The sequence below is a fragment of the Sorex fumeus genome, unplaced genomic scaffold (genome assembly GCF_029834395.1).
Source record: "Sorex fumeus unplaced genomic scaffold, SorFum_2.1 ptg000122l, whole genome shotgun sequence".
Classification (NCBI taxonomy): Eukaryota; Metazoa; Chordata; class Mammalia; order Eulipotyphla; family Soricidae; genus Sorex; species Sorex fumeus.
Genome location: NW_026606179.1, coordinates 11711374 through 11983034, shown reverse-complemented (window position 1 = coordinate 11983034; position 271661 = coordinate 11711374). Strand labels below are relative to the sequence as shown.

The 271661-nt window shown below is 56.0% G+C and overlaps 19 protein-coding genes across 34 annotated transcripts in view; 8 read left to right on the top strand and 11 right to left on the bottom strand.

Annotated features, from left to right (window-relative positions):
• TMEM143 (transmembrane protein 143) overlaps positions 1-10596 on the bottom strand; it is a 23211-nt gene extending 12615 nt beyond the window's left edge. For 2 of the 7 annotated variants that reach the window (XR_008795393.1, XR_008795394.1), the window contains exons 1-6: positions 9902-10495; positions 8728-8832; positions 5961-6155; positions 5175-5305; positions 3835-4114; positions 1-71 (exon numbers count right to left, since the gene is read on the bottom strand). The exon at positions 1-71 is cut by the window's left edge and continues 119 nt beyond it. Coding sequence is in view for 5 of the 7 variants with exons in the window: in XM_056137145.1 (XP_055993120.1) it covers positions 1-71; positions 3835-4114; positions 5175-5305; positions 5961-6155; positions 8728-8832; positions 9902-10183 (1064 nt within the window). In the remaining 2 variants the exon portion in view is untranslated. The other 5 variants (XM_056137145.1, XM_056137144.1, XM_056137143.1 and 2 more) reach the window with 4 other exon arrangements.
• A 1443-nt stretch (positions 10597-12039) lies between these two features.
• Positions 12040-22338, top strand: SYNGR4 (synaptogyrin 4). Its single transcript, XM_056135574.1, has 4 exons — positions 12040-12144; positions 18931-19168; positions 21445-21581; positions 22099-22338. Exons 1-4 carry the CDS (start codon positions 12052-12054, stop codon positions 22336-22338), a joined length of 708 nt encoding a protein of 235 aa, XP_055991549.1. The 5' UTR covers positions 12040-12051.
• A 3475-nt stretch (positions 22339-25813) lies between these two features.
• On the bottom strand, positions 25814-34884 carry KDELR1 (KDEL endoplasmic reticulum protein retention receptor 1). The gene is made up of 5 exons (XM_056137147.1): positions 34126-34884; positions 33396-33496; positions 32605-32763; positions 27875-28127; positions 25814-26587 (listed from the first exon to the last, which is right to left on the bottom strand). The coding sequence occupies exons 1-5, from the start codon at positions 34214-34216 to the stop codon at positions 26553-26555; spliced, it is 639 nt and encodes a 212-aa protein (XP_055993122.1). The 5' UTR covers positions 34217-34884; the 3' UTR covers positions 25814-26552.
• Positions 34885-36481: 1597 nt separating this feature from the next.
• GRIN2D (glutamate ionotropic receptor NMDA type subunit 2D) lies at positions 36482-73995 on the top strand. The gene is given in 18 exon segments (XM_056137141.1): positions 36482-36824; positions 37583-37824; positions 40518-41008; positions 44401-45020; positions 49863-49977; positions 50461-50672; positions 50916-51084; positions 51656-51809; positions 53699-53824; positions 54007-54236; positions 56153-56313; positions 71212-71399; positions 71557-71789; positions 71943-72029; positions 72031-72213; positions 72215-72519; positions 72521-72716; positions 72718-73995. Coding segments are annotated over 16 exon segments (4011 nt in total). The 5' UTR covers positions 36482-36824; positions 37583-37824; positions 40518-40543; the 3' UTR covers positions 73285-73995.
• A 4272-nt stretch (positions 73996-78267) lies between these two features.
• Positions 78268-84721, top strand: GRWD1 (glutamate rich WD repeat containing 1). Its single transcript, XM_056135865.1, has 7 exons — positions 78268-78488; positions 78605-78722; positions 79040-79205; positions 81974-82187; positions 82289-82431; positions 82542-82739; positions 84030-84721. The coding sequence occupies exons 1-7, from the start codon at positions 78302-78304 to the stop codon at positions 84345-84347; spliced, it is 1344 nt and encodes a 447-aa protein (XP_055991840.1). The 5' UTR covers positions 78268-78301; the 3' UTR covers positions 84348-84721.
• MAMSTR (MEF2 activating motif and SAP domain containing transcriptional regulator) lies at positions 83862-248142 on the bottom strand. 2 transcript variants are annotated; one of them, XM_056135869.1, is made up of 10 exons: positions 248061-248142; positions 246782-246820; positions 245827-245981; positions 245522-245706; positions 244957-245059; positions 244541-244735; positions 244076-244261; positions 243946-244000; positions 243446-243768; positions 83862-83876 (listed from the first exon to the last, which is right to left on the bottom strand). In XM_056135869.1, the coding sequence occupies exons 1-9, from the start codon at positions 248116-248118 to the stop codon at positions 243485-243487; spliced, it is 1260 nt and encodes a 419-aa protein (XP_055991844.1). In that variant the 5' UTR covers positions 248119-248142; the 3' UTR covers positions 83862-83876; positions 243446-243484. The 2 variants fall into 2 exon arrangements, with proteins under 2 accessions (XP_055991844.1, XP_055991843.1); XM_056135868.1 differs by lacking the exon at positions 83862-83876 and having other exon boundaries at positions 243327-243768.
• Positions 85004-92264, top strand: KCNJ14 (potassium inwardly rectifying channel subfamily J member 14). 2 transcript variants are annotated; one of them, XM_056135866.1, is made up of 3 exons: positions 85004-85232; positions 89181-89946; positions 91432-92264. In XM_056135866.1, exons 2-3 carry the CDS (start codon positions 89236-89238, stop codon positions 92023-92025), a joined length of 1305 nt encoding a protein of 434 aa, XP_055991841.1. In that variant the 5' UTR covers positions 85004-85232; positions 89181-89235; the 3' UTR covers positions 92026-92264. The 2 variants fall into 2 exon arrangements, with proteins under 2 accessions (XP_055991841.1, XP_055991842.1); XM_056135867.1 differs by lacking the exon at positions 85004-85232 and having other exon boundaries at positions 89179-89946.
• Positions 95383-102113, top strand: CYTH2 (cytohesin 2). Its single transcript, XM_056135870.1, has 12 exons — positions 95383-95590; positions 96445-96592; positions 96724-96790; positions 97546-97664; positions 98062-98142; positions 98224-98336; positions 98433-98581; positions 98925-99036; positions 100855-100931; positions 101018-101089; positions 101175-101329; positions 101841-102113. The coding sequence occupies exons 1-12, from the start codon at positions 95572-95574 to the stop codon at positions 101926-101928; spliced, it is 1200 nt and encodes a 399-aa protein (XP_055991845.1). The 5' UTR covers positions 95383-95571; the 3' UTR covers positions 101929-102113.
• On the bottom strand, positions 105831-123675 carry LMTK3 (lemur tyrosine kinase 3). Its single transcript, XM_056135857.1, is given in 18 exon segments — positions 105831-106364; positions 109121-109258; positions 109431-109566; positions 110735-111150; positions 113916-115119; positions 115121-115291; positions 115293-115379; positions 115381-116407; positions 116715-116864; positions 117072-117193; positions 117270-117354; positions 117472-117620; positions 117846-117933; positions 120777-120895; positions 121330-121406; positions 121955-122105; positions 122349-122482; positions 123333-123675. Coding segments are annotated over 18 exon segments (4347 nt in total). The 5' UTR covers positions 123409-123675; the 3' UTR covers positions 105831-106347.
• On the top strand, positions 122551-184560 carry SULT2B1 (sulfotransferase family 2B member 1). Its single transcript, XM_056135875.1, has 7 exons — positions 122551-122864; positions 175232-175374; positions 176818-177026; positions 178888-179014; positions 180273-180367; positions 183143-183323; positions 184373-184560. Exons 3-7 carry the CDS (start codon positions 176829-176831, stop codon positions 184558-184560), a joined length of 789 nt encoding a protein of 262 aa, XP_055991850.1. The 5' UTR covers positions 122551-122864; positions 175232-175374; positions 176818-176828.
• Positions 186273-193026, bottom strand: FAM83E (family with sequence similarity 83 member E). The gene is made up of 5 exons (XM_056135573.1): positions 192574-193026; positions 191366-191533; positions 191024-191148; positions 187492-187942; positions 186273-186521 (listed from the first exon to the last, which is right to left on the bottom strand). Exons 1-5 carry the CDS (start codon positions 193024-193026, stop codon positions 186273-186275), a joined length of 1446 nt encoding a protein of 481 aa, XP_055991548.1.
• Positions 189220-189837, top strand: SPACA4 (sperm acrosome associated 4). Its single transcript, XM_056137140.1, has 2 exons — positions 189220-189561; positions 189682-189837. Exons 1-2 carry the CDS (start codon positions 189220-189222, stop codon positions 189835-189837), a joined length of 498 nt encoding a protein of 165 aa, XP_055993115.1.
• Positions 194658-197922, bottom strand: RPL18 (ribosomal protein L18). The gene is made up of 7 exons (XM_056135876.1): positions 197712-197922; positions 196618-196704; positions 196283-196390; positions 195805-195903; positions 195015-195138; positions 194858-194927; positions 194658-194771 (listed from the first exon to the last, which is right to left on the bottom strand). The coding sequence occupies exons 1-7, from the start codon at positions 197712-197714 to the stop codon at positions 194696-194698; spliced, it is 567 nt and encodes a 188-aa protein (XP_055991851.1). The 5' UTR covers positions 197715-197922; the 3' UTR covers positions 194658-194695.
• On the top strand, positions 197964-205207 carry SPHK2 (sphingosine kinase 2). 6 transcript variants are annotated; one of them, XM_056135861.1, is made up of 8 exons: positions 197970-198109; positions 198189-198313; positions 199046-199184; positions 201774-202248; positions 202970-203119; positions 203203-203297; positions 203387-203502; positions 203732-205207. In XM_056135861.1, exons 3-8 carry the CDS (start codon positions 199146-199148, stop codon positions 204819-204821), a joined length of 1965 nt encoding a protein of 654 aa, XP_055991836.1. In that variant the 5' UTR covers positions 197970-198109; positions 198189-198313; positions 199046-199145; the 3' UTR covers positions 204822-205207. The 6 variants fall into 6 exon arrangements, with proteins under 6 accessions (XP_055991838.1, XP_055991833.1, XP_055991836.1 ...); XM_056135863.1 differs by lacking the exon at positions 198189-198313 and having other exon boundaries at positions 197964-198109; positions 201954-202248; XM_056135858.1 differs by lacking the exon at positions 198189-198313 and having other exon boundaries at positions 197964-198109.
• On the bottom strand, positions 205629-211288 carry DBP (D-box binding PAR bZIP transcription factor). The gene is made up of 4 exons (XM_056135874.1): positions 210357-211288; positions 209157-209567; positions 207454-207665; positions 205629-205969 (listed from the first exon to the last, which is right to left on the bottom strand). Exons 1-4 carry the CDS (start codon positions 210493-210495, stop codon positions 205754-205756), a joined length of 978 nt encoding a protein of 325 aa, XP_055991849.1. The 5' UTR covers positions 210496-211288; the 3' UTR covers positions 205629-205753.
• CA11 (carbonic anhydrase 11) lies at positions 211524-217171 on the bottom strand. 2 transcript variants are annotated; one of them, XM_056135873.1, is made up of 9 exons: positions 216984-217171; positions 216832-216906; positions 216007-216149; positions 214103-214288; positions 213461-213556; positions 213227-213299; positions 212793-212947; positions 212422-212587; positions 211524-211687 (listed from the first exon to the last, which is right to left on the bottom strand). In XM_056135873.1, exons 1-9 carry the CDS (start codon positions 217048-217050, stop codon positions 211683-211685), a joined length of 966 nt encoding a protein of 321 aa, XP_055991848.1. In that variant the 5' UTR covers positions 217051-217171; the 3' UTR covers positions 211524-211682. The 2 variants fall into 2 exon arrangements, with proteins under 2 accessions (XP_055991848.1, XP_055991846.1); XM_056135871.1 differs by having other exon boundaries at positions 211524-211648.
• On the bottom strand, positions 221768-226167 carry NTN5 (netrin 5). Its single transcript, XM_056135572.1, has 6 exons — positions 225534-226167; positions 224917-225105; positions 224641-224790; positions 224083-224136; positions 223642-223722; positions 221768-222183 (listed from the first exon to the last, which is right to left on the bottom strand). Exons 1-6 carry the CDS (start codon positions 226165-226167, stop codon positions 221768-221770), a joined length of 1524 nt encoding a protein of 507 aa, XP_055991547.1.
• A 1454-nt stretch (positions 248143-249596) lies between the features above and the next one.
• Positions 249597-265884, bottom strand: RASIP1 (Ras interacting protein 1). 2 transcript variants are annotated; one of them, XM_056136739.1, is made up of 12 exons: positions 265691-265884; positions 265312-265535; positions 264069-264754; positions 261814-262169; positions 256144-256797; positions 254909-254946; positions 254576-254727; positions 254340-254455; positions 252568-252811; positions 252244-252416; positions 250324-250471; positions 249597-250019 (listed from the first exon to the last, which is right to left on the bottom strand). In XM_056136739.1, exons 2-12 carry the CDS (start codon positions 265446-265448, stop codon positions 249820-249822), a joined length of 2904 nt encoding a protein of 967 aa, XP_055992714.1. In that variant the 5' UTR covers positions 265449-265535; positions 265691-265884; the 3' UTR covers positions 249597-249819. The 2 variants fall into 2 exon arrangements, with proteins under 2 accessions (XP_055992714.1, XP_055992713.1); XM_056136738.1 differs by having other exon boundaries at positions 265312-265452; positions 265691-265883.
• An 818-nt stretch (positions 265885-266702) lies between these two features.
• On the bottom strand, positions 266703-269982 carry IZUMO1 (izumo sperm-oocyte fusion 1; the record flags this gene model as incomplete). The annotated part of the gene is made up of 8 exons (XM_056135571.1): positions 269506-269982; positions 268971-269045; positions 268547-268633; positions 268244-268264; positions 267829-267909; positions 267523-267623; positions 267099-267252; positions 266703-266791 (listed from the first exon to the last, which is right to left on the bottom strand). Coding segments are annotated over exons 1-8 (843 nt in total), but the record flags the coding sequence as incomplete, so codon positions are not given.
• Positions 269983-271661: the final 1679 nt, after the last annotated feature.

The following is a 271661-nucleotide window of genomic DNA, read 5'->3' as shown; positions in this document are numbered from 1 at the left end:
TTGGACGTGCTGCGGTAGTAGAGCATGTGCGCCAGCTCCAGCGCCTGCACGTTGCGCCTCTGCCCGAACATCTGCAGGCGGAATTCCCCTCCATCACTCCGCCGCTCCCTCCATTGCTCCAGGCCCGCCAGTTTTTGATAGTTTTGCTTTTGGTTTGGTTTGGTTTGGTTTGGTTTGGTTTGGGGCTCACACCATGCGGTCCTCGGGGCTTACTCCTGGCTCTTTGCTCAGGGATCACTTCTGGAGGTGGTGCGGGACCATATGAGGCGCAGGAATCAAAACTGGCTTGGCCGCGGTGCAGGGCCAGCGTCTACAATCACTTATGCATCCAAGGCACTGGTTTGCTCTGCAGTCACGGACTGCGAATTGGTTTGGAGATTTCCAGGCCAGAAAAGAGTTTTTGCCACTGAGTTTTTCCTTACTATGAGGTTTTGTGAAAAAAAAAAAAAATCAATCCTGATCTTTTAGACACAGAAGTATTTCCAGCTGGAATGTCTTAAGATTTGCTTCAAGACCTGCAAGCAGGAGAGCTGGTCTCTGGGCCCAGAGGGACAGCCTATCACTAACTGGAAAGACTCCCCACTGGCCACATGGGAGCCATCTTATGGTTTATTTCTGTGTGGTTTAAACTTCCTATGATAAAAAATAAGGGGTTTAGAACTACGCTGAGGCCAGCAGTTGAGCACATGGCTCGCATGTGTAAGGCCCTGGGTCCTATCCTGAGCCAATAATGATCAATAAAATAGGGGCTGGAGAGACAGTACAGTGGGTAGGGCACTTGACATTGCAAGTAACCTAGGTTGATCCCTAGAATCCTATAGGGTCCCCTGAGCCCCACCAGGGGTGATCCTTGAGTGCTGAGCCAGAAGCCCTGAGCACTGCTGAATATGCCCCCCCCCAAGAAAAAAATTAATTAAATGTTACCTTGTAAAGAGAAGTGCTAACCCATAATAAATAAAAAGCTGCTTTGAAGGAATAAAGGGGAGGATCTGGGGCCCAGATGTTTCTAGGCTGCCCCCTTCCTCACCCTGAACCCCTTCTCCACCATTGCCCCTTCCCCACTCAGTGTCCTTAGCTGAGAAGAGAAAATGAGAGGCCACCAGTGCTTTCTGGGGATCACTCCAAAATTCCTCTATTCATTCACCCACATAAAATGTACAGAGCTGTCAGTTTTAGGCCCTACACCCCAGCCAGTCCCAACTCTGCATCTCACAGCCCTGAGCACTTGGCTGGGTGCTGAGTCCTCAGGTCATGCTGTCTGGAACCCGCAGTGGGGACAGTAAGGCCTGGAAGTTGATAAAACACTTGGGACAAGTTCCCAGCCTCTAAGAGGCATTTAAACCTTTGTGACTATTAACGATTTCTCCCCACTCTGCCTTTGAAATGAGCATCCTCAGCCCACAATCCAGCAGCAAAACGGGTCGCCAGGTCTGAGCTGGGTGCCCATCTGAGATGAAGAACAGGGGACATGCAGTAGAGACATGGGGCTGGGGGAAGAGGATTTGAGGTCTGGCAACTGGGAGAGAAACCTTTGGTGATGTGGTGAGATGCAGGAGTGAGAACCTGAGCACCTGCCAGAAGCAGGCAGGGAGGAAGCAGCTATGCAGGGAGGCAGGGGAGCCCCAACTACGTGCCAGGATCAGAGACTCAGCCCAGAGGGCACTAAATTCACCAGTTAACAGGGTCACAGGACCAGCCAATGAGTGGAAAGACAGGGTCTCCCTAGGATGGGCCTCAGGCATTCCCCCCAGCTCCACACCCCTCCTCTCTCTGCCCGCCTCAATGCCTTTCATGTCACTGGGACCAGCCAGGCCTCCATGCTCATTCACTCTACTCAAGACCCTCTGGGGCCTCATATCTCCAGCCTCCCCCAGGCCCCAAGCCCAGGAGGCCCCTCAAGGCTAGCAGACAGCCCCTCCTCCAGGTTCAACCCCCCCACCCCCCAGCTTCTCTCCTGGCCTCCAGGGTCCTTGGCAGGAACCCGCCCCCCCTCCACTCCCCACGCAGCCCTTCTCAGCCAGCACTGCCTGGCTTTTATCTGCGGGATTTATTACCCGTCCTCCATGTTCCGCTGGGATGGAAGGAAGCAGCTTGAAAACTAATGAAGCCACGAGGGAGAGATCGAAAGGCAGATGCCTCACACCAGACCCACAATTTCCGGGTGGATGACAATCCTGGGAAGACTCGGTGAAGAGCAGCTTCTAACCAAGCTGGGGAAGAGGTTATGGCGTTTGGTCAGCAAGGGCAAGGGACGGCCCCCAACGGGGCCAAGGCTGTGAAGACTTGGATGATGAACAACCTGCACAACTGTGCGAGGCGGGCCACAATGGCACACTCAGTGGAATCAGGCAGGGAGCTGGTTAAAAATAGCTTCCTGGGCCCCCGCCCAGAGTTTCCAATTCTGTCCATTTGGGCTAGAACCCAGGAGGCAGCAAGTCTCAAACAGCTCCCCTGGTGACTATAACAGAGATGCCGAGAACAACGGCCCAATTGTAATAGTAATCAGAACAAAAGTCCTGCTGCTTCTCTTCAGTCAGGGCTTTGGAGACTGTCACCTCTTGACCCTTGTCAGACATGCTCAAAACACCTTAGATCCATCACGGGCTTGTTTCTGAATCAATCAGAACATCCCAAAAATCTTTTACTGTTGCCAAATTTTCCACAACACCCACATTCAATTACTCAACACCATATGGGATCACAACCCCCACTTTCAGAAGTTAGGTCTGGGGGACAGGAGCGATAGCACAGTGGGGAGGGCTTTTGCCTTGCACGCAGATGACCGGGTTCAATCCCCAACATCCCATATGGTCCCTGAGTACTGTCAGGAGTAATTCCTGAGTGCAGAGCCAGGAGTCACCTCTGAGCATCCTCAGGTGGAACCCCAAAACAAAACAAAACAAAAAGTCATGGAGCTAGAAGATAGGTGAGCTGGATTCAAACTCAGGCATCTGGCTCTACAACCACAATCCCTTTAGCAAGTTGCCAAAGTTCCTCTCCAAGCCAGTATTTCCAGGTGACCCCATCTGCACTTAGGCCCAGGAACCTTCAGGTTCATCCTCCCTCACCTCCGCTCACTGGCCTGCACACCTGCACCAGGAGGAACTGGAAGCTGAGACCAAGAAACCTGCAGAGGACGGGGGAGGACTCAAGGGCCGGAGGGAAGCCCACAGAGCCCCCTGGGACTGCACCAGGGACTGCAAGGTACCTAGAGCACATCCCACAACCCCTATCCCCCAGGCTGGGTGTTCCCTAGCACCCAGGTTTGACCCTCACCAAAAAAAGAAATAAATCTGCCCAAGGTGGAACAGAACAAATGAGGTAAAGAAGGATGGGGAGGGAGTGACAGTACAGTGGGTGAGGCATTTGCCTTGTATGTGGCCCACCCTGGCTGGATCCCTGGCACCCCATATGGTTCCCCAAGCCTGCCAGGAGTGATCCCTGAGTGTAGAGCCTGGAGTAAGCCCCAAATACCACCCAAAAAACAAAAGCAAAATCAAAGAAGGGAAGCAGGGAGGCGAGGGATGGAAAAGAGGAGAGGGAGAGGGGAAGAGGGGAAAGGGGAAGTGAGGGACAAGAAGGAATAAAGGGGGAGGGAGGGAAGAGAGGGAAGGGAAGAAGAAGTGAGGGGAAGGATGCAGAGGGGAGGGAGGAGAGAGGAGAGAAAGGAAAGGGAGGGGCGAGGGAGAGGAAAGAAGAGAAAAGAAGGGGGAGGGGAAGTGGGGTGCAGCATGGAGCCGAGTTAGCGCATGAAGTAATACCCACAGAGGTGGCCTGATGCCCCCCCACACAGAGAAGAGGCAGGGGTGGGGGTGGGGGGAGTGGAACCCGCACCTTGGAGGCACGCATGCCCATGAAGACAGCGAAGAGCAGCAGCAGCAGCGACGTGGCCATCTTGAGGTCAGACAGCACCACCATGCCCACGTTGACGAAGAAGGCCATGCCGGAGACCAGCAGCGTTAAGTTGAGCAGCGCACGCTGCAGACGCGGCGTGCGCACCTTCAGCTCCGGCAGCAACAGCTCCAGACCCTCCAGGGGTGTGTCCTTGAAGCTCTTCAGTACCAGGCGCCCCTGTTTAGTGCGGGCGGCGAGCACCACCCGCTTAAAGTATCTCCTGGAAGGCAAGGAGAAGGGCAGGGAGGTCGGTCAGGGTGGCCCCCCTTGAAAGCTCCCCGCCCAGAGACTCTCACTGGCACTATGGCCTCAGACACTCAGTGGGAAGCCAGGGGAACTAAGCCCATGCCCAGCAACCAGCAACGGGGGATCCAGAGGAACTAAGCTGGGTGCCCAACAATAGGGGATACAGGAGAAGTAAGCTGGGTGCCCAGCAATGAGGGATCCATCAAAGAAGGCAATCCCGGGGCTGGAACAATAGCACAGCAGATAGGGCATTTGCCTTGCACGCGGTCCACCCGGCTTCAATTCCCAGCATCCCATATGGTCTCCCGAGCACCGTCAGGAGTAATTCCTGAGTGCAGAGCCAGGAGTAACCCCTGTGCATCGCTGGGTGTGACCCAAAAAGAAAAAAGAAAGGGAGCTAGAGCGATAGCACAGCAGGTAGGGCATTTGCCTTGCATGTGGCCAATCTGGGTTCGATTCCCAGCATCCCATATGGTCCCCTGAGCACCACCAGGAGTGATTCCCCCCCCAAAAAAAGAAGGCAATCTCCTGATGCTGGACATAGAGGTTTCCTGGGATTCCAGGTGCTTAATGAGAGCTGGGAAAAAAATAAATAAATAAAATAAAATTATATATACACACACACACACACACGTTGGCAAGCATGGGAGTGCTCTGAAAATCAGGGGAGACAAAAGAATGACACTATCTCCTATGAGCAGCTCAGAGAAATAGGAGCAGGGCCGGAGCCATAGTCAGCAGGGAGAGCGTTTTCCTTGCGCCGTGGACCAGGGTTCACCCATCCATGGCGTCCCGTAAGGTTTTCACACTAGGAATGATTCCCAAGTCCAGAGTCAGAAGCCAGGGGTGGCCCCAAAGGAAAACAAAAATGAATAAGAATTTCTTACTCTCCTTGGGAAGGTAACATTTGGAAGGCCCACCCCAACACCCCCGTCCAGGTCCCGGACACTCTGACCCCACACTGACCTGTCAGTCCCCTCTCGACTCTACCCTCGCTCCCTTTTGCCACATCGAGGACACAAGAACTGCCTCACCTCTCCGCGGGCGGCGACCTGATGAAGAAATCGCGCCGGGAATTTGCACTGAGCTTCGGGGGCATCTGCCCAACACGCTGCCCCAGGGCCCAGAAGTGAATGTAGATATACTGATCCAAATTTACTGTCACCTGCCAGGGGGTGAAAGAGGCAGACACTGAGCATGGGGTGCATATCATATTACCCCTGCTCCCACCAGGATCACCAGTCCCCAGGGTCGGGCCATGTCTGCAGGCTCTTGTCCCACACAGCCCAATCATATTACAATGCCTTTTTTGGAGATGGGCAGACAACACCCAGCGGTGCTCAGAACTTACTCCTGGTGACGTCAGGGGACCTTATGGGATGCAGGGATTGAAAGCACGTCGGCTGCGTACAAGGCAAATGCCCTGCACGCTGTACTTTCGCCCCGACCCCTATTTAGTTTGTGTCTTGTGTTTTGTGGGGGCTGCACCTGGCAATGCTCAGTGGTTACTCTCAGCTCAGGGATTAAGAATTGTTCTTGGCAGTGCCCGAGGGGCCATGGTGTGCTGGGAACTGATGCCCAAACTTCACACTTGCAAAGCAAATGTTCTCCCACCGCTGAGCCACATCCCCAGCCCAATTTCAATATTTTTATTATAATTCTGTTGGCCTCGAAGAATATTTTGTGCCAGTGGCACGTGCCATGTTCTGGACTACAACTCCCGGCAGCCCCTGTTATCTGGACTACAACTTCCGGCAGCCTTTGCCACCCCAGGGCTCCGCCCCTGCTCCAAGGGTTCCTGGGAGTTGTGAAGCAGACACCTGGACCTCATCCTGCGGGTGGTGGACGGCCAGCGCATAGGCCAAGGCATCCTCGGACAGTGGGGAGAAGTTGGCCTGGTCCAGAAGGGGCTCCAGAGCCCGAAGCACCTCCCGCTCGTTGGCCAGACGCTGTGGGTCCGTGAGCGAAGACTCATGCAGGGTGTCTCTGTCTGGGTTGATGGGGTCATACATAGCCTGAGAGAAGGAAAGCCGGAGAGAATCCGTGAGGCTGGTGCCTTACCCCACTTTTGCCCACAGGCTGCCCCTGCTTGCTTCCAGGCCTGGTGCAGGCACCTGCAGAAAGAGGGGGCACGTCTGGGGCTTATCTTCTCCCCCAGGCATTCCCCAGGGTTCTCCCAAAGCCGCTGCATCCTGCCAACCCCCAGCCTTCGGCCTCCAGCCTAGATATCTATCCCAAGCCAGAGCCGCTGCAAGTCCCCACAGCACCGTGCCCCACAGTGCCATGTCCCAAACCAGGTCCTGCACACCCCAACCCTACCCAGGCACCAGGGCCCACACCCTCTCTCTCACACCAGCCCTTCAGCCTGTCGGGACCATCGTGAGCCACAAGACCCTCGCGGACCCGTACCTCACTGGGCCAGCCAGAATTATAGATCCCGAAACCCCCTGCCGGGGTCTGTGTTGGCCCCAGAGGGGCTCCAGGGTCCAGCCCCACCCGGACTATTCCCTGTGTGACCACCAGAGGGCGCCGGTCGCCAGCGCCTCTCCCTCCAGCGCAGAGTCGGTCCAGCTCCCATAGATAGGATCGGCGGAATCAAAGTCTACACTTGAGGCCAGACAGCTAGTCCAGCGAGGTGCTTGCCGTGCACGCGGTCGACCCGGGTTCGATCTCCGGCACTGCATAGGGTCAGGAGATCACCCTGAGTGCAGAGTCAGGAGTAAGTCCTGAGAACCCCTCTGTGACCCTCCTTCTTTGCTTCTCTCCCCAGGGGACCTGCCCCTCCCTCATGCCTGCCTCCGGCCCTTTGCACCAACTGTTCCTTAGACCTCCACGTGGCTCGTGGTGCCAAGAGCCAAGAGCTGGGCGGGTTCTTTTCCTGCCCCTGCCGCTCCTTGCAAGGACTTTGCTCACCGGTCCCACCCACAGAAATAGGCTGCACCCCTCCCCCCCCCCCCCCCCCCCCCCCCCCGCAGGATCCTCCCAGGTAATCTCCCAGGACACCAGGACACATCCGTGTCAACAACTCAACAACAGCACAGAGCCTGGCCACCCCCAAGTTCTGAGGCCCAGGGTGAGAGTCCACTTGAACCTGGATATCCAGGCATATGGGGGCAGGACAGTGGAGGGCAGAGTGGGCTGCAGCGAGTACTGAAGGGAGAGCCGGGCAGACTAGAGTGACCCAAACCCACCCATGCCCTGCGCAGCCCAAACAAATCACTTCTGGAAGGAACCCCAAAACCAGGGAAAGGTCCTGTCTGATAAATGCTTGGGGCTGGGTTCCTCCCACACAATGGTTCATGTAGCCACGGGTCACAGGGAAGGTCTGTTGCTCAGAGTGTCCAGTCTATGTAATGAATGGCCCTTCAGACCAATAATAACTCTGGACTGGGGCCAGGAGATAGTACAGGGCATATGCCTGGTATGCTCCCAAGCCAGGATCAATTCCAGATTCCTCTGTTGAACCCCCACACTCTCTCCATCTGGCAGCTCCAATTCTTCAGTCAACTTCATTTGGGAGTATGGGGGCACACCTGGCGATGCTCAGGGCTTACTCCTTGTGGTCTCGGAGATCATCTGGGAATCGAACCCGGGTGGGCCACATGGAAAGCCAAGGCCCTACTGTGGTACTATCTCTTCAGCCCATCCTATTCCTGGGTCTAACTCTTGGGTCTAGATAGTTCATTAAGATAGGGATTAAGATACCTGCGACCCACAGGCCCTAGTTCAATCCCTAGCACTAGCACGAGGATCCCTGAACAGGGCCAGGGGTCACCTGTGAGCACAGAGTCAGGAACACCCAGGCATGACCCCGACCCCAAAACTGAGCTCTGGATGTTCCTGACCTTGGTCTCTGGCCCCACCTGTCCTAGGATCCCCAGATGGAGAAGCAGGCCACCCCTCCCCTCTACCCCCTGTCTCTGCATCTACAGGGCAAAGGCTTTCCCAACACTCAGCACCTGATCACTGTCACCGTCTCACCAGACAGGCCTCTAGCTGGCCTCCCGTCAGGGACAGCCTGTCCCACACTGGGAGCCCATTAGAGCGCCATCAACTCAGTCCCTCCCCTGCAGAGGCTTCCATGGTCCCTACCTCACACACAATCAAAGCAAAAGCCCACAAGCCGGCCACAATTTACCCGCTTGCCTCCCCGCCCTCATCTCACTGCCTGCACCCCTTCTCCACCACAATCTCACCTCCAGGGGTACCTGGGCGATTCCTCCAACCCCTGGACCCAGCTCATCCCTCTATTTTCTCCTCCTCCCCTACCCCCATAAACATCAATTAGATTCACTCGCTGTCTCGCTGCCACCAGAACTCACCCGCCACCTCCTCAGGGAAGCCATCCCTGACTACATGGTCCAACTCAGGCCTTCCCTACCACTGTCCTGCTCTTTACGTCTATACTCAACTTCGTGGTTCTTCGTGGTACTTAACCACCCGGGGCACTAGGCTTTCTACCTCAGTCCTGGCATGGCTAGGGCCTCCTGTGCTTATAGTGGGGTCAGGCTCTGAGAACTTGCTCAGAGAATGTTTGCTGAATGAACAGAGGGGAAAGCATGCCAGGGCAGAGGGCAGCATCTTTACCTGCAGCTCAGTCAGGATGCGCTGGTAGTGGAACAGGGTGCAGAAATCTATGTGGGCTGAAAACGCCTCCAAAGCTGCCTTCTGCATAGGGCTGGAGTGGAAGTCCTGTGGACAGAGGCAGCAACATCTCTTTTTAGTTTGTTGTTGTTTGGAAAGTCACACCCAGTGATGCTCAGGGCTTACTCCTAGCTCTGCAATCAGCCATTCCTGGCACACATGGGTGACCAGATAGGGTGTCAGGCATCAGACCCAGATCAATCCATGCAAGGCAAGCACCCTACCCACTGTACTGTCTCTCTTGTCTTTGTGGTTTGGGGGTCATACCCAGCAGTGTTCAGGGCTCTGCGTTCAGGGAACATTCTTAGTGGAGGCTGGCAGACCCATAGGGTGCCCGGGATCAAACCTGGGTCAGCTTTGTGTGCAAGGCAAGTACCTTAACCTCCTTGACTATCTCAGGCCCCTCACCAATCACCTTAGTAGGTATATTAGTTTCTTTCTTTTTAAAACAATTTTTACAGCTAAATACAGTTATAGTAGGTAATGTATTTACAATGGTGCTGACATTTATGGCTTGGTATACACAGTGATCTCAGCCCCCATCCACAAAGTGTCCAAGACTGTACCCCAAAATCCCCAACCCCCAGGCTATTCCCACTTTTCTTTCCTTTTTTTTTTTTTGGAGCCACACCGGGCTCCTGGCTCTGTACTCAGGGAACACTCCTGGCAGGCTTGGGGGACCATACTGCAGTGCCGAGGATGAGACCCAGATTGAACAGTGCAAGGCAAGCCCCCTACCCACTGTACTGTCGCTCGGTCCCCATCTGTACTCTTTCTTTTGTTGTTTTGTCTGAGGGCCCACAGCCCGCAGTGTTGAGGGCTCAATTCCCTGCGTTCTCTAGGGACCATATGTGGTGCCAGGATTACACCCGGCAGGCCCCATGCAAGGTCAGCTCCTCCATGCAAGGTCAGTTCCTTCATGCAAGGTCAGCTCCTTAATCCCTGAACTGTCTCTTCAGCCCCCACTCTCCTGTTTGCTAAGGAGGGGAAGACTGTATGTAGAACTACAACTCCCAGGAGGAACCCTGCCCGCCGAGGACAGCGTTTAGGGGCTTACTGTCGCAGTGCATGCCGGGAATTGTAGTCCCCAGGCTCTTGGACCCTGGCCCTGTGGTACCTGTATCAGGAGGTGGAGCAGTTGCTCCTTGGAGAACGGAATGAAACGCTCGCGGTACTGCTGGGCCCACTCGCGGGGCTCCGTGGGGCTCCAGATCTTGCGGTACACCCCCATCTTGGTTGCCAACGACGACAGAGCCCTGGGGGACCCGAGCAACAGGGGCCATATTCGAACCCTGGTTGCCCAGACTTCCCGGGTCACGTGCTGCATGGCCAGCTCCTTTCCCCAGAGCCTAAACGAGGGAAACAGCCAGGGGTCAGCGGTCTTCAGGGCCATCAGCATCCTCTCTACTTGCACTCCAACCTTCAGAGGCCGTCCATACCCCAGGCAGGGCGCAGAGCCCTTCCACCCACCTCGGAGCCCCTCATGCTAGTTCCCTCCCACACTGCCCTGTGGGCCAAAGTCGGGGGAGAAGGCGAGGGTCTCAGGTCTTTGGTACTGGGCGGGGGTGTTGCGGGTCTAATGACCCTATAATGTTATCACTGGTTTCTGCAGGGTTGGGCGGCGAGGCGGATCTTAGGAACACAGCAAATGCTCAGACTGGCTACATAGGGTGCTGGGCCGCCCTCCCGGTCCATGCAATCCCACGCCCGCACCCTCACCTTAACCAATGCTTGATTGTCATTGAGCCTCCTGCGCATGTGCGGGAAGGCTTTCTGCGAGCGCCCCCACCTCACTCCCCCGCGTTCGGCTTCAGTTGACAGTAAGACGCATGCGCAGAACCTGAGTCACTGCGGGCTGCCCCGTCCTCCAGTGCCGCGTCAGTACGCATGCGCAGCCTGCTCCGCGGCCTAGCCTGGTCTTGGCGCAGGCGCAGCAGAAGTGTCTCCTTGTCCGCGCGCCTCAAAGAGAAAGAGGCGGGACGTTCGCGAGACTCTCGGGAGGGCGGGGCGAGGCGGGGCTCGCGTGCACCGCCCGCCAACGGCCGGCGACCAAACGTCCGCGGAGGCCACGCCCCGGCTCTTGTCTCTCCTAAAGAGGCGGGGAAAGAGAGGGGCGGGACTTGGCGTAGCCAATCACCTGTGGAGAAATGAAAAGGCGGGAAAAAGCGGAAGGGGAAGAAGACTGAGGTGGCTCCAAGGACCAGAAGGGGAGGGCGGTGCTAGGGACAGCGGCCTCCAGGGCACGCACCCCGGATCTCCAGAGGAGGGCCGCTTAGTAGGCAGCGTCCCAGAGCCCCAGCACTCCTGTTGCTGGTCTTTAAAGGAAAGAGCCCGATTCTCAGAAGGTAGCTGAGTGGCGCATCCTTGGCCCCTTGATTCCCAGGGGACAGATCCAGCCCTTCCCACACACGTACACAACAGACCCTTCAACTTGAGGAGATGCGCTCGAGCTCCTCCTGAAGATGAACTGGATTCTAACAAGCAGCCCTTCGTCTACGAAAATACCCCCAAATCACTAGGCCACCTTAACATGTACTCTGAGGCCCCTGGGTTCCTCATTAGGCTCCTGTCATGTCCCCAGTCCTAGAGGGGGATTCTTCAGGTTCAGACCTCCTATGGGCTCTCCCTGCCGGCCCCCCATTTTCTGGAAGGTGTATTCTCAAAGGGGGCATTGTCCTTCAATGGTCTCCCAGCTCCTGTGACAGGGACAGCGTGCCCCCAAATATCCCTGCTCTGGTCTGGCTGAGATCTCTGCATCTCCACCTCTGTGACCCCTGAAACCCCCTTACCCTACAACCTCCTCAACTGGTATTTCTGATTCCTGGGGTCCAAAGAAGTCCCCTCGTGTCCCTTTCTCAGACCCCTATGTGCTCCTTTACCCTGGACATCAACCTCTCGAATTCTCCAGAACCCATGACCTGTACCCCAACTCATAGGGTCCTCAGCAATCCTCTCAATCCTGTGCCCCATATCTGGGACGCCCCCCATAATACCCTCACCCCACTTGCAAGAGTCCTGAACTTCCTGACAGAGAGCCCTTCGCCTACCTCATTCTTGGGATCTTCTCAGCACCCCCAGTCTATCCCCCTAATCCTGGGAGCTCTGGCAGCCCCTTCCCCCAACCCCTTACCTAGATTCCAACATCCACCATCTTGTCTTACAGCAACAGCACAGGCTGGGCCTGGAGCACCTGGACGGTGGCACCTGGCAGCCAGCATCCAAATCCCGGCAGCTAATTCTTGGGGCCCCAGGAGCAAAGCCATCACCATGCACATCCCCGAAAGCCTCCAGGATCTGGCCAACATTGATACCGTGCAGTTTCTGAAGAGACCAAAGACAATTGGGCGGATCTTCGCAGGGGTGAGGCTTTCCTGTGACCCCACAGCCCTGGGGGTGACAGGACACAGTTTTCACCTCCCAGAAAAGTTATGGAGAGAGGTGGGAAGAGGCCACTTGGGAAAACAAAGCCAAAGGAGCTAGTAACTGGACATCTAAGTGTAGGCCCTGAGCTATTCTGAGCACCTATTAACTCTCCTAGGAGGAACCGAGCTCTTTAAATTTCCATGCTGTGAGTCCCGTTTCCTGAAATCAGAAAACTGAGCAGGGTCTAAGACGCTTGCCTTGCATGCAGCTGATGTTAGTTTGCTCCCCGGAATCTGCCAGGAGTGATTCCTGAGCACAGTGTTTAAACTGTGTGTTTAAATGGCTCCCAGGCCTAGTTCTTTCTTTGCATCATGGCAGAAAGTTCCACTGGACAGTGTTTGTTACAGTCCTACAATAAAAAACAGAGTTTGGGAACCAAAAAGATAGTACAGGGCCAGAGATATACTACAGTGGGTCAAGGTTTGCTTTATACATGGTCAACCCAGGGTCAATCCCCAGCATCCCATATAGTCCCCTGAGGGCTGGAGCAATAGCACAGTGGGTAGGGCATTTGTCTTGCATGAAGCCGACCCCAGTTCGATTCCCAGCATCCCATATCGTCCCCTGAGCACCACCAAGAGTAATTCCTGAGTGCAGAGCCAGGAGTAACCCCTGTGCATTGTCAGGTGTGACCCAAAAAAGCAAAAAAAAAAAAAAAAAAAGAAAAGAAAAGAAAAAAATAAAGTAAAAACCATATAGTCCCCTGAGCCCAGAGCCAGGAGTAACCCCAGCATCACCATGTGTGGCCCCCAAATGAGATTTCTCCCTATCTCTGAAGAAGGCCTATCATATCATGCTTGGCACACACAGTTTGCCCAGCCTCCATGCTCTTTGTCCTCAGCCTGCTTCAGATCTTTTGTACATTGGGTAAGGCACTTGCCTCCATACAGCAGACCCAGGTCCATGAGCACCACTAGGAATTATCCCTGAACACTGCCAGGTATGACCCAAAAACAAAAAGGAGAAGAAAAGAAGCAAAGTTGGGATTCAAACTGGGCTTTGTGACAGGTGAGCCCATTCATTTTCCACCTGTCAGACAAGGGACAAGAAAGGAAGCAGAAAGTTTTTCCGTAGGAGGAGAAGGGGTTCCCAGAGTTGGGCAGAAATATGGGAGGAGAAATTAGCATAGTGAGTGTGTCCAGTGCTGGCCAGGCCAGGCTTTATGTGCATTCATTTGCACACCCACAACAGTCAAGAGACATCAAACCTTCATGTGGCCCCAATACTGCTTTCTGACCATTCATGGGTTCTCTGGGGCATTCGTGCCAGAGAGATCAGAGCCAAGATTCTGTGAAGTCTCCATTACACTCCTATTACAAAATGGGAAATTGAGGCCCCAGTGGCTGGTGAAGTTGTGTGGAACAATGGTACGAACCCAGGGCCCTCTGTGTGCTAGGCATGAGATTTCCCACTGAGACATCCCCACCAGCCCTTGTTGAGGAGATTCCGGGAGTAGCGGGTGACCAGCATGGAACCCAAAGTCACCTTGCAGGTTCCAGATCATCTCTCTCCTCCTTCTGGAACCTTCTGAGAGGGATCAAGCAGGCCTGGCTCCAAATCATGGCTTAGCCATATGCTGTCCCTTGTGGGATGACATATTTGGGGGGGAGTTGTCTAGGCCAGTGCTGGTGGAATGTTTAGGCAGCAGCACCTTGTCATCTCAAAAATGCATGTTTTTGAGGGTGAAGCGATAATACAGCAGATAGGGCTTTTGCCTTACATGCAGCTGACCCGGGTTCAATCTTGAGCATCCAATATGGTCCCCCAAGCACCACCAGGAACAGAACTAGGAGTAACACCACGCATCACTGGATGTGACCAAAAGAAACACAAAAAAGTAAAGCCACTTGAAGAAGAAAAAAATGCCCAGGAACCAGAAAGATAGCCCAGCAGGTAGGGCACTTGCCTTGTAGGAGGCTCCCCTGGGTTCAAACCCTGGCATCCCATATGGTCCCTTGAGCACTGCCAGAAGTGATTCCTGAGCACAGAGCCAGGAGTAACCCCTGAGTATCTCCAGGTGTGGACCAAAAAGAATTTTTTAAATGCCCATTCAGTTGGATCATTTCCAAGGTCACTATGTACAGCTGTGTGACCTTGAGCAAATGAGCAGATTTCTCTCACCCTCTATCCCACTTGTGTCAAGGGTTGGCCCTCACTCTCACAGGACTGGAAAACTGGTAGCAATAAACAAATGTTCTGGTCAGAGCTAGTAAGGCACTTGCTTTGCACATGACTGGCCCAGCTTTGATCCCTGGCATCCCATATGGTTCCCCAAGCACCACCAGGAGTAATTCCTGAGTACAGAGCCAGAAGTTACCCCTGAGCATCACCAAGATGGAACCCTCCCCCCCAAAAATAATAAGTGAATACGAGAAACTGATTTGGTACAGCCCTGCAGGCCACTTTCCTTCCTGAACTAGCCATAGTAATCAGGACACATCAGTGATCTTTGAGTGAGGACAAAGATGGGTTTTGGGGACCAGGGATGATAACAACTTGTGTCCCTTCCTCTTGTGACCTCTGGAGAAGAGAATTAACAAATTCCACATGGCAGAGCCAGCCCCTCAGTACGACCCTATATCACTTGTGCACCCTATCTGATGCTGGACCCAAAAAGGGAAACAGAGGCTCCAAAGCTTGAGTGGCTTGCCCAAGGACATTACCCAGATGGTCCAAATGGGATCCACCGGCCTCTGAAGCCGGAACGAAAGGGCAGGGGGCCAGGAAGCCAGAGCCCAGCTGGTGTGGACTGGTGTGGGCCAGGGGCGGGGAGGGCTGCTGAACACGGCAGACGCTGTGGTCACGGACTCCGCTCACAGCCTCCATCCACCCACCCACCCGCCCTCCCCTCCTGCCCCCTAGCCCGGCTCCTCCATGGAGGCTTTGGGCAGCTGGTGCCCTTGTCCTCACTGCCGCCCGCCAGCTGGCGCCGTAACTGGTGAGTCCCTGCGGAGAGGCCAGGGAGGGCATGGAAGGAGATTGAACCCAGACTGCAGAGGAATAGGGTCCCTCCCACCCAGCCCAATCCCCACCCAACACAGCCCAAGGTTTGGAGAGGCCATTGGAGAGACAGTTGCACTGAACCCCACACCCTCACACACACAACACACACACACACACACACACACACACACACACACAAGATAGGAGGGCCGCACTCTGCTCCCCCTCCGTACTACCTGACCTTAAAAGAACACTTTCTCCTCTCAGGGTGAATCACAAGGGCCAAGGCCTGAGCCCCACCTTCCTGCTCTTTGCAGCACAGAGAAAAGCAGGGAAACTGAGTCAGGGAGGAGGGGGGAAGGATTTGCCCAAGGCCACACAACTGGTAGAGTCAGTCACATCTGGCTCTTTCTGTCACCAGAATGACTTCCACGTGTTACTTGTGAAAGAAATGAATCAGGAATATCCACTGAGGGGGGATGTGAGGCTTGGAAGGGTGCAGGGGAGCATGCAGCTACAGTGAAAATAAATGAATTAGGGACATCCACTGTGAGGAGGAATGCAAGGCTTGAAGGGGTACAGGTACAATGAACAGGGCTCAGAAATGATCCATTAGCTTCCTTGGCCTCAGCTGGGCTCCACACACTGCTCTTCTGGGAACTCGGCTCCCCACCCCAAACAGGAAGTGGCAGCGAACACCCTTGGTTCATGTTCCAGGGATGGGTCAAGAGAGGGACTCGCAGGGTTGGAGTGACAATACAGTGGGTAGGGTTTACCTTGCACACGGTCAACCCACGTTCGATTCTCAGCATCCCATATGGTTCCCCCAAGCAGCACCAGGAGTAATTCCTGAGCCAGGAGTAGCCCCTGAGCATTGCCAGGTGTGACCCAAAAAGCAAAGAAAAAAAAGAGAGAGAGAGGGACTCACTGGGGTGGGGGTTGGTTGTTAAGAGGAAGCAAATAAGGCCAATGAGAGAGGAACTGGACAGAAACGGGGGATTTAGGGGTCAGTCTTTTGCCTACCCATATAAGAGCAAAGAAGGCCCCACTCATTGCCTCTACCCACACACACTCGCTGACTTGCAGTTATGCTGGGAAAAGAGTGGAGAGTCCCATGTGGACCTTGGTCAGGAGCTGACCGTCTAATGACTGCCCTCCCCTCGCCTTCCCTTCCGGCCCTGTTCTCGCTGGCACCACCATAGCCAATCAATCCCCGATTTCAATTTTCCGTCCTGGATATCACTGGCTTTTCCAGAGCTCAGGCCTCGGCCCAGTCAATTCAGTTTCTCCCCAGTGCCTGTCTACCAATCTCCTCTTACATCAGTTGACTGCTTATCTTGACCCCTTCCTGCGCTCTCATCGCACCCCCAGTTTGTCATGACCCTGGCCCTGTTCTCCAGGCCAGTCTCCACTCCCAAGACTTCCAGATTAGACATGGAGCTTCTCCTGCGCCAATGCAGCAAGGCTGCCAAGCTCTGGCTCCCACTTTCCCGGCCTCAGCTCTCAGCACATCCCCCAAATGAGATTTCTCCCTATCTCTGAAGAAGCCCTATCACATCATGCTTGGCACACACAGTTTGCCCAGCCTCCATGCTCTTTGTCCTCAGCCTGCTTCAGATCTTTTGTATATATAATTTTTTCAGAGGGACCACACCTGGCGATGCACAGGGGTAATTCCTAGCAGGGCACAGGTGACCCTATGGGATGCCAGGGACCGAACCTGGGTCGGCCATGTTCAAGGCAAATGCCCTACCCGCTGTACTATTACTCTGATCCCCTTTTTCACATTTTAATTTATTGTTTTGGGGGGCCATACATACCCAGTAGTACTCAGTAAGACTTGCAGTGACAGGCATTGAACCTGGTCTTCCACATAGCTATAAGCTAGCAAACCTCATTTATGTTGAGGGGTCATGAGCAAGGAGGGTAGGATTTGGCCAGATCCTCTGGTTCTCAAGGGGCTATTCCTGGCTCTCTGCTTGGGAGTGACCCCTAGTGATGCTCAGGGGACTACATGCATGCTGGGTATTCGAACCAGTGTTGGCAGGACGCCAGGCAAGCACCTTAACTCCTGCACAAACCTCACTTTTATTTTCTTTTCTGTTTTGGGGCCACACCTGCTGGTGCTCAGGGCTTACTTCTGGCTCTGTGCTCAGGGATCACTCCTGGCAGGGTTCATGGAACCATATGTGGTGTTGGGGATAGAACCCGGATCCACTATGTGCAAGGCTAGTGTCCTACCAGCTGTACTATTGCTGCAGCCCCACCCTGCCACATTCTCTGATTCCCCTCCGTGCCTCAGTTTCACTCTCAAAGCAGGGCCGTCATTGAGGCCCACATATTAGGGCAGCTGTAGGGATAACAGGTGACAGTGTAGATAATCAGGACCAAGTAGGCAGATCGGGGATGTGCTTTCTTGGGAAAGAAAATCCTCTTGGGGCTGGAGCGATAGCACAGCAGATAGGGCATTTACCTTGCACACAGCCAATTCGGATTTGATTCCCAGCATTCCCATATAGTCCTCTGAGGCCCGCCAGGAGTAATTCCTGAGTGCAAGAGTCAGGAGTAACCCCTGTGCATCACCGTGTGTGACCCAAAAAGAAAAAAAAAAGAAAAAAAAAAGAAAATTCTCGAACCCAAGAGACTAGTTATGTCAGGGGCTTCTGGGTGCTGGCTGCGCTCCTCGCTTCTCCATCCTGCTGTCATTGGGGAGGTCTCACAGATTGATTTCAGAAAGTGAGTAGGCAATCAATGAGATAGGACTGCACTAAGGCACTAGCCAACCCAGATTGGATCCCTAACACCCTATGGTCTCCTGGGCCCTGCCAGGAGTGATGCCTGAGCACAGAGCCAGGAGGAAACCCTGAGCACTGCTGGTTATGGCCCCCAAACAGGAAAGAGAACTCATGAGAGCAGCTCTTGGCCCTTGAGCAAGTCGTGAGTCTGGAGCACAGTGAGAAGCAGTTGATGTTAGTACCTGAATTTGGAGGGCCATACTATAGCACAGCGGGTAGGGCGTTCGCCTTACACGCGGCCAACATGGCCGACGCGAGTTCGATTCCTCCGCCCCTCTCGGAGAGCCCGGCAAGCTACCGAGAGTATTCGATATGCCAAACACAGTAACAACAAAGTCTCCAATGGAGACGTTACTGGGCCCGCTCGAGCAAATCGACGATCAACGGGAGGGCCTTTACTTTACTTTACTTTACTAGTCTGGGGGGCTGGAGTGATAGCACAGCAGGTAGGGCGTGGCCAACCCGGGTTCGATTCCTCCCTCTCGGAGAGCCCAGCAAGCTACCGAGAGTATCCCACCTGCACAGCAGAGCCTGGCAAGCTCCCCTCATGACGTATTCGATATGCCAAAAAATATTAACAAGTCTCACAATGGAGAAGTTTCTGGTGCCCGCTCAAGCAAATCAATGAACAACTGGAGGACAGTGCTACAGTACTAGTTTGGGGTGCTAAAGGGGTGTATGTGTGAGGCAGGGGGCTATGGGGAACCAAGACAATACAGGACCTGCAAGACCAGATTGAGGGACTAGGGTTCAGTCCTGGAGGTGCTGAAAAGCCATGTGGGGTGAGGGGGCTCACAGACACTTGTGGGCCCCTGGGGGATGGGCTATGGTTGGAGGACACACAGACCTGGGCTGGAGAAGAGAGGCAGCGGAGACAGGGCTTGGTGGACCCCTGTGGGCACAGGGCTGGGGGGCCCAGGGCTCAGAGGGGGGTTGGAAAACTGAGCTCAGCTCTGGTCGGTCCCTGCGGACCCCACACCCACAGGTCTTCGCCCTCATCATCTTCTCCTCCTTGCTGACCGACGGCTACCAGAACAAGACAGACTCGAGCCAGCTACACTGCGTGCTGGACAGCAATGGCGCAGCCTGCAGCTTCGCCGTGGCTGCCGGCTTCCTGGCCTTCCTGTGCTGCCTCAGTTTCGTGCTCCTGGATACCCAAGAGGGCTCCATGGTCAGCACCCGCTTCAGGACAGCCTTTCAGCTGCTGGACTTCATCCTGGCAGGTGAGGCGTGGTGCACCCTCTGGATCCAGGCAGACTTGCCCTTCTACCCCTTCCGGAAGTGAGGGCATGGCCTTTAGACCTAGGAGGTTCCAGAACCTTCCCTCCAGCCTTGCTGTTAGCTTGCACCCACTTCCCTTCTTTTATTTATTTTTTTTGGGGGGGATCACACCTGGCGATGCACAGGGGTTATTCCTGGCTCATGCACTCAGGAATTATTCCTGGCGGTGCTGGGGGGCCATATGGGATGCTGGGAATCGAACCCAGATCAGCCACGTGCAAGGCAAACACCCTACCCGCTGTGCTATGGCTTCAGCACCACTTCCCTTCTTCCTAGAGCATTTCTTAGGAACCCCACACAGAGGGCCCCACAGGGTGCCCCAGGAGGGCAGAAAGTGAGGGGTGGGGGGCTTTGGGCCACATCAGGCTGTGCTCAGGGCTCACTCCTAGCTGGGGTTGGGGACCATATGGGATGCTGGGGATAGAACCCTGGTCAGCCCTGTGCAAGGCAAATGCCCTCCCCACTCTGCTATTGCTCTGCCTCCCAAAGGTGAGGTTCAGAGCAGGGACCAAGGCTGAGGATTGAGACTCTGCTCTGGGTCTGAGTAGGCTCTGCCCAGTGTGAAACACAGGTAAAGCACGGGGACCCCGTCTGTGCAGGGCTCTTCTGAAGCCCATATGTGATGTAAACCTCTCCCCCACATCGGGTTCAGAGTCCAGGGCCCCTAGTGGACCCCTAGGCACCCTCTCCTGTTCTGCTTTCTGTTTCACAGAGAAGAAAAAGAGGTTATGGCATGAGGCACGCAAGGCATTATCAGGTCCAAGCAAAGTCCTTTAGTAGAGCACCCTAGAGTGATATCAGCGGGCATACAGTAAGGGCCAAATGTGTGCACACCCCTGTCCTCAGGCCTCAGGCTCCTCCTCTGTCTTACTCAGCTCAGCTCTTTTGGTTTGGTTTCTCTTGGGACCATAATCATAATAATAAACAGTGTTTATTAGATCCATGCCTTGCCTGGCTTGAACCTGAGGTACCCCCCAAAGAAAGTATGCACTTCAGTCTTTGGAGCCATCCCCCAAGCTCCACTCTTATCCGCATACCTCCCCTTCCTCCCCACCTCAGACCAGTGGAGCATCTTGGGGCAGACTTGTTTTCAGGGGTGAACTTTTTGTTGAGGGGGTGGGGGGTGAATATTCTGCCCAAGTGGCTAAGCTTGTGGCCCCGAGTTGGTGAGCATAGGCCCAGAATATTTCTGCAACTGGCTCAGCACTTCAAGTCTGGCCAGAGCCACTGACGGAGGACCTGGATTTTTTTTTTAATTGAATCACAGTGAGAAACACAATAACACACAATTAAAGTTGTTCATGTGGGGCTGGAGTGATAACACAGCGGATAGGGCGTTTGCCTTGCAGGTAGCCAACCCGGGTTCGATTCCCAGCATCCCATATGGTCCCCCTAAGCATCGCCAGGAGTAATTCCTGAGTTCATGAGCCAGGAGTAACCCCTGTGCATTGTTGAGTGTGACCCCCCCCAAAAAAAACAAAAAACAGAAGTTGTTCATGATTGGGTTTTAGTCATATCATGTTCCAACACCCATCCCCTCACCAGTGTACATTTTCCACCACCAATGTCCCCAGTTTCCCACCCCAACTCCGCACCCCCTCTGTGGCAGGCACTTTTCTTCTCTCTTCCTCTCTCCCTATTTTCTCTCCCTCCCTCCTTCTCTCTCTCCCCCCTCCCCCGCCCCTTTTGGGCATTATGGTATGCAATATAGATACTGAAGGGTTATCATGTATATCCCTTCCTTTACTTACTCTCAACCCTCAGTTCTTGTCAGAGTGATCATTTCCAACTATTATTGTAATATTGGTCCCTTCCCAATCCTAACTGCCCTCCACCCCACACACACTTGTGGTAAGTTCCAACCATTGATTAGTCCTCCTTGCCTTTTTTTCCTTGGCCTTGAATATTTGCCTCATCTGAGTGGTATGTGCTGGTATCCATGTGTAAACCTTATAATCAAGTCCAATACAATTAAAAAAATAAATCCAAGCCCTCTCCTTTTGAGTGAAATTTGTCAGTAGAGGTTCTGAATTTTTTTTAATTACATTGGACTTGATTGCGGTTTGACACTCAAATACCAGTACGTACTGCCAGCGGCTCGCACTCAGATGTGGCTTAATTCACAAGAATTGCAGAGCAGGAGCAGCAGAGGGCTGGCAGGGAAAGGTCCTGTCCCTGATGCTGCTGCCTCTCCACTCTGCCCTCCTGCCCCCCACAGTCCTGTGGACAGGCATCTGGTTCGTGGGTTTCTGCTTCCTGGCCAACCAGTGGCAACGCTCCCCCAAAGAATTTCTCCTGGGCAGCAGCAGCGCCAAGGCCGCCATCTCCTTCAGCTTCTTCTCCATCTTCGCCTGGGTGAGGAGGTGCCCTCAGCAGAGGCTAAGGGATCAGAGGGGAGGGGCGCAGGGACACCCCCAAAGTCTCTGCTAGTCCCTTGGGTAATCTGGGGCAAATTGGAAAGAAGGTGCCCTTTCCTTTTTTTTTTTTTGAGGGGGTATCACCTGGTGGTGGGCGGGACTTACTCCTGGCTCTGTGCTCAAGGATCATTCCTGGGGGCTGGATAGTACAGCAGGTAAGGCATTTGCTTGCACGTGGCCGACCCAGGTTCGATTTCCAGCATCCCATATGGTCCCTGAGCGCCGCCAGGAGTAATTTCTGAGTGCAAAGCCAGGAGTAACCCCTGAGCATTGCCAGGTGTGACCCCAAAAGCCAAAAAATAAAAAGGATCATTCCTGGTGGGGCAGAGGAGACACTATACAGTGTTGGGATCACTGGTATCAGATAGATGCACGCAGGGCCCAGGGCCAGTGCCTCAACCCCCTGGGCTAACCCCCCACCCCCGGCCCTTAAACCAGCCCTTTTGTGCCCACAGATGTTCCAGGCCTACCTGGCACTTCATGACCTCCAGAAGGACACTCCAGTCCCCTACAAGCGCTCCCTGGATGAGGGGGCCGTGGTGTTGACCAGCCTGTCCCCACCTTCACCCACCAGCCCCATCAACATGCCCACCACCACCGGCCCCACCAGCCTGACATACTCCAGCTCTGCCCTATCCCCCTACCTGACCACTCCGAAGGGGCCCCGCCTCGCCATGATGCCTGATACTGACTAGCCACTGGCCTCCACAGCAGTAAAGAGATTCTCCTCCCAGCACAGAGGGTTGACCACCTCTGCTCCCCGTGTCTTTCCTCCCCAAGGTGGGGCTACACTGGGACAGAGGCTGGAGGTGGTGACAGGGAGGGAAAGCTCCCTGAGTCCCTCCTTTGGGCCCTGGGAGGGAGGCACCAGGGAGCCACTGTGCAGGTGAGGCAGCATGAGTTCACTGCATATGTGCTGGACCAGAATGGTAGCTCAGTGGTCAAGCAACCACCTTGCATGGGTGAGATCCCGGGTTCAATCCCTGGCAGCACCAAAGTGAAAAATCCCAGTGAAATGCTTACACCTACAGAGGCTCCAGGAGCCAGGGTCCACACTGGGAGCTGCCCTGTCACTGGTGCCAAAGTGCATGCCCTTTCACATGGAATGGGGCCAAGGGACCCAGGTAACAGGCACAGTGGATCAATACATGAGCCCAGGACTGAGCCTGAGGCAGCCGCCACCATGCAGACAAGCACCTTGCCCGCTGTACTATCTCTCCATCCAGAAGTGATATTCTTTTGTTTGGGGAGCCATAGCTGACAATGCTCAGGGGTTACTCCTGACATAGCACTCAGGAATCACTCCTGGCAGTGCTCAGAGCACCGTGTGGATGCTGGGGATGACCTCTGGGTTGGGGTGGCCATATGCAAGGCCAGCGCCCGCACCACCTGCTTGACTACGGCTCTGGAACCCTAAAGGGATTTTCTTTGCCCTGAAGACTAGCACAGGGTTTAGGTGACTGGGTTTAGGGTAAAACCTCTGGTTACATATGGCCCCCCAAGAGTGACCCTTCAGCACAGAGCCAGAAATATCCCCTAACATCACCAGGGGTGGCCCCTAAACCCAAAAGACACAGAAATTTGTAACATTTCAGGGTCAGAGTGATAGTACAGCAGGGAGGACACTTGCCTTGCAAGAAGCCAACCCAGATTTGATTCCCACAGGGTCCCCTGAACACCACCAGGGGAGGATTCCTGAGTGCAGAGCCAGGAATAACCCTTAGCATCACTGAGTAGGGTCCCAAAACAATACAAAAAAAATTCAAAGTTACAGCGGGTAGGGCGTTTGCTTTGTACGCAGCCAAACAGGGTTCGGTTCCCAGAATCCCATATGGCCCCCCAAGCACAGCCAAGGGTAATTCCTGAGTGCAGAGCCAGGAGTAACCCCTGTGCATCGCTGGCTGTAACCCCAAAAAAGTATTTTTTAAAAAATTCAAAGTTAATGCAGGCCAAACAAGCAAGCTCCGAGAGGCCTAGGACGAGTGCCAGCACAGACACGAGCCACCAGATGCCAGGGAGAGTTTCACATGCTTTGGGAGTGGGGCTGGGGGGTTGGGAGGAGAGATGGGGAGGCCTCCCATGCAGTGCTTATAGGATCTGGAGGCTACTGGGACTACTCAGCACAGTGATGCTGGATTCTAGAAGGATCCCTGTGGTTATGTTCAGAGGATCATGTGGTATGGAGTCAAACCAGGCCCCCCGCCCGTATGGGAAACATGTATACAGCATCCAGTGCTCTGAGCTGCCCCCCTGGGACTCTTGTGCCTTTTCTTGAGGCTTCCTGTCAAACCCAAGACACCCAGTTCTGTGGATGCAGGAACAAACTGGAAGTGCTGAAGAGATAACACAGCAAGGAAGGCACTTGTCCTGGACATGGGCAACCCAGGCTCTACTCCCAGCACTGCACAGGGTCCCTGAGTCCCATCAGTAGTGACCTTTGAGGGAAGAGACAGAAATAAGCCCAGAATGCAGCTGGTTGTCGTGTTCCCCTTAGCAAAAAAAAAAAAAAAAAAAAAAAAAAAGAATAGCATGGAGGGGCTGAAGCAATAGTACAATGGGGAGGGCATTTTCCTTGCATATGGCTGACCTGGGTTTGATCCCCAGCATCCCATAGGGTTCCCTGAACAAAGCCAGGAGTAATTCCTGAGTTCAGATGCAGGAGTAACCTCTGAACATTGCCGTTGTGACTCCCCGCAAAAAAAGCATGGGGACAAGTGGGCATCAGGAGGGCAGGGCAAGAGCATAGTGGAGTGGGCACGTGCAGATGGGAAGAGGGGATTCTGCACCCATTCCCCTCCCAACCCTGATGACCAGCTGGACGCCTGGCATGCACCCTCATATTTCCAGCGATAGGCTCAGTTGGCTGCAAAAGTAAAGACTCAGACCAGACTTCCTCATGCTTTTCAGACCATGTTCTGGGAGATGCCACCTCCCACCCCAACCCCCAAACCCAAACCCAACCCAGCTCTACTCCTGTGTTTGCCCAATCAGGCTTCTGGACAAAACTCCCCTTAGCTTCCAAGAGGGAAAACTCATCAAAACCCCCTAAGTGGTTTTATACTCCAGTTCTGGTAACAGAAAGGCCAGGGAGATCCCCAATCTGTCCCCCAGCCCTCTAAGCCTAGCTCTCTTCTGCCAGGAGGGGCACCTAAACCTGGCACTGGGGACATGGCTATGACACACCAGCTCCTAAAAGCTTCTGGAAGCTTCCAGAGCCAAACTCTGAAGAAAACAGAAGGCAGGAGAGGAAGGTCAGAGAAAAGTAGTTAGAAACCTCAAGAAATGGTCCCAGACCAGGGAGGTGTCACAAGACACAACCCGGGCCAGCGGCGAGGACCATCTGGCAGATGTTTCACTTTTCATCCACAAAAGCCCAAACCAACAGTGTCCGCCTGATAATGAATGGTTCCAAGCCCTCGCCAAATCCCAGGGAGCCTGTGAAAAGCCCATCCCATCCATTCAGCTACTGCCATCTGCTATCACCTCAAAATGAGGGCCCAGCATTGTCAGACTGATGGGGTTTTTTTTGTTTTGTTTTGTTTTTTTCAAAAGAACCCAGACATCCAGATTTCAATGTGGAAATCTAATATTGAAAGGTTGGAGATCATTTCCTTTTTTTTTCCAAATAAAAACAGTGGTTTGACCAAATATCAAGAGGTGGTCGGGGGGTCACTCATGCTGCCATGAGTGACTTTTGGAACACACTCTGGAAGATTCTCTGTGACCCCCCTGACCCAGGAAAATTGTCAGAAAGTTCTGTGCCAAGGGAAGAAGAATCTCAGCAATTTTTTATTTTTAACTTTTTTTTTTCTTTTTGGGTCACACCGGCGTTGCACAGGAGTTACTCCTGGCTCATACACTCAGGAATTACTCCTGGCAGTGTTCGGGGGACCATATGGGATGCTAGGAATTGAACCCGGATCAGTTGTATGCAAGGCAAACACCCTACCCGCTGTGCTATCGCTCCAGCCCCTCTTTTTAACTCTTAACATCTCTTCCCAATGGAGCAAAGAAGTCAGGGTTCAGCCAAGACAAAGGAACTCCAGTTCTCATCTTCCGAGTTACCCATGGACAGTCGATGGAATAAAACAGAAGCAGAGATGGGGGCCAGGGCGGAGGGATCCCCATAAAATCCAAAGATAGGGGGCAACACGTAGCGAAAGAGAGGCATCATTTTCCTTGGTTTATTCAAGAGAACAAAGAATCAACCATCAGTTCTGTACAAAAACATGGCGGCAAAGCCATAGGGACCTTCAGGCCAGCCCCTGCCTGTGCCTGGCCCCTCACCCCCTAAATTGCCAAAAAAAAAAAAAAAAAAAAAAAAGAGGAGTAGACCAAAGAACCCAAACTCTGGAGAGAGGAAAAAAAAATCTGTTATGAAAAATCAGGGGAGTTCGACTCTCCCCAACTCCCTTTCCGGGGACCAGAAGTTTGGGGGTGCAGTGGCTTCGTTGTCAGCCCGGTAGGAGATCAGGCAGGCAGATTGAAGGCGTGACAATTTGCTGAGGCTGGGAGCCCGGGGCTTCAAGAGGGAGCAGAGGAGACTGTGTGTGTTGAGGGGTATCTCCCACCCGGCCCCACCTCACAGGACACTCAGAAACAGTTTATAAAAAGGGGGACAAAGAGAGGAGCTAGAAGAGAAAGAAGTTGTCAGAAAAAAACTAAATCATGGAAAGATCTTTTTTTTTCTTCTCTAAAAGGCAAAAAACTACAAACAGCCCAGGTCCTGAGCTCCCCAAGACGTGGGTCCTCCACCACCCCCTGAAAGCCGGCAGGAGGGGGCATGGAGCGTGGGGAGAGGTTGTTCTTTTTTTAAAAAAGTCACCATCGCGGGGAGCAGAAGGCGCCGGTCTGTCTGCGTGGCCGGTCTGTCTGCGTTGCCTCGGTCTGCCTCTGGGACGGCCAGGGACTAGGCGGGGAGGCTCAGTTTCTTCCCCTTTAGAACTGAGGAGAGAGAGAAGGGGGCGCGTCACCCCACGCCTGGGAAGGAAGCCCTGCCCAGCACCCACAGCAAAGCTCAGACCCTGGGCTGGGCAGAGGCACAAAGAGGGCATTGCGGGGCCAGCCGCATAAACCCTGGTTCCAAACTGGGGAGATCAGCCCTGGGGACCCAGGGAAGGCCTGAGCTGCTTCTAGGGACTGAACAACGGTGGCCTGGGCCCAGGGGACAGATTCAATCCCTGGACCCCGGCACTGCAAGGCCTTTGCACTGAACCACCACCTGGCCAAGTATCAGCAGGAATGTCCCCAAGAGGGCCACTGGTGAGATGTATCCCCTGGGTAAAGTAAAGGAAGCCCCATTTTTTTTATTTTGCTTTTTGGGTCACACCCGGCATTGCACAGGGGATACTCCTGGCTCTGCACTCAGGAATTACTCCTGGCTGTGCTCGGGGGACCATATGGGATACTGGGAATCGAACCCAGGTTGGCCACGTGCAAGGCAAACACCCTACCCGCTGTGCTATTGCTCCAGCCCCGGAAGCCCCATTTCTTCTAGCAACAGCCCCTCCTCTCTCTACTCCAAAGTTGGCCAGGAGGCCCTGGAGCCTGGGGTGTCAGAAGGGCAGGTGAGGCAGGCGGGTGAGATATCCCCATTGGCCCCCCAGCCCATGCCCCATCCTTTCACGAACCCCTTTTTTTCCTCAAGTCTTGGCTCTGAACAGCATCTCCTCAGAGGTCTACCCTGAGCCCTGCTGACCCTCACAACCACAGCCCCGGTCACTTCCTGTCCTGTCCTCCAGATCTGTCCCCATCACTCCTCACTCCATCTTTACCACCTCCCTCATACTCCGCTCTCTGCAGTAGCCCCAGAACCCATACCCCAACACGGAAGGTGTGTGAGAGGTGGGTGGAATGAATGAATCATGAATAAATGAATCTAGCCGGTGGGGGTAAGCTCCTAAGGGCAAGACTTTGATCCACAGAGGAAGAACCTCCTCCATCTGGCTAGGGCTGGGCAGATGGAAAGTCAGGATGTTCAGCAAAGGAGACATGGCGGCTCTAAAACCTTGGGGGCAGGAAGGGATAGGGAAAATCCTGGGAAGGGAAAAGCCAAAGGCCGTGCAAGCCCCAGCCCTCACTTCCAGCCACCCCTGGGACTCTGGAGACAGCGGCCCGGGTTCCCTGCAAGGGTGCCTGATAGGACCTTACTCAGAAACGCCAGGCCCAGGGCTGGACATCTGAAACCCCACCCCACAAAGGTGAAAGAGGCAGCACATGGGCAGGGGCTACCTTTGGTGATGTAGAGGTAGAAGAAATCGCAGTAGAGGACCGTCTGCACGAGGCCAGCCACGATGGCGATGAGGTCAAAGAAGCCCTCGAAGTGGTAGCGCCAGATCCAGTTGAAGAGATAGAGTGTGCGGTAGACACCCAGCGCGAACAGGTAGTGGCTGGTGATGGTCTCCGCCTCGCCTGTCTTGCTGACCATGAAGAGCTGCGGCAGGATAGCCACCGACTCCAGGTAGATGGAGAAGGTCCAGAGGATCTGTGGGCAACAGGGACCCGATGGAGGGGGGCTCAAGGGACGGGCGCCCCACAGAGGATGTATGCGGCTGGCCCCGCAATGCCTGGCCCTGTCACCCTCACTCACATTCAACAGCTAGAGGCCCATTACCTGCATCCCCATTCTCCAGATGGGCAAACAGAGGCACTGAGGGGCAAGAGGAGGCAGGATCAAAGCCAGGGGGACTGGGAGGAACAGAGTCGGGGCTCAAGAGCCTTTTTAAAAGACGCATCTCAGGGCTGGTGCGATAGGACAGTGGGGAGGGCGTTTGCCTTGTACGCGGCCAACCCAGGTTTGGTCCTCAGCATCTCAAAGGGTCTCCCAAGCACTGCCAGGAGTAATTCCTGAGTGCAGAGTCAGGTATAACACCTGAGCATCATCAGGTGTGACCCAAAAAGCAAAATAAAGTAAAAGACACATCTCCAAAGAATAGAGACAGGGTGAGAATCTCGCCTCTGTCCAGAGATCCGGGACCCCTCTCTTGAAACTGGGGGTGATTCTCCTGCCCAATGGGGCTGTCATGTGACTTCTCTTTAGAGACATGAATCAGACCTGCCTAGTCCCTGATTTAAAACCTCCAGAAAGGACTGGAGGGTCAACAAGGAGCCCAGCGCTTGCCTTACATGTGCTGAAGCCACCATGATGACCCGGGTTCGAATCCTCAGCACTACCAAGCATGCCTGAGCACAGAGTCAGGAATAGGCCCTGGGCATTGTCCAGGGTGGCCCCAAAACCTAGAGGGGAAAATCCAGCCTGTACTTGGCCTTTGAGCATTGCTCCGCCCTGAGCGACCTCTTTCCTCCCCCAGAAGCAAGTGAGATTCAGGAGCTGAAGCTTCCAGCCCTCCCAACCAGCCTCATCTCCAACTCCTGCTCTCCGCTCTCTCTCAACTACAGCGCTTTGGCCCACCCTTACACAGCAAGTGCACGCACCCTTACCACAGCTCTTCCCAAGAACACTGTCCCATCTGCCTATCCCCCTTCTTCCAGCCTCAGCATATTAGCCAGCTCCCTAGAGGGGCTCTCCCTGACCATCATCCCCTCAAGATGGCCATAACCCACTTCTTAACCCTGTAGGGGGCAGGCCTGGGGCCAGGTACTGTTTCTGGGAAGGAAGGAAGGGAGGGAGGGAGGGAGGGAGGGAGGGAGGGAGGGAGGGAGGGAAGGAGGGAAGGATGAGGAAATGCAGGAAGGAGGGAATGGAGGAAGGAATAAGGAAACGGAGGAAGATATACTGGCTCTGCCGGAACCCACTGAGGTTGTCCGACGTTAGCCCATTACAAGATGAGGAGACTGAGGGTCAAGGGCTCAGTGTATAATTCAAGGTCACACAGCTAAAATAGGGAGGGGTCGAAAGATAGTACAGGGTCTTGGGGCTCAGCCTGCATGCAATGACTCCAGTTCAATCTCCAGCACTACATGGTCCCCCAAGAGACACTGGGAATGACCCCCAAGCACAGAGCCAGGAATAACCCCCGAGTAGCACAGGTGTGGACCCAAATCCATCCCCACTCCACCTCTGCAAGAAAAAAAAGGGGGGGCTAAGGAGATAGTTTAAATAAGAGAGTTCTTACCAGGAACATTAATACTAGGGAGCAGAGAGACAGTGCAGTGGACAGAGCACTTGCCTTGCACATAGCTGACCCGAGTTCCATCCCCAGTACCCTATATGGTCCTCTGAGCCCTGCTAGGAATGATCCCTGAGCACAGAGCCAGAAGGAAGCCCTGAGCACTGCTGGGTGTGGCCCCAAAACTGAAAAAAAAAAAGAAAAAAAACCCCACTAATACTATTATAATGTTACCTAAACTATAATATTAAAAAATTACAAAAAACCACAAACCTGGAAGTATACAGAAGAGTTTTGTATTTTTTTGTTTTTTTTTTAAGTAGTAGGACTAGAAAAATAGCACAGCATGGAGGGTGCTTGCCTTGCATGTGGCCAACCCAGGTTCGATTCCCAGAGTAACACTGAATGCAGAGCCAGGAATAAGCCCTGAGCACTGCAAGATGTGGCCCCCAAACAAAACAAAACAAAAGTAGTAGAGTGCATGCCTCGAATACATGAGGTGCTGGATTTATTCTTCAGCACTGAAAAAAAAAAAGTGGGGGGGAGGGAGGGTCATTTGAGGCACAATCAGCTTGAGCTCAAGAAACCATATGCAGTGCTAGGGATCAAACTAGTGTCAGTCATGCACAAGGCAAGTGTCTGACAAACTCTACAGCCTGAAAAAAATTTTTTGAATGGGGGAGGTAAACCCAGTACTCAGGTCTTACTTCTGGCTCTGTGCTCAGGGATCACTCCTGGCAGGGCTCAGGGAACCATATAGGGTGCTGGGGATCGAAACAGAGTCAGCTATATGCAAGGAAAGTGCTCTATCCACTGTACTAACACTCTAAGTCCTCAAAAAAATTTTTTTAATCTAGAAATAGAACCTGAGAGATAGCTCAATGGGTAGGCGACATGCTTTACGTGCCAGAACCCTGGGTTCAATCCCCAGCATTGCATGGTTCCAAGGGCACTACCAAGAGAGACTTCCAAGCAGAAAATCAAGCGATAAGTCTTGAACACTGCCAGATGTGGCCCCCAAACCAAATTACATAAAATGAGAGCTGGAGAGACAGCACAGGTGCACTTGTCTTGCATGCAGCAAGGTGACCAAAATCCTAGTTCAAATCCCCAGCACCGCATAGTGCTCTGAGCACCGCCAGGGCTCACTCCTGAGCAGAGAGTCAGGAATAATTCCTAAGCACAATCGGGTGTGGCCCCAAAACTAATAAAGGGCTGGAGTGATAGCACAGCGGGTAGGGCGTTTGCCTTACACGTGGCCAACCTGGGTTCAATTCCCAGCATCCCATATGGTCCCCTGAGCACTACCAGGGATAATTCCTGAGTGCAGAGCCAGGAGTGACCCCTTTGCATCGCCAGGTGTGACCAAAAAAAAAAAAAAAACAGTAAAATAAGCAGAACGAAAATGAGACAAACTGGAGATATATGCAAATATACACACATTTGTGGTCAAGTTAAACTGTAAAGTTCTCTCAGAAAATTTCCGAATGGTGGCTTTGAATTGGGGCAGGAGACCAGAGGCATAGCACAGACCCTCTCGAAACTCCTCCAGGGGACTATTTACAGCCTCCCCAACGCAACCAAACCTTTGCAGCTAATGCAGAGCAGTAAAAGGGGCTGGGTAGTACCCATCAACCCAGCCGGTGACCCACCATCAGAACCATCCCAACGCCACCAGCGTGGGCAGAAACCAGATATCATCAGCCCACACCCCAGGAAACTGAGGCGCAAAGAGCCTTCAAGGATTCCAGAGCTCCGCCACCATCTCTGGCAGAGGTAGACTTTGGATGCCCACCTTCTGCTTACAGAATCCTGGTTTTCCTTCTGCTATTTGGGGGCCACATCCGATGGTAAGTGTTCAGGGGATCAAAGGTTGCTGGAGGCGCATATGCTGCCCAAGCCCATGTGCTTCTTGCCCCCATGTGGCCGAGCACAGGTGGCGCCTGAGCACATGTGTCGCCCGCACGGGTCCCCTCTTGAGATGTGTACTTTCATGCTTTCGTGTCTAATGCCAGAATGTGTGTAGGGGCTCTCTCTCCGCCCTTGGAGAAGCCTGGGTTCTCTCTCTCTCTTTTATTTTTTTTTGCTTTTTGGGTCACACCCGGCAATGCACAGGGGTTATTCCTGGCTCTGCACTCAGGAATTACTCCTGGCAGCACTCAGGGGACCATATGGGATGCTGGGAATAGAACTCAGGTCGGCCGTGTGCAAGGCAAATGCCCTACCCGCTGTGCTAATGCTCCAGCCCCATGGGTTCTCTCTTGAGCACGTTACTCTCTCACTCTCTCCCTCCACACCTTAAAACCCTCCAAATAAAATCTATTTATTTCACTAAAAAGAAAAAAAAAACAAAGAAAAAAAGGTTGCCAGAGACTGGGAGTCCTGCATGCCAAGGTCAGGCTCCAGTCCACTGAGCTGTCTCTTCTGCCACCCGGTTTTGCTTGTATTTGAGGGTCACCCTTGGAGGAATCCAGGGGCTACTGCTGGTTTGGTGCTTAGGGGCCCATGCACAGTCACCAAGGCCAGGGAACTCGAAGGCACAGAGGAGCAAAGGTCACACTCGAAGATTCAAAAACAGAGCAGTTGTGGGCCTCAGAGCTGGTTCCCCAGACCCAAGCAAGGCACCAACAAGCATGGTGCACTCTTTAGACTTTCCAATCTTTCACCGCTGCAAACCAGCAGGGGCTGAAAACCAGATCCAATTTTCTGAGCCCCCATTTCCCAGTGGGAGAGGGCTGCTCTGAGGGGGGTGAGCGCATATGTGGGACAGGCAGGGAATGAGTATGGAGGCTGGCAGTGTCTTCACGTCGGGGTGATGCCCTACACACACTGGCTGGAAGAGGCAGAGGCCACGGATAAGCAGCTGACCGGCCGGGCAGGGAGCCTGCCTACCTCCAGCGGGGTGAAGTCGTGGTTGACCAGGAAGGCCAGGACAGCTGTAGGGACAACAAGGAACTCCACCCGGAACGTGTCATGATTGCCATCATATGTAGCTTTGAACTTGCTGTAAATCATCCAAACCGTGGTGAAGGAGCAGGCAATGTAGACCACCTGTGGAGACGGCGAGGGCGGGGGTGCTGCGGCTCACAGAGGAGCCTGTGCCCTCAGTGGGCTCTAAGAGGTCGACCCCAGTCCCTTCTCCCTCAGATCCAGAGATCCAGACCCCCAGCCTCTCCTCCCTCAGACCCAAAGGTCCAAATCCCAGCCTCCTCCCTCCGACCCGCAAGTCCAGGCCTCCCAATGCCCTCCCTCAGACCTAGGAGTCCATGCCCCAGTCTCCTCCCTTAGTTAGACCCAAAGGTCCAGATCCCAGCCTCCTCCCTCAGACCCAGAATTCTAGACCCCTAGCCTTCTCCCACAGACCCAAAAGTCCAGGCCCCCCAGTCTCCTCCCTCAGACGCAAAGGTCCCGAACCCCAAGTTCCTCCCTCAGACCCAGGAATCAGACCCCGAGTCCAGACCCCAACCTCCTCCCTCAGGCCTAGGAGTCCAGGCCCCCGCAGCCTCCTCCATCAGAACTGAAGGTCCAGATCCCCAGGCTCCTCCCTCAGAGCTAGGAGTCCAGGCCTCCAGCCTCCTCCCCGGGATCCAGGAGTCTGGGTTCTTGCCCCGGCCGCCAGCTGGGGAGCACCGGGTCGTGTCCCCTTGCCCTGCAGGCGCAGAAAGGCGGGGAGTGGCCGTTACCTTCATGCAGGTGTTGTACAGTGAGATGTAGTTGGTGAAGAGGTCCAGGTAGCGGGCAGTGAACACCACAGCGAACAGGACCTGGCTCTTGCCCGAAATCCCTGCGGTGCAGCGGCATGGGTGGGGGGCACATGGAGAACAATCCGAGGCATGCGCGGGGCTGCGGGGGGCTGGGGGGCGCCGCCGTTCCCCCAGGCCCAGCCCGGCCCGACCCGCAGGGACTGGGCCCCGTTCCCAGGCCCACAGCCAGGGGGCAGCCCGGCCCGGCAGCTACTCCAGCCCGAGGCTCGGTCCGGGCTAGGCCTCACGGCCGCCCCGACTCCTCTCGGGGTCCTCCCACCCTCGGAAGCGAGGTGGGGCCGCGGGCGGGCCCCGTTTGACCTCATCCCTCCCCCCACGCCAGCCGCGTCCCTCAAGCCCCTTCCTGGACGCCGCGGTCCACGTCACCAACTCCCGGCCGCCTCCCCGGGCTGCGACGGCTCCCGCTCCCGGAACCCGGGCCGCCCGGCGAGGGCAAGGGGGCCTGGGGACCCCCACGCCCAACTACTGGCACCCCCAGCACACACGGGGGGTGAAGCCGACCCCCGGGGCCCCGGAAGGGGGCTCCCGGCCCGCAGGGGCGGAGGGGGCGGGGAGGGACCCGTCCCCTCCGCTGCCTCCAAACCCTCTCCCGACCCGGGCCGCCCCGGCCCCCGGCCCCCAGCCCCCCTTTCCCCTGCGGGGCGCTCACCGGCACACGAGCGGGACTTCCAGATTTTGAGCAGCAGCAGAATGATGGCTAGGAGGTGGGAGAGGTCCCCCAGGAATCGGAAGAGATTCATGGTGGGGGATCTGGCAGGGCTGGGCTGGAGGGAAGCAGGCGGACGGGGGGCTGCCCCCCGGGGAGGCTGTTCGGGCCCGGCGGCTGGGCAGGGGAGCGGCGGCGGGGGCCCTGGGTGGGCTCGGCTCCGGGGAGGGGCCTCTGGGAGGGGGAGCCGAGGCGGGAGCTGGAGGCCGAGCGGGAGCCGGGAAGAGGGAGGCGGGCGGCAGGGGGCGGGGCCGCGCCTGAGGCCCCGCCCCGAGGGCGGAGTCCTGCTCGCCGGCGCCCCCTCCCGGCACCGGCGGGTGTGCGCAGCCCGCTTCCGAAGCGCTCCGCAGGCCGCCTCCTAGGAGCTTGCGGAGTAAGGGGCGGGGTGCGGAGTGCGGGGCTCAGACGGTCCCTCTGCCAAAGCCATCGCCAGGGGCCCTCCTGCCAGCCTCTGCCCCCGCGCTGTCTGTGCCTCTGGAAGGGTCGCAGCCCAGTCTCTACACTACGAATCTCGGCCGGACTCAGAGGCTGGGCTGGCAGCTGACCCCTTCGCAACCGGGCGTCCAGCTCCGTCGCACCCATAGGTCAGAGAAGCGATCATCAGCCTCGTTCGGACCCACGGATCTCCTCCCTCACACTCCACGCCGGCCCCTCCTCCCTCAAGTCCCAGATATCAGAATCCCCAGCCTCCTTCCTTCAAGCCCAGAATCCAGACTCCCCAGCCCCTCCTCTCTCAGACCCAGGAATCAGACACCCTAGTCCCGCCTCCCTCAGACTAAGGTGCAGCTCGGGACCCCAAGCCCCCTCCCTCAGATCAGGAGTCCAAACCTCACTTCCTCTTCCCCCAGGCTCTGAAGCCCAGGCACCTGGCTTCCTTCTTCAGACCCAGGAGTGTAAACACCCCAATCTCCTCCCCCAGATCCAGGAGTGCAGCCACCCCAACCTCCCTCCCTCAGACCCAGGGGTGCAGACCTCCGGTTTTTCCTCCCTCAGACCATCACCACCAAGTAACTATTGGTCCTCAAATAATCCTGGTTCCATCCCCTCCAAGCCTGATGACCTTTTGGGGATTCACAACTTGACCCACTACACAAACCAGCCTCAGGGGTTACAAGTTCAAGACACACACATCACCATCAGGCACCTAGGTCTCAGAGGAAACTGGTACCTCGTGTACCCTCTCTTTTATTGGGAGGACCGGCCTCCATTGTCATGAGTGTCACCCAGAGGAAAGTTGCAGCAGTCCTCTCAGGGACCAGCCCTAAGGGGTCCTCAAAACCAACAGCATATTCCCATTCTCCTGCTAAAGAGGGGGTCCCGGCACCCCAGCAGAGCCAGGTACAAGGTAGTACTGCTGAGTGGGGTCTCCTGGCTGACCTGTGATCAGACTTGGGGTCCTCAGGGTCTGGGAGAATGGGGGGAGTGGGAGTGACATTCCTGAAAGGGGAGAGAAAAGTCAGGGTCAGAGGGGGATTGGGCATCTGCTCTCCAAGCAAGACACAGACTAGGGGCTGAATGGGACCCTAAGTTCCAAGGAAGTGGGTACCAACTCCTGGATATGAGGGGGATGGCTAGGGCTTAGATCCCTGGGTTTGAGGGAGAGAAGGTGGGGAATGGACCTCTGGGTTTGAGGGAGGAGGCTGGGTACTGGAGCCCTGGGTCTGAGAGAGGAGGGTTTGGGTGGATCTCCAGGTGTGAGGGAGGAAGCTGGGGGCTGGAACCCTCGGTCTGAGGGAGGCTGAGTGAATAAAGGAGGAGGGGTTGGTGGGTCTCTGGGTCTGAGGGACAAGGGGGATGGGACTGAATTTCTGGGTATGAGGTAGGAGGGTTGGGGGAATGGACCTCCAAGTTTGAGGGAAGAGGCTGGGAGCCTGGACCACTGAATCTGAGGGATTGCGGAAGACCTCAGGGTCTGAAGGAGGGGGTTCAGGGTGGACTTCTGAGGGAATAGGCTAGGTGCCTGGATCCCTGGGTCACAGGGAGGAGGGGTTGAGGTGGATCTGCCGGTCTGAGGAAAGAGTCCGGGAACCTGGAGCCCTGGGTCTGAGGGGAGGAGGCTGGACACCTGGAACCCTGGCTTCACAGTGGAGACCTATTTTGCAGGTCCACCCTTCTGGGGCGTCAGAAGCCAAAAGAGGGGTCCCGGCGTAGGAGAACCAGAGGTCCAAGAAGGACCTCTGGTTCCCAAGAGTCAAATCGGGGCTAGGGGGCTGTGATCGGCAGCCCCAGGGGCCCTGAGTCCAGGAGCGGCGAGTTCGGGGTGGGGGGGTTCGGGGCTCTCAGTGGGGCCGCCCCCCTTGGCCTCGCAGCCCCTCGCCCGCCCTTACACTCAGCTGCGCCGCGGGAGGGGGCGCCCCGCCCCGGCCGTGGCAGGAGGAGGGGTCCCCAGGGAGGCCAGGGAGGGGGCTGTGGGTCTCCCGGCAGGGCGGACGGGGACTGAATGTTAATCGCATCCCCAGCGAGCGTGCGGAGACCAGAGGCTGCGAGCAGACGAGCGAGTCCCTCCCGCTCCGGGGCCGCCGCGCCGCCCTCCAGCCGCCGCCGCCGCCGCCCGCCTTGGCCACCGGTGCCCGGCCGGGAGTGTCGCCGGCCTGGGGGTCCCCCGGCCCCCACGCGAGTCTCGTGCATCTGCCCACGGCCCGGTGAGGCTCTGGGGCTCGGGTGTGTGGGGCCGGGCGGGCAGAGGGGGGGGTGTGTCTGTGCAGGCTGCGGCGGCCGGTGAGGGAGGGGTCTGTCTGTCTGCCCCCCCCTGCAGCCGCCTGCCTCACCGGGGGGCCCCATTCGCCTTCCTCCTGCCCCCCAGCCCCGGGCGGCTGGTGCGTACCTGCGCTCTGTGCGTCCTGCCTGCGTTCGGCGGGCGTCTGGGTCCCGGACCGCCCTGTCCTCCCGTCTGTCCCGCAGCGGCGGACGGACGGACCCTGTGTGTGCGTGTGCGTGCGTGTGTGTGCGCGCGTGTGTCCTCTGGCTCCGGGGGTGTCGAGGGGGAATCCCAGGGAAGTCAGGTTGTGCGTGTGTCTGTGTGTTTCTGCCTGTGCTGGGGGGGGGGGGGGCGGGAGAGGGGGGGCGCGAGACAGCCAAAGGAGGCCGGGCAAGCAGATCCCCTCCCAGACGGCCTCTGCCCACCCCACCCACCCCCAACACACACCCCGGCGACTGGCCTCAGAGGTGACCCAGACAGACAGACAGACAGACAGAGCTGGGGTGGGGGGGGCGCTGGCTAGGGCACAAAGCGGTGCGAATGGGCCGGGGAGAGGCGGGACTGGACACATGGAAGGGGGGAGGAGCCGGGGCTGAGCAACAGAGGGGGGGGCCCTGGGTGGGCGGAGGGGGGATCCCCACGGGGTCCTGGCAGCAGGAGGACACCCCACCAGCCTCCGCAATGTCCGGGCCCAACTTCCAGTGCAACATGTGCAGCCGCGTCCTCGTCTAGTGGGGGAACCGCAACCTTGGGGGACAGACAGGGCAGGACGGGACCCGAGAAGAGAAGGGTGAGCCGACAGAGCCCCCCATCGCTGCCGCCACTGCCGCTGCCCTGGGGCCTGCCCCCCCAGCGGCACCGCCACCGAGAATCTTCGGGTCACCGACTCTGGATCCGGTCCTGGTCCCCCTGCCATCCCCCCCACAGAGCAGGGTCATGAAAAGGTAAGGCCTGGGGAGGGGGCGCCGGGTGGACCACCAGCTCCAGCTCCGGGAAAGTTGGCCAGGGGCCTCTGGGCAGAGGGAAAGGGGTGCTGGCTGGTGGGTGAGGAGGGGCCTCTGCCCTCCCTTCCTTGTTTCTTGGGGGTTCTCTTCCACCCCCTCTTTGGCTCCCCACATCCCTTTATTCCCAGCCTCTACACCTCAGTCTTACTGGCCCCCCTCTCCCGCCCTACCGTGCCCGCTCTCTCTCCCCAGCCTCACATACCTGACACCCCACACCTCTCCCGATCCATCCCCCCATCTCTCCACTCTCCTTCCCTCCGCAGCCCCTGCCTGCAGCGGCCCGCGCTTCCCTCTCCCTCCCGCCCCGCGCTATGAGTCGGCTATTAACATGGCCAAGGACCTTGCGGGCGTCCAGGCCTGCCACCCCCAGCTCCCCCCACTCAAGGCTCTGGGCACCCCCCCACCCAAACCTGTGGTTCCTGCACAGGGTGGGAGGTGGGGGACAGTGTTCAGGGCTGCAGCAAGATGGGGAGGGGGAGGGAGGCCCCCCCAATGGACTGTTGATCAAAGTGGCTTCCCCTTTCCTCTGTGATGGGGGCGAGGGAGACAGGGACACCCCAGGAATCTCTGGCATTCATGTCCTCAGTCTGCAGACAGGCCGTGCTGTGGACTGGACTGGGGGGTGTCCAAGATGCTGGCACTGATGGGGTAGGAAACAGAAATGAGGGTTCTCAGCAAGAGGGCTGGGACTGGGCCCCAGAGCTGAACTTGTGGTTTGTGGGGACACAGGAGGCTGGACACCCAGGTGCAGAGAAGAGGCCTGAGAGGGGCTGGGCAAAGTTGGGGGGAGATCCTGGGGGTCTGAGGGATGAAGAGGTGCAGGTGCTATCTCCTGAGTCCCTGAAGGGACAGGGCCCTCTGCCAGGGGCTGGGTGCTGGATACTTTAGCCACCTCCCACCCCAATGCATGCAAGTGGGGACTAAGACTCAGAAGAAGGTGGACACTGGGGGGCTGGCTCCTGTAGGCTCTGCATTTGGGGCCTTCCTTGTCCCCAGTGGCCTGGCTGGAGGGGCAGGAGTCTGTCCCAAGAAAGCTGGGACTGGGGGCTCCCCACCTGAACCCTCACTGGAGAGGCAGAGGGGGGCGGGAGTGGGGGCGAGCGGACGTATTAACCCCGCGGGGGCCAGGCCACAGCTGTGGGTTATTTTGGGGCGGAGGGGGGGGCTATTCTGAGCGCTGATTGAGCAGCTGCTTGGGGAAGGGCAGCGGAGAGGAGAGGTGGGGAGAGCAGACTTGGGGTGGCTGAGCGAGAGAAGCCCCCACTCCCACCCCGGAGGCCCAGGAGGGCGGGCCGGGTGGGGGGGCGAGGCCAGCCGCGGGGGTGGGGCCGTCCCCGCCCTCCGGCCCGCAGGGCGCTGGGACCCGCGCTGCCATGGCAACCGGACAGGCTTGATTGACAGCCCTGAGAGGCGGCTTCTCAGCCTGACCCCGCCCCCCGCGGGAAGACCCCCCCCCGCCCCTAGGCGGGCTCCTGGCCCCTCTAGGGAAGCCAGGGCTGGAGGCCCCTCCCAGCGCCCTCCTTCTTCACCCCAAACCCGGGGCGTCTGGGCTCCCAGCCCGGCCACCCCAGGCGGCCCGCGTGCAACAGGGGACCAGGCCGACTCGCTGCATTTCCTCTCATTTCCCAAATTGTTCTGGGCTGGCAGCCAAGGACCCCCGCCCCCCACCAGCTCGCCACAGCTGTGACCCCCCCAACCCCACAGCCCAGTCTGGACCCAGACTTTCTCATCCTCATTGAAATGGGAGGTGTGGCGGGGGAAACAGGGACAGCATAAAGGGGACACCAAATAAAAAGGGCTGGGGGGTTGGGGCAGAGGTGAGGAGTAAGGTCCTGGGGGCCACCTTCTCTCCTTGGGACGCCCCACTAATTTCTCTTTCTCTTTCTCTCCCCCCTGCACCTGACCCCTTTTCCCTTTCTCTCTCTTTTTTTTGTCCCCTTCACTTTTTCTTCCTTTTATTCCCGCTCCCTCCCACCACTCGCCTTCCCGGGCCCTTTCATGTCTGTGCTGGCACCTCGCGGGTGGGGGGTCTCCATCTCTGCTCCTCTCCGGCTATTTCTGTCTCCCCGTTTCCGGTGGCGCTGTGGGTCCCCCACCATCCCCACCCCGGCCTGGCTTCGCCGCCGCTGCCGCCGCGTGTCTGTGCCTCTCTCGGCGGCCTGGGGTCCGGGGATCGGCTGCGGGCCTCCATCCCTCTGTCCAACTTACTTTCTGCTCTCCTCTCCCCGACCCTCTCATCGGGCCCTTCCGCCCCGCCTCACTCTCCTTCCCTCCCCACTGCTTGCTGTCCGGACGCCTTCTCTGTCTGTCCGTCTGTCTGTCTGGTCCACTCCCTCGACCTTTCCCCCTGCTCACCCACTCTGTCATCTCCTGGGGGGTTGTTTCCTATCTGGCTTCCCCATCTCCACCTCCCCCATCTCCTTTGGCCACCTTGGGAACCTTTCTGCCCCCACCTCCCACTGTCTCTGCCCGCCTTTGTATTTCTGTCCACTGTTTTCTCTATCCCTGTCGCCCCAAACTTTCCCTCTTGTCCTCACCTCGACGCCTCTCCTCTTCCCCGTCTGCGTCCCCCCGCCCCGTCCCTGCCTTCCCCATCTCTGTGCTCCGCTATCACCGGTCCCTCCCGCGCTCAGAGGCCGCCCGGCGGGGTCCGCAGGCGATGCGCGGCGCCGGTGGCCCCCGCGGCCCTCGGGGCCCCGCTAAGATGCTGCTGCTGCTGGCGCTCGCCTGCGCCAGCCCGTTCCCGGACGAGGCTCCGGGGCCGGGCGGGGCCGGCGGACCGGGCGGGGGCCCCGGCGGGGCGCGGCCGCTCAACGTGGCGCTCGTGTTCTCGGGACCCGCGTATGCCACCGAGGCGGCGCGCCTGGGTCCTGCCGTGGCGGCGGCCGTGCGCAGCCCGGGCCTGGACGTCCGGCCCGTGGCGCTGGTGCTCAACGGCTCGGACCCGCGCAGCCTCGTGCTGCAGCTCTGCGACCTGCTGTCGGGGCTGCGCGTGCACGGCGTGGTCTTCGAGGACGACTCGCGCGCGCCCGCCGTGGCGCCCATCCTCGACTTCCTGTCGGCGCAGACCTCGCTGCCCATCGTGGCCGTGCACGGCGGCGCCGCGCTCGTGCTCACGCCCAAGGTGCGCGCGACCTGCGGGTGGGTGGGGCCTGCCTCGGGGGCGGGGCCAGGGCCACCTTGGGCCCGGGGCGAGGGCCACCGCGGGGCGGGAGGGGCGAGGCCAGGGTCTCCTTGGGGCGGGGCTTGGGCGGGCCCATGGCCACCTTGGGGGCGGGGCCGTGATCGGGCCAGAGGGGAGGATCCCGACTCCCTTGGAGCAGAGGTTCAGATTTGGGGTGAAGGAGGCGTGGCTTGTAGGGGGTTTGGTGGCGATTTCCGGGGAGCAGAGACTGAGTCAGGCCAGTGATGGATGATCCTGGTGCTGTGACTTTTGAGGGTCTGAGAGAGGGAGAGAGAGGAGTCAAGGAGTTATCAGTGACCTGTGGGGGCTGGACGCGGAGCAGGAGCAGGGAAGGGGCAAGCGGGGCTAGCCAGTGAAGGACGAGGCCAGGAGGGGGCTCTGTGTTACAGGAGTCAGGTCTAGAGAGAACAAGATGATCATGGAGTGGGGTTTGCCCAGGGGCATACCCGGAGTGAAAGAGAGAATCCAGAGGTTGTTGAGGATGCTGAGGCTGGGCAGGCCGTAGCTGGACTGAGCTCTGCTTCTCCTCTAGAAAAAACTGAGCAGGGGCGCGGACAGAGAAGGAGGGGAAAGGGGTTATCTAAGACTTGAGGTCGAAGAAGGGGCGGACCCATTCAGGAGCCAGGCCAAAGAGACTAGTGAAAGGGCCCACCTGAGTGGGTGGAGCCTAAACCGGGAGGGACCGAGGGCTTTAGTACTTGGATCGCTGTTGCATGCTGGGACTCGTAGTTCTCTCCAGAGCATTCTGGGAATGCCCTCTGTTCAACTTTCTCCCCTTGGTGCTGTCTGGAGATCTGTAGGCAGCATTCTGCACCAAGAACCTTTGAACTTTTTCCTGGCTGCCATCTCCATGACCTGTAATTCCTTCTGCCTCTAATTGCCGCTGGAGTGTGGGCCACTTTCCGTGGCCTGTGGCCCACACTCCAGCACGACAGAGAAATGTCCCTTCATTGTCTCTGGATGGGAGAAAGCATGGTCCTCTCAGGTCTATCTGTGCCCCATACTGAGTACTGGGAAGGCAGTTCCCTCAGTGCACTTCCACCTGCTGAAGCTCGGGAGAGTATCTTGGAGGTTCTCACTGCTTACTGGAGGACCCCATCCTCCCAGGACCACACCTAGGGAGAAAGGCCACTTATTCTTTAAAAACTGGGGCTGGAACGATAACACAGCGGGTAGGGCGTTTGCCTTGCATGCGACCGACCCGGGTTTGATTCCCAGCATCCCATATGGTCCCCGAGCACCTCATGGGGTAATTCCTGAGTACAGAGCCAGGAGTAACCCCCTGAGCATCACCAGGTGTGACCCAAAAAGAAAGAAAAACAGTGAGGCTTGTGGTTCATGCTACAGCTGTTTTAGGTTCTGGGGGATGGAATTATAAAAGCCGAGGGGTTAAGATGTGGGAAATGATAAGGCACCTGTTCTTATGGACCTTGCAGTCTGGTGCAGAAACATGAAAGGAGGAACAGTGTGAGAAATGTCTGGGCAGGAAGCACGGAGCAGAGGGGTGAGGAGGAAACTTCTAAATGGCAGTCAGGTGAGATTCCCTGAGGAAGGAAAACTCCAGGTGGACCTCAGGAATGGGGGTGGACTTAGGAACTATAATCTCAGGAAGAAGTCATGGCTAAGGGTAAAGTCTCTGAAGTCAGAAGGAGTTTGATATATTTGAGGAAGTGCAGAGGCTGAGGTGGAAGCAGATGAGGTCAGAGAGGCAGTGAGCACCAGGTCCTGCAAGTGTGGGTGGCTTTGATTCATCTGAGGTAGAATCAAGTGGTGTTTTACAAACAAAGAGGAATACTAGGGCCAAAATGAGTACAGCAGGGAGGGTGTTGGCCTTGCATGCACTCAACCTGGGTTTGATTCCCAGCATCCCATAGGGTCCCCCAAGCACCACCAAGAGTGATTCCTGAGTGCAGAGTCAGGAGTAACTCCTAATTGGCTGGTGTGCCCTCCCCCAAAAAAGGAATACCAGTCAATTAGCATTTTGTAAAGATCATTCCAGCTGCTTGAATAGAGAATGGACTCAAAGATGCAAAAAGAATCAGCAAAGAGGAGTTAGGAAGCTGGTGCATTTTCTTGGCAAGGAAGAGGTGATAGAGAGGTGTGAGGAGTGGAGGCTCTTAAAGACAAAACCGAAAAGACTTGGAGGGGGCCTAGAGGTGGAAAGGATGATGTTGATAGGAAAGAAAGGCATTGGGGCCTGAAGGAGCCCATTCGAGAGAAGGGAGATAAAGAAAATTCTATCTTGCTATGCTGACTTCGATATGACTCTGGGAAGAGGAGACACTGATGTCTGGCCTGAATTCACGAGGATAGGAAAATATCTAGTACGATATGATGGAGCCTTCTCCCCTGAAGATAGCCCAAAAATTTGCTCTGTCCCACATGCTAGTTCCTAGTCCTCAGTGTCTGCTGGGTGCTTGACATGTATGGAGTTAGGGCAGTTGGTGAACTTGAGTTCATTTTAAGTCAACGAACTTAAATGTGAATAGTTCTGGGTGACTAGTGGCTACCATATTGGATAGAACGAGGTTAATATTCACAGCCATGGATCTGGATGAGATCCCCAGCGAGAGAGGACGAAGAAGTCAAATTAGGGCACTGCTCCATTTTGAACTCTGTTGTAGGCAGAGGTGGTCCAGGAAAGAAGAAAGAGATGCCAGGGGACAGGAAAGCAGGAGGGAAACCAGAGCAGGAAAGTTCACTTCAACAAAGATCCTCCCAGCTGGGAGGTGCAGGGCCAGCTGCAGCCGCGTTGCATACTGGGAGACATGGTCCATCCCGGTGGGTGCTGGGAATCGTAGTTCCCTCTCCGGAAACCGGGGATGGGGGTGGGGCGCTTACTGATGAAAGCGACCTAGCGGAAGTGACAGCCAAACCTTCTCCATGTCTCCGTGATCCCAGAGAAAGTAGTCTCTTGCTCATAAAAATTCCAAATCGGTGTCCCGGATGGGAGGTGACTGTCCGATCAGCTAGTCGGGGCTCGAGATTCCCGTTGTCCCCGAGAATGGTAGCGTTGTCTTTGGTGGGGGGGACTCTGCTCTACTCTCAGGGAGGGAAGAGAGGACCGGGCAATGGCAGGGATGGGGGTGTTGTCACAGGGAGCCTGGAGCTCTGTCATGTGGCCGAATCGACCTCCAAGCTGGTCCTGTACCTCCAGCTCCAAAAGGTTCGGGGAGGGGGTGCAATAGCTCCTTGCTCCACCATATGAGGGCTGTGACCTGTGTTTGGAGGTGCTTGGGGCCGGGAGATGGGGACCCTTCGACCGCTGGCGCCAGGGCTTCAGGTCCGGAATTGGGTGGTGCGGAGAGCCTGACGCCCCCCGCCCCCCACAGGAGAAGGGCTCCACCTTCCTGCAGTTGGGCTCCTCTACCGAGCAACAGCTTCAGGTGATCTTCGAGGTGCTGGAGGAGTACGACTGGACGTCATTCGTCGCAGTGACCACCCGTGCCCCCGGCCACCGGGCCTTTCTGTCTTACATCGAGGTGCTGACGGACGGCAGCCTGGTGGGCTGGGAGCATCGCGGGGCGCTGACGCTGGACCCGGGAGCTGGCGAGGCCGTGCTGGGTGCCCAGCTGCGCAGCGTCAGCGCTCAGATCCGCCTGCTCTTCTGCGCCCGGGAGGAGGCCGAGCCGGTGTTCCGGGCAGCAGAGGAGGCCGGCCTCACCGGGCCCGGCTACGTCTGGTTCATGGTGGGCCCCCAGCTGGCTGGAGGCGGGGGCTCAGGCGCCCCCGGGGAGCCCCTTCTGCTGCCTGGAGGTGCCCCGCTCCCCGCTGGCCTCTTCGCCGTGCGCTCAGCAGGATGGCGCGATGATCTGGCCCGACGTGTGGCCGCTGGTGTGGCCGTGGTGGCCAGAGGGGCCCAGGCTCTGCTGCGTGATTATGGCTTCCTGCCCGAGCTCGGCCACGACTGTCGCGCCCAGAACCGCACGCACCGAGGGGAAAGCCTCCATAGGTGAGTGGGACCGAATAGCCACGGACCCAAAGGGATCTTTCCAACCTCCTGTCAACTTCCCTTTCTGTAAAATGGGCCCATAAGGCTAAAGCAATAGTATAGCTAGCAAGGCGCTTGCCTCGCATGCTTCTCAGACGGATTCAATTCCTGCCATCACCTAGTGTCCCCCAAGCACTGCCAGGAGTGATCCCTGTGCACTGCTGGGTATGGTCCAATCCCTCCTCTCCCAAATAATACAAAATGGACCTAACTGGGTCTTCTATCTGGAAAGTTGGTAGCAACACTTAAAGATAGAGTGAGTTTTCCTGTCATTTGTGATTTTAAGATGCAGATTCCCCGCCCCCCCCCCCATTTAATGTTTTTCTTTCCCATTTAATGTGTAAGTCCCTGGGTTCAACCCCTAGCACTACAAACTGTAACAGCATAAAAATGGATGTGTCCCTAATGTTTATGTACCACAAAGGGAAAAAGTGACCCCCCCAAAAAAACAAACAAACAAACAAAAAGAAAAACAAAAAAAAGAGAGATGTTGGAGCAATAGTATAGTGGATAGGGTGGCCTTGCATGTGACCGACCCAGGTTCAATCCTAGCATCCCATATAGTCCCTGAGCACTGCCAGGAGTAATTCCTGAGTGCAGAACCAGAAGTAATCTCTGAGCATCACCGGTTGGGACCCAAACAGCAGAGAGAGAGAGAGAGAGCGAGAGAGAGAGAGAGAGAGAGAGAAGAAAGAAGGGAGGAATGAAGGAAGGAAAGAAGGAAGGAAGGGAGGGAGGGAGGGAGGGAGGGAGGAAGGAAGGAAGGAAGGAAGGAAGGAAGGAAGGAAGGAAGAGAAGGAAGGGAGAAGGAAGTACGGGGTTTGATGCAAAGCCCCCTCTCCACTTCACTGGAGACAGAGACATGGATGACTTTGGGGACAGAAGGGAGGAAGGAAGGGTCTTGAGTCCTAAAAAGATGAATTGAGCTGTAGAAGAGGTATTGAGTGGGCAAGCAGACCCAGGGAGGAGAAATGAGAAATAGGTGTGGGTAGGAAATCAGTATCTGGGCATGCAAGGATATGAAAGCAGCCTGGTTCATAAATACTTCGTGAGCGCCTGCTAGGAGCAAGGGGTCCTGCTGGGCCCTGGGCATACGGAGATGAATAAGACCACAGAGTTCCTTTCAGAGAATGCGGGGTCCCATAGGGGTGGCAACAGGGATGAAGATAAGGCCAGCACAGCGTGCTCCTTGCAAGAATGGAGGCAGCTGGCACGAGGGCACCCCAGGAGGGCTCTGTCTACAACAGGAGGACAGGATATTTGGTTTGCAAGAAGCACAGTCTCAGTTAGACTTCCTCAAGGAAAAGGGGGGGGGGGGGGTTGTTAGAAAGGTAAACACACCTAGAAACAGACATCAAGAATTGAGGCCAGGGGCTGGAGTGATAGCACAGAGGGTAGGGCATTTGCCTTGCATGCGGCTGGGGTCCAGGGTTCGACTCCCAACATTCCATATGGTCCCCTGAGAATCGCCAGGAGTAATTCCTGAGTACAGAGGCAGGAGTAACCCCTGTGCATCTGCCGGGTGTGACTCCCCCCCGTAAAAAAGAATTGAGGCCAGGGGCTGGAGCAATAGTACAGTGGGGAGGGTGTTTGCCTTGCAAACGGCTGACCCAGGTTTGATCCCCAGCATTCCATATGGTCCCCCAAGCACCGCCAGGAGTAATTCCTGAATGCAGAACCAGGAGTAACCGCTGAGCATCACCAGGTGTGACCCCCCCAAAGCCAAAGAAATCCCATGAATTGAGGCCAAATGGGAGTGGTGGTGGGGAGCTCTCTCTCCCCAATCCTCTCGCATGCTACTCCCAGAAGCCATTCAGTTCTTGTCTTTTTACTTGGTGTGTGGGGGGTGTGGGGGGGTGTTGGGCCACATCCAGTGTTGCTCAGGTGTACTCTTGGCTCTTCTCTCAGCAATTACTCCTGGCAGTTCTCAGGGAACCATAGGGGATGTCAGAGATTGAACCAGATTGGCTGTGTGCAAGGCAGACACTCTACCTACTGTATTATTGTGCCAACCTTCAGTTCTGTGCCTTACCTTCACTAGCCTAGTATTTCTGTCTCCTGATGCTCACAGTTTCAGCTCTTCCTGTCCACCACTCATCCCTCCAAATCTCATAGCCAAGTCCTCCCAAGAGAGAAATTTCTTTGGTCCCAAACTGTTTTTCAAAGTAGGCTATGCAAGTCATGAGTCAGCGTACAGAGGTTTCCAGGAGGAGAAAAAAAATAAGCTGAGTCTGGAAGGATTATCTGCCTACATATCCATCCATACTTCCATCCATCCATCCATCTACCCACCCATCCAGTCACCCAATCACCCATCTATCCAACATCCGTCTACCCAACCACCCTCCTATCCACACATCTATCTACCGAACAACTATTCTATCCACACATTCATCCATCCACCTGGCCATTTGGCTGTTCGTTCCTCTATCCATCTACTTGTTTATTTACCTATCCACCATCCATCTCTCCATCCATTCTTCATCCATCCATCTACCCACCATCCATGCACCCACCCATCCATTCACCATCCATCCAAACACCATACACTCACCATCCATCCTTCCACCACCATTCATCCATCTACCATCCATCCATCCATTCATCCATCTACAGAAAAGCCCTTTACTGTGGGCCTGCTTTATGATGAGCAGTGCTGCAGAGGGTTGGGCACACAGCCCTTCTCTCACAAAGCCTGATAAGAGAAGCAATTAGTGAACAGACAAGAAAGAAGTGAACACCAGGAGATGGAGTGATGCAACAGTGGGTAGGACACTAGCCTTGCACATGGCCAATCCAGGTTCTATCCCTGGCATCCCATGTGGTCCTCTGAGCACTGCTAGGATTAATTCCTGAGTGCAGAGCCAGGAGTAACCCCTGAGCAATAGTCAAGTGTGCTCCCCCCCATAAAGTAAACACCAGCAGATTTCTGGGGGAAAAATGAAACAGTGGGATGTGATCAGAAATGCCTGGGGTGTTAGATTAGGTGTATATGGGAGTCACAGGAAAGGCATGTGAAACTTGGGAACCCTAAAATGGACAAAGAGAGGTCTGGGAGTTGCTTCAAAGGGCTGATGTGCAGGTTTTGCTTACAGGAACTCCAAGTTAGATCCCTAGCACAATATGGTTCCCAGGTACCACTGAGTGTGGCCTAAGCTCTAACCAAATTAAAAATCATGGACAGGGGCGGGGAGTTAAAAAATAAATAAATAAAATTTAAAAAATAAAAATAAAATACACGGATGAAGGGGCTGGAGAGATAGCACAGTGGGTAGAGCGTTTGCCTTGCACGCAGCCAACTGGGGTTTGGTTCCCAGCATCCCATATGGTCCCCCAAGCACCGCCAGGAGTAATTCCTGAGGTCAGAGCTAGGAGAAACCTCTGAGCATCGCTGGGTGTGACCCAAGAAGAAAAAAAAATGGAAAAAGACCGAGCCAACTATTGAAAGATCTGCATGAAGAGAAGGGAGAGGAAAGCAAGGACTTGGGCCCAAACAAAGCTAGTGTGACTGGAGTAGTGGGGTGGGAGGTACTCACATAGAGTGTTGCTCCTGTAGGCTACTTGGGCCAGATTCAGGGGTTAGACTTGACTTTAAGAGCAGCCTAGAATTGCCAAGAAACAGAGACTACTCCAGACTAGGGGAGTAGCACCACAGAGGCCTGGTGGGGAGGAAAGGTGAACAGTTGGGTGGGGTTGCAGTGCCTCCAGGCTAATGAACATAGGAGAGTTAGGGACTAGGGTGCAGGAGGCAAGGTGGAGGCTAGAATGTGGAGGTTTGGGAGCACTGTGGGGAGGGAGTGGACAGAGATCCCAGGGCCAGGAAGGATAGAGCTTGGGGGCTAAATGCCCACAGGAGGAGGAGAGTGAGGGCACAGCTAAGAACCTGACCCATGGGGGCTGGAGTGATAGCACAGTACGTAGGGCGTTTGCCTTGCACGTGGCCAACCCAGGTTCGATTCCCAGCATCCCATAAGGTCCTCTGAGCACCGCCAGGGGTAATTCCTGAATGTAGAGCCAGGAGTGACCCCTGTGCATCTGCAGGTGTGACCCAAAAAGAAAAAGAAAACAACAAAAACAAAAGAACCTGACCCAGGGCCAGGAAATAGGAGGCCCACACTGCATCTAGCGCCCTATCCCCAAGAAAGCCCAGAGTCCTGAGACTCCCTGGGGCTTCTCCCCAGGCAACCCCCCTCCAGATGAGACATGGAGATGTACCAAGTGATCTAGCTGAGGGACCAGAAAACATTTTTCCAGGCAGAAAGAAGAAAATCTGCAAAGGCCTCAAGATAGATCAAACCAACTACTTTCAGTGTTGGTGGGGCAGGAAAGGGACTTGGGGAGGGCACAGCATTGGTGAGTGGGAAGTGATAAGAGATGGGTGCAGAATCTGGCAGGCCAGAACATAGAGTCTCCAACCACAGTGGTAGGGGGTGTTGGGTTCTTGGCTTAGGGGAGCCAAGAAGATGGAATGGAGGAGGAGGAAAGGGAAGGAAAGAATTATATTTGGGGGGCTGGAGTGATAGCACAGTAGGTAGGGTGTTCGCCTTGCATGCGGCCTACCCAGGTTTGATTCCCAGCATCCCATATGGTCCCCGAGCACTGCCAGGAGTGATTCCTGAGTGCATGAGCCAGGAGTAACCCCTGAGCATTGCCGGGTGTGACCCAAAAAGTTAAAAAAAATTATATTTGGGCTTTCTGGTCATGGCAGAGGGGTTCCAGCTGAGAAAGGGGTGGGGGAGGTGGTCAGTACTGACGAGAATGTCTCCACTTTGTCCCACACATCCCCTCCCTCCTCCTGAACAGGTACTTCATGAACATCACTTGGGATAACCGGGATTACTCCTTTAACGAGGACGGCTTTCTGGTGAACCCCTCGCTAGTGGTCATCTCCTTAACCAGAGACAGGACATGGGAGGTGGTGAGTCCCAGCCCTGCTCCCAGGGGAGGGCCCACCTCACGGCCCACCTCCAAGAAGATGCTGACCACTGGCCAGGACCCTGAGAAGGCCCACCTCCTAGCTCCACCTTCTGACCCGTGGGAGAGGGCCCACCTCTGGCCACACCCACTTACCTTGCCCTTGGGAGGACCTACCTCCTACCTCCCCATCCCCGCCCCCGCCCCAGCCCTGAGCAAGCCACCCCCCCCCCCAGGCCCACATCCTCAGCGCCCCTCGACGGCTCTGCAGGGGAACTGAGGAGCCCAGACCCTTACTTAAGTGCTGGGGGAAGAAGACCTAGGCCCCTGGATCCGAAGGGGCATCTGGGCCCTTTGGGGTGGTGGAGATACCTTGACTCCTGGGTCTGAGGGAGAAGCTTGCAGCACCAGCTCTGAGAAAGGTGGGGCCTGAAGGGCTCGCTGGAAGGTGCCCCCAGAGAGCCGGAATTCCCTTCTCTTGGACAAGGTGGGCAGCTGGGAGCAGCAGACCCTCCGCCTCAAGTACCCGCTGTGGTCCCGCTACGGCCGCTTCTTGCAGCCGGTGGACGACACGCAGCACCTCATGGTGGCCACACTAGAGGAGCGGCCCTTTGTCATCGTGGAGCCCGCCGATCCCATCAGTGGCACTTGCATCCGGGACTCTGTTCCCTGCCGCAGCCAGCTCAACCGCACCCACAGGTGACAGCCAGGGACCCAGGAGTTTCAGCTTCAAACCCCCTCTCCCTGCAGGCCGGTAGTCCCGGCTGCTGCTTCCTTGGGAGCCCGGAGAGCTGTCTCGCTTGGTGTCCAGAACCAGCCTCCGAGCCTCAGTTTCCCCAGAAAGTGCTCACCAAAATTTCAGTAGCAACCACACAGTCATTTTTGGGGAGAGCCCAAGGCGGGGGCACCCCCAGTGTCTCCAAACTGCCCTACTCCCCGCAGCCCCCCGCCAGATGCCCCCCGCCCAGAGAAGCGGTGCTGCAAGGGCTTCTGCATCGACATTCTGAAACGGCTGGCGCACACCATCGGCTTCAGCTATGACCTCTACCTGGTCACCAACGGGAAGCACGGGAAGAAGATCGACGGTGTCTGGAACGGCATGATCGGGGAGGTTAGGCCAGGCCAGACCAGGAGCCGCACAGGCTGGGGCAGGGGCCTGGGGACGAGTTCGGGGGAGGGGCGGGAGCCGGCCCTGGGGAGGGGCGGGGCCGGGCGGGGCCCTGGAGCGGGGTGTGCCCTGATGGGAGGAGCGGAGCCTCTAGTTGCAAGGCGGGTCTTATGTGGAAGGGCGGGGCCTAGGGGCAGGATTATGCCAAGGCCTGGCGCGTTAGGGGAGGGGCAGAGGGTGTGGCAGGGTGTTGGACCCCCCCTTCCCCCAGGTCCTAGCGGGTGGGGCTCTTGGAAAGTGCTGGAAGAAGGCCTGGGTCTGGAGGGGCGGGGACAGAGGAGGTGGGACTAGGAGGGGCGGGCCCCCCGGGGCGCAAAGCTTCTGAGGATTGGAGTTAGGGTAGCTGGATTCAGGGTTGAGACCCCCCCCCAACTCTTCCTATTCCTGTTCCCCAGTTCTCATCTGCACGGGCCTTGCTCGGCTCTCCCACTTGTGTCCTGCGGTCCTGTCCCCCTCCTCCTGTGTGTGCCCGGGCTCCGCGCGGTGCCCTTACCTGTCCCTCGCCCTCACACAGGTGTTCTACCAGCGCGCCGACATGGCCATCGGCTCCCTCACCATCAATGAGGAACGGTCGGAGATCGTAGACTTCTCCGTACCCTTCGTGGAGACCGGCATCAGTGTGATGGTGGCACGCAGCAACGGCACCGTGTCACCCTCGGCCTTCCTCGGTGAGCTGAGCCTGGGTTGCCAAGGCAGGGAACCGCTGTCCTCAGGCAGACCTCCAGGGCCCTGGGGTCAGAAAACCGGAGCTCCTTCCCTAGCATGGCCTGGACCTGTGGGCTGGTCTTGGTGAGGGGACATCCCTTCCCGGTCTGTTTCCCAGTCTGCAAAACGGGAGACTTCGTTTCCCCCACCAAACGCGATTTTACTGTGTAGCTAAGCAAGTCTGAATCGTAGAAAACTTCTGGTGCTCAGCATGCTAACAGGTTTGGTCTTCACAGAAGGATCCCCCAGAGTGGGCCCTACAACATCCCGCCTTTCCCTAGCCATAAATAATTATGGATGCAAGGGCTGGGATGGGAGCTGCAGCCCCGCGCTCCATCCCCTACACCACCAAACACAAACTTAGATTCCATTAGGATGAGATTGGGGATGGATAGTAACAGGAACTGGCTCATCCACCCACAATGCAGCTCCCAGACCTCCCTGTTCTGTGGGGACAGAAATCAAGTGGGCCTCATCAGGACTCAGAAGTAAAGGCGGAGGGCCGGCGCAATAGCACAGTGGGGAGGGCATTTGGATCAAACCTAGGTTCGATCCCCAGCAACACATAGGGTCCCCCCAAGCACTCAAGCACTGCCAGGAGTGATTCCTGAGTGTAGATCCAGGAGTAACCCCTGAGCACTGCTCAGTGTGGCCCCACAATTTTTTTAAAGGAAATTAATAGAGAAGTAGTGGTGAGGAGGCGAGGTTGGTGGGTGGGGCCTCTGCTGATATACCCCAGCTCTGTGTGAACTTGGAACAGCAAAGACAGCAGCCTTAACGTGAGAGATGTCTGGGGTGTTTGTGGAATAGATGCGGTCTAGGGCCAGAGAGAAAGTACAGATGGTGAGGTGCTTACCTGGCATGTGACAAACCTGGTCCAGTCCCTGGCACCTCAGATGTTCTCCTGAGCACCACCCAGGAGTGATCCCTAAACACAGCCAGGTGTGGCCCCCAAACCAAAGAAACATACCGGGTCTGTAAGACTGGAGGAGGGGGTGGGTTAGAGATGGGTGCAGGTGAAGACTGGGAGGGTCAGAGTTGGGGGGCATATCTCAGTAGAAAAGCTGGGTTTTGGGGGGCAGAGAGATAGTACATGAGCAGGACATTTGCCTTGCATATAGCTGACCCAGGTTTGATCCCTGGTGCCCCATATGGTAGAGAGTATTGCACTACCAGGAGTAGTAGTGCACTACTAAGAGTAATCCCTGAGCAAAGAGTGAACAGTAAGCCCTGTACACAGCCAGGTATAACCCCCCCCCCACCCTTTAGGAGAGTGGGATTGGGCTACACCTAGTGGTCCCCAGGGATGCTCCTGGCTTTGTGCTGAAGGTCACTCCCAACAGTGGTCTGGGGACCATTTGTGGTGCCAGGGATTGAACTGGGGTGCAAGGCAAGTGCCTTAACCCCTATGCTACCTCTTTGGTCTCTGCTGAGAGGGATCAAGCTGAGGAGGAGGACAGGAGCCCGGCTGAGCGGGAGAAGCCCTGTCCTCGAGACTGCTAGGAGCTATGATGGGCAGTTTGGGAGGGAGCCGGCCCCGGGGAGAGGGCAAGGCCTGAGCTGGATAGGGAGAAAGGAGGTGAGGGAACAGAGACTGGGCAGAGGATGGGAGTGGGGCTGACCTGGCGACTCCTACGGGAGCCTGGCGCTTGTTGTCAGGCCGCGTGTGGGGCGCCATGCATCTAGAGGAGAGGCATATTTGGGTGGCCGTCTCCCATGGGCTGTCCTGTGAAAGGGGCAGAGTAGCCCTGCGCCAGATCTGGGCCATGCCTCCTTGCTCTGTCTGTGCCCCGCACCCCCAACCCTTGGCTTGGCTGAGCCGGGACCACATGCATGCCCCCTTCTCCCCCAGAGCCCTACAGCCCTGCCGTTTGGGTGATGATGTTCGTTATGTGCCTCACCGTGGTTGCTGTCACTGTTTTCATCTTCGAGTACCTCAGCCCCGTGGGCTACAACCGCAGCCTGGCCACAGGCAAACGTGAGTCCCCTGCCCTTCCCTTAGAAGCCCAGGGACTGCGGCTAGAACTACACTCCCATCAGTCCCTGAGGTAGAGTTCTATTGCCACCTCGGGTGAACAGAACTGGGAATTGTAGTTCTAGCTGGAACTGCCTTGAGCAGGCAAGAACTGGGCTCCATGTCCCCCTCCTGGCCCCCTGCAGGCCCTGGCGGCTCGACCTTCACCATCGGGAAATCCATCTGGCTGCTCTGGGCCCTGGTGTTCAATAACTCGGTGCCCGTGGAGAACCCGCGAGGTACCACGAGCAAAATCATGGTACTGGTGTGGGCCTTCTTTGCCGTCATCTTCCTCGCCAGCTACACAGCCAACCTGGCCGCCTTCATGATCCAGGAGGAGTATGTGGACACGGTGTCTGGGCTCAGTGATCGAAAGGTGTGTGGGTGGCTGGGACAGGCCGGGAAATAGCTGAACTTGGGGGAACAGGGGTATCTTCCCAGAAGGAGATTCAGGGCTGTGTAACAGACTATAGTGGCAGAAGGTGGTGTATGTCACTCCAGGAACTATTTAAACCTGCCCCTGAGACTGGCACTTGGCAAAAAACTGGGATGAAGGACTAATATTTGAAATTGCTAATCCAATGCACACTGATTCTCTTGGAAAATGCAAGAGAAATGAGTCAGCAAATCTTCCCCACCCCCACCCCAGAATGAAATTTAAAACCACGACATGCAAAATTCAGACCCAAAGTTCTATGTTACTAGGTTTAATCAACATAAAATCATTCTGTCAGAGCCAGAGAGAGGTAATACAGCTGGGAAGGTACTTACCAGCAATCAGCTGACCTAGGTTCTTGCCCCGACACCCTATGTTTCTCTGAGCACCACCAGGAGTGATCCCTGAGCAGAGCTGGGTGTGGACCAACACCCTCCAACACTTCTCCTCCAAATAATCATTCTCTCTCATTGTGCTAAAGTCCTGCACTCGTCATCTCTGTTCTTCCCTTCTCCTGCACTAAGGTTCTTTCTGGAACTGGTGATCTGTGGAGCAGATGAAAGGATGCTGAGGTGGAAACGGTTAATTGGGTGTCACGAATGCTTGCCAGGAGGAGAAACCAATTCTCTGGATTGCAGCAAGCATTTATTTATTTACTTTTTTTAATGGATTGGGACAAAACAGCATAGAAAAATATTTGCGTCTTACATAATGAGGGTGAACAAGCTTTGACCAAATTTTTCTTTCCATCTTGTATGCACTTGCCCCCACAGCAGCACACACCTCTCTGGCTCTATCTGTTGCTAAAATGGGGAACTCTTGCTGGAGGGATCATGCATACCCCTGCCCCTCAACCTGTATTAGCAGCCTTGGAATCTCCTGGGACCCAGCTCGTGAAGGAATAATGGCTGGGGGGTGGGGGAGTGGGGGGCCTGAACTCTGGCTGAGTGCAGCAGTCAGTTCAGGGGTCTCTGTACTAAGTGCACCATGATTGAGCCACACTGGGTGTATCATGGTTCAGGATTTCTCCTGAAGGACCGGAGCGATAGCACAGCAGGTAGGGTGTTTGCCTTTCACGTGGCCGACCCAGGTTCGAGTTCCAGCATCCCCTATGGTCCCCTGAGCACCGCCAGGAGTAATTCCTGAGTGCATGAGTCAGGAGTAACCCCTGTGCATCTCTGGGTGTGATCCAAAAGAAAAAAAATTACTCCTGATAATGTCTACCTGGGTATCTGCATACACATCTGGGCACAGGTGTCTAAAGAGCTGCTGGGAGACCGGAGGAATAGTACAGCGGGGAGGGTATTTGCTTCGCACAAGGCCGACACAAGTTTGATCACCCACATCTCATACAGTACTTGAGCACCACCAGAAGTAGTAATTCTTGAGTGAAGAGCCAGGAGTAATCCCTGACCATCACCAGCTATTACCCAAAAAGCCAAAAATATAAAAATAAAGACCTGGTGGGGACCAGAGCGATAGTACAGCAGGAAGGGCATTTGCCTTGCACGCAACCAACACGGGTTTGATCCTCGGTATCCCATAGGGTCCCCTGAGCACTGCCAGGAGTAATTCCTGAGTGCAGAACCAGGACTCACCCCTGAGCATCATTGGGTGTGACCCAAAAAGCCAAACAAATAGATAAATAAATAAAAAACTACTGAGGTCCCTGGCGGCTGGTGGGGAGAAACGTGAATTCCACAGCTGACTGGCAGATCCTTGTGGGCCAGGGCATCCACCCCTGGTGGGCTTCCCCAGAATGGAGCAATTGGGTGGATGGAACACATCCTCTGCATGGATGCCCGTGGATGGCAAGGGGAGGGGCCCCCTCCTGATTCCCCCCTGTTCTGCCCCAGTTCCAGCGGCCCCAGGAGCAATACCCACCCCTGAAGTTTGGGACAGTGCCCAACGGGTCCACGGAGAAGAACATCCGCAGCAACTACCCCGACATGCACAGCTACATGGTTCGCTACAACCAACCCCGCGTTGAGGAGGCGCTCACGCAGCTCAAGGCAGGGTCAGCGCAGATGTGGGCTAGGGGGCTGGTTTGGGGGGGGCCTGAAGGTCTGTGGTGAGGCACCCCAGGTTATTGCCTCAGCCTCAGAGGGCAGCAATTGGGGGTGGTAGCTGGGAAGGGAGAGGTGCGTGAGGGGTCAGTGAACCCCATTTCCAGGAATTGGGGGCCTTGTGATTATGTTGGGAAAGGGAAACAGCCCCAGCTGATTCCAGGGCCAAAATGTCTAAGTTTGAATTGTGGCTCTGCACCTTCTTAGCTGTGTGACCTTGAGCAAGTTATTCAAGCTCTCTGAACCTCTGTTTCCTCCTCTGTAAAATGAGATTTATAAGGGGACCCAACTTGTAAAGTTATAGGAAAGATTCATCAACATTGTTTTCTTGGGGGCTGGAGCGATAGCACAGCGGGTAGGGCGTTTGCCTTGCACGCAGCCAACTTGGGTTTGATTCCCAGCATCTCTTATGTTCCCTGAGCACCGCCAGGAGTAATTCCTGAGTGCAGAGCCAGGAGTAACCCCTGTGCGTCGCCAGGTGTGACCCAAAAAAAGAAAAATATATATATTGTTTTCTACATTGTTTATTGTAATTCACATTGATTGGCAGTTCCTGCCTGGGCGCTTCACAGGTGTTGGCTGCTATTATGCTGGTTATTAGTGTTGAACTCTTGGAATTAGCATTTGGATCATGGGGGGCTTAGTGGGGAGGTGTGGAAGTCACTTACTGCGGTAACCCTCAGTAGTGCTAGCCTAACAGATTGTCCTGTGGTACTGCACAGGCCCAGTGGCACTCTGCTCGGCCATGCTGGGATTGTGTGACATGGGCTCTTGCCACACTGAGGATAGAGCCCAGGGCTGAGGGAACACTCCAGCCCTTCCACTATCTCCTAGTTCAGGATTAGGGTGGATGGGCAGGATGACCACAAACAGTGCTCCAGGGCTCAGCTCTTAGTGGCAGCAAGTTAATGTATGGGTCTGAGGGCCATACCTGGTAGTGCTCAGTGCCTTCTGGGCTGCTCCCTGTGGCACTTGGGGAACCACATGGTTCCAGACATCAAACTGGCTGGGCAGAGGTTCAAAGGGTTTTGCACATGCTTTGCTTGTGGGAGCCCCAGGCTCGATCCCCAGCGCTATTTGGTCCCTTGAGCACCACTGACTGTGGCACAGAAGCCAAAGAAAAAGGAAAGGAAAAAGGCCATCTAGATGTGGAGAGCAGGATGGCGTCTCTGGGTCAGAGAGAGAGTGCGGTGAGCAGAGAGCACCTGCCTTGCACACAGCCAACCTGGGCTCAATCCCTGGACCCCCTATTCAGTCCCCCAAGCCCAGTAGAAGTGATTCCTGAGCACAGAGCCATGAGTCAGCCCTGAAAACTGCTAAGTGATCACAAAACAAAAGTAGATTAAGGGCTGGAGTGATAGCACAACGGGTAGGTCATTTGTCTTACATGTGGCCGATCCAGGTTCGATTCCCAGTACCCCATATGGTCCCCTGAACACCACCAGGAGTAATTCCTGAGTGTAGAGCCAGGAGTAACCCCTGTGCATCGCCGGATGTGACACAAAAAGAGAAAAAATAAAGTAAAGCAAGTCTCCAGGAGGCTGGAGAGAGAGTACAGTGGCTAAGGTGCTGGCCTTGTACATGGCTGACCAGGGTTCAAGCCCTCATTCCCCATAAGATTCCCCCATGCCCTGCCAGAAGTGATTTCTGAGCACAGAGCCAGGTATGACCCAGAATCCATCCCCCCTCCAATAAAACAAAGTTGGGAGGAAGCGATAGTATACCTGGGAAGGTGTTTGCTTTGAAAACGGCTGACCCAGGTTTGATCCCCAGCATTCCATAGCACCACCAGGAGTGATTCCTGGTGCAGAGCAGGAGTAACCTGGAGCATTGCTGAGTGTGACCCAAAAAGAAAAGAAAAGGGGGCTGGAGCGATAGTACAGCAAGTAGGGCATTTGCCTTGCACCTGGCCGACCCAGGTTCAATTCCTCGGCATCCCATATGGTCCCCTGAGCACCACCGGGAGTAATTCCTGAGTGCAGAGTCAGGAGTAACCCCTGCTGAGCATCACTGGGTATGACCCAAAAAGCTAAAAGAAAAAAAGGTGGAGTCCCCAATGCATTGGATTTCCTGCTTAGATGACTACATTGACAAACATCAAGGCTCTCAGTCCAGGAGGCAGAAGGCTCAGAAACTCAGCTGACAGGTGAGAGGACCCAACTCTGTTTTCCCCCTCCCAAATTGGCTTTTTTCTCCCAGCTGTTCCAGCTGCCTGTATTTCTGGGCCTGGAATCACACAGACTCTGCCCTCAAGGTATCCTGTCCTGGTCCTACCCCTCTTCATCTTCCTTTCAAGGATGTGGGCAGGGGAGAGGCCTCAAAGGGCTGGAGCACCAGCTGTACATGCAGGAGCCCTGGCGATACAAGGTCCCCCACACTGAACACAGAGTAGCCCCTGGGCACGCTGGGTGTGGCCCAGGCCACATGGGTCATCTGTGTCATCTGCCTATCTCCAGTTCCTTCATTTACTCACATTTGCCCTGTGAATCATGTGACCACAGATTCCAGGTATTAGAGTGTGGCTATTTGGGGGGATCACTACTCTGTCTACCACTGGTTCCCAGATCTCCAAGGGGGGTGTGAACTCTGGGCCCTCAAAGACTTGTCTGCCTGGGTAGGGGGAGGGGCGGGGAGTTTGCAAAAGCTTGGGGATGACCCCTTATCCAAGTAGACCTCGGTGCATACTGCATTTGTAGAATCATGGACTCAAAGAACAGGGAGAAAGGTTTAACTAGCCGTCCATCCCTCTGTCCATCCATCATTCATCTATCCATTCACTCCTCACTCATACATACATCCACTCACCCATTCATCCATCCATCTGTTCATTCATCCATCCATTCGTCTATCTGTCCATCTATCTATCCTATCCGCCCATCCATCAATCCATCCATTCTTCCACCCATCTATCCATCCATTCATACATACATTTGTCCGTCCACCTGTCTGTCCATCCACTCATCCAATTCACTCATTCATCTGTCCTTCTGTTTATCCATCCATTGATCTGTCTGTCCATCCATCCATCCATCCATCCATACACAGGTATTCATTCTACACCTCTGCTGTTTTAGGCTCTGCCCCAAAGCTCTGAAACCACATTGCCTTGAGTTTCCCACGGGCAGGGGAGTGGGCACAGAGACAAATAGGGTTGCCTAGAAAATCCCTGGCGTCAGCCTCTCACCCTGGGAGATGTCTCTCCAGCCAGCTACAGCTTCCTCACTCCTCTGCTCCCCTTCTCTCCAGAGATCCCTTCAACATACACCTTTTTCCTGCCACCCAGGGCTTTGAGAGTCAGGATCCTCCCCCCCCATATCTCCTCTCTCTATTGTTCTATTGAGTCTAGAAGTAACCAGGTTAAAGGCGAATGTTCCTCCTCCCCTCCCTGCTCATTGCTGCTGTTCCAGACCTTTCCTCCAACTAGTAGGTCATTTTCTCTACCAGAGCTACCACTGCCGCCACCTCCTCCTCCTCCCCTTCCCCTTCCTTCTCCTCCTCGTCTTCTTCCTCCTCTTCCTGTACTTTCTCCTCTCCTCCTTCCATGTGCCTTCCATTGTCTTCCCATTCCCAGATGTCATCTCTGGTCCCCCTCCTCCTTAAGACATCTCTAGGGGGCAGAGTGATGGCACATTGGGGAGTGTAAACCCTGGGCATCACCAAGTATGACCCAGAAAGAAAAAATATATATTAAAAAAAAGACAGCTCTGCAGGGGGCTGGAGCAATAGTACAGTAGGGAGGGTGTTTGCCTTGCATGCATCTGACCCAGGTTCTCTCTCCAAAATCCCATGTGGTCCCCAGAGCACTGCCAGGAGTGATCCCTGTAGATAGGGTAAGAGCCCTGATCATCACTAGGATGGCCCCAACTCCAAAAACAGGCTAGCTCTATATAAGACTACCTCCACCTAGGGCTGGGGCAATAGGACAGTGTGTAGGGCACACCTTGCACACGGCTGACCTGGGTTCAATCCCTGGCATCCCATATGGTCCTCCAAGCCCACCAGAAATGATTCCTGAGCATGACCAGGTGTGGCCCAAAAATAAAAGTGGTGTTTCCAGGCTATTCTTCTTTCTTTCTTTTTTCTTTACTTACTTTCTTTTTTTTTTTTTATTGAATCACTGTGAGATACAGTTACAAAGCTTTCATGTTGGAGTTTCATACAATGATCAACACCCATCCCTCCACCAGTGCACATTCTCCACCACCAATGTCTCAAGTATTCCTCCCCCACCATCCCAGCCCTTCCCTTGCCTCTATGGCAGACAATTTTCCCCATACTCTCTCTACTTTGGGGGCTATGCTCCTTTCAGAGATTTCTGCAGACCCAGGGGGATTTCTCTGGGTCACGCTGGTTCCAGGTTGCTCTTTGACGGTTTAAATTCCCTGGTCCAGAGCGTCTGAGTGTGACCCCCCCCCAGCTCCAGACCCCAGTGATCAGAATTGGACCCCCTCCTCCCTAAAGGCCCCCCCAAGGCACCCATGCCCTGCAAGGTGGAGCTTGGGGAGGGGCGGGACTTGGAACATGGAGTCCAAGCTCCGGGACCTATAGCCGAGGGCAGGAAAAGGAACTGGCTGGCAAGGGAGAGAGAGTACAGACATGCAGCAGACCCACTTCCAGGTACCACCAGGGATTACTCCTGAGCACAGAGCCAGGGGAGACTGACTTCCTGAGTGAGTTTCTGAGATGGCCCCCACACCCCAGCCCCTGGGTTCTCTCTCTTCCTTATCCCCCCAGGATCATCTCTTGGCCTGCTGACTCATCTCCCTTGTTTCCGCATTTCCTGCTGAGGGACTATCCTCAGCCCTCCCTTCCAGGAAGGCTTCTAGGAATGCACCCGCCGCAACTACATGGGGACTTCCCATATACCCAGGTGTCAGGTCCCTGAGTTTAGCTGACAAGATGGCAGACACTCAGGGTTCCTGAGTTTCTGGATCTCCTTGGATCTCCCTGTGACTGAGTTTGGGGCAGAGTGAGAGGAGGCAGCAGAGGAGACCAGCCCCCCTTCGTGTCCCTGTCCCTTTGGTCAGAGATGCTGCTCCAGTGACAGGCTTTCCTCACGGAGTCTCTGGGCAATCTACCACAGGAAACTTCTGCCTTCTCACAGGGCACCCTGACACCAACTGGGTATCTGTATACAGAGTGTGGACATTTGCTCGAGCGGGCCCAGTAACATCTCCATTGGAGACTTTGTTGTTACTGTGTCTGGCATATCGAATACTCTCGGTAGCTTGCCGGGCTCTCCGAGAGGGGCGGAGGAATCGAACTCGGGTCGGCCATGTTGGCTGCATGCAAGGCAGACGCCCTACCCGCTGTGCTATCGCTCCATCCAGAGTGTGGACATACGCAAATTTATATGTGGTGTTGTATGTGTGGCATGGTCACATGTGGATACACATGTGGTATATAGGTAAACAGAGAGGGCAGAGACATGGTACAGTCAGGAGGGCGTTTGCCTTGCACATGGCCAACCTGGGTTCTATCCCCAGCATCCATAGGGTCCCCAAGCACCACCAACAGTAGTTCCTAAGTGCAAAACAGGAGTGAGCCCTGAGCACAACCAGCTGTGCCCCCCCCCAAAAAAAACTAAGCCAACAAAATACATAGAGACAAAGGGATAGAACATGCCTGGCCTGCACCACGTGGTCCCTTGAGTGCTGGCGGGAACAACCCTGGAGGAGTGGGACTGCAGCATCTCCTTAGGCCTCAGCACTGACATGCCAGCCTGAGGTTGAGAATCAACAGCATTGGAGTGATAGCACAGCAGGTAGGGCATTTGCCTTGCATGCGGCCAACCCGGGTTCGATTCCCAGCGTCCCATATGGTCCCTGAGCACTGCCAGGAATAATTCCTGAGTGCATGAGCCAGGAGTAACCCCTGTGCATCGCTGGGTGTGACCCAAAAAGCAAAACAAAATGGGCTGGAGTGGTAGCAAAGCGGGACAGCGGGTACAGTGTTTGCCTTGCACGTGGCCGGCCAGGGTTCGATTCCCAGCGTCCCATATGGTCCCCTGAGCACCACCAGGAGTAATTCCTGAGTACAGAGCTAGAAGTAATCCCTGAACATCGCCGGGTGTGACCCAAAAAAAGAAAAAAAAAGAATTTTTCAGATGACTTGAGGGATGCTGTTCATTCTTTTTTTTTTTTTTTTGCTATTTTTTGGGTCACACCTGGTGATGCTCAGGGCTTACTCCTGGCTCTGCACTCAGGAATTACTACTGGTGGTGCTCAGGGAACCGGGGGACCGTATGAGATGCAGGAGAATGAACCCCGGGTAGGCCACATGCAAAGCAAACACGCTCCCTGTTGTGTTATCACTCCGACCTGAGCAATTGGGAAGATTACCCCCCACAAGCAGCATGCATATACACATGTATATGTGTGTGTGTGACAGTCGTGTATGCTAATGTAACACATATGTATATGATACAAGAATGCATAGATATGAAGAAGGGATTTCAACCTGGCTGTGTGACTGAGCCCAGCAGCCCAGCCACCACATTCGTGACCTCACGGGGACAGCAAGAAACATAGAATCACAGCCCTGGATTCCGTCCTGAAAGTAGTAAGGACTCACAAAGGATCCCCCCTTTTTGGTCTCTCTGTTCTCTCTCTTTTTCTTGGGGGGCACACTCTGCAATGTTCAGGACAGGCTATTACTGGCTCTGTGCTCGAGTGCCACTCCCAGCAGTACTCAGGAGACCTTGTGTTTGGGGGACTGAACCCTGGTTTCCTGCATGCAGATCTGCGCACAGCACGTTAAACTCCCCCTCTAGCGCCTGCCTTGGTGTTACCTCTTGCTCTCATTTCCTGCTGCTGGGGCTGGAGAGATAGCTTGGGGCAAGTAAAGGCACTTGCTTTGCACGCAGCCAACCTGGGTTCGATCCCCGGGAACTCATAGGGTGCCCCTAGCACTACCGACAGTGAAATCCCTGAGCACCCGCAGGTTAGGCTCAGCTCCACCCCCCAATAAAACAGTGTGTGTGTAAGACTGTGTGTGGGAGGGTGGCAGGGTGCTAGGGATCAGGGCCCCAGCCTCACACACGTGAACAGGCGCTATACCTCTGAGCCATACCCTGTGTCCCCCAAGATTATTTTCCTGAAAAACCGTGGTTTTCCCCCAGTCCCCAGGGACCACTGTCTTTGTCTCATTTGCTTGTTTCTCTCCTTGTTGCAAAGTTCCGCACTTGCCTGAGAACTTCTTGTGTTTTTCACTTCCAGACTCTCACTTGTCCCAGACTTAACTGGGATTCAGTGCCTTCCACTTCCCACACTGATGTCATGTTTCCATGTTATGACAGTAAATGCGCCCACATGTGAGGCACCCAGGAAGCCACTGGCGACTTTCTCCTCCTACACAATTCTTTGTTTTTCCTGAACTTAATGATTGTTATTTATTCCCTTTAAGTTGCCTAGCGGCTGGATTTTTTTGGTGCTTTGTGGGTTCCAATTTATTTTTCGGTTGGTGGGCTTGCACTACCTCTGCATTCTATCCAAATGAATCAAGCATCTCTCCTTCCCTTAAAAAACTTTTTTTTTTAATTTTGGGGCCGCACCTTGTGGTGCTCAGGGCTTACTCCTGTCTCTGCACTTAGGGATCTCTCCTGGTGGCTCAGGGGACCTTATGGCGAGCTGGAAATCAAACCTGGATCAGCCTTGTGCAAGCAAACACCCTCCCACACCCCCACCCCTGACATTCTCACTCTTAATGGTCCATCAAAACCAGATGGTGCATCTGGCTGGGTATAAAATTCAGGATAGAAGTTTGTTTCCCTCCAGAATTTCATTTTTACATATCTTTCATTTGGGGGGAGGGCCATGCCTGGCAATGCTGGGACCAATAGTGGTCCTTGGGGGGGACCATGTGATGCCAAGGATCAAACTTGAGGCTCCCACCTGCAAAGCATGTGCTCTGGTCTTTTAAGTTGTCCCATCATTTTATTTTTGGCTTGGTTTGGGGGCCATACCTGGCAGTGCTCACCATTAACTTCTGCCTCTGTGCTCAAAGATCATTCCTGGTGAAGCTTGGGGATCACATGGGATGACAGTACTCAACCCCAGTCAGTCATATGCAAAGCAAACCCCCCCCCCCCCCCGCCCACAGTATTATCACTCTGGTCCTTATTATGTAGCTTTTGTTGTTGGGCCACATCCAGTGGTGCTCAGGGCTTACTACTGTCTCCACACTCAGGGATCACTTCTGACGGTTGCTTGGGGGACCATATGTGGTGTTGGGGATCAAACCTGGGTCAGATGCATGCAAGGCAAGTGCCTTACCCACTGTACTGTTGTTCTGATCCTTCTCCAGAATTTTCTTTTCTTGGGGCTGGAACAATAGCTCAGCGGGTAGGGCGTTTGCCTTGCACGTGGCCGACTCGGGTTAGATTCCCAGCATTCCATATGGTTCCCTGAGCACCGCCAGGAGTAATTCCTGAGTGCAGAGCCAGGAGTAACCCCGGTGCATTGCTGGGTGTTACTCAAAAATCAAAAAAAAATGTTTTTTCCGGTTTTGGGGACACAACTTGTGGTGCTTAGGGGTTACTCCTGGCTCTGCACTCAGGAATCACTCTTGGCAGGGACCCTATGGGATGCCAGGGATCGAACCTGGGTCAGTCATGTGCAAGGCAAGTGTGCTCCCTGCTGTACTAACTCCCTGGTCCCAGGCCTTCTCCAGAATTTTCAAGGCATCACTCCATTTTCTTCTCATCCCAGGATCTCTGTTGGGGAAATGCAATATTCTATCTCTTGAGCTTGCGTGTGGCCAATTCTCTACCTCCCTGTCCTCTCTCAGCTCATTTCCCAGCAATCTTGCCCCCATCAATTCTGTGCTGGGACTTGCAAGATATCCTCACTATATTCATTCTGGGAAATTCTATTTTCTCTCTTCCTCTCTCCCTCCATTCCCTTCTTCCTTCCCCTCCGTCCCCTCCTTCCCTCCCTCCTTCCTCTCTTTGCTTCCATCTTTCCCTCTTTTTCTCCTTCCCTCCTCTCCTCCTCCCTCCCTTCCTCCCCCTTCCTTCCTTCCTTCCTTCCTTCCTTCCTTCCTTCCTTCCTTCCTTCCTCTTTTCCCTCCTTCCTTCCCTCCATACTTCCTCCCTCTTCCCTTTCTTTTTTGTTTCTGTATTTCCCTCCTTTCCTGCTTTCCCCCTTTCTCGCCTTCCCTCCCTCTCTCCCTCCCTTTCTCCCTCCCTCCCTCCCTCCCTCCATTCTTTCCTTCCTTCCTTCCTTCCTTCCTTCCTTCCTTCCTTCTCTCCCTTTTTGTTTTGGGCCACACCTGGTAGTGCTCAGGGCTCCTCCCAGTGGTGCTCCAGGGACCTGGCTGTCCTGGGGACCAAGCCTGAGCCTCCAGCTCAAGAGCCTGTGCTCAGCCCTTTGCACTGTCCTGTCCCCTAGTCTTTCTGCCACCATTTCCGCCTCCTGCACACACCCCCACCCCCACGTTTCTCTCTGGAACTCACCGGTCGTGGGCCTTCCTGAACATTTCTTTCCTCCTGTCTTTGCCTCTTCTTCATTCATCCCTTGATCTTTCTGTTCTGCTGCTGTTGATTTTTAGTATTATCCTTCACCCTTTTGTGAAGTTGGCCGTTTCTGCTGGTGTATTTTTAATTTCTAAGAATTCTATTTTTATAATATTTTATAAGCTGTGCAGAATCATTCTCTAGGGCCCTATTTCATGATTTCTTATTCACAATTCAAAATAGTATCTTGCTTTGTTTCTCCAAGGTTATTAATGGGAATTGGACCGTGGTTTGGTTTTTACTTTTCTTCTCTCTGCATAATGTTTTTTCCAAGTCCCCACCCCCTCCTAATTTGGTTTAGTTTTGCTTTTTAGGGGGCCGCATTCCACATCCATGACAAGCACCTTAACTTCCAGATTATCTCTCCAGCCTTTTCTATTCCTTTTATGTCTTTCTTTTCCAGGTTTTTTTTTTAATTAAGGCACCTTAATTTCCAAAATTATTCATAGTTGGATTTCAGGTGTAGGGTGATCCAGCACCTGTCCTGCCACCCTGTATTGGATCTTTTTTTTGGGGGGGGGTCACACCCGGTGATACACAGGGGTTATTCCTGGCTCTGCACTCAGGAATTAGTCTTGGCGATGCTCAGGGGACCATATGGGATGCTGGGACTCGAATCCAGGTCTGCTGCGTGCAAGGCAAATGCCCTACCTGCTGTACTATCGCTCCAGCCCCATATTGGGTCTTCTTGTTGCAGTGATGCAAGGTGTGCAAGGTGGAACCCAGGCCTCACCATTTGAGCCACATCCCCTGCCCTTGCCCCTATCTGCTCTGTTTCTAGCTTTCTTATTAGAGGTACTGTGAGATATCCAGGAATTCTGGGTATCCTGGGTATTCAGATACTCATTTGGGGTGAGTTGTGGTTCAAGCCTCTTGGAAGTGGCAGGCTGGTGATCATGTGACAAGGGCTGCTGACTCAGCTTAACAGCAGGTGACCTGTCTGTCTGAACTTTCTTTCTTCTTTTTTTTTTTTTTTTTGCCTGTGCCAGGGGTTGAATCCAGGGGCTCACACATGCAAGCCAGGCACATTCCTTGACCTGGGCCATTTCCATAAGGAAATTCCAAGTATCCTTGTTCTTTAATCTCCTTCCTCAGGTCACACCTACTTGTGCATGTGGCTCTCATTTCTTTTTGGCTTTTGGGCCACACTCCTAGCTCTGTATTTAGGGACCTCTCTTGGGGGGCAGGAGAACTAGCCCATGACTGGAACCTTGCCACAGGGGAGAGAGGGAAGGCTATTAGGACAGAGAAGGAACCACTAGACAGTGACTGCTGGATATAATCACTCTGGATAAGAACTGACTGCTGAGAGAAGGTAAAGGGATAAACATAATAACCCTTCAGTACCTGTACTGTATGCCTCTGAACCTCCTTATCATGGGAGTTGGTATTTCAGGGAGGGTGGGTTCCGCTAGAGCGATAGCACAGGGCTGGAGCAATAGCATAGCGGGTAAGGCATTTGTCTTGCATGCGGCCAACCTGGGTTTGATCCCTCTGCCCCTCTCAGAGAGCCCAGCAAGCTATCGAGAGTATCTCGCCTACACGGCAAAGCCTGGCAAGCTCCCTGTGACATATTTGATATGCCAAAAACAGTAACAAGTCTCACAATTTGTGAGACGTTACTGGTGCCCGCTTGAAAAAATGGATGATCAGGAAGACCCAATACCAATACCAATACCTGTATTGTAAACCATAATATGAGAGAGAGAGAGAGAGAGAGAGAGAGAGAGAGAGAAAGAGAGAGAGAGAAAGAAAAGTGACTGCCATAGAGGCAGACTGTTTGGGGGCTGGTGGCAGAAGGGAAACTGGGGACATTGATGGTGGGAAATGTACACAAGAGAAGGAGCCAGAACCATAGCACAAAGGGGAGGGTGTTTGCCTTGCATGAGGCCAATGTGGGATCAATCCCTAGCATGCCATATGGTCCCTCAAGCACTACCAGTAGTAATTCCTGAGTGCAGAGCCAGAAGTAACTTACCCCTGAGCATCGCTGGGTGTGACCCAAAAAGCCATAAAATCGAAAAAAATAGTTCACTGGGGAAGAGATGGGTGTTGGAACATTGTATGGCTGAAACCCAATCATGAACAGCTTTGTCACTGTTACTTCATGCAAGGCAAATTCCCTACCTAGTAAGCACCTACCTGCAGCACTAGCTCCAAAGCCCCCATGTTGATGAATGTCTCATTTAGACTGGAACAAACATGAAAATGAAGAGCGGAACCCACTCTCCCTGAAATACCAACTCCCATGATAAGGAGGTTCAGAGGCATGCAAGTACGCATACATTCATTCCCTCTTCCGTGGAGGAAAGGGCCAGAATCTCTCCCTTGGGGGTGGGGGTAGGGACCAAGGATGCTGTGGCACCAGCAGGCACTCAAGCAAGCCCAGAATGATCTCTCCAGTATTTTAGTTCTTTGTTGGGCACGTCTGTCCGTGTTTCCCACTTTATACTTGGTTGCCCACAGCAGTTGGTCAAGGTAGACTGCATTGGCCCTGAGGCTGCTGACCATGGTGGTACCTCTCTGCAAGGGTTGGATTTGCAGGCCAGAGCCATCATACAGGGGGTAGGGTGCTTGCCTTGCATGCAGCCTACCCGGCTTCAATCCTTGACACCCTGTAGGGTACTCCCCCAGTTCTCCAGGAGTGATCTCTGAGTGCAGAGCCTGGCTAATCCCCAAGCACCTCCAGGTGTGGCCCCAAAACAAAATTAAACAAAAGGGATGGAGGGGACCAGAATAATAGCACGTTGGTACGACACTTGCCTTGTACGTGGCCGACCTGGGTTCAATCCCCAGCACCCCATATGGTACCCTGAGCCCTGCCAAGAGTGAACCCTTAAGCATGAAGCCAGAAGTCAGCCCTGAGCACCAGCAGATGTGACCCAAAAACCAAAATAAAAACAAAAAGAAATTTCAAAAAAAAAAAGAATGAAGTTTTCTGGGGCTGGAGAGATCGTGCAGCTGGTCGGGCTCTGGGCTTGCACCTGGCTGACCTGAGTTGCATCCCAGCATCCCATAGGGTCTCCTGGGTGGAGTCATTCCTGGGTGCAGAGCCAGGAATAACCCCTCAGCATCACTGGGGTTACTCACACTAGGTTGCAGTAGCAGAGCTTGCCATTATGCTATTTGCGGTCACAATCTTCAGCTGAGTTGCTAGAATGCAGGGCCAGTTACGGTGCTTACCTTGCACGTGGTCAACCTGGGTTGTATCCCTGGCACAGCTGGGTGTGCCTCCCGCAAACAAAAGAGAGCTGCTTAGACACACTGCTTGCAGTGTGCATGGGGGGAGGCACTCAGACATGTCAGCAGTGCTGGCTAGTGAACTCTCAGCCTCATGCTTGCAAGGTGAGCACTTTGCCACCAAGCCATCCCCAGCAATGAGTACAGTTTTGAGTGTGTGCAGATCCAACCCAGTGTGAGAGCCATGCCTTGCTTCGCTAGGCAGGACCCTTAACCTTTGCTCTCACCCCTCCCACTCCACATTTCAGATCACAAAAGCTGAAGGGGGGGGCACAGTGACACCTCAATGTGCTGGAGTGCACGCGTGGCATGTGGGTGCCCTGGGGTCCATCCTGGGTTCCACAGGGTTTCCCTGAGGACTTGGGGCTGATCCAGGAAGCACAGCCTCCTCGGGCTCTCGAATTAAACTGTTGACACCATTGGCCAAGATGCACCAGTGGGACACCCGGGGCCTCCTGAGCACTTCTTGGGAATCCCACAAACCCTCCCTCCCTTTATAAAGCAAAGTTGAGAAGGAAGGACCCAAAGCATGGGTCACAATGTAGCTGCAGTGAGAGCAAATCCCCTAAACCTCCCAGCAGGGCTGAGAGAGCTGCGCCCCATGCAAGCCATGTGCTCATCAGAGTGAGGGATCCAACGGTACCCAGGTCTAGGTAGGGTCTAGTGAGTGCCCAAGGCCCTGTATGGCCACCAGCGTTTTTTAGGACCCATGTGCTTCTGTGTGTGTGTATGTGTGTGTGTGTGTGTGTGTGTGTGTGTGTGTGTGCTTCCAGCCCCTCTTTAAAATGGGAAGGGGGTAGGAATGGAGTGATAAGACAGCAGGGAGGGTGTTTGCCTTGCATGCTATTGACCCGGCTTCCAGTAGTAATTACTGAGGGCAGAGCCAGTAGTAGCTCCTGAGCATCACTGGGTTAAGGCACTTGCTTTGCATGTGGCTGACTCAGGTACTATCCTCAGCACCCAGGGTCTCCTGACCCAGACTGACACACAGCCATCAGCCACAAATGCAACATAATTTAAATGGGAGAGGGTGGCTGGGGATGTGACTTCAGTGGCAGAGCCCAAGGTTTTCATGGACAGGCCCTGAATTACATTCCTGCAACTGGCTGAAGAAGCTCCTATTTAAAAACTAAATAATAAAATAAACTGTGGGAAGGACTAATGAAAGGGTTGGCTCAAGAGTTACTTGGGGGGGCTGGAACGATAGCACAGCAGGTAGGGTGTTTGCCTTGCATGTGGCTGATCTGTGTTCGATTCCCAGCATCCCATATGTTCCCCACAGCACTGCCAGGAGTAATTTCTGAGTGTAGAGCCAGGAGGAACCCCTGTGCATCGCCGGGTGTGACCCAAAAAAAAGTTACTTGGGACCAGTGAGATAGCACAGTGGGGTGGGCGCTTGCCTGGCATGTGACTAACCAGGGTTTGCCATCCCATCCCTGGCACCATATATGGTCCCCAAGTCAGCTAGGTGTGATCTCTGAGAGCAGAGCTGAGAGTTAAGTGCTGAAACTCCCAGTAACCCAGGAGGGGGGGAAAAAAGGTGACTATTGTGTTACTTTTGTGTTACTTATTTAGATTTTAAAAGGGGGGGAGGGGGAGGAGGGAGTCGGTGCTCTAGAGTGACCCCTGGTGGTGCTTGGGACCATATGCTGTGGTGCTGGGGAACTGACCCCTAATTGGCTGCAGTGCAAGGCAAGGCACTTGCCCCTGTACAATCTCTCAAGCTCTAATTTAAAGCCTTTCTTTGGGTTTGGGGCCACAGACTACAGAGCTCAGGTGCCTCTTGGGAGTTATGGCCTGGAGAGCGCAGCCTCCATGCTGCCCCCCCCAACAGTTCCAGCTGCCTTCAGCCCCCACTGGGCACCAGAGCCAGCCCACATTGGCTTTGCAGCTGCCCTGCAAGGAAGGGACTGCAACTGTGTCCGTGGCACAGACAGAAACTGAGGCACGGGAAGGTGCAGTGAATCACTCCAAGCATCCCACCCGGCGATCAGAGCCTGCAGGTTAGGGCTGTCCAGGGTTTTGAGCTGGGTGCCAAGGGCACAGGGTGGGACTGGCCTGGCCCCTCCCGCCCACTCCACTCCACACCCCGCAGGAAGCTGGACGCCTTCATCTACGACGCAGCTGTGCTGAATTACATGGCCCGCAAGGACGAGGGCTGCAAGCTGGTCACCATCGGCTCGGGCAAGGTCTTCGCCACCACGGGCTACGGCATCGCCCTGCACAAAGGTTCCCGCTGGAAGCGACCCATCGACTTGGCGCTCTTGCAGTTCCTGGGGGACGGTGCGGCGCGCGGGGACGGGGACGGGGCGGGGGGGGGGAGGGGGAGGCTGGGAGCGGGGTAGACAGGCGCCCCTTGGACGGGGCACCCGGGAAGAGGGTCCTGCGTGCGGCGCTTGACCGACCGGTGTGCCGGCCCGCCGCCCCCCCCTCTCCGCAGACGAGATTGAGATGCTGGAGCGGCTGTGGCTGTCAGGGATCTGCCACAACGACAAGATCGAGGTGATGAGCAGCAAGCTGGACATCGACAACATGGCAGGCGTGTTCTACATGCTGCTGGTAGCCATGGGCCTCTCCCTGCTGGTCTTCGCTTGGGAGCACCTGGTGTACTGGCGCCTGCGCCACTGCCTGGGACCCACACAGCGCATGGACTTCCTGCTGGCCTTCTCCCGGGTACGGAGAGGGGGCGGCCGCGCGGCAGTGGGGTTCAGGTCAGCCCCCAAGGGCAGTGATCCGGGGGCGCGGTGCTGCGGGATGGAGTGGGGGTGGGCTCGGGTCCCCCGGCGGCCCCGCGCTCACCCCGTGCTGTCCACCCCTACCCCGCAGGGCATGTACAGTTGCTGCAGCGCCGAGGCCGCCCCGCCGCCCGCCAAGCCGCCCCCACCGCCGCAGCCGCTGCCCAGCCCGGCCTACCCCCCCGGGGCGGCCCGCGCCGGGCCCCGCGCCCTACGTGCCCCGCGAGCGCGCCTCCGTGGACCGCTGGCGCCGCAGCAAGGGGCCCGGGCCGCCGGGGGCCGCGGGCCTGGCCGACGGCTTCCACCGCTACTACGGCCCCATCGAGCCGCAGGGTCTGGGCGTGGGCGAGGCGCGCGCGGCCCCCGCGCGGGCCCGGGGGTCGCCCGCTGTCGCCGCCGGCCGCGCAGCCCCCGCAGAAGCCCCCGCCCTCCTACTTCGCCATCGTGCGCGACAAGGAGCCTGCCGAACCCCCCGGGGGCGCCTTCCCGGGCTTCCCGTCGCCCCCCGCGCCCCCCGCCGCCGCCGGGCCCGGGCCCGCGGGGGCCGGGGCCGTCGGGCCGCCGCTGTGCCGCCTGGCCTTCGAGGACGAGAGCCCGCCGGCGCCCGCGCGCTGGCCGCGCTCCGACCCCGAGAGCCAGCCGCTGCTCGGGCCCGGCGCGGGGGGCGCGGGGGGGCGCGGGCGGCGGCGCCCCGGCGGCGCCCCCGCCGCGCCGCGCCGCGCCGCCCCCCTGCCCCTACCTGGACCTCGAGCCGTCGCCGTCCGACTCGGAGGACTCGGAGAGCCTGGGCGGCGCGTCGCTGGGGGGCCTGGAGCCCTGGTGGTTCGCCGACTTCCCCTACTCGTACGCGGAGCGCCTGGGGCCGCCCCCCCGGCCGCTACTGGTCGGTCGACAAGCTGGGGGGCTGGCGGGCCGGCAGCTGGGACTACCTGCCCCCGCGCGGCGGCCCGGCCGCCTGGCACTGCCGCCACTGCGCCAGCCTGGAGCTGCTGCCGCCGCCGCGCCACCTCAGCTGCTCGCACGACGGCCTGGACGGCGGCTGGTGGGCGCCGCCGCCGCCGCCTTGGGCCGCGGGACCCCCGCCCCGCCGCCGCGCCCGCTGCGGCTGTCCCCGGCCGCACCCGCACCGGCCCCGGGCCTCGCACCGCGCGCCCGCCGCCCCGCACCACCATCGCCACCGGCGGGCCGCGGGGGGCTGGGACTTCCCGCCGCCCGCGCCCACCTCGCGCTCGCTCGAGGACCTGAGCTCGTGTCCCCGCGCCGCGCCCGCGCGCCGCCTGACCGGGCCCTCGCGCCACGCGCGCCGCTGCCCGCACGCCGCGCACTGGGGGGGGCCGCCGCTGCCCTCCGCTTCGCACCGCAGACACCGGGGCGGGGACCTGGGCACTCGCCGGGGCTCGGCGCACTTCTCCAGTCTCGAGTCCGAGGTATGACGCGGCCCCCCTCGGTCAGCGCAGGCCACGACCCGAGGGGGCGCGCGCGCGCCCCGCAAGGACCCCCGCACGGCGGGTTGGGGAAGGAAAAGAAAAGCACGGAGCCCGCCCGACGCCCCGCCTGGAAGCGGTTGGAGGGATATGGGGGTCCCCCACATCTCGCCCAGCCCAGGACTGGAGAGGGCGGGGATCTCGCAGCCCACTGGACTTCTTTTTTTTTTTTCTAAAACCCGACAAGGGCTTTTTAACGTCACCAGATGGGGCGGGGGGTGGGGAGTCACGCCACGCCCGCGCCCCACCACCGCGCCAGGGCCCGCGGCCCCACATCACTGTGCAGCTCCCCGGCCCCAGCCACGCCTCCGGGGAAGCCCGTTTTTAGACCTTTCTCATCCATCGGGACTCAAAACTGTGAGATGCGTTCGCCAAACTGTGACCCCAGACCTCGGCCCCGCCACACAGAACCACCCCCTCCGACCCCAGACTGTGACTTCCGACCCCCCAAAATTATTATCGGACCCCAGACTGTGACCCCGACCCCAAACTGTGACCCGAACCCCAGACTGGGCCCCGACCAGACTGTGACCCTTGACGTCAAACCGTGACACCGCCCCCTGACCCCTACCCTAGATGGTTTTTACCAACTTGGACCTCGGACACGTCTTTAACGGAAGCCCCTTCTCCCCGCCCCCATTGGACATCCTCGCCCCTGCCCCATCCTCTGGCCAAAACTTCCCTGTCAAACTCACTACTGGGCCTCAGGTGCCACCAACCACTTTCTCTCCGAAACCAACCCTTATCTGTGACCGGCAGTGATGAACCAGCAGACCCCCAAGAAGCCTCCTCTCCCCAGATCTCCAGCCGGGTCTGGGGCTGGGGGGTGGAGGAGAGGGTCTGGGAGTCTACCACCCACCCAATCACCCTTCCCACTCTCCTGTTCCACATCGCAATGTTTGGAATAAATCATGTTTTTATGTCTACTCTGTTCTAAGTGTGAGGTCTTTGTCTCTAAGCTACGCCACCATCCAAAACAAACAAAAAAATCTAATTTCTTTATTTTTTATTTATTTTTGGGTTTTGGGTCACATCTGATGGTGCTCAGAAATCACTCCTGGTGGTGCTCAGGGGACCTTATGGGATGCTGGGGTTAGAATCCAGTCAGCCTTACACATATTACTCTGGCCCCAACAACAACCAAATTTTTCTGGAGGAAAGCAGAATGGAGAGAAGTCCCAGCAAGAAAGATGGCAGAAAGAGCATTCATGTGAGAACAGATATCCTGGAGGGGGAAGGAAGACAAAGACCCAGAAGGGGACACTGAGAGAGGACATGGGAAGACAAGGGTGCTTGAGAACCTTAAAACATGGAGCCAATGGGGACAGAGCAGTAGTACAGTGCGTAGGGTGCTTGCCTGCACATGGTCGACCTGGGTTCAATCCTGGCATCCCATTTTGTACGATGACATTGGTTTGTCCTTCCTCCCCTGCCACAAGGAACTCAGGTTTATTACAGTGCACCTGAGGCACTTCCATTCCATTGTGTTTTTCTGTAAACTCTTCCCTATGCTCTCCTCCCCAACCAGTTAATCAGCTTTTCCCCCAATCAGAATCTGTTAATTTGTAAAGTCAGATCCTTCTAGGACACTGAAGTTATAAGTTAATATTGCCCTTCTCCTGTCCTTATGTCTTATGAATAGTTGACTATAAAGCAATGTCCATTTTGTATAGATACAGGAAGACAGTTAATATTAAGCTTTGTAACTTAGGATTTAATTGGCTTTGAATATTATTCACTCCCGGGCATCGATTTAAGCCTCAGTTGCCCTTAGTTCCTAACACCCCAAAAGCAGGGTCCCGACGAGGGACTGAATGAACTAAGGGCAAGCTGTGAGCTATCCTGGCATCAAAATGGGCCAGGCCAAAGTGCCATGATTCTTAACTATAAGTTAAGAGCTTGATCATAGACAAATGCTGTCATGATCCAAAAGTAATGATGAGACTAGGACCCTGCTAGGGATAGGAAAGACTATCTGGCCTGAGCACTGTAGTCTGAGATCGAGATGGTCCTAGGAGAGCAATTCTATAAGCTTAAGGTATTTCTTACTGTATCCATACAAAATGATTTATATTTATATTATGAATGCTTATATGTTTGTTGGACAAGGAGAGGAGAAAAACACCCATGGGATTCTGCTCTAGGGTGGGTCATACTCTCTCTGCTGAGAGAGTATCTGTCCTAGAAGCGGCTTTCCTCAAGGGAAAGAACTTTACCCCTATTAATTGTGACCACACCTATGTGTAATTGTTACCCCAACTCCTCATACTGGGGGATGTAACTAGACTGTAAGAGTGGGCTGGGGAATCAGAATCAGGATCCAGACTCCAGAAGGAGGAGAAAGGGGATCCAGATTCCAGAGCCAGAAAGAGAATGAAGGGAGATTGAGGAGGAGAATGAAGTAGCATGGGGAGGAAGAAGCAGGGGGAGAATCAGAGGAGAATGGAGATTGGAATGGAATAAACTGCATCTAAGACCAACAAGCCTGGCCCTCGTTTCCTTCCTTCACCTGCCCATCACTATAGACCTCTCTGGGGTGGGGAACCAATGTGGGACTACTGAACGCAGGCAGTGGGAAAGATAGACTGCTGCCATCTTTTTAAATTTACACACCATTTGGTTTCCTGAGCACCACCAGGAGAAATTCCTGAATGCAGAACCAAGAGTAATCCCTGAGCATCACTGGGTGTGATCCAAAAGCCAAAACATAACAACAACAAAAAACAACCATGGAACCAAGACCTTGAAATCCTCTTATCTGACACCCCAAATCCAAACTTCTAGAATCAACCTGGGATCCTATTCCAATAGGCTTGTTATTGTAATTGGGGACAGTCGGGTCATACCCAGCTGTGCACAAGGATTATTCAGGGTGCCATTGGGAGGACTAGCTTTTTGAGCTATTTCCCCAATCCCTTACTACATTTTTTAGGGGGACAGGTCACACCCAGCAATGTTCAGGGCTGATTTCTAGGTCTGTGATTAGAGATTGCTCTTGGTGAGGCTCAGGGGACCATATGGGGTGCTGGGTGCTGGGTTCTAACCTGGATCGGCTGCAGGAAACACAAACTCCCTACCCCTGTTCTATCTCTCCAGCCCTTAGATTCTTCTTTTTCTTTTCTTTCTTTCTCTGTTGTTGTTCTTGGGCTCACCCAGGGATGCTCAGGTATTACTCCTGGCTCTGCACTCAGAAATCACTCTTGGCGAGCTTGGGGAACCATATGGGATGCTGGGGAATCAAAATTAGTTAGCCATATGCAAGGCAAGCGCCCTACCCATTGTACTATCACTCTAGCCCCCCGAATTCTTAATATTCTGCAGTGTTCAATGTTTCCCAGCCAATCCACAGATTTTGAGTCCTGTAAAACTCACTGAGCTAATGGTGCGCTGGTCCTTATATTGCAATGGATGGAACTGGTAGCTGCATGAAAGGAACGTGCCTTGACAACCCCTGTTAATCTCTACAGCCTTGAGCATCTACTTCTAACATTTCCTGTTTCCAACCAGGAGGAAAAACAACACCTCCCTTACAAGTATGGGGCCATGAGTCTGAATCACCAGCAACCACATGCACAAAATTTAATCTAGATTTTCAATCTCTGCTGCTTGTGATCCCAGCTTTCCCATCATTTCCAGTCATTCTACAGCCTAATGTGTGACAGCACCACAAAATGGTGTGTGACGCCCCCTAGCGAACCAATTGAAATAGATGTGTGAGTGCCGGGGCCAGTAAATGGCAATTCACGGTAATGGGCAACCCTGTGAGCGAACCAACCACAATTAGCATAATGCCTTTTTGGGGGCTGGGGGGAGCACACCTGGGGTTGTCAGGGTTTACTTCTGGCTCTGTGTTCAGTGATCACTCCTGGCGAAGTTCTGGGTGAAAATACGGGATGTCAGGAATTGAACCCAGGTGCTCCAAGCTGTACTATCTCTAACCGCTGTATTATCGCTCTGGACCCACAATTGCCTTACCCACTTATTTTGGGAGTGGGGGGTGCACATCCGGCAATACTCAGGGGTTACTTCTGGCTGTGCACTCAAGAATTACTCCTGGTAGGGATTGGGGGACCATATGGGATGTTCAGGATCGAACCCAAGTCGGACTCAAGGCAAGCGCCAGACCCGCTATACTATCACTCCCGCCCAATTAGTGTGTCGTAACGAAGAATGCCACTCGCGCAAGTCTGCCAGCTAAAGGAGCGTAAACCTTGGTGAGCCCTGGGACCCCCCCCCCCCCGTCAGCACCCCCAGCAAGAACCACTGCCAAAAAATATGCAAGCAGCGGGCCAGGTGACGTGCAAACTGCCCCCGCACAACAGTATCATCAACAAAAACAAAGAGAAGGGGAAAAGGGAATGAAAAAAAAACAGCCGATTTCATTATTCCAATTAGCCAAACCTGACCAGAGTGACAACGTGAGCGTCTGGCTGGGCCATGAACTACCCCAGGAGGGTACATTCCACCGTCTTAAGTGCCTCATAAGCCCATTCCATCTGCACAAAAGCATCCTGGAGTAAATGAGAGCATAACAGGAGGGGAGAAGAAGCAGGTTTTGTGCATGCTCTGGGAGCTGAAACTCGCTCTCCCTTCCCATAAGAGATTTTATTTGCATACATGAATAGTTAATTAACTGGAAAGGAAGCACTGAGAGTCAAAGGTGGAAGACAGAGTCGGGCTCTGCGCCGTTCCGACTGATGGGGAGAAGTAGGTCGCCCATAGAACTACAACTCCCAGGAGGCTTTGACAAGGCTCCCGGAAGAACGGTCCAGAGTCATCCGCGGGGCAGAGCTTCCGCGTCTGCGCAGGCTCCGGACAAGCGACAAGGACTTGCTCGCCTTAGCGCTCAGGCTTCGGCTCTCATTGGTGAGCAACGAGGGCGTTTCCAGGGTAACCGCGGGGTCGGAGCTAGGCGGAGACAGGAAGTGACCTCATCGCCGCGCGCCGGCAGCCTGAGAGCTCGAAGATGGCAGCGCGCAAGGGTCGGCGACGCACGTGCGAACCCGGGGAGCCCATGGAGACCGAGACCCCCGACGCAGGGGTAGAGCGTCGCGCGGAGGTCTACCTGCCCGGTCGGGGGCCACCGCTGCGCGAGGGAGAGGAGCTTGTCATGGACGAGGAGGCCTACGTGCTGTACCACCGCGCGCAGACTGGTAGGGCAGCGGACCCGGTGGGAGGGGAATCCTGAGTCCGAGGGAGCTGTTGCCGAAGGAGGCGGGGCTGAAATCCGTTCTTCGTTTCTACACTTCAACTCTGCATCTTCTCCCAGGCTCCCCATGTCTCAGCTTTGACATCGTCCGGGACCACCTGGGAGACAATCGGACGGAACTGCCCCTGACTCTTTACCTATGTGCTGGGACCCAGGCGGAGAGCTCCCAGAGCAACAGGTGCGTGAGACCCGATCGGAAGTCTGAGTGAGTCCTCTGCCTCTCAACTTCCTCCGGACCCCAGAAGTCGGGTTTCAACCTCCCTCTCCACGGGGCCGAGGCGATAGGTCTGTGGGTAAAGCGCTTGCCTTGCACGTGTCCTACCGGGTTCAGTCCCGGACACCCCATCGGTTCCCCCTGTCCCACCAGGAGTGATTCCTGAGCACAGAGGTAGGAGTAAACTCTGAGCATGGCCGGGTATAGCACCAAACCCACACCTATCAACCTCCCTCTCTCTATTGTTCGGCCATTCAAGACCCTCCCTCATCCTCTCCCAGATTGATGATACTTCGAATGCACAACCTGCATGGAACCAAGCGCACACCATCCGAGGGCAGTGATGATGAGGAGGAAGAGGATGAAGATGAAGAGGATGAAGAGGACAGGAAGCCTCAGCTGGAGCTGGCTATGGTGCCCCATTATGGTGGCATCAACCGAGTCCGGGTAAGTAGAGTCACAGGAAGCACCTCTGGATTGCTGGAAACACATCCCCACTTGGGTCTACCAGCAGATCCTTCGCATGTTTAAAAACAGCACCAAGCAGGAGTGATAGTACCGTGGGTAGGGAGTTTGTTTTGCACACGCCCTACTAAGGTTCAATTCCCAGCATCCCATATGGTCCCCTGAGCACTGTCAGGAGTTAATTCCTGAGTGTAGAGCCATGAGGAACCCCTAAACATCACCAGGTGTGACCTAAAAAAGCCAAAAAAAAAGAACAGCACCTAGGATTTACTTTATAAAGCTAGAGCACCTTTTTTTTTTTTTTGAGTAAATGGGTTGGTCCACACCTGGTGGTGCTCAGGGAGTACTCTTGGCTCTGTTCTCAGGGTTGGGCTTGTAGGACCATATGGGGTGGTGCTTAGGAGAACATGGTGCTGATTTCCTAAGCTGAGTCAGCCATATGCAAGGCAAATGCCTTACTCGTGTGCTAGCTCTCCAGCCCCAGTATTTTTTTTTTTTGTTTGTGTGTTTTCTTATTTTGTTTTTTGGGCTACACCCAGTGGTAATCAGGGCTCATTTTTGACTTTGTGCTTAGAGATATGAGCTCCTGGTGGGGCTCAGGAACCCCTTTGGTATGCCAGGACCTCAGGTCAGCCTTACCGTGCTGTATATTATGGTAATCAGTACTTTGTCCAAGGTGCGATGAGAGTGGTTTTTATATTCCTTCCTTTGAACAGTTCTGAGAGTTCAAAGGTGACCTGATGGCTGAAGAGAGTACCGGAGTGAGAGTACTTACCTTGATTGGTAGACACGGTTTGAATTCTAATGTTATAGCCAGTTACAGCCCAACTGCCCCCAGAACAAACAAAACAAAACAAAAAATTACCTGGATTGATGGAGAAGAATGTGGGTTCACAGGTATTGAGTAATGTAACTGAGATGCAGCTTGGTTGGTGACCAGAAAAAGTCCCATGCCAGTCGAGCAAGAGGACATACTTGCACCTGTTTCAGGAACAGTTCGGGGCTCTACTTTTATGTTTGAAAGTTCCAAATGGATCGGAGCAATAGTTCAGTGGGTAGGGAGTTTGCCTTGCAGCTGCCCTAGGTTTGATTTCCAACATCCCATATGGTCTCTGAGCACCTCCAGGGGTGATTCCTGAGTGTAGATCCAGGAATCCGTGGCATCCCACATGGTCCCCCATGCACCGCTGGTGTGATCCCTGAATGCAGGGCCAGGAGTAAGCCCTGAGCACTGCCAAGGTGTGGCCCCAAACCAAGCAGAAACACAGCCTGCCCCTTCTCAAACCCGCATCCCCACGGGGACTACAACCGATGACGCTGTCCACCGGTTTGCTATGCCTTCCGGCAGCCTTGGCTTAAGCTAACAGCCCAAGGGATCCCCTCAGCAGCCCCATCTGATTCCCCCCCCCCATCCTGTGTCCACTCTTCCCCACAAGTAAAAGCTAATTCCTTCCAACAGCCTTCAAGGTCCCAAATGACCCATCTCCTCTGTGCCAGCCCCCAAGTCTCATTTTTTCTGCTCCAGACAACCCAGTTCCCCAGAATTGCCTCAGAAAAGCTGTTTGCTGAAAGAGCCCTGGGCTCCCTCCTCTTTCATAGTGGGCATCTGTTCCCAGGATACCCCACCCCGGGCTCACTGAATTCTCTTCCACCTTATTTTCCCCTAACAACATTCAGCACTCTTCCTCTCCCCTCCGCCCCCACCCCATAGTCACACAGTTTCCTCATTCCTTCACTCACAGGCTATAAATCTGAGCATTGTTTGCTGATGAATCCCCAGGGCCCAGGTCTGTGTCCACAGAAGGGCCAAGTGTAAACAGTGCTCTAATATCCCCCAGACCTCCAGAGCCAGAGAGCACCATGGGCTGAGCACAGACTTAGCAGTTGGGAGGCCCAGGTTCAATCCCCAGCACCACGGTCTCTGAAGCACTGCCGAGACTGACCTCCCAGAGCTAACAGTAGCCCCCAAAGTCAACAGAAACAGAGAAGCAGATGGCACAGGGAGGACCAGGAAGAAAATTCCAAAGGCGAGGGAACTCTGTGCTGGAGTGCTGGGCTCGGTACACAGTTGCCAGCACTGCCCGGAGGGACCCCAAAAATCAGAAAAATCAAATCAAAAGAACAAACTGCACTTTACCAGCTGGGGCAGTGATTGGACCTTTTTTATATTTTTGGCTTTTTGGGTCACGCCTGATAGTGCTCAGGGCCTACTCCTGGCTCTGCGTTAGGGATCACTCCTGGCAGTACTTGGGGGACCATGTGGGATGCTAGGGATTGACCCCGGGTTGGCCGCATGCTCCAGCCCCAGGAAGTTCATTTTCAGTGTATCCTGCACCGAGGGTGGGTGTGAAGAAGAGGAGGCAAGCCTCGGATCTGAGATGAGCACTGCAGGATGGGCACTGACAGTGGTGGTGCTGGCCTTTAGTCCTTGAGTCCCGTGGTCAGACCTGCGGGCACTTTCCCAGTGACAGGGTGGGGGTGGGAGTGGGCAGTGAGCATGTGTAGGAGGAACGTGCTTGGCAAGTCTGAGGCCCACAGCCGGGACCCAGCTGCTTTTGGAGGTTTTGGAGAGCAGGAGTCAGCTGCCCGCAAGGAACCCCTCAACCTTCCCTGTTCCCTCAGTACCACACCGCTCTCTGGGGGCTGGAGCTCCTTCTCCAGAGGGGTGTGGGGCCTGTCTTCCCAGCCCTGCAGGATCTGTGCCTCCCCGCCCCCCATGTGAGCACCCCCTTCTCCTCGGGAACCTGCAGGTCTCGAGTCTGGGCGAGGAGCCGGTGGCGGCGGTGTGGTCGGAGAAAGGCCAGGTAGAGGTGTTCAAGCTGCGGCGGCTCCTGCGGGCAGTGGACGATGCCCAGTCCATGGCAGCCTTCCTGCGGGAAGAGCAGGCGCTCACGAAGCCCATCTTCACCTTCGCCGGCCACATGGTTGAGGGCTTTGCCCTGGACTGGTCCCCCCGGGTACCTGGTGAGCCCCCGGGCCACCCAATCAGTCTGGGAGGGGGGGTCCAGGGCAGGGATGGGTGCTGGGGGGGTGGTGATGACGTGTCTCCCTGATCCCCTGGCCAGGCCGCCTGCTGACCGGGGACTGTCAGAAGAATATCCACCTCTGGACGCCCACCGACGGGGGCTCCTGGCATGTAGACCAGAGGCCATTCGCTGGCCACACGCGCTCCGTGGAGGACCTGCAGTGGTCCCCGACAGAGGACACGGTGAGGGTGTGCTGGAGGCAGGATGGGGAGCTGGTCCCCAAAACAGACAGGAGCCTGCTTCCCCCCAGGGGCCAGGCCCCCTTCAACACTTGGGCCTTCTGCTACCCCAGGTGTTTGCCTCCTGCTCAGCTGATGCCTCCATTCGCATCTGGGACATCCGTGCTGCCCCCAGTAAGGCCTGTATGCTCACCACTGCCACTGCACATGATGGTGATGTCAACGTCATCAACTGGAGCCGCAGGGAGCCCTTCCTGCTTAGCGGTGGGGATGACGGTGCTCTCAAGGTGTGGGACCTGCGGCAGTTCAAGGTACTTGGCCGGTGGCCCCAGGCTCTGGGTTTTCCTGGCTTTTTGGCACTAGCTGATGAAACTGAGGTTCAGCAATAGGAAGACTCGGGGCTGGGTTGAGGTCACTCACCCTGAGCCAGAAAGTTGATGTGGCCCAGAGGCAGGGCACACAGGGTCACGAAAACCTGGTGAGCCCTCTCGCTTCTGGGAGTTGTAGTTTTTCTTCCAATGGCTCTTAGCCCAGAGGTGTAGCTCAGCTCGCAGGATAAGGGGAGACTGAGACACAGAAAGGATGGGAGGAGATAGGAGAAAATCACCTGTAGGGTAACTGGAGGCTCAGTGTGGGGTCAGGCAGGAGGAATCGCATCTTCTACTGGGCCTCTGGGCATCTGTACTTTCCAGGGACCATATTTGGGTTCCTTTCTCCTTCCAGTTTACGAGATCTCGGGGCCCCTTAAGACTCTGCTGAGATAGGACAGCAGGGAGGTCATTTGTCTTGCACAGGGCCGACCTGGGTTTCCTCTCCGGCATCCCCCTGACCCCCTCCAGGAGTGATCCCCTAGCACCTCTGTATATGGCCCCCAGGCAGGAATTTAACGGGTTCTATAGAAAGGATCTTGGGAGGCCCTCGAAATGAAGCCTTCCTCCTAGGGTCCAGAGAGGGCAGGCCCGGCTGAGTTTATGGACCCCTGGGGTTTGCTTTTCCAGCTGGGCTCAGGTCCCTAGCAGCACTCGGACAGGGCCCCCCCAGAGCCTGCAGTCTGGCTGCTCCCTGCTCTGGCCCCTGTAGACTCCGCTGGAGACTCACAGCTCCTCTGGTGACTGTTCGTCCTGATCTCACACTGACACCTAAGAGAGTCTTGAGCATTCGAGAAATGTTACTCAAAGACTGGCAGTACTTGAGAGTCTGTGCCCTTCCCAGGGATTGAGAACCCAGATGGCAGAGGGCAGGGGACCCACTGGAGCCACGGGGCTTCTCTGCCTTTGTTCCCAGCTGCCCAACCTTGTCTTGCTTGGCACACCTGAGCTTAGTGCCTGGTCCTACACTCGGGCAAGTACTTGCCTTGCATGTGATGCCTTGGGTTTGATCCCTGACACCCCCCTACACACACATACACGCCCGCTTCAGCTACACACACAACACACACACACACACCCCTACACACCCCTGATTCCCCCCTACACACTCACTTCCACCCCTGCTTCAGCCTGAGGAGATTATGGGGTAGAGCCCTTACTGAACCTGAGAGCTGGGGAGGGCTAGGAGAGTCAGGCTATCGCCCCAAATTCCTGACTCCACTTTCTTCGTAGTCTGGCTCCCCAGTGGCCACCTTCAAGCAGCACGTGGCCCCCGTGACCTCAGTTGAGTGGCACCCCCAGGACAGTGGGGTGTTCGCTGCCTCGGGGGCAGACAACCAGATCACACAGTGGGACCTGGCGGTGGAGCGTGACGCAGAGGCGGGCGACGCAGAAACGGACCCGGGCCTGGCCGAGCTGCCCCAGCAGCTGCTCTTCGTGCACCAGGGCGAGACGGACCTCAAGGAGCTGCACTGGCACCCACAGTGCCCCGGAGTGCTGGTCAGCACCGCGCTCTCGGGCTTCACTGTCTTCCGCACCATCAGCGTCTGACACTGCCCACAGGCTCCCGGAGCCACAGTCCCGTCCTCCAGATCCAAAACTGCTCCTGGCCGGGTCCAGGACCCAAAGGTTGAAGCGCTTGGACAGCCACACTCTGAGGCCTGGGCAGGTCCAGCTCCGTCCACAGACTTGCTCCCTTGGGCTGGTACCTGGCCCACTGCAGCCACACGGCTGAGTCTGACCATGGTTCTGTAGAGGTACTGGGTGGCCCCTGTGCCCCAGATTCGCCAGTACCTGCTGTCAGTGTTTGCTCTTTCCCAGGTGCGCCTGGTGTAACCCTTGACTCATGTCCATGGCCACTTGCCCCAGAACACTCCAGTGCCTTCGGTGGTCAGATAAGCCCTCCAGCAAGGGCTCCTGGCCTTATGCCTTGGAGGGGAGACAGGACCATGTGTGTGGGGTCTGTCCCCTTTGTTTTGAGAGCACGGGCCCTGCAGGGAGAAATGTTGGGAGTTCCTGCTAGTAAAGAGGGGGAGCAGCCCAGACTCTGACTCCTTCTGACGCAGTGGTGGGGGGGTGGTGGGAGGAGCCTAGCACCTGCCACTTTCTGCCCCCCTGTGGCCCCACCTCAGCCCTGCTTCTCTGCCTGGGGGTTGGGCCCCCTCTTCCTGTGCCTAGGGGGCCTCATCCACCTCACCTTTCCCTTCAGCTCCCTGGTGGCCGCCCTGCTCCTGGCCCCCCTCCCTGCTCTCCTCTGCCGGCTCCCGCAGCCTCCTTGGGCCGGGCCCAGTGCCCAGCCTGGCTGCCCTCCCTGGCTCCCTAAGACAGCTGGGCCGGCCCCGCCCCCATCCCCTCTGCCTGCCTCTGATCCGCGGTGTCCCCGGGTTGCCAGCAGAGGTGCAGTGGCGGCGGCATGGGGGGAGGCCGGCAAAGCAGGTATGTGCGTCCCTGCCAGGGCTTGGGCTGGGGGAGGTTAGGGCGGGGGTGCTCCTAAGAGCTGGGCCCCAATCCGCCGACCCCCCAGCTGGTCTAGTCTGCTTATCTTTCTAGCACTTTCTCTACCACTTTCTACCTCGCTCTGGCTTGATCTCCCCATCCCAGCCACCATGTCCCCCTAACTCCCTCCTGAGGGTCTCCCATCCCTGCTGCAGTTCTCTTCCTCTGCCTGCACCTCTCTGCTTGTGGGCATTCTGCCCCCCCCCCCCCGCTCCATCGGAGGGTGGGGGAGTGGAGGGAACCCTGAAGTCTCAGGAGAAGAGGGTGCATGGGGGTGGGGCTTCTTGGCTGCAGATTAGTGGGTGACATTGACACGGGTCCCCTAAGCCCCACTCACCTTTATATGGAAACATTAAGCTGCTCTTGTGGGCAGGTCAGGGGGAGGGGGTGCCTGAACCCCAGGCCTTGTGAAAGCTGGGCCATGCTGGAGGAGCATGGGGCCCCTGGAGGGGGAGCCCCGGGCCTGCAGGTTGAGGTGCAGTAGGGGACTGCATCTCTGACCTTTCTCCCCTGTGCAGCTTGGGGCAATGATCACCCCCTCCTGAACAGTCAAGGTGAGCGCTGGGGTTGGGGGTGCTGCTGAAACCTTGCCCCACTGGGCACCAGACCAGCCAGCAGGAACACCAGGTTTGGGGGCACTCCAGCTTTGCAGGGTCGGCTAGTCCCCATGTCCATTACTAGTAAGCCAGCAGGACCACATGGCCTCTGGACCCAGGTGGGGCTCCCTTGCCGGTCCTTGGCTCCTGAGGGACTGCGGAGGCAGCCTTCTGGCTCCATCCTCAGTTTCTCCCTTTTTGGTGGGTGGCTGTACCTAATTGTGCTTGGGGTGACTCTTGGTTCTGCACTCAGGGATCACTCCTGGTGGCCTTGGGGGACCATATGGGGTACTGGGAATCAGGCCTGGGTCTGCCACATGCAAAGCAAGCGTCCTCCCCTCTGTAACTATCACTCCAACTCCATCACTTTCTCCTTTTTGGACAAATACTTCAGACACCCAGGGTAGGGTAGGAGAACAAAGAAGGGGGCCAAGTTGGAGTCTCACGTGGATTCACTTCTCTGATGGGAACTTCAGCTTTTTGTCTTGGGGGACACCCCCTCCCATGTGTCAGGTCTATAGGTGGGCAGAATAGTCCCAGATAGCAGGGACAAAGCTGGGGGTAGGGATCCTGTGCCGCACCTGACGTCACTAGGTGCCCTGTCCTTGAGTGTTCGGCCCTGCCAATCCTGGCAGGATGCTCAGAGCCTGGCATGCTACTGGGTCAGAGATTCTTGAGCACCAGCAGGTCAGGCAGATGGAACCCTGAAACTGCTGGGGACCAGACCTGAGTCAGCACGCAGGCAAGTGACCCCCTGCCACACTCTGGAGGAGGAAGTCTGGAGTGAGGACGGGGCCAGACTCAGCTTCACCTGGCTGTGGGGTCGAGTCCCAGGTAGACACTCCACTCCCGGAAAAGGTTAGTGCCCAGAGAGAATTGCCCTAGATCTGAGAGTCAGGCTGGAAGTCACACCCCACCTAGGGCTCAGTGTGTAGTGCTGAGGCTAGAGCCCAGGAAAAGCCCTCACCTTAAGACTGTGTTCAGGACTTTCTTGTTTCAGGGGGCACACCAGGTAGAGTTTAGGGGACAGTAGGAGATGCCAGGAATTGAATCTGGGTTGGATGCGTGGAAGACAAGTGCTGTCCTTGCTGTGCTGTCATTCTGTTACCTCAGGTGTGTATGTTTATGATCTTCCCAGAACTTGCCCACACACTAAATCTGCACATCAGTGCCAAGGTTCCAGAGTCCCCAAGGCCTTCAAAGACACATTTAGCTGGGTCAATTTGAGAACATCTTCATCCTCCCAGAGACTTCGGGTCCCCTGGCTTCCCAGTCTTCTTACTTTCTATCTGTTGCGTCTCTGGGTTGGCCTATTTCTGTGTGTGTGTGTGTTTTGGCCTATTTCTGTGTAGTGTGTGTCCTGTTCTGTCTCCTGGCACTGAGGAATCACCTGATATTTCAGTGCTTTCCATCTTCCGGCTTGCATTTCTTTTGGACCCATGGGCCCTTGTGTAACTGTGTGTCCTGTGGAAGGGGATGCCACAGGGTTTTCCCAGAACACACTGCCCTATCACTTTGTCATTAATGAAATTTTTGTACTGTTGCTGTCATCCAGAGTGGTGTGGTTTAGGGGCTGGAGCAGTAGCACAGCAGGTAGGGTAGGTTGGCCACGTGCCAACCCGAATTCAATTCCCAGCATCCCATATGGTCCTCTGAGCACTGCCAGGGATGATTCCTGAGTGCATAACTCAGGAGTAACCCTTGTGCATCACTCGGTATGACCCCCCCCCCCCAAAAAAAAGTCTTGTGGTTTGGAGATCCTCGTGGGAAATCAGTCTGAGTATCTTTTCTTGTGTTCACTGGACACTGGATAGTTCTACATTTTTCCCATTTGGGAACCCCAGATTCAAGCTCCGCACTACATGCTCCCAGGAGCAACAGCTCCTGACAGTGGGGAGCAGCCCCTGAACACACTGGATATGGCCCTCTACAACCAAAATAAGGTTTTTAGGGGTGCTTTGGGACAAACCCAGGCAAAACATGTGTTTACCCCATTGAGCTTGTTTTCTTGCCAGCTCAAAGAAATGTCAGCTCACATCATTTCCTGATCAGTAATAGGTCATCTTACTGTTGCAAAAGCCCATTATAATTTAGTTAGATATGTCTTGGAGGGAGGCATACCCTTTGGTGCTTAGAGCTTGTTCCTGGCTCTGCATGCTCTGGTGCTCAGGGATCATTCCTCGCAGGGCTCAGGGGGTCATAAGGGGTGTCAGAGTTCACACCTTCACACCATGCAAGACAAGCATGCATGCCCCCTGTGTTCTCTCTTGCCCCGGTACACATTTCTTCAATTCATGGTTTGTAGATATTTTGTTGTGGGTTATCTTTCCACTTAATAGTGTCTTGGAAGCACCAAAGGTTTGAACTCTGAAGTTTATGTACCTCTCTTTTCCCCCTATTGTTGCTTGTGCTTTCCTAACCCAGCTTTTTGGTTTAAAAAGAGTACTCGGGGTGCTGGAGTGATAGCACAGTAGGTAGGGTGTTTGTCTTGCACGCTGCCGACCCGGGTTCGATTCCCAGCATCCCATATGGTCTCCTGAGCACCGCCAGGAGTAATTCCTGAGTGCAGAGCCAGGAGTAACCCCTATGTATCGCCAGGTGTGACCCAAAAAGAAAAAAAAAATTTACTTGGACTCAGAGAGTAATGTGGGTAAAGTACTTGCATGCCTGCCATACAGCCAACCCAGATTCAATACTCGACATCCATAATAAGCACCCCCATGGGTGATTCCTGAGTGCAGAGCCAGAGTGGTGCCCCAAAACAGCAACAAATAATTTACCCTTGGGCCAGAGCAGTAGTACGTGGGTAGGGCACTTGCCTTGCAGGAGGTGAACCTGTGTTTGATCCTCAGCATCCCATATGGTCCCTCAGCCCTTGCCAGAAATGACCCCTTGGTGGTGTTCAAGGGACCATATGGGATGCTGGGGATAGAATCAGGGTTGGCTCTATGTAAGACGGTGCCCTGCCCCAGCATTCTCTCTGGCCTGTTTCTCCTGGGCCAGAGAGAGTACAGGGTAGGGAACCTGTCTTGCACGCAGAACGAGGGTTCGCTCCCGCACTGCATAATGGTTCGCCAAGTATCACCAGGAGAGATCCTGGAGCCCTGAGCACCGCCCCTCGGACAATATGGGATGCCAGGAGATCAGGGTGCACCTTGTGCAAGGCAAGTTCGCACTGTAGTATCTCTGGCCTCTCGAGAGCTTCCAGCCCGCTTCCTACAGGAGCTTGCCCGGGAGCCCCAGGGCACGCCTGCCGCCCCTAACAGGGCTGTCCTGCTTCTTGTCCCTGCAGGTCCGGGGCGGCGGTCGCCCCCTACTAGGCCGCGTGGAGGGGGCGACCCCGCCCGATGGGCTTGGCCAGAGCCTTACGCCGCTTGAGCGGCGCCCCGGAGTCCGCAGAGGGCCGGGCAGGCGACGAGGAGGCGGCGGGGCCGGGGCTGTGCGGCAACGGGTGGGCTCCGAGCCCGGGGGCGGCCGCGGGGCGGCGGCGCGGGCGCTTCGTCAAGAAGGACGGCCACTGCAACGTGCGCTTCGTCAACCTGGGCGGCCAGGGCGCGCGCTACCTCAGCGACCTGTTCACCACGTGCGTGGACGTGCGCTGGCGCTGGATGTGCCTGCTCTTCTCCTGCTCCTTCCTGGCCTCCTGGCTGCTCTTCGGCCTGGCCTTCTGGCTCATCGCGTCGCTGCACGGCGACCTGGCCGCGCCGCCGCCGCCCGCGCCCTGCTTCTCGCAGGTGGCCAGCTTCCTGGCCGCCTTCCTCTTCGCGCTGGAGACGCAGACGTCCATCGGCTACGGCGTGCGCAGCGTCACCGAGGAGTGCCCGGCCGCCGTGGCCGCCGTGGTGCTGCAGTGCATCGCCGGCTGCGTGCTGGACGCCTTCGTCGTGGGCGCCGTCATGGCCAAGATGGCCAAGCCCAAGAAGCGCAACGAGACGCTGGTGTTCAGCGAGAACGCCGTGGTGGCGCTACGCGACCGCCGCCTCTGCCTCATGTGGCGCGTGGGCAACCTGCGGCGCAGCCACCTGGTGGAGGCCCACGTGCGGGCCCAGCTGCTACAGGTGGGGGGGCCGGGAGCTGGGAGTAGGCGGCCGGGGGTGAGGGGCGCCGGGCGGGGTGACAGTCCCCAGCAGGCTCTGGGGCACGCAGCACGGCACCGCCTCCTGGACTGAGGCTAGTTGGTACCCAGAGCAGCTGTAGAGATGTGAACCCAGAGATAGTGTCCCGGAGATGTGAACCCGAGAGAGAGCTTGGGGACCAGTGCTCCCTGCAGCTCTGAACCTGCGAGACCCCCCCTCCCACCCCCAGGAGACAGGAAGCTTGAGGATGGGCCTCCTGTGGGATAGCAGGAAATCTGCAGCCTAGAGGGCTGCTCTGCCCCTGGAAATGGCCCCCTCCTGAACTAGTTGCAGAATTCCCGGAAGTCCCGGAGACTAGGAAAATTCTCCGGATGGAAAGGGTCTAAGATGATGATGGACTTGGGTTTTGTTTGGTTAAGGGCCACACCCAGCAACGTTCAGGGCTGACTCTGAGCTCTGTACTTAGGGGTCATTCCTGGCAGTGCTCAAGGGTCCATATGGGGTGCTTGGGATTGAATGGCCCATTCACTGGACTATAGCTCTGCTCCATGATAGAGTTTTTATTTTGTTTTGGGGGTCACACCCAACGATGTGCACAAAGCATGGCACTGTCCCATGGACTGAGGCTAGTTGGTACCCAGAGCAACTGCAGAGATGTGAACCCAGAGATAGTGTCCTAGAGATGTGAGCCTGGAAGAGACTTTGGGGACTGGTGCTTCCTGTAGCTCTGAACTCGAGAACCCACCAGGAGACAGGAAGCTTGAGGATGGACCCCCTGTGGGTTGATTTGGGGTTATTTTGACTTTCTGGGTCACAACAGCAATACTCAGGGTTTAGAGGGTTTAGTTCTGGCTCTGCTCTCAGGAATTATTCCTGGTGGTGCTTGAGGGACATTATGGGATGCCAGAGATCAAACCTGGGCCAGCTGAGTGCAAGGCAAATGCTCTCTCTGCTGTACTATTGCTCCAGCCCCTTACTGTGGTCTTGGGCCTGGTTTCTGTGGTTCTGTCATTATTCTTTCTCCTGCTTTCTCATCTTCTTCCCCCTATGATTCCTTTATTTTTTTTGGGGGGGGCACACCTGACAGTGCTCAGAGATTATTTCTCGCAAGCTCATGGGACCACCTAGGGTGGCAGGGATCAAGCCAGGGTCAGCTGCATGCAAAGCAAACACCCAACCTGCTGTCCTGTCATTTCAACCCTGACCGCCTCTGATTTCTCCCTGCACCCCTTGTCTGAGACTCTCTCTCTCTCTCTCTCTCTCTCTCTCTCTCTCTCTCTCTCTGTGTGTGTGTGTGTGTGTGTGTGTGTGTGTCATTCTCTATCTCAGTCTCTCAGTCTCTCTGGCACTCTGCCCTGCTCTCCCTCCTCTTGTTCCTCATCTCCATTCTCTTCTCTCATAAACTCTATCTCTTCATTCATGTCTTAGTCCCCTGCTGTTTCTCCCATCTGTCCCCTTTCACTGCAGCCTCGGGTGACCCCAGAGGGCGAGTACATTCCCCTGGACCACCGGGACGTGGATGTGGGCTTTGACGGGGGCACCGATCGCATCTTCCTCGTGTCGCCTATCACCATTGTGCACGAGATCGACGCAGACAGTCCGCTCTATGAACTGGGTCGCGCAGAGCTGGCCCGGGCTGATTTCGAGCTGGTGGTGATTCTGGAGGGGATGGTGGAGGCCACAGCCATGACCACCCAGTGTCGCTCCTCCTACCTCCCAGGCGAGCTGCTATGGGGCCACCGCTTTGAGCCAGTCCTGTTCCAGCGTGGCTCCCAATACGAAATTGACTACCGGCACTTCCATCGCACATACGAGGTCCCAGGAACACCAGTGTGCAGCGCCAAAGAGCTGGATGAACGGGCAGAGCAGGCATCTCCAAGCCCCAAGTCCAGCTTTCCAGGCTCATTGGCTGCATTTTGTTATGAGAATGAACTTGCTCTGAGCTGCTGCCAGGAGGAAGAGGAGGATGAGGAGGATGAGGAGGGTGGGACGGAGGCAGAAGACACAGCCACTAGCCCCCGAATGCTCACACCCACCCTTGCACTCAGCCTACCTCCATGACATGAGCTCCTTCCTCCTCCCCCATAAGGTCCACCTTCCCAGAGACTGCAAGCTGGAGGGATGGGAGTGCTTTCTGGGGCCAGGCTAGGTACTACCACACACAGACAAAACAATGGTGGAGTCCATTTCAGCACATGAGGTTCTGCCATGCCTAGGAAAATCGCCAGAGACATACTGAACCTTAATTTCTCTGCATTCTGTGTTCCCTCCTGAGAACTCTCCTCCCCCTGACATAACTTATCAGTCTGATTCCTGAGTGCCAACAGACTCGGGGATCTAGCAATCTGGATCGTTTAAGAGGCGAAGACTGGCACTTCTAGATTCTTCTATGAGACTGGCTTGAGTTGTGGTCTGGGGCCAGGTATCAGCCTTCATCTGGGGAAGGAAGCTGGAACTTCTTGGGGCAGCAGGAGAACCAAATGTTTGTCATCCTTGATCTGAGATTCTGAGGGATGTTACTTCTGTTTTTTTTTTTTTTGTTGTTGTTGTTGTTGTTGGTTTGGTTTTGGGAACCATATGGGATGCTTGCAATGGAACCCGTTAGCTGCATGCAAGTCAAGTGCTCTCCCTACTGTGCTATCCTCTGGCCCTGATGTTGCTTCAGGGGGCACCCAATCAAGAAGTGTTTGTTCTTTCTCAACTTCTGAAAATGAGATGTTTCCAGTATTCCAGACTCTCTTGATTTCAAGGATTGTGGACGGCACATCGAGAAAAGACCTTGAAGTTTCTGAAAGCCCGAGTCAAGATTCTGTGGTTCTAGATTAATCTCATTGGTAAGCACAGATGATTCTAGAACTGATGTCTTGGACCTCAGTTGAACTGCTTCAGAAATCTACGAAAGCACAATGAGTCTTGAAGGACGAAAAGGTTAGGGCTTCTTGGTGTTGGGTCATTTCAGACCATGGTGGTAAAACATTCCACCAAGGAGCTAACTGCTATTTCCAAATAATCCAAGAGTTTTAAGTGCCATTCTAGAATGTCCAAAGAAATGGGGATTATGTGACTTGGTTGAGCTTTTAGTAAGCCAAGAATGGCAACTTTAAATGTCTCGGGGATGCTTCCAGATTGTCCCACAGAATGGAGAATCTTGAAGATTCTGGATGACTTTGTGGTTCCACAATGCCAAAAAGAATTGAGGCGCCAAAGAGCCACAGGCAGATTCTGGAGTTGGACTCGGGGCTTGGTAGGGGTTGATCTAGAAGCTGAGGGTTCAGGGCCAATCCTGTGGGTCACCAGGCTAGTAACAAGGAGAGAGAGAGAGAGAGAGAGAGAGAGAGAGAGAGAGAGAGGCCTAAGGCAGTGCTTGGAACCCTATGGCCAGAAATGTGTGTCCATTTCTTAAAGATGTTATACATACATGTATTATATATGCGATGTATAAATACAGATATCTATTTTTCCCCTGGTTCCTATAGGAGGGTTTAGATTTTTAAGCCTGAGCTAATTGTCAGGGAGTACTTTGCTAGGATTCAGAAAGCTTTGCTCTGCATCCGACCACTCCATCCATATCACTAGTTCCCCATCTTTAAACCTGTGCATCAGAACTTAAATTCTCCAAGATCTTTCACCAGGGTGATGCCCCCCTGAGGATAGCTTGGCAGGAATCTGGGGGATACTCTGGGGTTCTTCCTGGTGCTGGAATACTTGGCCTTCAGTGGGCCGGCTCTGAACCTCGTGTCTGATCTCAGGGTGGGGAAGGGGTAGTGAAATCTTTGCCCTGGGCCATCTGAGGGTGAAAAGGGGGAAGAGGAACTCAGAATGCCCCAGGGGCAAGTGAAAGTGTGCTCCCCAGATTAAATCTCCCGTAGCCCTGATACTGTGCCTCTGAGTGTTTCTGGGGCATGGGGGTGGGGTGGCCTTGAGCCTGTCCCCCCCACTCCTCCCATTCTGCTAGTTTACCTAAGTGTCTGGCAGGCTGGGAGCCAGCCGCAGAGGAAGCCAGTGCCAGGGAGAAGGACACGTTCCTCTGTCTCAGGACTGAAGACAGGCCTTGTCACTGTCCCTCAGCCTGCCCATGTGCTGCATCATCTCAGACAGAATCCCCACCTAATCTCCGGATGGGATCAATTAATCCCTACCTAATCTCGGATGAAATCCTTGCTCCTCTCCAGTGTGGGGTGGGCTCAGGGTGGAGGAGCAATAGAGATAGGCCAGAGGGCAGTGCCTGAGTTTAGGAGCAGAGGGGTCAGGAATGGGAGTTGTTTGGCAGGGGTGTAGGGTGGGTGGACAAGGCTGGCCCAGCCTGGGGTTCTCCTGGGAGGGACAGGGGGGCCCTCATAAAGGTCAGTGCTGGGATTAGGAAACTCTGGTGCCTAATCTGTCTGATCTGTCAGTTTAAACAGGTGTCGGTTTAAACAGGTCCAGGCCTGGAATCTGTCACCACCTGCGTAGACCAGGGGCAGGCCACTAAGGACAAGGTCCAACTTTGGCTCAGTCCCACGACAGGGGCACCCTATTTCTCCAGCGCAGCCAGGTCTCTTTCACGGGCTTTTCCCTGCGAGGGTTGGAAAGAGAGATGGGGGAGGGTCTGGTTTCAGAACTGGGGAGAGGTGAGGGATGGAGTTGCGTCCAGACCAAGAAGAAAAGGCCTTTGGGAAGGGGCAGGAGAGGCCAGACGGCTGAAGTAAAGGGCTCCATCCTAGCGAAAGGAGTGTCAGGGAACGCGGGTGGAACCTGAAGGCGGCGCAGGCGCTTTCACTATATTTGGTTTCCTCCCTTTGTCCTCTTTTCCGTGACAGCTGCCAAAGAGCGACGCATCTATAAGAAGGAATGAACCTCTTGTTGCACCACCCCTCGACTCTGAAGAGGCCGAGGTGGATCGGGGTGGGGGACGGGGTCGCAGCGGGGGTCTGGACCTCGAAGGAGCCAATGCCAAGGATGGGGGGCAGAAAAAAGTTGCGCCCCAGCGGCTCCTGGTTGCCTGGCAACCTGCGGTCCAAAGCGGGGGGGGGGGTGGGGGGGAGGTAGGGAGATGGATTTACGGCCCCACCCCCTAGCAACGATACCAAGTACCGCCCCCCAGAAACGAGACCAAGTACCGCCCCCTAGCAACGAAGTGTGGGAGGCGGGACGCGCGTGAAGTACCAAGCGCCCAGAGTCCCGGCGCAGGCGTAGTCGTCACAGCTCCTTTCCGAAGCTTCCCATTGGCCGGCGAGCCTTCGCAGTGTCTTCTTTTGTTTCGAAGGCGGGGCCCCACGCCGTTTGCGGGCTCCGATTGGCTGTACGGACCATCTACCTCCAGCCACACGGGGCTGCGTTTGTTCTTTGGATGCCCATTGGCCACGGAGGACGATCCTTCGGCCACGGGGGCGGAGCAAGCGAGAGTGTCCGCCATGGATTGGACGATGTCAAGACGAGGGGCGGTCCTTACTGGCGGGGCGGTTGGGAGGCGCAGGGAGAGTCTTTTCAGCGCTGAGGACTGGCGCTGAGGAGGCGGCGGTGGCTCCCGGGGCGTTTGAGCGGGCTCACCCGAGCCCGCGGGCCGACGCGGACCCAGGCCCGACGGGCGGCACTGCCCCGGACTCCCCGCGGGCCTTCCTAGCCGCCATGGAGGACGGAGTCTATGGTAGGTCGGGGCAGGGGTGGGGCTGGCCGGGCGCGCCGGAGCTGCTTCCCCGGCCCGGAACGTTCGGCCGCGGGTGTCGCCGCCCGCGCCGGGTCGCGCCGGGCCGCTCGGACCCCCTCGCCCGCCCGGCTTTTGTGCGGCGCGGCACCGGCTTCCGGCGCGGGGCGTTCCAGGCCATTGTTTGAGCCGAGCCCGCTTCCGGTGGCGGCGGGAGGGGGCGGAATGGAGCAGCGGAGGCTCGGCCGGGACCGAAGCGTTGGCACTGGCGGGGCCGGGCGAGCCCAGTGGCGGCCGCGAGCGGGGAGCGGGGCTGGCGGGGCCCGGCGGGGTGCGGAGAAACCTGGGTGGCCGCAGCGAGCCGCGCGCGGGCGGGGCCCGGCCCTGGACGCCCCGCCCCCTTGTCACCCGCTCCCGGGGCCCCGGTGACTTTTCCTGGACCCGGGCGTCCGGGCCCGGCCCCCTTCAACACTGAGAGCGCAGCCCCCAACCACGGCGCCGGGCATGGAGGCGGAACACCAAGGCCTCGGCCCTCTCCCAAGTAATGGACCCAGAAGTTCCGGCGTCCTGCGCTCGCCTACCCAGACCCAAGAGTTCAGGGGCCCCCAGGCAGGGTCATTTTCCCTTCCACGGGGGCTCCGGAGGCTCCGTTCTCGGCTTCATCCTCCCCAAGAGGAGGTGTCCGGACCCCCAGAGCCTCTGTGCTGACCCATGCTGCCCGACGTTCACCCCAGCCCCCCCCCCATCTCGGAGCCCGGGTGCCCCACTTTCCCGGAGGTCTGGGCCCCTTTAGATCGCAGGGACCCGGCCTCCCGGGTCCCAGACCTCATCCGCACCACCCTGGCCCGGCCTCCCAGAGCCCCCGGACCTCACTCCCGAGGAGCGGATGGAGCTGGAGAACATCCGGCGGCGGAAGCAGGAGCTGCTGGTGGAGATCCAGCGCCTGCGAGAGGAGCTCAGCGAGGCCATGAGCGAGGTGGAGGGTCTGGAGGCCAATGAGGGCAGGTGAGGGCAGAGGCAGTGCGTGGGGCGGGGGCCAGGTATCCCCCCTCCCCCCACCTCCCCCCCCCCATCACCTGGCCATGGGTGCTCAGGCATGGATCTCCCTCATTATCCCCCCCTCCCCCGCTCCACAGTAAGACTTTGCAACGGAACCGGAAGATGGCGATGGGCAGGAAGAAGTTCAACATGGACCCCAAGAAGGTATCACTTGCACCCCAGGGCTGAGCCAGCGAGACACACAGAGGGGAATCCTGGTACCTCTGGGTTCTAGAAGTGGCACAGGTTCCGGAGAGAGAGCACGGGGGTAGGGCCCTGGCCTTCCACACAGTCAACCTAGGGCCCTGTGGGGAGGCAGCCCTGAGCACAGTAGCTAGAAGTCACCCCCTGAGCACTGCCCAAGTCTCCTCCTACCCCCAGAAGAACTCCTTTGGTTCTCACCCTGATATTATTGGCCTTAGGCCAGGCACACCAGCCTCCCAACCTTTGGTTGTACTGGGTCCCCTGCCGGAGGGGGGCTTCCTTGTCTCCCATCTGCACCAATTTCCGGATTCCCTCCAGGTGTCACCTGAAGTTGCCAGAGGAGTTCGCTAAGGTACTCGGACAGTAACCATGTACAAAGTCGTACTTAGTAGTGCCAGGGCAGGGAGGCCCCTGGTGCAATCAGGGCAACTTCCTTGAGGAGGCAGCCTGCAGGTTTGGCTGGGAGGAGGCGACCGAGCGCACCTGGAGCCTATTTCTGGAGGCCTCCCTTGGGCCTGCTCCAGTCCTGGGCACCCAGAGGACAGTCTGCCCTGCCTTGCCTCTCAGCAGCCTGAGATGAGGTTCCCACTCCCTGAAATGACCTTGAGTCAGAGTGGAGGGTCTCACCGCCTTGGGGGAACCCCAGAAGATTGTAATCCAGTGGGAGGTAGGGCCCTGGAACCCTCTGACGTCCCCTCCCCCGCCTCCTCCCCCAGGGCATCCAGTTCTTGGTGGAGAATGAGCTTCTGCAAAATACACCGGAGGAGATCGCCCGCTTCCTGTACAAGGGGGAGGGCCTGAACAAAACTGCGATCGGGGACTATCTGGGGGAGAGGTGAGGTGCCCAAAGCCCCCAGGCCTGGGAGTACCATCAAAGGGTATGGGCCTCTCACAGTGTGCCTGGGCTGGTTGGGTTAGATGGACACATGGGGACTCTATGGGCAGGTGTGGGGATGGAGCCCCTGGGGGATGGGCTCTTGCCTGGGGACGTGGGGCCTCTGCAGAGGCCTGGCACCCCTTTAGCTAACTAGGGTGCATGAGGGCCTGCCCGTCGTCCACATCCAGCCTCCCTCCGGCACTGAGCTGGGGTAACTAAGTGGAAGGGAGGCGAAGCCCATGTGCCTTCAGACAAGTTGGTGGTTGCCACCCAAACGTGTACTAGAGGGGGTCCTGCCAAGCCCCCGGACACCAGCCCTGAGGCAGCCACTGTCTGAGTGTGTGGCCACCCGCAGGGAGGAGCTGAACCTGGCTGTGCTCCATGCCTTTGTGGATCTGCACGAGTTCACTGACCTCAACCTGGTGCAGGCGCTGAGGTGAGCTGCTGCCCCTGGGAAGCCTGCCAGGTGCCCCCCATTGGTCCCCTGTCCCACAGCCTCCTGTCCCATGTTCCCCAGGCAGTTCCTGTGGAGCTTCCGGCTGCCAGGGGAGGCCCAGAAAATCGACCGCATGATGGAGGCCTTCGCCCAGCGCTACTGTCTGTGCAACCCTGGAGTCTTCCAGTCCACAGGTGGGGTGCGGGGCAGGTAGGCTGGCGTGGGCCAGTGGGGGCACGGGGCCAGAGCCTCCCCTCCTGACTGTTCGTGCTCGCGCCTGTCTACTTCAGACACCTGCTACGTGCTGTCCTTTGCTGTGATCATGCTCAACACCAGCCTCCACAACCCCAATGTCCGTGACAAGCCAGGCCTGGAGCGCTTTGTGGCCATGAACAGGGGCATCAATGAGGGCGGGGACCTGCCTGAGGAACTGCTCCGGGTCAGCCCCATGCGCGGTCTCTCTGGGTCCCATGTGGCCTGTGTGGGTGCCGGGTTGGCCTGTGTGGCCTGTGCGGGTGCCGGGTGGCCCGTGTCGCCTTGTGCGGGTGCCGGGCAGCCCGTGTCGCTTTGTGCGGGTGCCAGGCAGCCCTGGAGCCTACATGTCTCGTCCCGCTCTTGACTCACTCTGGGCAGTCCCACCTGCCTCCCCTGGCACCTCCTTTCCTCCTTTCCTTTTTTCCCAGGGCTCCCCAACTCCCTCCTGCTCCCCCACCTCCCCAGCCCCCTACTGGGAGGGTCCCAGGGCCCCGCAGCAGCTGACGGACCCCCAACCCCACCCCCAGAACCTGTACGACAGCATCCGCAACGAACCCTTCAAGATCCCGGAGGACGATGGCAATGACCTGACACACACCTTCTTCAACCCGGACCGGGAGGGCTGGCTCCTGAAACTGGGTGAGTGCCCCCTGAGCCTGGGCCAGGGGTGGGGCTCCGCCTGCGGTGTGATCCTAGGCCAGTGGCCATACCTCTCTGGGCCTGTTTCTATGCTGACAGAGTAGGGCTGAGCACTTGAGCCGGCCCATGCATGAGACCCGAGCAGAGGGCCTGCCATAAGCAGGGCTCTCAAGAGCTTGTGGAGTGCAGAGCTGGGGTTGGGGAGCTGGATGCTAGTCCACGCTGGGCCTCTGTCCTGTGGGAGGGCCCTCTGGGCTGGTACAGGGTCCCTTATCAGAGACCACACGGGCACCCCTTGGAGGTCCCCTGAGGCATGGGCCCCTCCTGGGCAACTGAGGAGAGTCCCCGTGACACTGCAGCCCCTGGGGCTGGGCCCATTGGAACCTTTGGCCCGCGGCAGGGAAAACCCCCAGCCCCGCCTCTGTGGCAGAACAGTGGGGCATCCTGGCATGGTGCCTAGTGGGGTGTTGGCTCTCGGGGGAGCAGTGGATGAGGGAGAGGCCGGGAGATTCCCAGCCTTGTGGAATTTGGCAGGGGCGGCCGAGCGGGGGGCGGGGGGGAGGTATAGGGGTTTCCAATCCAAAACAGGCTCAGGGCTTCGCTCACTTGAGCTCCCACCCCCAGAGCTGGGTTGCCCCTGCCAAAGAGGAGAGGGGTGCGGGTTTGCAGGCGGGCCCAGTAGGGAATCTGCAAGTCACTTCAGAAAACCCATGCACGGGGGGCGGGGGGGGGAATGGTGGTGGTTGAGCTCAGCTCCTGGAGGTTCCGTCTCAGGAAATTGAGGCCTTTTTTGGTCTTGGGCACACCTGATAGTGTTCAGGGGCTGACTCCTGGCTCTGTGCTGAGGTATCACTCCTGGCGGGGCTCAGGGAACCCTGTGGAGTGCCAGGGGTTGAACCGCAGGAGGCCACATGCCCTACTGTTGTATTGCTCCAGCTCCTGGAAATTGAGGCCAGACAGTGGCCCCTGGCTGGGGTGACCTGCCCGGCGCCCTCGGCTGTGAGGACAGAGTAGCGATCCCGCCCTGCAGCAAGGGCAGATGTGACCTCGCACGGAGATCTCCGCCCCTCCAGGAGGCGTCTTCGCCTCCCACGCGAGCACCCTGGGAAGGCAGGGTGGCGGCGGGGAGCAGGGAAACAGGGTGCAGAGACGCCCCCACAGAGGCACTCCCTGTTCTCAGCCCTCTGGCGGCACAGGGGACCTGGGAGGTGTGGGCAGGGGCCCAGTGAGGGCGGAAAGTGGACCTTAGGTCACACAGCCAAGGAGATGCCCAGGCTGAGGGGCTGCCCTGGGGGCTTGGGTGGAACAGGAGCCCCACATGGCAGCGTGGTGGGGCTCCGGGCGGGCGGGGCTGGCCATTCCCTCCTGTGGATGTAACTGGTTTTCTCCCTTCTCTCCCCCTCCCCGCGTGTCGCTCTGCTTCTCTCCCTCCCCCTCTCTCTCCCCCACCCCTGCACATCCCTCCTTCGCCCACCCTGTTCTGTCGCCTGCGGCTCTTGGGGGCCCGTTCTTCCGCCTTCCCCTCCTGCCTGATCTGCCTGCTTTCTCGCTGTCCGCCCCAGGAGGTAGGTGCACGGCTATTCTCGAACCCTTCCCCGCACCAGAAGGTGCCCCAGGCTGGGACCCGCAGGGGGCTGTGGGCTGCCAACAGACAGGCTCAGCGAGTGGAGCCCCCCAGTCCCCACGCCCGGCTCTGCTTGTCTGTCTCCCATGCGTGCTGTCTCCTGGCCCGAGCCCCCCTGCACCCCATGCTGTGCTGCGTCCCCTGAGGCCCTGCCCCCCTGTTGAGCCCGGCCCCCTCCCCCCCTTCCCTTTCAGGGGGCCGGGTGAAGACGTGGAAGCGGCGCTGGTTCATCCTCACCGACAACTGCCTCTACTATTTTGAGTACACGACGGTGAGGGCGGAGCGGGGCTCTGAGGGAGGAGGTCTGGAGTCTGAGGGTGGAGGGGCGGGGGTTGAGCCTCTCCTACGCCCCTCCAGGACAAGGAGCCCCGAGGGATCATCCCCCTGGAGAATCTGAGCATCCGAGAGGTGGACGACCCCCGGAAACCGGTGAGCAGCTCTGCCCCCCAGTCCCGGGGACGGCCCCTCCCTGGGCCGCCGCCTCACCTGCCCCCTTCCTCGTCGCCTCTCCCAGAACTGCTTTGAGCTGTACATCCCCAACAACAAGGGACAGCTCATCAAAGCCTGCAAAACCGAGGCCGACGGCCGCGTGGTGGAGGGGAACCATATGGTCTACCGGATCTCAGCGCCCACACAGGGGGAGAAGGACGAGTGGATCAAATCCATCCAGTGAGCCCGGCGTCCCGCGCCCCGCTTGCTCCCCCCTCACCTGCCCTTCACCTGCACCCTCCACCCTCATCTTTACCTCACACCTGCACCTGATCCTCACCTGCACCCCACCCTCACCTGCACCCCTATCCTCACTTGTACCCCTACCCTCACCTGCACTCCACAGTTGGCACCGCCACCCCCACCTGCCCCCCACTTTCACCTGCACCCTCCTCTGCATCTCCATCCTCACCTGCACCCCCATCCTCACCTACATCCCTACCCTCATCTGCCCCCATCCAACCCTCACCTGCCCCCCTCACCTGCTCCAGCCCACCCTCACTCAACCATCACCTGCCCCCACCCAAGCCTCCCCTGCTCCCCTCACCTCCCCTCACCCTCACTGGGACCCCACCCTCACCTGCATCCTTGATTTGCCACACCCTCACCTGTGCTTCTGACATGCCCCCCCGCCCCCATCTGTACTCCTCTCCTGGCCCCCCTCGCCTGACCTCCCCGCTCCCGCCTGCAGAGCTGCCGTGAGCGTGGACCCCTTCTATGAGATGCTGGCGGCCCGGAAGAAGCGAATTTCTGTCAAGAAGAAGCAGGAGCAGCCCTGACCCCAACCCTGACTTCGTTATTTATTATGGAGCTGCCCCCCCCACTCCCCCCCGGGTGGCCGGACCCCCGGGCTTGGGGCAACACACCCTGTTTTCCCCATTTGGAAAAATTCACCACCTGAGCTCCTCTCTCATCTTTGTAATTAACACGCTGTTGGTATCTTATTAATTACTGAACCGCTGGTCGTCTGTGTACCCCCTCATTTCTCAGGGGGCTGGCCAGTGCTCAGGTGCTTGGTGGTGTGGTCCTCTCAGCCCCCCTCCAGGGCCAGCGCCAGAACTGGGGCCCACCCCCCATCTCAGCAAGGGCTTTCAGCCCAGGAGGGTGTGGAATCTGCGCTGCGTGTCTACCCCCCCCACACACATACACACACACCAACGCTGGGCCTGCAGCTAAAGCCCGGGTGTGTGCAGTGAGTCACCTCATGTTTATTCCTTTGCTTGCTGTGGCTTTGGGGTCACACCTGTCAGTGCTGCGGGACTATGCACTGCTGGGGATGGAGCCTGGGCCTCTACTAAAGGCTGTAGGTGTCCTGCATGAGGTCTGACACTAACCCCCGACTGCTGTTAAGGTCTGAGGGGGCTCCATGCTTGGTTTCTGAGCTCTGGCACTCAGGGCCTCCCTGGGGTCACATTACTTTATTCGTGCTCAGGGGTTCACTGCAGACTAAGGGCATCCCAGACAAGGGTGGGGCAGGGCCCCCTGGGTGCATGTGGGTGGGGCAAGGTTGAAGATGGGGTGGAGGGGGGCTCAGCCACAGAGCCACTGCTCTAGCCCTTGAGCATTTGGTCTCATGTGCTTGATAGTCCATGTCCAAAAAGATGCTTGTCCCCACTGGCTCTCACGGGCTCCACAAATGCTTGATGGCTGGGGCAGGGGGTGAGAGGGTGCAGAGGCAAAGGGACAGGGACAGGTTAGTGGAGAAGGAAGGACAAAGGTGTGTGCATAGGGGACAGTGAGCGGAAGGATGGGATGTGCCCTTGCTGCTGCTGTCAGGCCTGTGTCAGGATGGGTCCAGACCCTGGGGCTCAGTGGCAGGGTACATTTTCCATTTAGTTTTTTGGTGATAGACCTAGTGGTGTTCAGGACACATTTCTGACTGCTTGGGCCATATGGGGTGCCAAGGATAGAACCTGGGTGGACTGCCTGCAAGAAGGACAGATTACCCAATCCCCGTGTTCTCTCTGGGACCCACAGGTGTTTTCTTAACCAATGGGGAGCCTCAGTGATGGAGGCAGGAGCAGGCGGGGTTGGGCAGCCAGTTGGGTCAGATTGCACAATCATCCCTGGGACAGGGCAGAGGACAAAGCTTCCTGGGAGTTCTGGAAAGAGGGACCTGGGGCCAGCCAGACTCGGGTTACTAGATCCAGTGACTGAGAAAGTCCAAGAATCACGGGGTGGACATCACTGGTTCTGTTGTGGCCAAAGCAAAGCTGGAACTGCTCTGTTCAGGCCCCTCTTCCTGGGAATTGCCCTTCAAGTTGGCTCCCCAGTTTCCTTCCCCACAGCCAAGATTTGGGTCGCCTGCTCCCTCTCAGCACCTGTCTCCCCCTGTGATGAGATTTGTTCCCCAACCCAAGACCTGTATATTGAGGTCCTAATCTCTGAAGGGGGGGGGGGGTCTTCCCGGAAACAGCGGTGCAGATAAAATCAGTCTCCCTAAGGCCATTAATCTGGGCCTTTAGCCATTATGACGGGTCCTTCTGCCAAGGGAAATGTGGGCAAGACAGAGTCCTGGGCATACCCCGCAGACAGCAGGCACAGGAAGATGACGGGTTGATTGGACCTGCCAGGGCTGGCCAAGGAGCCAACGGAAGCCAGAGGCAGGCGGTGTGTCAGGAAGGTTTCCTCATTGCCTCCCAGAGGTTGGATCTGCTCGCCTGCAGGTCCTGCACTTCCGGCCTCTATAGACAGTAATACCTGCTTTCAGCGCCTTGTTTTGGGGGCAGGAGACAGCTGGTAGAGGAAAGGCACTTGTTTTGCAGCTGGGCCCAATTCCAACCCTGGCACTGCATGGTTTCCTGACTGCCACCAGGGGGCACTCGCAGCGCCAGGAGGTAGCCCTGAGGACTGGTAGGTTTGGCCAAAAAAATGGGGGGGGGAAAACCATGGCACTTTGTGAATCCAAGGGAATTCTCCAACCAGGGGCTGCAGCGATAGCACAGCAGTAGGGCATTTGCCTTGCACGAGACCAACCCGGCCAACCCGAGTTTTATTCCTCCGCCCTTCTCGGAGAGCCCAGCAAGCTTCCGAGAGTATCTTGCCCACATGGCAAAGCCTGGCAAGCTCCCCGTGACGTATTTGATATGCCAAACACAGTAACAACAAAGTCTCACAATGGAGACGTTACTGGGCCCACTTGAGCAAATCGATGAACAACGGGAGGACAGTGCTACAGTGCTCTCCAACCAGAATGGGGCCCTCACCACACTGGATTCCCTGCAGGCTGCGTCCCTGGGAGCAGCCAGCCCTGGTGTCCTGGCCAGTGGCAGGAACAGGAGAAAGATCAGGTAGGAAGGAGAGAACTCAGTGGGTTGAGCTCAGGCATGCAACCTCGGTTCCATCCCCAGCATCACATGGTCCCTGGGCAGTGCCAGGCATGGCCTCAGTGCACTGAGCATAAAGTCGTCCCTGAGCGCATCAAAACAAGTGAGTCCAGGGGCTGGAGCAAAAATAGAGTAGGTAGGGCGTTTGCCTTGCACGCGGCCGATCCGGGTTCGATTCCCAGCATCCTATATGGTCTCCCGAGCACCGCCAGGAGTAATTCCTGAGTGTAAAGCCAGGAGTAACTCCTGTGCATCGCTGGGTGTGACCCAAAAAGCAAAAGGGAAAAAAACAGTGAGTCCTCCCACTCCTCTGCCTCCAGACTTGCATGTGACCTTAAAGATCTTATTACAGAATTTCTAAGGCCCGGGTCCAAGGGGCAACTGGAGGATGTTTCTCCTGGCCTCTCCCACCGCACACAGCTCAGATCATCACTGACCAGAACCAAGGTGTTGGCTAAAGCCAAGATCAGGGACATAAATATGGGAGGAGGGGTCATTTGGTCCACAGTTAGGAAAAACTTTGGGAAGGAGGAAAAAAGGACAGAGAGAGAAACAAGACAAGGAGATAGGCAGGAAGCCATCAGCACAGAGTAGAATGTGGAGACAAGAAATAGAAATAGAAACGGGGAAGAAGGCGGAGGCTGAGGGGAGACTGCACATGCGCAGGGCGAGCAGGAAAACGGGCCAGGCAGAGCCTGAACTGGGTCAGGAGTGGGGAGCAGGCACTCAGGGACAGACCAAAGAAATGGGCAAAGGCCAGAGTTGAAGGTGGTGGGAGGTGGGTGATCCTGTGAAAGGTAGATAAACTGAGGGAGAACCATGGGGAGCAGTGTACCTGGGTGAATAAACTCTGGGGCCAGATGGTGTCATTCTGAGGGGTGTGGCCTGGGGCAGGTCACATCCATTTTAGGGCCATACCCAATGGTGCTCAGGTAGTCCACCTGGCTCTGCACTCAGAAATCATTCCTTTTTTTGGGGGGGGGTCACACCCAGTGATGCTCAGGGGTTTCTCCTGGCTCTGCACTTAGGAATCACTTCTGGCGGTGCTCTAGGGACTATGTGGGATGCCAGGGATTGAACCCAGGTTGGCGAGTGCAAGGCCAGCATCCTCCCCGCTGTACTATCACCCTGGTGCTATCACCACAGGTCATTTCTGAGTTCTCCCATTGTCACCCTGGGACTCCACCATGCTATGGGCAGGACAGTTCTTCAAGGGCAGGAGCTGACCCAGATGCTTCTGCATTCCCTGCTGGGAAACAGGCGCAGGTGATGGCAGTGGCTCCCAGCAGCCTCAGTCCCTGCATCTCTCCCCTTGGCACAGTCCCCCCACCCCCAAACACACACAGGCCCCCGCATTCCTCCAAAAAGTCATTTTTTTCTTTTTTAAATAATGTGAAAATGCCACGCGAAGGTTTGAACCAGGGGCCCTCTCTGAGGGGGCCGGGCTGGGGAGGGGGAAAAGGGGATCGCCAAGTTAGGGAGGTCCAAGCCCCCCCAAAGCTGCAGCCCCTGCCTGTTGCCAGGAGGGAGGAAGAAAGGGCCCCCGCTGGACCCCAGGGGCTCCAGGCCCAAAAGTTCAGTTCAGTTCAGTTCCAAGAAAGGTGGTTCTCCAGGGTGGGGGTGGGTATGAGAGGGGCTTCCAGCCTCATTTGGCACCAAGGGAGTCAGAGGGGTCCGGGGAGCCGTCAGGGGAGCTGGGGGGTGGGGGGCCAGGGCCTCCCGTTTGGCACATAGTGGGGGAGGGGGAGGCCTCAACCTCAGGGGCCTCCCTGGAGGCGGCGTCTGTGGTGGTGACAGTGGGACCATCATCCACAGAGGACTCTACCCTCAAGCCCTCTTCTGGGGGTGCAGGGGGGTAGAGGCTTCGGGGAGTCAGTTCTCCACGGGGCCTGAGGAGGGAGAGAAGGAAAGAAAAAGGGAATCAGGCTCAGACTCAGCTCGAGTGACAAATCCCAAAGCCCCTGGTGAGGCAAGATGCCCAGTCTCTGGTCCTCCTGGGCCCCCCACCTTGGCCTTGCCCCCACCTCCTAAAGCCCTTCCCAAGTAATTCAGCGCCCCCTGCATCCTATTTCTGCTGGAATCTTTCTGTCCACCTGCTTCTGGTGCAGGGCACTGGAGTGGCTCAACCTGGCCCCCTTGGCCCCCAGCAAACAGATCCCTGAGGCCAGGACTCAGTCCCACCATCCAGCCCCAGGCCCAGCACTAAGCACCCAATCACCGATGGAGCAAAGCTCCTGCCCATGTGCTTCCCCCTAAGCCTGGTCCAGGGCCCCTCCTGACAGGAGTGGATTCCGCATTCCACAGATCCTGAAATCTGAGGTCCAACGGAGACAGTCTCCCCCAGGACCAGGGGCGAGATCTCTGGGTCCAACCTACTTTCTTCTGTTTGCTTTTTGGGGAACCATGCCCAGTGGTGCTCAGGGCTCAGTCTTGGCTTTGCACTCAGGGATCACTCCTGGTAGTACTAGGGTGACCCTATGGGAAGCCAAGGATCAAAACTGGTGGGTTGGGTGCAAAGCAAATGTCCTACCCACTGTGCTGTCACTCCAGCCCCACCCACCACCCTTTGAGCTATTGTCACAGTCACACCATCAATCTGATGCCCAGGCCCTGGCCTCAGTTTCCCTCTGGAGCCCATAGCTAGTTGCTGAGTGCATAAGCCCATATGAGCACAGGGTCTGAGGGAGGAGGGCCTGGTCCTGTTGATGCAGCTCGTGAAACACAGCAAATGTGGGTTTCTGGGATTTAGGGCTGTACATTCTCTGCCCTGGTTCCCCCAATATCACTTTGGTGGCTGGCACTGCTGCCTGGGGCCTCACCCATTCCCTGGCCACTGTCCCCACACCCTGGACACACCCCAGCCTTGCCTGCGTTCTTTCCCTTCTCAACCCTCACCTGGGTCTCCTCCCTGGCTACTAGCCCGTCAGCTACCAGGGGACCCAGGAGGTATCTTCCTCCTGCACCCAGGGCTGATGCTGCCCCCCAGTTCCTGGTTCTCTTATCACACCCCTTCTCTCTGCCTGCACCCCACTCTCTAAAAAAGTCCTCGATGTGAACTAAGAAACTCCCATCTGGGGGCTGGAGCAATAACACAGCAGGTAGGGCATTTGCCTTGCACGCGGCCGACCCGAGTTCTATTCCCAGCATCCCATATGGTCCCCTGAGCACTGCCAGGAGTAATTCCTGAGTGCATCAGCCAGGAGTAACTCCTGTGCATCACTGGGTGTGACCCAAAAAGCAGAAAGAAAAAAAAAAGTAACTCCCTTCTGTTCTGGAAATTGGCCAAGCACCTCCTGCCTGGGCCTATGTTCCAAGTTGCCCCTCCCTCCACTGTCCTGCAATGGTCAACATTTAGGTCACTGCTTAAAGGGTCCTGGGACCTGCAGCATGGGTCATAGGCTGTGGCCATAGGCTCTGCAAGGCCCTGGCTCAGTGGCTCTTCCAGCACTGCAGGATTGTGAGGGCTGCGTGGGGCCCCGCATTCTGGTCTCAAGTGGAATCCCCGCTGTGGGAAGCGGCCTCAGTGGCTCTACACACAACCTGTACTAATGCACTTCCCGAGGGAGTGGCCTGTCACCCAGGTTAGGAGGACCAGATCCTTCGATCCCATTTCCTTCCTGTGGCCCAGTTACAGGCTCAACAACCCTGACTAAACACTTGTTCTACCGAGAACACTCAGAGACACAGAGAGGGAAAGCAGCTTGCCCTGATCACCCTGCCAGAACAGGGGCCATGCTGAGCCCCAAGGCAGGAGGAGGCAGAGCAGAAATGGAGCCTCCCTTTATTTATTTTTTTCTTTTGGTCACACCTCTGGGGTTACTCCTAACTCTGCACTCAGGAATTACTCCTGGCAGTGCTCGGGGGACCATATGGGATGTCAGAGATTGAATGCAGCCGTGTGCAAGGCAATCGCCCGACCCATTGTAGCCTGGAGCCTCCCTTTAGAATTTGGGTCAGGACTCCTCCCTGGCAGCTCCCTGAGGCTAGTACAGCAGGGAAGAGTCTGCTGTTCCCTGAATGTACAACAAGAGGCAGCAGAGAGCAGAGTTCCCCGGCAGCCTCGGCCTCAGCTGGGAGGTCTTCTGACTCCTGATAGCCACAATCCAGCACTGGCCCTGGAAAGCAGAGGTGAGGTGATCCTGTCTGGGCTGGTAATGAGACACCATGCCATATGAACTGCCACCGGAAGGAACCGACCCATAGTGCCGGAGGCCAGTCAGCTGTTATCAGCCCTATATCCTCAGGGTTTCCATATCTCAGTTTCCTCTTCTGCAAAATGTGCATGAGACTATGATCCACCCCCTGGCATAACGCGTCAGTATGTGCATACTTTATAATCAGCAGCAGTAACAAATTCCTACAATGGGGCATCCTGGCTGCATCTCTGCTCTGTGCTCCTTCTCCCTGTCTGCCCCTCGTTTACATTCTGCAGCAAAGAAAGGCAAGACCCCAGGGGAAACTGAGGCCCAGGCAGGTCGTGTGGGTATTCCAGCACATCTAATGGGCACCACCGGGTTGGATGCACTGCTGGACTTGGGAGGGGTCTCAGCGGTGAGTGGGCTGAAGGAGGCATGGGAAAAGAGACAGAGACAGAGACAGAGACGGCTGAGGAGGGGAGATTGGCGAGGTGGGGAGAAGTGAATACCTGCGGGTCGGGCGTCGGGAGCCCGGGCGGGGGGCCCCGGGGTCTCCAGCGCAGGCGAGACGGAGAAGCGGGAGAAGCACAGGGGGGGGCCTGGCGGGGGTAGGAGGGGGAAATCCTCCGCCCACTCGAAACTGCCTCCTAGAGAGAGGGAAGAGAGGATGGGGACCGGAATGGGGGGCGGTGAGATGTTCAGACCCTGCCCTGAGTCAGCTCATTGAAACAGCTGTTAGCCCCGCCCTCTTGTAAACCCCGCCCACAAGTCCCCGCCCCTTCCACAGACCCCGCCCGCCAGGTACCACTTCTTCCTCACCAAAGCCGCTGTCGTTGCTGGGAAACCCATCTCCGGGGGTGGCGGGATGGGGAGGCGTTGGGGGCGCTGGGGGTGTTGATGGGTCCGTGTCCCCCTCGGGAGGGCCCTGGACGCTCAGCTCGTTGGTTGGCGTCTCCTGGGAAGACAGATCAGGAGCAGCGAGAGGGGGTGAGCTATCACAGCCCACCCAGCAAATCCTACGACTGGGACTGCGGAGCCTCACCTACAGCTAAGCACCACTTCCTGTAGCACGGTCCACCGTGGCAGGCGTTTCTCCGTGCTCCTGAAGGCTCTCCTCTCTCACAGTGAAGCTAATACTCTCCTCTCTGGGATCGCCACTTACCTCCTACAGCTGGGCATGCGTGCAAGTCCAAAACCAGAGCTACCTGTTCTTATGGCCCTGCAAAATCCTTACCGCATCATGCGCCCGCGGGCCCTTTGCCCTGTCTCCTAAGCGTCAACCTTGACGTGTCTCCCCTCAAGCCCTCTAAATCTTCGCCCTGTTCTTACTCAAGACTCAAGACTTCACACCGGGCCCCAGGTCCATCTAAGACACGTCCCCCAACCCCTTTTCTCTGTTCAGTACGATTTCTCCCGAGTCGGTCCCTCTGAACACAATCCTCAACCCGGCTCGCTAAACTTGCCCCAACCAAGTTCATTATACCTTGCCCCACTCAAACTTAACACAACTCTCTTAAGTCCCATCAGCAGCCTCTCCCGTGGCTTGACACTCGTGGGTAACTTCTATTGGATCTAGGTCCAGTCCCTTTACCAGCACCTAACACCAGACCTACTCCCCACGACCTCAACATTGCCTCACTTGCATCTGTAGGCTCTGCGCTCTTGACCCAAACGCCTACTCTGGATACAGCCTCTCCATCACCCTCCACCACTACCTCCAGCACAGGCCTCTCCCTCTCCTCCCAGGACCTGCTCTGGACCTTGTCCTACTCCTGGGAATCTTCCCAGACCACGCCTCCAGACCCGCCCCTCTGGACCCCGCCCCAGGCAATGTCCAAGGCCCGCCCTCTGAAAGCCCCATCCCTCAGGGTCCCGCGCCAAGCAATTCCAAGACAATGCCCCAGGCATGCTCCTCTAAGGCCCTGCTCCCAAGGCTCCGCCCCAGGCAGCGCCCAGACCACGCCTCAGATCCGCCCATCTAGGGACCCACCCCCCACAAGGTCCCACCATACCAGCCCCCGCCCACTTCAGGCCCCGCCCCTCCGGCCCTCTCCTCTGGGCACGCCCACATCCGGCCCCGCCCTCCCGCCCCGCCCCCGGGGCGTCCCCTCCGGGCGGCTCACCTGGTCGAAGAGGTAGACGGTCACGTCCCCGTGGAAGGAGACCATCTTGCGCTTCCTCTCCAGCTCGCTGTCCTCGGACTCGTCGGCCCCGCGCGGAGACTTGAGCAGCCCCCGCAGCGGGCGTGCCGCGTCCGCGTCGGCATTGCTCACCACGACGGGCACCGGGGCTGCCCGCGCCCTCCCGGGGCCCCGCGGCCCCGCCGCCGCGCCCGCCGCCGCTGCCTCCTCGTCCTCCTCCTCGTCCTCGTCCTCGTCCTCCCCGTCCTCCTCCGCCGGCCCCGACGCTCCCGCCCCGCCGGCCTCCCCGCCAGCCGCCCCGGCGTCCGCGCCCTCCCACGGAGGCCGCCGCGGGCCCGGGCCCGGGAACGGCGTGAGCGTGAGCGGCGGCAGCGCCAGCGACAGCCGGGAGAGTTTGGCTGCGAGGTAAGAGACGCGGTGAGAGCCTGTCCCGGGGAAACTGAGACCCGCCCGCCCGCCCGTAGAACTCTGTGTTGTCGGGTAAGGCCCAGCCGCTGCCCTCGTGCACTACTGGGGCCTTTCCCCGCTTCAATTCCTGACGCCTCACCCCCCGCCCCTCGCAGTGTCCCCCTTTCCCACAAGTCAATTCAGGACCCAACTTTGCCCCGTGACCCAGCAGCCCCAGTGCCCTGGCCCTAGGGCCCCTTCATCTTCTGTTCCCCTTCATTCTTTTTGGGGGGATGGTGGTGGTGACACCCAGGGCTAACTCCTGACTCTGGTCAGGGGTCTCTCCTGGTACCGTCTGGGGAACCAAATGTGGTCTTAGGGATCAAGTCCAGGTGGGCCGCCTGCACTGCAAGTGCCCTGCCGGCTCTCCTATGGCTCTGGCCCCTGCTGCCTAATTCATGTGGAATTTACAGCCAGCCACGTGGGCGAGTCTAGCCTGGTCCTCACTTTCCCTCCCACCTCTGAGCCTTTGCCTGTGTCAGAAACTTGCTTTTCCACCTTCAGTCCTGCTTCTCCCCCCAGCCCCACCTAATGACAGGTTTGGTCAGCTGGGAACCACACAGGCAGAGTCCCCGGATCGAACCCAGGCGAGGGTAGGTGGCACGTGCCTGTCTCAAATTCTGCTTATGTGGCAATGTTGCCACAGAATAAAGACTGCCCCCCCTCCCTGGGTGGCACCCCCAAACCCCAAGCACATGGAGGACTCTGGTTTGGGAGGTTCATAAAGAATTGTTTCCTGTGGTATGCTACTGACCCTGGCACATTTCCTCTCTGGCCCATGTCACCAGACAGGATTGGGTCCTAAAAAGAAAAGGCCTTTTCCTAGCACTCCCAGATCTCAGCCTGCTGGCCAAGGAGGATGGCAGTTCTCTGGAGGACGAACGAAGCCTGCCCTGTTTGCTTGCTGTGTGCCCCTGGGCAACAGAACTACCTCTCTGTGCCTGTTTGCTCATTGGTAAGTGCACAGAGGCCACACTCATTCCTCCTAGTACATAAGTGAACCGTGTGTCCAAGCACTGCAGGCAGAAAGGTGACCGAGGAGGGTCACTCTCCTGCCCTCATCCACTCTGAGCCAGATGCTTTGGTCTCTTGTAACTCTCCTGAACGTGCCAGGCTACTGCCCACCCCAGCATGGTCCCCTCAGATCTTACACCTTACTGTCTCTTTGGGAGCGGGACGTGGGGCACGCTAAGCAGTGTTCATGGCTCTTTGCTCTGCACTCAGGAATCACTCCTGGCAGTGCCCAGGGGACCCTTGTGGGAAGCAGGAATGGAGCCTGGGTCGGCCACATACAAGACGTGTCCAACCCACTGTGCTATGTATCACTCCTTATCTGCTCAAAAGTCACTTCCTTGGGGCTGGAGTAATAGCACAGCGGGTAGGGTGTTTGCCTTGCACGCGGCCGATCCGGGTTCGATTCCCAGCATCCCTCGTGGTCCCCCGAGCGCCGCCAGGAGTGATTCCTGAGTGCAAAGCCAGGAGTAACCCCTGAGCATCGCCGGGTGTGACCCAAAAAGCAAAAAAAAAAAAAAAAGTCACTTCCTCATTGAGGCCTTCTCTAATTACCCATCTCTGGGTGCTGAGGTCGGGTAGGGACAGAGGGAGCTGTCAGGAGTTGTGGTCTCCAGGAAAAGGGAGGGTGACAGATATTAGAGATCCTGATTGAATGTTTTGGGGCTGGAGGAATATACAACAGGTAGGCTATTTGCCTTGCATGCAGCTGACCCATGTTTGATCCCCGACATTCTGTATGGTCCCCTGAGTACCTCCAGGAGCAATTCCTGAGTGCAGAGGCAGGAATAACCCCTGAGTATTGTCGGGTGTGACCCAAAAAGCCAAAAAAGAAATCATGAAGGCTTTCCCAGGCTGTGGGGTCTTGAAGGATGAATAGGAGTTTTTTGAGTTCAGAAAAAGAAATACCAAAACTCAGAATAGGAACCACAGGCCTTTCTAATCTTTTCTCAGCCTCAGGCCCCTAGGTCATCAAACTGTTTTCTATCCCCCAGCTTTCCTGCCATAGCACCCGAAAACTCCCCATACCAGCCTTGAGTGGTGGCTGTTCTAACACCATAGGCTTTGAGGAAGGGCCCAGCCTTGCTTCTTAGTACTCTGAACCCCAGCTACAGACCTGCTTTAGGGCCACACACAGTGGTACTCTGGGCTCAGTCCTAGCTCTGCTCTTAGGGATCACTCTCAGTTCGGGGATCAAACCTGTGTGGGCCACATCAAGGCCAGTGCCCTCCCTGCCATGCTATCTCCATCTGCTGATGCTGTGATGTCCCCCAGGAAATCAGGGGAGCCTTTCCCTGGTGGGACAGGACAAATCAGACCATCTGGCACCACGAAAGAGTTCCTAACTGGAGCTGAGACGGGGGCGCTGGCTAGGACAGAAAGTGCCTAACTCCTCACTAAGTGCTCCCCACCTGCTTCCTTCATTCCTGTGCACCACCCAGGCATCTGGAGGCTGGGCAACCCCTGTTGTAACTGAACTAGAGCCAGACCTTGGGCACCGGCTTTTATGGACCCGACCCTGAGCCATAGCAAACAAGGTCTCAGTGGCAGTTCTCTAAGGCCAGGACACAGAAGGTCACTGGTCCCTAGAAGCAGGGACTTGTGACCGCAGGCTTGACTGAAGACATCATCCACCCCCACCCCAGGCTCCCAATCCTCCCACCCCCCCATGCTGGCCCCATCCTGCCCACAGCCATCTCCTCACCTTTGATCTGCTCGCTGTTCCCCTGGGGGGGTCCCAAGTCTAAGAAGAGCCGTGGCATCTCGGGACCCTTCCTCTCGGGCGGCTGTGGGGCCCCGTCTCCGCTGGGTGCCGTGTCTCCGCCGGCCCTGCTGTCGGGAAACCCGGGATCTCCCTCGGGCGGCCCCTCCGGCCTGGCTTTCGGGGGCGCTGGCTCCGGCCTCCTCGGGGGTCCCTCCGGCAGCGGCGGCGGCGGCAGCGGCCTCGTGCTGTCTGCCCATCCGACCTTTGCGTCCACGCCGCTTCCGAGGCCGCCGCCGGGGGCCGTCCCCAGGGCCACTAGGGCTCGGCCCCCACTCCCGAGGTCCAGCCTCCCAGCCCCCGGGGCTCTCGGTGCCCCCCCAGTCTCTGGGGCTCTCCCCTCGGTCCCGGGTTCCGGCACCCCGCTCCTGGGAGCTGGGCCAGGCAGGCCAGGGGCTGTCTCCCCGCTGTTCCGGGCCAAGGCCGCTGTGCCGGGTGTGGGGGCTCTCTGCAGTGTGGTCTCGGGGGCTGGTCCCCCATTCTCCGGCGTCTCCTCCCAGGGCCCTGGGGCTCTCCAGGGCCCAGTCTCTGGTGGCCTCTCCGTGTTCTGGAAGAGTCTCGGGCCCCCATTCTCGGAGACCGTCTCCTCGATCTTTGGGGGTGTCAGCTCCCCATTCACCAGCACTTTCTCGTCTCTCTCGGGGGACCTCAGCTCCCCATTCGCCAGCGGTTTCTCCTTCCTTGGGGGTGTCAGCTCCCCATTCGCCAGCACTTTCTCTTCTCTCTCGGGGGACCCCAAGCCCCCATTCTGCACCACCTTCTCCTCGAGGCCCGGGGCTCTCTGCCCCCCGTTCTCCGACACTGTCAGCCCGTTCACGTGGGGGCTCGGGTCCTGGCTCAGGCTTGGGGCTCTCTTCCCACTGCCCGGGACTGGGGGGTCCCTGCTGGCCTCCGGGGCTCTGCTCGCCTTCCAGGGCCCCGTCTCGCGGGAATTTGGCCTCTTGTCCCCGAGGAGGTTCCGGGTCACGTCCTCCCGCAGTGACACCAGCAGCTGCTCTGTGCTCACCTGCACCATGAAGGCGGGCTTCTCCCGGGCCCCCGGTGCTGGGCGGGGACCCGGGTCTGGGGGTGGCCGGGGCGCTCCCGGGTCGGGGGGCTCGGGGGGAGCCCGCGGCCGAGGGACCCCTTCCTCCTCGGCTGCCCCCCCCACCGGGGAAGGCTCCCTCGGGGGAAAAAGGGGTCTCGGTCTCGTAGCCACTGTCCCCCGGCTTGGGGCCCGGAGATGATAGGCCTGAGCCGGGACTGGCCACGGCCGAGAGGGGTTCGGGGGACACGGCGGGGTCCGCGGGAACCCGGGGAGGTGGCGGCGGGGGGGGGGGGAGCGGGAGGTGGCCCCCGCCCGGGGTACTGGGGCGCCGCCGCCCCCATGAGGGGGTCCAGAAACTCGGGGGGGGCCGAAGAGGGGGGGGGCCAGGGGTAGGTCGGCCAGGGAGCCCCGCTCTGCCCTCAGGGACGAGTCGTCCTCCGGAGGGTGGGGGCAGCCGAGAGCGGGGTGGCCCCCCCAGCCAGCCACAGCTTCCCCCCGCTCCAGGGGCAGGCAGGAACAGGCACCCTCACGGCTGCACAGGGGACAGTGGAGGGGGCCCCGGCGGCTGGGCGCACCCCCCAGGCTGCTGCTATCCCCCCCGGGGGAGCTGCCCTCCTCCTCCTCCTCTTCCTCTTCCTCCTCCTCGGCCCAGGGGGCAGTCCCCCGCTCCCCCAGCACCTCGGCGGGGTCTCCAGCCAGTGTCTCCCCAGCACCGCGGCCCTCGGGGTCCCAGCCACTCAGGAGGAAGCTGCCGGCCGCGGAGGACTGGGCCGGGAAGGGCCGCGGCGCTGGGAAGAGGGGGGAGGCCCACGTCTCGGACACCAGCTGGGGGACCTCGGTGGGGGCCTGGGGGGCCTGGGGGGCAGGCACTCCAGGGTCTAGGGGGTCCCAGTCGTTGGGGAAGAGGGGTTCGGGTGGGGAGCCGTGCTCCTCCAGGCGGATGTAGTACTCGCTGCTGACCGAGGGGCTGCGGGCACTGATGACGGGCAGCACGCTGGGTGTGGACAGCGCCTCATAGAAGGGGTTGGAGGGGTTGGCGTGGGGCGCAGGGGGTGCCGAGGCAGGCTGCCAGGGAGGGGCGCCCCCACCACGGCCAGCCCCCCGCCGCGCCTTCTCCCACAGGCACTCGAGGTTCAGGCCGCGGCTGCTCTCGGTGACCGTGAGCACATCATCGGGGTCAGCGCCCGGGAAGCCGTCCAGGAGGGGGAACGGCGAGGACAGGGTGCCTGGGCGGGGGGCACTGTGCTGCGCAGGCCAGGGCCAAGGGAAGGGCCCATCTCGGGGTGGGGGAGGGGGCGGGGGAGGACGTGGGGGCCGCTCGGACAGCAGGTAGGTGAGCTGCAGCTGGAGGTCAGAGGCTGAGGGGCGCTGGGCGGGGGGCCGCCAGCAGGACTGCAGAATGTCGTACCTGGGGGGAGGGGAGAGTGAGAGGTTGGGCCTCCAAGGGGGTATGGGACCCAGGAGAGGGGACGGAGACCAAGAGAGGGGGCCAGAGACCCAGAGAGAGGGACAGGACAGTGAGTGAGGCAGCAGGGAAAACCAGGCAGCAGCGCCTGGGGACTTTGTGGAGAGGGGAGGGGACCTCCAAGGGCAGCTGCGCCTGTGCCTGCTCCCCCTGTCCAAGTGGCCGAAGCTGGCAGAAGGGGTGCGGGTGTCCCCACCTGGTGGCAGTGGGTGAGCAGGGAGAGAGGGTAGGGCCCTGGGTCCCCCCTCACCAGTAGTCAGCATAGGGCAGCTTGAGCCGAGGCCTGGCCAGCTTCACGTGCTGCTGCCGGACCACGAAGGCCAGGACCTCCTCGTCTGACAGGTGGCGGTAGGGCTGCGCCCCAAACTCAAAAAGTTCCCACAGGGTCACTCCTAGGGACCTGCAGGAAGCAGAGAGAGAGAGCAGAGCCCCCTCCTGGTGACTCCGGGGCCTCACAACCAGGTCTCAGTCTTGGTGCCCAACCAATGACAGCAGTGATGCCCGCCCCCGAGCCCCTCCCAGTCCTGGCCCCGCCCACACCAGTCAACCCCGCCTATCAAGCACCGCCCATCAGACCCCACCCTTGCCCATTGCCCCCGCCCCTCACCAGATGTTACTCTCCCGGCTCTGGTCCACCACCATGAAGGTGCCATGCAGCTCCCCCAGTAGCTCGGGCGCTGCCCAGCGCAGCGGGATCCACAGGCGCTCCGGGGTCAGGTAGTAGTCTTCCTGCAGGCCGTGGGTGGGCGGCGTGGTCAGGTGGGCCGGGACTCCCCACCCCCCACCGAGGGAGGGGGGTCCCCACCTTGTAGTTGCTGTGGGCCAGCCCGTAGTCTCCGATGCGCACAGTGAGGTCAGAGGTGAGCAGGCAGTTGCGCAGGGCCAGGTCACTGGGGTACAGGGTGGGAACCTTGAGGGGCCCGGGCTCCCCACTCCGATCCCTCCCGTCCCCCTCCCCTCCTCCCGTGGCCTTGTCGGTCTTTCCAGGGCTCCTCCCCAGGTATCACCTGTGCACGTAGTTGTGGGCGTGGAGGTGTGCCAGGCCGCGGGCGATCTCCAGGCCCATCCTCTGCAGCGTCCTCATGTCTCGAGGGGGCAGTTCAGGGGACAGGCCCTCAGGGGGCCGCTGGGCTCGTAGGTAACGCTTCAGGTCACCCTGGGAGGGACCGGGAAGAAGACTCAGCACCCAAGCACCCAGAGGTAAGGACAGTGGCAGCTTCTGCCCTCAGTGACAGCCCCCCAGAGTCTCAGTTTTCCTGGGTGCCCATTTCCAGGAAATGCATGAGAAATGCTAGTGACTGTCTTTGGGGCACCTGGTGATGAGATGGGACGAGAATGCTGTGCCGCCTCTGGACCCTGCTGCCCGCCCTGGGACCCTCACCAGTTGGCAGAACTCCATAATCAGCAGGAAGGGCAGAGTCTCCACACAGACACCCAGGCACTGGAGGACGTTGGGGTGCTGCAAGCTCCTGCAGGGGAGGGGTAATGACAGTCAAGAAACAGTCCCTCCCACTTTCCTCACCTGGGGTCCCCTCCTTGCAGCACCCTTCTCCAGGTCCCCATTCTGGATGCTGCTCATGCACTGGCCCTCCTGTCCTCCCCCCTTCCCTAGCTGGACTTCCTGCCACACTAATCACCTTCTAGATGCTCCCCAGCCTTCTCCTGGCCTCCCTGCCTCTAGCCTCTCCCTTTCTGTCTGTCTTGCTCTGTGCCACCCTGCTCGTCCTGCTCGCAGCTCTGCAGGGCTTCCCGCATCCCGGGATGAGCCTGACTCACTCCTCATGCCCTTCCTCTCCTTTCACCCCCCACTGGCCTGCAAACATCAAAGCCTGCTTAGGTGTCCAGGCCTTTGCCTCAGCATCCGCATCATCTCCTCCAAATACCAAGGGTGCCAAGTCAGGTGTGGGCCCTTCCTAGTTGTGTTCCCTCCCAGGGAGCCGCCCGGCTTCTCCCACCCTCCTGTTCCTCCACTAAAATGGGGACAGCAGGTGCTGGGCACCGCGCCCCCTAATGTCAGGGAGGGAACTACACAGACTCTCTGCCCCCATGGGACTGGGACCTAGATTTGAACCTCCCAGCACAGCCCGGCCCGTTTACTATCCCACTGCATGGCGACCGCAATTTTCCTGCCTCCTGACCTTTGTGCTCAAGGTCCCCAGTGCCTGGAGCACAGACCCCACCCTGCTCCTCACGACCCTCCCCTCCAACAGCTGGGCGTCCCCTCTGGTTTCCCCCCAACACACACACTGAGCCACACAGGGCTTTTCTGCCTCAGGGCACTAGTCCTGCCCTGAGATTTCCTTTTCTTCCTGTCTTTCCTGCTGGGAGGGACGGTGCTAGACTAGAGGTGTTCAGTGGGAAGGAAAGATTTTACCCAGAGCACCTGGGGAGCTGTGGGGAGAAACAGTCATTCTGCAAGTCCAGAGTGGCTGTAGGTGAGTGGTGGCTTGTTTTCCCTGGGACCTGGGCGGGGATGGGGGTCTGTGCCTTCCAGCCACATCTCTGAGACTGCCAGGACAGCATTATCTCCGGGGCTCAATGGGGAGCAAGAGGTTCCCATGTGGGGGGACTTAAAGCTGGTTGGCGCCGAGAGACAGGACAGTGGGTAAATCACTGGCCTTGCATGAGTCTGTCTGGCCCTGGGTTCAATTCCTAGCACATAATAGTCCCTCAGCGTCACTGGAAATGACTCCTGAGTACCTCCAGGTATGGCCCATAAACCTCCCCCCACAAAGAAGAGGGAAGCTGGGTGTCACTGCACCTCTCCTTAGCAAAGCACAGAAGGGCCACTTCTGTTCCCCAACACCTGCTGGGCAGGAGGGGCGTCCATTTAATCATCCCCACCTCCCAAATGTGCCCAGGGTCACACCCGAATAACAGTGGACTTGTCCTCAGAGTGTCTGACTTACTCAGCAAACACTTTGTGGGGCACAGTGTGGGACCCCTAGCTGCTGGTGCTGCACTCCTGCCAGAACTTTCTAGAAAAGCTGTAAAGGTGGAAATGGTGGAGATCTGAGCTCATTGGGGACCCACTGCTGTCTGCCGCTGCCCAGACCCTTGAAAGGAACCCAGGGTGGGTAGTGGGTGCTGAGTGGGCCCAGGGAGGCCAAGAGCAAGTGGATGCAGGACATGGTGACAAAGAGGCCACCTAGAGTGGGTATGGTGGAGCATCCTAGGGCACTCCTTTTTTGGGGAGGAGGCAATTCGATTTGCTCAGGGATCACTCCTGGAAAGGCTCCGGGGACCATTTGGGGTGCCAGGGACTGAACTCAGGTGCAAGGGAGGCACCCTCCCCACCGCACTATTGCTCTGACCTGACACCCCTCTTTAGAGCTGAGAGAGGCTGTGTCAGTGAGGGGCAGAGAGATGGGAAGGGAAGAGGGGCAGGGAGCCATTTGAGTGCTGGGACCTGACCACGCCCAGTGATCATCTCTGAACAGCACCTTATTAGTTTGGTTTTTCTGGGCCACACCTGGCAGGAGAGTGACTCCAGACTCAGTGCTCAGGTGTCAGCACTAGCAGGGCTCAGGGAATCTGCGTCGGGGTGGGATCTGGGCCTCTTGCACAGAAAGCCTGAGCTGAGCTGTTGAGCCACGTCTGCTGCCCCTCAACATTGCTTATTTGGGGAGGGGCTGAGGGGGGTCCATCAGAGTGGATCTCAGGAGGCCTGGGGGACTCTCCTAGTGATTCTTAGCCAGCCCGGCTGATGGGTCAATGAGAGGGTTTGAGGGTGCAGTGCTGCTCAGGGCCTGCAGTGCTGGGAGTGACCCAGATCACCACAGTGGTGCTGGGGGCATCAAAACTGGATGGGCAGCAAACGCTGCTCCCCTACCCTGTGCTATCTCTCCAGCCTGTCAGTCAACAACTGACACAGCCCATCATGGGCATTTTTAGAACAAATGCTTCTCTGACTCTTGGCTCTGAAATCTTTGTGGGGAGAGATGAGCAGGGGGAGGACTGGAGGCAGAAGGAGACTAAGTTCCTCAGTGGTCTCCTTAAGGACCTGCCCAGGACACTGCCCAGGGTGCCTCAGGGTCTCCCTGACCAGCCTCTACATAAGACTGCACTCCCCTGACCAGCCTCTACATGAGACTGCACTCCACTTCCAGAAGAGACTGAGAGTGGCAAGTTTCCAAGTCACTCAGCCTCTGACTTTACTTGGAGCTCCCAGCAGAAAAGGATCTCAACCAAGTGACAGAGCCAGGAACAGGCGACTGGGGGACTCGGAGCCAGTTCCGACCGTTTGCTACTCCAGGAGACCAGGACCTGGCCATTTGGTTCTGAGCCCACTAACGCTATTAGATTCTAATACCTGTAGGGCTGGGCTTCTGCGATGAACTTGCGCTGTTCCAGGGGTCCGGCGCTGGCTCTGAGCTCCTTCACCACCACCTGGGCTGGGGTGTAGTCGGAGAAAATCTCTCCCAGGATCACCTGGTCAACAGGGGAGACCAGAAGTCATATACGGGGTCCCCAGCCTGTCCCTGGACACCATCTGCACCCAGCCCCGCTGGCCCCTGCATCTCCCACCTACCCTGGTTCCCCATCAGCTGTGGGGGAGCAAGACTCACGGGCCCAGAGTCCGACGGACGCAGGGAAGGATGGAAGTATGGACAGACGCACGCGTGAAGAGTCGGGTGGCCAGGCGGTGTGGTCAATGGATTGAGGAGGGAGGCGCTGACCGACAGATGTTGGGGGGCATGAGGGGTAGGAGCAAGTGAGAGGTGAACAGAGGTGAGGGCAATGGCTGGGCTGAGGGGACAGGGGGTGGTGAGGGCTCAGATGTGACGTGGATGAACACAGAACAGGAGCACAGCCAGAATGAAGCGGACCCACCGCCTCTCCCTCCCACCCCCAGCCCCACTCACCTTCCCAAACCAGCCACTCCCTATCTCTTGTAGGTAGCTGAGATGCTGGCGGCTAAGGCCCAGAGGGGTGGTCATGTCTGGGGGTAGGGGGGAAGAGGAAGACCCCCTGAGCCTCTCTCTTCCCTCCCAAGTGTCCCGGACAACCTCCAACTTCAGTGGGGATTGGGATGAGGGTCAAAGCAGATAGCATTGGCTGACCAGGACAGTACATAATAAGATCTCAGCCTTCTCATTGGCTGATCTGACAGTCCATAAAGGAATTGCAGCCTCCTCATTGGCTGCATTGATATTCCATAATGGGATCACTGCCTCCTCATTGGCTTCCCGCTAGATAGAGGCGTCCAATCCGTGCTTCCTTTGAGTGTCTCAGGAGCCTATAACATGACTTCAGCCTACTATTGGCTGCCTCCCTGATGTAGATGCAGGGGGATCTCCCAATTCACTGCCCCACAAGATCCCCCACCCCCACCACAATCCAGGATTTAGAGTAGGGAGGCTTTTGGAGCGCCTACAGTTTTTCTTGTAGGCTCGGAGGCTCCCTGCCCTGCCGCTCCCCTTGGCCCGGTTCCCCGAGACCAGCCGGAGATGAGGTCCCAGGGAGCCCCGTGAGGAGGGGGGGCGGTACCTGAGTGTGCCGGCTGCGGGGCGGGCATAGGCAGGGAGACTTCAGCCAGCGGGAGGATGTAGACATCAGGCAGCGACTGTGAGGAGGAAGTCTCCTCCGCCGGGGGTGTGTACTCCCCGGAGCAATCCTCACCTTCGGGGTTCTCAAACTCCTGTTACCGGCAGGAGGACGGGACCGGAGAACAGATGAGGCTGAAACTCGCCGCTCTGGCTCCTGACCCCCAAGCCCAGCGCAGTTTGCAGTTTTCCATCCTAAGACCCTCCCTCTGCCCCACGCCCCCCACTTTCTAGCCGTAAGTTCAGGTTCCCTGGGACTTTCAAGTGACTGCCCCACCTGGGGTGAAGGAAAGAAACCGTCCCCATCAGTACTATCCCCCCAGCACCCCGAACCTCACCTTGAAGCCCACATCGCCTCGTTTGCAACATAGACAGGTGAGGAGGAGGAAGACGAAGGCCAGCAGGCCAGAGCAGGAAATGAGAACCACGGCATAGGGGGGAGCCAGCGGGGCCTGGCCTAGGGTGAATCCATCTGCGGGCACAGGGCTTGGCTGGAGTCCCACCCTCAATCTCCCCCAACCCCCGACCTGGCGCCCGGACTCCACGCCCCTCCTTCTCGGCCGGTCCCGGACTACGACTCCCATAATGCTCTGTGCCCAAGGGGTCCCCTTGACCAGGGAGACGGATGGCCCGGGGTGTTATGGGAGTTGTAGTTTGAAGCTTCTCAGGTGGTTGGGTTGGGGGTGGGGTCCCTCCTCTGCCCCCCCAAACTGGGGGACCCCACACCCCATCACCTCGCCCCTGACTTGGGTGAATTCCAGAGAAGACTGAGGGAAAGAAGAGGCACACTGGAGTCAGAAGCACTGAGAATTTGAAATACGCTCCCACGGATAGCCTCAGCACCCCATATTTGGGTAAGAGGATGCACCCCACAATTGCAGGCTGGGAGACGCTTCCTACCCTATGCTGCGCCCCTTGATTTGGGGAGGGGCTGCTACCTGTCTGGAGCACACACATGTCCTCTACTCGCCTGCCAGGCCCCAGAGAAGGGGACTCCGCAAGCCTCCGGTCCATCTCCCCCAAAGCCAGAGGCAGCCTCCGGAGCTGGGTCCCCTCCCCTCTGAGCCCCCAATTTCTCCCCAGCCCTGCCTGCACACACATGCGCGTGCACACACATGTCGCCCTGATAGACCCCCTCCCCACAGCCCCCAAGCTGCCTCCCACAGGCCCCGTCCGCATCGCTGTGGGGCCCCGGCGGCAGGGACCAGCGCACACAGCAATCGCGACCCTGCTGAAGCCCCGCGGTGGGCCCGGGGGTCGAGGTAGCGGCCACGGGCCGCCGATGGCCAGACAGACGGGTGGATGGGCGGATGGACACTCACCAGGGTGGGCCGGGGACGCCAGGCAGCCGGAGGCGGAGACGGCCGCGAGGAGGGTGAGGGCGCCTGGGGCAGGCATCTTGTCGAGGGAGGAGGGAGATGGAGGTGGTGGCGGCTGGGGAGGAGGGGGGGCGGGCCCTCAGCCCCCAGCCATGGGGACCGGCGCGACCCTGGCCTCCCCCGGGCCCAGGAGAGGGGCAGGAGACGCAGGACAGGGGGAGGGAGGGGCTGCTGGCTGCCTCAGGGACCCCCCTCCCCCTCCTTGAAGGGATAGACAGATGAAGGGATGGAGAGGCGGACAGGAGAGGAGCTGGGGTGCCGGGGTTGCTGGGGTGGGGGGGGTGAGGGTAGGCTGGGGTGGGGGGGAGAATGCGGCCCCGCCCCCGAGGGCAGCAGGGATTGGGGGAGCAGAGAGCCTGTCAGAGGAAGGGTGGGAGGAGGGAGGATGGAGGGAGGATGGAGCGTTGTCATGGCAACTGGTTCCCCTGTAGCATTGGCTGCCAGGAGGGAGGGGAGGGGGAGGAACAGACAGGGACCAGGAGACCCTGGGTTGGGGGGAGGATAGCGCAGGGCTCCCTGAGCCTGGACCAGACACCGCTGTGCTGTGCCACTGGCATGGACACGTGTGCCCCACGCCAAGATGCGACTGTCAGGCGCCATCCGCAGCCCACACAAGGCTGGCACACATCGCAGGGACCTTTTAAGACAAACACATTCTCTACAAAGGTGGACAGCCATCGGCAGACGGGGACATAGCCACGTCACACACAAAGACGCAGGGAACACACAGGCAGGCCGGCCCCCGGTACAGATGCACCCGGCCACGCAGGCATGTCAACACGCCACCAAGACCCACACGTAACAGACACAGATGCCAGACAGCACCACGACATGCCAAGCACACACACAACCCACGGACACATGGGAACAAAGACGATGGCACAGTATGCGTGTCCACGTCTGCACACACACAGACCCTCACATACACACATCACAAACTCAGACATACACATTGCACAGTCACACAGATGCACAACTACACAGATACACATCACATAGACACACACACACCCAGAAAAACACAATTATAAGACACAGCCCATAAACATACACAGACACACAATCACTGACACAACACACACAGATGTACATAGACATGTTACATACACATTCAGATATACACATCACACATGGAGACACAGATGCACAATGACATCCCAGATGCAAACATCACACAGACAGACATACACATCACACACAGACACAATCACACAGGCTGATAGTCACCATAGACACACTCAGATATATATCACACACAGACATACAAACACACAATCACAGACACATCATAACACTCAGACACACAAATGCACACATCACAGAGACACAGACATACACATCACATACAGACACACAATCACATAGACACATAACACTCAGACATACAGTTGCACACATCACGAAGACATAGTTATATATCACATAGATAATTCACATCACACACAGACACGCAATCACAGGCTCACACTCGGACACACATCATATATACACTTAGACATACACGTCACACACAGACACACAAATGCACAATCATCACACAGACACATACCACCTGGACATGCAGACACATCATACACAGAGACACAGATGCACAGTCACATCACAAAGACACACATCACACTCACACATTACATAGACACACACTTTGACACACATCACACACAGAGATGCACAAATGCACAATCACAGGCTGGAGTGATAGCACAGTGGGTAGAGCATTTGCCTTGCATGTGGCGGACCCGGGTTCGATTCCCAGCATTCCATATGGTCCCCTGAGCACTTCCAGGAGTAATTCCTGAGTGCATGAGCCAGGAGTAACCCCTGTGCATTGCTGGGTGTCACCCAAAAAGCAAAAAAAAAAATGCACAATCACATCACACAGACATAAACATTACATAAAACAGACACATCATATGGATACCAGATGTACACATCACACACAGAGATACACTCACAGACACACAATTGCAGATATATTATACTCAGACACACATCACATAGATACTAACATATACACTCAGAGACCGCCGGACATGCAATCACAGACACAGACATCACACTCAGATATGCATTCACACAGTCATACCAGACTGAGACATATCTCACATCAGACACAGACACATCAGGCATAGATACAGTCACACAATACATAGAAACTCAGACATCAACTCACACACACAGACAGTTCAAATGTTAGGGACACAGATAGGTGTGTACATGCAAGAACAACGTACATGTTCTACTTCCTCACCCAGACACATACTACATCACACCTGGACACAGAGGATGCACACAGAAACTCACACAATACAAAGTTGCACAAACCATGTCCAAAACAACACAAATCCATCTGGAGTGGATCCAGCCAGAATACCAGCCCTGTCACATACAGTCACAAACAGTACAGAATCACAAAGACACAAAGACCTCCACACATCTAAACACGCACGTTACATGCACACACATGCGCGCACAAACACACAATTCAATGTTGGTTGCAAAGAAGCATTGGCGGGCCAGAAGCAGAAGCACACACATAACACATAGAACATACCAGCTCAGACATACACCCCACCGGCAAGGAGACACACACCACAGATGCCCACAAGGCCCTGGGATCACACAACCATGATGCAGCCCATGGACTCAGACAAAGCTGTGCAGGAGTTTGTTTCTTATTTTCAGGGGCCCTGGCTCCGCGCCAGGCACAGTAGCAACGCTTCACGCACATCCCCTGCGAGCCTTCCCGGCAGCCCTCTGACGCCTGTCCCTCGGGTATCGCTGAGGAAACTGAGGCACAGCCGAGGGTGCATCCCGGCAGGAAGCGGCAGAGTGGGGTCTGGACCTCGGCGCACTGGGGGACAGACATAGCAGCGTCTCGGGGTCCCGTTCCAAGCCGCGGCGCACCGAAACTGCACCGACCCTTTCCCCGCATGCCGCGTCTCTAGCCCTCACGCAGCCTCTCTGCCCCCGCGCGGCACCTGCCGGGGTCCCCCACCTCCACCCAGGGATACAAAGCGCGCATCGGGACCCCGAGGCTCGCGAGGCCGCAGCGCACAGCCCTCCGAATTGGGGCCCCAGGGCGGAAGAGCATTGTTCCTTTGGGACCCCATTGGAGAAACTGAGGCACGTTCGTCGTACGAGGGGGAAACTTGAGAGGGGGTGGCGGACCAGCCGTAGCAGGGCGGATTAACCTTTAGGCAGGCACGGGGTGGGTGGGGGCTGCGGAAAGACGCAATTTGTCGGCCTGGGTGGTTGAAGGGCACAAAAACCTGGTGAGAGCAGAGCATTCTGGGAAATGTAGTTCCCGTCCTGGGGCTTGTGGGAAATGTAGTTCTGAACCATCCAGAAAGCAGACGGTGGGTGGAAGAAAAGAGTAGGGGCCCGGGAACTTGAATAATTTCGGCGGCAGAATTCTAGAGTCCTGAGAGAAGCACCGGTGCGTTTGCTAGCCTAATCTGTCCCTGCCTTGCTACTCGTTCACACTAACCGCCTACCTTTTGTGTTTAGCCACGTCCCGTGCTAGAAGCTAAAGGTGCAGGGGGCAGCAGAGCGGGCAGAGCGTTTGCTTTGCACGCAGCCCCAGTGGGTTCGATCCTCGGCACCCACTATGGTCGACTGAGCCCGCCAGGAGTGGTTCCTAACCGCAGAGCCGGGAGAAAATTCCGAGCACCGCCGGGTGTGACCCAAAAAATGTGAAAGACGCAGCTGGTCAAACCGGTTCCCAAACCGGGGTGTTTGCAAATTCTTAACCGTGTCTGACGTCAAGATAGTGGGCGTGGACCACGGACTTTTGGGAAGATGAGCTAGAATAAACGAGAACACAGAACTTGTTTCCTGTAGAGGGATTGTCCGTCATGAAACGCTCCTTATTTATTTATTTATTTATTTTATTTTTTTAAATGAATCACCATGAGGTACAGTTACAGACTTACAAACTTTCGTGTTGGCGTTTTTGTCATACAATGGTCCAGTACCTATCCCTCCACCAGTACCCGTTCTCCACCACCAATGTTCCCAGAATCCCTCCCACCACCCCCATTCCCCCCCCATCCCACACCGTAGCAGGCGCATTCCCCTTTACTCTCTTTCCTTTAAGGGAATGAAACGTTCTTATTTCTTGCTGTGGTTTGCTTTGCTAGGCATGGAACCCAGGACTTTGGGCATGCAAGGCAAGTGATCTGTGCCTGAGAGATGAGCCTGCCTAAAAGTATTTCCTTTCTTCCTTCCTTCCATCCATCCTCCTTCCTATGATTTATTTATTTTTGGTATTTATTTTTTATTTATTTGTGTCACACCTGGCAATGCTCAGGGGTCACTCCTGGCTCTGCACTCAGAACTTTTGGCGGTGCTCACTGGACCATCTGGGGTGCTAGGAATCAAACCTGGGGTAGCTGCATGCAAAGCACACACCCTACCCACTGTACTATTGTTCAGGCTCCTAAAACAATTTCTACACGACCCTTGTCAGACCCACTAGGAGTCAGACTTGGGAATTTTCCAATCTTATTATTTATTTGTTTATTTTTGCTGTTTTTGGTCACACCCACCGATGCTCAGGGGTTACTTCTGGCTCTGCACTCAGGAATTACTCCTGATTTTGCTCCATGACTTGAAGGCCAGCCACACGTGCTAGGTGAAAAGGAAGCTCAGATAGAGAAGAGAGCACCAAATAAAGGGTGTTGTGAGGACCCTCCCAGGGTGGGAGAAGCATGCTAAAAGTAGTCTATAGACCAAACATGATTGCCACTCAATGCCTCTCTTGCAAAACACAGTACCCAAAAGAAGAGAGAGAGAGAACAAGGGGGAATGCCCTGCCACAGAGGCAGGGTGGGAAGAGGGGTGGGGGATGAGAGGTGGGGGGGATGCTGGGACCCGTGGTGGTGGATGATGGGCACTGGTGGAGGGATGGGTACTTGACCATTGTATAACTGAAACCCAAGCACAAAATTTGTAAGTCTATAACTGTACCTCATGGTGTTTCACTAATAAAAAAAGGGAAAAAAAAAGGAATTACTCCTGGCGGTGCTTGGGGAACGATATGGGGTGCTGGGGATTAGAACTCAGGTTGGCTGCGTGCAAGGCAAACACCCTACCTGCTGTACTATCATTCTGGCCCTCGGAATTTTCCAATTTTAATAAGGTCATCGGCTCATATACTGCCCATCTGAAAACCCTGGTATGGTTTGAGGCCAGGGACTGACATCAACCATTTAGTATTTCTGTAGGTGGTGGCCAAAGAGATAGCACATGTACAGGGAGCGTGCCTTGCACACTGCTGACTCGGGTTTGATTCCCGGCATCCCATAGTGTCTCCCAAATTCTCTCGGAATGATTCCTGAGTGCAGGGCCAGCAGTAACCCATGAGCATTGTCAGATGTGGAAAGAAAGAAAGAAGGAAAGAAAGAAAGAAAGAAAGAAAGAAAGAAAGGAAGGAAGGAAGAAAGGAAGGAAGGAAGGGAGAGAGAGAAAAAGAAAATCTTAGAAACACAATTTGGAAAGGAGGGGTGAGGACCAAACCAGGGGTGCAGCGGGTATTGCCAGCTCTGTGCTTCTAGTTCTATTCAAGACACTATTCAGTCACATACAAGGTAAGCAGCTTAGCTCCTGTGTGGTCTCTCTGGCCTCTATAAAGACATACTTTTAGGATCAGAGCTGCTGCCTTGCACACAGCTGACCCCAGCACCACAGAGGGTCCAGTGAGTCCTGCCAGGAGTGATTCCTGAGTGCAGAGCCAGGAGTGAGACCTGAGCATTGCATTACCAAGTGTGACCCCCCCCGCACCTCCCCGCAATCCAAAAAACCAAAAGGCCTGGGAGAGGGCTCATGAGTTGCCTGAGGGGCCCTAGGTTCCCGCTCTGGCACCCGTGGTGTATGAGCACCATGGGGTAACCTCAAAACCAGGAGGCATATAGTGGGGCCTGGGGCCTATTCTTGGCTCTCTTGTCCCCTATTGGGGGACTGAACCCGATGCAGGGAAGCAGCCCCATGCAAGACAAGTGCCTTACCTCCTGTACTGTCTTTCCCAGTAATGAATGTGTGTGTGTATGTGTGTGTGTTTTTGTTTTTTGGGTTACACTCAGGGCTTACTCTTGACTGCTCAGGGGTCACTCCTGGTGACGCTCAAGGGACCTTATGGGATGCTGGGGATCATACCCAGGTCAGCCATATGTAAGCCAAGCACCCTCCCCACTGTTCTAGCTCATGTGCCCAATTTTGAAGAGTGTAAAAAGGTGCTTGTCTGAATGAAAACAACCCTGGTTTGAACCCGGCGCTCCTGGTCCCCAAGCATTGCTAGGTGTGGCCCAATCTCACACACACAAAGAAAAAGTGTAGAAACTTGAGAAATGCGGCACATATATAAATATAATGACATGTGATCATTATATATAGCTCCTAATGCACAGCAACTCCACTGTGATGTGTTTCCTAAGAGAAGCAAAGGTTTTTCTCCACACGCCATGGCCACAGTGACTTTCTAAGACACCCCCACAGGCCAGCTACCAGGACCTCTGCTGAGCTCAGAGGTCACCTGCGGCTCCTGAATCAGGGACCATTCAGTCATATAAAGGGCTGAATGGGGCAGGGTAGGGTGTGCCTGGGTTCAATCCCAGGCCCTGAAAAGCAGGGGTCAGAGTGGCAGCTGTGCTGGGAGCAGGGGTGAGGTTGGGTGAGGGCAGGGGTGAGGCAGGGTGAGGCGAGGTGAGGGCATTCCAGGCCTCTGGAAGAGTGTGCTGAGGCCCTGGGGTGCAAAATAGCTTGAACCATTCAGGCAGTTTCCTCCTGGTCTTATGGTTCAGGCCCAAACCAGTCGTACCTGTACGCCTTTCTTTTCTCACTCCCCACACCCCATCCTCAGCAGGTTCCATCCCCCCCTACCCTCACCCTGCTCCTCCCTTGTGGGTCTCGCCACAAGGCCCCCCCCTTAAGACTCCTCTCCCAGCCTTCTTTGGTGTTTTCTTTTCCTTTTTTTCGTTTTTGGCCTTTCGGGTCACATCCCACAATACTCAGGGGTAACTCCTAGCTCTGCACCCAGGAATTACTCCTGACATTGCTCGGGGGACCATATAGGTTGACAGGGATCAAACCCGGGTCAGCCACAGGCAAGGCAAATGCCTTACCCATTGTATTATTGCTCTGGCCCCTTTTTAGTCTTTGCTTTTTTGGGTCACACCCAGCAATGCTCAGGGATTACTCCTGGCTCTGCGCTCAGGAACTCCTGGCGGTGCTTGGGGAACCATATGGGATGCTGGGGATCGAACTCAGGTCAACCGTGTACAAGGCAAACGTCCTACCCACTGTACTATCGCTCCAGCCCCTGCTCTGTCCCCTTCTTTGGTGTTTTCTACTCACTCTTGCCTCCTTCACTTTAGGAAAAAGTTTTGTTTTGTTTTGTTTTTGTTGTTGCTGTTATTTTGTTTGTTTGTTTGTTTGTTTGTGGGCCACACATGGCAGTGCTTGGGGGTCTACCACCTGAAGTGCTGGGGGAAGCAGGTTGTGATGGGATGGAACTGGGAATGTGAAACAAGCATTAAACTATCCCAGTACTTGGAACCTCACTTGAGAAAGTTTTAACCGACCTTGGGTAGATAAAATAGGTCTATGAATCAAACATTTCCTACTACTAAGTGACAGATTTTAATGTGTGTGTGTGTGTGTGTGTGTGTGTGTGTGTGTGTGTGTGTGTTTTGGGGGGTACTTTGGGCCACATTCAGCTGTGCTCAACCCTTACTCCTGGCTCTATGCTCAGGAGTGACACCTGGTGGTGTTTGGGGGACCATATATGATAGAACCAGAGTTGGCCAAGGATAAGGCAAGGGCCTTCCCCACTGTACTATCTCTCTGGCCCCCAAAATCTATTTAAAAATGAGCTTCACAGGGCCAGAGTGATAGTACAGCAGGGAGGGCATTTGCCTTGCATGTGGCTGACCTGAGTTAAATCCCCAGCACACCTGAGCCCCACCAGGAGTGATTCCTGAGCGTAGAGCCAGTCGTAAGCCTGAGCATAGCCAGGGTAACCCAAAGCAAAGAGACGAAAAGCGATTCTCACATTCAGTTTCAGGCTTTGGGCTTAGGGGTGGCCTTGACCTGTTCTAAGCTGCCCGAGCAGAGAATTGTGTGTTCTGTCCAAGGAGTAGTTGAGAAGGGGACAGCGGAATAGGGAGAGCTGCTAGGGGCTCGCTCTGTCTGCAAAACCAAGGCGCTGAGTTTTTATTGAGTGGGCATGGGGGAGTGGGGTGGGGGGCAGGGCGCTCTCAATCTTCCTGGGCACGGGGCATGCTCAGTCTCCTCCTGCATCAAATCGCGGGGCCGTGGGCGAGAGGATTGAGGGTAAAACATTGCCTTTGCTCACAGCTGCCCCATTAACCCTCGGCACCGCGTGCGGTTCCCGAGCACCACCAGGGGTCGCTCCTGAGCACGGAGCCAGGAATCGCCCCTGAGCCTGTCAGGGCGCGGTGCAGCCCTCCCGCTAGACCGAGGAGCCCCGCGTCTCGAGGGATTCAGGAGGGCTATTGCGTGCCCCTTAGATCGCTTCTCCTGCCGAGTCATCCGTCCATTGCTTCCTGCTTGCATGCATACATTCGTTCGGCGGACAGGCCTCCTGCGGCTGCCGGCGCGGTTGGCACGGGCCAGAAGGCCCAGCTTCACTTGGTTTTTAATTGGGGTATAATTTACATACAGCCACGTGCACACGTTTTACAAGTGCAGCCTGACGTGTTCTGACAAATCCGTGCACCCGTGTCAGCGCCACCTCAATTAAGATATAGAACATTTCCGTTCCCCAGAAAATCCCCGGGGGCCCTTCCGAGCACCCCCATCCTCCCCCCAGCGCCAACCGTCTTTCTCTTCTTGCCACTTGGCCGTTCCATCACGCAGCTTGGATTTTTTCAGTCTTTGTTGTGTTTGTGTGTGTGTGTGTTTGTGTGTTTGGTGATTTTCTTGTTTTTTTTTTTTTGAGAGGGGAGGTTTGGGGGGAGTGTCGCATCCAGCGGTGCTTAGGGCTTACTTCTGGCTCTGCACTCAGGGATCACTCCTGGCAGGGCTTGGGGGACCAGATGGGATGCTGGTGATCAAATCAAGGTTGGCTGCTTGCAAGGAGAATGCCCTACCTTCTGTACTATCACTCTGGCCTCTAAATTTTATAATATTATTGTGGGGGGGCAGTTTTTGGCTCACATCTTGCGGCTCTCAGGGCTTACTCCTAGCTCTCTGTTCAGGAATTACTCCTTGCAGGCCTCGGGGGACCATATGGGATGCTGAGGACAGAATCCAGTTTCACCATCCTCCCCTCTATACTATCTTTCTGGTTCCTAAATCAATCTTCCTTCCTTCCTTCCTTCCTTCCTTCCTTCCTTCCTTCCTTCCTTCCCAATCTTCCTCTCTCTCTCTCTCTCTCTCTTTCTCTTTCTTTCTTTCGTTCTTTCTTTCTGGCCACACCTGGTAGTGCTCAGGGCTTACTCCTGCCTCTGCACTCTGGAATCACTCCTGGTGGGGGTCAAGGTGGCCATTTAGATTGCTAGGAATTGATCTTTTTGTTGTCTTTTCTTTCTCTCTTTTTTTTTTTTTTTGCAGGGTGGGGGTCCATGTAAGTGATCCTTGACCCTGGGATGCAAGTTCTTTACAGCTGATGAGTTTCTGGACAGCAGTAGTTTAGGGTTGTTGGTGCTGGAGGTTGTCAGCGATGGGACTTAAACTCGACGTCTTGGGCAAGCAAGGGCACTTGTCTTACATGTGGCTGACTTGAGTTCGATCCCCAACATCCCATATGGTCCCCTGAGCACTGCCGAAAATGATTCCTCAGCACAGAGTAAGCCCTGAGCAATCCCGGGTATGGTACCCACTGCCAAAAAAAAATAAATAAATAAAAATAAAAAATAAAACAACAACAAAAAATGAAGTAACAATGAGAGTCTTATTTTTTCCTTTTGCTTTGGGGTTTGGGACCACCCATGCTGATGCTCTGGGCTTCTTGGTGCCCAGGGGTTGCTCCTGGCAATGTTCACAGGACCATGTAGTGCCGGAGATCTTAGCCTCTGGCCAGAGGAACCAGTAAAGCTGTTTTCCTTGGCTGGATAACGACGTAACAGACAGACACATCTGTGATCTTCGGCTGGTGGATTTGGACCATCTGGAGCCCCGTGCAGTCACCACTCTGTCCAGCCCCGCCGGACTTCTGTCATTGCCCCCCTCAGATGCAGATCTTGTCATCAGCCCATTTTCTGAGGCAGCACTGAGTTGGGAAGTGCCTCTGTTGGGCCTTGAACTCAGGCCTGCAGGGGTGCCTCAGGGCAAGCCTGCAAAACCCTGAGGGGATTCTCCAGAACCCAGCTTCTCTCTTCGGTGGGGAACGGGTTGGGGCTTCTCTCAGCTGTTTCTGACTGTGTTCAGGGATCACTCTTTTGGTTTGTTTCTGGGTCACACCCAGTGGTGCTCAGGGCTTGTTCCTGGCCCTGCAGGAATCACTTCTGGTGGTGCTGGGGAACCATATGTGGTGGTGGGGACTGAATTAGAGCTGGATGCATGCAAAGCAAGTGTCTTCCTCTAGTAAGATCTTTCCAGCACTTCCTCCCAAACCCCCACACTTTCGTCTCACTAGGTCCAGGGGACCCTGGCCAATACCCCCTCCCAGCTGAATCACACATGCCGAAACTTCCCTTCCTGGCATGGCTCTGCCCTTCCCTGCCCACACCTCTTTCAGGGCTAACCAGTCCCTCCAAAGTCTCTCTTCTCCTCCTCCAAACTTGGCTTTTGTGGTTCCAGAGATTGAACCCAGAAAATCCTGCTCACGAGGCCTATGCTCACCCCAAGACACATAGTTGTTGCTGTTTTTGGTGTTGGAGCCACACCCGGCAGTGCTCAGGGGCTACTCCTGGCTTGTTCTGGCTCACTCCTGGCACCCCTGGTCGCTCCGGGGTCACTCCTGGAGGGACTCTGGGCACCCTCTGCAATGCTGGGGATCGAATCCAGGTCGACTGCATGCATAGCAGGCACCCTGCCCACTGTACTATCTCTTGTGCCTCTTTATTTGATTCTTTTTCCTTTTTGGTTTTTGAGACACACCCAGCTGTGCTCAGGGCTTACTTGTGAGCTCAGGGATCACTGCTGGTGGAGTTCAGGGGACCTTATGTGATGCAGGGGATTGAACCCACGTTGACCACGTGCAAGACAAACACCCTACCTGCTATACTATCACTCTAGCCCACCCCTCTTCTTCATCCTCCTACAAATTCTTGGCCTGGATCCATCTTATGCTGGTTTTTATTTTATTTTATTTTTGAACCCGACAATGCTCAGGGGCTACCCCTGGCTGCGCACTCCTGAATTACATCTGGTGATGCTCTGGGGACCATATGGGATGCCGGAGATCAAATCCAGGTCGGCCAGGGCTTTTGCTGTTTTTTTTTTTTTTTTGCTCCAATGATGGTTTTTATTCTGGCTTCCAGCAACTCTTGAATGGGTCATAGGTTCAAGGAGTCCATGACCTTGGGGAAGAAAAAGCAACACAGGAGCAGGAGAGACAGCTCAGCGGGGAGCGTACTTGCATGTATCTGACGTGGGTTAGATCCCTGGTATCCCGTAATATCCCTTGAGCCCCACCAGGAGTGATCCCTGACCTCAGAGCCAGGAGTAAGTTCTGAGCATCACCAGGTGTGCCCCCCACCCCACGGCCAAACAGGAGACAGGCAAACAGACATCAATGTCCAGCCCCACCCCACGGCCAGGACCAGTGCACCCCACATTGGAGGAGATATCCCTAGAAGCCACATCCCAGACCAAGAGTAGCTGTCTCCACCCGGCATCACTCGCACGGCCGGTTCGAGAGTCAGCCATGGCTGTTGTCTGAGGCACCTGTCACATTCTTTCTCGAGGTGGTTCATGACGCAGCACAGGAGACTCCTACGAGTCTGGAGCCCTATTGGCACACTTTGAGCGCAAGAGCTGTGGCTTTGTTTATTCTGGAATCTTCACTGGTTTGTGATAGAAATCACAGGTATTTCCAAATCACAGATACAGGTGGCAGATAGTTGAAACCATGTTCTTCCTCCTGGCCTCGCTGAAGTCACGGGAGCCACCAGACCTGCTGCTTGTCGTGATTAATGTGTTAACAGGCCCCTGGCTGAGAGAGCACAGCTGGTTACAGAGCTTGCCAACCCCGTTTGATCCCTGGTGTAGGGTCCCCCAAGCACCACCAGGGGTCACTCCTGAGCACAGAGCCAGGAATAACCCTGACCTTTGCTTATCCTGGCCTACCTACAAATAATTTACCAGCATATTAGTACAGAACGATAATACAGTGGGCCTTGCATGCGTCTGACCCAGGCTTGATCCCCAGCACTCCATATGATCCCTGAGCCCTACCAAGAGGGATCCCTGAGCACAGAGTCAGGAGTAAGCCCTGAGAATCACTGGGTATGATCCTAAACAAAACAATGAGTAAAGAACAAATTGTATCCAAAATGCATCATATATGTTCCTTTGTCATCTGCTCCTGTGGCTGTCCTAATTGTGATATGAGGGCTCGCATATTTTGTGTTTGGGGGATGCTGGGCTTTGCTCACTGTCAGGCACTGCTGAGTGCCAGAATGGCACTTCAGGGTGGGATGGTGCAGATGAGAGAACTCCTGTAAGGCTTCATGCATCAAGTACAAGCTCTGCTAAGAGCCTGGTGCCCAGCACCTCTTAGAAATATTATGATAACTGCATTTCTATCTCGTTCCAAGAATGAGAGGACCCATACTAAGCCAATGGTATGCAGTCAACGGGAGGGAAGGCGCCCCGCAAGCAGCTGGCCACCAAGGTGGCCGGCAAGAGTGCGACAGCCACGGGGCCGTGTGAAGAAGCCACACCGCTACCAGCCTGACACTGTGGCGCTGTGCGAGATTCGCCGCTACCAGAAGTCCACGGAGCTGCTTATCCGCAAGCCGCTGTGAGAGATCACGCAGGACTTCAAGACTGACCTGCGCTCCCAGAGCTCGGCCATCATGGTGCTGCAGGAGGCATTCGAGGCCTACCTGGTGGGGCTCTTAAGGACACCAACATTTGCACCATCCACGCCAAGCGCATCACCATTATGTCCAAGGACATCCAGCTGGTGTGCCGCATCCTTGGAGAGAGGGCATAAAGTTTATGATGCTAAAATCTCAGGGCTGGGACAAATGGAGATGCTACTGGCGCCCACTCGGGCAAATCGATGATTAATGGGATGACAGTGCTACAGTGCATTTCCATTGCTTTTTTGCGTTCATTTTATAAATCTTCTTTCATGTTTTTTGTTTGTTTATTTTTAGGCCACACCCAGCTATGTTCAGGAGTGACTCCTGACTCTGCACTCAGAAATCACTCCTGGTAGGCTAGGCTTAGTGTACCCTATGGGATGCTGGTGATTGAACCCGGTAGTCGGCATGCAAGGCAAACACTCTACCCGCTGTACTATTGCTCCAATCCTCATGCATTTAAATAGTATATCGAAGGGATTGTCAAATTCCACTTTCAAAAACCAGTGGAAAGCAGGGTGTGCATGGGTCAAGGGCAGGGCTTCGGAAACCGTGAATGAGAGAAGCAAGAGAGTGACAGACGCATTCAAGAGGCACATGAGAAATGTCTGGGAACCCGGGGAAGTATTGTAGACATCCCAGAGGGACCCCGGAGCATCACCCAGGGTGATCCCTGAGCACAGAGTTTTAGGGAACATTGCTGGATGTCTCCCTAAAAGCGAAAGAAGAGAGAGAGAGAAGGGGATAGAGAGGAAGAGAGAGAGTTGAGAGAGAGAGACAGAGAGACAGAGAGAGGGAGAAAGAGGGAGGGAGGGAGAGAGAGAAAGAGAGAGGGAGAGAGCATGAGAGGGAGAAAGAGAGGGAGAGAGAGCAAGAGAGAGGGGGGAGAGAGGGAGAGAGAGGGAGGGAGAGAGAGGGAGAGAGAGGGATATTAATCAGTGAAGAGGATTCCCAAATGAGATGATGGTGTTAGAAACATTTAATGCCCTCAGTGGCAATGACTCTGGGACCATTTTTTACTTTGAAAACAATCATTTAAATGTCTGATTTTACTTTCTGTTTTAGTGACTTATTTATTTTGAGGGGAGCGCCCAAAATGTGGGGCCCGGAGGTAAGGACCGGTGCGGGAGAAACCGAGAGGGAAAACGTTGCACGGAGCTTGCATAGCCTCTTGGCAGATCGAAGGAAAAAAAGGGGGTGATGGGTAATTCCGTAATGTTACAGCAGGATGCCTACATTGACATCCTGAACTCTAACAAAAGCAGCAGGTCTGCCTTTGAAGGAACAAATAATGCGACTCCTCCTTGAGAGGATACATATGTATTGCTATTGGTTCAAGCCCAGAAATAGACATCAGTTCAATTTAGAACTGTAGAAAAGGGTAGGAAAAGAATTGTATCATGCACATAAAAATGGGTACTTGATCCCTGCAGTTGAATGGGGCACGTAGCTGCTGCCCTGACTTCTTTGCAATTGGACTCTGAGTCTGAGGAGACTTCTCTCTTGCCTTCTCATATGGCTCTCTCCACCGATTCGTCAGTTTTTGAAGCAACTTACAGGGAAACTCCTGTGTTAGAGGAGCAGAGTAGAGAAGAGTCTTGTTCGTAATCCTGATGCTTGAGGAAATGGGCAGGCGGGTGAATATGAGCCTGTTCCCTTTAAGTTTCTTTCCTCGCTTAAGCAAGCTGTAGCCACCGATGGCGTTACTTCTAAATGTGTGCTGGCCTTTCTCAAAAATTTTGCGGAAGCTAATACTCTGCTCCTGCTTGATTGGCAAACTCTTGTGAAGGCAGTGTTAGAAAATTCTCAATATGTGCAATTTAAGTCATGGTGGAGAGAAGTGGCTGAGAAATTTGCAAGGATTAAGACACCAAGACATGTTGATGCCACTGTGAACCGGATTTTAGGCACTGGCAAGTAGGCTTCTGCGGGAGACCAAGACCGCTTGGCGGTTGACGTTTTGGAAGCTGTCAGTAAGACCTGTCTGAAGGTGTGTCACTATCTTGAAACCTCTGCAAAACGTACTATGCCATTCACTAAAAATCCTTCAAGAAGCTAATGAGCCTTATACGATTTTATTTTATTTATTTTATTTTTATTTTTTGGCTTTTTTGGGGTCACACCGGCGATGCATAGGGGTTACTCCTGGCTTTGTGCTCAAGAACTACTCCTGGCGGTGCTCAGGGGACCACATGGGATGCTGGGAATTGAACCCAGGTCGGTCACGTGCAAGGCAAATGCCCTACCGGCTGTACTATCGCTCCAACCCCCTTACATGGATTTTATCGCCAGGCTCCAGGACTCTCTTGAAAAGGCTGTACCTGATGAGGCTCTTCGTGAAAGGCTTATGTTAACTTTGGCAGTGGAAAATGCTACAGCAGACATTCGAAAAGCAATTCAGACTTCTAAATTCATGGGTAAAAACTCCCTGGATGACTTTATTAGTTTGTAGGGAGGTAGGAACAACAGCCCGGCAGGCTCAAATGATAGCCGCTGCTTTTAGGAATGCTAATCAAGTGAAGTGTTACACGGCTGTGGAGCAGTTGGGCATTTCAGATGAGATTGTACTCATGCTAAATCTGGGGCAAGGAAGGAATTACCAGGCATTTGCAGACGGTGTAGAAAAGGGAAGCATTGGACTAATGAGTGTCGCTCAAAAAGAGATGAATTTGACCATCCCCTAGATGAGCCATCCAGAAACGGGAGTTGGGGTCGGACCCGGGGACCCCTAAACAATACGGGAAAATGTTAGTAGACCCCCCAAGTTAAATTTGGGGGTTCTCCATCCCCTATGATGGTAATAATCGACAAACCTAAGATTATCAATAAAAAAATTATCCTGTACTGACCTCGTGAGAGCAATGGAGGGAAGTGTAGACGCTAATATTTCAACTTTGTAGGATTTGTTTCTGACTCCTAATAAAATTTATAAAATTCCTACTAATATCTATGACCCCCTTCCAAAAGGGACAGCAGGATTGGTCCTTGGGAGAAGCAGCATGACTTTGCGTGGTGTTACATAAAAGTAGGACTCATTGACAGTGATTTTGTGAATGGAATTTTGTTTATAGTCACTGTTCAAGCGGACATCAGAAATTTAAAGGGAAGCATATTGCTCAACTGCTTTTGCTTCGATGTATACTAGGGAAAAACACAAGCATGAAAAGAGAAGGTGATTTTGGAAGCACTAACGCAGAAATGTCTTGGGCAAAAAAGATTACTGATTATAAGCCTACTTTGGTTATGACCTTCAAGGATGGGACAAAACTGGAAGGTATGTTGGATTCAGGTTCTGATGTTACTATTGTTGCCTCTCATCGTTGGCCTATGGTTTGGCAAAAGCGTTGTGTGGACGTTACTTTTTCTGGTATGGGTGTGATCACTGATGTTTAGCAGAGTGTGCAATCTCTTCATTGTGATCCTGATGGAGACATGGCAGTTATCCAGCTATACATTGCTCCAATAGCCTCGTGGGGATGGGATTTGCTGCAAAAACTTGGTGTGAAATATATTAAAGAGAGGAAGGCGTCCCAGAAATTGACTTTTTAATTGGGACCACTGCTCAAAAAACAGCTCTACAATAGTCTGGGCAAAGGTTCAGCTTGTCTGGGTTGAGCAGTGTCCCTTGACAAAAAAAACGTGAAGCTTTGCATGAATTGGTTACAGAGCAGCTTGATTTGGGACATATTGTTTCTAGCTCTAGTCCCTGGAATTCACCTGTATTTGTTATTAAGAAAAAGACTGTAAATGGAGAATGTTAACTGATCTAAGAAAAGTTAGTGACTGTATGGAACCAATGGGCCCTTTACAACTGGGCCTGCATAATTTGGCCATTATTCCAAAACAGTGGAATATTATTATAATTGATTTAGAAGATTGTTTCTGTACCATCCCTTTGGGCAGGAGCGATAGCACAGCGGTAGGGCATTTGCCTTGCACGCAGCCAACATGGCTGACCCGAGTTCATTCCTCCGCCCCTCTCGGAGAGCCTGGCAAGCTACCGAGAGTATCTCGCCCACACGGCAGAGCCTGGCAAGCCACCCGTGATGTATTCGATATGCCAAACACAGTAACAACAAAATCTCCAATGGAGATGCTACTGGGCCCGCTCGAGCAAATTGATGAACAACGGGAGGGCCTTTACTTTACTTTTACCTTTACCATCCCTTTAAGGGAAGAGGATAGAGAAGAATTGGCTTTTACTGTGCCTTCCTTAAATAATGAAACTCCTGATAAAAGATATCAGTGGACTGTTTTGTCCCAAAGGATGATGAACAGTCCCACAGTGTGTCAATATTTTGTTAATCAACCATTGGATTTGTAATAAGGGCACAGTACCCTGAAGTCAAAATTATTCACTATTTGGATGATATTCTAATCACTGCTACACCTCAAACCAATTTGCAGAAAGTTTATGAAGCTGTAACTTACGATTTAGAGTCATGGGGTTTAAAAATTGCACAGGATAAAATTCAACGTCAGGTTCTTTGGGAATTTGTGGGACAAATAATATGGGAGAGTAAAATTATGCCTCAAAAGGTCCAAATTTGGAAAGATAAATTAAAACTTTAAATGATTTTTCAAAAACTAATGGGAAATATAAATTGGCTAAGGCCTTCTCTGGGCATTCTGACCTATGCCCTACAAAATTTGTAACGAAGGCGGCTGCTGATATGACTTTGCTTTTTTGTTTTGTTTTGTTTTTCTTTATTTTTGGGTCACACCCGGCGATGCTCAGGGGTTACTCCTGGCTCTGCACTCAGGAATTACTCCAGTGCTCGGGGGACCATATGGGATGCTGGGAATCGAACTGGGTCCTCGGCGTGCAAGGCAAACGCCCTACTCTCACTGTGCTATCTCTCCAGCCCCTGATCTTTTATTTTAAACAAAAAAAAAGGGGGGTATAAGCACGAAAGTTTGTAAGTCTACAACTATACCTCATGGTGTTTCACTAATTAAAAAAAACCAAAAAAATATATATTGTAAATGAGAAAAAAAAGGGGGAGATGTTGGTGCCCAACTAGATCATGAGGATGAGTCCTTGGATGCTGCCCTGCAAGCAGGAAGTAGAACCAGGACCCCACTCTGTACTAAGCGGTTGAGCCTCAGCTTGTGAGTCCAATTGATCTGGAAAAGGTCAAACCGACCCTCTGTGGCCAGCAAGTTCCCACTGTACAAAGAAGCAGCTCTCTCTCACATTCCTTGTCTCAGTGCCTCAGAGCACCTAACCAAACATTCGTACAACAGGAGCGCCCCAAGGAGTGCTCAGCGCTTACTCCTGGCTCTGTACTCAGGGGTCACACCTGCCAATGCTCAGGGGACCCTCTGCAGTGCTGGGATTTGATTTCAGATCCCCACCATGGCCTCCTCCTAGGCAATTATCTTACCCTTGATTTTAAACAAGTCTACATGTGACTTTAGAGAGTGGGACCCCTTAATAAAGTATAAAATGACAAGTTGAACATTTCCATATATCAGAGTTGCCAAATTGGTCAAATCTGGCCCACTGCCCTGTCTTTGTCAATCAAGTTTTATTGGAATGCAGCCCATGCCCATTCTGTTAGTGCTCTCTGTGGCTCTTTTTGAACTGCAGTGACAGAGATGAGGCATTCTCATTGACCCACGTAACCACCATAAGATTTTTTTTTTTTTTGCTTTTTTTGGGTCACACCCGGCGATGCACAGGAGTTACTCCTGGTTCATGCACTTAGGAATTGCTCCTGGCGGTGCTTGGGGGACCATATGGGATGCTGGGAATCGAACCTAGGTCAGCTGCATGCAAGGCAAACGCCCTGCCCACTGTGCTATCGCTCCAGCCCCATCACCATAAGATTTTTATCAGCCCTGTGGGTTGGATTCTGTTTGTAGTCTCACATTATGGGGGACAGAGCACTGGTCCTGCACTGTCCAAGATAACTTTACTTGGAACTGGAGTGATAGTACAACAGGAGGGTGCTTGCTTTGCACGTGGTGGATCCGGCACCCTATAAAGGCCCCTGAGCCCTTCCAGGAGTAATTCCTGAGTGCAGAGCCAGGAGTCACCCTGAGCATCACCGGGTGTGGCCCAAAAACAAAAACAAGAGCAAGATGACTTTACTTGTCTCTGGAGTCCTTTGTTTCCTTGGTTTGAGTTGGGGCCACACCTGTTGGTGCTCCAGAGGCACTCCCAGTGGTGTGGGGCGGGGGCGGGACATGCAGTGCTGCAGATTGAACCCAGGCCTCATCTCTGCCAAGCCTGCACTAGCTCTTTGAACCATTTCTTGGACCTGCCAATGGTGATGGGGGGAGTGGCGTGTGGACTCGAGGCTGACAAAGGTCTCTCTTGCAAGTGACCTTTCCATAAGGCTTGGATACCCAGAGGAGTGACCCAAGCAAACACCCAGCATCCCAGCACTTTCTCAGTCTGTTTTTTTGCTCCTAGTTGAGAACATATGATCAGAAAAAGCTCATCCTTTTGGCTAAGTCCCATGAGCCCATGGAGGGTGTTGGTTCTAGAGTGAACACCTGCAGGTGTGACTCAGTGACCCAACCATGGGGTCCACATATGCAAGGAAGAGAGAGATCTCCACACTGAATCTCCACCTGCTGCGCCACAGGGTCCAGCGGATGACGAGCTCACCTTGCACACGGCCCTGGGCATGGCCTGTGGTCCCCAAGCCCTGTCAGGAGTTATTCCCAAGCACAGAGCCAGGAGGAAGCCCCCGGGGAACTGCTGGGTGTGGCCCCATATCTGAACGGAGAATGAGTGTGTTTTCATCTTCGGCATGAATGACCCTTTCCCCGTGGGCCACCCACGTGCCCAGGAACAAACATAGCATCTGGACCTAGGTAATGTCTGGGACTCCGATGACTGAGGCTGGCATGGTGGGGGTGGAGCTTCCCACGCTTGCTGCCCTGGGCACCCACCAGCTCCCCTCCTGGAGGAACTGTGTGTGATTGTTCCTCCCTGGGGGGCCCCCAGGTCCCAGTGCCACTGGTCCTTATCTGCACCCCTCTCAGCCTCTTCGGGCACCTGGAATCTCTCCTCAATCCCCTGCTCAGGCCCTGCTCAGGTTCTGGAAACCTGGAATGGAAACTGGCCCCCTCAGACCCTGCGCGGAGCCTCTCCTTCCTTCTTCCCCCCAGGAAACCCGTTGTCACGTCATCGTCACCGAGTGGGTGGCTGACCTAGAGCAGAAAAACTCTGTGCATTAGTCACCCCAGGCTACGCAAGGAATCACCCCCAAAGTTCTCACAGTCACCCCTGTATTGTCTCCAGACAGGAGTTGGTTCCATGTGGGGGTTGGGAGACAGCTCAATGGCACAGATTGGGCTGAAGTTTTGCACAGGGGCTTGTGTCTGGTTGGGGCTCTGTAGACATGCCCCTGTCTCTCTCCTTGGGGATCCTCACCACAGGGACATGTCGTCTCATCCTCTTTCCACGAGACTGTCCTCTCCTGGGGCCTCCCTTGACAGCACCCCTTGTCATTTCTGCCATGTTTTTCAGCTCCCATTGCCAACTCTGGTTCATGAGGGAGGGAGAGGATTCCAAGATGTGGCCATGATGGCCTCCAAAATCTGAGACCCAAAGCAGCAGGGCCTCAAGCAACAGAGTGTTCTAGTTTAAATCATTTTCTGCCTTCTACTATTGAAATTATTTTATTTTTTTGTTTTGTTTTAGAGGATCACACCTGGTAGTACTCAGGGCTGACTCCTGGCTCTGTGCTCAGCTATCCCTGGCAGGGCTTAGGGACCCTACGGGACACCGGGGATCAAATCCAGCTTGACCACCTGCAAGGCAAGTGTCCTCCTCATGTACTATGTCTCCAGCCCCAGGATTTACTTGTTGCTTCTCTTCCAGTTGATTTGAGCTTTTTCTCTTGCCTAAAGGAGGCCTGTTATTGCTATAAATTTCCCCTTTAAGACAACTTTTTCTGTGTCCTTGAGATGCAGATGGTTGATTTTTCCTTCTCATTCATTTTGAGGAATCTTTTTCCTTTCTTCTTTAATTTCTTTTTTTTAAAGTAAGTTAATAATGAAAAAAAAGAAGTAAGGTGGAATTCATGCCCAATTCAATCAGCTAATCAGTGGCTGAATAAATAGCAGTACTCCTACATAAAAAAAGTAAAAAGTTTTAGTAAATAATAAGTTATTTATTATACATAATAAATAAAGTTTAATAAATGATAAAACGTTTTAATTATTTAGATAAAATATATGTAATATAATGCTTCTTATTTTTTCCAGTTAATATGCCTCAAATCACCAGCAATCTACTATCAAAATATTTATATATATATATATTTTGTATTTTGGGCTGGAGCGATAGCATAGTGGGTAGGACATTTGCCTTGTACGCAGACAAGCCAGGTTCAATTCCTCTGCCCCTCTCGGAGAGCCTGGCAAGCTACCGAGATTATCTCACCCGCACAGCAAAGCCTGGCAAGCTACCTGTGACATATTTGATATGCCAAAAACAGCAACAACAAGTCTCACAATTTGTTGTGAGACATTTCTGGTGCCTGCTCAAGGAAATCGATGAACAATGGGAGAACAATGCTACAGGACAGTGTTATATTTTGTATTTTTTTAATTTTTATTTTTATTAAAATTTTTAATTGAATCACTGAGATAGATCCTTACAAAGCTGTTCATGATTAAGTTTCAGTCATACAGTGTTCCAACGCCATCCCTCCACCATCTCTCTCTCTCTCTCTCTCAGGCACTCAGTTTCACTGTCACTGTCACTGTCATTGTCCTCCCGCTGTTCATTGATTTGCTCGAGCGGGCCCAGTAACGTCTCTGTTGGAGACTTTTGTTGTTACTGTGTTTGGCATATTGAATACATCACAGGTAGCTTGCCAGGCTCTGCCGTGTTGGCGAGATACCGGGCTCTCTGAGAGGGGTGGAGGAATCGAACTCAGGTCAGCCATGTTGGCTGCATGAAAGGCAAACGCCCTACTGCTGTGCTATCGCTCCAGCCCATATCTCTCAGGCATTGTTGTTTGCAATACAGATACTTAAAGGTTATCAGAAATATCTCTTTACCTACTTGTAGCATTCAGTTCTTGTCCAATGCGATCCTTTCCAGCTATTATTGTCATACTGTTCCCTTCTCTATCTTACCTACCCTCTGCCCCATACCCACTTATGGTTGATTCCAATTATTGACCAGTCCTGGCCCCTATTTTCCCTGACTGTGGATATTAGTCTTTATATATGAGCGTGTGTGTGTGTGTATGCCACAAATGAATGCAGTCGTCTATATTTGTCCCTCTCCTTCTGACTTAACTGATCCAGTTCTTATTAGCCACATTTTGTTCAGTTTCCAGGCATCAGAGTTTTTCCCTGGCTTCTTTTTTTTCGAGACACACCCGGCAGTGCTCAGGGCTTACTCCTGTCTCTGCACCCAGGGATCACTCCTTGCTCTGTGCGGGGATCACATCCGGATCGTCTGCCTATAAGGCAAGCGCCCTCCCCTGCTCCCTGCTATGCTATCACTCCGGCCCTTTCCAGCTTCTTTTTAGGGTTAAATTTTCCAGTTTTGGTCTTAGCGGATGCTTGGAGTGATCTCTGTATTTGTGAATGGATTCCTAACTGGGATCTACCCTGGAGAATGTTCCATGAGTGTGAGGAAATATATATTTGGCTTTTTTCCCCTTTTTGGGCAATGCTCATGGGTTATTCCTGGCTCCTCACTCAGGGATCACTCCTGGTGGTGCTCAGGGGAACCATATGGGATGCTGGGCATCAAACCCAGGTCAGCCGCGTGCAAGGCTAACATCCAACCCGTTGTGCTATTGCTCTGGCCCATATTTGGCTTTTGGAGGATGGAAATTCCTGGCTATCTCCATGCACCGCCTTCAGCTCCTGGCTTGTCATTCCAGTGGTGTCTGGAATGTTCCTGAGCGTTCATTCTTTGTGTCCTGCACCCTATCATGCCTTTGTCCCCATGTCACCTTCTGGCTTTTTGAGTCACTGTGTTTGCGCGTCTGCTTTTAATGTCAATGGGTCAGTCTTCACTCTTTGAATGCAGGGGATAGAGGAGTGTGGGTTTTATTATCCCTTCAGTAGAAAGGGTGTAGAGGTGTGTGATTATTGAGGCTCTGTAGCCTGACAAAGGCCTCTGGTGACCGGGCCTTTTAGGGTTGCAGAGCCAGCAGTTAAAATGATTGCTGGATAGAAGCTAAGGTCAGGGTTGTGGAGGTTGGGGGAGGGGAACAAAATGGGGTACTCAGGATGAGCTTCTTTTGTTTGATTTTAATTTGGGGTGCTGGCTAATTGGTGAGTTATCTTTGAATGATCCCAGTCAGCTGCACACCTCTGAAATGTGTTCTCTTAAACATCCACGTTGTTGTCGTCCAATAAACAAGTTTGTCCAAACAAACTTTTTTTTTTGTAGGAATATTGCTATTTATTCAGCCATTGATTAGGCTGATTGAATTGGGCATGAACTCCACCTTACTTTTTTTTTTCCCTTTTTTATAATTTTATTTATTGAATCACTGTGAGAGCAGTTACAAAGCTTTCGGGTTTGTCTCGGTCATACAATGAAACACCCGTCCCTTCACCAGTGTCCATTCTCCACCACCAAAAACCCCAGTATACCCCACCCCAAGCCCTCCCCCTAGCTGTGGGGCAGATGATTTCCACATTACTCTCTCTCTCTACTTTGATTACATTCAATATTTCGACACCAGACCCACCATTATTATTTGGGATTTTACCCCAACACTCAGATCTGCTGAAAAGGCAACAGTAGACAATTTGTTTTCTACTGCTGATTATGAATAACATATGATGTTGTGCAGCTGCAGTAGTGGGCACGCGATTTTGGAATTCCGAAATTTTAACAATTAAATCTGTAGGAATTTCTGCCAAAACCTGCTGGGCTCGGAGATTTGTTCCTGAGTCTCTTGGATCATGGCCGTTAAGCAGCTTGATCAGGAGCCGGAGAGGCTGTTCGTGGATGGCAACTCGGGATCTCGTCGGGGTGGGGAGGAAAGGGCCGGCTCCACCCCCATCCTTCGAGGCCCGGAGTGTCCTCATCATTGTGGGCCCAATCCTGACTGTCCAATGACCTCTGGAGGATGGCGGTCAAGGGGAGCAGGTGGAGGGACAGTACCCTTTCCCCACTGGGGTGGCCCAGCGACAGTAACAAACAAACTTGTTTAAAGCAAGTTATGTTATTGCCAGGGGAGCAAATGATCCAACGAGATCGTTAAATTCTCAGGTGAGTTAGAAATGGAATTGCAGGGCCAGAGTAATAGTACAGTAAGTAGGGCACTTGCTTTGCACTCAGCCAACTCAGGTTCAATCCCTGGCATCCCCCGTGGTTCCCCAAACACTGCCATGATTCCTGAGTGCAGAGCCAGGAGGAAGCCCTAAGCATTGTCAGGTGTGGCCCTAAAAAAAAAAAAAAAAAAAAAAAACCCAAGAAAAGAAAAGAAAAAGAAGAAAGGGATTTGTCTGATGGTTAGGAGCCTGGGTGGTTGCTGCGGAATTCACATGGTTCTGTTCCAAGTTGTTTGCTTTGGCCCAGTGACTCAGCCTTTCTGCACCCAGGGAAATGTGCTAATACCTCCTGGGCAAAGCTGGCTGAGAAAAAGATGGAGTCCGCCAGGGAGCAGGGGTTGGCAACCAGGTCTGTCACCTGAAAGCAGGGTTTGACTTTTCACTCATAAAACTCTAAAGAAATTATGCCATTGGCTGGAGCATTAGCACAACAGGGAAGGTGTTTGCCTTGCATGCGGCCTACCCAGATTTAATCCCCAGCACCCTATAGGGTCCCCTGAGCACTACCGGGAGTAATTCTTTTTTATTATTGTTATTATTATTTTGTTTTGTTTATTGGGCCACACCTTCGATGCTCAGGGGTTACTCCTGGTTCTGCACTGAGGAATTACTCCTGGCAATGCTTGGGGGACCATATGGGATGCCGGGAATCGAACCCAGGTTGGCCGTGGGCAAGGCAAATGCCCTATCTGCTGTACTATCTCTCCAGCCCACCGGGAGTAATTCTTGAGTGCAGGGCCAGAGTAACCCCTGTAACCCCTGAGCATCACCAGGTGTGACCCGAAAAGCAAAACAAGACAAAACTGAAAAGGTTGGTTTTGGCTATATCCGGCAGTGCTCAGGGCTTTCTTCTGGCTCTTTGCTCAAGGATCACTCTTAGAGGGACTCAAGGGGACCTCACCAAACTTGGCCTCATGTAAGACAAAGGCCTTAAACCCATTATGATTTTTTTACTATTATATTTATTTGGTTTGGGGGCCATACCGGTAGTGCTCAGGGCTTCCTACTGCTTTTTGGGGGACCATGCTGGTGCAGGGGATTGGACCAGCCTCAGTCACACACAGGCCAGTGTGCTACTCCTGCACCATCTCTCTGGTTCCATCTGCCTTCTTGGGTGAGGTAGAATGATTCTGCATTTCCTTCTCAGTGTTGCTCCATTAGAGGCTCATCCTTTTGCCTTGCTGAGGGGGTAGCCTAGATCTTCCTGGGCCACTCCTGCTAACCCTTTCACCTCCAGAGGGCTTTGGGGTGGACTCCAGAGTTTGGCTGCCACAAATGAAACTTCCACAGTGTGTTGGTCAGCTCTGGTGATTTCCATGCTCCTGGGTAAATACCAGAATGTTATTTTTTTTTCTTTTTCGGTCATACCCAGCAATGCTCAGGGGTTACTCCTGGCTCTGCACTAAGGAATTACTCCTGGAGGTTGCTCGGGAGACCATATGGGATGCTGAGAATGGAACCCGGGTCGGTCACATGCAAGGTAAATGCCCTAACCGCTGTACTATCACTCCAGTCCCCAGAATGTTCTTACTGGACTCGTATTTCTTTTCTCTAGTGCAAGATGCTTGTCCGGGTCATATACACACATATTTCACTGGACTAACACACGTGTTTCAGGCTAACTGTGGTCTGATGGGGACAGATCAGTTCAGAACATCCCACCAAGGGTAGAGGTCCCTTGGCCAACATCCACTCTTAAATTTTAGCCATTCTTGCAACTCTACTCCTGGGCATTTACCTCAGAAACACAAAATCTTGTATCCAGAGGATATGATACACCTCTGTTCACCACAGCCCTGCTCACAGTGGCTGAGATCTGGAACCTGACTGGAGCTGTAGGAGGGCGGAGAGGGCACTGGCCTTGCATGCAACTGGCCCAGTTTGATCCCCAGCACCCCATAAGATTCCATTTTTTTTTTTGGCTTTTTGGATCACTTCCAACAATACTCAGGGTTACTCCTGGCTCTGCACTCAGGAATTACTCCTGGTGGTGCTCGGGGGACCATATGGGATGCTGGGGATCCAACCTGGGTTGGTTGCAGGAAAGGCAAAACGCCCTCCCTGCTGTGCTATTGTTCTAGCCCCAACTCACAGGGTTCCTTGAGCCCAGCCAGGAGGGATCGCTGAGGGCTTGGAGCACCCTGTGCCATCCTTGTTCTACTGTAACGCTGTTATTTCTGTACCTGGTACCATGATGTAACACCAGCATAATTTCTACACTCGATGCCAATGACTGGACGGTCTGTCTCATGGTAAATGATGCACATGCCAGACGGAGTCCTGATGCCACATTTACCTCGGATGCTGCCAACCCAGGTTCAGTCCCTGGTACTACCTAGAGTGGTCGTGCCCCACCAGGAGTGATCCCTGAGCACAGTCTGGAGTAAGCCCTGAGCACCTCCAGGGGTGGCCCCAAAACAAAAATAAAAATAAAGAAGAATCCCTATGCCTTGCGGATGTTCTATATTAGTGTCCTTGGACCCCTGACCCCCGACCAAGAGTTTCAGGTGCTTGGCCTGCCGTGGTCCCCAGCCTGGCCTGCCCCTGTATAGAAAGACCTTCTTGTTTTTCCATTAAATCTCTATCTTGGTGACCTTGATTAAGCAAATTTCAGGTGTAACATTATCTCTTCAGCCTTGGTCTGTGACTTTTTTTGTTGCAGGGGTTACTCCTGGCTCTGCCCTCAGGAATCTCTCCTGGCGGTGCTCGGGGAACCATATGGGATGCTGGGAATCGAACCTGGGTCGGCCGCTGCAAGGCAAATGCCCTAACCACTGTGCTATTGCTCCAGCCCCAGTCTGTGACTTTATTTAAACTCAGAGATCACAAACATCCAACCTTAATCTCTCAGAGCTTCCGCTGTTTACTCTCCCTGAACTTTACATCCTCCTTGAACCTTATGTAACATTGGACATGCCATGAGGAGACATCTCTGAGAACTGAGAAACAGCCCAAAGTCCAAGGAGGTGGGGCTGGAGAGATAGTACAATGGGTAGGGCATTTGCTTGCATGCGGCCAACCCGCATTCAATTCCCAGCATCCCATACGGTCCCCCGAGCACTGCCAGGAGTAATTCCTGAGTGAAGAGCCAGGAGTAACTCCTGTGCATTACCAAGTGTGACCCAAAAAATAAAAATAAATAAATAAAAGCTTTCCAATGTGCCCTATTGAATAATGTCCCTCCCTGACCCAGCTCAGTCGGGTTGAGTTTTTGTCAACCGCAAAGGGACAAATTGTCTGCCCTACTTCCTCCTCCAGGATATACCTCCAGCAGCGGAATGGGACTGACCTGGGTGCTACCCGACGGAAGGCAGCGGGCCTCATGGACTTCACTTTCCCATCTGTGAAATGGGCGTCAGGGCAGCCAGAAAGCCAGTGTGAGGTGCCAGCGAGGGGGAGAGGCCACACTCTGAGTCAGACCCATGTCAGGACTGGACCAGGACAATAAAGCAGTGACTGGGTGTCTTGGAATGAATGACAGAGCTGTCCCCGGCAAGCCCTGCCAGTTCCCTGAGGGGCCCAGGTGGTCAGAAGGAGGGGTTGGGTGGGCAGGGGCTGCGCCCCCTCCCTTTCTGGCTGGTCTGCAGTTGGAGCTGCCACGCCCTCTGCCTTCCTGCCCCTCCACTTCCTCAGGGTCTTGCCTAGCTGCACCCACCTCTGCTTGAAATTGATTCAGAGAGAGACAGTGACTGAAATTGATTCAATTCAGAGAAGAGAGAGTCCTTACTGAGAACCACTTTGAGGGGCGCCAGTCCCCTGCTCCCCCCACCTCCCAGAAGATTGCAATCTTGGAGATTGACAAGGTAGTTCAGTGGGCGCGAGGCAGGCTGTAGGTTCAATCCCCAATACTCCCTCCACAAAAGCTGTCAGAACTATCCAATCTGCTAAGGCCTGATTCCCCACTGGCTTTCCTTCCCTCCGCGGCCCTGGCACCATGGAGCAAATGTGTTCATTGAACAAATCTCCTTAGGCATCTGAGAACCAAAAAGCTAGGACAGCGGGGAAGGCACTGGCCTTGCATGTTGCTGACCCCAGTTCCATGCCCAGCACCACATATGTCCCCCGAGCACTACAGGGGTGACCACTGAGCACAGAGCCAGGGATAAGTCCCCCTAAGCATGGCCCAAAAAATTGGTTTGAGGGGCTAGAGCAATAGTACAGCAGGAAGGGCGTTTGCCCTGCACGTGGGTGACCTGGGTTCGATCCCCAGCATCCCATATGGTCACCGGAGCCCTGCCAGGAGTAATTCCTGAGTGTAGAATCAGGAGTAACCCCTGAGCATCACCAATGTAACCCCAAAAGCAAAAAAATTCCCTGAATATCAGTCCCTGTCATGTTCCCTAGACGTGGTCCACCCCCTCCTCTGTCACCAAAACCACCAGAGCTGAGCACCCCCTCCATCTGTCCTGCTCTGACCTTCCTTCTCAAATCTTGAGAGCACCAAAACTCCCTGGACTATGCCCGCCCCCATCAACCACCACAGTCTCTTTCTATCTCAGGGGATCTGTTGAATCACATCTGCAAATTCCTGGGGGCCACGGGGTAATAGATTCTGTGATGGGACATCAATGGGGGGCAGTATCCAGCCAATGTGTTTTGTTTGCCCCAATCTCCCCAAGCCTGGAAGGGTGTTTGATATTGAACTAATACCCACGTAAGAGTTTCAGATGGAGGGATGTGAGGATGGGTGGTAGTGTATGGATGGACAGGTGGACGAATGAACAAGTGGATGGGTGGACAGGTGGATAGAGTTTGGATGGATGGTGGATGGATGCATGGATGGATGGTGGTAGACATTGAATAGGTCAATGGGTTTTGGATGGATGAATGGGTGACAGGTGGATGGTGGTGAATGGGTTGGTGATGGGTGGGTGGGCGGGTGGTGGGTGGGTGAGTGGATGGATGGGTGAATGGGTGGTGGGTGGGTGAATGAATATATGAATGGTTTGGTGGATGGATGGGTGGGTAGATGATGAATGGATGGGGGTAAATGGGTGGATAGATGGGTGGGTGGGTGGATGGGTACGTGGGTGGATGGATGGGTGGGTGGATGGATGAATGGATGGATGGATGGATGGGTGAATAGGTGGGTGGGTGGGTGGATGGATAGATGAATGGGCTGGTTGGGGATGGATAGGTGAGTGAATGGGTGGGTATGTGGGTAGATGAATAGATGAATGGGGATGGGTAGATTGATGGGTAGATGGAGGGGTGGATAGGTGGCTGGAAGGGTGGGAGGATGGGTGGGCTAATGAATGGGGGTAGACGGATGGATGGATGGGGGATGGGTGGAAGGATAGATAGGTAGATGGATATATGGATAGGCAGATGGGTAGATGAAACAAAGGAACAGGAAGGACAAGATGGAAGTTTGGTGGAGCAGGTTTGGGGGAACTTTGGGCCAAGGAGGAAGCCCGGTCCAAAGCAGGAAGTAGGGACAGCTCCCATGCCAAGGGCGGGAGGATGACTGGATGGGACTGAGCACGTGGGCCGGGCCAGTAGGAGGTGGAAGGTGAAGCAGCAGCTGAACGCTGTGTTCTGCCTCCCTCCCGCCTCCTCGAGCCCCCAGGGCCTACCTGGAGTCTGTGCAGGGAAGGCCCAGAGAGTTGGGGGTCATGGGGATGCCCAACTGGCACAGCCAGTTTGGCTGGTCCTGGCATCTTGGCAGAGGAGCACTTGGCCCAGGTGAGGCTGTTCCTGGGAGCGCCTGGGGCGGGGGACTGCATGATAGGGGGGTGGTGTGGTCCTTTTCTTTTCGAGGTCCACCCCTGTGCCCTCCAGGTAGCAGGATTCAGCACCCCACGCCAGAAACTTCCAGCTTCTGCTGTACCCCCAGGCCCCTCCTCCTCCCCCTCCCTCACATCCAGGGGCCCTGGCCCCCACTCTTGAGTGCCTTCACACACGTCACCACTGAGCCTGGCATCCAGGGTCCTTGCTATGTCCCCCTGGATCTTCCACCCCCCACTGTTTCTCCTTCAGAGACAGGTCGCTGGGAAGGAACCAGGCTCCCTGCTCCCTCCCCAAGCACCTGAACCCTGAGCTTCCCCCCTCTGCTCCCACACCAGGACCCAGGGCTGGGGTTCCCAGGAGCACTCCCCTGCCCCCCCACTCCCAGGTGCCATCCCGCAGCTTGGCTGGGCAGGCGACTGCGGTGAGTGCGTGCGTAGGGTGGGGCGGCCCCTGGTATCGGGCCGGGGCTGGCTCACCCTGGGGATGGAGTAATCGGGGTGGAGAGCCTTGAAGGTTTCTGCAACGCTGCACGCCCGAGATGTGCCCGCTGATTAGGGGGGCCGGGGGGCAGCGCCCTCACACCACCCCACCCAGCTGCTGTCTTTCTTGTCCTTCTCAAAGTATCCATGAGAGCCTTGGGGACCAGACAGCCCCCCCCCCCCGCACCCATCATCCACCCTTTCTCATCCAACCCAGCCCCCTCTTCGTGCCCCCCCCAGGGCCCTCAGACACCCAGTTTCACCTCTGGCGTCATCACAGAAGTCCAGACTCAGACTGCAGCCCCTCCTCCCTCAGACTCCCAGCTCCTCCTTCAGACAGAGTCCAAACCCTCAGACCCTCCTCCCTCAGACCCCTGGGTCTTCCTCTCTCAGACCCTCAAACCCTCCTCTCTCAGACCTTCACACCCTCCTCCCTCAGACCACCAGCTCCTCCTTCAGACTTAGAATCCAAACCCTCAGACTCTCCTCCCTCAGACCCCCGGGTCTTCCTTGCTCAGACACTCACACCTTCCTTCCTCAACTTCAGACCCTGCTCCCTCAGACCCCCGGGTCTTCCTCTCTCACACCCTTAAACCCTCCTCCCTTAGACCCTTGGGTCTTCCTCTCTCAGACCCTCACACTCTCCTCCCTAAGGCCCTCAGACCCTCTTCCCTCAGACCTCCCAGGTCTTCCTTTCTCAGACCCTCACACCCTCCTTCCTCAGACCTTCATAGCCTCCTCCCTCAGACCCTGGCTCTTCCTCCTTCAAACCAGGAATTCCTTGTCTCAAACCTTCATACCTGTAGTCCAGACCCTCAGCTTCTCCCCTCTCAGACTCACCCTCCTCCCTCAGACCTGGGGTCCAGGCACCAGCCCCCTCCTCCCTCAGGTCTCGAGCCCAGCACACGTGCTATCCCACCACCACTGTCTTTCAGGTCCTGCCCCAGCCTTGCCCGACCCCCACCCCCCACCCCAGCAAGTCAGTCAGGCCTCTGCTCTCTTAGCCTCTGGAGGCAAAGTTTGGCCCAGAGGTCACCATGGCTCTGATTCAGAGGTAACATGATCTGGATACCAGCAGAGTCGTGTCTTGAGGGCCAATCAGCACAGCCTGGGGTCCCTGAAGGCGCCCCCCCAACACAGGGACAACACGGGGAGCTCCTACTTCTGCTCACTGTGTCTGGGCAGGAGCCTTCACAGGGACACACGAGGGAGCATCCTCCGGGGGGGGGGGCATCTGCCTGAGCCCCCTCACCCTCCCTGGCACCAAACCCCCAACTTCCAGGACCCCAGGTATATAGAGGGCAGTGCCCCCAAAGCCAGGGATGCCCTCTCCCCAAGGCTCTTGCTTCAGGGTTTTCGGGTTTTCTGTTTGTTTGTTTGTTTGTTTGTTTGGGTCACACCTGGCAATGCTCAGGGGCTACTCCTGGCTTTCCACTCAGGAATTACTCCTGGAAGTGCTTGGGGGACCATATGGGATGCTGGGAATCGAACCCGGGTCGGCTGCATGCAAAGCAAACGCCCTACCCACTGTACTATCACTCCAGCCCGGGCCCTTGATTTGGACTCGTCCAAACAACCTCCAGCAACTAGACCCTCTCTTGGGTGGTCTCTGCCCTGTTTCCTTCCCGGGATAACCTTGCCAATGGAGCCCAGAAAGGCCCTGAATTCACAGGGCACCCTGAACGTATAGACCAGCTCATGGCACCTTAGCCCTGGGTCTTTTCAGACCTTGTCTTGCCACTTTCTATTTCTGATCCCTCCTAGCGGTGCTCGAGGGACCCCATGGGTTCAGGATGGAAACTGGCCTCCACTGTGCAAAGCTCCGCTCCATGGAGCACTCTTCAGACTGGCTGCCGTGGCTTTAAGCAAAAACATTCTATTTGCTAGGGGAATACTTTTTATTGTATCCAAGTTATCATTTTAACTTAGAAACAATGTGAGAATTTTGTTTTGCTTTGGTTTGGTTTTGGGGCCACACATTGCAGTGTTCAGTGTCCACTTCTGGCTTGGCACTCAGGAATTAGTCCCAGGGTGTTGGGGTGCCCATGGGCTTGCAGGGATTGAATCCGGGTTGGCCCTATGCAAGACAAACGCCGCCCCCCCCCCCCACCACCACACACACACTATACTATTGCTCCAACCCCAATATAAGATTTTAGGAAAGACTTTATCAAATTTTGATGCTCAGTTTTCAAGGGTTAAATTAAAAGAATCATCTTTTTTGTTGTTTGTCTGTTTGGGGGCCTTATTCAGCAGTGCTCAGGGGTTACTTCTGGCTCTGCACTCAGGAATTACTTCTGGCAAAAGCTCTCAGAAGAGAGCAACACAGAACAATACACTGAATAGATGCCTCTGGACCACGAAGTCACCATCCACTTAAAAAAAATTCAATTAATGTCAGCTGTATAATTGTATTTAAAATTTTAGAATTCCTAGAGTGTATGGCTGCATTTGTGGCTGTGTGACATCTTATATGTTGGTAATCTTTCATATAAGAGTTTATTGGCTCCAGGGTGAGATACAACAATCTCCACACACTTTCCTCTAAGGAAACTATATTGGAGCATTTTTAGTGGATTATTTATAACAAGCAACACCAAATAAATTATGTAGGTCCAACTTTGGGGCAGGGTTTGGTGGTCAGGGTGGAAACATTTGAAATATGGTGGTAGATAGGTGTAATGGTGGTGGTATTGGTGTTGGGATATTAAATGTAACAAATTATTCTGAACAATTTTATAAAAGCAAAATAAAATTTTAAAAAAGGAATTACGCCTTGTAGGTTCAGAGAACTATATGAGATGCTGGGAACTGAACCCAGGTTGGTTGTATGCAAGGGAAACGCCCTCCCCACAGTACTATTGTTGCTCCCATCTCTAAAACAAATATCTTACCCAAGCATTAGCCCTGCCATTAAAATAAGTGTTTTTTCAAGTTTCATGGGGGATGGGGGCTTGGTGTTGGTTTTGGAGGTCCTGCTTGGCAATGTTGGTGCTGGTGGCAGAACCGGGGTTCCTTCATGAAAAAGCCTGTGTGTGCTCTCACCCTCTGAGCATTCCCCAGATCTGTGTTTCTGTGTTTCCAGTTCTAAAGAAGCACTGGAGTTCATATTCATGTAGCACCCTGGCCTGGTCAGCCTCTATGAGGCACTGGGTTTGATCCCAGCAAAAGAAAATAAAATAGTGGAGTTAAAGGTCGACTCAGTAAAAACACCCAGGATTGAACATGTCCACACTGTGCCATGTGCAGCACACTGCCAGTGCTCGCAGCTCGTGTGGGGATGCAGTGCCGTGGGGAGTTGATTTACCAGTGTCATTTGAGGGTTCAGTGCTGGGGCCTAGACCAAAGGATTTTCCAACTATTAGATAAATGGATGCATGGATGGATGGATAAATGAACAATTTGATGGATAGGTAAGGGGATGGATGGATGGGCAGGTGGATGGATGGATGGATGGATGGATGGATGGATGGATGGGTGGACGGACGGATGGATGGATGGATGGATGATGGATGGATGATGGTCCCTCCATCATCCATCCATCCATGGATAGGTAAGGGGATGGATGGATGGGTAGGTGGATGGATGGACGGATAGATGGATGGATGGATGATGGATGGATGGATGATGGATGGATGGACAGACGACAGATGGGGATGTTATTGGTGGATAGACGGGTGTATGAGTGGTGGATGGCTGGCTGGTTGGCTGACTGGGTGATGGATAGATGAATAGGTATATGAGTAGTGAATGGGTAATGGATGGTGAATGGATGAGTAGATGAGGGATGGATGGGTGGTTGGATGGATGGATGGGTGAAGGAATAGGTAGGTGGATAGGTGATGGAAGAGTGAAAGAATGGGCGGGTGATGAATGGATGATGGCTGGCTAGATGAGTGGCCAGATCAGCCCCAGCTGACACTGGGTTTCCAACTTTCCTCTCTCCCTTCTGTGTCTCCCCTGTAGCCAGGTCACCCACTCCTGATCTTGGGTGGCTTCCCACAGTGTGGCTTCTTTGATGTCTTCTGGATCACCTATGCCCTTCCTTCATATTCTGTCCAACAGCATGAGACCTGGGGGCGGCCAGCTGGCTCCAACACAGCCGAGACTGACTAGCTACAGATGGTCAACAGACATGGTCAATAAACATAAGACAAGTTCATTCCGGGTGATGATGATTGTCTAGAGGAAGGCAGAAGGGAAGATCAATGGTCGCGTGGCTACACTTAGCTTTATGCACCACAAACTCAGAGTCTAAACTACTCTCAACAGAAGCAAAACTTATTTCCTTAAAGGTTTCTGTTCATCCGCATCCCCAAGCCTGGCCACTGGCAAATTATTAATCTATGATCAATCTCTCCTGTTCTCCGGACAACATCAGGCCCCTGGCAACAGCCTTTGGCCTTTGTCTGGACTCAGGACCCAAAGCCCTGTTGCCTCTAGGAAACCTCGGAGCGTTCTCAAGGGTTACTCAGTCCAGGTGGCTGAGGAGTTGCTCCAACAAGCCCCTGCACTGAGGAGCTGGGACCTTGAGTGCTGCACTCCGGCCTCTCTTTATCTTTCTTTCTTTCTTTTTTTTCCTTAGGTGGGACACACCCAGTAGTGATCAGAGGTTACTCCTGGCTCTGTACTCAAAAGTGGTGTTCGGGACCAGGCATCAAACCAGCATTGGCTGCATGCTAAGTCAGTGGTCTAGCCCCGAGATGATTGAATTTCCCTATTTTTTGGGGGAGTGGGATTCAATCAGCTCCTCCTCCCTACATCCTAGGACCTTCCCCTACTCCCCCCACACCAGGACAATGCTCTCTTCCCACCAGTCGTATTTATTGAACAGCCCTGAGTTTTAAGAGCTCTGCTTGGAGACAGAAGGTGACCCAGGTTGTATCTCAAAAATGCAGACGCAACCAACAAGGCCCAGAGAAAAGTGATGTAGTGCCAAACACCAACAGAAGAAAAACTGAGCAAGTTAGGTGGAGATGGTGGTGGGAGCAGTGGGACATGGGGGCCAGGCCAATTTGGAGGAAGCTCCAGGTGTGTGGGGGGTTTGGGGGGACTATGTCAAATACGGGGTGGTAGGTGCAAAGGTCCTGGGGTCAGCAAATTTCTGGAGCCACAAAGCCTCCTGGCCTGCCTCTTTCTTTGCCAAGGTTCACTAGCTCAGCCCCTGGGCCTTCCTCGTCCCTTTCAGATTCTCCTGTCACAGGGATGCCCCCCAAACTTTCCTTCTCCCAGGCATCTCTGGAACCCAGGTTCTCCTTCCAACATCCACACATCCCCTTCCCTGTGAGTTTCTCAGTACAAGCCATGGTGAAACCTGGAGACTGTCCCGGCACATCCCCGTGGTGGCTATGGAAAGAACAGGGACCTGTTGTCACCTCCTCAGAGGTGAGAACAAAAGGTCATTGAAGGTGACAAAAAATGAAATAGTCAGCCTGGGGTGGGCCAGGCAGTCTGTCTGACTCCGTGGTCACCGTCTGTCTGAAGCCATTCATTCCCCTGGGGAAGTCCATTCATTCCCCTGGGGAAGTCCATTCATTCTCCCTGGGGATCTGTGGGCCCCACAGCCCTGTGGGAAGGTCGGGGTTCACCCTTATGGTCCCCAAGGTTGGTTCAGAGTCAGTGGTGGAGGAGGGGCTGAGAAGGAGGCAACTCTAGGTCAGACCCCCGATGCTGGCGGGCCTTGAAGCCAGGCGAGCTCCCTCAGCTTGAGCTTGTGTTCCCTGGGCGGCCGTCCCGGTACATGCCATGAGGCAGCAAATGGGGCTCACATGGCGCTTTTGTTCCAGAGGGGTGCTAGCGGCTGACCCTACTAGGGGACATTATGGTGCCGGGATCGAACCCAGTCTTGTTCCTGCCACACATCTCCCCAGTCCTGAAGAGTAACAGACTGGTCATTTTTCATCCAACCCAACTTTTTCCAACACAGCCTAGAATCCTGAGGGAATATTCTAGAAGGACCCCGCTCCTCTCCACCATGGAGAGAGGTATCCTTATTTTCTTTTCGGGCTTGACTTGCTTGGCTATTTTTTCCAAACCAATGTAGATATTCTTCTTCAGGCTGGGAGTGGGGCCCCAAACAGACGCCGGAAGCCAGTGACCGTCAGCCAGGCATGCTTCCGTGAGAGCCCGAGAGGCTGGGGGGCAGCTGCCCAGTGGTGCTTGGGCCCTTTCTATCGCTCTCTCTTCTCTGTCCCTCTTCTCTCCCCTCACTCTCCTCCTTTCTCTCTTCTCTCTCTCTTCTTTCCCTCTCTTTCTCTCTCTCCTCTCTCACTCATCTCTCCTCTTTCCCTCTCTCTTCCCTCTTTCTCCCTCTCTCTCACTTTCCTATCTCATCTCTCTCCCTCTCTCCCTCTCCTTCTCCCTCTCCCTCTCCTTCTCCCTCTCCCTCTCCTTCTCCCTCTCCCTCTCCTTCTCTCTCTCCCTCTCTTTCTCTCTCTCCCTTTCACTCTGTTTCTCTTTCTCTCTCTCCCTCTCTCTCCCTCCATCTCCACTGTTTCGCTCACTTGGTTTCCCTGGGCCTCGGCTGGCTCTGTAAATTCTTTCCCGGTGACTGCAGGGCCCTGAGTGAATGCCCCAGTGAGCCCAGAGCAGCCCTGGATCCTTTGCCTATCGGGTGGGACGTGGCTGGGACGTGGAAGGTTCTAGGCAGTGAGACTCTATTCCTCACAGGTGGCCCTGCCTCACTGGGCGGTGCCCAGGGCCTCTCCCGAGGGAGGCGTGGGCCAGGCTGGGAGAACCGGCTGCTGCTCCTCCCCTTGGCGGAGGTAGGCACAGCTGGGCCCCGGGTGGCAGAGCTGTGAGGCTCAGCGCGGGCACACACCTGGCCTCCCGGCGCCGCCATGGAGAAACTGACCAATGCCAGCCTCCAGAACATATTGGAGACCTTCGGAAAGTCGGAAGTCAGGTGAGGGCCGGCCCTGGGTGTCCCTGCCAGGAGCCTGTGCTGGCTGCTGCCGAGCGGGGACTTTTCGCCTGTCGGGGAGGAGGCAGCAGGCTGGGTTCTTCCAGGGATGCTTGTGTGTGTTGGGGGGGGGGGGTGGTGGTACCTCAGTCCCGCAGAGGGGGCCTCATGCTGACTGTCTTCTTGTGGGGTAAGAGCCGATGATGTAGGAGCCTTGCACTCCCTCCTCTCTGGGCATCCCCAAAGCATCCCAGTGGGATGAGGCTTTCTCTCAACTCTGGGTCTCAGAGGAGAGGCCAGAGCCCTGGGGAGGGGGCCCTCAGGCCTCACGGGGGAGGGCAGGCCTCATCTGCTCTGTGCTCAAGGGTGAGTCTAAGGGAACCCGCTTTCCAGAGGGGCAAACTGAGGCTTTTTGAGATGGTGCCATGACCCCCATCATATCTGAGCCTCCAGAGTGTGTGGTGACACCTCTTTTGGGCACCCCCAGTGGTGCGACCTCCCGGCTTGCCCCCGTGTGCCCTTGGACAGAGGGGAGTCTACAGAAGCTCAGAGAAGGTGCAGCCTGCCTGAGGTCACACAGCAAACTGCTCAGATGCTGCACAACCTGGGCTATTTTGCACTCTGCCAGAGGGTCTCTCCCTCCCTTCCGGGCGCCCCCACCGCCTCCACCATGCATCCCGAACTGCCCAGGATAGTACCATCGGGGGGCTTCTTTCTTCACCCAAGCAAGAGCCAGGCATGCAGAGCTGCTGAGAGCGGATGGCTGGTTCAGGGCGATGGGAAACGTCCAGGCTGATCTCAGCTTGGCGGGAGAGGAGAGAGCCTGGCCCTGCATTCTCTTTCCAGTCTCTTGGGTTTGGCATCCTCTCCCTCCAGGCTGCCCTCCTGGGGTTGCCCTCCCTGGGTTGCCGCCCTTGGGAAGACTTGCTCCACCCACGTCCCCTGGATCCTCCCTCCTCTCCACTCCCTGCTCATAGCCACTGACCATGGAGCCCGGCCCTTGCTCAGGACGCGAGCTCATCCACACCCTGGCCCTCTCCTGCCTTCAGTTTTTCTCATCTGAAAGATAGGCACAGACATGAGGCAACCCAGACCCTCCTGGGAACAGCTGTGGCCCCCTGGGTGGTCCAGAGATGGTTGTTTCTTCCCAGAATCCCCTGCCTGCAGACTCCTCAGCCACACAGGGTCCCTCACTGACCTCAGCTCTTCCAATTCCCGCCCGCCATCTCTTGTCCCCAGCCGCTGTTTACGTTGGTTGTCCTTCCGCTTCCCTGCTCAGCTAGGCATCCCCAATCCTCTGGACCCTGCCCCTGGCCCTTGCCTGTCTTCTGTGTTTCCATCTTTATCTTCATTCCACCCTTTTGTTCCTGGGGTATGGGTCCCAGGCCCTTGCATAGACCCCAGGCCTTTGCACATGCCGTTCCTACCCCAGGAAGTCCCAGAGAAAGCTTTTGCCATCTCCACATGGACAGTCTCCTGGCTCAGCCCCAGCTCCTGCCCCTTCTGCCCCTTCTGTGGCTACTCAGTGCCCTGGGGCTTCACATTCTGCCAGAAAGAATCTTACTCCCCCAGAAATACTTAATAGCAATAAAGACAGCAACTTTGGCTTTAAGCTGGGAGCAAGTCTAGAGCTTTAGCACAGCAGGGAGGGCGTTTGCCTGGCATGCAGCTGACCTGGGTTTGATTCTTGGCATCTCACAGGGTCCTCTGAGCCCTGCCAGGAGTGACCCCTGAGCACAGAGCCAGGAGTCAGCCCTGAACATCACCCCCCCCACACACACAATAAATTAAATAAATAAAACAGGGGATCCCTGAGCCCTGAGGGGGGGTGTCCAAAAAGTAATAAAACAGGGGAGATCTGGGGTCCTGCTCTCATGCATCCCATTCCCTCTGCCCCCCCCCCCTCTTTGGCTGTGAGGACTCCGGGCTACCTTCACTGGGTGCTGTTGCTGCCCCCAGTTTTATATGGGGACTCCTCTGCAGCCGTGGCAATCTCTGAATGGAGGAATGGGCCCTGGAAGGTTGAGCTGGGAGCTGACCTGGTGGTGAGGGCAAGGAAGAGGCAGAAACGGAACTGGAATCCCGAGGGCAAAAGGACAGGCAGAGAGCTGGGTTCCAGGGGACAAGGGACAGGAAATTTGCACCGTAGTGCAAATGATCACCCAGATTATCCAACACTAGGGTCACCCAACCTGGATTCTACTGCCGAGTCCCCAAGCGCAGCCGCGTGAAGCGAAATGCACGAACCCACTCCAAATGCCCCAGTCCCCACAAACCAGAATAGAAGAACAGCCCACGGTATTTTTGTTTTGTTTTGTTTTGTTTTTTGAGCCACACCCGATGATAATCAGGGCTTACTCCTGGCTCTGTGCTCAGGAATCACTCCTGGCAGTGCTCTGGGGCTCTTGTGGGGTGCCAGGGACTAAAAACCTGGCTTGGTCACATGCAAGGCAAAAACACTGTCCCTGCTGTCCTGTCGCTCCAGCCCCGAGACAACAATCTTAGAACAGCAAGTGATGAGACAGGATTAAATCCCAAGGAGGAGGCAGGGGACATGAAGGACAAACCTGGAACATTCTAGGCCCCGGAGTTGGTTGGGGCTGAAGGAAAAGGAATTCTAGGGGGAAATAATGTTTTGTGGTGGTTGTTTGAGGGACCACCCCAGTGGGGCTCAGGATGCTCCTGGCTCAGTGTGGGGTCACCCATGAGTTGGGGGGGGGATGGAGTGTAGCATCCGCCAAGCCCGCTCCCATCCTCTGTGCACCCAGATAATAAGAGTTTGAGCCAAGGTCAAGATTAGAAGCTGCAGGTGGATAGGAAAGAGAGTTTAATCTCAGTTTCTGGAAGGTAGAATCTGAGGGCGCAGTTTGAAGGGAGGCACACCCAGCTGTGCTCAGGGATAACTCCCGGAAGGATTCAGCACCATCTAGGGTACAGGGATCAAACCTGGGCTGGGCACGTACAAGGTAAGCACCCTCCCCACTATCCTGTCCCGCCGGGCAGCTCACCCATACCTTCTCCAAGGAGCTGAGTGGGCTGCCCCTCCCTGAGCGCTGAGGTGGGTAATTTCTGAACTTCTTGGTGGTCAATGTCCACAGCCTGGATCTTAACCCAGACATTTACAGCCTGCCCTGCCTCACCTTAGAATGCCCGTCAGGGTACTACTCGCTGATTCTCAACCTGCTCCTGCCAAGGGAAGTTCAGAGAGTGCTAATTCAAGAAAGCTCATGGATTTGGGCCAGGACTCATAGTCCAGTGGAAAGGGAACTTGCTTAGCACACGGTCAAGTTCCATCCCCGGCACCCCCACCCGCAATAATTCCTGCGTGCAGAGCCATGAGTAACCCTTGAGCACCTCTGGGTGCAACCTCCCACAAAAAAGGAAGCTTTCTTTTCTTTTGAGGCGGCTGTCCCCATTGTGCTGCTGGGGGTTATTCCCACCAGTGGGGGGTGAGGGGGCACTTGGTGGTGCCCAGGGAGCAAATCTGGGCCTGGTACAGCCAAACATCCACACTTGCCTTTTGAGTCATCTTCCCGGCCAGTAAAAGAGGCCACAGATGACTGACGTGTTTTTTTCAGACAATGAGACGCTCGATTTGGAGGCAGGAGGAGAGGGAGGGGAGAGATGGGTGGGCCAAAGCGTCTCGGACTAAACGATCACAAAAGGCCGAGACGGCTGGACCGGCTGGTGCTCAGGCTTTGCACGCAGGAGTCCCAGGTTGGATCCCTGAGCAGCGCCAGGAATGAGCCCCAAGCGCAAAGCTGGGAGGGGCCCCCAGGCACTGCCAGGCGTGGTCCCACGTCCCCCCAAATGAAACATGTTCCCCAGGAACCCAGGCAGCCCAGGAGAGATCGGGAGGAACCCAGGCAGGATTCAGGACCTGGACTGCCAGGACTGGGAAGATTTGACTCAGGGAGCAGTGCTGGGAATGCAGCCACTGACCGAAGTTCAAATCCTACCTTGTGGCTTATCCACAGGGCCCCGCCGGGCGGACACGATGTGGGTGAGGGTGGTGGGGCCAGCCCCATGCAAGGCTGAGTCAGGGCATGCAAGGCTTTCCCTTCCTCCTTCTCCAAGGCCCGAGTCCTCTGGGGTGTGGGGAAGGGAGGGGAAACAGGGTGAAGAATGACAGTAATTGCAGCTTCCGCTGCTGCATGCCAGACCCAGGGCTGAAAGAGGATTAGCGCCGTCCAGGACAGCCCAGCTGGTTCTGGCGCCTTCTTAGGGGAGAGATGTGGGAGTGTGGGGTTACACAGGATATCCTGCTTTTGGGGAGGCTGGAGGCCACTCTGGGCGGTGTTCAGAGGCTACTCGGTCCTCTGTGCTTGGGAGGGACCTATGGTAGTGCTCAGGGCTCATACATGGTGCTAGGATTTGAACCGGGTTAGCCACAGAGTCATGGTAAATGCCTGAGTTCTGTCTGTCCAGCCCAGGAGAGCCTTCAGTCACAGCCCCATCCCCCGCCAGCACTGCTTGTGGACTCCCAAGTACTACTGGGAGTGACACCCCAGCAACATCCAAAAGCACCTGAAGCTGGTGGGAGAAGCAGCTAGCTATCTGTGGACACAAGCTTGGGAATGGAGCTAGGTGTTGTCAATCAATTTCTCTGGTACCCATAAGCTGAGGACCAAACTATTATTTCCGCATCCCACCCGCGCCCGTTTTTTTTTTTTTTTTTTTTTTGGCTATGCCAGGGAATAAACACAGAGAACATGCATTTTCTTAAACATCTTATTTATTTATTTATTTATTTATTTGGTTTTCAGGCCACACCGTGGGTTGCTCCTGGCTCTGCACTCAGGAATTACTCCTGGCAGTGCTCGAGGGACCATAGGAGATGCAGGGGGTCAAACCTGGGTCAGTCGTGTGCAAGGCAAATGCCCTCCCCACTGGACTATCTGTCCAGCAGCTCACCTAGTTTATTTTATTCGATTTTGGGTCACTCCCGGTGCACTGTTCAGGGGTCTCAGTGGTGACAGGGGACCCTCTGCTACCAGGAATGGAATCCAGAGTTCCTGCCTGCACCCCAGTCTATGGGTCTCTCTCCTCCCACTCTGCTGTTATCTGTTTTTCTTTATCCAACTGTATCTGCAGCAGCATGATTTTAACATGCAGCCCAGTTATGAGTGAAAGAGTCTACACGCTTCCTTTCACACTGAAGCTTTAGAAGCTGGGGTGCATTTTCTCAAAGTACACGTTCACCTGGGTTCTGCTCGCTCAGATGAGCAAACAAGCTCCCCTCACCTCCTCCCCCCCTTGGCCAAGTGGACCCAACCAGCAAAACCTGCCAAGGCAGGTGGCCAGCAAGGTGACATGGCAAGGAAAGATCTTTGCCTTGTGAACTCTTCTAGGGTCCCCCTGAGCCTCACGAGGAGTGATCCCTGACACAGAGACAGAAGGAGTAAGCCTGGAGAACTGTAGGGCATGCCTCCCCAAAAGAAGAAAAAGAAAAAATTTCCAAGAAGGCAACCAATCTCAGTTAACAAAATATAAACGCAGAAGGCTTAACCTGTAACAATATCTTGGTAATCTCTTTTTCTTCTTCTTTTGATTTTTTCTTTCTTTTTGCGTCACACCTGGCCATGCACAGGGGTTACTCCTGGCTCTGCACTCAGGAATTATCCCTGGTAGTGCTCGGGGGACAATATGGATGCTGGGAATCAAACCCAGGTCGGCTGCGTGCAAGGCAAATGCCCTATCTGCTGTGCTACTGCTCTAGCCCCTAAGTTATTTTTTAGTGTAGGGGTACTGCTATTTATTCAACCACTGATTAAGTTGACTGAAGTGGGCATGAACTCCACACTTAGTAATCTCTTCTACAAGGACTTAATGGCTCCTTGGTGAGATGCAACAATTTACTCTTTCTTCTAAGGAAATGTTTTTTGATGATTCTGTTAGCAAATTATTGATAATAAGCAATATAAGATAAGCTATGGAGGGTCTGCTATCAGGACAGGCTTCAGGGTGGCTAGGAAAATTAGAGACAATGGTGGAAGGAAGGTATAACGGTGGTGGGGTTGGTGTTGGAATATTGAATGCCTGTAACGAATCATCATGAACAACTTTGTAAACCACAGTGTTTATATAAAGTGTAAAGGGGAAGTTAAAAAAAAAAAGAAATGAAATGAAAAAAAAAAAGAGAAAAAACTTCCATATCCTGAACCAGGGCTTCCCTTCAAATCAGAAGCAACTGGAGAAAATACAGATTTGGGTGCCCCAGGGTCCGAGACTGCATTGCCACTCGAGGGTGACATGGGTGGGGGGTGGGTCTATCGGGCGGAAATCTCCAGATGGGGAGGGACTGAGGGCAGGACCCTCACACAGCTGAGCCTCGCAGAGGCGTGAGAGGCCGAGGGAGATAAAAAGAGATGCACTGGGGTGCTAAGGGCTCAGCATCTGCCAAGATGCCAGTGGCACGCTGTGTGGTAGAGCGTGGGGTACACCAGGCACAGACTGAACCTGGCCGCGAGAACAAAACAACCCTGATCACGCTGGATTCGGGGGGAGGGCGGGTGGGGAAGGTGTCCTTCTGTATTTCTTCTTTTGTTTGTTTTTGGGGCCCCACCCAGAGGTGCTCAGGGGTTACTCCTGACTCTGAGCTCAGGAATTACTCCTGGCAGTACTCAGGGGACCCTGTGGGATGCCGGGGACCGACTCGGGGTCGGCTGCTTGCAAGGCAAACACTCCTCCTGCTGGACTGTTGCTCTGGCCCTAGTCCTTTCGTATTTCTTCAGCCCGGGATCACTGCGCGGTGGACAGCCTGAGTTCTGTTTTCCTTCCCTGCCCCCATGCCAGCTCCATACATATCTGGGTCACCCCACATATGGGATGGAATGGTGCCTGTGGTTCAGACCCCAGCTCTTGGAGGAGAGACAGGCTAAGGGTGTGCTCCCTTCAGCTCTCCCTACAACTAGCGCGGGGTGGGGGGACCAGGCAGGGAATGGACAAAGGGACAAGTTCCTAAGTATTAAATGCAGAAATCAGCAAAGGAAATGGTAAGTACTAAAGGTGGTGATACTGGGACTGGAGCAATAGCACAGTGGATAGGGCATTTGCCTTGCACGCAGCCGACCCAGGTTCAATTCTCAGCATCCCATATGGTCTCCTGAGCACCACCAGGAGTAATTCCTGAGTGCAGAGCCAGGAGTAACCCCTGTGCATCGCAGGGTGTGACCCAAAAAGCAAAGCAAAAAAAAAGGTGGTGATACTGAGGAGTAAATGTAAGAGCCAAGGAAATAGTTACTATTAAGTACAATAGACAAAGGAACCATTACACAGTATCACATGCAGTTAATAGACAAAAATACTCTGTATTAAAATTTCTATCAATGGGACTGGAACAAAAGTACAGTGGGGAGGGTGTTTGCCTTGCACATGGCTGACCTGGGTTCAATCCCTGGTATCCCATCTGGTCCCCTGAGTGAATCCTGAGTGCAGAGCCAGGAGTAATCCCTGAGCACCTCCAGATTTGGCCCCCCAAACCAACAAAAAATTGTTTTAATTGTTCAAGTTTATTAATAGATAAGAAAGAGTAGTATGTAGTGGGGGTGGGCACACTGTCAGGAATCTGGATAACTCCTGGCTCTGTGCTGAGGGACCTTCTGACTAGACTCAGGGACCGTGTGGGATGCTGAGGATAGAACCTGAGTCAGCCGTGTGCAAGACCAGCGCCTCCCACTGTCCTATTGCCACTAGAGCTGTATTCTTCCGTAACTAAGAAAGAATATTCCAGGGTTGGAGTGATAGCACAGAGGGTAGCGTGTTTGCCTTGCACGCGGCCGACCCAGGTTCAAGCTCCAGCATCCCATATGGTCCCCCGAGCACTGCCAGGGCCAGGAATAATTCCTGAGTACAGAGCCAGGAGTAAACCCTGTGCATTGCCGGGTTGCCCCAAAAAGAAAAAAAAAAGAATATTCCTTCATAGATATGAAAGGATTAAAAGTAGAAGCTGGCACCAGAAAAGAGAGCTGGGCGCTGTGAGCAGCGCTAGCAGGGTTCGTGGGTCTGGTGAGGGTGTCCCTGTGTTGGAGGTAGTGGTCGACACAACTGGCATGTAGCCACCAGGCCACTGCCGTCACTTTGCTGCTGAAGACACTACTTGGACCCAGAGGAGTCACCGGGCTCCAGGCCATGGAACATGCTGGCCTGGACAGGCTTGCAAAGGGTTCCCCAGTTCCCAGGGCTCTGTGGCTAAAGGGAATGGGGCAGCTGGGGTAGTGCTGGCAGTGGACTCCGGAGAACTCTGAGTCAGAAAGACAGACGGGCGGGCTGAGCGGCTCAGCCCGAGACCTGGCCCCTGCCATGGCCCGGTCCATTTGCAGGCGTCTCAAGGCCAGAGCGGAGAGCAGGAGAGCGCTGGCCTTGCACATGGCCCAGCTGGGTCAGTCTCCACACCACACCACACCACACAGGGTCTCCTGAGCCCCACCAGGTGTGATCCCTGAGCACAGAGCCCAGAGTCAGCCCTGAGTACTGCTGGATGTGCACCCCACCCCCCCAAAAAAAGAGTGAGAAGCAAGCAAGCGTTAAACAGCAAATATGAGACATTTGTGTGGAGCCAAATTCTTTATTTCCATGGACGACTAGCCCACGAGCAGAAAGGCTCTGAACTCTGTGCTTGGCCTGAGGGAGTGTGCGCAGTGGCTCAGACACAGGTCTGCGTGCAGGAGGCCTGTGGTCCAGCCCCAGGATCCATGCGGTTCCTAAGCACTACTAGGGCATGTCCCCTGAGCACTCAGTCAGGAGTATCCCTGAGCACAGATCCAGGAGTAGCCCCGAGACTGATCCAGGAGGATCATGAGCACTCAACCAAGAGTAGCTCATGAGCATTAGGCCAGGAGTAGCTCATGAGCACTGAGCCAGGTGTATCCCTGAGCACTAATCCAGGAGTAGCCCCTGGGCACCACAGAGTGTGACTCCAAACCAAAACCAAACAAACAAAAAATTCTATGCTACCCCTCAGATGGGCTGGAGCGATAGCACAGTGGGTAGGGCGTTTGCCTTGCATGCAGCCAACATTGCCGACCCGAGTTCGATTCCTCCGCCCCTCTCGGAGAGCCCGGCAAGCTACCGAGAGTATCTCGCCCGCACGGCAAAGCCTGGCAAGCTCTCCGTGACGTATTCAATATGCTAAACACAGTAACAAGTGTCACAATGGAGACGTTACTGGGCCCGCATGAGCAAATCGATGAACAACGGAAGGACAGTGACAGACAGTGACCCCTCAGACAGTTGACCAGGTGTCTAATGGTGAAAATGTCCTATGTTTGGAGGAGTTAAATATTCAGGCAACTGAGGCAAGGCAGGTGGAGACAGGCTCTGAGGGGTGTGTCTATGGCATTGCCTGCGATCAACCAGTATTTGTTTGTTTGTTTTTTTTCTTTTTGGGTCACACCTGGCAATGCTCAGGGGTTACTCCTGGCTCTGTACTCAGGAATTACTCCTGTCGGTGCTCGGGGGACCATATGGGATGCTGGGAATCGAACCCAGGTCGGCCGCATGCAAGGTAAACGCCCTACCCGCTGTGCTATCACTCCAGCCCCTCAACCAGTGTTTTTTATTTTCTTCTTTTTGCTTTGTTTTGTTTTGTTTGGGAGCCATACCCAGTGGTGCTCAGGACCGACTCCTGGCTCTGTACTCATGGGTCAATCCTGGCGGACACAGGGGACCCTCTCTGGTGCCAAGGATCAAATCCGGGTTGGCTGCATGCAAGACCTGCATGCACCCTCCCTGCTGTGCTGTCACTCTGACACTTCAAGTCTTCTTTGGGTTCTCAAGGCGAGGCCCTTGGGAGAAGCTGGGTCAGGCCTTTCCTAGGTCTAGAATGTCCAGAGGGGGGTCCACTCCCCCACTTTTCCTGGGGGGACTGAGCAGAGTCAGGCTTAATCTAAACTCTGAGGAGGGCAGAGGAGTGAATGCCCCTGGTGGGGCTGCGCCCTGAGTTCTGGCGTGAGGGCTCAGGAGAGTCGGTCTGAGGAGGAGGTGGGGGTGAGGGTCCAGGGGCTGTGTAGGAAGAAGACAGGACAGAAGGCTGGAGTGCAGTCCTGGGGTCTCCAGGCCAGGCACAGAACCTTCTAGAAGGCTAGGCAGGTCTTGGGACCTCCTCACAGCTGCAACTCTGCTTTGAGTTTCTCCGCTGAGGGTTCTAAATCAGTTCCACTGTCACCTGCCTTCCTGGGTTCCCCAGTCCAGTGGCTGCCAGGCCCCTGGGGTGGCGTGGGTGGAGAAAGAACTCGATGCAGAGAACTCAGGATGTCACCCAGAGGCAAACTGGATTGGCCAGGTGGAGAGAGAAGGTGCTACCACCTTCTAATATGAGGGTGGGAAGCCAGCCAAGCAGCAAAACAGGGGACACAGGGACCCGCCCGACCTGAAGGTGCCCACATGGCACCGGCTGTTGGACTGATTAAGGAACAGCCGACATGGAACCGGGAGGTAGCGCCAGTACCCTCGGGGGCAATGGTGGGAGTGGGGGGCACGTGGCGAACGGGACAAGGGCAAGGCCAGATGCCAGCCCTGCATGTAGCCCTTTAACTGGCTTGCTCTCAGCAGAGGCCACAACAGCCCAGCACTGAGCCTCAGCAGGCAGCAGGGAAGGCAGACTGGCTTGTGATGAGACCTGACCCTATGGCTGGGGCGTCCTCCCTTGGGGCTGGGGGCTGGGGGAAACATTCAAGGCCAGGTAGGAGTTCTAAGGTGCCCAGAGCTAAGAAGCACTGAGGCCAGGAGGACGAGGAGCCCTTGGACACTCATCTTCACTCACTCAGCAAACTGCCACTCACTCCTCCACTTTGACTCATTCGTCCACATCTCTGCTTGTTAATAACTTCATTCATTCATTCATTCATTTGTACCTTCATCCATTGGCACTTTCATGCATCCACACCCTCATCCATACCTTCATTCATCCACACCTTCACTCATACCTTCATTCGTGCACGTCTTCATTCATTCCCACCTTCATTTACTCACACCTTCATTCATCTACACCTTCATTCATACCTTCACTCATCCACACCTTCATTCATTCACCCCCTCATTCATATTTTCATTCATCCGCACCTTCATTCAGTCACCCCTTCATTTATCCACACCTTCACTCATACCTTCATTCATCCACATCTTCATTTATACACACCTCCATTGAACCTCACCTTCATTCATTCATACCCCCCATTCATTCACATCTTCATTCATACCTTCATTCATCCACACCTTCATTCCTGCCTTCATTGATCCACGCCTTCACTAATTCATACACTCACTAATGCATTCCCACCTTCATTCATTCACCACACTTTCACTCATTCACTCACACCCTACCTCATTCCCACATTCATTCATTCATTCATTCACTCATTCGTACATTCCATCAAGTTCTGGTTGTACTCGGCGGTTCTCTGGCGTCCCGGCGCTGGCCGTGACCTCTGACTGGGAGGCCCTTAGCGCCCAAGGGATGGGAGGACAGGACGCCCTCATATTTATTAACCGGGTAGCTATGTAGGGAAGGGCATAGGCGATCTGCTAGAGATAGAGGAGGAAACAGGTCCCTTAGATGTCAATCAGCCTGGTAACCGCCCCCCTACTCCCGCCCACTGGGCTAACTCTGCCCGGCAATTGGTGACGTCACAGGCCCGCGTTCGACCAATGAGGGGACAGCTCTCCTGGCGCCGCGCTGCGCGGATCCGGGCCGTTGACCGCGCGGCGACCACCCTAGCCCCTGAAGCTCCACGTCTGTTCCTGTGCGAGTAACAGTGGTGGTTTCAGCTCAAATGTACTTAATGCGGATGTGTGCCAGTCTCTGTCGTAACCGATTTTACCTCGATTCCCGCTCTCCCTGATTGCTGCTGTTGATGTGGGGGCAGGGGCGGGCTGCATTGCAGGCTGTGCTTGGGGCTGAGGCGGCCCTTCAGCAGAGCACAGCGAGGAGGGCGCTGGCTTTGCACGCGGTAACGAGGGTTATTGATCCCCGGCACCCCATAGAGTCCCCTGAGCACCGCCAGGAGTGATCCGTGAGTGCAGAGCCAGGAGCATCGCCAGGTGTCACCCCAAACAAACACTGTCTGTATCACTTTCATCCTGTTGGTTATCGATTGCCTCAATCAGGCCCCAGTAACGTCTCCTTCGTCCTAGCCCTGAGATTTTAAAAAGTGCCACATTCGAGGCTCTTTCAGGGTCAGGAGAATGAGACCCATCATTGTTACTGGGTTTTGGCATATTGAATACGCCACAGGGAGTTTGCCAGACTCTGCCATGCGGGCAAGGTTACTTTTGATAGCCTGCCAGGTTCACCAGAATAAGACCTTGATAATAAGAAGCCGCTCGGCCTTGAATGCTTCCGGGAGCAGGGTTTTATAGTCTCTGGGTCTTGGCCGTTGATGGGATTACACCGCGCCGGGGGCAGTTGGTGGGTGTAACACCTGGAAGATGGGGGATCTGGGTGGAGGAGGCCCAGTCCCAATCCAAACAGGCTTGGAGATCTACGGCCTGGGTCCCGCACACCTGGGTTCCTTTGCCGGTCCTTTCCCAAAACAAAACAAACAAAAAACCCACCCTTAGCCCTCTGAACCTCCCCTCAACCCAGCTTTCCCTGTTTGGGGGTTGGTTTGGGTTTTGGTGGGGTCACGCTCAGCAGAGCCCAAGCAGTATCGGGGCTGGAGCAGCTGCGTGCATGGTGCCCGTCTCTTCCACCGTGCTAAGATTCGGAGCATGTACTTCCATATATATTGCTCACTCTTTGCCAAACACACAGTTCTTTTTTTCTTTTATTTTTGGGGCTTCACCTGGCAATACTCAGTACTTCTGGCTCTGTGCTCAGGGATCACTCCTGGTGGGCTCCAGAGAGTGAGATGGGGGGGCTCGAACCCGGGTTGGCCACTGTAAGGCAAGCACCCTCCCAGCTGTACCGTTGCTATTCCCTCCTCCAGGAACACAGTTCTAAGAATATTTAATGGAGGGCCAGAGCAATAGTATAGCAGGAAGGGCATTTGCCTTGCACATGGCCAACCCAGGTTCGATCCTCAGCATCCCATATGGTCCCCTGAGCATTGGCAGATATGACCCAAAAAGCGCAGAGAGAGAGAGAGAGAGAGAGAGAGAGAGAGAGAGAGAGAGAGAGAGGGAGAGAGGAGTCTTAAGGGTTCAAATCAGCCCCCAGAGGTAACAATTAAAATCAGCTCTATTTTGTGGATGATAAACTAAGGCACAGGGCCAGAGAGATAATTCATGAGTTAAGGCATGTGACTTGCATGCAGCCAACCCTGGTTTCATCCCTGGCACAGCAAGGCCCCCAGCCCATCACCAGGGACAGTCCTGAAGACCCCAACACTGCCAGGTGGACCAACTAATCCCCACTGTTTGCACTTAATGTCCAGAAGGACCCCCAGGCCTCCTGAGCACTGATTTTATTTTGTTTGGGGGCCACACCCAGCGGTGCTCAGGGCTTACACCTGGTGGGGCTTGGGGAACCGTATGAGATGCCAGGGATTAAACCTAGTTGGCTGCATGCAAAGCAAATGCCTTACCCACTGTACTATCTCTCTGCCCACCCCCCTTCTCCAAGTTCTTTTTAACCAAGAGTGGGCTCTTGCCTTGCACGCAGAGTCTGAGAATCAAACCAGGATCAGACGCATGCAAAGCAAAGTAACTTAAGCCTGTGGTCTCTGGCCGCCCCTGACTGATCTTTCAACATTTCTTTCTGGAAAGTTTCCCTCTGAGTTCAGCCATGTGTACCCACCACAGTGAGCGGGGCATTGAGCCTGTAAAGTATCAAGACCAGCAGGGCTGGAGCGATGTTCCCAGCATCCCATATGGTTCCCCTAGTACCACCGGAAGTAATTCCTGAGTGCAGAGCCAGGAGTAACCCCTGAGCATCACTGGCTGTGACCCCCCACCAAAAAAAAGAAAAAAGAAAACCTTGACCATTCCCACCTCCCCAACACCAGGCTAGGTTGGGTAGCTGGTGAGAGAGGGACAGGTCAGGTCAATTGTTCCATCATTTGGGGTCTCAGTGCTCTGTGGAGCACTCAGATCAAAATGAGCCTCTGGCCTTGCAAGCCATGTGCTTGGGCTCTCTCTGCACCCCGGCCCCCATTTATAAAATGGGAGCGTTGCTCAGCATCCTTCCTTGGATGGGGGCATGGTGAAGACTGACTCAATGGAAAGTGCTCCTTTGGCAACTGTGACACTCCCAATGTTAGTTGCTGTGTGTCTTGAGGCAAGTTACTCAACCTCTCTGTGCATGGGGGAATACTCTTCCTCATTACCCCTTGGGTGGTGAGGGTCTGCAGCAGTGGAGAGGAAGTTCCTTCCGGTCCCGCCAGTGGGGACCCTCTGCTGCCACTTGCCTCCATGTGTCTGGGTACTTGGGGACGCGCTCAGATGCAGTGCTGCCTGCTGGGGCCTCTGTCCTCCCCGCTCAGCCTCCCCCAGCTTGGCTCATTGTGGCTCCTCCCCCCTCCACAGTCAGCAGCTGTCTGGCGAGTACTTCCGGTACAAGGGGGTCCCCATCCCCGTGGGCCTCTACTCCCCTGAGAGCATCAGCTTTGTGGAGAATGGCCTGGACGTGCGGGACGACGACATCTTCATCCTCACCTACCCCAAGTCAGGTACCGCGGGAGGGCCAAGCCTATGTGTGCACATGTGTGCATGCCCATGGATGTAGAGAACTTGCGTGCATGTGTGCATGTGTGTGAGTGTGCGTGAGTGAGCATGTGTTGCGTTTGTGCACGTCTGTGCATGCGTGTCTGCTTGTGTGTGTGCATAGTGAGTTGCGTGTGTTTTGTGTGTAGAGTGAGTGTGTAGTGTGTGTGCATACTGTGTAGTGTGTGTAGAGTGTGTGCATGTATGCGTGGTGAGTGCGGAGTGTGTGTATGTGTGTGGAGTGAGTGTGTGCGTGTGTGTGTGGAAATGTGCATGTGTGTGCTTTGTTTATAGAGACACAGGGTGAAGCAACAGTACATGGGAAGCATACCTGCCTTGCAAGCAGCTTATTGGGGTTTGATCCCCAGCACACTACAGGGTCCCCACGCACCACTGCCTGATCTCTGAGCATAGAGCCCTGAGCACTGCCAAGTATGACCCTCAAATCAATCAACCATCTACAAGCCTTCAAAGCATTAGTGAGTCACTGATGCAGATGATGGCAAGTGTCCAGCAGTCACCACTCCCCCCCCCCACCCCCGTGCCTCCTTACACGAATCAGGGCTTGGCCTGAAAGCGGGGCCAGAGACAAGAGCTGTGATCTTTCACGCGTGCATTTTTTGCATGCGCTGGGCATGCATAGATACACACAGCCTCGAGTCCACACCTGGGCCCCCAGGACTCCATTCCAGCCCAGTTTCCAGGTACTATGACCACTCCTGTGAGTCACAAGCCAGATCTGGTCATTCTGACACAGCGGTATCCCAGGGGCTGGAACCACAGTTTATCTCTGATTCCAGTCAATTCCTTTTTTAAAAAATTTTAATTCTTTTTCTCCAGTCAACTCCTAAGAGTGAGGATGGGTGGGGGACAGGGAGGGCAGCTGGGAAGTGCTAGGCATCCCAGCAGGGGGCCTGCAAGGAACATCACTGGAGGGAGGGGAGGAAAGTGGTCATGGCTATGAGCAGCACACACCAACAGTCTTGACCATAGGAGGTGGGGGCTTCCCTGTATTAGCTCATGATCACTTGGTGGGTCCCAGGCCAGTCTCCACCACAGCCCACTTCCCAGCTTGGCATTCTGATGAGTAACTTGGGATTTTGTTTTGTTTCGTTTTGAAGTTTTGTAGTCACACTTGGTAATGATCCGGGATTACTCCTGGCAGTGCTCGGGGAACCCTATGGAATGCTCGGGTTTGAACCCAGGTCAGCTGCATGCAAGGCAGATGCACAATGAAACAGTACTATCTCTCAGGCTGTACTATCACTCAGGCCCCTCAGTTTCTCTTTGTGACTGAGTTTCCTGTTCTGACAATACTCGGACAATCGACAGTCTCTTCTCCCTGCCAGGCGCCCCTCAGCTGGGCTCCATGAGCACTGACCAGCCTCAATCCCCTCCAACACACACAGGCACCCACTGGATGATCGAGATCCTCAGCTTGATCCTGAAGGACGGGGACCCTTCCTGGATCCGCTCCGTGCCCATCTGGGACCGGGCCCCCTGGTGTGAGATCATCCAGATGGTCTCCAAGTGCCACGAACTCCCCTCCCCGCGCCTCCTGAGCTCCCACCTTCCAATCCAGCTCTTCACGAAGGCCTTCTTCAAATCCAAGGCTAAGGTACCATTGGGCAGGCAGGGAGCGGCTGGGGTGGTCTTCATGGACAGGGGATAGACAGGTGGGGGGATGGATGGACAGATGAGTATGGATGGATGGGGGGTGGATGCATGGGTGGATGCATGAGAGGAAGGAAGAAAGAAAGGAAAGAGGGAAGGGAGGAGGAGGAAATGGGGGTAAGAAAGGAAGAAGGAGGAAAGGGGAAAGGAAGGAAGGTGGGAAGGAGGGAAGGAAAGAAGGAGGAGGGAAGGGAGGAAGGAGGGAGGGAAAGTAGGAAGGAAGGAGAGAAGGAAGGAGGAAAGGAGAAAGGAGTGGAAGGCAGGAGGGAGGGAGGGAGGGAAGGAAGGAAGGAAGGAAGGAAGGAAGGAAGGAAGGAAGGAAGGAAGGAAGGAAAGACTCAGTTCACGTTTACTAAGCACCTACGAAACCTGGCTATAAACTGGTCTGGCTCTAAACTCATGACTCAGCCAACGCACAGAAGTGCCTGTCCTCTGGCCAAAGCCATGGAAAGTGGGTAGGGGGCTCACCTTGCCCCTGGGTTCCATCCCTGGCATTCCATGTGGGCCCCTGATTAATTCCAGGAGTGATTCCTGAGCATAGAGCCAGGAGGAATCAACCCTGAGCACTACCTACCAGGTTTGCCTCCACCCCCCGCAAAAAAAAGAAGAAAATTAAAAAAGAAATAGAAATGCCTGTTTGTGTGCTCAGGTTCTCAAGGGGAACAGACGAGGTAATTAAGCAAATATTTTATATGTCCAGAGTGAAAAATGCACATCGGGAAGGGCTGGGAAAGAGTTGCCAGATGGTTGGAGAGGGTTAAGACCTGGATGGTGAAGAAGGACCCTGGGGTGGCTGGAAGAGCAGGTGAAAAGGTCCTGAGGCCAGCGCCTGAGGCAACCTACAAGGAGGCCTAACTGTCGGGAACCAAGTGAACAAGAGCAAGAGTAGTGGAGACCAGGGCGGAGAAGTAACAGGGTCCGAAGGCTGCGTGCACTGCTGTGGACACGCGTTTTGTTCTCTGAGGTGCCCAGCGCTGCTGGGAGCTGAGGAGGGGAAAGCGGCGCTGTGCGCTCAGTGGCGCCGTCTGGTGGCGAGGTGGGACAAAGCCCCAGGGTGCAGCAGAGATACCTCCAAATACCTCCAAATACGACCCAGGTGGGCCCCACCTGCAAGGCTGAGTGTCCCGTGGGGGACCGTGCCTGTGGCCAGGTCAGAATATCTCTGATGCACAGGGTGGGAGTGGGTATGGACTGTAACACTGCTGAACAAATAGGAAAGGGGCCGAAAGGCTGGGGGTTCTAGCAGGACCCCCGGAGGCCATGTGGCGGTAGGAAGGCCAAGAAGGAGGCTGGAATGGGGGTGGTGGGAACGTGGCGTTAGGGCCAGATTCTATTTTTTTTTATTTTTTGTTTTTGGGTCACACCCGGCCATGCACAGGGGTTATTCCTGGCTCTGCACTTAGGAATCACTCCTGGCAGTGCTCGGGGGACCACATGGGATGCTGGGAATCGAACCCAAGTCAGCCGCGTGCAAGGCAGACGCTCTGCCCACTGTGCTATCGCTCCAGCCCCTTCTATTTCTTTCTAACTCTGGCCTTGATCCCCCCTAGCCTGAACCCCACATCTTTCTCCTCTGCCCTTTATTTCTCAAAGCCAAAATACCCCTACTCCAGAAACGTCCCTTCTTTCTTCCTTAAATGTGGTTGGGATAAGGGATGGCTTTGAGCTACCCCTTGCTGGGGATGGGGTAGGCCCCCTGAATCTTTCCAGCTGCAGGGCCAAGAGAGGGGCTCCAGGGCATGCACCCCGGGGGGTGGATGCTGTGTTGGAGGACAACACCCTCACATCTTCTCCCACCCCCACAGGCGATCTACCTGGGCAGGAACCCCCGGGACGTGCTGGTTTCTCTCTACCATTACTACAAGATCGCTGGGCACTTGAAGGACCCAGGCAGCCCGGACCAGTTTCTGCAGAACTTCCTCAAAGGCGAAGGTGAGGACCCGGGTGAAGCACCGAGGGGGTGGGGTGGGCTGCTCCTGCACCTCCACCCCAGGAAGAGAGACAGAGGAGGGGGGCGGAGGAGAGAGGCAGAATGCGGGGGTCCTAGAGAGTTGGGGTGCGGGTAGGCAGGGGCAGACAGAAGCTAAAGGACAGTGAGAGACGGCAGAGACATGGAGACAGACGAAGAAATATCAAAAGAGGGCTGGAGGACAACTTGCCTTGCAAGGCCAACCAGGGTTCAATCGTTGGCATCCCATACAACCCCCCGAGCACTGCCAGGAGTGAGTCCTGAGCATCGCCAGGTGTGGCCACAAAACAGAGCAAAATACCAGAGAGGAGAGTCTCCTATAAACCAGCCAATGGGGCTAGAGTGATGGCACAACGGGTAGGACGTTTGCCTTGCACACAGCCGACCCGAGTTGATCCCCAGCATCCCATATGGTCCCCTGAGCACTGCCAGGAGTAATTCCTGAGTGCAAAGCCAGGAGTAACCCCTGTGCATCGCTGGGTATAACCCAAAAAGGGAAAAAAAAAACAGGCAAAGATGGTAGGAAGAGATGGAGTAGGGGGCATGTGCATCTCTGTGGGTCCAGGAAGTACCTAAGCGATGGGGCGAGGTGGAGTGGAAGCAGACCGTGAGAGAGAGACGGACACAGGGAGGAGACAGAGACAGAGGCAGGGAGATAGAAAGAGGAAGAAGAAAAGTGCCTGCCATAGAGGCAGGTGTGGGGGGGAGGGGGAGGGGTGGCTGGAGGGATACTGGGACACTGGTGGTGGGAAATGTACACAGGTAGAAGGATGGGTGTTGGAACATTGTATAACTGAAACCTGATCATGAAAACTTTGGAACTGTGTGTCTCATGGTGATTCGATTTTTTTAAAAATTATTTTATTTTATTTTTTAGCTTTTTTGGGGATCACACCTGGCGATGCACAGGGGTTACTCCTGGGCCTGCACTTAGGAATTACTCCTGGCAGTGCTCAGAGGACCATATGGAATTCTGGGAATTGAACCCGGGTTGGCAAGGCAAATGCCCTACCCGCTGTGCTATTGCTCCAGCCCCCCAGATTTTTTTTTTAAGAGAGACAAGGAGACACGGGGCTGGGTGGGGGTGGTGGGACAGACAGAGACAGAGATGAAGCCAAAAATACAATGGGGGGCACTGAGAGGCCAGGCCTGGGGGTGTGGGGGTGCGCAGCCCCTCTGCACTCCCTGCTGGCCCTCACCTCGCCCGCCCTCTGCCCGCAGTGCAGTTCGGCTCCTGGTTCGACCACATTAAAGGCTGGATTCGGATGCGGGGCAAAGAGAACTTCCTGTTCATCACCTACGAGGAGCTAAAGCAGGTGAGGACCACCCCCCCCACACACACATACACTTGCTTGGGCCTAGTATGGCGTCCCCCAACTGGCCCTCCGCCACAGGGGTTGTGGCCAGCAGAACAGAGGCCCCAGCCTGAGCTCAGCCATGGCCAGATCCACCACCATCGGGCAGAGGTGCTGGGAGTCAGGAAAAGGGGTACCCCTGGGTTTTTCTCTGGGTTTTTGCTGGCTTTCCTCTGGGCAGGCAGGAGCCAGAGGGCACTCAGAGCAGGGAAGCCCCAAGGATGAGGTGGTCCCTGAAGGGAGATTTCGGCAAGTCAGGGAGGGTGAAAGCAAACACCCAGTGATAGTCCAGAGAGGACAGCATTTGTCTTGCATGTGGCGAACCCAGGTTCAATCCCCGACATCCCATAGGGTCTCCTGAGCATCACCAGGAGTAATTCCTGAGTGTGGAGCCAGGAATAATAATTCCTGAGCATTGCCGTGTGTGATCCCCACAAAAAAAGAAAGAAAGAAAGCAAAAAAGCAAACAGCCCCAAACCCATCTGGATCTGGACACCACCAGGCAGGAGAGAGGATATGTGGCACAGGGGAGTGAGGGCAGCCTTCCTTGTCTGAGCAGTCAGGGAGGGCTCCCTGGAAGAAGGGGCAAAGGTTTTGAGGGGGCAGAGGAGGAAGACAAGGGCCTTGTAGATGGAACCTTGTAGAGTGGCTGTTTTAGGCTCACCAGGACAATCCACCCAGAAAATTCTCTTTGGATGAAAAGATCCAGCAAAGGTCTTCGCCTTGCCCTTCCCCCACTGCTTTCGCATCCGGCTTTATTCTCCAAACCCCAAAACTGGGCCAGGCGGCCTGGCGGCACCTCTGGGCTACCCCTGGGTGAGAGCAGGCACCAGCGCGCTCGCATTTCTGGGACATGGCAGTGGTTTGAGAGGATGAGGGCCCAGAGTTATGAAACCGAGAATAACCTGGAAATCGGGGCCAAGGGGCTGGCGGGGCACTGCAGAGGGAGAGCTGTTGGGCTCTGGAGGAGTGTCTTTCCATCTCTGGGCCTCTGCTGACAGAGCAATGCTTCTCCCCAAGGCTGCAGGCAGATTGGGGCCACTGTACCCATGGGGCAGGAGCACTGTGACAGGAGCAAGTGCTATCTCGAGAGAGGCCACATTTGAGCTGCCTCTGGTGGCAGGGATGGGAGGGGGAGGAGGGGGGCGGTGTGAGATGCAAAGGGGGAGTGAGGATGGCACAGGGTGGAGAGGAGACAGGTCCACCCTCTCTCAGTCCAGGACGTGGGGTTGTTCACAGCAGGGGCAGGTGGGTGAGGGCCAGGTGTGGAAGGAGGGTATGGGCGGGGGGGCGGTTACCGGGCCAGACCAGGGACGGGGCCTAGGGGACACAGTGGGGAAGGAGAGGGGGTATGCGATGACAAGGTGGGGGGCAGGATGGGGCAGAGGGGCCTGCCAAGGGGCAAACCGGCTTTTTGGATCATACCTGGTGATGCACAGGGGTTACTCCTGGCTTTGCACTCCGGAATTACTCCTGGCGGTGCCCAGGGAACCATATGGGATGCTGGGAATCAAACCCGGGTCAGCCTCGTGCAAGGCAAGTGCCCTACCCGCTCCATCCCCCAAACCAGCTTTTTTTTTTTTTTGCTTTTTTTTGGGTCACACCCAGTAATGCTCAGGGGTTTCTCCTGGATCTGCACTCAGGAATTACTCCTGGCAGTGCTCGGGGGACCATATGTGATGCCGGGGATCGAACCCAGGACGGCCATGTGCAAGGCAAATACCCTACCTGCTGTGCTATCGCTCCAGCCCCCAAACCAACTTATTTTTTTTAACCTATGAGGTCATCCTACATTGCTGACCTCTACCTCTGCTTGCCTCTGATGTCACCAAAATCCCAAATTGGCCAAACCTTGAGTCAGGGTTGGGGAGAAAGTTCAGGGGTGAGGGTCGCCTTGCCTGTGGCGATCCTGGTGTGATCCTGGCAGCATGTACGGACCCCTGAGCACCACCAGTATCACTCCTGAGCACTTTCAGGTATAGCCCCAAACCCTGGGGGCCAGGAGATAGTCCAGTAGTTAGAGCACCTGCCTGGCAGGCACCAACCTGGGTCCCATTCCCAGCATCCAGGCCCCCCACCCTCACCTTAGCACCTCTTGATGCAATTCTGGAGGGTCTCCTCACACACCCAAGCACCCACGCATGCTACAGCTCCTGGCCCTGACCTGCCAGCGCAGTTAGCTGAGACCAGCAGCTCGGGTCCCTGGACCTACTCACCATTTGGGTCCCCCCCAAAAAATATCCCCAACACTGGGGCTGGAGAAATAGTCAGTGGAGAGGGTACTTGCCTTACACATGGCTCACCCTGTGTCAATCCCCCGCACTCCATAGGGTCCCCGAGCACCAGAAGTGGTTCCTGAGAGCAGAGACAGGAGTGACCTTTGAGCATCACCAGTGTAGCCCCCAAATAAACACAAACAGAGTTTAAAACAAACAAACAGACAAACAAACAAAAACCACGGACCCCCGGGGCCGGCACAATAGTTCAGTGGGGAGGGCATTTGTCTTACATATGGCCAACCCAGGTTCAATCCACAATATCTCATATGGTACTTCAAACACTGCCAGGAGTAATTCCTGAGTGCAGAGCCAGGAGTAACCCCGACCACAAAAATAAATAAATAAAATAGAAAATAAAAACACTGATCCAAGTCCTCAGTTTGGCAGTTGGGGAAACTGAGGCACAGAAGCAGAGGCAGCTTGGGGCCACTATGCTGACCTGTGCCCATCTCTGCAGGACCTCCACGGCTCAGTGCAGCGCATCTGCCAATTCCTGGAGCGGCCGCTGAGTGAGGAGGCGCTGGAATCCGTGGTGACACACTCGGCCTTCGGTGCCATGAAGGCCAACAGAATGTCCAACTACTCCCTACTGCCCTCCAGCCTGCTGGACCAGACGCACGGGAACTTCCTGAGGAAAGGTGGGGCCTAGTGGAAGGCCCTGCTGGGCAGGGGCGAAGGGCACTGGCCTAAGTCCCCAGTTGCAATACGGGGGGCTCCAGAGATCTGCCTGCCAGTGGTCCCGGTGGCCCTGGTACCCCAGATCCTATCTGCATTGCTCCAGCAGCTCCAGGGTTGTCTGAGGTCCAGGGGGCCCCCTAAGAACCTCAGTGTCCACCTGCAGTTACCCCAGCACTGGGTAAAGAGTCTGTTCCTTCCCTCACCCCAGCGTCAGCAACTCAGTGGCTTAAAATAGTTCTCCAGCCAGAAAGAGTACAGTGGGGAAGGTGCTGGCTTGGGCATCTCTGACCTGGCTTTGATTCCTGGCGCCACATAATGTCTCCCAAGGCCCACCAGGAATTATCCCTGAGCAGAGTCAGGGAGTAAACCCCAGGCAACTCCAGATGTAACCCAAGAAATAAAATTAACTAAAGAAGGGGCTGGAGCCTTCATACAGCAGGAAAGGCACCCAACACGAGAGATCCCTAAGTCACAGGTGTGGCCCTGAGGCGGCTCCCCAAATAAAACAGTTAACAGCGCCAGAGAGAACCAACCCATGTAGTTTCCCCAGTACTGCCAGGAGGAAGTAATTCCTGAGTGTAGAGCCGAGTAAGCCCTGAGCACACTGAGCACACAGGGTGTGCCCCCCCCCCAAGAAAATAAGAAAGAAAACAGCTCATTTCGTGGCAGGGGGCTCCCTCCTGCTTTCCTGGCTGCACCCCCTTTCTCCCTCTTCAGAGCTGCCCGCCCTGCTCCCTCTTTGCGCTGATCCCGCTTATCGTAGGGCCCTTATGATTATATTGGGGTACAGCCCAATATAATCGGAGTTCAGGATTCCCCTTCCGGGTGCTGTCACGGCCCCAGGGGCAGGAGGGGTGCGGAGGAAATTCCAGCTTGGAAAATTGAGGGAGCTGACGGGGCGGGGCGGGGCGCACAACCCGGGCACAGGCTGGAAGCGGGACTGGGGTGCGGGGTGCAGTGGCGCGGGGCGGGGACCCCTCCTGCCTCACCGCTACCGCCCTCCTTGCAGGAGTCTGCGGCGACTGGAAGAACCACTTCACCGTGGCTCAGAGCGAAGCTTTCGACCGCATCTACCGCGAGCAGATGCGGGGGCTGCCCCGCTTCCCCTGGGACGAGAGCCCCGAAGACGGCAGCCCAGACCCCGACCCCAGCTCCGACCCCAGCCCGGGCCAGGATCCCGAGCCCCCACACCTGTGACCCCGACAATAAAAGCATCGCTCTGGCCCGGCTTCTCCGCCGTTTTCCCGAGCAGGGCGGCGGGCGGCCGGCAGGGGGCGCGCGAGGGCAGCGGCCGGGCGCGGGTGGGGGTGGCCCGCGCCTCTTTGGGGGGGGGAGGGGGCCTGGAGGGCGCGATGCTCCGTCCCGAGGGATCCCGGGACGCGGGTGACTCAGAACCCCGCCCGAGGCACAGGTGCCGCAGGGCTGCGCCCGGCGCTCCCACGCCAGCTGGGGCTCCGGGGTCCTGAGCAAGTGGGCGGGGGCAGGGAGTGGAGTCTGGGCCCTAACTCCTGGATCCCTGGGGAGGGGTGAGTCGGCATCGGGTTTCCCAGGTCTCAGGGTGTCGGGCCTGGGTCTGCGGGAGGGGGACTGGGGATTCTGGCCTGCGGGAGGCGGGGCTGAGGCTGGTCTGAGGGAAGAGGGCCTGGGGCTTGGACTTCTGAATTTCTTGGGGGGCTATGCTCCCCGGAGGGAGAGATGAGCGACAGACCCACAGCGGGCAGGCTCTTGCCTTGCCCGTGGCAGGACAATCCCCACCACCATATAGGGTCCCCCCCGCAGCCCCTCCGGGAGTGAGCAGAGCCAGGAGTAAGCCCTAAGCCCTAAACAACAATAATGAAAACCCAAACCCAAAGTGGGCGGTTGTTGGGTCTTGGAGGAGACAGGGATGGGGGTGGGGAACGTGGTGATGGGGGTGGCTGTTCATTTGAAGATGGGGAAGTGCTGGGAAACGTACACTGGTGGAGGGATGGGTGTTGGAATACTGTATGGCTGGAATTCATTCATGAACAGCTTTGTAATGGTCTAAAAAATTTTTTTAAAGTTTTTTTAAAAAGAAGATGATGGGGGAGAGATGGTGCTGCTGGCCGGTGCATGCTCCTCACTCCTGGCTTACCGGCCCAGCTGCACAGCGACTCCCTGAGCACAGAGCTCGGAGTAAGACCCGAGTACAGCTGGGTGTGGCCCAAAAGCCAACAATAAATAATAAACAAATGGATTAATAAGGTAGATTTCTGAGGACATGGGACAGAGGATAGGGTGTGTGTGTGTGTGTGTGTGTGTGTGTGTGTGTGTGTGTGTGCATATGCAAAGCAAAATTTTTCCTTCAAAGAGGGAAAATCAATTTAGGAACTTGGGCCTGGGGGGTGGCAAACGGTAGGGGCTTGCAGGTGGGGGTCCTGGATTCGGATTCTGGCACTACAAACAAATGACAAATACACAAAACCCCAGAGCTGAGCACAGGGCTGTGTCCACACACATCCAGCAGAAAGCACCTTTATTCTGAATTAACTGGACCCAGGAGGCCATGGCCCACCTGCCCACCTCTGCCCTGACCTCCACAAACCCCACTTCCTGCTGCCGGGGGGGGGGGGGGGGGGCCTGCCTTTACCTGGTTGAACTCAGTTCACTCACTGCTCCCAAGTGTGGGGACAGAAAATGTCCCCGTTTTGTTTCAGGGACCTCCCACCCTCCATCTCCCATAAGCCAGCCCCAGCCAGGCCCCCCATTAGCCAGAGACTTTCTGTCCATTTCCCCAACGCAGCCCTGGAGTCTCGAGGGAACTTTTCCTATTCTAGAACAAAGGAGAAAGACCCCCTCTCCCCCGGCACCACAGCACGGGAGCCAGGCTGCCATGTCCGAGACCGCGTGGTCCAGGGGATGACCATGGAGTTCCCCACTATCTGCTTCCATCAGGGCCGTGCCCCAAATCCAGCCACGGGGCTCCAGTCTAACAGCTGGGTGCTCCTGGGGTCCAAGGGCTTGAAGGCTGCGTCGTCCCCAAACCACCACCGTGGGGATGTGGACAGGTAATGAAGGTGGCGGCTAGATGAGAGGGGTGGCAGGCGGGAGTCCACCTCGGCCCGGGGGCCCCCACCAGCACCCCGATGTCTCATCAGGGCCTTGGCTGGGGTGTCTTTGGCATCCCAGGACTTTCTGAGCTGTGGAAGGAAAAGAAAGAGGTGGGGAAACTGCCGAGTAGGGTGGGGGTGGGGGTTGAGAGCTGGTGAGAGCCCTCAAACTGGGAAGAGGAGCCCCAGCCTTGCAGGGCTGGGAGGGGCCGGGTCCCCCTAAAGCTTCTTCTTCAAAACTGGGGAGGAGCAGGAAGTTAGTGGGAAGCAAATATTTGCCAAAGGAGGATTAGGGTGGAGGAGAGGACCTTGCCCCCTCTCCCTTCCCTGTCAGGGACTGAGGCCACTCCTGGGGAATCTCCTCATGGCTCTGCCCAGAGACCAGGAGGGGAAACTGAGGCTAGTTGGCATACAGGGCTGGAGAGTTAGTACAGCAGGGGAGGGGCTTGCACATGGTGGACCCATATCTGATCCCAGGATCCCACTGGCTCCCCTGGGTCCCTCTAGGAGTGATCCTTTTGCAGGAACACCCTGCCAGATATCCTAGTCCCCCACAAAAAGGGGGCGCAGGCAGCTTGCAGAGACACTGGCAAAGCTCTGATGGCTTCCAAGGTGCCCTGAGTGGTGGGGCTTGAGTCTGCGGCTATTTGTTTAATTTAGGGGGTGTTCGGGACACCTGGGGCTCCTCCCAGTGATTCTTGGCAACTAGCCTGGGAGTCTCATCCCAGCAGTGCTAGGGATCCTGGGGTCACCTCAGAGGTGCTTGGGAACCCCAAGGGTTGCATGTGGCAATGTTTGGGAGACTCTTGGCAATGCTGGGGATTGAACTAGGCTCGGCCATGTGCAAGACTTCCTGTCTCTGACTTCTTCTTTTTTGTTTTTGGGACATACCTGGCGATGCTCAGGGGTTACTCCTGGCTCTGCACCCAGGGATCACTCCTGCCCAGGCTCGGGGAGCCAGTGGAATGCCGGGGATCGAACCCGGATTGGCTGCGTGCAAGGCAAGCTCCCCTCCCACTGTGCTAGCCCTCCCCCTCTTCCTCCTTTGAGCCCCACTCACCTCATTGTTGGTGTCACTGTCACTGGAGCCTGACAAATGGGACAGGCGGCTTAGATCCCACAGCGAGCGGCTGGGCCGGGCTGGGAGTCCGCTGGGTGTGCGGGCGCGCTGCACGCTCCTCAGGATGTCACTGAGTGCCGGCATTGGGGGTCTGGGCGGCTCCTGCCCATCCCTCAGGACCCGGCTGGCGACCAGGCGCATGGTCAGCGGGGGCTCCAGCCGGGGTGATGGTAACACTGGGGTTACGGAACAGCGACGGGCCACGCGGTGGGGGCTGGGTGGAGGTGGCTGAGTTCCAGGAGAATTGGTCGAGGGCCCTCGGCTGGGTGCTGGTGGGAGCGGCCGGGAGGCGGCATACAGGGTCCGGAACTCGCGGCTGAAGGCGTCGGTGATCTCACCCGTGAGCAGGGTCAGCAGGCCGCGGTTCAAGCGGGAGTCACTCCAGGTGAAGCTGGGGACACAGGCGGGCTCAGGCCCCAGCTCCCTGACCTGCCCCCACCCTCTCCAGGTCTCTGTCACAGGAGCACCTGACACCTGCATTAAGACCCTTGGATTGTACAGACCTGAACTACAGGACAGTGGGAGAGGCTTTCCTTGCACTCCAGGGTTCAATCCTGGACCCCATATGGTCCCTGAACCCTGCCAGGAGCAAACCCTGAGCACAGACCCAGGGGTTACTCCTGAGCACCGCTGAGTTGGCCCCCACAAAAAAAATGCAGGCAAAGTTATGAAGCAGGAGAGACAGTACAGTGGGGAAGGCGCTTTCCTTGGACGTGGCCGACCCAGGTTCGATCCCCAGCATGCCCTATGGTGGTCCCCTGAGCATCACCATGTTGGGGACTGGCCTTGGTAGCCCCTGCTTGTTTCTCCTGAGACAGGAATGAGCAGGGGTAAAACTGGGCATGTGGGAGCGCCATGCCCTGGTGGCCGACCCGGTAAAGGGGTGCCGAAGGGAAGGCTGCACCTGATCCACCTTGGCCAGGAGCCATATTCTTATTTCTGAGTTCAAGGAACTGCCCGCATGCGCAGCTGCAAAGCAGAATAACATAACATAGCTCGCTCAACTTGTAACCTTTGACTTTCCCACGGAGTGTTCACTACATACTATAAAAGAAAGTGAGCTTTGGGATACAGTCCTCCCTATCCCGTCTTCAGCATTCAGTCCCTCTCTCTGGCTGAAGTTGGCTGCGCGGGACACTGCACCGCCAGAAGTGATACCTGAGCACTGGACCAGGAGTAACCCCTGAGCATCACCAGGTGTGCCTCCCCAACCAAAACAAAAATAAAATGAGACCCTTGGATTACAGCCTGGAGCCATGGCCCAGCAGGAAGGACTCTTGCCTTGCAGGTGGCCAACCTGGGTGCGACCAACAGCATTCCATGTGTCTCCCCACCAATCCTGTCCTTCTTCTTGTGAAGCCCCACCCCCACCTGTGACCTCGCCCCCGGGGTGGCCAGTGGGAAGCCCCGAGGGGTCTGTGAGGTCACCGCATTCCACATCACAGACACTCTGGTTGGGCTGCGGCCTGCGCTGCTTCCTGTCCACAGAGAATTTGGACACGTCGTGCTGGACTTAGGACAACCGTGAGAAGGACGTGGTGCTGGGTTGGGGGGGGGACCCCCCAGAACACGTGGGCACTGGCCCTGTTGGATATCTCCTGCCGCTGAGCCCGGAGGTCCGGGAAGCCCTCGGCCTGGCTGGGCACCTGTCACCGCCGCCAGGCCACCATGGTCCCCGGCTGGTTACTGCTACTCATAGCCGTGTGTCCGGGCACCCGGGCCTCCAAGGAATGCCTGTTCTGTGAGCTGACTGACTCGACTGTCTGTCCAGGCGTCCACATGCACTGCGGGGATGATGAGGACTGTTTCACGGGCACTGGGGTGGCCCCAGGTATGGGCCCCATCATCAACAAAGGCTGCATGCAGTCCACCAAGTGCGGCCACGTGGAACCGGTCAGCTACATGGGCGTCACCTACAGCCTGACCAGCAGCTGCTGCTATGGCTACCTCTGCAACAGGGCCCCTCGCGCCCCCTGTGGCCCCCGCTCCTGGCTGCTGCGACTGGACTTGGTGCTACTCTCGCTGCTTTTTTGGTTCTAAGCACAGGAGAGCCAGGCCCGGGACAGGTCTCCTGGCTTCACACGGCCCCCGCCGTGCCCCTTGCCTCCACCCCTTTCCCTTATTAAACAGCCAGAGGCCCTGGACAACCTCGTGTGGCCCCGGCCTCATCGATCGAGGGGCGGCCGGCCCACCTGGAGCCAGGTCCGTGTGCTGGCCACAGTTTGGCTGCGTGTTTCTCCCTCACTGGTCTCTAAGATGCTGGTGGCTGCTGCCGGCCACTGGTAGTCCCTTAGAGTCGATGACACATGGTTTTGGTGGTTCTTTGGTCATATTTTTTCCCACCGAAGATGACTAATAAACAAGCACTGATATTTTAAGAGCGCTTCTCATATCCTCCCGTGCCAGCCACCCGGCATCTGCTTCCCTCCGTGTACCCCGTGTTTCTGTAAAATCTGGAAGGCCGCTCCCTGAAAGCAGACCGGAAATTGTCCCGGCAGCAACCCTGAACGTTGCCAGCTAGGAGTGTGCTAGCAAGACCAGTGTTCAGGCCCCAGCCCCCCGGAATCGTCCCAGCGATTCTGATGCAACTCAAGGTGGAAAAACCACAAGGTCATGTCAGGTGACAGCACAGGGGACTGGTGGGCCATGTTCCATCCCAGGTGGCTGGCACAGAGCCAGGAGCAAACCCTGAGCACCACTGGGTGTGCCCCTCCAAAAGTGTCTGAACCAGGACGGAGGCATAGCAGGACCCCGAGGAGAGGGAGGAAGAGGGACTTGAGCGCACCTGAGAGCCCGGCCTGATGCCACTAGCGGATACATTGACAGATGCCTGGGAGGTGGGTTACCCCCGAAACAGACCAGACAATGGGGTCAGAGCAATAGGACAGTGGGGAGGGCGCAGCCTTGTATGCAACCAACCCGGATTCAATCCCCAGTACCTCCTATGGTCCCTTGAGTACCACCAGGAATGATCCCTGAGTGCAGAGTCGGGAGTCAGGGCCTGAGAATCGCCAAGTGTGGCCCCCAAACGCTGATCCTCCCAAAATAAGACAACGAGTGAGCAAACCTTGTAGACTAGGCTTCACCCAGAAAGAGCAGCTGCGGTCTAGAGTGACCAAGTGGGGACAGCACTGACCTTGCCCAAAGCCGACCCCAGTTCTATTTCCAGTACCCCAAAGAGTCCCCCAGGTCCCACCAGGAGTGAGCTCTGAGCAGAGGCAAGAGTCAGCCCTGAGCACAGAGCCAGGAATCAGCCCAAAGCACAGACCTAAGAGCACTGAACACTGACAGGAGTCAGCCCTGAGCACTGGCAGGCTCCGTCCCTGGCCCCAGGCCCACCCTTCACTTGTCACCTCTTCTGGGAAGGATGGTCAGATGGTCTGAACCAGGAGCCCGGGACCAGGCTGGTAATCACGCCAGCTCACTGGGAGCATCTGTCTCATGGGGCTGGTGGCCACCCAGGCGGGCGCACCTGTAGGAGCCGGTGACCACTCTCTCTCCGTCCAGCAGCACGAACTTCTCCCTCACGCTGCCCTTCACCTGCCGGCTCTGGCGGCTCTGGAAGCTGCAGCCGGCCACCACACGGATGTCCAGGTTCTGGGGGCCAAGAGGCAACCTGCTCAGGCTTCACAGCCCCTGGAGGGGAGCCCCCTGGGCGGGCCCTGCCTTCCTCCAGGAGTCCCCAGCTGTCAGACCACCAGGACACGTGGAGAAGCACCTCCCCACCCGGGCACACCCAGCGCCTTGCACCCTCGGACGTATGTGGGGAATTGGGGACAGGGGCTCCGGGCAGTTCAGTGGGGGCTGGACCAACCTCTGTGGCCCGGGGGTTCACCCCCAGCTGCTGGGCCAGTTCCAGGAAGGCGGGCAGCTGCTGGCAGTCCAGGAGCACGTAGACGGGCACCCAGCGGCACGTGGCTGTGTCCACGAGGTCAGACAGCAGGTCTGGGTCGGTGAAGACATCCATGACCACGGCCACCAGCTGCAGGGGTGAAGGGCAGCGGTTGAGGTCAGGGCTGTGGTGAGGGGAGTTTGGAGCTGCTGGGGGTTAGGGGGGTTTCGGGTGATGCTAGACTTTAGGGGGAGAGTTATGGGCGAATGGGGGTCTGAGGCCAGGGCTGTGTGGGGATGGGGGCTGTCATGGGGAATGGGGGAGTTAAAGGGATGGGGAGCTGTGGGTGAAGCTGGAGACCCCAGGACACCTAGGGTGGGCACCCCTGGGTAAAGGGTTTTGGAGAAGGAAATTTGAAGGGCCTCCATGGACTAATTTAGAGGGACAGAGGAGGGACCCCCCCCCAAGACACGTGATGGCTCATGGAGTCTCTCTCCAACCGGCACTGCCCCCTGCACTCCCAAATGGTTATCTGTCACCACCTCCTGGGAGGGGTCCTGGGGGGATGGGGGGTGCCAAGAACTTCGTCTTGTAGGCAAAGCGGGGGGAGGTGGCTAGTCCCCAACTCATTGACCAGATGGTTCAAATCACTATTCAGGGGCCGGAGCGGGAAGGGCACTGGCCTTGTATGAGGCTAACCCAGGTCTGATCCCCAGCATCCCACAGGGTCCTCCGAGCACCACCAGGAGTGATCCAGCAGTGCACAGCAGGAGTGAGCTCTGAGCACTGCCAGATATGGCCCAAGAACCAATTAAAAAAAAAAATCTATTCAGATGGATTGCCCCGACTCAGTCTCCCCATCTCCTCAATGGGCCCTTACCAGGCACCTGTGAGGGGCCTGCATGGGAGCAAACAGATGACAGACACCAGGAAGTTCACTGAACAATGGGCTGGGCTGAGAGGTGCAGGGAGGAGCAATGGGGACAATCTGGGGGTGACAAGCCCAGGAGACACCCCTAAAGGCACCGAGCCTTAGGTGTTGAGAAGGAAGCACCCTGTTATCTCAGGGGCAGGCTGCATCTAGGAGTCATGGACAGCTAGATCCTGGAGGGCGGAGGGCAAAGGGCAGGAGGCAGCCTGCCTAGGGCCAGGGGGCCCCAGGTGTGGGCAGCCACAGGCCCGGTGCTCACCTTTTGTGCAGCGCGGATTTCCCGGCGCACCACCTCCTTGAGCGGGGGCTGGCCCTCCTCTGGGGGCTGCGTGTACAGCTGTGCCCTGGTGATGCCTTTCCACGCTCCGTCTTCTGGCCAGCCCAGCCGCAGGGTGGGCAGTGTTTCCTCCGACTGACCCGGCCAGTAGGTGAGGCTGCCTGGGTCTCCGTCAGCCGTGGCGCCCTCAGCCGCGCTGCCCGAGCTCCATTCCTCTGCGGCGGCGGCCAGGCCCTGGAGCTCATCCCCGCTGAGGAAGGGCCGCAGCCCCTCACGCTGCACACAGGCCTGGAAGGCTTCGGTGCCCTCACTCAGCAGCGCCTCGAGTGCCAGCCGCTGGCCCTCGGAGTACAGGGCGGCAGGCAAGGCCTCCGCTGCCTGAGCCCCAGAATCCAGCTCTGCTCCTTCAAGCGCCGCCAGCTGAGAGGCCGCCATCGGGCCACCCAGGAGGAGGGCTAAGAGGATCCAGAGGGTGGACCCTTGGGGGTCCCCAGCAGATTCTGTGCGGCCAGACTAGCTCTGCAGGATAGTGCCGAGTCCCGGGGTCCCCCGTACCTCCCCCAGAACCGAGGCAGGACCAGGGCAGCCCTGAACAGACGCTAGCCCCTGCCACCCCCCACCCCCCGATTTCTTGCCAGCAGTCTCTGGTGGTCCAACAGAACCCCAGCCTTTCCTCCCTGCAGCGTGACTCAGTCACCACCCATCTCTGAAACTCCACGACTCACAGCCCACCGGCCACCCAGCCCCCAAAAGAGCAGATACTTCAGACCTGGGCAGGCCAGGACAGCCACCAGAGCCTGCAGGGGGACCCCGGGTCAGCTCTGGCCTACAGTGTCCCCAAAGCTTCTTGTTGGAGGCTTAGCCAGGCTCGGCTGCTGTGGAAACAAGGGCGCTTTCCAAGTCCCGCCAGGCAGAGTCTGAGCTCCCTGCTGCACCCTGGCACCCAGGCGCCCACTCGGAGGTGGAGGAATGCACTCCAGGGAGCGCGGCGACGCCCTGCCCCTCCCAGTACAGGGGGCCCCTAGGCCTGTCTCCAGATGGCCCTGTTCAGGCCGTGCAGAGGGGGTGCTGCAGAGCAGTGCCTGGGTGGAGGCCCCAGACCGCCCTCCACCCAGCCCCCGAGCTGAGTGGGTCCAGCTCCCAAATTCTAGAAAAAGCCCACCTGTGTGCCAGCAGTTGACTTAATACTGGGCCAGAACTTTCTTAGTCCTGCCCCACCCCACCCCCAACCTGCCCCTCTTAGATTCTGTGCCCCTGACCCCTGCACATTGCCAACTCCAGTCCTCCAGGTCACAGCGAGTTCCCCTGCAGAAAACAGTGCAGGGCCCACCTTCCTCCCACCGCGGGGCACTGGGCCAAGAGTGCCTCCCCCAAGCTTGCCTTTTCAGATGGTCAGTGCCAACAGTGGGGGTCCACAGACCCGCCTTTATTCTGGCGGTTCTTCTGCCAGGGCTGGCCTCATTCATCAGGTTTCAACATAGATCCAGGCTTTGCGCAAACACAGACCGGACCCTGCCCCAAGAGCCCAGGAGCGGAAGCCCCTCAGGAGGGCCCAGTCCCCAACTTGCCCAGTCGCTCTTGGGGTCCAGTGCACCAGGCAAAATGGGCCTCTTGATCCCGGGGGAGCCTAGCACCTGCTGGCCGGTTCCCACGCGACCGCCCCCCACAGCCCCGCCCCACTTCCGGGTCCACAGGGACAGGGAGTGGCCAAACAAGAAGCTGGGCTGGTGTGTTAACACCTGACAGGTGAGGCCAGAGCGATAGCACAGCGGGTTGGGCGTTTTGCCTTGCACACGGCTGACCCAAGTTCAATCACCAACATCCCATATGGTCCCCCAAGCACCAACTGGAGTAATCCCTGAGCATCGTTGGGTGTGACCCCCCCCAAAACCAAAATACACCTGACAGGTTCAGATAAAGGAGGCAATTTAGACCAAAAGACTGTGGGGACAGCATGTCCACTAGAGGGCACTATCGGACAGGGCTAGTCAAATCCCCTCCCCTCCCCCAAACACTGGGGTACCTGTCCTCCCCCCCTCCAGGCCCCACAGTAACACACAGGCCAATCAGCAACCAAAATCTTTAATAGTAAAGCAGGATCAGGTCAGTTCTTGTAGCCACGGCTGGCCCTTCTGCCTCTGGCACGCTCGAACTTGCGGCCCTTGGAACGCACATAGGGTCTGCAGGGAGAGGAAAGTTCAGGTTAGAATGAAGCAGGGGGCCTCCCTGAGGGTGCACGGCTGGGGAACAGGAGGTCTATACTCACTTAGTGTGGCTGTGTGGGGTCCCGGGAGCCTTGCCAAAATGCCTATACACCTCCCGGCCTTTGCGGGGACCTATGTCAAAGATAAAAGTGGATCATTAGGCTGGAACAGACGTGTGGCCTCAGGGAGTTGGCTGGGGGCCCCTGGACTTGCACTCACCAGAGAGCAGGACAGTTCCACAGCCTTTGGGGGAGTCCAGGGCCAACTGGTCAAAGGTCAGGATTTTGCCCCCAGCCTTGAGGATGCGAGTTCGGGCACGGCCAGTCACACGCAGGGCACACACCTGAGGAGGGGGTGTGTCAAAGTCACCTCAGAAGCTCCTCTGGCCCAGGAGCCCCCGCTGCGGTGCCAGTCGCATGGAAGGGCTTCTTGTGCTGGCCACACTTCTGGATGCTCCACCAGTACCCAGCAGGGGATCGACACTACACCAGGGACCCCTCTGGGGCTGAGTATTTGCAGGCAGTTACACAGTGGAGTTTGCATGTAGGGAAGGTGGCTGACCTAAAGTGAACTGGCCAGAGCGATAATACTGCAGGGAGGGCACTTATCTTGCATGCAGTCTACCTGGGTTTCATCCTTGGCACCCAATAGGGCCCCAGGAACACTCCTGCATGCAGAGCCAGGAGTAAACCCTGAGAGTTGCCAAAAACCGAGAGAGATCTGGGGCTGGGTGTACTAGTATAGGACAGGCTTGTGGTACTTTCCTTGCACATGGCTGACCCTAGACCGATTCCTGGCACCACATACGGTTCCCATGTCCTCAGAGCAACCCCTGAGCACCACTGGGGTAGGGCCCAAACCCATTCCCACTTAGATTCCCTGTCACACAAGAAGCCACGGGGCAAGATGTGCCAACAACCTCCTCTCAAGGTGGATGCATAAACGCGGGGGCGGTGTCACAGCACAGCAAGCGCACAGTGAGGTCCGCAGGCCGCCCCGTCCCACTCACCTTCAGTTTGGGCACCTCCTGAATGCGCACATCATCTGTGATTGTGCCCACCACCACAGCCGTCTTGCCTTCCCGACCAGGAAGCTTCATCTTGCGGATCTTGGGGGGAAGGGGAGGAGAGGTGCTGAGGAGCTGGGAGCCTCTGCAGACCACGCAAGACTTTCCACAACCCTCATCAGCGCAGGGTGGGAGTGACAGTATGAGGGCAAGAGTGTCTGCCTTGCAGTCAACCTGGGTTCAACTGCCCCCCCCCCCGCACCTTAGAGGGTCCCCTGAGCCAGCAAGGAGTAAAGCGAGAACAGAGCCAGTTAGCCCTGAGCACTGCAGGGGTGGCCCCCAAACCAAAGCACCCCCAAGACAACCAATTAAGGTGAGTTGACATTTGCATCCTAGGACCTGCACTCAGGGAGCCACTAACCCCCCCGCCACCACCACCAGGCCAAGTGTGGCCGCCAGCCCAACCCCAGCAGTTCCTTACCATGCGGGACAGGGACAGAGGCGGCCGGTTGGTCCGGCTCATGAATAGTCTCTTCAGCACAACCTGATTGAACGTGGAGTTGGTGCGTCTGGCCAGAAACCGGTAGAGCTGCAGAAGGGACAAGGCAATGAACACAGAGACCACTGTGGTCCACTGCCCTTCCCCTAGGAGGCAAGCCAACATTGTTCTGTTTCCCGATCTCTAAGAGTCCCAGGGCCCCACTGTTCCAGTCCCGAGGCTGCAGACAGAATCTGTCCTTCCAGCCCTGGAAGGAGGGTGGCCAAATACTGTGGGCCCAGCAGGGGCTGCCCAAGGAGACTCCAGCCCCATCTCACCTTAACCAGCAGTCTCAGGTAGATGTCCTGGCTCTTGGGCTCCTTGCGCCGCACCTTCCGGTCTTTGTTGTGGCGGATATCGACTCCCTGTGGGGATGAATGATGGAGCGTGGGCCCAGCTGATCCCTGGGCACCTCGTGAAGGAAGGGTGGCAGCCCTGTCTGAGGAAGTGTGAACCGCAGGCCACCGGTGGGAGCTCCAGGGAAAATAACTGCCAGGGCTTTCTGCTCCCCGACAACCCCCACTCCGCAATAAAAAAGTCAATTCAATTCCAGAGACAAGAAAAGACAAACAGCCTTCTCCCACCAAAACTCGCTCCAATATGGAGCAGACACCGGCAGGCCGGAAGAGTGTCGAGTCCTTTACTTGGAACGCTCTGCAGAGAACTAGTCCCCATCTCTGTTCACCCCGCATCCCGAGCGCACGCCTCCAACCCCTGCGGGGCTCCGACACTTTGCATCGGAGAAAACCGAGGGCGAAATGCTCGAGACTTAAAATTTAGGAACCGGACTCTTTAAACAGCTCCCGCGTTTATCCTTGCTCGCAAAAAACCTAGGCGAGAAAAGCAGGCGCTTCTGGCTAATTTCTTATCGAAGGCAAACCTGCGGGACTTGTGAAAACAATTCGCCTTTTGCCCGTGACACGGAATGATAACTGAGGCACGCACCAGAAAACAAAGTGAGCTCGAACGGATAGAGCCCCTGCGCCCAGGCTCGGGACGTTCAACGACAGCCCTCTGCCCCCAAACCTCGCCTCCAGGCTGCGGAGCGAACGATCCAAGCGAAGAGAGCAAAGAGATGGGCACGGGTCCGAATCCTAATCCCGTAATTTTCCAGCATCGGTGCCCTGATCCCCTCCCTGAACCTCCTTGTACCTCAACCTGACCATCTATTGAATGGGCGCTCTAACCAGGTTGCGGGAGAATGGGAACGACCCATCCCTGGTCTTCGGGCACCACTGAAAGCCTCCCGAGCGAACAAATCGCCGCTATCAGACACCCCGAACTCCCTGTCTCCCTTTGCCATGCCCCCAGTCTAAGACTGTGACGGATGGCAATGGATTGTGTAGCGCTAAAGGCCGCAAAAGGCGCTCACCATGATGGCGCCTTCAGTTCGGCCAGGTCCGGAAAGAGAGAACAGGGCCGGATGGGCGGGGAAAGCACTGAGCGACTGGCGCGTGCGTGGCGTCACTGGCGCGCGACGCGGCGCTCTACCACGACGCAGGTCTCTCGGTGGTGAATCGGAGTGCGAGCTAGATGGGAGGTTCCGGAATAAGGTGGATGAATAACCACCTTATTCGTTACGTCAAGGCTGGTACATCGGAGGCCTCTCTGGCCCTGCCCGAGCTCTCTTCTCGATGGTCTTCCGGGAAAAAAGGGCTCTGGGAACGAGAGAGATGAGCGGAGCTAGGAGGACGCGGCGCGAGGTGACGCTCTGGTCCAACGCCGACGATTTCTCTGTGGCTCCCGGAGGACCCAGCGGGAGTGTTGGCGGTGAGGAGGCGGGGCTCGTGGGGCTGTGTCGGGAACTCGGGTAACCTCTGACCCCTCGATCCGGGCGTTTCCTTTGCAGGCTCACCTCCGCCGTATCTGGTCCTGCGCATCCTTGGCGGGGCCGCAGCTCCGGAAGTTCTCCGTGCGGTCTAACCTCAGATCTTCTTGCTGCAGCGTTGCATAGAACATCCTGTAACGCCCCATTTCAGCCCTGCTTCTCCCCCGCGCCTCTAGATAGACTTTCCCTAATACCTCCGCCTCCTTTGCCGCCGGGGGTTTGGGGGGGCTGCTTTTTCTTTGGCAGAGAGATTCCAGTTCAGAGTGAGGGATGCTCACGGTAGTGGAGCGCAAAGGAGGGCGCCAAGGCTCGGGTTGGGAGGGCTGGCATGGGGTGGTGAAAAGGGGCTGTCTTAAGAAGCATCAGTAAGGGTGCCGAGGACAGAGTTCAAGTGGTTTTCAGGAGAAGTGGGATGAGGTGATCCAGACGGGGAGACTAGAGAGAGGAGGGAGGAAAATGATTCAAGGGGTGGAGGGAAGCAGAGGAAAAAGTGGAGCAGGGGCCTTGCCAGCTGATTCGGTAACTTCTAATCCCCAGTGCGCTAACAATGGGGCTTTGGACAAGCCATGACACCTTCCTTACCCCCTTCAGAAGGGGATGGTAACAGGTCTGCCCCAGAGGGTGTTGCCCATGATTATGTAAGTTAATAAAAGTGCTTAGGATGGTGCTTTTCATATTAGTGCTTCCTTAAAAAATTGCTCCACTCCCCTTTCTTAGCCCTTTCCAAGTGAGAAGATGGACCGGCTGGGGCCGGGAGGAAGCTGACCCCGCTCCTGTTGACCTCTTCAGGGAAGCTCTGCATTTGGGGGCTCCGGCTCATTCACTCTGACCTCCAGTTCACCCCCGATGTCCCCACTGACCGACTTACTTCTCCACAGAGGCCAAGGCCACGCGTGGATCGTGAGGACTCTTTGTTTATCCCCCCTGCCCATGGGCTCTGACCCAGGGCCAGGGCCAGGGCCTGGCTGATGCCAGTGGATGAATGGACACCTCAGAGCAACAGAGCAGCAGGACCAGGTAAGGGTCAGAAAGCCAGGACCACCATCCTGAGAGATTCAGTGCCCCTTCCCTGTCCCTGCCCCTTTGTCTCTGTGACATGGGCCCTCCCTGGCTTTGCATGCTGACTTCTTGTGTCTGTCAACTTTTCTTCCCAGGGTCCGAGCTCTTGTCTTGGGTGACCCCCATCTCTCCATATTGCAAGATTTCTCTGCCCCCATCTCTTTGAGTCATTCTTTGGCACATATTCTGGTGTCATTGCTACTCTGGATTAAATGCTTAGCTTTTTTTCATTGTTTAGCTATATGTGGGCTTCTTCTGACGCAACTCTATGTCTAGCAAGTTCTCTTCCTCTATCCACAAGTGTCTCTCTCCCTACAATTCATGTCCATTTCGAGGCCTCCTAATATTATCAGTCTTACCTTGGTTTCGTTCAATTTCTTCCTGGCTTTGCATTTCTCTGGCTCTTGCTTTCAGTCTCTGGCCCTTGACATTCTCCCACGCTTCACCCCTGAAAGAGCTGCAGAGGAATCGCCTAGCTCCTCTTTCCCATGTCGCTCCTAGTGCTTCTCCCGGGTCATTGGCTGGTCAGATGGCTGTCATGCTGGTTCCTTGCGGTGGTTTGTTGATTTGCATATAAGGTAAATAATGTATGAATGAATTTGCTCTGTGGTTTTCTTTCCTAAAGTGTGTTAGCCTGTCCTTTTCAGGGTTTTCTTGCCTCTTTACCTTCATTAGTCACTTTTCTACTGTCTTTTTCTCTATTTTCTGTGTCTGCTTCCGTGTACTGAAAAAGAGAAAACAAACTCTACAATCTAGTTTTTTTCTCTGACAGTGCTTCTCTGAATATCTTGTATTAACTCCCCTTGCTTTATCAATGTGAAATTCCCCTCCCCCGCTTTGCTCCTTCCAACCCCTTCTCTGAAAAAACAGTAGATGTGACTGGACCCCGTGCCCTCAGTAAAGATGGCGGTATAGGTGTTGGACATGGGCCGTGACGCCGCCTCGGCTGCGCGTGTGCCCTCATCGGTGATGGCGGCTGCGCTGGCACGAGCAGTGCCCCGCCCAGTCCTTGGCTTTCCTGCGTCCAGTCCCAGCGCTGGGCTAGCCAGTCGGTTGGTCCCGCCTCTGCACCCCCATTGGTGCAGCTGAAACCGGCCTGTGGCCATTGGCTGAGAGCATGCACACCCTCCCCCCACCACCTCCCGGAGATGTGAAAGGGGGCGGTTGGCCCTAACTTGAGGGCTACCAGGCAGAGCACCCTGCAGCGAGTGAGAGGGTGTGGGGAGGGAGGGGATCGTGGCAGGGCCCCAAGTGGGGGAAGGAGGGGCAAGAGGATCGGAAGCGCAGGCGCGGGACTGGGGTACCAGGAACTGGGGGGTGGGGTGATAGGAGAACCAGAACAGGATCAGAGGGATGCAGGAACAACGGAAACCGAGACCTCAGACCGGGCTTTGGAAAAGGGGTGGACGGGTTTGGACGACGCCTGGTAAGAGGGTGGGGCATGGGGGCTACCCAGGGTGAAAGGTTGGGATCCAGTGAATGGCCCGGGAGTGGGGGAGCAGAGGCCACTGCGGCACTGTTCCTGGTTTAAGGTAAGGGGGTGAATCAAGTTAGGGTGAGACCCAACTGGGCTCTGCAGGGCAGGGGTCTGGGGAGGCCCTTGAGGCAGGCACAGAAGGGGTTGCTCTGAGGCAGGTGAGCGGCCCAGGCTGACAGGTGGGCGGGGCCTCGGAGAACAAAGGTGAGAAGAAGACAGAACCAGGGCAGAGGGCAGAAGGGAAGGGCTGGGGAAGGGGACCACAGTCAGCTCCCATCGCCCCTTGAAGAGCAGGCGGCCAGCAGCAAGGTCAGTGCTGGGGCCCAGCCCCGGCCCCTGCAGGCTCCTGCATGTGGCACCGCTGACCCTCGGGCTCTTTATGTCCTTGTCATATGTGTTCCTTTCTCATCTCTCTTGCTGTCTCCCACCTTCTCTGTCTCCCCACCCTCCTGGTACCCTCCATCACTCCTAAGTATCAAATGTAGCTTTTTTAAAAAAACAAAAAAAACCCTTCATTTTCCAGTTGTGTAGGCCTCGGGATTTAAATGGTCCTCAGGTCTGTCCCAAAGCTGTCTCCTCCTCCCCTTTCCTCTGCGTCTCAGACCTCACCCCTCTTCTGTCTGCTGGACCTCTGGCTGTAGCCGGAGGGGATTCCCTGTTGGCCTATTTTTTCTCGGTCATTGGATGCTTCTTTCTGCCTGGTGTGCCACCATCCCCATTCTCCCTCCCGCTGTCTCTCTGCAAAGCCCTCCATCACCCAGCACACTGGGTTTTCCTCTTGATTCTGGAATCGTCTGTTAGTTCTGGCCAGCCAGTACAGTGAGGACTATGAGCTGATTAGTACTGGGTCACCCACAAGGGACTGTGCATGGCTGGGGCGCGCCCCCCACCCCCCGGGCCTCTGGCCTTCCTGCTTCCCAATGCCCACCATCTCTCTCCTTAAATATAAGCTTGTCTCCAGTGCCCCTGTGTTGCCTGTCACTACCCCTTGCTGTCCCCGGTGACCCTTCTGCCCTCTACCTACCATGGGAGTCATGGCTTCTGACTCCTGCCCTCCTCCCTCCCCACAGAAGCCGGACCAGGAGCTGACCTGGAGCTGGGGCCACGGGCCTGGGAGCGCCCTGCGCCCAGCAGAGGCCATGGCCCCGTCACCACTGCCACCGCTGGCTGCCAGCACCCCGCTCCTGCATGGCGAGTTTGGCTCCTACCCGGCCCGCGGCTCACGCTTCGCCCTCACTCTCACACCACAGGCCCTGCACATACAGCGGCTGCGCCCCAAGCCCGAAGCCCGGCCCCGGGGTGGCCTGGTCTCGCTGGCTGAGGTCTCTGGCTGCAGCACCCTGCGGAGCCGCAGCCCCTCGGACTCAGCCGCCTACTTCTGTGTCTACACCTACCCCCGGGGTCGGCGTGGGGGCCGCCGCAGAGATGTCCGCACCTTCCAGGTGGACGGGGGAGCCACCTATGAGGAGAACCGGGCTGAGGCCCAGCGCTGGGCCGCCACACTGACCTGCCTGCTGCGGGGACTGCCACTGCCTGGGGATGGGGGTGAGGCACTGTGCCCCATGGGCACCTTTGTCTCTGCTGCCCTGGGTGCTGCTCGCCAGCTAGATTTCCCACTCTCGGGGACCCAGCCCAAGGCTGCTGACCGAGAGACCAAAGGCCCAGTTCAGGTCTGCAGATGCTCTCAGAGGCCCCCTGGAGCATCCTTGGAACCCAGCCTGGGGGTGGGGTGGGGTCACAGAGGGCTTATGGGCAGGCGCCATACCCTAGGGTCATCAGGAGGCAAAGGTTTGAGGATTCCCCCCTCTGTGGACCTGCTCTGGTCATCCAGGGCTCTGCTGGCTGTTGAGGAACCCTTGAGGATAGCAGTGCTGAGGGAGCCTCCTGTTGCAGTGAGAAACCTAATCCTGGGGTCCAGGTGTTAGGGGTGAGTGCAAACCACAGCTCACCTCCTCCCCCTGGGCAGGTCCAAAGGTCACCCGGATTAGATACTCAAGCCCTGCTTTGTCCTAGACTTGGGAGGTGGGGCAGGGTACACCCCTGAGCTGGCAGGTGAGGCTCTGTCCTCGCCCTGACTCATCCCATTTGCCATCAGCAGTTCCTGGCTTTTGGTGAAGGGACCTGGGTCACTCACCCTTTTTTTTTTCTGCCCTGCAGTGCTTGGGGCACACCGGGTACCATGCAGTGCCCAGGTACCCCCTTGGCGGCTTTTTATCTCCCATGGGACCGTTCTGGCCTTTGGAGACGCTTTCCCCTCTCTCCACAGAAATCAACCTGGAGCGGCTTCCCAGGGCACCCCGGCTGCTCCTATTGGTCAATCCCTATGGGGGGCGGGGCCTGGCCTGGCAGTGGTGCAAGAACCACGTGCTGCCCATGATCGCTGAGGCAGGCCTGTCCTTCAACCTTATCCAGACAGGTAAGGCAGTGGTTGGGGGTTGGGGGCAGGATGTGTGGCTGCAAGAGGAGAGTCCGCCTCACATCCTGGTTCCCCTATATCAGAACGACAGAACCACGCCCGGGAGCTGGTCCAGGGTTTGAGCCTGAGCGAGTGGGATGGGATCATCACAGTCTCGGGGGACGGCCTTCTCTATGAGGTAGGACAGGAGTACCCAGCGCCCCGCCTGAGCTCTGGGGGTTGTGAGGCCCAAGCCGGCCCCTACTCCTCTGCTCTCCCTCCCTGCAGGTGCTAAATGGTCTTCTGGATCGGCCTGACTGGGAGGAGGCTGTGAAGACGCCTGTGGGCGTCCTTCCCTGCGGCTCCGGCAACGCGCTGGCAGGAGCTGTGAACCAGCATGGGGGGTAGGTGGACACTCGTGCCTGGGGTGAACCGCCCTGGGGCCAGGGGAACCCAGAACCTCGGTGCCCACACCTCCTAGCAATGTGCCCGCCCCCTGGACATTCCTGCCAGCCCTGTCTCCCGGGGCTGTGTCCTGGCCTAGTTTCCAATCTTCTTGCACCCCAACGCACACACAGAGGCCATTTCTCTCCAGCTCAGTGCTTTCTTCCTCCCCACCGTGCCTGGCTGCAGGTTCCAGCAGGCCCTGGGCCTCGACCTGCTCATCAACTGCTCGCTGCTGCTCTGCCGGGGCGGGGACTGCCCGCTGGACCTGCTCTCCGTCACCTTGGCCTCGGGCACCCGCTGTTTCTCCTTCTTGTCTGTGGCCTGGGGCTTTGTGTCGGATGTGGACATCCAGAGTGAGCGCTTCCGGGCCCTGGGCAGCGCCCGCTTCACCGTGGGCACGGTTCTGGGCCTCGCTGCACTGCACACTTACCGAGGACGCCTCTCCTACCTCCCTGCCACTGTAGAGCCAGCGTCGCCACCCACTGGCCATGGCCTGCCCCGTGCCAAATCTGAGCTGACCTTGGTCCCGGCCCCCGCACCGCCCGTGGCTCATTCACCCCTACACCGCTCAGTGTCTGATCTTCCCCTGCCCCTTCCCCAACCCCAGATGGCCCTCACCTCCCCAGGCTCCCCAGAAGCCCTGCCCAGCCTGGCTCTCAATGGTGGGGCCTCAGAGCTGGCTGGGGACTGGGGTGGGGCTGGGGATGCGCCTCTGTCCCCTGACCCCCTGCTGCACTCACCCCCTGGCACCCCGAAGGTGACTCAGCTCTCGCCCATCACAGAGGGTGTCCCAGAAGTGCCCCCGCCTACTGGGCAGCCTGCTCCCACCCCTGACTCCCCCACGGCCAGCTCAACTGGGGGCCCACCAGACCACCTGCTCCCTCCTCTGGGCAGCCCCCTACCCCCAGGTTGGGTGACGCTGGAGGGAGACTTTGTGCTCATGCTGGCCATCTCGCCCAGCCATCTGGGAGCTGACCTGGTGGCCGCACCCCATGCGCGCTTTGACGATGGCCTGGTGCACCTGTGCTGGGTGCGAAGCGGCATCTCCCGCGCGGCACTGCTGCGCCTGTTCCTGGCCATGGAGCGGGGCAACCATTTCCGCCTGGGCTGCCCACAGCTGGGCTATGCAGCTGCCCGCGCCTTCCGCCTGGAGCCGCTCACGCCCCGAGGTGTGCTCACGGTGGATGGCGAGCAGGTGGAGTACGGGCCCCTGCAGGCCCAGGTGCACCCGGGCCTGGGCACTCTTCTCACGGGGCCTCCGGGGCGGGAGCCCTGAGTCTGACCCTGTTTGGAGTTCTCTGAAGGCGGGGCAGACGTTCCAGGTGGTAGGGCTCCGGGCAGAGAGCGGGCCTGGCCCTGTCTCAGGATCAGGCTCGCTCTCTGGAAACCAGTGGTGATTCTGGCAGGCGGTCTGGATTAAGGGGGCAGGGGGTACGTGTGATTACAGATGTGTGAGGGTAGTGCCTGATGGAGGGGCGCGGAGTTCAGCCCCGAGCCCTCTGGACCGGCAGCAGAAGCCTGGTCGGCTGAGGGCGGGGCCTGCCTTAACTGTCGTCCAGTGACGGGGTGTAGGCTGTGCCAGCTGCAGGAGGCCTTAGTTCATTGGCCAGTCAGGGCTGGGTCTTGCCCTGTCCACCCCGGTGCCTCCACTCAGCTGGCCAAGCAACCCAGAGGGGCAGGTTCCCCAGGGTCCGCCCCCGGCCCTTCCCTTCGTTTTGCACTAATGCCCGTTTAGCCGCGGGGACCAGGACGCCTGCCTCCCGCACCATCCGCCCGAGTCTTCAATTGAAAGGTCCTATGCAATAAAGGCCGTCGCTCCTCTCTCAGTCCCTCGCCCCTTACTCCATCTGGCAGCCGCGGGGAAGGCATGACCCCTCAAGGTGCCTCCAGCAGGCCCCCAAGAGCATGGGTCACAGCCCCACGAACTGTGGCCAGGATGACCTGCCAGCCCAGGGGTGAAGGGGGCCCAGGAAGCTGCCGTCTACCCCACAACAGCTGGCTCTGGGGTTTGCAAGATTTATTCAGGATAGTGGGCACGGAGGCAGTGGGAGGGTGGGGACCCTGCTGTGCCCAGCCAGAGGGCACAGATGGCCCCTCCCCGCCCCCACGCCGGAGGTGGGAGGCTCGCTTTTTCTTTAAAAATATAAATGTATTTGATCTGCATTGTCCCACAGCCCTGGGGCCCCCAGACGGATGGACAGGGCCACCTCACAGGGCCCCATGCTGGGCCTGGTAGCGCGACAGCACCGCGCGGTAGTGTGACAGCTCCTGGCGCACGGCCACCACCTCTTGCCGCAGCAGGGCATTCTCCTTCTCCAGGAAGGCCGCCCGCACGGATATCTGGTTCTCCTTGAGCCGACGCGCATCTCGGGAGCGCTTCGCTGCCTCATTATTCTTGTACCGCCGGCTCCAGTACTTCTCGTCCTGGGGGAGGAAAGGAAAGAGACGCTGAGGCCCAGAAGCACTGAGAAGAGCAGTGCAGAATGGGGCCCTCTGGGGTTGCTTCCGGCCCAGCAGCCAGACCCAAAGGAAATTAAGTCTCCTACAGGATTCAGACCCAAGGGTTTGTCCTCCTCAGGCCCAAGTTGCCAAAGAGAGTAGGTGACTGGCTACAGTGAAGGCACCAGATATTCCCCCATCCCCTGCGATCGAGCTTCAGGCCACAGACCCCTGACCCTCCTTCCACAAAAGGGCTTGCAGTTAGCTCCCTGTTGCTAAGGATGCTCATACCCTAGCAACAAGGTAAGGGGGCTGGGAGAGAAATTAATCAGCCTCCCAGTGCCTGGTTGCTAAGGAGAGCGCAAACTGGTGGGATGCAGTATCCCATAAAGCCTTCCCAGAGCCTGGCTCCTATGACCTGGTTGCCAAGGCAACCTCTTGCAGGGGAGGGGGGAGGAGCTAACTAGTCCCAGTGACCTACCACTGTCACCAACCCACAGACTTCAACTAGAGGCTAGGGGCTACCTCCCCCCAGCAAAGGGATTTCAGCTGAGGGTCTCTCCCCTGCTTCTCCCTCAACCCATCAGGCCTGGAAATGCCCAGACCTGGAATCCGGGTGCTAAGGGGATGTGCTCCACAACAAAGCCCAGAGCTCTGCAAGAAGCCCCTCCACACCCACATTTAATCAGAGCCTGGCACCTGCTGCACAGGGCTGGAGAAACCACTGTCCTAAAACTGGTTGATGGGGGTTGGAACAATAGTACAGCAAAGAGGATGCTTGCTTTGCACACAGCCAACCCAGATTTGATCCCCAGCATCCCATACAGTCCCCTGCCAGGAGTGATCCCTGAGTGCAGAGCTAGGAGTAACCACTGAGCATCACTGGGTGTGGCCCAAAAAACAAAACAGAATTGATTGATGGGCTGATACCAGCAGCCTGGGTATGACACAGAGCACTGGAGTGTGTGTACTGCACATGGAAGCTCTCGGTTCCTCTGCCAGCACCTCAGCCCCCTGCCCCCCAGCACCACTGGGTGTGCACCTCCTAAAAAAGATGGAGTTGCTGCTGGAAGCACCCTAAATCCAAATGTGGACCCGGCTGCCCAGGGGCACCTAACGCCTCTTACCCACAAGCAGTCTGGGCCCAGGGAAGCGCCTGGAAAGGCTGGCAACATACCCCCTAGGCCAATTCAATCAGAGCATGGTAGGTGCCATATAAGAGCTCAGACATGAGAGCTAAAGGCATCTATCCTCAGCAGCTGCTAGTGCTGGAGACACCCCAGAAAAGCAGAATAGGCTGAGTCTGTACCCCATCTCCAGGAATCTCCAACCCACCCCTCTACGACCCCACCCTCACAGCCCTAGCTGTGAGCCAGGAGACCCTGCTAGTGCAGCCCAGGGCAAAGCCCAGCAGAGCAGAAGGGAAGGGTGGCGCAGGCCACGCCCCACTGCCACCTAGATGCCCTCACCTTCTGCTCCTCTGGCACCTGGATCTTCCGGGCCTTCTTCATGATGGGTTGGGGCTTTAATTCCTCCTCTGAGAATCGATGTCTCCGAGGATCAAAGGTCTCATGGCCGGGAATGCTGGACAGGGCTAGATCAGTGGGGTCGGGTTCAAAGGTCATCAGCACCTCCACGGTGTCCGGGTCCACTGGGCTGGGAGTGTCCCGAGAGGTGAGACCTTGGGAGAAATAAAATGTGTCACCTGGAGTGTGCATTTCAAGGAGGAGGTGCTCAGAGGAAATCCCTTGCTCATGGGAACCTATTCACCCCAGGAGGGCAGCAATGGCATGGAACCTACAACCTGGCAAATATAAATTCGGAGAGCCTCTAAGTCACAAAGATGCTCCGACGTGCTGGAACCAACGTGGTTTTTAGAAACAGGGAAACTGAGGCCCAACCATGCCAGGCTCGCCCTAAATAACATAAGCCGGGCTCAGAGAGACTGCTTCTGCAACCTCAGGGACTCCTCAGCCCAAAGCAGAGTGCTCAGGCTGGGCTGTTCAAGGAAAAAGAATGCAATGCCCCGCAAAAACTTCCAGTGAGATTTTTTTTTCTTTTTGGGGTCACACTCCGTGAAGCACAGGGGTTACTCCTGGCTTTGCACTCAGGAATTACTCCTGGCGTGCTCTAGGGACAACATGGGATGCTGAGAATCGAACCTGGGTCATCCGCAGCAAGTTAAATGCCCTACCCGCTGTACTATCGCTTCAGCCCCTCCAGTTCTACACTAGCTTAGCGGGGAGGTGGAGGGGCTAGGGGGGAAGAGGGACTGGTGGTGCCAGAGTTGTGGCGGCCTGTGCCTTTAAGAGCGAGCCAGCCGGGGCCAGTTGAGGACACAGGTTCAGGGCCGAGTCACGTGCCGGCGCCTGCTTTTCCCGCTCCGCCTCCCACCCGTCCCGGCGCCCGCGCGTTCCCCCAGACCCCGCCCCGTCCCGCGTGACCGCGCGTGCGCGAAGCACGGAGGAGGCGAGGACTCACGTGGAGTGGGAATGTGCAGCGGGGAGCAGAGGGCCCCGGTTCTGCCCGGAGGTCTGACCCAGCTCGGGGGTCCCCGACCTGCTACAGGGACCCCCGGAGACCCCCAAGGCTCTTTTCCCTCGATCGAACCTCGTTCAACCTCCACGGTTCGGGGCACCCAGCACCTTGGAGGGTGAATACAGAAGAACCGGGGCCCTTGATCTTCTCACCGTGGCCTGCCAGTTAGAGAGTCCCGGCCCTCTCTTCTGCCGGGAATATAAAGAAGGTCCAGAAGAAAGATATGGCAGTCCTCCCCTCTGGAGCGCCCCCGGCACCCGGCCACCTGCGATGCCAGCATTTCCAGCCCCTGGAGACCTAACCAACCTTGGCCTTCTCCCCTGCAGCGGGCCCCCCGTGAAGCCCCTAGCAGCCCAGGTCCGATTTCCAGCCCAGATTCCGGGGCCCAATGCACTCCCTAGCCAGTACCCACGAGTATCCGGATCCCCTGTCGCCACGTCCCCACTGCAAGGTCCAGCGCTACCTCCCCACTGGAATTTACGGCCCCAAGTCCCTCCTCTCCTGTGGATTGACACGTCCTAGTCTCTGACCCGTGAGGAGACAAGAGTCCTCAGCCCCAGAACCCGGCGCGCGGCCCGGGTCCCACCGCCCTGCCCTCGGGGCTCCAAGCCCCGACCCATCCCTGCCGCCGCACCTGCGCGGTGGCCACCGGCGGCCCCGAGGGCAGCCCGGGCCGGGGCGTGCCCCGGTGAGGAGCGAGGGGACGCCGAGCTGCAGGAGCCGGGCCCGGGCGAGGGTGCGGGCGTGCGAACGGGCGAGGGCGCCGGTGACTGGCCGCCGGGGGGCGGCGGGCTGGGCGGGAGCCCGTGCTCCAGCAGGAAGGCGTCCAGGTCCACGTACTCCACGTCGCCGAACGGCAGCGTCCGCTCCCACAGCAGCGGCGCCAACAGACCCGGGCCCGGCACGGCCCCTGGGCGCCCCCGAGGGGACCCGCCGCCCACCACTGCCCCGGCCGGGGCATCCGCCGGGCCCGCCGTCTCCAGGCCCGGCCCGGAGACCGTGGATGCCGGCGGAGCCGCCTTGCGCTCCTTTTCCTTCAGGAGACCTGCGGGGCCGGGAGGGAAAGATCGGGCAGAGTGGGGAGGGAAAGGAAGATGGAACGGGGACCCCGAGTCCGAGACGAGTAAAGGCGCGGACGGAAAGAGACCCCCACCCCCCGCCCCGCGGCGGAGATGAACAAAAAGGGGACAGACAGAGCAAGGACCCGAGCAGAGCAGCCCCGGAGAAAGAGGTGGGGGACAGTGATGGGAAGAGGAACAGAGGCTCAGAGAGAGATGCAGAGAGGAATTGGCACAGAAGGAAGGGGAAGGAAGTTGAGATGGAGCAGGGTACACACGGAGGAGGTGGAGGGTTGGGCAGGTGAGAGAAAAAATGACAGCTCTGTAATTCCTCTGAAACCTACCCGCTGCCCCCGTGCCCTCTTCTCCCCGCCCCCACTCTCAGGAAGGGGCATGCTGCCTGGGGCACATTCCTCATCCACAGACTCCAAAGGACCCCAGGAGGCCCCGCCCAAGCCCAGGTCACCCCGATGCGATGCGGCCATCCGACACGCCCCCCTCCCTCCGCCCAGGACCTCAGGGGTCCAGACCTGCAGAACCAAAGGAAAGGGCCTGGACTCTGGGTCCTCCGGACGCAGGGCGCCGGGAGCCCCGCGAGAGAGCTGGGGCTTAGACACCTGGCACTTTGGTGGAGGGAGGTGGGGCGATGCACTCCACACTCAGGAGGAAGCTAGCCCCCCACCGCAGGCCCCCTAATCTAACCCCCCTGCAAGCACCTGAATCCCTAGGGGAGAAGGGAGTGAGATGGGCCAGGGGGTGTGGAGGTTAGAACTCACAGCTAGCTGGTTCTTTGGGCTTGCTGGTCCCCTGCAGAAGGCTCCTCAGTCCAAGCAGCGCACCCCCTCCAGAGGGGCCCCCGGCCGGGCCGCCCAGCAGCAGTGGGGCCGGGGGCCTGTCGCTCACGGGCCGCGCCATTGCCGGGCACTTGCCCACAGGCTCACGGGCTCATGGAGAAACAAAAACCCAGCTTGGCAGTCCGTGGCGCACTCCTGTGGCTCGGGCGAGTGGCTGCCCAGGGGTGAGCGAGAGGCTCCTGCAAGCCTCCAGGATCCTCCAGAACACCGTAAATTTTAGGGGATCTGCCGACCTCCGCGCAGAAACGTGAAACTCTGGAAGGTCCCCGGAGACCATGCAGGCTGGGTAACGGAGCGGGGGTGATCAAATTAGGCCGTCGGCTCTTTGCAACGAGGGTTCAAGGGGTCCCTAGGCGCTCCTGCTACAAGGTGGGCGAGCCTGGCTCCTGCAAAATCTGCAGCTCTCTCCAGCAGAGGCTCTTTGCAATCCGCACCAAGAGGTGTGCGCGAAGGGGCGGGAGAGGGGGTAGGAGGAGGCGGCCGCGTCGGGGCGTGGCCAAAGCAAACTTCTTTCGCGGAAAAAAAAGCCAAACCAAAACACGAGACGCCACAGAGCGCACCCCTCCTTTCGGGCCCCGCCCGCCCGCGGGGCCTTGCACCCGGGCCGCGTGCCTCCCTCCGGCTGCAAGCACGGGCCAATCGAGTGCCGCACCCTGGAGACCCACAGCCAATGGGACCCCCAGATCGGTCCAGACTCGGGAGGGCGCGTGAGCGGTTCAGTGCACGAAGTTGTCTAGCTTTTTGGAGAGGCGGGACCCTGACCTACATTTATCCAATGGGAAACGGTGCTGGGGGCGGGACAGTGACCCACATCAGACCAATGAGGCAGACGAGAAGGGGAAGCACATGGCTCGGCGCGTGCCGCCTGACGAAGGTGCGGGGGGGGGGGGGGGAGAAAGAGTGAAAAAGCAGCGCCTCTTAAAGGAGCCGCGCATCTAAATTATTGTTCTGCTAAGCAGGAAGTCAAGTCAATGTAAAAAAGAAAAAAAAAATCGAGTAGTGGCATTACAAAGTGGGAGATTATCTTCTCGAAGTTTTCTTTCATAACCCAAGTGTTTCCCCGCCGCGTTTAGAATCAGACCAGAGAAACAGGAAGTATTCTGTCCCTTTAATATTAGTGTTTTGGGGGTAATTCCCCTTCCCTGATGGAAGGCTTGGGACGGCAGGCGCAGTCTTCAGGAGGGAGTCTCAGCGACCTTGTGGGGCACCATCCACTGTAAGGAAGATCACACCATCGGGGAGAAGACATTAGTCTGGAACATGCGAGAAGGGACAGAATACGGGGGTGGGGGGGGCGTGGGCTGGGCGCAAAGCTGCAGAGTGGAACCCGCCAGGTGCAGAAGCTGGGGCGGGGCAGGGGGGGGCGGAATGCAGATTTGGGATCGGCACTGGGCTGAACCACTGGGAGGGAGCAGGAGGGGACGCAGAGTCCCAGCTTTGGGTGGAACCACGCGAAGATATCCACGGGGGTGTGTGGGCTGTACCACGCAGCGAAGCCAGAGAGTGTTTTCAGCTCACTGGCCTGAACCACAGGGAAGCAGGTAGGGTAGGAGGGGATCCAGGTTAATTCTGTCGGGGAAATGACACCTGATGGGGGAGCTGCACAGGGTGGTACCACGTGGACACGGGGAAAGGGCTGGCCTGTACCATTTTGGAGAGCCAGAGTCATAGGAAATATCGGGAGGCCAATAATTAACCGTACCACCAGGAAGCCAAGGGGGTCGAGTCACAGACCAACTGGCAAGTTGCAAGCGGTGAAGAGGGAAGACAAATCATGGCCCCGCCACGGTTGGAAGGCAGGGAGGTGGACCGTACCACGCTGACACATAGGGAGAAGGGAGAAAGCAAGTGACAGCCCAGGAGGCTAGACCGAACAGACGCTGCAGAGGGGGGGAAGGGGACCGGGCTGTATCACGTTTGAGACACCGTGGGGAGACACACAGGCGGGTCAAGAGCAAGACGTGGCGGGGTGCGGGCTGGACCATACCATGCAGGCGGTAGTTGGGGCCTCGGCAGCGCCTCTCGGGGTGCCGGGGGTCCCTGTTGCCCCTCAAGGCCCTGTGGACCAAGGGCTGCAGGGGCCGGCCGTTACCGCTGAGGCTCTGGAAGATCTGGGACGGAGGATTCTGGCTCAGGAGCCTCAGAGAGTGCATCTGCCGTGAAGTGGGTGGGAAACGGAGTGAACCATGAATGGGTCTGAGGTTGTCACGCGGGAATCCCCGCCCCTGCGGGCTGATGGGCGTGGCTTAGAGGGTTCCCGCCTCCGTCCCGCCCTCAAAGAATGGTTAAGAGATTTAAGAGGTACCAAGACTGGACATAAGTTGCCAGGACAAGTGATGGCAGGCAGAAAGAAGTCACCTGGAGGGAGGTGATATTGAGGGCCCGGTCAATGAGGATCCAGGTAACGGTCTCTGAGCAGGGCGGGGTGCTGAGAGAGCCCTGATAGGTGATGAAACCGAAGGATTCAGGGAACAGAAGCTCCAGGCTCAGGTCTTGAAGAAAGTAGGCATCATCTGGGCCAGAGAGAGAGCAGGGGGTAAGGCACTGGCCTTGCACGCGGCCTACCTAGGTTCAGTTCCTGGAATCCCATATGATCCCCCAGAGCACCACTAGGAGTGATTCCTGAGTGCAGAGTCAGGAATCACCCCTGAGGTATGACCCAAACAGAGTATGACCCAAACACCAAATAAATAAATAAAGGCATCATCTGCAGGAGTACCACACCAGAGTGAAAGGTGCCTTTCTTGAAGGCCCCTCTTGTACCGCCCACCTCCAACCTGGCTGGGACTTACTTTTGTAGGAGATGCGGGTGATGGTGTCACGGTTAAGGAGGCGGCTGAGGAAGGAGTTGGAGGTGCCAGCCACCTATGGAGGGGGGGAACAAGGGTTGGGAGCAGGAACCCAGAAGTCTAAGGCCCATCTAAGTCCCCAATCCCTTCCTCCTTGGAGACCCAGGAATCTGATCTACCAGCTCCAGATCCCAGGGCCCTAGTCCCCCCACCCCTCCTGTTTCTGCCTGGGCTTACATTGACAAACAGGCTGAGAATAGCCAGGCCATTGGGGCCCCGGGAGGCAGCACTGAGGTTCCCATAGAGTTCCTGATTGAAGTGAATGAGCTGCACCTGGGCAGGAAACACAGAGAATGGGATTCCCCAGGGCAAGAGGAGAGGAGTTTGATGACTGCATCAAGTGAAGGGTTAGCACTCAGAGCACCAGAGACAGCACCACGGCAGCAGCACATGCTTTGCATGCAGGAGGCTGGTTTGTTCCTGCACATCACATGGTTGCCAGGAATGATCCTAAGCACAGAGCCTGGGCACCATAGGGTGTGGTCAGCCCTCCCTCAAATAAATAGGATTAGCAGTGCAGGTTGAAGGGAGTGTGACTAGTTCTATGAAGGATGTTTAAATGAGGCATTCAAAGGGGCATGAAGGGCTGAAATGATAGTACAGGAGGTAGGGCGTTTTGCCTTGCATGCAGTCAAGCCAGGTTCCCAGGCACCCGATATGTCCCCTGAGCCCTCCAGGAGAGATCCCTGAGCAGAGCCAGGAGTAAGCCTTGAGCACCACCTGGTGTGACCCCAAACCAAAAAATAAAAGGAGCATGACGTGGGAGGAATTGGGTTGATTTAGAGGGAAGTTTGAGAGTGAAAGATCAGTGGCCACTACCTCAGCAGAGAAGCCCTGGTGGTTGATCTGGTGTTCAGAGCCGGCTCCATCACGTGCTCCAAATAGTAGCCGCAGTTCACTGAGTCGGTGGCTATAAAGGAGGGGTCCCCCAGACACGTTGACCACGGGCCGCGGTGCAGGCAGGAAGGAAACGTGGCGGCCAGTGTTGTATAGGGTTCCCCGGAGCTGTGGGAGAGGTAGAGGCCATCAGCTGACCATGAAGAGAGCTACTTCCCAGGGGCCAGACAAAGAAGAGCACGTTCAAAGGTCCAAAGGTGACCTTTCTGACAGCAAAGAGGCTAAATGGGAGCAGAACTCAGTGAAAGGAGGGAAGGGTCATGATGCTGACTCTAGTGGGCAAGAATGAGCATTTCAAAATTTTTTTTCAATAACTCACATCTGTAACATTCTTGGCTCTGTGCTAATCTGGTTAGGAAACTGATTTTTTGGTTTTGGGTTTTTATTTGGGGTAGCGGTGTGGTGGGATGCAACTAGCAGTATTGGGAAGAGGCAGGGATTAAGCCCAGGCCTCTGGTATGAAGGGAGCACACATGGCCTTCTCCCTGGCCCTGGTTTGTGGGTTTTTTATTTGTTTCCTTTGGTTTTGGGGTCACACCCAGCAATGCTCAGGGGTTACTCCTGGCTCTGCACTCAGGAATTACTGACAGTGCTCGGGGGACCCTATGGGTTGTCAGTGATTTAACCCAGGTCGGCTGTGTGCAAGGCAAGTGCCTTACCTGCCGTACTATCACTCTGGCCCCTGGTTTGTGACTTGAAATATCTGCCTGGTGTGGCAAATGGATGCAGGAAGCAGAGGCAGGTGCCAGACAATGGTGATGGTGAGACAAGGAGTGAAAAGATTTAAATAGCATTTGTCTGGGAGACTAAAAAAGCTGTGGCTTAGAGACATGGACTGGGAGAGGGACACGCTCCTTGGTCTTAGGCTGGACAGCTGAGTGTAGGATGGTGGGAGAGTTATAAAAACTTGAGGCGACTGGCTGGAGCGATAGCACAGCGGTTAAGGTGTTTGCCTTGCATGCGGCCAATCTGGGTTCAGCATCTCATATGGTCCCCCGAGCACTGCCAGGAGTAATTCCTGAGCACTGCCACTAGTAACCCCTGTGCAACACCGGTTGTGACCCAAAAAGAAAAAAAAAAACTTGAGGTGAGGTAGCACAGTGGGCAGGGCGCTTGCCTTGCACGTGGAATCACATAGGGTCTCCCCAAGCACTGCCAGAAGTAATTTCTGAGCGTAGAGCCAGGAATAAGCCTTGAGCTTCACTGGGTGTGGCCCCCAAATAAAACAAAACCAAAAAAATTGCTATTACTGTGCTCAGTGGGCTGAGCACAGGCTTTGCATGCAGAAGGCCCAGGTTTGATCCCCCACATCACACATCCCCCGAGCAACCCTGAGCCAGAAGGAACCCCAGAGCATCCCCCATGTGTCCCCCAAACAAAAAAATACCAAATTTGTATTCCCAAATCAACAATGACATGGATTGTAGGTCCCCACTGTCCAGGTTAAAATCACAGTGCTGGTGCTCTTTAGCTGTGTAAACCCGGGCAAGGAGCCTAACCTCTCTGTGCCTCCATCTCTCTATCCGTATGATAAGGATAATAAAAGCAGCCATTATTGGAGTTGAGGTGAGGGATAGAGGGTTGCTCAAGCATTCCAAACGGTATCTGGCCAGATTTGCTGCTGCAGAGACTGAAAAGGAGAGGGGCCATCTTTGGGGAGGGGAGGGGCGTCTGCTGCAGAGTATATGGACCCTGCTCTCTAACCACTGTGCACTCCTCTCTTCCTGTGACTGGTCTTGTTCCTCAGCACCCCACTCCCAAGCCCCCTCCACTGATGCTCCTCCCATGCATGCAGTCACTCCTAGCCCGCACCCCCTAAGACTTACCTTCTCTCCACCCGTGCTGAGCCTCAGCGGGGGCAGAAAGGGGTCAAAGAGGACCCTCTTGAGTTCCACATCCACAGGGCTCTGCCGCTTCCCCACAGCGCAGAGACTCCAGGCTGCGTTCACCAGGCCCCAGAAGGGGGGCCCTGGGGGCAGGCACCAGGCAGGGAGGAAAGGGACTCAGAAAGAGGGGCTGGATCCCTAAGCTGTGGTCTGGACCAGGGACCTGGACTTTGGGGGGTCTGAGAGAGTAGGGGCCTGGGATCCTGAGAGGAGTTTCCTGAAATCCCTAACACCAACCCACCAACCAGTCTCGGATCAGAATGGGCTAAAATTCACTGGAGGAGGAACTACAATTCCCAGCAGGCCTCGGGGCCACCAGCCTTCCCACTGGTCGCCTGCCAGCGCCAGAGCCCATGGGAGTTGTAGTTCTTTCCTGCTCCTTGTCCCACAGCTGGATAACGAATGTAGTGGGGTGAGGAGTTGCAAGAGAAGTGGAGACAGCAGGGTTAGGGGGTAGGGAATACGGAGCCACCCATCCTGTGGTTCTCAGCAGGAACCAGGACCTACCTGCCGCTCGCGCCACACACACACACACACACACACACACACACACACACACACTTCCATTCCCTCCATTCCCCACTCTCCTCACTCCCACTCACTACTTGAAATGCGCATGTATAATGTCCCATGGTGAGTCGCTGGGGTTCGGTGGGCTCTGGAGGGAGGCAGGGAGAGAGGGGCTGGGACTCCTCGCTCCAGAGGGGGGGGAGGGCTGAGGGGCTGCCAAAGGAGGCAATCAGCGACCCGCTGCAGCCGCTGCACCTGGCACGAAGTTTCCCTGGAGATTCTCCTTGTAGCTCCACCAGTCCTCCGGGTCAGGTGCAGGTCCAATGTGCGCTGGGGAGAGAGCATACTGAACCCATCTCCCGGGCACTCCCACCCCCGCCCTCCCTCAGGGGCTCCGGGGACCTTACCTGCTGCCCCCAGTGCGGCCCAGAGTATCAGCGCTCGAGGGGCGCCCAGCCCTGCTGCTGGCCCCATTCCCTGGAGGCCTCGGAGCAACCCCTTCCCAAAGCCCTGCCCCCCTCAGCTCCTCCCTCTCCTCCTCCTGGGACTCTCCCTCCAGGACTAGCAGCCTCACCTCCCCACAGGGAGTCTGGATTCCCCCCACGCACACACCAAATGCCCAGAGAGCAGGGACCCTGAAACCCACTCCCCTCTCCTCTCCCCTCTCTCTGCCTCTCCTACTTTTCCTCTTCCCCCCAACCTTTCAGCCTCCCTCTGCCTCGGATTCCCCGCCTCTCTGCCTTCTGCCTCTCCCTCGGGTTACCTCTCGCGTCCCAGCCCACACCCCCCTCTTGGCTCCGTCTGCACCCCGCTCCCCCGGCCTCCTAACTCCATGTCTCCATCCTGCTCCTCTCACCTCCTCTCCTGCTTCTCCCACCTCCTCCTTCCCTGCCTCTTTTCCCTTCTCCCCTTCTTCACCTCCTCCTCCCTCTCTCCCTCTCCAGCTTCTCTCTCTCTCCCCCCTCTCTCCCCCCTCCTTCCCCTTCTCTCTCTTTCTCTGTCTCTCTCTTCTCTCCCGTCGCTTCCTCCCTCCCTCCTCCCTCGCTTCTTGGTTTATTTAATTTTTTCCCGGGGTGTGTGTTGAGGGGTGGGGGGCAGGTGCCCGATCCCGGGGGTGGGGGGTGAGTGCTGGCGGACGGGGTGTATGCGTGGGGGTGTGAATACCCAAGGGGCAGGGTGGAAGGGTGGCGGCGGAGGAGGAGCTGGGACTCTGGTCTTGGGGGTGGCCGGGACACCTGGGGCCCCGGGAGCTGGCAGTTCTCATCCTCCGCAGAAGGGGGAAGGGAGGGCGCTTAAGGTGGAGCTGGGAGTGTCCGCGGCCGTCTCCACATTCCGGGCCGCTGGCGTCGGATGATGGGGGTGCTCCCGGATCTCCGGGGCCCAGGGGGGGAACCTGCATCCGTGCTCGCAGCCCCCCGCCTGGTGCTCCACTCGCTCGCAGCTAGGGGGGCTGCCTTAACGCTGCCGGGGGATCCCCTGGGAGACCAGGGCGCGGTGCTTGCAGCTGGCCAGGAGAGGGAGGCAGAGAGCTGGCGAGGGAGCGAAGGGCGGAGGCGGGGCGGGGCGCGGGGAACTGCGGATCCCCGGCCGGGAAGGCCTCCCTCCCCCACCCCCACCCCCCACCCCTAGAGCCCGCGCGGGGGCTAGGGGCCCCGCGACACCCCGAGGGCGAGAGGGGCCGACGGGGAGGCGCCGGGTAGAGCCACACAGCGGCGCGGCGAGGCGGGTCCATGAACAGAGATGGAAAGAGCGATAGAGGCCCGACACTTGCACGAGTGGAGAGTGGAGAGAGAGGGACCAAGGGATGGGGGACCGACCGCCCAGGGAGGAACACTGAGCGACACGTGGAAAGAACGAGAAAATCCAGAGAAGGAAAAAGTCCGTCGGTGATCCCTGACCCATTCCCGGGGACAGAGGGGATCAGAGCTGTTGTGTGCTGACCTGTGCTTCTGAGGGTTTTGGAATTGGGAGCTGGGGGTGTCAGAGTTGTCCCAAGCTCTTCCCCCAGAGGCCCTTCAGCCTCCTGCCAACACTAATAGGACCCAGGGCGCCGCGGATGTTCCAGAACTTAGTCTTTAAAGTCACTTACTGCCCCCTCCTCTTTATTTTGTTTTCAAACGGCCTAGCCACAGAACCCCAGAAGTGTGTGTGTGTGTGTGTGTGTGTGTGTGTGTGTGTGTGTGTGTGTGTGTGTTTTGGACCACATCCAGCAATCCAGCAGTGCTCAGGGGTTACTTCTGGCTCTGTACTCAGGGATCACACCTGGTGGTTCTTGAGGACCATAAGGGACAAGGGAGGGAGGGGGGATTATCAAATCTGTGTTGGCTACATGCAAGGCAAACACCATCTCCTCTGTACTTTTTCTCTATCCCCTCCTTCTTTCTTTGTTTTTTTTTGGGGGTCACACCCGGCAATACACAGGGGTTACTTCTGACTTTGCACTCAGAAATTATTCCTGGTGTTGCTAGGGGGACTATATGGGATGCTGGGAATCGAACCTGGGTTGGCCAAGGCAAACGCCCACCCACTGTACTATTGCTCCAGCCCCTCTACCTCCCCACATTTTTAAAGGTACTTCCAGCACCCAAGGTTCTGCCTGCCCCTCCCCTAGTCACTGTTGTGCATAGCTCCTCAGCACTCCTGGACAGTGAGTCCTTCCCCTTCCCCTTCCTTGTTGTGAGGTTGCCAGTCTCTCTTCTGTCTTTCCAGATGGGATGTCACTTCCTCTGAGAGAAGTTTCTGGATTCCAGGTTGGGTTCAGGACTCCTCTGTGCTCTTCTGATGAGCTGGGCCACTTGCCTGATGGAGGGGCCTGATCAATACCTGGGTCTGATTCCTGGCACCCCTGCGGGAGTGATCCCTGAACACAGAGTCAGGAGTAAGTCCTGAGAACCGCGGAGGGTGACCCTAAAACACAAAACTAAAAACCGCTTTACTGATGGGGCCGATATCTACTGGGTTCTCACCCAGAGCTGACCCTCCCCTGTGCAGAAGCCTGGAGGATCCAGCTTAGGGACCTCCTATCTCAACTGTCACCTCTGGGTTCCTGGTAGGGACTGTTCCTCTAACTGGGGTTCCTAGGCCCTCACCCCCTGCCATCAAATTCTTCCTTAATTCTCCTGCTCTATCCTTAAGGTATCCACAAGCACAGCTGGTCTCCAGGGAGTTAGTAGAGGGCAGGGAACTTGCCCAGCGCTGGCTGGGGCCACCTGGGCAGCCTGCCCAAGAGCACAGGCCCACTGGGCTCTGTGCCCAGAGGCGGGGGTGGAGGCCGGAGGTGGGTCCCAGATGTGAATTTCATGCTCATTTGTCTTGGTTGCTGGGAACAAAGTGTGGGTCACCAGGAACAGATGGGGCTGGCCCACGACAGACTTTCATCTCCCACCTCCTGGTCCTGGGTGGGAGGCAGTAGAGCCCCAGAGATCCAGGGCTGGGTGGTTCCCACAGCCCCTCTGGCTTCCTCACCCCTCAGGCTCTTAACTCCTGAGGGTCTTTGGCGCCCTCCTCCTTGCCCCCTGCTCATTCTTCCGCTCACATTTAAATAAAAACAAACCTAAAGGCTCTGTTTCTGTGTCAGGCACTTCTTTTGAGTCTGCCCCTTGTTCCAGCCAATTCATTTCATTCTTGGACTACACCATGAATTGTTAGCGGCACCCCTGGTTTAGAAATGAGAAAGTAAAAGGCCAAGCAAGAATGTGTAGGGGTTGGTTTGGGAGCTACACTGAAATCAGGAGCCACTGCTGGCTTGGAGCTCAGGGATCACTCCTGATAGTGTTCAGGGAACCATGGGGGGCTGGTCATCAAGCCCAGGGCAATACATGCAAGTACAAGTACCCTGCCCCATCTTCAGCCTCAACAAGATTTTGCTGAGCATGTACTATGCGTCATCCTGCTTTCTTGTGTGTGTGTGGGGGGGGGGGGGTTATTTTTTTTTTTATTATTGTTTCGAGTTTAGGGTCACAACCAGCCAGGGCTTACTCCTGGTGGTACTTAGAGAACCTTTTGCAGTGCTGGGGATTGAACCTTGGTTGAATATGTGCAAGGGAAGTGCCTTAACCCCTGTCCTGTCTGGCTCTTTTATTTTGGGGCTGGGGGAGGGGCCACACCAGGAGATGCTCCTGGCTCTGCACTCAGGAATTATTCCTGGCAGTCCTCTGGGGAAGTTATGGGATGTTGGAATAGAACCTAGGTTAACCGCGTTAAGACAGATGCTCTAGCCCCTATTGCTTCAGTACCTGGCCCTTTAAACTTGGGGAGGAGGGAGAGTCACTAGGGGGACCAGTACAGTGCTGCGGATTGAACCCAGGCCTCCCACTGACCTTCCGTTCTTTGAGTCATCTGTCGTGGATCTTTCCAGATGAAGGACTACAGCCATGAACAGAATGAGATCCCTATTCCCATGGGGCTCACTTTCTGGTGGAAGAGACAGAGAAACAGCTAACACAAGATTAGCATTTACTGTAGGGCCTGGAGAAATGCCCCTAAGGGCTGAGACCCTGCTTTATCTGTGGAAGGCGGTTCCATACCCATCACCATAAGGTCCTCTGAGCACTACCAACTGTTGTATGGGGATCAAATTCCACTTGGCCCTTCACAATTGGCTGTCCTCCCAGGAAAGGGTTTAAGGTTTAGGCTATGCTTCGAGACCAGGTGGACCCTAGACCCATCTTTAGATGTCACTGAAAAGCCCTTAATTCCTTTCTCGGATCATCATAAGATCCACCAGGAACGAAATGGACTTAAAATGGGAACTTTCTGCAAACTAGCACTGAGCTCCTTTCCTCTGCTCTATCTCTGGCCTTTTCTGGCTGCTAGACTTTCAGCCAATCAGCTGGAAGGAAACGTAGTGACGTCACGCCAGCCCTTTCACTGGACTGGCCACTGGGGTAGCATACATTGCCATGTGGGGGCTCCATAGATTTTTCGAGGCCTTCTTTATGTGTCTCTCAGACCACCTGTCCCCTGCCAAGCAAGGATTAGGTGTTGGAGAAAGATTCCCCAAGCCTTGAAACTTTATTGTGGGGTCTGGCAAGAAAAGTGCCCAGAGGCTCAAAGCCCTGGTCACATGTAATCTGCTGCCTTGGTTAAGTGTCCCTCTGGCTGTATTGCGTCTGCGCATGCAACATGATGTCAGGGGCTTCTCGGCGTCTGATTGGCTGGTAGCAAACCACGTGTCCAGGCTTTGCCTTGCTCACTGCAGCGTCTCTTCGTCCCGCGTTGAGGCCCCCTGGCTCCGGTTCAAGTAGTCAGGCCCAGGGTTTGGAGTGGGAGCCCGCAGTCTGTGGCAGCCCCCCGCGCGCTCCTCCTGCTGCAGCCGCCGAAGCGGCCGGGCCCAGCGTGGCCTCCAGGGCAGCGCGAGGCTGTGGTGGTCCAGGACGAGGCGCGCCAGGTCGGGGCCGCCAGCTGCACTGCCCAGCAGCAGGTAGTCAGTGCCAGGCTGGAGGCTCAAGCAGCCGCAGGTCAGATCGGTGTGGGGCACCCAGGCGTCCTGCGTGCCTCGACGCAAGGCCTGGGTGCGCTGCTTGTACACGGCCAGCACGCGCACTGCCAGCTGCCGCCACGCAGGGCCGGCCGCCACAACAGACCCCAGCACCTGTGCGCGGAGAACTGCGGGGAGCGGATGAGTCAGGTCTGGGCCACAGGAGAGGGACATCTTGAGTCCTGGGGAGGGCCCGGGATCATGACAGGATGGAGAGGGATCTTGAGCTTTTTTTGTTGTTTTTGTTTTTGTTTTTGTGGAGTGAGCTGGGTAGACTGGGGCTACTTTCAGCGGTGCTGAGAGTGGTTCTTCCCAACTGTACTGGGGTAGTTTCTCACCACTGGGGTGGTGCTTAGGGGCTGGACCCTGGACTCCCAGGTTGCCACTTGTAAAGCTCAGACCCTTGAGCCATCTCTCCTTGCTCGATACCTTAATACTTTGGAGGTGTGGAGGGGGTGGGGCTGTGATGGGAGGGTGGGGTTTGCAGCCTAAGGGGGCGGGGCGGGGCGGGGCGGGTAGGTCTGTGTATGGGCGGGGTTTGCATCACAAGGTGGGGCTATGTGTGGGCGGGACTATGGAGGGGAAGGGGGGAGGAGTGAATCTGTCAAAAGCCACTGTGGGTAACTCCAGAGGGAGGAACGAGGTGCCTGGGAGGTGTAGGTGGGGTTTATGGGGGATCATAAAAGCAGTGAGGGCAGGATTACTTAAAGTTAGGGCGATCCTATGGCTGAGGGCTGGGAACAAGGCAGAAGAGGTGGGTTAGAAAGTATGTGAACCAGAGTCCTTGAGAAAGAGGGGTATAGTGGAAGTAAGGCTCTGGGATGAATGGGGGCTGGGGATGTCAGGCAGAAGGATGTCAGTCCCTGGAACCTGATTAAGGAAAATGTACTTTCTTTTCTTTTCTTCTGGAGGGTCACACCTGGTGATGCTCAGGGCTTGCTTACTCCTGGCTTTGCACTCAGGAATTACTCTTGGTGTTGCTCAGAGGACCATTGGGATGCTGGGGATCAATCCTGTGGTGGCTGAATGCAAGGCAAAAACGCCCTATTCCCTGCACTATGGCTCCAGCCCTTGGAAAATGTACTTTCTAGGGAATTGAGGGGAGACCTTTTGGGGGAGGACTCTGACTGGTAAGCTGGAGTTGTGGGGCAGAAAGTCCTTGGGCCTGCAGAGAACCAAAATGTTGACAAGGTGATGGGCCTCAGGGAGGGGTTACTGGGGCCTCACCTTGGTGGGGAAGGGGCTGGGCTGGGTGGTGGGAACTGAGAGAGCTGAGTTGCCTGCAGTCATTGGCTGGGGGCTAACACCCTGAGCCCTTGAGGAGTGATCCCTGAGCACAGAGCTAGGAGTAAGTCCTGAGCACTGCTGGGTGTGGTCCCAAAACAAAAAACAAATAAATACATAGAAAAGGAAATGGGGAGGGGAGAGGGAGCCAGAGACAGCAGTGGCCGAGAACTGCCTCCAAGCTGGGATCCTGTCTCCAGGATGGAGGGTGCCTCAAAGCTGGGCCACTGTTGCTTTTGTCCCCTGCGCAAATGCCAGACAAGACAGGACCTCCAGCCCCAGCCCAGCCCAGGGACACTCACCATAGTCCTGCTGGCAGAACCGCGCGAGGTTCATGTGCACGGCGCTGGCTGGGCGGCCGCAGTGCAGCTGGCACTGAGGGTCTGGGGAGGGTCAGGAGAGGCCTGCACCTTGGTGTTCTGTGCCTGCCCCCCCCTACATTTTCTTGATTGACAGCCAGGGCATCCAGACCCCACCCCAGATGGGCACCTAAGACTCTATGTCCCAGTCCCCCAGCTCCCAGGACTTCTCCGCACCAGCCGCCTTTTTCGCTTTTTTTTTTTCTTTTTGGATTACACCCGGTGATGCTTAAGGGTTACTCCTGGCTCTGTACTCAGGAATCACTCCTGACGGTGCTCAGGGGACTATATAGGATGCTGAGAATCGAACCCGGGTAGTTTGCGTGCAAGGCAAATTCCCTACCTGCTGTGCTATTGCTCCAGCCCCCACACCAGCCGTCTTACCAGTTCTGTAAGCACCCAGCGGCGTTGCAGCGGTGGTCCTGACCTCTGGAATTCCTGCCAGAGATTCAGGGTCATGGTAACTCCTACAGTCCCTCCCTCACTGACTCTCCAGAGGAATCACTTGGGATACACCCAGGGATGCTGAGGGCTGATTCCTGGCTCTCTGCTCAGGGATCACTCCTAGTGGGCCTCCAGGGATCCTGTTGGGTGTTGGGCTTTGACCTGGGGTTGGCCATGTGCAAAGCCAGTGCCTTAGCCCCTGTGCCAGTTCCTTGTCCATGAACCTTACACCTGAAACCTGAGTGACTAAAGAAAAACAACAGCAGCAAAATGAGTGACTCTGCTGTCCAGCCCAGGGCTCCAGGACTCCCTTCTCCCCAGAATGAAGGAATTTCCCTTGGCCCAGCCTCTGGCATGAGCAAGTAACGATCCAGGAGCGTGGGATATGGGGGGCTCCTTCCAGCCCCTGGGACTGTGACCCCCAGAACTGTGTGACACCTAAGACTGTGTGACCCCTTGGGACTGTGTGACCTCAGGACTGTGTGACCTTGTACTCACGTTGGCAGGGCATCGTCGGGGAGCGGCTCTGCTGGAAGCCAGGGGCACAGCGGCTACAGGTGGCACCAGTGACCCCAATCTTGCAGGCACACTGCCCACTCGTCTGGTTGCAGGTACTGCCCGTGGACCCGATCGGGTGGCACTGGCAGGCTGTGGGTGGGGAGCAAGCTGTGGGTGGGGGTGCCTGGGTCTCAGTGGCACCCTCCTCCAGATTTGGGGGTCCAGACCCCCAGCTCCTCCTCTGGACACCCACATTGGGCCTCGGGCCTCACTCACCTCGACAGGCCTTGCGGCTGGTGAGCGGCTGCCCGGGGTCCCTCCAGAAGCCGGGCTGGCAGTAGTGGCAGTGGCGCCCTGCTGTGTGGTGGCGACAGCGCTCGCAGATGCCCCCACTCTGGCCCCCTGACAGCCGGAAGAGCTCCAAGTTGAACCTGCAGCGTCGGGCATGCTGGTTGCAGGAGCAGGCTGGGGGAGGGGGTGCAAGGCAGGGCGCAAGTGAGCTTGAGGCACCCCCCGACTCCAGCCTCCTCTGAAGCCTCCTCTGGCACCTTTACAAAGGGGCTGGGGTGCACTGGGGTCACTGGGCAGGAGTTGCAGCTGGAGCCCCGTGGGCGTCACTTGACAGAGCCCCTGAGCCACATGACGTGTCCACAGCTCAGTGTCTTTGCCGTGGGGACAGCGGGTCATCCACATGGCAGTGTCTGTGTGTGCAAGTATGTGTCTGTGTATATGTGTGTCTCTGTGTGCAAGTATGTGTTTCTGTGCGTATGCGTGTCTCTGTGTCTCAGGGAGCAGCAGATGTCCTGGTCCCAGGCAGACCTCCTAGAGAAAGGGGCAGCTCCTATCTGGGCAGCTGTAGTGGGGAGAGGCAGGAAGTGGAGCCCCAGACTCACGCAGGCAAGGATGGGGATGCTGGGGCGTGGCAGGCCGCCAGGGCCGGTCACGATGAGACGGACGGCAGCTCTCGCACCCAGGGCCGGCGGTGTGGTGGCGACAGCGGCAGCGGGGCGGCCGGGCGCGGGCGGCACAGTGGGCTGCGTGGCCGTGACACTGGCAGCGACCCCTCACTCTTGCCGCCAGCAGCTCCCCAGGGGCCCCCAGCTCCAGGCGGAGATCACTGGCCACCACGCGGGCTTTCAAGCTGGAAGTGGCTCGGAAGGTCACTCGCTCTGGGCCCCCCAGGGCTCCAGACCACGGGGGTCTGCGCCACAGAGACCTCCAGGGACCTCCCGGGGCCCAGGCTGCAGAGAGCACCAGGCTGGGGGGTCCTGGGGAGCAGAAGCGCAGGCTGACAGAGCTCAGAAGAAAGGTGCCCCCCAGCCGCAGTGCCAGGCTGCTATTGCAGGGGTTCTGGGGGCCCGAGCGGCTCTCTGGAGAAAGGGGGCAGGCCTGGGGACAAGAGGCCACCAGGCCAGCCAGCTGGGTCACTGGTGGGAGGCAGAAGCGGGCACGACCCCCTGGGTGGTAGCAGGGGTCAGCGATGGCCCAGCCCAGAAGCAGCAGCAAGAGCGCCAAGATCCAGGACATGATCCCAGTGGATGAGAACCTGGGGGACAGGACTGGAGTGACCACCCCACCCCTCCGCAGGGCTCTGTGAGGGACCACTTCGGCCCACCCGCCGCCCCAGACCCCTCCTAACTGTTTGGAAGCGAGGAAAATAGTCCCATCTGGGGAGCCTTACTGTTGACATAAGCCAAGGGGGAAGGAACGCAAGCCAAATTGAGAATTCTGCCCCACTAAGCCGAGCTTAACACCCCAGGGCTGTCTGTCAGTGTTGGGCGAGGGGTGGGGGCACAGGCAGGGGCATCAGGGCCAGGAGTGGCAGGAGGAGAGACAGACAGGAAGCAAGCACAGAGATGCAGAAGGACACATATCCTGACTTCGGAGTTGGGGAAGGAAGCAGGGCAGCCAGGCACCCCGAGTTCATGGGGAGTGGGGGTGGGCTCAGAGATGCCCCAGGGAGCAGGAGACCAGACAGTATGAAACACCCCCCCCCCCTGCCCCCCACAGCGAGGGGGAAGGGAGTCCCCACGGGGGATCAAAAGCAGAGGGGGCAGGGGGTGGGAGCAGGCACAGCTCTTTCCCACAAGGGGACTAACCTTGTTCTCCACACCCAGAGGAGGGGATTATCGCCAAAGAGCCAGGGCCCCCTCCCCAGCCTCCCCACCCCACCCCGCTTAACCCTTTCCCACCCTGCTGCAGAACCCCAGCAGAGACAAGGCCCTGTGGTGGGGTGTTAGGGGGCAGAGTCAAGGGGGTCAGGGAGCTGGGGTTCCCAAGGGCTAGAGGTGGGAGGACCTTGCACTGGTGTTTCTGGAGACTTTCTGGTAACTCACCGCCCCTCCCCGCTGTGCACCTATCCTAGTTCCCAGGAACCAGAATCCCCATGATGTTCCTGTCCTGCAGCCCCCAGGGGATTGGGGGGGAGAGCGGGTGCTGAGAAAGAACCAGAAGTGCCGGAGCAGGGACTGGGGGATGAGAGGGCCAGCAGGCCAGCACCGGGAGGGTGGGAGTTAAGAAGCTCCCCCTTCCCCCTTCCAGGGGAGACTCCCTCAAGGACTTCTCTGGGCCCCCCTTCTTCCCAGACCCCTGACTCAAAATCTAAACTGTGGCTTGAGCTGGAGCCGGGGGTCATGAGGCTCTCTGGGGGAAGAAAGTGGGTTAATATAGCCCCCCTACCCGATTTCAGCCCACACCCCAGTCTCCCCACTGCTCTGACCACGCGCAGACACCCCCTTCCCCCAGAGAGGCACTGCCCCCATAGCCAGGGCACCATTTTGCCTGGCAAACATCTGCCCTGAGCCTCAACCCAGCCAGGCCCAGGACCTGGTTCCAGGAATGGTGTCTAGGGGACCCACTTCCTGCTCCTCGAACCCCGAGCATCTGCCTGTTAACTACACAGTGTGAGGAGGCCCCAGGTTCCCGGCCCCAAGGAGCAGGCTGATGCGACAGGGCGGGGTTCCCCGGCACCAGTCCTAGCTCCCATTCTTTGCATGCAGCCACCCTGAACCCCACATTGGCTGAACCTGCACCCACGGAGCGGGAGAAGAGCCTCCAGGCCGTCTGCGTTCTTCCTCGGCAGGAGCTGGGGGTCTGGACGCCAGGCAGGGGGAGTGGCCATCCTCAGACCCGGCTGAATCCACCCCACACACACTCCCCGCCCAGTCCCCTCACCCTGCAGGGACCCTGCCCAGCCCAAGGAGACAAATAGCACCTATTGGGCCCACAACCCTGAGCAGGCTGACTTAGAAGGCTCAACCAGGTAGGACGGCCAGCAGCTGGGTGGATCCCCCAGTCTGGGGGTCCCCACTCAGCTCAGACTTACCGTGCGGCTCCCCACTAACTCCCAGCCCAGGGCGGGGCGGCTCAGCCCAGCACATGGCGACCGGGTGTGGGAGGGACTGGCTGGGCAGGACTGGGCTGTCCTGGGGACCCTGCATTAGGCCCTCCCCTTTGGGATCTCCTGGCAGCTGGGGGCTCACTGAGGGTTGAGTATTCCTGGGCAACCAGGACACCCCGGGAAAACTTTAGTCCTGGTCGCTTTGCAGGGAGGCAGTGAGAGGGGTCTCTAAATCCCAGAAGCTCTGGGGGTACAGAGAGAAAGCAGAGTCACCATCTACCCCCTTCTCCCCGGGGCCAGAGCTCAGATCCCAGGGTGCCCCTGCCATGCCTTCGTGGTAAAATGTTCCTAGGAGAATGGCCCCTAAGTGAAGTTACTAGAAAAATCACCTTTCCAGGAGCTGAGACTGTGGCCACCTCTGGGGGTGCAGGGCAGGCCCAATTCTCTCAGATGCCCTGTCCAGAACCTGCTTGCTGGGCGACCACAACCTCGGCTCCTCCACACGAAATGGGGGGGTTGCTCCCACCCCCAATCCTGAGCAGGAACTGAACTGAGAGGAGGAATCCGGAATCAGAGGCCGGAACAAAACTTGGTGGAAGACTGGGCCCAGAGACTGGGGCTGGAGCAGTCGCACAGCGCGTTCAGCGCTGCCTTGCACGCAGCTAACCTGAGTTCAATCCCCAGCTTCCCATATGGTTCCCCCAGCATCATGGGAGTGGTCCTTGAGTGCAGACCCAGAAGTAAGACCTGAGCACAGCCAGGTGTGATGCAGAACAAAAGGACTTGAAGAAAAAGAGCCTGAATGGAAAGGGAGGGTACGGGACCCCTAAATTCAGCCTCCCCAAATGAGGGAGATGGAAAATGAGTTTCCTTCTGTTTTTATGTTTGTGTTTGTCTTGAGGGGTGCTCAGGCTCTGTGCTCACTCTTGCTAGGGCTCCAGAGAGCATACGGGGTTCCAGGAATTGAACCCCTATAGGCTCTGTGCAAGGCTAGCGCCCTGCCCACTGGCTTATGGCTGCGACCCCCAGATTCCATTCTGGAGATTGGCAGAAAGTGACCAGTGCAAGGTGGATTGTGGGGGGCTGTCCCAAGGACAAGACCCATGGGGTTCATCCTGGCAGGAGCTTCCTAAGACTCAGGTATTTTGGGGGCTGGAGTGATAGCACAGTGGGTAGGGAGTTTGCCTTGCATGCAGTCAACCCAGGTTGGATTCCCAGCATCCCATATGGTCCCCTGAGCACCACCAGAGTAATTCCTGAGTGCACGAGCCAGGAGTAACCCCTGAGCATCGCTGGTGTGACTCAAAAAGAGAAAAGAGAGAGACTTAGGTATTTTGCTGTGCGAGAAAAATGCCAGGCAGTTCAGTAGCCCCCTGCCCTCCCCCCAACCTTCTTCCCACCCTACCTGGGACTAGAAGTTTCTTAAACTAAAGGGCCCTTTGCTCCTTAAGGCCAGCAGCCTGAGGAGATGAAACCCCTGAAGACTGGCAGGGATGGGGGGAGTGGATGGGAGGAGGTGCTGCTAAAGTGGAAAAGAAACAATTTATAGAAAAAATCATGGACCTCCCCCCTCATGTAAGGGGAATGTGGTCTCAGTGCTCCGTGCAGCCATCTTGAAAGCAGGCTACTCCTGTGCCCAATCCTGTTCAGCCTCCAATCCAGGGCCCCTCTTGGCTGCTGTGTGACATAAAGTCAGAGTCTGCGTCTCTGTTTCCTCATTCATTTTACAGCATGGAAATGCTCCCTCCAGGCAGCAGAAGTAGGACTGCGAGGAAGGCACTCGCCTTGCATGCAACTGACCTGGGTTCAATACCCCATAGAATCCTGCCCCCAAAGCCTGCCAGGAATGATTCCTGAGCACAGAGGTAGGAGTAAGCCCTGAGCACTGCCAAAAAAGTACCTTTCTCCAGGTAGATTGTCAGAAGCCTGTATCTCAGATTCTGAGAACCGGACATGTTCCACACTCTGTTCCCCCCATGGGGTGCAGAGACATACCCGGCCCCCCTGTGGGGCAACTGCCCCTGCCACATGGCCCCAGGTCTGTAGGGGCTGGAGCCATAGCAGAGCGGGGAGGGTGTCTTGCACGCGGCCACCCAAGTGTGATCCCTAGCATCCCATATGGTACCCTGAGCACCACCCTGAGTAATTTCCTGAGCACAGAGCCAGGAATAACCCCTGAGCACCGCCTGGTGTGGCCCCCAAACAAATTGGCAAGTCTGCAAACTGACGTGAGGGGTTGGCCCCTGCTTTGAAGGAAATGTCCCAGTAGGACTCCCCAAAAACCAGGACAGTGGTCAGTGCCCCAGATGCCCCCTCAGCCTGGATGCACATTTCTGGGAAGGGCGGCGGTCATTTTAGCTGTGCGGGGCCAGCAGAGGGAGCCCCAGGCTTTGAAGGGCTAGTGGCTACAGTGGGTAGGTTCTTTCTTTGGGCAGTACCCAGACAGGGAGGGGGCGTGTGCAGGATCTAGGGGTGTTTCCACCAGCGGAGAGAAAGGGAGCTGGGGCAGAGGGCTGGGTCCCCTGTGACTGTGGTGGCAGGCATGGACCCGACTCTGGGAGGCCAAGCTGCTATACTGGACCCCCACTGGGCCCCAAAAGGCCATCCCAGCTTTGTCCAGACTGGAAGGAGGCCGCTACCAGGCCAGCTGATAGGGGGTGCTCAAAGCGCGGTGCAAAGAGGAAGGTGCTTCCGGATGGAAGTGGGAGCAAAGGGGAAGTTTGTGTGAGGTCTGGTCCCGTCACTGAGATAGAGCTGCCTGGGTCGGATCTGGGGGTTCCGAGGAACTGATTTGAGTCTATATCTGGGACCAGAGGAATCGTACAAGGCTTCAGAGTTCCCAAGCCCCAGAGTTCATTCCCCTGGACCATCTAAATTTCTCTGAGCACCACCAGGAGTGATCCCTGAGCACCACTGGGTATGACCCCCCCCCCCACCCCACCTCATTGGTCCGAGTTGTCAGAGCCTGTAATGGCCTTCGTTGAGAGGATTAAGAATCTCTGAGCCAGCAAAGCTATTGATTTAACACTTGGGAAGATTAATGGCTACACACTTCTGGGTCCCTTGGCACAAAGTCTGAGATCCTGGCAGAATGAGGTACCCAGCATCCCTAGAGAGAAGAGCTGGGTGAGTCAGAGAGAGAAGGACACTTCTAGAAGCTCTGCAGGTGTAGTGCAGGAAGGACATCTCCAAACACCCCCATTACTATCCCTTCTTCTGGCTGACAGTCCCCAAACAATGCAGTGTGAAGATCAGGTGGAGCTCGCCTGGGACTGGCTTAAAGGACTGGAGCTTTTTTATTGTTGCAGTGAAAGAGAAAACAGCAAAGACTCCTGCCAGCTTGAGGTGAGGAGACCCAAGGGGGGCATTGGGACCCAGGTTCTGTCCCTGTCACCCCATCTCTCTGGCCTGGTTTTGTGATCATGTGATTTTTCTTCTCCTTCTCCTCTTTCTCTCCCTCTTCCACCTTCTCCCCCTCCTCCTCATCTTTGTTTTCATCTTCTTCTTCCTTTCTTCTTCCTTTTTCTCCTCCTACTCTCCTTCCTCCTCCTTTTTTTTTTTTTTTTTTTTTTTTTTTTTTTTTTTTTGTGTTTGGGCCACACCTGGCAGTGCTCAGGGCTAACTCCTGGCTTTGAGCTTAGGGATCACGAACAGCTGAGCTCAGGGAACTGTACAGGGTGCTGTTTGGCTTCGTGCAAGGCAAGTGCTTTACTTGCTGTACTATCACTCAGCCCTCTTGTTTGTTTATATTTTGGGGTCACATCTGGCAGTGCTCAGGGCTTACTCCTAGGTCTGTACTCAGGAATCACTCCTAGTGTGCTCAGGGGGCATATGGGGTTGCTGGGGATCAAACCCATGCCGGCTGTGTGCAAGGCAAGTGCCTTAACCGCTGTGCTATTGCTCTGGCTTCACTGTGACCTCTTGATCACTCTTTATTGGAAAACAGGGAGTTGGGCCACACCTGGAGATACTTAGGGCGTATTTCTGGCTCTGCACTCAGGAATATCTCTGGCAGTGCTCAGGGACTATATGGGATGCCGGGGATTGAAACTGGTTTGGCTATGCACAAGGTAAGCACCCTACCAGCTTTACTACTGCTCCGGTCCACTGGATTAATTTTTTAAAAATGTGTTAATCAATTAATTTATTTGGAGGTTTTGCTAAGGTCAGCACAGGCAAAGCCTGAATCCCCTCCTCATTTCCTCTTTGTAGTCAGGAATGACTTTGGGCTGCTGAGCCCGGGCAGAAGGCCACCCTGAGCACCATAGCATATGGCCAAAAAAAATACAGAATTACCGAAGAGGTGACAGGAGGACCAGCGCTGGTGGTATTGGGGATGTGCCTTGCGGAGGAAGTGTTAAGTGCAGCAAAGAAGCCTCCGAGGGCATCTATGGCCCCATTCTGTTTATTTTCTTTTTTATAAATTTATTTATTGAATCACCGTGAGAGCAGTTAAAAAGCTTTTGGGTTTAAGTCTCAGTCATACAATGATGAAACACCCGTTCCTTCACCAGTGCCCATTTTCCACCACCAAAACCCCCAGCATACACCTTACCCCACACCTCTCTCTACCTGTGGGGCAGACGATTTCCACATTACTCTCTCTCCACTTTGACTACATTCAATATTTTGACACCAGATCCACCATTATTATTTGGAATTCTACCCAGACCTGCCGAGAAGGCAACCGTAGACAATTTGTTTTCTATTGCTGGTCATATGATATCGCGCAGCCGCAGTAGTGGCTGCGCAATTTTGGAATTCTGAAATTTTAACAGTTAAATCTGGAGGAATTTCTACCAAAACCTTCTGGGTTCCAAAATTTGTTCCTGAGTCTCTGGGATTATGGCCATTAAGCTCTGGTCCCATTCTGGCTCCTGGAGTGGATCCAGCTTTTCAGCCCCTGTTCTGGACTGCGGGGCCTCTGAGGGTCCTAATCACAGAAGCCTTGAAGGCCTTTGGGGTCTCTCAGAGGTTCCTCTCAGGTCAGCAACAACCAGACACCACACCCACAAAAAGCTTTTCTAACCCCACAACTCTAAAACAAAACACAGGCACAAGGACTTGAAGTTAGCATCTCCCTGACCTGCTTGGCTGCTGACAGGTCTCCAAGTGAAGAGGAGGAGGGACAGATTATTCTAGAACTCAGGCATGTTTATCCCTGGGTGTGTTGTGAAGTTGGAGGGTGAAATCTCACACAGACACACGCACACACACACACACACACACACTCACACACATACACACCCACACTCTAACATACACTCACATACACTCACATATTCTACACATATATCCCCCACGTGTTCACACACATATACATCCACACACTCACACACACACGCTCACACACTCATACACTCACATACACAGTCACACACATACCTGTAATCATACACATACACATACACTCAGACTCACCCACACTCACACACAAGCTCACACACTCGCACCCACACTCCCAGACTCACACACACCCAAACTACACTATAAACACGTGCATAGTCAATATGTTGTTACTAGTGTTGCCAGTTTTGGGGCGCGTGGCCCAGGACCTGCGGTCAGGGCATCCTTCCTCATTCAATCAGCTGGCAGTGCTCATCTACCTGGAGAGTTTGGGGTGTGCAGACGAGCAAACCAACAGATCTCCGGGCAGGCTTCAGCCCAGAGACTGGAAGGACAGAAACGCCAGGGGCTCACGTGGACCAATCCACATCACCCCCCCGTTTCTGTTGCAAATCTTTCTAGTACCGTCACTCATCACCCTTAGGGGCTTAGGGTGACTGTCAAAGGCTCTTCAGCAACAGCCAACAGGAAACCGGAAAAAAAAAAAAGGTTCAGGGCTAGAGAGCTGGTATAGCAGGCAAAGCACTTGCCTTCCACGAGGCCAACATGGATTTGATCCTCAGTACCACATAGGGTCCCCCGAGCCCCACCAAGATTAATCCCCGAGCATAGAGTTAGGAATCTTCCCTGAGCACCACAGGAAATGCCCCTACAGAAAACAAACAAATAAATGAACGGAGGTTTATTATTTACAAGACCAGGATGCTTAGATCACAGATCACTGAAAAAGTGACCCCCAAACAGCTCCAGGTGTGGCCTAGGCACCCAAAAAATGAGTTATAATACCTGAGGGGTTCTGCCACCAGGCCATGGTCAGTACAGCAGCTTTTTTTTTCTTTTTGGGTCACATCCAGCAGTGCACAGGGGTTACTCCTGGCTCTGCACTCAGGAATTACCCTGGTGAAGCTCAGGGGACCATATGGGATGCTGGGAATTGAACCCGGGTTGGCCGCGTGCAAGGCAAATGCCCTACCCACTGTGCTATTGCTCCAGCCCCCAGTATAACAGCTTTGAGTGTCCATTTATGGTCCCTCAAGGTGCAGCACCAATAAGAAACTATTCTCAAGGTTGTCTGTGAACACGGGATTGTACAGGTTCTTGGTGACTCCGAGGGCTGGGTGTATTCTTCCCACAAATGGCAGAGGAGGGGCCCTCCTCTAGGTGACCTGGAACTTGCTGGATCTTCTAAACACTAGGTATCTTAGGGAAGCAGTACTGAAGTCAAAGCAGGACCCAACTTGAGCTGCCATTAGACTTGGCATTCTGCAGGGTACAGCCCCAATGCCACCTCCTCCAGGAGGCCCTCCTTGATTCCTACCCCTGAGGTTGGACTCCTGCCTTTTTCTCATGGGGACTTGTTTGGGCTCCCTACTAGGCCTGTTCCCAGTGTGCCCCTTCTCATTGGGACATTGTCCTGTCCTCCCATTCCTAAAGGAAACAGCTGCTGCATCATGTCACATTTATGGGATGAGCCGGTGGGGTGGCTGAATTGCAGATTTTCCTGTAGGTCTTCCAGTCCGAAGAGGGATTTGGGGATTGGTTCCATTGAAGCACCTGTCTGGGGGGTGGGGGTGGGAGGCAGAGGCACAGAGCCAAGAACATCTGTGGTTCTGGCTCTGAGTGCACTGGAGGGTGCAGCCATGGGGCACTTGGGTTGGGGTGACAGGGTCAGAGTGCTCTGCAGAGGTATGCATTTGAGTGAGATGATTGAGGGCCAGAGAGACAGGACAGTGGGGAGGATGCTTACCTTGCATGTGGCTGACCCGTTCAATCCCAGGCATCCCTGAGCCTGCCAGGAGTGATTCCCTGAGTACAGAGTGATGAGTAAGCCCTGAGCATAGCTAGGTGCGACCGGAAAAAAAAAAAAGAAATAAAAAACAAAAATTTTGATGTAGAGATCAGAGAGGAGCCAGAGCAGTATTACAGCAGGTAGGGTACTTGCCTTGTATGCGGCCGACCTGGGTTTTACACTCGGCACCCCATATGTCCTCTGAGCCCTACCAGGAGTCATTCCTGAGTGCAGAGACAGGAGTAAGCTCTGAGCATTTCCAGGTGTGGCCCAAAACAAAACAAAACGTAGCGGGGTGGTCAGAGCAATAGTACAGCGGGTAGGGCATTTTGTCTTGCACACAGTTGGCCTGAGTTTGATCCCTGGCATATGGTCCCCTGAACTCCGCCAGGAGTAATTACTGAATGTAGAGCCAGGAGTAACACCTGAGCATTGCCAGGTTTAACACAAAAGCAAACAAACAAAAACAAAACAAAAACACAGGAACCAGAGAGATAGTACATCAGGTAGGGCCTGGCAAGTGCCCAGCAAGTGGCTGAGCCAGGTTTGATCTCTGGCGTCCCATCAGATACCCTCGAGCCTGCCAGGACTAAGCCCTGAACATTGCCAGGTATGACCCAAAACACACAAAACAAAACAAAACAAACAAGTTAGCTTGTTTCATTTCATTTTTGGTTTGGAGGCCACGCCTTGCTCAATCCCTGGGGTCACTCCTGTGGGCGGTCAGGGGCCCTCTGGTGCTGGCGATGGAACCCGGGCCTTCTACATGCAAACTGCCTCACCCCGTCTATTTCCATTTTAACTTCTTTTTCTTTTTTCTTTTTATTTTATTATTATTATTATTATTTTTGTTTTTGAGTCACACTCGGCAATGCACAGGGGTTACTCCTGGCTCACACACTCAGGAATTACCCCTAGTGGTGCTCAGGGGACCATATGGGATGCTGGGAATTGAACCTGGGTCAGCTGCGTGCAAGGCAAACGCCCCTACCCACTGCGCTATTGCTCCAGCCCCTAATTTCTTTTTAAAACTCTACCTTTTCTTTTTGGTTTGGGGCCACTCCTGGCAGTATGCAGGGATGACTCCTGGCTCTGTGTTCAGTGCTCTTATGCAGTGCCAGGGACTGGAACTGGGGTGAGTGTGTGCAGGGGAGTTCCTACCCCACTGAACCGTGGCTCTGAGCCTGTTGTAGCAGAACTGATGTTAGTTCACCAGCACAACTGTGTTCTGAAAACAGGCACACTGCAGGCTAGGGCCAGGGGACCCCAGGAGCCACTTTGGGTGTCACAAGTTGTTGCCCCGCTCTCATGCTGTTACTCAGCCAGCACAGCTGGAAGATGTGCAAAGCAGAGTAGCACCCTCTTTCTTGCACCACCAGTTGCTGGACACACAGGGTACTGATCTGATGGTGCTTGAGGCCCACCTGCCTCCTCCAAACCCATCCTGAGGAGGCAGTGTTCCTTGCCTTCTGGATCATTCCACATCCTGAACTGCAGCCTCCCAATGCCACTCACTGGCCATTCTCTTCTCCTGTTTTCTAGAAAGAAAAAAAAATCAGAGGTTAGTGTGAGAGGTTTGATCGGATTCAGGTTAGGTTTGGGGCCGGAGAGATAGCCTAGTGGGTAGGGTGTTTTCCTTGCATGGGCAGACCTGGATTCAATTCCCAGCATCCCATACGGTCCCCCAAGCACTGCCGGTAGTGATTCCTGAGTGCAGAGCCAGTCGTCACACTGAGCATCACCAGGTGTGACTCAGAAAGACACATACAAAAGATTCAGGTTATGTTTTATTTTGTGTTTTTTGGCCACACCCACTCTATGACTCAGTTTCCCTCTCTGTACAACAGGGATTTTGAAAATGTCTACCTCAGGGAACTGTGAAGATGGGTCAAGGTGGATCAACTAGGTGAATTCTCACCATTTGCTAATCTAAATAAATAAATGCAAAGCTCAGAGTTGGCAAGGGCCGGGCCCAACTAGACGCCATACACCCTCTTCCAGATGGCTTCCTGGACTTGCATCCAGCAGGAAACTGGGTAGAGGGGAGGAACTACTGGCCTCCCACTGGTTCTTGGTAGCCAGGTAGATCCTGCTCAGAGTGTCCCAGTGCCCAGGGGCAGCCAGGTTCTGGAGGTTTCGGAGTGAGTGGGGAGTCGAGCAGCAGGGCCTCCTGGTTTCCATGCAGGTAAGACTCAGTGCGCGATGTGTGTGTGTGCACACACACATGCACACATGCACACCTGCAGGGCAGGAGCCGGGGGTGGAGGGAGCAGAGATTCAAGGAAGGGGCACCCATCTCCACTGTTCACCCCCCAGGACCCTCCTGTCCCTCCTGCGGGTGTCGCCTTAGCACCCCTGACCCCCCTGCTGGTTTCCCACCTCCTTTCCACCAGCCTCCTCCTTCTGGCCTCCCTGGGTTCCTGGAACCCTGCTGACCCTTTGGAAGCAGTCCTTCCTGTACCCTCTGAGGTCTCCTCTGGGAAGGGGTGGTGGTGACTTGGTCGCACCTTGGGTACTACTCTGAGAGGCAAATAGAGGACTTCAGAGGGGAAGCTGTGCGTTTTCCCCCAACTGGTTCATCTGAACCAATTGGGGAAGATGATGATGACAGGGAAGAAGGGGGCAAAGAAGCCAGTTCCCAGAGGAGAAAGGAAGGGGGAGGGGCGCTTGCAAGGGCCAGGGGCTGAGGTGGGGCTGGGAGCAGTTTTGGGTGCAGTCTGGGTTTAGGGAAGCAAGGCCTGAGGGGCTCTGAGGCCTGGGGAGCGGGAAGGAGTGAGGGGGACCTGGGTATGAGGGGAGTGTAGGAGGGGGTGTCTGGGGAGAGAGAGAGAGAAGGGAAGGATCTAGATGGGCCGCAGAGACAGCCAGTGGGGAGGGCACTTGCCTTGCCCACGGCCAAGCCAGGTTCAGTCCCTTAATGAAGTAAGGCCTGAGCACAGCTGGCTGGTTCAAATTCCACCCCCCCTGCCCCCCCACCCTCGCCAAAAAAAAAAGTCTCATTTTGTTTATTTGTTTGTTTTGTTTTCTTTGGGGGCCACACCAGCAGTGCTCAGGGGCTCAGGGCCTCCTCCTGGCTCTGCACTCAGGAATCACATCTAGTAGTGCTCAGGGTACCATATGGGATGCCGGCGATCAAACATGACTTGGCTGCATGCAAGGCAAGCACCCTCCCACTGTACTATCACTCCAGCCCTACCCCCCCAGAACCATATTTTAAATCTCAGAATATTTTTAATTTGTTTTTTGGCCACTCCCCGCAGGGCTCACTCCTGACTCTGTGCTCAGAGACTCTGTAAAGTTCCAGGGATCCAATTTGGGTGGCTGCAATGCCAGCACCTATCCAGGTACTATCACTCTGGCCCCTTTTTCTTCTTTTAGTTTGTTTTGTTTTGGGAGACTCCTTGGCTGTGCTCTGGGCTTACTCCTAGCTCTTCTCTCAGGATTTATTCCTAGCAAGCTCCGGGACCATATGGGGTGCTGGGGATCAAGCCCGTGTTAGCCATGGGCCAGGCAAGTGCCCTACCGGCTGTACTACTGCTCCAGCCCAGTCATTTTTCATTTTAATTTTTGGAAGATTGGGACCACACTTCTCAAAGCCCAGGGACTAATTTGCTTCCAGCCCTTCACTGTGAGTTGGCCAAGTGAATAAATGAACCCCAGGTGGGGGACATAGGGATCCCAGATGGAGCTGGGGGCTCAGGATGGGGGTGAGTCTGAAAGGATCCGCACGAATTCCAGGGGAGACAGCTCAAAAGGAAAGGAAGTCTTGGGACATCCGGATGGTGTTGGGAGAGAACCAGAACCGCCCCCCACACCTCGCCTGTTGTGGGATCTTTGGTACCAATTCTGGTGAGAAAGGGGACCCTCAATCAGTCATGCTGATACACCACCTGCCCTTCTCAACTCCATTTCCCAGCGAGGAGGGGTGGAGGCTGGGACAGAACTAGACAACTAAACTAGGCCAAGATGGACTTTTCTAGAAGCCGCACCCCTAGTGTATTCGAGCCCTATGTCCAGGTCTGTGTGTCACTTATAAGCATCCACGTTTATTTTGCTCGGTTGGGGTTCAGGTCCCCACCTCCTGCCCCACCTCCGCCACGCCCAGGTATTCCGGACTGCTCAGCAGTGACTCCTAGCGGTCAGCACCATGTTTACTCACCCAACACAGGTGCCAGCTAGGTCAGACCCACGCACACGCGCGCCACATACTCCCCTCTGCACGCATCTTAGCGTGTACACCCCCACTTGAGCACACGGCATGCACCCCGGGGATGAACCACGCCCCGTTTGCATGGACCGGTCTGGCTCGCTCCCACGCCCAACACCTCTCTCTACACACATCGTTCACCCCCAAGGCCACAGACGCAGACAACCCATTGGGCATACGTAGCCCCATCAGCAAAGCGAGGACCCCAGATAGGTACCCCCATCACCTCTTCTTCCACCCGCAGCCATACCCCGCAGTCTGCTATCCATCTCCTGCACCGTCGTTCACCTCATCTTCTTCATCTTCACGGCCTCCACCCAGTCCACTTCCGGCAGCGCATCGCCGGGCTGGAGTCCCCCTGGGTACTGCAAACAACTGGCTAGTGCCAGGCCCCAGCCTGAGCCCCCCACGCCGAGCCCCCGAGACCCTAAGGGTTGTGGACCATCAACACACTGGGCCGCCTGGGCAACCAGCTGGGTGAGTACGCCAAGCTGTGCGCGCTGGTCCGCGCGAACGGGACAACGGGAGGCTGCGGCCACCCGGGCTGCATGCATGCGGCGCTGAGCCGCACCTTCCAGGGGAGCCTCCCGGCGAGGCCGCGCTCTGCCCTGGTGCAGCTACATCCTGCACTACTGGTTGGAGGAGCACTACTGCCACATCCCGGGCCTAAGTGCGCCTCGCCTCGCCGACACCCCCTGCTCCTGGACCTTCTTCCAGCACCTGCGCGGGGACGTGCAGCTCCAGTTCCGCCCGCGGAGCCGCTGGGGGACGTGCCTGGGAGCGGCTGAGACCCCCTAGAAACTGCTGGAAACCTCCGTGTGTGTGAGGGGGGTGGCTGGTGAATCGGGTTTGTAGGCCCAAAAGTGCATGGTCAGGGCTGATGAGATCACTTCAGCGGTGCTCAGGGAGCTGGAGCGATAGCACAGCGGGTAGGGCGTTTGCCTTGCACTCGGATGACCCAGGTTTGATTCCCAGCATCCCATATGTTCCTCTGAGCACTGCTAGGAGTGATTTCTGAATGCAGAGCCAGGATTAACCCCTGTGCATCACCGGGTATGACCAAAAAAAAAAAAAAAATAACAAAACAAGAAAAACCCTGCTCTATGCTCAGCAATCACCTCTGGTAGTGTTGGGGGGCCATATGGGATACTAGGAATCAAACACCAGTGACCTGCTGGCAGGGCAAGCACCCTCCCTGCTTCACTATAGCTCCAGTCCCAGATCAGCAGATCAGGAGTTATTTAGGAGTTATTTATTTCATGTGCTCTGATGTCTGTGGTCAGTGGAGAGGGCCCTCATCAAGATGAGCAGACCCTTTATTATTATTATTATTTATTTATTTATTTTTAATGATGCTGGCAATCTAGGGTTGAAACCCAAGCCATACACTCTACTACGGAGACATCCCTCCCCTCCTTTATGGAGCTTGTAAATTCCAGGACACTATTCCTTTGTTAGATTATTGCAGGGTGAGAGATTAGACAACCAAGGATGGCTCCCTGTAGCCCAGGGCTGTTAAAATCATTCACATGGGACAGATCTAAGCCTACAGAAACCACAATAAACCTGATGCTTCCCTCACGTGGTGTGGCTTAACATGCTTTATTAGGAGGTTAATGAGTCTAATAAATTATACTTTCTTTCCTTTTTGGCAGGGGGAGGATTGGGCACACCTGGTGATGCTCAGGGTTTACTCCTGGCTCTGCATTTAGTAATTACTCCTGGCAGGCTTAGTGAACTATGTGGGCTACTGGGGACTGAACCTAGGTTGACCTCATGCAAGGCAAGAACCTTACTATCATTCCGGCCCCACCACTTGTATTTTACTTTTTTTTTCTTTTTGGGTTACACCCGGTGTTGCACAGGGATTACTTCTGGCTCAGGCAGTCAGGAATTACTCCTGGCAGTGCTCGGGGGACCATATGGGATGCTGGGAATCGAACCCGGGTCAGCTGCGTGCAAGGCAAATGCCCTACCCTCTGTGCTAGCACTCCAGCCCCCTCCCACTTGTATTTTAAATGGCAATCAGCTCCTGATTTATGAGCCTCAGCATACCTGAATAATAATCAAATTCAATTTTTTGTGTTTTTGGTCACTACACCTGGTGGTGCTGGGGACCTACTCCCAGCATTGTTCAAGGACCCTTATGGTTCCAGGTCCCACACTTGAGGCTCCTGAATGCAGAGCATAAACTCCAGACCACAAACTTACTTTGATGCCTGTGTGTGCTGCTCCCCTGGGCTATATCCCCAGCCAAACCTGCATTGTAAAAGCACTTTGGGGTCACAGAGAGAACTCAATGAGACAAGCACAGGTTTTGTATGTGGGAGGCCTGGGTTTGATCCCCTTTATGCAGTCCCTTGATCAATGGCAGAGCGACCCTCAAACACAGAGAAGTTCCCAGCTGCTGGGTGTGACCACCAAACCAAAAAATAATAATTTTTTAAGTAAAAATAAAGAAAATAAAGGGGGCTGGAGAGATAGTACAGCGGGTAGAGCACTTGCCTTGCACGTGGCCAATCTCGGTTCAATCCCCAGCATCCCATATTGTTCCCCAATGACTGTCAGGAGTAATTTCTGAGTGCAGAGCCAGGAGTAAGCCTTGAGCATCGCCAGGAGTGGCCCCAAAACAACAAAACAGGTGGGAGTGATAGTACAGCAGGTAGAGTGCTTGCCTTGCACACAGCCGGCCCAGCGTTCTATCCCCAGTACCCTATATATCTCAAAAGTAATCCCTGAGTGCAGAGCTAGGAGTAACCCTTGAGCACCATGGGGTGTGGCCTCCAAACAATCAAAAAACAAAAACATTTTCCTAATTTTTGATGCCCTGAGGACTTCTTGTCAGCTCTGACTTGAAGTATCTGGGAGTTTGTGTCTCACGCTTCAATGGTGATTCAGCCCATGACTGACTATAGGGCACAGTGGAAATCTACAGGTAAGAGGCCCCTGTGCAGGTTCCTATATTTGCATATGCCCCTCCCACTTTAGCTAGGCGTGTCTTACTGCCATTCACCAATAGAATATATGAAAGTGACACGGTGCCGCTCCAGGCCTCATCTTTCTGTGTTCAGGCTCCACTCCCAGCTCTGTGTTCCGGGTCTCTCCTGGAGGTGCTCAGAGGATCATATACAGTGCTGAGAACTGAACCAAGGTTGGTTGCATGCAGAAGACGATGATCCTGCTTCTTCCCCTGGAGATGTGTCCTTTGGAAAGCCCTAAGCTGCCATGTAAGGAACACTGAGACTCTATGGAGATGGAAGGAAGTGTAGATGTCTGGGGCCAGAACAACAGTCCAGCAGGTAGGGCGCTTGCCTTGTACTCAGCTGATCCAGGTTTGATCCCCAGCATCATTGATGGTCCCCCAAGCCCCATCAGAAGGGATCTCGAGTGCAGAGCCAGGAATAAGACCTGAGCACCGCTGTATGTAGCCGAAACAAATAAAAACAGCTGCCCAGCCACCAGTGCCAGGTACAGCTGAGTGCAAATACCCCCAAGATGTCAGAATCCTTAGTTTCAGGGGAGCTTGTTGGGCCTAGTGAACCCACAGCTGATCATATAGTCACTGTATCCTGCATTTCCCACCCAGTTTGCCTTGCATGCGGCCAACCTGGGTTCAACTCAGGACATCCCATAGGGTTCCCCGAATCCCACCAGGAGTAATCCCTGAGTACAGAGCCAAAAGAAAGAAAGAAAGAAAGAAAGAAAGAAAGAAAGAAAGAAAGAAAGAAAGAAAGCAAGCAAGCTGACAGCAGATCCAACTTTCTCATCCCATGGGAAGTGAAGGGTGTGACTCCCTAATCCATATTCCCCTTCACCTCCTCCACACTTCCCTATATCTGCATAGCACCTCCCTGCAATTGGTAGTTTGGGTGACAAAAGGTAGGGGAGTAAAGACATCCATGAGGCAAAAAGGAAGCAGCAAGCAACTTGTTTGTCCTGGGCAGCAGCAGTAGAAATCTGTCCCTCAACCCCTCTTCCCCCCAGCCTTGGATGGGTGCACAGGAAGATCCCCAGGCAGAAGCCAGTCAATTGGCTGGTCAGCAGCTCAGGGGTCCGGTGAGGACCTCTGCGTCTTTGGGGGCTGCGGGGAGGGGGAGCTCTGCTGATCTTTCCACACACACACCGCCCTCAGCTCTCAGTCCCTGGAAAACCCAGAAACCCATCACCATGGGTCCTCCAGCAGGTCCCACAGCCGGGTGCTGCTAGAGTCAGACAAATCAGCGGAGAAGATACTGGGGGCCGGTGGGCCGGAACCCAGCGGAGGTCCCCCACTCAGAACTTCCAGCCAGTCCAAGGAGTCCGTGGGGGGCCTGGGAGAGTTGGGTGGGGAGTTCACTGGGGACGGGAGTGAGGAAGAGAAGACAGATGACAAGCCTTCGGAGTCCGGGGAGGGGGACAGCACATCAAAGGAGCCAGGGAAGTCTAGCGGGATGGGGGGCTGTGGGTCTGTGGGGGAAGGAAGGACTGTTAGCTCAGGGGGGCGGAGGTCCCGGCCCCAGACCCTTCTTTCTCATTCGAAGGATTCAGGTCCCCCAGCCCACTCTCCCCCAGGACGCGGTAACCTAGATCCAACCCTTCACCCCTCCAGCCCCCAGCCCCCAGACCTAGGAGTTTGGTCCTTACCCTCCGGTTCCACATGGTCCTCCAGGATATCATCGATGCCCCGGTTTGGCAGCAACTGCGGGCGAGCAGAAGCAGCATGAGCCGGCACTCGGGCCGGGACCTTGGTTCACCCCTGCCGGCTTTCGCTCACCTGCGCCCTGCGGATCGCCTCCTGCAGCTCCTCCTCCAGAGTCAGGGCCTTCGGAGCCGGTGCCGGGGGAAGCGTCGGCTCGGACGGCGGAGTTGGAGCCCGCGCTGGAGTCGGAACCGGAGTTGTCACTGAGTTTTCCGTGGCACGTGGAAGAGGTGGCGGCTGAGACGGGGCTCTGGACTTGCACTAGAAGCGTGAGCCGGGCGACGATCCATAAACCGCATCCCCCAGGTGCAACCCCACCCACTCGCAGCGGCACCCGAGGGTCTCTTTCTGGCCCCGGCGCTCGATCCCGCCCTCCGGCCCCGCCTCCTCTTCTTTCATTGGCTTCTCTTCCCTTAAGCTCGTCCTCCGAGGGTCCTAACCACGCCCCCTCTCCTCATTGGTTACTCTCTTTTTGACTCTCCAACCCGTCCCGCTTTCTCGTCTCCTCATTTGTCCACACTTTCATAACCCCGCCCTCACCGAGCCCGGCCGCCGGGAGGCTCCAGGGGCCTTGGGCTTGAATCGCGGCCAAGGACCACCCGCAGGACTGTCCTCGCGCCGCGACTTCGGCCGCTCGCGGGACGGGGTGCCGCCGCGCATGCGCTCCAGGAGCATCGACTTGGTTCCTGACACCGGGAGGCCCCTCAGGCGCAGCTGCTGCCGGAGCTCTGAGACCTGGGTTGGAGAGGGGCGGGGAGAGGCCGTGCTGGACAGACTCCCCAGCTCAGCGGGAGCTCTGGGGTGTAGGGAATTTGAAAACCGAGAGAGGCGGGATGCGGGGCACCCCCGACACTCACCCTCCAAAAAGGGTCCTGAATCTCCCAGGGAGGAGACAGTAGCTAAGGTTCGAAAACTGAGTCGCCACCGTGGGACGGGGCCAGCCGCTGCAAACTCACCGTCAGCTCCTCCAACTTCAGAGTCTGAAGTTCCAGCTTGTGTGCCGGGGGCAAGGGGCTGGGGACTCCAGGTGCGGAGGGATTAAGAGGAGTAGGCTTCATCCTGGCAGGACACAGCAGCGGGAAAATAAGTTAGAAGCATCAGAGTGAGAAGTTCTGCCCAGGTAGCAATGCTATCTTCCAAGACTGGGCTCAAGAAGGGGCAGGAGAGGCCTGAGCGATAGTACAGCGGGTAGGGCATTTGCCTTGCATGCGGCTGATCCAGGTTCGATCCACGGCATCCCATATAGTCCCCCAAGCCAGGAGTAACCCCTGTGCTTCGCTGAGTGTGACCCCAAAAAGAAGAGGCATGAGCTTCTTGGCAAAGGCAAGAGATGAGCATCTGTGTCTAGGAAAGGGGGACCTGGGGCTGCACCCTGAGTACATAAGGATGAGGCACCATATATGCCTGGACTGGAGTTGGAGATTGGGAGTGGGGGGTGATGTCCCTGGCCTTGGACTCTGGATTTGAGAGAGGGAGATTTAGGCAGGGCAGGAGTCTTGAGAACAAAAATAGGGTTCATACCTAGAAGCTGGCTGCTGTGAATTTGCCCCTTCCCATAGAGGTGGCCCATGGGGACCTCGGGCTGACCTTTCAGCCTGGGGATGTGCCCTGGGCCCCTCTCTGGACTCTGGGGGCATGTACTGATGGTACGTCAGGTTCCCCTGTTGCTCCGGCTCCCGCCAGTGTGTCGAGATCTTGGAAGGCTCCTGAAAAGGCAGGTGACATCATCCGTGTCAGCTGTTCTACAGAGTTGGGGTGAGCAGGGCACCCTCAGGGGCTGTTGCCCGGAGAACCCAGGCTGGACTCCTAGTGGATCTGAGACTCACCTTCTTCAGAGACCTCCACGGGCAGTGTTCTGGCTCAGGACCCGGGACCCCAGGTCTGAAGAGGAAAGGGGCAGGGCCGGAGGGCACAGCTGGGGTCTGGGCCAGAGTGGGCCCGGAAGCAGAGATCCAGGGGTCCGAGTCTGGAACTGAGAGCTCTGCAAGCAGCACCCCCCAAGCAGAGAGGATCAAGGTCTGTGTGCAACCAGAACCCTGGAGGGCTCAGCCCCTGAACTGCAGGAGGCTGACACCCCTGGAACAAAACCCCAAAAGTGGAACTGGGGATCAAGATCATTCAATCTAGGGAGGGGACCACATCCAGTGGTGCTCAGGTTTTACTCCTGGTTCTAGGTTCCTGGCAGTGTAGAGACCACCGGGAACCATATGGGATACGGGGATGTAATCCAGGTTGGCTGCATGCAAGGTAAGTACCCTACCCATTGTACTCTCGCTCCAGCTCAGGACCCAGACTTTTTGAGGAAAGAAAGAATGGGTTTGGGGTGACACCTGGCGGTGCTCAGGGACTGTTTCTGACTCTGCCCAGGGATTACTCCTGACAGTGCTCAGGGGACTGTACACAGTGCCACATGAATCCAAACCAGGGAGAGTCACATGCAGAGCAAGCGCCTAAACTTTCCATGATCTCTCCAGCCCAGGAACCCAGACTTGGACAATGATTTAGAAAAATCAAAATTTTTTCAACAAGAGTGGTGGCAGCTGAAGCAGGGTGGCCAAGGGGAGAAGTTGAAAGTCATATCCTGCATTTCCTCTAGGTGCTGGTGGGGCGTCCTGCGGGGCTGGCCTGCAAGGAAAAGGCCCCCTAGGGGTGGGAATTACAGTATTTGGAGTAGTCTAAAGTCTGAGGCTGGGAAATCAAGCCAGGATTTCTGCTAGTTCTCCGGGGTACCCCCAGGCAGTGGGACCACCATTCCCTCCCCTGCATGTCACCCCCACTTACTTGGGTCCTGATACCGACGGTGGATCCGAAGCTGGAGGACTGTGGAGAGAGGTAGGAGGAGAAAGACGGAAGGGAGTGTCCAGGAGCGGGGCCTGGCAGGCACTGGGAGCTGCAGTTGTTGGCGGCCACAACGGACGCATGCCCAGCCCCCTTACACACCCATGCAGGCAGGCAGTGGGCGGGCGGCTCGAGGCTCCCTTTCTTGGGCCTCCCCCCTGCTCCCTGCCAGCTCAGAGCTGAGGGCCAGAGAACTCCGGGGCTAGGAGGCAGCCAGGACACAGCCCTGCCCCCAGTTCCACCTGCCCCCTTCCCGGGCCATGCCCACCCCACCCCCAGCCCCATCGCCATCTTGGCCCCTTGGGTCCCTTTGCACACACCCTACTTTGCACATGCCTGCAATCTTCCAGGCCGCCCTGCTGCCCCCCAACCTGTTCTTCCCAGCTCTCAGCAGTGTCTCGACTCACGTCTGTGCTCCAGGGTTCTTGGCGTCCTTCCGTCACTCTGGCTGGGCACCCAGCCCAACTCACAAACACACTGATTTGTACACTTAGGATCTGGCCTCCCATTTCAAAGCAAGGACCTCACGCGGTTTCCCTTTCTCCCCTCTTGCCCCCCACCCCTGTTTGTGTATCTGCACCCACCCAACCGTGTCTGCATGCTCGGACCCACATTGCCATTGCCCCCCACTACTGATGTAGAAACGGGTCCCCCATTTCTGCCTGCTTGCTCCCTCTTCACTGCCTTGGGACCTATAACACCACCCTGGACACTTCGTTGGCTTTATTTTGTTTTTAGATTTTAGGCCACAGCCGACTGTGTTCAGGGATCGTTGTTGGCAGGGACCCTAAGTGGTACTGTGACGGAACGTGGGTTAGCTCTGTGCAAGGCGAGGCCCTCCTCACTGTGCTCTCTCTCACTCTTTGAAGACTTGACAGTTTACTGACCTTTCATGGGCCACCCCGACACCCCCACTCGGCATGTCTCCTTGGCTTTGCATGCTCATTTCAGCCCATTCCCACCACACCCAGCCCTCTGCATAGTTACCGTGGCCCCGTGCACCACCCATCAGCACAGCTACCCCCATACCCAAGGGATCTTGTGCAAACAACAAGCAGCACTCAGGCCCATGTGTTCCGAGCCGCCTCCTCCCTGCCACACACACACACACACACACACACACACACACACACACACACACACTCCCAGAGTTAGCAGAGTCCTGGGATCCTGGGATTCCCCCCAGCACCCCTTCCCATAGGCCCAGAGAGAAGCCTCTCACCGGATCGAAACTTGGAGCGAATGATTTGGGAGCGCTGAGAAGAAGCTGCCAGGGTCATTGCTGAGGGTGGGATGGAGACCTGGACTGGAGGGAAGGGCCCCCAGGAGACAGGGTCAGAGCGGAAGTCGCCAGGCCCTCCTGCCTGTAGATGCAACAGGGAGAGAGCCCGAGGCACTATGGAAGGGAAGAGGCAGGGGGTTACAGGGCTGGGTTTGGGCAAAAGGAGGAGCTGGGAGCCCAGACTTGGGCATGTGGGAGGAGGAGCTGGGGGCCTGGACTCCAGGGTCTCAGGGGGGAGGGGCCGGTGGCCTGGACTCCAGGGTGGGTGGGTGGGGTCTGATTCCTGACCCTGGGGGAGGCGGGTTGAGCACCTCCAAAGCTGGAAGAGGAAGGACCTGGGGTCTGGAAAGCGCAGGACTGTGCGGCTGGAAGGCGTCACTCTGAAAGCAGAGGAGCCAGCGTCCATCAGGGCAAAGGGGAGCTGGCAGGCCCTGGGGAGCACAAGACTTTGGGGGGAGGTGTCAGCCACCAGGCTCTGTGCAGAAGGGACAGGGACCAAGAGGTGCCAAGAGTCCTGGCGGGTGTCCCCCAACCCCTCCCTCCCAGGAGCTTCTTACCATGGTGGGCTCAGCGTAGCTATGCTCTGGGCTAATCAAGCCCCGGAATCTAGGCTGGAGGTCGCGCCCCGCCCTTCCAGCCTGGACCCGCCTCGGACCCCCCTTTCTGGGACGTGCTGGGAGCCCGCGAAACCAGGGCGGGGAGGCCGAGCCGCGCCTGGGACCCTGAAAAGGGGCGGAGCTCAAAACTGGGAGGGTCTGGGGCGGGGCGGACATTGGGGCTCCCCGGCTCGCTCCTCCTCCGCGTCCCTGGGTGGCTGGGTCGGCGGGGGCGCAGCCCGCGGACTGACTGCAGCAGGTGTGGGGACAGGGCTCCCGGGAGCCGCCACGGCAGGTGGTCACGTCCCGGCTTTGCCGGCAGGTGCCACCTGTCGCTGACTTTTTCCCTGACGCAGCAGCGGGAGTCGAATTTAGGGAAATTGAATTCAAGTTCCAACTGGAGCCCTGAGTCGGGTCCGAGGCTGGGGGTTGTGTGTGTGTGTGTGTGGAGGGGGGGGGGGGAGTTGTGGGGGGTGGGAACTGAGATCCGGGTGTTGGAAGGGAGGAAGGGTCTGGACTTCCAGAGCTGAGGGAGGATGGCGAAGAGTGCTCCTTAAAATTGGCGGTGAACAGAACGGTTTTGATGGGGGCTGGGAACCGATTTCCTGTGCCTGATGGGGAAAGATTAGAGCAGAGACGCCGCAGTCAGTGGGAGAGATGACTGGTTCCCCTTGGCAGAAAGGAGGACCTGAGATTTGGCACATCAAGCACGCTCAAAGCTGTCCTGGGGTGCGTGGGGGGCCCAGTGCTCCTGGATTGGATTACAGGCACGAGGGCAAGCCGAGGCCATAGCTATAAATACCTTCTCCGACTGGGCAAGAGCCCAAAGCCCCAGGCAAAAGCTGTGCTGCTCTATTCCTCGGAAAATCAAACCACTAGAGCTTCACAAATAAGGCGTTGCCAATACCAGATACCTTTATTGCTCCCGCCACTCAAATCCCAAACCCAGCAACCCACCATCCCAGCCTCTGCTACCCAAAAACTCAAACTCCCAGCAGTCCACGCTGGAGAGAACTACAACTCCCAAGAAGCTCAGCGCTCCCGCGAGCCCCAGGGAGCAGGAGACGAACTTGAAGGTTGGCGCGTTCACTTGCTATTGGCTCTTAAGAAGGCGTGGCCACGGGAGGTCCGTGGCGGTGATTGGCCGGCAGTTCCTGCTGCTCAAGATCCCAGAGCAGGCGCCGGAGCCTGCGCAGTTCTCGGTGCAAAGCGTCGTCCGTTACTGGACCCGTTAGACGCAGGCGCGAGCTGCCCAGGGGCAGGATGAGGGGTGGGTGGGAGGAGAAGCTTTCGAAGATATCCCCTATGGAACCGAAGAAGTCGGAATTAAATTCTGAAAATGGGTATGAAGCGGCAGCGTCGGGGAAAGCCGAGGCTGCGGCATGCCCAAAGGAAGAAAAAAACTTCAATTCCCAGCAACCTCTAGGGCAAGGTCCATTTGACGCGACTCTTGGCATCCCCGGGGTCATCATGGGAGTTGTAGTCCAGATTATGAAGCCCCCCCCCCCCCCTCCGCCCCCCGGGCTCCGACCTTCCCCCGGTTCTTTTTGAGACTCTGAAATCAGTGCAGGCTGACAGACCCGACACCCTGTCACCATTTTCCTCACCTGTGTCGACAGCATCTCGCTCCGCAGTGGGAGGGTCCCAGGCTGGGGGTGGTCCACGGCCAGGCCCCAGCTGGTAGTGGCTGAGGATATGGTGGAGCTGAGCAGGGGTCAGTGTTGGGTGGTCAGTTCGTAGACTGCTCCATGAAGCCTGGTGGCAAGAGGAGTTGAGAAGTTTAGTTCAGCAGAACAATCCTAAATGGAAAACCCTCTGTGATGGGGCGGATCAGTGGGAGGACGCTGGAGTTTGTGTCTAGATGCTCCGGTTGTCATTTTTTGTCTTTTTTTGGCCACACCCGGGGATTCTTAGGGGATACTTCTGGAACTGCACTCAGGGATTACTCCTGGTGATGCTGGGGTGCCAAGGATCTAAGTGGGTGGGTAGCGTGCAAGGCAAACGTCCTCCAGGCTGTACTATCTCTCAGGCCTTCTGGTTATCATTTAAATGATTTCAGGGAAGGGCATATTCTTAGTCTCAAACCCCAGGGCTGGAGAAGTAATGCAAAAAGGGGGAGCCATGCTTTTCATGTGGGATCCCTGGATTGGTCTTCTGTAACACATACATGGTTCCCAGAACACCAGCCAGGGGTCACTCCTGAGCACAGAGCCAGAATAGCCCCTGAGCACTGCTGGGTGTGACCCCAAGTCCCCAAAACAAATAAAAGGACTACATCAAATCTAACTGCCAGTGGAATCATCATTGTGGTTAAGACAGAAGCTTCTGAGTTCAAACACTGAGATTTGAGGGAGGGATTGACTCAAAGGGCCAGAGCATACAGTTTGCATGTGGGGGAACACTGTGCGGTCTTCTGGGAGTGACTCCTGAGAATGGCCAAATAGGCCCTAAACACAACTCACCAGGGATGCAACTCATTGGAAGGCATATACCTGACTCTGCATTTCTGCGTTTCTGGCCTGGCACCAAGCTGAAACAAGTCAGCAACTGTCTACATTCTGGGCAGTCTCTGTACCTCAATTTCCTCGGTGAACAGTAACTACCTAGTACCTAGTACTGTTATGACGATTCAAAAACATCAAGATTTAAAGTCCATGGAATACTGCCAGGTGCATCATCGTAAAAGTTGATCAGTCCTTGGGGGCTGGAGCGATAGCACAGTGGGTAGCGTGTTTGCCTTGCAAACGAACCTGCGTTCGATTCCCAGCATCCCGTATGGTCCCCCAAGCACCGCCAAGAGTAATTCCTGAGTGCATGAGCCAGGAGTAACCCCCGTGCACCACCGGGTATGACCCCCCCCCCCAAAAAAAAGAAAAAAGTTGATCTGTACAACTTGACTGTCAGCTTCCTTGCCTGAATAAAGGGGCCAAATTCCTAACCAACTGAATCAGCATTCCATAATGGGCACGCAATTTCTGTTCAAGGACCTGAGATTTGATTTCGGTGGTGGTGGACAGAATTTTCACCCCGAGCTCTGTGAATCATTCCTGGTGAGGCTCAGAGGATCATATGGGGAGCTAGGGAACAAACCCAAGTTGCCCATATGCCAGGCAAGTGTCCTACCCACTGTACTATCTGGCCCTTCAGTGGATATTTTGTTTGGTTTGAGGGAAACATCCAAGTATGCTCAGGACTTACTCCTGGTTCAGTGCTCAGGGGTCATTTCAGAATCAGCTTATGGGGCCCTATTAAACCCAGGTTATCCCCAGGCAAGGCAAGTGCTTCACCCGCTGTACTCTCCTCAATGATCACAATCCTTGGTCTTATCCCAGACTTCCTGAATGACGCTGTTGAGGAAGGAGGCCCTGGAACTCTGATCAATAAGTCCCACTGTACTTGCCAGTTTCTTTGAAGTTCCCCCTCCCTCTCATGGCACTGTGACCTGGGATGGGGGTGGGGGGTGGGTGACAGCCATGCTTTCATGGCAAGGGCAAGGGCAGAGGCTGGCGAGGGGGTGTTGAGTTCACCTTGAGCAGGGAAGTGCGAGGTACACACAGCAGGTTCACAGCCATGGAGAGTTTCCGGAAGAACTCAGTGGCAATGTCGCCCAGCCCCGCCCCCTGGAGCCAGTCCAACACCAGGTCCAGGTTGGTTCGGATCTGGACTGCTCGGGACCACTGATAGAAAGGCCGACCTTGACCTACGGGGGAAGGAAATATGCTGAATTAGGTGGAAGCTCCCCCTCAGCTAGGGCTCTGGAGCATGACTCTCCAGGATTCCCCCAAAGGCGAGCCCAGAGCCTGTGGGGTGTCTCAGGCAGCCTCCCGCCCCACTCCCCATCTGCTCCTCACCTCGCTCCATCAGAGAGTTGAGAAGGGAGGCGTTGGAGAAAAAGAACAGGTAGCCGAAAGTTTGAGACACGAGATCGGGGTGCAGCTCACACTGACTGGTCAGTTCCAGAGCTGCCTGGAACACGCCCAGGGTGGGTCTCAGCCCTGGGGGCATGGCCCCCAGCTCGGCCCCAGGCCCTGGCAGCTCGGCTCCAGCTGTGAATGGGTTACTATCCAGGAGAGCAGGCAGCGTGGAATACAGAGTCTGAGGAGAGAAAGACATTCAACAAACTCCTTGGAAGCTGCAGGGTGGTAGAACACAAAGAGAGGGAGGAGGACAACAAAGCCTCCTGGGAGTTGTAGTTCAGTGTAATCAGTCCTAAGTGTCCCTCTACAAATATCGACCTGCCTGATGGGTTTCTAGCATTCAACAGATCTGGGTCACATCAAGTTCTCTTTGTTTGTTTTGGTCTTGGGGCCACATCCAGTGATGCTCAGGGGTTATTCCAGGCTCTGCACTGAGGAATTACTCCTGATGGTGCTCTGGGGACCATATGGGGTGCCAGAGATTGAGCCTGGGTTGGTCACATGCCAGGCAAGTGCCCTCCCCACTGTACTATTGTTCTAGCCACCTCCTTCAAGTTCTTAAGAAGCCTTTTCCAAACCAGGACGATGACTCAAAGAACTCAAGCATATACTCTGCATGTGGGGCCCCAAGTTCAATGATCAGCTCTGCTTGGTCCCCCTAACTCTGCCTCCGTGCAAAAATTAAAAAAAGGTTTCTAGAAGTTTCTTGAATATTTTCAGACCTACCTCTGGTGCCTTATGGAACGTGTAGTTCTCAGCTTAAGGAGGACAAAGGATACTGAACAGACCCACTTTGATCAAGAATTATTTATCCAGAATTCCCAAAGGAAAGAAGAATAATGGAGAATGAGGAAGTGGGCGTGGCATGGCTCTGAGCCAGTGGAAAGTGAGATCAGACTGTGACAGGAAATGAGGTCACAGACAGAAAAGAAAGAAAATCACATTTGGCAGGGATGTACAGGAAGGGAAGCCTTGAGGAAAGAGTGTCACAAATCAACGTTGCTTAAGGAACATGAAACTGTGTGGAGTGGGGCACACACAAAGTCAGAAAAGCAGGAGAATTCCAGGAAACAATATGAAGGGCCCAAGTGATAGTCCAGAGCAAGGCATTTACTTTGCACGGGGCTGAGCAGTGCAATGCCCCAGCATCACCAGAAGTGATCCCTGAGCACAGAGCCAGGAGTAAGCCCTGAGCACCACCAAGTGTGGTCCCCAAAGCAAGCAAAAAAACATCAAAGCGTAGTGGAAGGAATCTGCAGGATTGGCCATGGAATAGGGTTTGTGGATCAGAAAAGGGAAGGAACTTGGAGCCACAGGAAATGAGGCCAGATAAAAGGTGACTGTGGCTGCCTGTCCTTCACATGGTACTCACTCCACCAAGAGTCACTTTACTGCTTCGATATCCATCTATCAGGAAATAAAGTGGGGACTTAGAAAATATGAGCTGGAGAATGTGGGAACAACCAAATAAACAGACAGTGAGCTCATCCTGTCCCCAGGCGAGAGGTGCTGGGACAGAAAGAGAAGACAGAAACGCAGCAAGTGATGCTCCTGCACACCAGAAGTGTTGTCAGAATAATAGCACAGGGCTGAAATGGGAAACAACGTCAGAGCACCAAGCCGGAAGTGACATCAGGGAAGGAGGCAGCCCCTGGAACAGAAAGTGGCATCACAGCAAACCGGAAGTGAGGGAGAGCAAGACCAACCTTGGTGAGGTAGTAGACAGACTGCTGGAAGGTACACATGATGACCTCATCCAGGAGGGCCATGGCCTCATCGCATAATTCCAAGTCGTTGCAGAGCTGTGGATCTGAGGACAGGCCTGGGGATGTGAGGGAGAAACACGAGGCTGGAGGGGCAGACACCAGGTCCTCAGGTTGGGGGAGGTTGGGGGGGTGAATGCTAGGGGCAGGGATGGGCCAGGACCCGGGCCAGCACTCACCCTCCTGGTCAGCCTCCTTCTCCATCTCTAGCACCTTCTCTTGTACAAAGCTCAGCAGCTCCGTGGTGTTGGCCATCCACAGCATGAGCGGCCGAAGCTCCACAGACACAGCCTCAGGGGTCAAGGGCACCTCCGGGACCCCCTCAGGGTGGCTAAGGAAGGAAAAAGAGACCTTAATCCCTGCTCAGCTCCCCCATCAGACCCTAAGGGCTGGGTCTCATCAGGGACCATTTTACAGGAATGAGAAGCTTGCACTGAGTCACACACGCCAGGAAGACACAGCCGGCAGCCCCTGAGCCTGCAGCCCTCCCTTCTCCCCATCACTGCTCTTACTTCTCCGGCTGACGGTCTCCAATTTCCTTAATCTTTTCCTGTGGGACAGTAAGGTCAGAATCAGGATGAGGAGAATTCAGAAGAAAGGGCTATAAAGGAACACACTGATTTTTTTTTTTTTGGCCGGGGAGAGGGGCATACTTGGCCTGCTGAAGGGGTGGGCTGCATTCAGAGCAAGTGTCCTACCCACAGAGCTATGGCTTGGGCCCACACACTGGTTTTTCTCCTTGAACCTGATGGTCTCTCTCCAGTTCACAAATCACTTTACAAATGGACTCTAACCCTTGGGCTTCGGCATGACCTCCTCTCCTGACCTTTTAAAACACACAACCCTGTGCTTTGGAGTGGCCCATCTCCCTCCGAATTGCTTCTGGGTTCAAATGGGGCTCCTTCTATCTCCCTACGTCTTCCCCTCCCCTTTGTCTTTTTGGTCATACTTGGCGATGCTCCCGGCTCTTCACTCAGAAATTACTCCTGATGGTGCTTGGGGACCAGACCGGATTTCGGGGATTGAAACCCCATTGGTCGCCCTACCTGCTGCGCTATCACTCTGGCCCCAACTGCATCATGTCTTTTATTTTTTGCTTTCTTTGGGGAGGGGGGAGGCTACATCCGGCGATGCTCAGGAATTACTCCTGGCGGTGCTCGGGGATGCTGGGGGATATGGGATGCTGGGAATTACTTCTGGCGGTGCTCGGGGATATGGGATGCTGGGAATCGAACCCGGGTTGGCCACGTGCAAGGCAAACGCCCGACCCGCTGTGCTATCACTCCAGCCCTCTGCACCATGTCTTAAACCAACAGAATGAAACCTCTTCCTCTCTCCCCTACCTCTCCCACTGTGCCTCCGCCTGTAGGTGGGATGGCATTGTTCTCCTTCACCTCCAGGAACAGTCTCACCCACTACACCTCCAAGCTCCAGGCCCCTCACCTCTCACAAATCTCCACCAACTCCTGCCTCGGGGAGCTGCCCCATCTCCCAGAATGACTTCATCGCGGTTACAGACCCCACTGGCGGGTACAAACTTCCCTTGCACTTGGCAGGAGCTCTCTCCTCCCAGCACTCTTGGGGGCAGGAACTCTCCCCTCCTAACACCCTCCGAGGTACCTTGGGAAATGCAGTTTCATCCCAGCAGGACCACCAAGCTGGGGTTGGGGGCAGAAAGGGGCCCCCAGGGTTGCGGGGGAAGCCCTGGGACGGAGAGGGGGTGCTGGATGGCACTGGGGCGTCTCACCCATACGGCCTCTTTGATGAGACGGGCCAAGCGGCCCAGCAGGCGTGGCAGGTGACCCAGCTCCAGCTCCCTGGCCGAGTGCTGCACGCACAGCGCCAGCAGCGTGGCGGGCCCCAGCGGCGGCAGGTCCCCGGCTCCCGCGGCCGCCGCGCGCACGATCTCGCCCAGCAGCGCCTCCTCCTCGCGCGGTCGGAAGCGCAGCACCGGCTCGCGGCCGTCCAGGTAGGCGGCCAGCGCCTCCCCGCGCTCTTGCAGCCCGCGGCCGCACAGGCGGCAGGAGAAGGCCCAGCCGGGCCCCGGGGGCGCGGCCCCGGGACGAGCCGGCAGCCAGGGAGGCCGCGCGGGCCCCGAGCCCCCGGCACGGGGGTCCTTGTACATGAAGAGGAAGTGCTCGCCCAGCCCTAGGAGGTCGCCGGGGTGCAGCTCTGCCTCCCGCAACAGGAGGCACCCGTTGTGTGTGACCGGCGCGCCCCGGGACGGGCGCACCAGGGCCGGGGGCTCAGGCCCTGCCCGCACGGTGCAGTGGCGGGGCAGGATGTCGGGGGCGTTGAGAAAGGTGTCCACGTACGGGGCCGGGGACCCACCCCGGGCCGAGGGGTTCCCTCCGCGTCCGAACACGTGCTGCTCCCTGGTCATCACGTACACCACGAAGTCCTGCAGGGAAGGGACGGGGGTCCTCAGGGCTCGGCTGAAGATCTGGGACCCGGCCCCAGAACGCTCCCACCAATTTGGGACTCCCTGAACAGTGCTTCGGAGGACATCTCGTGGGATCCCGGAGGACTCTCTGAATACCTGAAGCTCCACTCACTTCCACTGCTGGACCGTCCCTTAACACCCGCTCGAAGACAGGATTCTGACAAGGACACCCTTTTATGTTTTTTTTTTTTTTTAAATTTTTAGGCTGGTGATGCTCAAGGCTTACTCCTGACTCTGCGCTCAGGGATCACTCCTGATGGGGATTGGAAGACCATATGGGGTACAGGGGATGGAATCCAGGGTCAGCAGCATGCAAGGCAAGTAAGTGTATTGTCTACGTGGGTACCTGCTATACTATCTCTCCTGACCCAAGGACAACCCCCCTCTTTTTTTGGCATGGGAGGTCAGTTTTTTGAGGGCGAAGAGTTCCCTCCCTCAAAGTAAGAATGCTTCCCAGTAGAAGATCCCATCTTCTCCACTCTGGACTCTTTTTATAGTCCCAAAGCAGTGAAGTGACCATGGGAAAGAGATTCCTCCCACTTTGTATCAAATGTTCTTCCGTTTCCCCATCCTGTGAAGAACACAGTTCCCAGGAGACCTAATTTGATAACCCTAACCCGAGGATGGAGGATTCCAAAGATATCTTCCCTTAAACTAATGGATACTCTCAATATTCTCACCCAGGCTGGGGAGAGTAGTGGGCAGGAGTGCATGCAGAGGGCCAAGGTTCAGTCCCCGGCATTGCACAGCCTGTTGTGCACCCCATGATTTTGCCCTGGTGGCTTCCAACACTGCTAGGGAGAACACCATACCCCCCCAAAAAAAAAGATATCTCCAAGGAGATTTCAGAGTGGGCTAAGCTCTTCCAGGAACCCATCTCATTGTTCTCAAGGATAACCCCCCCCTTTTTTTTTTTTTTTTTTTGCTTTTTGGGTCAAACCTGGTGATGTACAGAGGTTATTCTTGGCTCTGCACTCAGGAATTATTCCTGGCGGTGCTCAGGGGACCATATGGGTTGCTGGGAATTGAACACAGATTGGCCCTGTGCAAGGCAAATGCCCTACCCATTGTACTATCGCTCCAGCCCTGGTCACCCACTTCTAAGGCGATATCCCGTCTCATACACCAGCCCCTTCCTGAAAAGGATTCTCCCATACCCATTCTGTTCTGTTGTTTAAAAATGGAAAAGCGGAGGCCAAAGCAATAGCAAAGGGGGAAGCATTTGCGTAAGGCCAATACAGGTTGGATCCCTGGTATCTCATAAGGTCCCCCAAGCACTGCCAGGAGTAATTCCTGAGTGCACAGCAAGGAGTAACCCCTGTCCATTGCCAGATATGACCCAAAAAGCAAAAAAATCAAGGGCTGGAGAGATGGTACAGGGGTTAAGGCACTGCCTTGCTCTGGCTTCTCACCAACCCCAGTTTGAGTCCTCAGAGCCACCTGTGTATGGTTCCTGAGAGCATCGCCAGGGGTCACTGCTGAGCACAGAGCCAGGAATAGCCCCTGATAAGCATTAGGTGTGACCCAAAAGCCCTCCCCATACACATACAAATGGAAATAGCAGCAGGGGATGTGGTTCAGTGATAAAGCCCACCCCTGGCATGCAGGAGGCCCTGGGTTCCATGTCCAGTACCACAGAGCAAAAAAAGAAAGGGGACTGGAGCCGTAGTACAGTGGGGAGGCAACCGGGGTTCCATCCCCAACATCCCATTAAAAAAAAACAGAAAAGGGAGAGCTTAGTTTGACCCTCTTCTTAACAGTCATCCTAATATCTATAAATCTCTTACTATACTCAACTCTCATAATTTGCGGGGATAGTGGTGGAGCCAAAATTTGAACCCAGGTCTCATGCACGCAAGGCAAGTTCTTTGTGTCTGAGCCATACTCCTAGCCCCTCCCATTATTTCATGAAAGGACCCTTCCTCCCTTCCTCCCTCTCTCTCTCTCTCTCTCTCTCTCTCTCTGTGTTTTTGGGGTCACACCTGGTGATGCTCATGAGTTACTCCACTCAAGGGACCCTATGGAATGCCAGGGATTGAACCCGGGTCAGTCTCTTGGAAGGCAAAAGTTGTCTTGCATTCATCCAAGACAAATCTTAATTTGGTTCCTGGGAGAGACTCCCAAGTTCAGAGTTAAGAGTAGCCCTGAGGGGCTAAAGCAGGCTACTCTCTGTACTACTGCTCCAGTCTCTCCTTTCTCTTTTCCTTTCGTTCTGAGGTTTAGGTCACACCCAATGGTGCTCAGGGCTTACTCCTGGCTCAGCATTCAGGGATCACTCCTGGAGAATCGGAGGACCATATTGGGTGCTGGAGACTGAATCCAGATTGTCCTAGAACAAGACAAGTGCCCTACCTGCTCTACTATCTTTCCAGAAGCTCCCTGAATGGCCATTTTTAATGCCTTCCTACCATGGATTCGGTCCATTGACCTTTCCAGCCTGGAAACCCCTAGAAGTGGAATCTCAGGTTTTCTGTCCCTCTTTGTTTTCTTTCTTTCTTTTCTTCCTTCTTTATCTCTTTCCTTCCTTCCTTCCTTTCTTTTTTTCTTTCTTTCTTTTTTGCTTTTTGAGTCAAACAAATCCAGCGATGCACAGGGGTTACTCCTGGCTCATGCACTCAGGAATTACTCCTGGTGGTGTTCGGGGAACATATGGGATGCTGAGAATAGAACCCGGGTCGGCTGTGTGCAAGGCAAACACCCTACCGCTGTACTATCACTTCAGCCCTTCTCTGTCCCTCTTTGAAAAAATAGGACGGTCCCAGTTCCAAGAAGCCTCTTTCTATAGTGAGCAACCCAACCCGCTGTCCTAATCCAATAAGGGTTGCACTGACAATGAACTCTAAATACCTGCAATCAACTTTCAGGCTACAGGCCCCCATGAACACATGATTGCAAGAAAGTTCCTTTCCATCACTAACTTCCTTTCTCCATGTTCCTTAGGAATGGGCACTGCCAATACAACCACTTTTTGTTTTGTCTTATTTTGTTTTAGTTGAACCACACCTGCAGTGTTCAGGGCTTTACTCCTGGGTATGTGCTCAGGGATCATACCCGGTGGTGCTCTGGGGACCATGTGGTGTGCTAGGGATCAAACCCAGTATGGCAACACAAGCACCCTACCCACTGTACTATTACTCTGGTTCCTAATGCATCCACTTTCTTATGGATTTTCACTTGAACCCCACTTCTCCTGCTGGACTCTTCTCTTCCAGAATAGATCCCTCGTATAAGACCAGACAGGCATTTCTGTTTGCTACTGGCTGAGAGAATGAGCTGTTACATTCAAACCAGTTCTTACAATGAATTCACCCTATCCCTTGCCCCAAAGGGAAGAATAATTTTGGGGGGGATGGCTAGGGAGGGTTGAATTTTTGCACCATGCCTGACAATGCTTGGGACTTAGTTCTGGCTCTGTGTTCAGAAATCACTGCTGGCAGCGCGACCCTATGCAGTACCAAGGATCAAACTAGGAGGTAGTGACTGAACCTCTGTACTAGCTCTGTAGCCCCTTCTTTGAGTAGTATCCACCTCTTACCCCTATTCACAGCCACCTCTGACAGGCTCCAGCTCTAACAGTCATGTGAAGCTGCCCCCGGCTCCACCCTCACTTACTTGCCCAAGGATCCTGGCTTCTGCCTGCTGGACTGGCACCCTCAAGATAACCACAAGTAAAACGGTAGTTTCTGGGCTGCAGAGATTGTACAGGAGTTAAAGTGCTTGTGTTGCATGCAACCAACCTGGATTTGATTCTCAAAAGAGACTCTTAAGCACAGAGTCAAGAGTAGCCCTGAAGGGCTGGAGCAGGGAGGGCGTTTGCCTTGCATATGGTCAACCAGAGTTTGATGCCTGGCATTCCATATGATTCTCTGAGCACTGCCAGGAGGAATACCTGAGCACAGAGCCAGGAGTAACCTCAGAGCATCATTGGGTGTGGTCCAAAAAGGGGGAAAAAAAGATTGGGACACTTGCCTTGTATGCAGCCTACCTGGGTTTGGTCCTCAGAGCCCCACTAAGAGTCATCCTTGGGTTGAAGCAATAGTACATGGGTAGAGCGTTTGCCTTGCATGCAGCCAACCTGGGTTCAATCCCCGGCATCCCATATGGTCCCCCAGCACCGTCAGGAGTAATTCCTGAGTGCAGAGCCAGGAGTAACCCCTGAGCATTGCTGGGTATGACCCGAAAAGCAAAAAAAAAAAGTGATCCCTGAGTAAACCCTGAGCACAGCCAGGTGTGGCCTTTTCCCCCCAAAATCATGGATTAAGGAATGGCTTTCAAAATGGATTGAGTAGAACCAAAATTATAGATCCAAGAGCTGAGACCCAGGTTTCAGCCTCAGCACCATAGACATGTGTGGTCTGCCGAGCACTGCACAGAAAGGGGCCCTAAAATGAAATAAACACTGGTTTGTATTTTTAAAATGGATTAGCCCATTCAAATACTGGATCAGAGTGATAGTACAGCAGATAGGGTACGTGCTTTTCAGGGGGATGACCTGAGCTTGGTTCCTGGCACCCCATATAGTTCCCTGAGTCACACTAGGAATGATTCCTGAGCAACGCCAGGTGTGCCCCCCAAATCCCAAAATCAAATTTAAAATATAAAAAATGAAATAAAATATGCATTGCATATTCCAAGAGTATTTAGACTGACCCAGAACAAGATTTCAGGGCAAATCAAACTTCTACCATCATCTCTCCTTTCTTGCCTGCCTGTCAGTGCCACCTTGTGTTCTCAGCCCTCCTCATACTTTTTTGGGGGACCACACTCAAGCATTAACACCTGGTTCTGCACTCAGGAACTCACTGAGTTCTCACTCACTGCTGGCAGTGCTAAGGGGCCACAAAGGGTGCCAGGGATCGAACCCCAGCCAGCCGTGGACTATCTCTCTAAGCCCTTTCTCACGTTCACCTTCAGGATTCTGGGAGAATATTTCCATACTCTCCACCCGTGGAAGGGCACAGCGCCTCCACTTACCTGGGCATCCTGGTAACCCTGAAGCAGCAGGAAGTATGGGCGGTTGTTGGGCGCCTGGATGAGGCACTGGGTCAGCTGGTCAAAATCGTTGGGGTCCACCGGGACTATCTGAGCGTCGGCTGCCCCAGGGGCCATGCTAAGAGCCTGCTGTCTGCGCTCCTGCTGTCGCCGTCTCCGGCCCTGCAAGCTGAGCTCCGAGACGCTACGCCTCAGGGACAAATTTTCCGAGCGCTCCTTGCCTCCAGATCCGGCGGGGGCCCCGGATCCCGACCCCTGGCCAGGACTGGCCAGTGCAGCCCCACCAGACGCCGCCCGGGAGCGATTCTTCTGTGGCCGCCACGAGGGGGCGCCCGTGCCTATGGGGAAAGAAAGCGGCGAGAAGCCTGGCTGATTGGAGAGACTGATTACTTATTTATTTATTTATTTCTATTTTTGAGCCACACCCGTAGGTGTGCTCAGGGCTTACTCCTGGCTCTGCGTTCAGGGGTCACTCCTGTTCAGGGATCACTCCTGGCCGGCTCGTCGGACTATATGTAGTGCTGGGGACTGAATCCTAGTTGGCCATGTGCAAGGCAAGCATACTATACTGTACTAAATCACTCTGGCCCCAAGAAACTCATTTATTCTTTGAGCTATTATTTGAAGCATGGTATGTATTGGGAGATGTTCTAGCGTTTTTTTCAGTCTACAGAGAAGAACCTGCCCTCAGGCAAACAGAAACCACCTCCACCTTCATTCCACCATTATGGGCACCCTGGCCTTGCCTGGACCCAGCAAAGCCCTGGGATGTAGTAGTGTGTGCCTAATGAGTTGGATGAATGAACTCGGCTGTGAAATCCAGGAAGAAGGGAACTTTATTTCCAATGTCCTCGCTGTACACCCCCCCCAGAGTCCTACATAATATGATACCCAAAGTTGGCACCCAAATGAATGCTTTTCTTGAAGAGAAAAAAAAATGCATCCAACAATTACTTTTTTTCTTTTTTGGGGGAGTCACATCCGGCGATGCTCAGGGGTTACTCCTGTCTCTGCACTCAGGAGTTACTCCTGGCGGTGCTTGGGGGACCATATGGGATGCCAGGGATCAAAACTGAATCAGCCGTCAGCCACGTGCAAGACAAATGCCCTACCCGCTGTACTATCACTCCGGCCCCCAACAATAACTTATAATTGCAGTTTTTTTAATCGTTACATATCAATGCTGAGTCCTGTGCTAACCCCCTATATGTAAATCATTTTACTGAATCTTCACATAGGAGGATCAGAACCCAAGCCTGAGTTCAGAGCCCACAAGACTCGGTCATAGAAAATCAGCTGGAGGCCCTAAGGCATCCTTTGTCCTCAATGATTCAGGGGCTCCCCTCTCCAGTCCATCCTCTGCTAAGCTTGTCCCACTCCTATTTCGCCATTAGAATCAGCTGCTGTTCTGAAGCGTTGGGGAGGATGGAGAGCTTCCCAAAGACCCCTGGTAAGGGGGCTAGGGCGATAGTACAGCAGGGAGTGCGTTTGCTCTGCACGAGGATGACCCAGGGTTCAATCGCTGGCATCCCATATGGTCCCCCGAGGACCACCAGGAGTAATTCCTGAGTGCAGAACCAGGTGTAACCCCTGAACATCGCCGGTAAAGAACTCTGGTAGCCTGGACTTTGATTCCAGGCGCCACCCTCAAGCCCCTATCCCGCTTCACAGTCCCCTTAATGAGGCTCCGCCCATTCTTAAACTCTGGTCTAGCAATCCATGACCTTGTTCCCACGGATCATTCCTTTCAAAGCTCAAACCACAGGTACCCGCCCGCTCCTCCATCAAGCCTCAGACTAGCCAACTCTTCCAGTAGGGTTTACTTTTCCTCAAGTCCCGCCCCAACATCACAGACACCGCCCGCGCCATCGAGCTTCTCCCATGTGTCCAGGTGGTCCTGACCAGTCTCCTCTTTAGCCCGCTCACCCCAATGGCCTGCCTCGGCCCTCGTCTCACCCCAATTCCTTCCCTCCCATTGGCCCCGCCCAAGCATCAGCCTGTCCTTCACTAACTCCGCCCAAGCCCTAGTCACGCCCATGCCTCGTCCATCCACGGGCCCCGCCCCACGGGTGTTCGTCTCATTGACCCCACCCACACGCTGCAGCCACGCCCCCACCGGCCCCGCCCGCGGTGTTCGTCTTATTGGCCCACCCTCAAGCCAGGCCACGCCCTCCATCTGGCCACGCCCCTTTACTGCCCGGTTCCCCCATCCGCCAGATGCCCGGGACTTTACTCACCATCGCTGTCCGCCGCCCCAAAGGCTTCCTGCTCCAGGCGCCGCGCCTCCTCGCGGCCGCGCAGCTCGAAACGCCGCGCCCAGCCAGGCCGCGCCCGCCACAGCTCCTGCACCAGCAGTGGGCGCTCCAAGTCGCCCAGCACGCGCAGGTGCTCCGCCCGCCACTCGCCGCTGCCCATGCCGCCCGCAGCGGGCCGGCCCAGCGCGTCGCACAGCGCGAAGGCGTCCACGCAGCTGCTCTCTCCCGGGCCGCCTCCGGGGCTGCCGGCCAGCCCGTAGCGTTCCAGCGCCTCGGCCACCAGCTCACGCGCTGTGGAGCGCGCCGTGGCCAACACGCTCTTGTAGTTGGCACCCGACGCCAGGCCGGCCCCGAAGATCTTGAGGACCCCCGGGGGTGCCGTGGCGCGGGAGGCTATGGGGGGCTCGGGGGCCACGCCTGCCGCCAGCTCCGGCAGTTTCTTCTCGCTGGCCCAGCGCTGCGCGCCTCCCGGGGTCCCTGGGCCCCCCGCGCCGCCGGACCCCGCGGTGCCGGTGCCCGAGCCCCGAAAAAGCTGCGAGATGCGCTTGGCCCGGCTTCCCGACGCTCCCCCGGCCGCCTTGACCGCGCCCACTCGCCGCAGCTCCACGTGCGGCGGCGGCGGGGGCAGCGGCTCACTGCTGCGGCTCCCCGTGTCGGAAGATGAAGACCTGGGAGGCCGCGGGGCGCAGAGACCGCGGAGAGGGATCCAGGAAAGACAAAGTGGGGGGGAGGGAGGGAGATAAGAAGGAGGTCGGGCAAAGACCCCGAGGAAGAGGGCCAGAGAGACCCAGAGAAGAAAACAAGAGGGAACATGGGCCCCAGATGTGGGGTGAGTGAAGATAAAGGAGTGGGCAGAGGCCCGAGGCAAAGAAAGAGAGAAAGAGTGGTCTGATAAGTTCCAGAAATCAAACGCATCCATGCCTAAGTAACTATCAAAGCAAAGCCCGCATAAGGAAATCCAGAGAGGTGGTCAGGGAGAGGAGGAAGGAAAGTGAATCAAGGCCTGCTGCATCTGTCTCCAGCCCTGTGTCCATCCGGCTGGCCATTTCTCCCACGGGGCACTGGATTCCTGGGGCCAGTGTTCCCTCCTGCCTGCCTGCCTGCCAGCTCCTTTGAACTTTCAAGACAGGACAAGGTTTCTGGGAGTCTCTGGCGCTTCCCAGAAAAGGGATGGGGGGTCACTGCCCAGCCTGGGAGGGGATGGGGAGGGTGGATGGTTACTCACTTGACAGAGGCAGCGCTGGGCCAGCGCCGCCCCAACTTGGCCAGCTGCTTCCTGGGAGAATTGATCCACAGGCCCACGGGGAGATGAAGCTTCCCGAAGCGGGGGCTCCCGCCCTCCTTCCGCTCACCAGATAGCATGGCCCTAAGGATGGGTGGGGAAGACCCCCCAGTCCTGAAATCCTGAGTGGTGGAGCTGGGGGCCAAGGGGACTCAGGACCCCGAGTCCTGGGGAATGGGGGGTTGGGGAGGGTGGGGTTAGGACTCAGGCTCTGACCTTCAGCCTTCGGGGTGGAGGTGAGGATGAGAGCCTAGACCCCGGGGAGTGCTGGGAGGTGATGTGGCCAGGCTTGAGGGTGAAAGGGGCTGGGCTCCCTTCTTACCCTGCTTGGGGTGCCGGCAGCTCCCGGGGGCCTGGCTCCGTGGGCCTGGCTTGATTCCTGGCCCCTCTGCTCCAGTTCAGCTTGTGCCTGTGCCCCAGCTCTCAGCACTGGGTGGGGGACAGGAAAAGGCGAGAGGAAATCGGGCAGGAAGAGCGGGGAGGGGGCGTCCTGTGCGGGGAGCAGGCCTAGGGGTGGAGACCTGGGGAGTCCTGGCCCTGCCCTGCGCTGCCTGGGTTCTGGAATTACACAGAGGTCAGTGGGGTCCTCCTTTCCAGATCCTGGGGGGCGGGCCAGACCCCACCTCTAGACTTCTCTGAGAAACCAAATGAGGATCAGTGTAACAGTCATTATCAGATATCTCTTTATTCCTGCATCTTTTTTCCTCCTTTACTCTTTGTCTGTTTTCTCACTTCCGGTGTCAGTGTCCCTGGCCTTGTCCTCAGCCTCTGCCTGATTTTCCTCGTCCTCTGATCCATGTGTCTGCTCCAGATCTTCCTGGGTATTTTTCATTAGAGCCTTGTCCTGTTGAGTAGTTCCATCTCCGTATTTGGATTTTATGCTCTCAATCAACTCCTTAGAGCGAGAGCAAAGTACCCTGGGGGCAGGGTAGGGAGTGGATGCAAAGAAGGGACTAGATGAGGTGCCAGGGAGTGAACAGCACCCCTTCCCGGCCTCCCTTCTATTTGATCTAGCAATTATTCAACTGGACTTCAGTGAGAACTGCTCCCTCCCCCTTTTTCTAAGTCACACCCCCCAAGGAAGGCCAGCCGCGGAGTGCCGAGGCTCCCACACCCCTCCACTTCAGTGGCAGATAGCCCCTTCTCTCCAAGCCCTGCCTTCTTCAGCGGGCGGCTCACGCGGTGGCAAGGCCGAGGATAAGCGCCACGGAGGCCCAGATCAACGTCAATATCAATTGCCTCCGCAGCTTCTCCCGCGCCGGCTCTGGCTCCGAGAGTTTTGCATCGATTTTTTGGGTCCACTCCACGTCGGAGTCAGTGCTGTTAGGTGGGTGTTTGGTCTTGGTGGCATCGTGGAAGTGGGCGACAGTGAGGTTATCTGCGCTGGTTGGCAGTGTTTCCTCTTCAAGTCTTTCGGGCAACACTGATGGGGACAGGGAGCCGTCCTGAGAGGGCACCAAGGTCCCTCTCTGCACCCCAGTCTGCCTTGGGGGGGGGGGTCTAAGAGAATCAGGCTTCCAGTGGTGAGAAGCTGAAATACATCCGGAAGGGACTTCCCTGTTCTCCCTCCGCTCAGAAGCAGGAGCGTGAGGCCCCGCCCCGAGCACGTGGCCACACCCCGGCCTGAGAGCCACGCCCACAAGCCACGCCCCGGGGCTGATCTCCAGTTGGATCCCTCAGAGTTCCCAGAATCTGGAATCCCGGACTTCTCCCCGCTGCCCTGCACTGACCTTTGACAGTGAAACTGAGGATCGTGGCTGGGGTTTTTTGCACGGAGCCGAGCACGCAGCGGTATTTCCCTTCATCTTCTGGACCCACCCTGGGCTTGGAAAGGGTGGGCTCTTTTCCCTCGGACACCAAACTCTCAGTATTGTTCTTCCAGACCTAGACCCAAGCTCAAGGGGTGACAGAGGCCTGGGGAATTCAGGGGGTGGGGGAGTACAGGGATGAGAAAATCAAGGGACCTCAGGAGGGAGAGACTGGGAGTCCAGGGTGGTCAGGGAAGGAGGTCCCAGAAAGGGGGGTCGTTGGTAGCAGCCCTGCCTGGTAGGTGATGGGGGGTTGTAGGGGCAGTCTCTGCACACAGGGGCCAGGGGCCTCACGCAGGCCTACTTCACTTGGAGTTCAGGGGTTAGAATAGCTGAAGGTCCGCACCCTATAAAAGCTGTACTTGGTCAGGCCTTCAGCAGCTTGATGCCAGCTGAGCTCGCAATTGAGGACCAGGTCTTCCAAACGATGGACCTTGACGAGGCGTTCTGGGGATGGGGAATAACTGAGACGCTTCTTCCCGGGCCTTGCAGGAGTCCTCCCTCGGCTTCCTAATTCTCCCTCCTCCCCCACCCCCAGTCCCCGCTCCCACTCCTCTAGCACCACGTCCCTCCAGCACTGCCCCCCACCCGCCTTTTCCTCACTACTGTCTCCGTCTGGTTCCGCCCCCTGGCGCCCAGCCCTCTCTCTCACCCCCGCAGAAGACGGACTTGTGACAAGAATGAACCTGCTTCTCGCAGGTCTGACACCAGATCAGAGTCTGCAGCATGGTACCTGAAGGGGCAGGGTCCAGCCTGTGTATTCGCCCCTGAAGAGAAGAGGCGACCGGCAGAGGGCGGGGCCCGGGGTGGGGCGTGGCCAGGGGCGGGGTAGATATGGGGGCGTGGTTAGAGCGCAGCCCTGCGGGGGGGTGGGGGGCTCGGTCTCCCAGCCTTGGGAAAGGTTACCCGCTCCCCAGTAAGTCAGGTGAGGAAGGACATTTGGAGTCGAGGAGTTCCTCAGACGCCGAGAATGAAGATACCGAGACCCCAATGGGGGAGAAGAAAGACGGGACATCCGTGGGAGAGGAATGAGGGACCGAAGGCCAGCTTCCGAAATCCCGACTCACCACATTTGTTGGGACAAAAAACTGCCTCGGGAGAAAGAAATAAGAATCTGAGCATCAGATCTCTAAGACAAAGGAGGCAAAAGAAGTGGGGGTTTGGGGAGGGCAGCGGGCAGACAAAAGAGGTTCTGGGGTCTGAGAGGAGAAGGATCTGGATGTCTGTGGGTCTGAGGAAGGAGGGGTGGAAGAGATGGAGGAACCAGACCAGGCACTGCAACAAGGAACTGGGGGCCATCTGACCAACAAATCAGATGTCAGACAGCTGAAAAGAGGGGTCTGGGGTTAGGGACTCTCATCTCCCCTTACCCTCTTTTTGGAACCGAGCCATGTGTCGTGCATAGATATCTTTCTGTATCTTCAACATCCAGAAGAACTCTTTCACAAATAGCTCACCTGGGGAGAAGCAGGATGCTTGGGGGGTGGAGTGGGGTGACCAACCCCCACCCTAGCTGACCAGGAAAGAGAATAGGGAAAGTCTGCTGGTATTGCCCTTTTGTGCCTTCTGAGGGAAGGACAGGGAAATGGAGTGACCACAAAGCACAATGCAGCCACTGATACGAAGGCTTCGCTAGAGTTTTCACAAGGAAGCTGCAGAATCACACTAATGGCGACTGAATAGCAGAAATGGAATTAGAATCTAGGGGCTGTGAGGCAGCCGCTATCAGCACAGCACCAGTGACAGCCACCTGGGGGATCCTGGGGGATCCTGGACTCCTTCGTGCATTTGTACCTTTTACTGCACTTTCCGTCATGCGTTTAATATCCTTGATCAAACTCCAGGACACCTTTTCCAGTGTATGCTGGTCTGTAGAGGGAGATGGAAACCCAGATTCCAGTGTACCTGCTTCATCGGCTCGCCTAGTCTTAGAAACTACAATACCCATTGGGCCACTGGGCAAGGCTAGGTCTGGTTAAGGGATTTCCTGCTTGTTGCCTTCTGGGAGTTGTAGTTTTATCGCATTAAAATTATGAGCTGTGACCAGAGTGGTAGGGTGTTCGCCATGCACCTGGCCGACCCGGGTTTGAGGGCACCATGAGTAATTACTAAGGCCACAGACAGAAATAGCCCTATCACCGCTGGGTATGCCACCCCCCCAAAGAAAACAAAGAAGATAAAATTACTAAGGAATAGGGGAACATGGAAAACCCCTGAATATGCACCCCAATTTTCTCTACTGTAGGATCCAGGAGACCTCTAGTAGTGTCTTCCCTGCACTCAATATCCTCCCGAAATCCCCGGGCCCAGGAGTTGGCGCTGCCCTCACCAATGACCCCCATAAAGGAATTCTCGTCAATCTCCAGATCGTTGAATTCCTTCACAGCCTGCTTTACCCTTAACATAAAGCTTTCGTGATGCTGCTGGTCCAGGTGATCAGGCAGGTAAGCTGTCCTTAAATTGTCCAGCTCTTTCTTCACCTTTGGATCACATAAGACACAGCCCCTGGCAGGAAGCAGGCAGATGGCCAGGACTGCGACCAGGAGGGGCAGCCGCGGTGCCATTATGGCCAGCGCGCGCCGTCCGAGAAGACTTGAGGACGTCCGTCCTCTCCCCGTAATCCGAGAGGACGTGAAGACTCAACGGAGAGAGGACAAACCTTCCCCCAAACCAGACGACCCCGACTTTCAGGGCGCACCCCTTCTTGTTAGGAAGTCCTAGCGCACGCGCCCAGTTGCGATTACAGGACCTTGATTCCCGACTCCAACACTAGGGGTCGCTGAAGAGCCGAATCCCGCGTCTCAGAACCTGCGAAGTCTGGCCCGCGGCGCGTCCTTCTTCCACGGCCCACGACTACAGTTAGGGGTTTGTTGCAGCGAGGGCGAGGTTAGTGGCGAGCTTTCGAGAATTTCTGACTGCGGTCAGAGTCACAGATCGCCTTTTTCTACAAAGGCACTCCCACGACCTCCATCCCAATTTCCCATGTGAGGCACCCGTATTCCCAAAAGATAACCTCTAGGTTTTCTTAACCCCGCCCAAAAGCCCAGCTCTGAGTCTGATTGGACTTAAACAAAGAGTGGTCCCGCCCTCCTCCCTGACGTCACAGAGGCGTGTGCCTTTTCCGACTGGAACTTTACTATCATCCAATGGGATGTCCTTTGTTTTCTCTGATTTTCAGAGCAAGAAACTAGTTTTTTGACCCTCAACTTCCCCCCTAGATCCCCTGTAGGTATCTAGCCAAGAGCCCGGGAACCCCGGCTCCTGGCTAGATACCTACAGTCTGGGGGATTGGAGTCAAGGGTCTTCCTAAAACCACGTTTTCCTGAAGGCTCTGGGGTCTCGTCCTAAAACAATCAGGCCAGATTACAGTGACCAACCCCATAGCTTTATGGGAAATGTAGTTCAAAAGTATTCTACCCCTTCCCTCCCTTTCGTTGATGTTGCAACATTGAGGATGGTTTATCTGGTTGCTGTGCTCATAATCTGGGCTCAGTGCTTGCGGGGACTCCCCGCCCTACCCCAGACCCCAACTCAGCACACATGGTGGTGCTAGGAAAAGAACTCAGAATCTCCAATTTACAAGGCATTCCTTTAGTAGCTGCTGAGATATCCCCAACCCCAACATTTAAGTTTACTCTGCACTTTTTCTTCCACCTTTCCACCTTCTGTGTTTATGGGGCTGAATTCCAAGATTCTACCGGGAACAGGGGAGGAGAGAGAGAGAGAGAGAGAGAGAGAGAGAGAGAGAGAGAGAGAGAGAGAGAGAGAATACTGGGGGCCCTGGGGGCCCTGGGAAAAGGAATTTGGATTTAGAGCCTTAATCCCAGTAAGATCTCTCTCCTGATCTTTTCTGCATGATTAAAACAAGTCTTTTTTTTTTCTTTTTGGGTCACACCTCGCAATGCACAGGGGTTACTCCTGGCTCTGCACTCAGGAATTACTCCTGGCAGTGCTCGCAAGACCATATGGCATGTGCAAGGCAAATGTCCTACCTGTTGTGCTATCGCTCCAGCCCTGAAACAAGTCATTTTTTACAAAAATCAAGAACTATAAATCAGCCCAGCCCCGAGAACAGATGACTGGTTAAAAAAACTTTGGTACAGCTACACAATGGAGTACTATGTAGCTGTTAGAAATGATGAAGTCATGTAGTTCCACATACCAGTGGTACTACATGGAAAGTATCATGCTAAGCGAAATGAGTCAGAGAGGGACAGACATAGAAAGATTGCATTCATCTGGGGAACATAAAGTAATAAAATAGGAGACTAACACCCAAGAATAGCCAAGATAAGTACCAGGAGGTTCATTCCATGACTTTGAGGCCAGCCGCACATGCTAGGGGAAAAGGCAGCTCAGATAGAGAAGGGAGCACCAAATAAAGGGTGTTGGGAGGATCCTCCCAGGATGTAAATGCATATTGAAAGTAGACTATAGACCGAACATTATTGCCATTCAATGCCTCTTTTGCAAACCACAGAACCC

What these genes read in the sequence shown, in the direction of transcription:
- DBP (XM_056135874.1), bottom strand. Translation starts at nt 210,495, where the DNA reads ATGGCGCGGCCCGTGAGCGACAGGCCCCCGGCCCCACTGCTGCTGGGC. An exon ending in GCCCAAAGAACCAGCTAGCT is followed by an intron (nt 209,568 to 210,356) that starts GTGAGTTCTAAC and finishes CCGGCCCCGCAG; the next exon opens with GTCTCCTGAAGGAAAAGGAG. An exon ending in CGCCGGTGGCCACCGCGCAG is followed by an intron (nt 207,666 to 209,156) that starts GTGCGGCGGCAG and finishes ATTTCTCCCAAG; the next exon opens with GTCTCACCTCTCGGGACACT.
- MAMSTR (XM_056135869.1), bottom strand. Translation starts at nt 248,118, where the DNA reads ATGACCCTGGCAGCTTCTTCTCAGCGCTCCCAAATCATTCGCTCCAAG. An exon ending in CCGTCGGTATCAGGACCCAA is followed by an intron (nt 245,982 to 246,781) that starts GTAAGTGGGGGT and finishes TGCTGCTTGCAG; the next exon opens with AGCTCTCAGTTCCAGACTCG. An exon ending in AGGCGATCCGCAGGGCGCAG is followed by an intron (nt 244,001 to 244,075) that starts GTGAGCGAAAGC and finishes GCTCGCCCGCAG; the next exon opens with TTGCTGCCAAACCGGGGCAT.
- KCNJ14 (XM_056135866.1), top strand. Translation starts at nt 89,236, where the DNA reads ATGGGCTTGGCCAGAGCCTTACGCCGCTTGAGCGGCGCCCCGGAGTCC. An exon ending in TGCGGGCCCAGCTGCTACAG is followed by an intron (nt 89,947 to 91,431) that starts GTGGGGGGGCCG and finishes CTTTCACTGCAG; the next exon opens with CCTCGGGTGACCCCAGAGGG.
- RPL18 (XM_056135876.1), bottom strand. An exon ending in CTCTGTCCCTGTCCCGCATG is followed by an intron (nt 195,904 to 196,282) that starts GTAAGGAACTGC and finishes CTTCCCCCCAAG; the next exon opens with ATCCGCAAGATGAAGCTTCC. An exon ending in TGGAACTGTCCTGCTCTCTG is followed by an intron (nt 194,928 to 195,014) that starts GTGAGTGCAAGT and finishes TCTTTGACATAG; the next exon opens with GTCCCCGCAAAGGCCGGGAG.
- FAM83E (XM_056135573.1), bottom strand. Translation starts at nt 193,026, where the DNA reads ATGGCGGCCTCTCAGCTGGCGGCGCTTGAAGGAGCAGAGCTGGATTCT. An exon ending in AAATCCGCGCTGCACAAAAG is followed by an intron (nt 191,534 to 192,573) that starts GTGAGCACCGGG and finishes TCACCCCTGCAG; the next exon opens with CTGGTGGCCGTGGTCATGGA. An exon ending in GTGGTCACCGGCTCCTACAG is followed by an intron (nt 187,943 to 191,023) that starts GTGCGCCCGCCT and finishes CTGTGTCCCCAG; the next exon opens with CTTCACCTGGAGTGACTCCC.
- CA11 (XM_056135871.1), bottom strand. Translation starts at nt 217,050, where the DNA reads ATGGGGCCAGCAGCAGGGCTGGGCGCCCCTCGAGCGCTGATACTCTGG. An exon ending in ACCAGGGCTTCTCTGCTGAG is followed by an intron (nt 213,557 to 214,102) that starts GTAGTGGCCACT and finishes TTTCCTGCCCAG; the next exon opens with GTGCAGCTCATTCACTTCAA. An exon ending in TTCTCAGCCTGTTTGTCAAT is followed by an intron (nt 213,300 to 213,460) that starts GTAAGCCCAGGC and finishes CCCCCTCCATAG; the next exon opens with GTGGCTGGCACCTCCAACTC.
- CYTH2 (XM_056135870.1), top strand. An exon ending in AACCTGGTGCAGGCGCTGAG is followed by an intron (nt 98,143 to 98,223) that starts GTGAGCTGCTGC and finishes CATGTTCCCCAG; the next exon opens with GCAGTTCCTGTGGAGCTTCC. An exon ending in ACTATTTTGAGTACACGACG is followed by an intron (nt 100,932 to 101,017) that starts GTGAGGGCGGAG and finishes ACGCCCCTCCAG; the next exon opens with GACAAGGAGCCCCGAGGGAT.
- SYNGR4 (XM_056135574.1), top strand. Translation starts at nt 12,052, where the DNA reads ATGCACATCCCCGAAAGCCTCCAGGATCTGGCCAACATTGATACCGTG. An exon ending in TTGGGCGGATCTTCGCAGGG is followed by an intron (nt 12,145 to 18,930) that starts GTGAGGCTTTCC and finishes CCACACCCACAG; the next exon opens with GTCTTCGCCCTCATCATCTT. An exon ending in TCTTCTCCATCTTCGCCTGG is followed by an intron (nt 21,582 to 22,098) that starts GTGAGGAGGTGC and finishes TTGTGCCCACAG; the next exon opens with ATGTTCCAGGCCTACCTGGC.
- RASIP1 (XM_056136739.1), bottom strand. Translation starts at nt 265,448, where the DNA reads ATGCTATCTGGTGAGCGGAAGGAGGGCGGGAGCCCCCGCTTCGGGAAG. An exon ending in CCCAGCGCTGCCTCTGTCAA is followed by an intron (nt 264,755 to 265,311) that starts GTGAGTAACCAT and finishes GCGGCCTCCCAG; the next exon opens with GTCTTCATCTTCCGACACGG. An exon ending in CTCGCACTTCCCTGCTCAAG is followed by an intron (nt 250,472 to 252,243) that starts GTGAACTCAACA and finishes TCTTGCCACCAG; the next exon opens with GCTTCATGGAGCAGTCTACG.
- SPHK2 (XM_056135858.1), top strand. Translation starts at nt 199,146, where the DNA reads ATGAATGGACACCTCAGAGCAACAGAGCAGCAGGACCAG. An exon ending in GCCACTGCCTGGGGATGGGG is followed by an intron (nt 202,249 to 202,969) that starts GTGAGGCACTGT and finishes CTCTCTCCACAG; the next exon opens with AAATCAACCTGGAGCGGCTT. An exon ending in GCTGTGAACCAGCATGGGGG is followed by an intron (nt 203,503 to 203,731) that starts GTAGGTGGACAC and finishes GCCTGGCTGCAG; the next exon opens with GTTCCAGCAGGCCCTGGGCC.
- SULT2B1 (XM_056135875.1), top strand. Translation starts at nt 176,829, where the DNA reads ATGATCGAGATCCTCAGCTTGATCCTGAAGGACGGGGACCCTTCCTGG. An exon ending in CCTACGAGGAGCTAAAGCAG is followed by an intron (nt 180,368 to 183,142) that starts GTGAGGACCACC and finishes CCATCTCTGCAG; the next exon opens with GACCTCCACGGCTCAGTGCA. An exon ending in CGGGAACTTCCTGAGGAAAG is followed by an intron (nt 183,324 to 184,372) that starts GTGGGGCCTAGT and finishes CCCTCCTTGCAG; the next exon opens with GAGTCTGCGGCGACTGGAAG.
- KDELR1 (XM_056137147.1), bottom strand. Translation starts at nt 34,216, where the DNA reads ATGAATCTCTTCCGATTCCTGGGGGACCTCTCCCACCTCCTAGCCATC. An exon ending in TGTACAACACCTGCATGAAG is followed by an intron (nt 32,764 to 33,395) that starts GTAACGGCCACT and finishes CCGTCTCCACAG; the next exon opens with GTGGTCTACATTGCCTGCTC. An exon ending in ACGACTTCACCCCGCTGGAG is followed by an intron (nt 28,128 to 32,604) that starts GTAGGCAGGCTC and finishes TGTTGCCCACAG; the next exon opens with ATCCTCTGGACCTTCTCCAT.
- NTN5 (XM_056135572.1), bottom strand. Translation starts at nt 226,167, where the DNA reads ATGTCCTGGATCTTGGCGCTCTTGCTGCTGCTTCTGGGCTGGGCCATC. An exon ending in CCCGACGATGCCCTGCCAAC is followed by an intron (nt 224,137 to 224,640) that starts GTGAGTACAAGG and finishes AATCTCTGGCAG; the next exon opens with GAATTCCAGAGGTCAGGACC. An exon ending in GTTCTGCCAGCAGGACTATG is followed by an intron (nt 222,184 to 223,641) that starts GTGAGTGTCCCT and finishes CGCTCCCCGCAG; the next exon opens with TTCTCCGCGCACAGGTGCTG.
- GRWD1 (XM_056135865.1), top strand. Translation starts at nt 78,302, where the DNA reads ATGGCAGCGCGCAAGGGTCGGCGACGCACGTGCGAACCCGGGGAGCCC. An exon ending in GTGGCATCAACCGAGTCCGG is followed by an intron (nt 79,206 to 81,973) that starts GTAAGTAGAGTC and finishes GGGAACCTGCAG; the next exon opens with GTCTCGAGTCTGGGCGAGGA. An exon ending in CTGGTCCCCCCGGGTACCTG is followed by an intron (nt 82,188 to 82,288) that starts GTGAGCCCCCGG and finishes TCCCCTGGCCAG; the next exon opens with GCCGCCTGCTGACCGGGGAC.
- SPACA4 (XM_056137140.1), top strand. Translation starts at nt 189,220, where the DNA reads ATGGTCCCCGGCTGGTTACTGCTACTCATAGCCGTGTGTCCGGGCACC. An exon ending in GGCTGCTGCGACTGGACTTG is followed by an intron (nt 189,562 to 189,681) that starts GTGCTACTCTCG and finishes CTTATTAAACAG; the next exon opens with CCAGAGGCCCTGGACAACCT.